This window comes from Lepus europaeus, chromosome 6 (genome assembly GCF_033115175.1).
Source record: "Lepus europaeus isolate LE1 chromosome 6, mLepTim1.pri, whole genome shotgun sequence".
NCBI classification, from domain to species: Eukaryota; Metazoa; Chordata; class Mammalia; order Lagomorpha; family Leporidae; genus Lepus; species Lepus europaeus.
The window spans coordinates 65142019-65416275 of NC_084832.1; the positions used below are offsets into that span (position 1 = coordinate 65142019).

The following is a 274257-nucleotide window of genomic DNA, read 5'->3' on the forward strand; positions in this document are numbered from 1 at the left end:
GGAAAGAAGGACAACGTTAGTTGGATTTCCTGGAAGGTACAGCAAAAAGAGAAAGATGGGTAGCTCTGTCATTCCCATGATTAAAGAATCCATGGACAATGTCTCGTTTCATTGTAATTTAAGTGGCTTCAATGTAGTTCCTCGGAGAAAACCGAGTTTTTCTTAGTGCAGATTTCTAAAATCAGCTCACCAGGGGATGTTCCTTTGGGATGTTCTCCACAGAGTCACAGATTTGGTCCAAGGTTGTAGCTTTTTGGCTTGGAGGACGGAATTGACAACATGTGGAGGGAGCACCCATGAGCTTCCCGTGAGCCTCCCTTGAGGTCCTTCTCTGCAGGACTGTAGTAAGAGGCGGCAATGTTGACCCTGGCAGAATGCCTGGGAGCTGGCTTTCCCCAGCTCTTTTGCTCTTGAGATTTGCAGTTTGGAAAGCAGAGGGCAGCCAGGTGGTGAGCCTGTCACCCTACTGGGACCCTCGGAGCTTCTATCCACCATTCAAGCCTGCTGTGACAGAGAGTCCCCCATCTACTGGAGCCCACTCTGCCCTTCATCCACACCTCGCAGTTGCAAAGTCAATTCCAATGTTCTAATCTCCTCCAGTTCCAAGAGGCTTCAGGCATTTTGAAGCCTTTCCAGATGTCATAAATTCCCCTATTGTACCCCGCCCTCCACTGCAGGGCTGGGGAACGTTCAGCTTGTGAGCCATATGAAGCCTGCAAAATCATTTGGCCTGACCCTGCCAAGGCAACTGCAGGTGGGACTTGAAATGCAATAAATCTGTAGCAGTTTAATTTTTAAGTTGATCATTCTGTATGGCCTGTGGATAATGTTATCAATATCCAAAAGGTTCCCCAACCCTGCTCCACTGAGATGCCTGAAAATAGACAGGAATTCAGGTCCCTGCACCTGTTTCTCCATTGCTCTGGGTGCATTTGCTTATCCTCATTCAACATTCAACAAGTAGTCGCTGAATCCTGGCTGTGTGTCCGCAGCCAACTACGAGCTGGGGCACAGGACTGGCACAGCCTTGGCACTCAGGGCACGGACATGCTCCCACCACTATCATTACTATTTACCATTTACCCATAGATTTCAAATCCTCCTGATAGAGCTGATGGAACAAACCTCTGCTAGAGTCAAAAACACAGTCCCAGCTTTTGGGATCAAAGACTTGGTTTCCAATCCTGCCTCTATCATCCACGATGATGACACCAAGGTCAAGGTTCTCTCATTTCTCTCCACCTCTGCTTCAGCATCTGTCACATACGGACAGCCCTCCCTACAGGGAGGGTCACTTCCAGAATTCAAACAAAAGACCCTATCCTGCCTACTACATGCCGGATGATTCATGAATGTCCTTGCTTTTTCTCAAGCTACAGAAAGGCCACAGCTTCTGGACAGAAGCCCAGCGGCCTCCTTTCCCAGGTCCCTAGTGAGAGGTAGAGCAGAGCAGGTTTTGCCTGAGGTGCTCTTTGCACCAGCTGTTCTACACTCACTGCTCAGCCATCTCCAGACAGAATTCCACCACGCAGGAAACCAGGCACGTGGTGACCACCCGCACGCCATGCCATCCCCCCTCCCTGTGAGCTTCCCTTCCACCACTTCAAGCCACCACCCCAAACAGGACCTTGCTGCTTGCTACTGCTCAACTACACCCTTTCTCCCAGAGATCCAGTTCTGGGCTTCCCTTCCCCAGCGACTTCCCTCTTGCTCTCTCCCTACCAATCTCTAGAACCATGAAACCCGTTCTGCCTTCTTTGGGCCGTCTCCTGACCCTGGGGCCTGAAGTTGGCCATGGCACCGCTGCCCTCAGTGGTATCTTGGCACCTTGGCCCCCATGGACTTTGGTGTATCTCATCTGTCGACCCCGCGCTCTGATGTAAGTTGCTCTGATGCCATCCTATCATAAGCGCCAGACCATGCTGTGCCAAGTCACTCCCGTTCACTGGCACATGACCAACTTGCAGTTACCCAAACCTATCCCAACTTCCGAAGTGCTCCCTATGCCCTGGGTTGCTCCACTCCCAGAAGCTAGTCTTGTCCCTCAATCAACCAAGGCCAGAATTGTCCAATCCCTCCTCAGTGCTCCCCTTAGCAACCACGATGCTTAAGAAGCAAAAAGAGACTGATGAGCAGACCGCATCTACTGCCAGGGCCTTTGCCCTAGGCAGTGGTCTAAAGACTGGCAGAACCAAGGGAACTGGTTTGTGCAATGGGCCACTCCTCATCCTATTTCTACTCCAAGAATGATGTTCCACTTCCTGTAAGATGAGACTCTGGTGCCCAGTGCAATGAGATCATCTTCTACCATGCACTCTGGAGTGCTCAGGAACTGTCTGAGCCTGTGGTCCTCACTGGGACAGGACCTGCAGTGACCTCTTTAGCTTCTCTGGTTCCTTTCAGAGCTCGCAGCTCTGCCCCCCGCTCCCGCTCTCGCTCCCTAAGAGTGTCTCCTCTGACCAGCTTTGCCCTTGCTGGAAGCAGTGAACTGGCTGCACTCCCAGGCACCTGGCAGCAAGGTCAGCACTGTGACCCAACCGCACGTGACCATGCCTGGGCACTCTGCTTGTCACGTTCTGTTCTGGTCTAACCCGGATAAACACCAGAGCTTTCCACTCGGTGTGCCCAGCCCTCCTTTCCTGTCCTGCATGCCCACTCTGGTGGCTCCCACATGTTGGGCCACACTCTGTTCGGAGGGCTAGACCTGAATTTTCAGATAGACGCCATGATTCAGGGTTTGCCATGCCTCTGAATTAACCCACATCTGCATGGAAAGAACCAATCCTCCTCTTTTTCTGGAATTCCATGGTCCTGTTCATATTTTCTTTTCTCTGCTCATCAGTCACATTTTAAAAACGGAAGAAGTGGTGCACCCAGACAGCCTAGTAGAAAGGGACGGAGTTTTGGAGTACATGGCCCTGGGTTTGAATCCCACCACTGGAACCCTAATCAAGTGAATTTATTTCCCAATCATAGTAACCTCATTTGCAAAATTAGGACATGGGGTCAGGATGAGGGTGAGGTGCCTGAGGCACTAGCCTCAGCAAAATTTAAGAAAATACCAAAAACTCAGTCATTGAGAGTATCGTGTTTTAAGGAGTGAATCCTTTATAGGGTCGTTCTGAAGAATATCAGAGATGGCTGGCGCCGTGGCTTAACAGGCTAATCCTCCGCCTTGCGGCGCCGGCACACCAGGTTCTAGTCCCGGTTGGGGCGCCAGATTCTGTCCCAGTTGCCCCTCTTCCAGTCCAGCTCTCTGCTGTGGCCCGGGAGTGCAGTGGAGGATGGCCCAAGTGCTTGGGCCCTGCACCCACATGGGAGACCAGGAGAAGCACCTGGCTCCTGGCTTCGGATCAGTGAGATGCGCCGGCCGCAGCGGCCATTGGAGGGTGAACCAACGGCAAAAAGGAAGACCTTTTTCTCTGTCTCTCTCTCACTATCCACTCTGCCTGTCCAAAAAAAAAAAAAAAAGAATATCAGAGATTAAGAGGCAAACCCAGGCACAGTGAGACATCACTGCTACCTTTCAAATTAGCAAAGGTTTCACAAATATTATAGATTTCATGTTCATACCCAGATCTCAACAGCAATTGGTGCAGCCTTCTTGGAAAGAAGTAGAACAATCAGTAGCCTTAAAAATGCATGTGTCTCTTTATTCAATTTTCAGGACTCTATCCGAAGGAAATTATCCAAATCAGAGATATGGATGTATGCATTGGTTCCTCACAGCACAGTCTGTAATAGCAAACCACTGGAGAACAACCTGGATATGTAGATAATTAGCAAAGCAAGCAAGAAAAATAAATTGGGTGCCCATGCAATGGAATATTATGCAGCCATGCCAAATAATACTTGAAAGCATATTTAATGGTGAAGGGGAAATTTTGATAAAAATTTAAGCTAAAAAAATCAAGACTGTCAAATTAGAATAATTTTTGCTTCTGGGTGGTAGAATGATGGTGATATTTTTCTGTTTCATTTTCCCTTTTGAATTTGATGTATTTTCTTTGGCAAGTGTTATTAATTTTGTAATTAAAAAAATATTTTTAAAACAGGTTGGAAACCCCACCTTTTTTGAGTTTCTTAACCTTCACAGCGAATCTGTCCCCACTCCTGCTTATTCCTGCTCTACAGGTTTAGGGGCTTTTTCCTTCCTCCCCCTCCCGCTCTTAATACACAGGTGGTGTAGACTAGTGGTTACAGCAGGATCTCCTAATCCTTAATCCATGGCAAGTTCCTTAACCTTCTGTGATTTGGTTCCCTCACGTGTAAAGGACATTCAAATGCTCAGTTCTTCCAGGTGTAGAAATGGCCTTCACGGACCACCACCTGGAACAGCAAGGAAGTAGGCAGTAGAACCCCAAGACACCAGAGGCCCCATCCCTGTGCTCGCCTTCCACAGAACCCTCCTGGCTTTTGATGAGTCCCTCTTTGGGGTAAGGGGTTCCTAGTTATGACTGTGGTAGAATTTCCCAAGGACACACAGGATGATGACCTTGAGTCAGAATTAGTTTGATTTAAAGGACATGAAGAAATTCCTGGCACCCCTGACTTGGCAGCCCGAGAGCCAATGCCCCCTGACCAGTGTCATTATGAGCAGTTATCTTTCTCCTAGTCTATAGGCTCCCAACTGGTTTCCGTTGTCCCAGCATCAATCCACCCCATCCATACACACATTAAGTACCATGTATTTTGTTTTTTGAGAGGTAGAGAGAGAACAGGCACTGCTACATACCAGTTCACTCCCCAAATGCCAGCAACAACCCAAGGCTGGGCCAGGGACCAAGCCTGGGAACCAGGAACTCAATCCAGGTCTCAGAACAGGAAGCAGAAACCCAACTACCTGAGCCATCACCACGGCCTCCCTGGGTCAGCATTAGTAGGAAGCTGGAGCCAGGAGCCAGAGAAGGGTATCATATCCAAGTACCTTAATATGGGACATGGGCATCCCAGCTAACGCCTTAACCACTAGGCCAAGTACCTACCCTAATTATTATTATTATTATTATTTTTGCAAAAGTGTCTTGTACAGAGTCCTGCCCAAGATGCTCCCTCTTGCCAACACGCTGTCGAGGACCTCTCCCCAGATGTGCACTCCAGGCCTTCACCACCTGGCCCGATCACCTTTTCCATCTGTCCCTCATCGCTCTACGCCCCAGCCAAATGGGCTCTTAACTCTCCACCACATATACCTTGCGCCTTCTCACACGTGGGCCAAAGCTCAAGGTATTCCTCCAACTCACTCTGCCCACCAAACTGCTACTGTCAAAATCCAGTCCAAACACGGCCTCCCTCAGGAAGCCTGCTGGGTTATCCCTGCCAGAGCACCCTTCCTACTGCTGGAATGCACTAGAACTTGGTTGTCCCTGAGTGGGGACAAATCACAGACTACTTAGTCTTGCATTTGCTTAAGCATGAGCCTTATCTACCTGGGCAAATTACAAATGAGCCCTTCATCCAAAACAGCACTTGGTAAATAAGCCGCACACGAACGCATGCATGTGCAATCTGTTTGTGTGTGGTGCGGTGTCTTAGCTGCCTGGCACCCTGCTTTTCTTGGCAGCCCCCATCTTCACATTCCCAAGTCCAGGGCCCTGACCCTGATCAGGCCGCTCACTTAATGGCATTTGATCCAAATGTCCCAGGGGACTGTGAATGTGAAACTGCGTGCAGGGAAGAGTGGACTCTGTCTAGGCTCCTACCCTCGCTGACATCTTCCTTCCAGATTGGAGTCCTGACTTTCCTGGCCTGTCCGGGTGGTTTTCTCTCTCCCTGTTTTCCCCTCGCCACTTTTTAAATTTTTTTAAATAATTTCATTTTTAATTTGTTAAGTGGTATTTTCTGCATTTAATTTTTACTTATTTATTTGAGAGATAGAGAGAGACAGGCAGAGAAAGATCTCCCATCCACTGAATCACTCACTCCCTAAATGCCTGCAATGGCCAAGACTGGATCAAGCCAAAGCCAGGAGCCAGGAACTTGACCTAGGCCTCCCATGTGGATGGCAGCAACTCAATTCCTGGGCCATCACTGCTGCCTTCCAGGGCCCACAATAGCACGAAATTAGAGTTGGGTCCCAAACCCAGGCAATCCAATGTGGGATACAGGCATCTCGACCAGCATTGTAATTGCTAGGCCAAAGACCTGCCCCTCTTTTACAATTTTAATTATTTAACATATTTCTGAAACACTCTCTCTACTCCCACATATAGATCCAGACACCCTGGCTGGACTGAGAGTAATACACGGTTGTTAGTTTGCTCTCTTGTCTTTGCTAACATTTGGGGCCGACATTGAGGCACTTGCTTACAGAACCTCTTTCCAGCTTAGCATTTACCTCCATTCCCCTGCAGACTTCCTACGTGTACCCAGCTATTTTTAAACTTTTCACCCACGAAACTCTCGGCAAAAACACAAACTGAATGTTGTCCAAAGCCAACTGACATGGATCCATATGTTTGGGAAGGAAAATAAAAATTGCTTGAATGCACTATTTGCTCTCTTCAAGGTTTGTCAGGGTAGAATTATAACATTCCAAGGTAAGACAAGGAGTTCAGACATAGCACTTGATTCTTTGCCTGAGTCTGGAAAACATTTCATTGTCACTCTCCGAAATTTCCCTCGGTGTTGACTTTTTCTACCTCCAAACCTCACGTGTGACATAAACAGGGATCCCCTCGGATGGGTGTGGGGCCATGCACTGAGAGTGAGAGCAGCCACTGCCTGATAGTGCTGCAGCTCTCAACTCTGTCATTTGCTTCACATTTTTGCCATATCTGTGTATTGATTGCACAATTTGTTTTTTTAAAAAAATCTAATGGAAAATCAGAGCAGATTCTTCAAGACCAGGTTTCCTGGGAAGTGTGGAGCCAGACCCAGCCGTGGGAGCCCAAACGCGGATGGAGGAGGGTGGTAGCCGGCCTGGCTCCAGGTGTGCTGCCTCCTGCCTGTGGTCTGTGCTCTGGCGACTCCTCTCAGCACATCCACCTTGCTGAGACCTCAGGAGGGCTAACGTGCCCCAGTCTGTCCTGGGAGAAGAGGCACCTACAACGGTATGGAAGAGAACCTACCTATGAGAAACAGATACTGCAAGAGCTCCTGGAGCAGTCCCACTCACAGGGAAAAATAAAAGATGAAGGACTAAAAGAAGGTGACAGAATCTGTGAACTTGGCACTGTCCTGCTCAAAGTCTTTCAGCAGATTCCTCTTGACCTGGTATAAAGTGCAAATTGTCTGTCCTGAGATGCCAAAGTCTCGCCCCATTCAGCTCCCCAATCTCAACCCAACTTCATCGCTTACACCATCTGCTTCGCTCTCCCTGTCTTCCAACCCCATCGACTTTGTCCATCAAACACTCCACGAGGTCCTCGCACACGAGCCACCCTCTGCCACCAGTGCTCTCCTCCCTGCTTTTTTGCTCCAAAATCTCCTTAACCTTTGGTATCTGTTTATATGCTGTCTCTTCTAAGAAGCCTTCATTAGCCATCCATCTATCATCTATATAACTGTATTTATTTTCTATATAAATCTGTCCAGCTATCTGCTTACACACACACACAGATGCATCCTCTTCCGTCCATTCCTTTTATTCTTTGTGATACTGATCACAGTTGTATGTGGCTTCAGTCTGACAGCACAACTCTAACACCCTCCGTGACAGCAGAGGCTGCCTCGAACCCACTCTCCTTCAGGTCCTGGCATCTGGCAGGTGCTCAGCAGATACCTGTGGAAGAGATGAGCGAATGAATAAGTTCCTGCATGAATGACAAGTCTTTATCAGATTTTATGTGATTTTAGACCACAACTCAAGGGTCTATGATAAAACAGAATCCCTTGTCTCCATAAATCAACTGTGATTTCCCAAGGCTCCCATCTGCTACTCCCATAGGGAATTAAATCCCAGCTTTCACTGTGACTCCCATGCTGGGTCCAGGAGTCACCTCTAGTAATATGGGCTTCTGTGGTACTGGGGACTCAGGGAAGGGGCTGGCTGCTCCATGGTGACTGCTATCATGACCACAAGGGGAAAACTCTGGTCCTGTGGCAGACACTGTGCCGCAGGCAGGCTCAGAGAAACCCTCATCGCTGTCCATCCCATTGTCCCCAAACCCTAGTGTTATAACGTAGATTACTAAAAAATTACCAAAACCAGATGCACACATTATAGCAATTCATAAGTATTCCAGTGGAAACAAACCTTGAAATACTCCCTTGCCCTGAAATAAAGAAAGTGCAAAAATACAAATAAGTATAATTCTGCAATGACCCAAGGGGCACCGAACTCTTCACGGTGTGAAATTACGATACTTTTCTGTTTTCATCCATATTTCATAACTCCTCCCTCAGCACAGGCTTTAGGACCTCAAAGAGTAGGTCTAGGCCCCTCCTTGCTGCAGAGGGCTCCTGCCCCATCCTTAACAAGAAGGAATGCTGAAGAATCTGAACACACAGGCTTTGCTGGGCACCTCCGACCTCCCTGCCTGGCCTACCAGCAATGATGCCTATGCTATGAACAACTAGGCCTCCACAAAAAACCAAAAGGCAGAGTTGAACAGATCCCACAGAGCTGAACACCTGGAGGTTCCTGGAGGGTGGTGCACCCAGGGAGGACCTGGAAGTTCAGTGGCCCTTCCCCCGCACCCTCTGTATCTCTTCATCTGTATCCTTTGTACCTTTCTTTATAATAAACCAATAAACCCACATGTTTCTCTGAGTTCTGTGAGCAGCTCAAGCAAATTAATCCAATCTGAGAAGGAGTTATGGGAACCCTGAATTATAGCTGGCGAGTCAGGAGCACAGGTGAAGGAGGAGAACAGTTTTGGGAGCCGAATCCTTAACCTGAGATCTGACACTACCTCCAGGTAGACGGAGTGAGAGCCAAATTGGATTAGAGGACCCCAGCCAGTGTCTGCTGCGACAGAATTGGCTGCTTGTTTGGTGCATGGGACAAACCCCCACATGTCTGATATCAGAAGTGACCAGTGTTGTGATTATACAGAAAAGACGCTGCATCTGAGTTTGGTTTTTCCAACCCAGTGGGGAATGAGGGAAAGATTCCTAGAGAAGGTCAGTGTTTGGGCTTGGTCTGGGAAGATGAGAGAAAGCTCCTGATACCAGAAGAGAGAGACATGGGTTAGTTCTGATAAAACTGGAAGAGTTGGAGGACAAGAAGGGAAGAAATGCTGGATGTAGGTGTTACTTGGAGAAAAGAATCTCCAGGGGGACAAACTGTACCCACATCATCCTCAATAGACATTGCACGAATCTACGTGGGTTGTTCACTTGAAGCTCACAGAACGATTGCAAAGGTCTCCACTTACCATGAGAAAATGAATGCAGGGAGGAAAAGGCATTGATTTAACCTTCCTTGGGGAGTCCTTGTAAAGGAGCAGAGTGCCCAATCTGCCTCCAAAGGTGTGCTGTATCACAGAGAGAGCAGCACAATATGCATTCACTCAATAGTGGACAAGATTATTTTGGCTGTAGATCAAATTTATGATGAGATGGAGTCGTATTTTTATGTGCCAAATGTATGCTTGAGGCCCTTCTGGAAACTTCTCATTATTGCATATAGAACTTGAAGCATCACTTTACTGCTTGAAATTACTCTAGTTTTATTGCCATTACTTTGCTTTTATGGGATAGTGTTGATCAGATCTAACCTTCATTTACCACCACACTCTTGGTCAGCAAAGAAACCAACCAACCTTAATGTACCTGCTGAAAAATACATTCTATGTTAATAATAATAGCACAAAAAGCTGGCATTTATTGAGAAGTCAATAAGCCAGGCCTTGGGCTAAGTTCTTTATATATATAATCTCATTTACTCTTAAAGGTAGGAGGTTGTGGTTATCACTATTTTACACATGAGGAAACAGTATAAGAAATTGCCCAAGATCACACCAGTAGCCAACTGTAGACTGACACCATTCATTGTTCCTTTCTTTTAAATAAATATGCTGCGTATTATTGAGTTTCTGTGGAATGTGTGAACTTGTATGCAACATGAACCACCTCCAAAGGAGGTAAGGATGTGCCAGGTAAAGTAAAACAGCACAGAAATGTCTAGAAGGATGGGTGAGGCGTGCAATGAGTGACGTGAAATGGGGATTCATCCTGGCCAGGGGGAGCAACAACTGAGCTGGGCTTGGAAGGGAGGTAAAACCTATCAACAAGATGTGAGCAAGTTCTTCCAAATGGAAACATTTGTTAAGGCCAGCTCCCTGGCCTTCACCTGCTCTGTGCTGCTGTACCAGGACGCCACAGACTGGGTCGCTTACAATGACTAGACATTTAGGGGCTCATGGTCCCAGAGGCTGAAAACCCAAGATAAGGGGCTGGCATCTGGTGCTGGTCTTCTTGCTGCATCATCACATGGCAGAGAGAGAGAGAGAGAGAGACAGAGAGAGAGTCTAACTCATCCTTTTCTGAAGGGAGCCACTCCCCCGATAACTGCATTAGTCACTCAGGAAAGCAGAGCCCTCATGATCTAATCATCACTTAGAGCCCCTCTTATACTGTTACCATGGTGATTAAGTTGCCAGCACCAGCTTTTGTTGGGAGACACATTCAAACCACAGCATCCTTCAGAACAAGAACAACCAAAGCAGCACACCCAGTGTTATCATTTACCATTTCATTAAGGACATATTAATGTGTTTTAATTTCTCATTCCCATAGTTAATTGTAAGCACAATGCCGTTCTTCTCAGTGACAACATTTGCACCCAATGGTAAAAATCTGCTAGGAGTAGCATGCAGTTTGAGACAAGAATCTTGTTTGAGGCAATATTTGGGTCTCCCAAGTTCTAAGTAGATTCTACTAAAACTTGTGGCCTGGGGCCAGCACTGTGGCATGGAGGGTAAAGCTGCCGCCTGCAGTGTCGGCATCCCATATGGGAGCCGGTTCAAGTCCCTGCTGATCCATTTCCAATCCAGCTCTCTGCTATGGCCTGGGAAAGCAGTAGAAGATGGCTCAAGTCCCCTGCACCTGTGTGGGAGACCTAGAGGAGGCTCCTGGCTCCTGGCTTCAGATCGGCGCAGCTCTGGCTGTTGCAGCCATCTGGGGAGTGAACCAGCGGAAGGAAGACCTCTCTCTCTCTCTCTCTCTCTCTCTCTTTCTGCCTCTGCCTCTGCCTTTCTGTAACTCTGCCATTCAGATAAATAAATAAATCTTTAAAAAATAAAAACTCGAGGCTTGTGACTTGGTGACAGTCACCAGCAAGACTATATAAACTGTTCTCTCTTCCTTATAAATAGGAAAGCTCTGTTTGTAGCACATGGGAGCAGGAGTGTGTCTGGCGTAAGAGTCTGAACTGTGCCTTCTAAAGGAGCTCAGGAACATCCATGTATGATGGATGAAAGACCCGCTCTTACGAAAGCCAAATACAGAGGCAGACTCCAGGGACATGGTAGGTTTGGTTCCAGACCACTGCAGTAAAGCAAATATCACAGTGAAGTGAGTCACACATAGTTTTTGGTTTCTCAGTACATACAAAAGTTACATTAAAATGAATAGGAATCGCATACTAATATGCTTTTTTTTTTTTTTTTTGACAGGCAGAGTTAGATAGTGAGAGAGAGAGAGACAGAGAAAAAGGTCTTCCTTCTGTTGGTTCACCCACCAAATGGCCGCTATGGCCAGCGCGCTGCACCAATCCGAAGCCAGGAACCAGGTGCTTCCTCCTGGTCTCCCATGTGGGTGCAGGGGCCCAAGCACTTGGGCCAACCTCCACTGCACTCCCAGGCCACAGCAGAGAGCTGAACTGGAAGAGGAGCAACCGGGACAGAATCCAGTGCCCCGACCGGGACTAGAACCCAGGGTGCTGGCGCCGCAAGCGTCGGATTAGCCAAGTGAGCCGCGGCACCGGCCTACTAATATCTGTTTAATGATTTGTGAATATTTTAAAATTTATATGAGTAAAGCTGAACATCTTTTCCTTTGATTATTGTTTATAACCCATGCCTATTTTCTTGCTGGACAGTGGTGTTTGTACCTTTTATTTGTTGAACCCTTTGGTAGAGTTGTTAAGCATTTGACTGTAATGTAAATGAAAAACATCTTCTCTCAAAAGAGAAATTAAATAGTAGGTTGAAAAAAGTTATACTTAAACTCAGTAGCAGTCTATTAAATGTGTGGTGGCATTAAGTATAAAAAAAGTCCATGCCTTAATTTAAAAATAGTTGATTGTGGGCCAGAACTGTGTAGAGGGTAAAGCCACCACCTGTGACACGGCATCCCATATAGGTGCTGCTCCATTTCCCAGCTGCTCCATTCCTGATCCAGCTTCCTGCTAATGTGCCTGGGAAATCAGCAGAAGATGGCCAAAATGTTTGAGCCTTTGCCACCCATGTAGGAGACCCGGATGTTATCCCTGCTCCCAGCTTCAGCCCAGCCCAGTGCTGGCCATTCCAGCCATCTGGGGGAGTGAACCAATAATGGAATATACCTCTCTCTCTCTCTCTCTTTCTCTCTCTCTCTAACTCTGCCTTTCAAAATAAATAAGTAAATCTTTATACAAAATGGTTGATTGCTAGAAACTGCTCATAATTATCTACTGATAGACTTGCTCAAGGCAGGCTGACCACACACCTTCAATTTGGAGAATCCCACAGGGTCTACAAAGTACAATGGCATCCGATCTGCCTGGACAACATTTCAGCCTGGCGGCGGTCGGTCAGTGCCCTTTGGGTCACATGCTCTGATTGGAAGTGTCCTAACCACACTCAAGGTTTGACAAAGAGATGAGAGCCTCTTCCTTGTACAATCTTGTAGGAGGATGTTCCTCCCCTTCCTGGTTTGGGGTGACAGAAAGAAGAACTGGGAATGAGTCTACATACCTTTATGCTAATAAAGGAGTGAATTCTGGCACCACGTCCAAGTAGAGGGGAGGGGAGACAGTAAGAAGGATGGAAGAAATTTGGAGTTCCCCTGGAGAAATCAGGGGTGAGAGGTGAAGATCTGGCAGGGCACCCCAGTATTCCTGGGAATTCTTGAATCAATGCTGTGCCATCAACACCCTTAAAGCCCTCCACAAGCTCTCTATATTACACAAGTCAGGACATGAGGCATAGAAAGAAACAAGAATGTAGCCAAGGCCAGACAGTTTCTGAGAGTCAGATCTGTGACATTTCAACAAGGTCACAGGAGTCTTAAATTCCCAAAACAAAATTAATATGAATTTTGTTTACCAAATTTGCTTACCAAATGCTTATTTGGTGGTAAGTTAGGATGTTCATCTGGAACGAGGGAGGGCAAGAGCAGGACTGGGGCAGAGGCAGGGCAGGGTGAAGTGGGTCAGGCTTCATCAATGAAGCAATGGTAAGGAAGCAAGTGAATGGCCCTGGTCCTACATGTGGGTTTCACTCTTGAACAAAGGCCATTTGTGCAGCTCAAAGCTTGTCCCAGACTTCTCTGGAGCCTTCAGAGTTTGCCCAGCTTTGCCTCAGCTAAGAACCGCCACTTTGGGGGTGTATTTGATGTTATATGACCAACATGGGGTCTTCAAAGCAACTGCCCTGTCTGGATTTTTGTCTGCTCACTTAATTACACTGTCTGGGATCCCTTTCTGCACCATTTTACCCCTCCACAGGGTGAAGATGGTGCCACAGTCAAGACCACACTGCTGAATTGCAAATGTCTCCCATTGCATTTAGCAGCTCACTCCCTGACCATGTAATCTCCAGCAAGGCCCCATAAATCAGCATGTCGGAAACAGCTGAACCAGAAATAACTCAAGAGGATATTTGGACTAAATGGACAGGGAAGCCAGGATGAAAGCTTTAAATGTAGAGCTAAAGTGAATGTTGAAGGAACAACGGGATATGAATTAACGGAGGCTGTTTCCATGCTGTATGGAGTGACATGACATTGACCAAAGCCTTGCTGAAGTTGCACCTGATGCTAATGTTTGTATTCTTCCATACCCACCACCCACCACCCCCTCCCCATCCATCCAAATTCATATCTTCAAGTCCACTCTTGCATTTGCCTGATTAGAGCCAGTGGCAAGGCCAATTTCCAGCATAAAAAGACCATCATCCCACATTCTGAAGAGAGAGCACCTGAGGCCACTGCTGGATTCCAGAGGACTCCATGTGCCCCCTGGAACAGGAAGGCGGGAAAACCACCTCTGCAGCCGATGAAAGGAGCTTTTGCCTCTAGCTATTTCCAATCCTTCATTTTGCATCTTTATGGCAGAAAAATTCTAGAACAATCCAACAGGTAAAAGGAGGGAACACACCTATGCTTCCATTCACTGAGTGCCAGCTGTAAGCCAGGCAATGTGCTAAATGGTTTACAAGTATTCTCTTTTTAACCTCAGAACAACTCAATGTCATAGGCTTTATTATGATACATGATAAACAGGATAGACACGTGGGGGAACTAAGTCACTTATGGCAATGCCATAGAGCTAATTGCTAGCTGGGTCAAGTTTCAAACCCAGGTATATCTGATTGCACAGATCGTACTCCAAATCATTACCTGGTCCTGTGTGCCCACCACTTGGTTTGAAGTAGTTCTTAGCTGTGAACAACACAATTCAGCGTCCTAGTTGCCTATAGAAAGAAATTTGTGAGAGGATCCAGGGAGACCTCAGAGTTTCTGAAGGGCAGAGACCCAGGCTGCAACGCCACACAGCAGGGATAATGTAGCCAGGAATGATACCAACTGCTATTTGGGATATTTTTTTGGCAGAAATGCCACTGCTGCTCTGATCCAACCTTGGCCTTGTCTGGGTGTGAGCATCAGATTTTTAACTAAAAGTGCCCTAGAAAAGCCGGAGCCTCTGGACAGTGTTTAGTCTTAGTCTCCCATCATCGCCTGCCATCTCTCACTTCCTACTTCTGTCTTGAGTGCTTCTAATTAGCCGACTTTAAATTACATGGCTGGGGCCGGCATTGTGGTGTCAAAGCAGGTAAAGCCACTGCCTTCGACACCAGCAATCCATATGTGCGCCGGTTCAAGTCTCAGCTGCTCCGCTTCCAATCCAGCTCCCTGCTAATGTGCCTGGGAAAGCACCAGAAGGTGGCCCTAGTCCTTGGGACCCTGCACCCCCATGGGAGACCTGCAAGAAGTGCCTGGCTCCTGGCTTCAGGCTGCCCCAGCCCTGGCTGTTATGGCTATCTGGGGAGTGAACCAGCGGATGGACAATCTCCCTCTCTCTGCCTCTCGCCCTTTCTCTCTGTAACTCTGTCTTTCAAATAAAATTTTAAATCTCTAAAAAAAATTACATGGCTGTACCTGGTTGCAATATCCTCTGGGAGATGGATTTGGGGATATCTTTCTTGCAAAAATAAGACAATATGGAAACTGAGAGAGGATTTAGATAAAGATTTAGTATTTTCAATTATTTCCTGAGGGCCAACTATGTACAGAACACAGCACTAGTAGCTCCAAGATTTCAAGTGTGAGGAAATATCATTCAAGATCAGGCCATAGAGCTGGCAAAGCTGGTTAAGCCTCCGCCTGCAATGCTGGCATCCCTTATGGGCACCAGTTCCATACCCGGCTCACATAAGAGACCCGGATGAAGCTCCTGGCTCCTGGTTTCAGCCTGGCCCAGCCCCAGCCACTACAGCCATTTGGGGAGTGAACCAGTGGATAGAAGATTCTCTCTTTCTTTCTTTTTCTCTCTCTCTCTCTCTCTCCTCATCCTCCTACTTCTCCTCTCTCTGTAACTCTGCCTTTAAAAAAAAATAAAAAATAAATCTTTTCTTAAAAATTTAAAAATAAAAAGATCGGGTCCTGGAGGAACAGAATCTGACTGCATGAAACATGTGATCAACCACCCAAGGCAGCCCATGTAAGGGCCAAGATAAACAGTTCTGAGAGTAGATGGGACTGGAACTCACTGTGCAGTCTCTGTGAGCTGAGACACTAAGAGTGATAGATGGAAAGATATGATGTTGGACCCTGAGGGGCACAAATGCAATCCATGGAGCAGGAGATGTGAGTGGAGATGGCTCTCCCCAGCGCGGTCCAAGGAACACTGGACAGGGAACAATGATCACATACTGTGCATACAGGCAGGGTCTAGAATGCTGTTCCAGTCAGATGGCAGAGGTCCCAGGGATGCAGGAACTTCCCATGGAGTGGTGTTTCTTTACAATGCATGCGGACAGATTTCCAAAGAGGCCTTCATTTAGGACAGGGACCTAAGGAAGACATGTTGTCAGACTGAGCCAGGTCGAGTTACAAATGACAACTGACAGAACCCATTCCAGCATCCTGTATTTAAGCAGCAAGGATCTGTGAAGAAATGAGTTAGCCCATCAAGTCTCCGAGAAGTCTCAAAGGTCAGCATGGAGGTTTTGCAGCCAGGAGCCATGCCTACCAATGCCCACCACAGACGTGGTGTGAGCTGGCCTCCTGCGCCTGATTACAGGGACGCTGGACTCAGCATTGCATCTCCTAAACAAGACTCAGTGTCTCCTCCAGCCGCAGAGACAGACTCAAGGGTAGAGGAAGGGCTTTAGAGCTATTAGACCTGAAGGAACACGGACCTCTGAAAATACTGGCTAAATTTCTTTAACCAGGAGTGTAAATGACCAACAGTTATATGCAATCTTCCCAGGGGTTTTATTAGAAAACATAGCTTTAAGTCAAAGGGATACCTTACTAGTCAGCCCATTTAGGGTATTGGGCAGTCTGTGGAACAACTCTCCAGCAGGAAGGGAAGCTGTGCAAACACAGGTTGCCCACCTAGTACATAGTCTCCTTTACTTTCTTAAAACAGTACTTCGGTTCTGGTAGGGGGAAGGCAGTGGTGTAAAACAGAAATAGTATTTGTAAAATTATGCTGTAAAATTAAAAATAGTCACTCCGTTGTCACCTGGGGTGCTTGTGTCCCAGATTTGGCCTTTGAGGTATAAGCAAAATCTTCCTGGAAGGGATTTCTAGGGAAGCTTTTTTTTTTTTTTTAAATGAAAGGGGATGGATTCAACTGGCTCACCATTTCTTTTTTTCTTTTAAAGATTTATTTTATTTATTTGAAAGACAGAGTCACAGAGAGAGGCAGAGACAGAGACAGAGGTCTTCCATCCGCTGGTTCACTCCCCAGATGGCTGCAACGGCCTGAGCTGCGCCAATCTGAAGCCAGGAGCCAGGCGCTTCCTCCAAGTCTCCCACGGGAGTGCAGGGGCCCAAAGATTTGGGCCATCTTCTATTGCTATCCCAGGCTGTAGCAGAGAGCTAGATCTAAAGAAGAGCAGCTGGGACTAGAACCAAGGCCAATATGGGATGCCGGCCAGGGCTTTAACCCGCTGAGCCACAGTGCCAGCCCCTCACCATTTCTTAAACTGAATGTTATTAAAGCAGTTTAGGGCTGATGCTGTGGCTCAGTAGGCTAATCCTCCACCTGCGGCGCCGGCGCACCAGGTTCTAGTCCCGGTTGGGGCACCGGATTCTGTCCCAGTTGCCCTCTTCCAGGCCAGCTCTGCTGTGGCCCGGGAGTGCAGTGGAGGATGGCCCAAGTGCTTGGGCCCTGCACCCGCATGGGAGACCAGGAGAAGCACCTGGCTCCTGGCTTCGGATCAGCGTGGTGCGCCGGCCGCAGCTTGTCGGCCACAGCGGCCATTGGAGGGTGAACCAATGGAAAAGGAAGACCTTTCTCTCTGTCTCTCTCTCTCACTGTCCACTCTGCCTGTCAGAAAAAAAGCAGTTTTAGGTTCACAGCAAAATTGAGAAGATAAAGAGATTCCCCACATACCCTTGCCCCTACACAGGCACAACCTTGTTCAGTGTCAGCACCACCCATCAGAGTGGTGCATTTGTGACCATTGATGAGCCAATGATGACACATCGCTATCATTCAGAGACCCTGGTCCACTGGGTCCCTTCTTGGTGTTGTACATTCTGTAGGTTTGAACAAATGTAGAATAAAACAAGACTACTATCACAGTATCTATCACACAGGGTGATGTCACACTGCCATAAAAATCCTCCGTGTTGCACCTGCTCATCCTTCCCTCCCCCCTAGTAATCCCTGGCAGCCACCAATCCTTTCACTGTCTCTGTAGTTTTATCTTTCCAAAATGCCATAGAATTGGAATCATAGCATATATAGACTTTGCAAATTAGCTCCTTTTACATAGTAATATGCATTTAAGATTCTGCCATGTGTTTTCATGATTTGATAGTTCATTTCTTTTTAGCACTGAATAATATCCCATTGTCTGGATATGCCACAGTTTGTTTATCCACTCACCTACTCAAGAATAACTAGATTGCTTTCAGGTTTGGGGACTTGTGAAAGCTAATATAAGCATATGCGTGTAGGTTTTCGTATCTGGGTAAATACCAAGGAACGTGCCTCAGTCTGGTTTCTGTAGCTATAACAGAAGAACTGAGACTGGGTAATTTATAAAGGGAAGCATTCTCATGGTTCCGGAGGCTGGGAAGTCCAAGAGCCTGGTCCAGAGAGGGCCTTGTGCCACTTCAGCACATGGCAAGACGTGGAAGGGCTAGTGGATGCGCGAGAGAAGGAAGGGGGCCAAACTCCCACAATAGCTAAGGCATTAATCCAATCTTGAGGGTTCTGGCCTCCTGCCCCAACTCCTCCCACCGGGCCACACCCGGTGAACTGCTGAACTGGGAAATGAAACCTCAAGGCTTTGCAGGGGGCAGGCTATTCTCAAAGCACCACAGGGTGTGATTGCTGGGTCCTGGTCCCATTAGTTTGCTCTTTACCCATCACCCTCCTTCCTGCCTACAATCTGGGGCAATGCCTAGAGGGAGAAAAGCCCTCTTGCCACCTGAGGAGGGTCCTGGAAGCCAGAGGAGACCTGGGTCCTTGGTGGCCTCCTGGAGTAGCCTTGGGCAGCCTTGGACTGTCCATCCCAGGCTTGTGGTTCCGTGAAAAAAACAGCTTCCTCTTTGGTTCTGCGTTTGTGGTCTGGTTCCTGTTTCAGCCTACCTTGGTCCTGACTGGTATGGAAACCTCAGAACTGACAACCTGTGGGCCACTGGTCCTTAAAATGTGGGGACTTAGGAACAATTGTGGCTGTCTCCCTTTGTTTTGAAATTCTTGGTTTAAATTCCATCTGAATGTTGAATCTTTTACTTTTTGTTTAAAATAGATGCCCCCTCCAATCCTACTGAATCTCAAAGAAAAGAGGAAATGTGTAGCCAGTGTTGGAGGCAGGGAGAGAGAGGAGAGCTGGGCCCCTTCCTTGCTCATTAAATACCCAGTTGGGAATGGAAGGCACCATCTGCACCCTGGTACCTGCTGGGCAGAAGATGTGCATTCTCAGCAGAGAGAGAATCCATTTGCTTTTATGAGAGAGGCTTTTTTTTCCCCTTCCTGTGAAAGTCCTATTATAAAAACAATTAGTCTCATTGAAGGATTCTGTTCTGCAAAAGAACTAATTCTCTGCGCAGCTGCTCATCCTTCAGAATGGCCCATGGAGCAGAGGGAGGGCGATCCTGGTGCTGCCGCAGAATCTGCTTCTGGAGCCAGAACAGGCTCGGCCAAGACAGGAGCCGCCTCTCTGCCGCCCTCCCACCCGAGGAGTGGATCCTGCCCCTCAGTGGGCAGCGAGGGAGTTCCCTGCAGAAGCCAGGAGAAAAGATGAGGCTTCTAACTACCAGCACTGCTCTGTGGCTCATTTCCAAGGGGAGAGAAAAGGGCTCAAAGCCAAGTGGATCTCACTGGGAGCAATTTTTGGAAACTCCCAACACTCTGTGGTATGTTGTTGAGCTCTTGGTTGAAACAGGCCCTTTTCAGTACCTTTGGTTTTGCTGAGGTATGCAATTTGATGGAAGAGATCCCACTTATAAAATGCAGACATTGAAGGGCTGACGCTGTGTCCTATAAAGTAAAGCCGTAAAGCCACCACCTGCAGTGCCGGCATCCCATATGGGTACAGGTTTGAGTCCCAACTGCTCCACTTCCAATCCAGTGCTCTGCTATGGCCTGGGAAGGCAGTGGAAGATGGCCCAAGTCCTTGGGCCCTGCACCCACATGGGAGACCCAGAAGAAGCTCTTGACTCGTGGCTTTGGATTGCCTCAGCTCTGGCCATTGCGCTATTTGGGGAATGAACCAGCAGATGGAATCTCTCTCTCTGCATCTCAAGTAAAATAAGTGGATCTTTAAAAAAAAAAGAAAGAAAGAAAAGAAATGTAAACATTAAACAGGATTATTCTTCTAGCATACCATTGTGCTTTGCCAAATTCAACTTTTCTACTGGGTAGCAGGCTCCCTTAAGGCCATTTCAGTCCCATTTAATAGCTTTTCAATCATTTTCTATTATTAAAAAATCTCATTTTAGCTACTGAACTTTAGTCCTATCCATCTTGAAATCTCAAATTTGACTTATACCCCTCCTGTGCCTCCTGTCCCCCATGTGCTAGGTTGCTGGTCCTGAGCACTTACAATCAGTGGTGTCCTGGGAGATGCTGAACACTCTGACTTCTATCAGCTTGGGGGTGGCAGATGGGGGATGGACTGACTTGTAGCTTTCAATAATCCCAGTGGTTAAATATTCCTGCCCTGATGGACTTTAAACTAACACAGTAGACCTGGGAAGTGATGGGCACAATCAGCTCTTGCAAGCTAACAATACCAAGAGCACCACAGGGAGCAGATGGAGGGATATGGCCCTTTTTCCTGTCCCTGTCCCTGTCCCTGAGCCTGCTCCTTCGCTACTGGGGCAGGAGGAGATGGCCAAGAAGGCCAAGAAGGCCAAAGACATCGCCACACTGAGCAATTGCATGATGGTGGGACTGGGGTCAGTCCATCATTATCACCAGTCTAACTTCTGGTTCCCCATCCCTCCTGATGGGGACCCAGGCAGCTCCCCAAGCCCTGGCAGTGACCTTGTGGCCTGTCTGTCCCTTGTTGGTGACTTTGCACATTAAGGTGACCTGCTCTGCAGTAGGACAAGCTACAGACTCTAGTTCTCGGAGCACCTGGCCGGTTACAGTTTCTGGAACAGGGACCTCCACAGGACAGTGGTGGCTCCTCCAGGTTTCTTCCTTTTGTCCACAAAGACCAGAAGAGATCAGCAAATGCTGGGAAGTAGACACCCAGCCGGGGAACAGGAGGCCACTCTCTCTGAGAGCCTACCCCAACCTCCACGCCACCTTCCCCACCACACTCACCACTCCCCAGAGAGGAGCCTCACTCCCTTCTTCCAACCTTCTTTTATAGTAAGTGAGCCAGTGGGAAGCCAGCCTGCTGGAGAGTAGATAGTTTTCAGGACTTATAATGTGACGTACTGAGAGCCTTTTTTTTTTCTTTCACACTGTGAGTAGTAGTCAGGATTTTGGAATAACAGAAAATGTGCAATAAGTTACCACCAGTGACACTTGTGATATTCTTTATGGTGTGCAAAGGGCCAGATGCACGTTACCTGATTGGATCCTCACAGCCAGTGGTTTCTAAACTGAGGTCTGCATATCATTGAGGGTCCCCACAGACATTCTCAGGGGGAAACGCAGGGCACTGATGGTTTGGAGTCAGTGTTGAGCCCTCAACTTTCCCCCTGTAACTGACCTGCTGGGATGCCCTGCAGTGCAAGTGGCCTGAGGCTGCCCTTGTCCCCCATCTCCCCTTTTCCAGTTGCCTCCTCCCACATCACAGGAGGAAGGCATGCCTCTTATCCATCCCAAATTCAGGTTTGATTGTTAAAGATCATCACGGGCCGATTAGCATTTCCTCAGAAGGGGCCCAAAGAGCAGATGGTCCTTACTGTTATAAAATACCTGCCATTCCCATCCACCTAATTTTCTAAGTAAGGGTACTCAACACATAAAGATTAGAATGCAATGGCAGCTAACCGCACCCCATTCCAGCAGCAAATAATGTCCTTCCAACCGCAGATTTACTGTCAGTGCTGGGGGGAGCTGCCTGGAGTTGTTTTTGTGGTCTCTGCCAGGAAGGATCGGGGACTAGAAGTTAAAGAGATGACAATGATCAATAAAAGGGTAGCCCCACTTCAGTCCTGGCACCATGTGATTGCTCAGTGTGGAAATGTGCATGAAGAAAGATACTTCTAACAAAGTCAATTTTTTTCTTAAACTTCATGATTCATGATCTATCAAAATTGGTACTATATGTTGTTTAGATCAGTTGTCTAATGATCAATAAACAATAATAACAATTCAAAAGAAATATTTCAAGAGGTCTTATAGTCTTAGAAAATAATTTTTTTAAATTTTAACACACAGGGGAGGCAGAAGGCTCCTGAAGCATGTCTCTGGCTGCCAGCCCTGGGCCATGCCTGCTTCTCTGTGCACCACGGGCAGTTTCCTTCCACAAGGTAGCCTTCCTTTCCCAGCCAACTTGCAGCCAGGACAGAGACCCGTGATCCATGTCTGGCCAAAGGGACCTGAGGCAAGTCTGCCTGGGGCTTCTGGGAAAGATTCCCCTTCTCTCAGTCTGATAAAAACAAAAGGTAGAATCCATTTTCTCCTCATTTGGATAGGTGAGAGGACGTGAGGCCTGGAGCTCTTGCAGCCACCTCATAATCAAGAGGGAAAAGCCACAACACCAGTGAGTTGTGAGAGCAGCCTCAGACACACCTCCCCTCCAGATTTCTTGTGATGAGACAAGACCAAAGCCTTCATGTTTGTCTTATTTTTAGGACAAATTCTAAAACAGTCTCAGTCTCTTGCTATGAGTTTAGAATTAAGATTCCTGGGAGTCAAAAGAAGATAAAAAAAAAAAGATTTATTTATGTATTTGAAAGGCAGAAAGACAGAGGGAGTCACAGAGAGATCTCCCATCCACTGGTTCACTCCCCAGATGGCCACAACAGCCAGGGCTGGGTCAGGCTGAAGCCAGGAGCCTAGAATTCCATCCAGGTCTCCAAAGTAGATGGCAGGAGCCCAAACACTTGAACCATCATCCACTGTTTTTCCAGGTTAGCAGGGAGCTGGATCGAAAGTGGAGCAGCTGGGACATGAACCAGTACTCATAGCAGATGCCACTGTCACAGGTGGCTGCTTAACCAGCTGTGCCACTCCATCAGCCCCCAGTAGAAGATTTTAAGCAGCAGAATGATATCTTTTGATAGCCATTTGGAGACTGGGCTGGAAAACAGAGAATACAGGGGACCAGTTAGAATCACACTATCATTACATACACAGCTTTCCTGGAAATGTATTGCATTCTCTAATAATAAGGAATGTACATTTTAAGCATTCTAAGAATCTGTTACAATAGTCAGGGATAGACCAAGCTAAACACTACACTACACAGTCCACAGCCGAGTGGTCTGGAGCCAGTGGAGGAGGACAGGTAGTGCAGTTCTGCATCCCTTCAGCATGTGGCATGCAACACTGTTCAAGGCAAACTTGCAACATTGTTCCAGGGCAAACATTTTTAAGTAGAACCCCAGAAGTTGCACACATTACATCCACTCACGTCCCATTGGTCCAGACTCAGCATATGGCCAGACATAGCTGCAAAGGAGGCTGGGATTAGAGTTTGGAGCTGGAGTCCATGTGCTTAACTAAAACTCAAGTAGCTCTATTACTAATGGGAAGAAGATAAACATGGATTTTAAGGGACATTTTGTCTTGTGATTAACCATAAATATGGCTTAAGGAATTACTTGATATTGGGTATCAGATCTTCTTAAAATTGCTCAACTCTGTCAAGAGTAGAGCAGATGATGTAAGCTACGAGAAGTGTGTATCTGAAGTACTACTTGCTTTATTGCTTTATTACTATTATCATTGATTCAATGACATACAGATTAAATTGGCCTTGAAATATAGAACCAGCGTCAGGAAGAGAAGAGCGGAGCCCAGTGCAGGGTCAGACACCTTCAAGAAGCAGAAGGGCTGAGGAGTGTGAGTAGACTCATCATTGGAGGGTGCATATTAGTCCATTTTCTGTTGCTATAACAAAAATCTAAGGCTGAGTACTTTATAAAGAAAAGAGGCTGATTTAGTTCAAAGTTTAGGAGGTTCAAGGGCAGGGTGTTAGCATCTGCTAGCTCCAAGACCACACACTGGATGACACCCCAATGGCCAAGACTGCATGCAAGAGTGATGACATGGTGGGACAGGAAGCTAGAGACTCGGAAGAAGCCAGTCTTGCTCTTTATAACAATCTCCTTTGGGAATCACTCACTCACTCTGTGAGATCAGCACTCATCCCTTCCAAGGCTGCAGCCCTGATGGCCTACCCACCTCCCAGTAGACCTTAGTTCTTAGGTTTCACCATCTCATAATATCACTATGGGGGCCCAAGCCTTCAGGACCTGAAACCATGGGAACAAACACACCCAAACCATAACACACTGCTTTCAGTCTCTTTTGAACCATGATGCCATGAGATGAAAATGCTGAGAAAAGATGTAGCTTACCACTTGGGAAAAGTAAGTTCCAAAAATATAATTGAATTCAGCAATGGCGCCTGTGGGTGTAAGACAGCCTCCTGCAGGCAGATCCCCTCCAGCAGGCATTCTGACTTGCCAGCCACTCCCTGGCGTGTGAAGTGAAGGGCCATTTACCTGCGGCTTGAAAAATAGAAAAAGATGACTCAGAAATCTGGGCAGGAAATCCAGGTGGAGAAATGACAGCTTACTAAAGAGCGGTCGCTTTTAAGTTCTATCCTACCAGCTGCAAGACATCATGAAGACTTCAAAGGGAAGCTCTGAAAGAGCTGATAAGATGGCCGGTAGCAGCCAAACAATGCCATCCTTCTGGACACAGATCCTCAGTGAGGCTCCGCCTCTACTGGTGTCCAAGTTTTAAGTAAAGAATCTAATTTAACAGAGGAAGTGATTCCGGTGCTATTAAGCCCAATTTAATATTTATTTATACCCAAGGGAGCAGAGGCACTAAGTAGTTTCCTTTCCTTGAGTGTATATATTTGTGAGAGGGTTTTGTAAATTATAAATCAACATGCAAATTCTATAGCGATGCAGGCACATGTACCACATACATATTAATATGCATTAATACTCCCCAAGAGCACTGACTAGTTTCCTCCACTTGCAGGGTCTTTATGAGATATATTATAATGCTGCTTTGTAAATACTGAAGCCCAACACACATACAACAAGTTGATCATATTTTCTATGACATTTTTCAATTGAGAAAGGCAGCATAGCTTGCATCAAACCCAGAACCCAAACCTGCCAATCAGAGACAGTAATGGAAGTTGATACCCATAAAGCAAGGACCCTGAGATCTTCATGAAATTTGAGGTCTTTTATTATTTTTATTTTAAAAAAAGACTCTTCAGATTAGCCTAAGAAGCTAAAACTTGGTCCTTCTTGTGTTCTGACAACCCAAAAGAAAAAGTAATAACATTTCTCTTCTCTGTGCAGTTACTCCAAAATTTACATAAATGATTAGTAAACCATTTATCTTCTTGTAGGCTCCTAGAGATCAAGGCAAATGGAATAATCCAAAATAAGTTTGGTAACATACTGTCATCTTTTTTTCATGTATAACCCAGGCCCCCCCCACACACCAAAGCTGTGAAATAAAAGAAGGGGGGAAAGTCTAGAAAACAAGTGATGAAGCTCTTAAAGCACACCATCCTGACAGCACAGACTGTCTCAGAAGGGACAGCGATATGAGATGAAAAAAAAAAGTACAGGTTCAAAGCATCTGTGTAAACATCTTTTCCAATTACAATAAAAATCCCCAAGTAGGAAAAAAAGGCCCAAACTCAACCAGCACACCCTTCATGTCAAGCAGTTTTAAATGAAGCCAAGCTTGGGTGCATTCAAGACCATGAACCACCCCGTGGTGTTTGCTATGACAACACTTGACCCTGAACTTCAGGGCATATCACTGTTATACGCTCTGTTTGCAAGGTCTCCGTGAAGGCAACTGCCTGGGGAGGCTAACTGAAGCCATGTGAACCCTTCCCCTTACCACACTACATGGCTTAATGTCCAGTGGAGGATCTGGTCTTACCTACAGATTGCTGGGATCCAGTGATGCCCCCAAGGTGTCTGGATCCAGACCCACAACTTCCATGTTTAGCTTTATTTTTAAAAAATAAATGTATTTATATATTTGAGAGACAGAGCAACTGAGAGAGGGTCTCTCTCTCTCTCTCTCTCTCTCACACACACACACAGAGAGAGAGACAGAGAGAGAGATCCTCTATGCACTAGTTCACTCTCCAAATGGCTGCAATAGCCAGGAAACTCTCTCCCATTACATCAAGATTCCTAAATCTCCTTCTGAAGCCTGATTTTGTCTTTGAGTCATACCAGCAGTTCCAAGCCACCACAATTCAACTCAGCCAGAATGTCATCTAGACTCACTGGTGACTATGCAATTATTTGACACGTTGTTGCATTCTGCCCTTACCGTAGGTGTATGTGCTAGAAAGTAAGAATTGACATTTTGCTATTAGAGCCATGGGAGTGATCTTCACCAGTACTAATGTCAGGAGTTTTTTCTTTAGATTCCACCCACCCTCATCATTAAGGGTCCTGCTATCTGTTGAGAGGCTCTGACAAGTCTTCTGAGCCATTGGAACAGGGGTGTCCATAAACATTACGTCCAATAGGACCTGAGTCTCAGGACCAAAACAGGTGTCCACCCCTCCCTGAATATTGGCAGGAAGAACGGTTATTTACACTCCCTCATCACAGGGACACGCAGAGTCCCTCATAGAATAGCGTGTGTTGTGGAGGGGGGGCTCCCCAGGCATCAGCTGGGCTCCCCTGAAGCTGGGCCATCCCAGACATTGACACCTCCTTTCTTCTTCACGCAGCTTCCCAGGTTTGGTCTCCTTTCTAAATGGAAAAATGCCCCCCAAAGATGTTTTCTTCCTAACTCAGCATTTCTGAATATGTTAGGTCACATGCAGAGGGCAATGAAGGTGGCTGATCAGATGACCTTGGCAGTGGGTGAGCCTTTGTCATCACCAAAGTCCTTCACAGCGGATGAGAGAGGCAGAAGAGAGTCCAGGAGACAGAAGCAGGGTCAGAGACATGCTGTGCTGCTGGCTTTGAGGATGCAGGAAGGGGCCCTGAGCCCCTGCCCCCCAGAAAGGAACAGCATCTAGAAGTTGAGAAGTCTCCCCTACATGCTCCAGAGAGGAGCAGAACCCTGCCAACACCTGGAGTTTAGCCCAGTGAAATCCGTTTCAGACTTCTGAATTATAGACCTGTAAGATAATAAATTTACGTGTTTTAAATTACTAAGTTTGTGGTAGTTTGTTATAGCAGAAACAGGAGGCTAATAGACCGCACAGAGCCATTCCTTTCTCCCCTGTGACTATGTCCTTCTCTCCCAGCAATGCAAGTGCTCTGATGAGCTGTGGGGGGGAGCAGCAGGGCCCGGCGAGCAGGAAGCACTCAGAGAGCCTCTTGGTTCCGAGAGATACAAGTACAGGCACCAGGAGTTTTATACCCTCAGAAGATTCAAAATGCCAAAACTGGGGGAGGAAGCCTCACTTCATGGCAGACATCTTAATCCACACTTAATCAAATACACAGCCAGCTGTGTATCTCATAAGTGTTTATTTTTGGCATAAACTCTTAAAGAAATATATGTCTTTAAGATAGTAAAATCTCTCCCCCCACAGCCTCAGCCCCAGCCTAAAGGCCAGCTTAAGGATGAAATATATTATTTTTATAATATTTTTATTATTTATTTTTATTTTAAATAAAATGTTTAAATAATTGTATTATTTATTATTACTGGCATAAACTCTTAAAGAAATAGACATATATGTCTTTAAGATAGTGAAATCTCTCCCCTCAGCCTCAGCCCCAGCCTAAAGGCCAGCTTAAGGATGAAATACCAGGAGCATCCCCATGTAGGCTGGAAACGAGACGTCAAGACGTCCTTCAGCCTTCAATTATTTAACACTGTTCTCAGGCACTGGTCTATGAGGTCAGCCAGTAGAAAGAAGCTAAGGATATAACGGAGAGAATAAAAGTACAATTACTTGTGAGTTACAAGAGGGTTCACATGAGAGAACTAAGAAAGCCAAATGAAAAGAAAAAAACAAGAATTCAGTACAGTGGCTGGTTAAAATGTTAGTACATAGAGATCAACAAACCAACAATTGGAAGAAAAACAGTAAGAAAGGATCTTATGTATAATGACTACAATTTTAAAAAATTCCTAGGGATAAGCTTTAAAAAACAAATTACATTACAGATAAACAAAAATTTGTGGGCCAGTGCTGTGGCGTAGCAGCTAAAGACACCGCCTGCAGTGCCGGCATCCCATATGAGCGCCAGTTCGAATCCTGTCTGCTCCATTTCCGATCCAGCTCTCTGCTATGGCCTGAGAAAGCAGTAGAAGATGGCTCAATTCCTGGGGCCCCTGCACCCACGTGGGAGACCTGGAAGAAGCTCCTGGCTCCTCGCTTCAGATCGGCACAGCACTGGCCATTGTGGCCAATTAGGGAGTGAACTAGAGGATGGAAGACCTCTCTCTCTCTCTCTCTCTCTCTCTCTCTCTCTCTGCCTCTCCTTCTCTCTCTGTAAATCTTTCAAATAAAATATAAATCTTAAAAAAAATTTAAGTCACTAGCCATTCCAATTCAAAGAATTATCCGTTAGACATACTTGCACATATGATAATAATTCATGCAAGGCTTTAGCCCTACTTATGATGGAAAACTCCAGAGAGAAAAAGAGGACTTGGAGAAAATAAAAAGCTCTACTATGTTCTCAGATAGGAAGACTCTATTGCACAAAGACAGCATGAGTTCTCCTTCAGTCTATAAATTTAGCATGATTCAAGAAAATATCAGTACCAAAAATATCAGACTTTTGTTTTGTTTTTAGTAGGACTGTTTTTAATGGACAAGATTTTTTCTAAAGCTCACATAGAAAAATGAACAAGAATAGCTAGAAAAATAATTAGGAACTGTCTTGACCAGACATGTAAACATATAGAAACTAACCAGCATGGTGCTAGTACATAACTAAATGGACAGGTCCAAAACAGACTTGTGAGGAGAGCATTGTGGTACAGTAGCCAGCTTCCTACTAGTGCCCTGAGAAGGCAGCAGAGGATGACCCAAGTACTTGGGTCCCTGCCACTCATGTGGGAGACCCAGAGGAGTTCTGCCTCCGGGCTTCTGCCCAGCCTAGACTGGATGTTGTAGGTGTTTGGAAAGTGGGCCAGCAGACAGAAGCTCATTCTCTCTCTCTCTCTCTCTCTCTCTCTCTCTCTCGTTGGGGTTGTGGTGTAGCTGGTAAAGCCGCCATCCTGTATGGTCATTGGTTCAAACCCTGGCTGCTTCACTTTCCATCCAGCTCCCTGCTATTGGCCAGGGAAAGCAGCAAAAGAAGGTACAAGTGCTTGGGCACCTGTACCAACATGGGAGATCCAGAAGAAGCTCCTGACTCTTGAATTCAGCCTAGCCCAGCCCTGGCTGTTGTGGCCATTTGAATATTGAAACAGAGGATGGAAAATCTCTCTGTCTCTCTTTTTCTCTCCTTCCCTATCTGTCCTTGGCCTTTCAAATAAATAAATAAATAAATATTTTTAAAAAGAGTATTGGAGCCACATATCATATCTTATACCAAAATAGATTCTGTGTGCTTAAAATATTTAAACATAAAAAGCAAAATGAAACTCTAAAAGCAGAAGAAATCAAAGGAGAATTCTTGTATAATACCAGAGCAAAGAAGGCCCAATAATTGCACAAAAACCTCAAATCACAAAGATAAAGCAGATAAACTCTATTACATAAAATGTAAGATTTTTAAGATTGTCCAAGAATCATCACAAGAAAAATGAAATTCAAACCAAACTGGGGAAGGGGCTGAGGGAGACCACACGTAATTCATATCTCAACTCAGAGTTACTTTCCTAATATACAAAGAACTCATATAAAACAATAGGAAAATTCAACCGAAGCAGCAGTGGGGGTGGGGAAGGAATGTAGAAAGAAAGACAATGAGGCCTAATCCTCCGCCTGCAGCGCCGGCACCCCGGGTTCTAGTCCCAGCTGGGGCGCCGGTTCTGTCCCGGTTGCTCCTCTTCCAGTCCAGCTCGCTGCTGCGGCCCAGGAGTGCAGTGGAGGATGGCCCAAGTGTTTGGGCCATGTACCCCATGGGAGACGAGGAGGAAACACCTGGCTCCTGGCTTCGGATCGGCACAGCGGGCCGGCCGCAGCAGCCATTAGGGGGGTGAACCAACGGAAGGAAGACCTCTCTCTCTCTGTCTCTCTCTCTCATTGTCTAACTCTGCCTGTTAAAGAAAGAAAGAAAGAAAGAAAGAAAGAAAGAAAGAAAGAAAGAAAGAAAGAAAGAAAGAAAGAAAGAAAGAAAGAAAGAAAGAAAGAAGAGAGAGGAGGGAGGGAGGGAGGGAGGGAGGGAGGGAGGGAGGGAGGGAGGAAGGAAGGAAGGAAGGAAGGAAGGAAGAAAGACAATGAGAAGCTGATGTTGTTGTGGGGTAGTGGGTTAAGTCTGCATCTGCAATACCAGTATCCCATAAAGGCACCGATTCGAGTCCCAGCTGCTCCACTTCCGATCCAGCTCCCTGTTAATGGCCTGGGAAAAGCAGCGGAAGATGGCCCAAGTATTTGGGCTCCTGTACCCACGTGGGAGACCTGGAAGAATCTCCTGGCTTTGGCCTGACCCAGGTCCAGCCATTGCAGCCATTTGGGGAGTGAACCAGCAGATGGAAGATCTCTCTCTCTTGCTCTATCTCTCCCTCTAACTCTTTCAAAATAAATAAATCAATCTTTCAAAAAGAAAAGACTAACAATGAAACATGGAAAGACAGCCATTGCAGATGAAATCCATGATACTAATCAGCTAGCTCTAAAGTTGGAATAGGCTCATCATAATCTGAAGGGCCCTCAAAAGTGAACCAGGAGGCAGAAGCAGAGAGACAGGGAGAGAGACTTGACAACAGACCAGGGTCAGAAAGATGTTTTCAGAGTGAAAGAAATGCTCAATGAAACTGCACCTAGGGGCCGGTGCTGTGGTACAGCAAGTTAAAGCCCTGGCCTGCAGTGCTGGCATCCCACATGGGCGCTGGTTCAAGTCCTGGCTATTCTACTTCCCATCCAGCTCTCTGCTGTGGCCTGGGAAAGCAGTAGAGGATGGCCCAAGTCCGTGGGCCCCTGCACCCACGTGGGAGACCCGAAGAAGCTCCTGGCTCCTGGCTTTGTTCTGCTCAGTTCTCCAGCTCAGTTCTGGCCATAGCAGCCATTTGGGGAGTGAACCAGCAGATGGAAGACCTCTCTCTCTGTAACTCTGTCTTTCAAATAAATAAAATAACTTTTAAAAAAAACAACACACCTATATATCATCTTTTAATCTATCAAAATGGAAAAGGTCAAAAGTTTTAACAGACTTTGTTGGCAAGGATGGAGGGAAAGAAGTACTGGTAGAGCTTCTATGGATGCCAACTAAATCCTACACACCATTTACATATCAATTCCAAATCAACAATGTGTATTACAGACACAGCTGCCCATATGAGGAATAATGTGTGGATTGGAAGCATTCTTTTTTTTTTTTTTGACAGACAGAGTGGATAGTGAGAGAGAGAGACAGAGAGAAAGGTCTTCCTTTTTGCTGTTGGTTCACCCTCCAATGGCCGCTGCGGCCGGCCCATTGTGCTGATCCGAAGCCAGGAGCCAGGTGCTTCTCCTGGTCTCCCATGCGGGTACAGGGCCCAAGCACTTGGGCCATCCTCCACTGCCTTCCCGGGCCATAGCAGAGAGCTGGCCTGGAAGAGGGGCAACCGGGATAGAATCCAGCGCCCCAACTGGGACTAGAACCCGGTGTGCCAGCGCTGCAAGGCAGAGGATTAGCCTGTTAAGCCACAGCGCCGGCCATGGAAGCATTCTTGATACTAGGACAAATCACAAACGAACAAATGTCCATTAATGGGATATGAACTAAATGAATTCTAACAATAAATTATTATGCAACCATAAGAGCTGTTTTTTTTTTTTTTTGATGAGGAGCAATTTCTGAGATATATGATGGTATTATAAAAAGTGGAGTTTAAAAGTGAGGCTACTTGGGTGCAAAATATTTTAAAATTGATGCATAAAAGGGGTATTCAAATGGTTCATGGAAGTCAGGCATTATGAAAAAGCTATGCATGGACTTTAAATGTTTTGCACCAAAATAAACTTATCTTTCAATTTCATTTTCCACAAATTTTTTTAAGTACCTTCATTGTAATGAATGAGAAGAGCAAGAATTAGAATAATACCTGCAATATGTTTGCATTTAGCTCTCCAAAAAGAGAAAAGTGGCTACAAACACCCATATATCGTACAAAATTTAATGTGTGAATACCACCATGTGGTCATATAATTGCTTGCATGAACGGAACTGAAACACGAGAAATCAGGGTCACTGGGTGTCAGATACCCAGAGGTGACATGGGGTCTTTTTAATGTGTGCTTTTTTGTGCCTTTTCAATTTTGCAATTGTATAATATTTTTAAAATAAAATCTAAATTAAGTATCACACCTAGAAAGAGAATATATCATTTGTGATTTTGCTGTTTTTGAGTCCTCTAAAATAAGATCACCTTCTCTACCCTTAGATTTTCTAAGTCAACTCTGATATTTTTTCATAATCTTTTAGTAAATTTTCAGGAACATTTTGTATGAACAGAAAACAGACTGAACATCAGTGTCTCAGTTTTTAGTCTCATTTCAAAATCAAGGCTTCTCCCTTTACCCAAAGCAGTTTCCCTTGGGCCCTGCCCTGAAGTGGATTTGAAGAGCCCCTCATTTGCATGGGCTCTTTCCTGGCAACATGTTCACGTGGGCAGATACTTTGGCAAATTTGCAAAAGTAAGATATTTTAACCATGAGCTGTTAACACTTACGTCTCTTAGTGCAATCTCTCCTAGAATCTATAAGCATTTTGGGCATCCCACGAAGGGGGAGTTAAGCTGAGATACATTTCATTAGAGTCTAAGGGACATATTTTTGTGTTCTTTTGCAGTCTCTCTCTTGTAAAGTCAAGAGACAGATGATGTCACAGCGCTAAGAATGATTTCCAGGAAGATCAAAGAGAGGCCTACAGCTTGAGGTGGAGGGGCAGGGGAAGGCTGGCATTTAGACCGTGTCCTCTGACACCTGGCATTGCACATCCTTGCATGGCAGAGGAGAAGTGAGGCTTGAAATGTCTCAAGCCAGAAGCTTATCTGGGGAGAATTCTTCCAATCTCCACATGTGTAAAAAATGTGAGCAAAGAATTCAGTTCTGTTACAGAAAAAGAAAAATAGAGGCCACAGCTGAGATATATCCCAAGGCCAATGGCCCAAAACCACGTAACCAAAACTTAAGTCATCTTGATTTCCTTGAAACACTATCTCTAATCATAAACACAAAACATGAACTTTATTATGCCCTTGTCAGCAGGAGTCAGTGAAATTAAACCTGTCAGCTGTACACAAATGAGTTTAAACAGCTCTGTTTGCCCTTAAAATAAGCAATGCCTTTGTGATTACTTTAAAAAGTTCATAGAAAACATGCATAATGAAAAAAGTATGCATAGACTTCAATTTTTTGCACAAAATAAACTTATATTTTAATTCCACTTTTCCAAAAGCTTTCTGAAGTCCCCTCAGCACAATCACAAAAAAGGTCAAAATGGAAGCTGAGCTGTAGCTGCTGGAAGGTAGCTTCTTTCCACTTGGTGTGAAGTCTCCCAAATTGAGATCTATATGTTTTATAAGATAATAAACATTTTTGTTTCAAACTTGATCTGGCTTTATTTTTGGCCATTTTTATAGGTGCAAAATAGAAGCTCTCTTATCAGAAATATACTCAACAATAAAATATATACAATTATAAACATACTATGCACTGTTCTTTTCCAAAGTAAGTATATAAAGTAGGATTTATTAGAATTTCTGTGTCTGTAACATACAAACCTATAGTTAATACCAATAGCTTGTACTTCAGTATGGAAAGTCACATATTACATGCATATTGAATAACAGCCAAAACATTTTTTGATCAGCCATACTAGAGGAAAGTCTCAATTACCTGTCTAGTCTCTCTACAAGAAAAATACTACAAAATCATTGCTATAAGAGGAAGAGAACAAAGACTATGCAGCCCAAAATTGCAAAGAAAAAGTATGATAGAGGTGTATAAGGTGCTTAGTGCATTAAAATATTGGGTTATTTTCTGGGGTAAGTCATTTTTGTGCCATTTATCAGATATTCCTGATCTATAATTTGTTATGAATTCTTTTTTTCTTCTAAATATTCCTTTTCCTACCTCATTTAATATTTTCTATCCTTTTTCTAAAAGAGGCCTCCCAAGTTATGTAAACTACAGCTCCCACAAAATTTAGACCTACACCAAGTAGTATCAATTTTTTTTGACAGGTAGAGTTATAAACAGAGAGAGAGACAGAGAGAAAGGTCTTCCTTCCATTGGTTCACCCCCCAAATGGCCGCAACAGCCGGCGCTGTGCTGATCCGAAGCCAGGAGCCAGGTGCTTCCTCCTGGTCTCCGACACGGATGCAGGCGCCCAAGCACTTGGGCCATCCTCCACTGCCTTCCCGGGCCACAGCAGAGAGCTGAACTGGAAGAGAAGCAACCAGGACTAGAACCCGGCACCCATATGGGATGCCGGCACTTCAGGCAGAGGATTAACCAAGTGAGCTGCAGGGCCGGTGAGCAGTATCAAGTTAACACTGGAATCTGCCAGTCTAGGACATGAAGATTGGAACTAGCAGCACAGGGTAATTCTGTTACTTATGCTAAAGACTGACAGCCCCATGAGCCCAGGAACTTGAGTCAGGGAAAACACTGGAATCAAAGTGTAACTCTCCTTTAAACCTTTGTCTCTTTGGGGCATAGAAAACAAAAATAGGTTTCCCCTTAAACCTTCGTAAGCCTAGCCTGCTCAGCCCTGGGAGCTGTCATTCTCCCAACATGCTCAAGGCCCCAGTGAACTTCTCATTTCACATTTAAAAGTGGAGAATTAATTATGAGACTTCATTCACTCAGTGGCATGCCTTGCATCTCCCCCAGAGGACTTGAAATTAACCCAGCGAGTGCCAAGCAGCCTCTGGATTCTCCGGTTTGAATCTTCTTACCTGGGAGGCTTTTCTGCAGCCTGGCTCTACGGTGAACTCCCACCTGTCCCAGCGGGACTCTGCACCGGATTGTTCTATTCAGCTCCTGGAGGTTGGACTTTTAGCTACAACCTGACACAGAGTCACGGCCGCTGTGCATTTGTGGGGAAAGCTTCCTCCTTTATCCCCGGCAACTACGGGAATGCATGGTTCAGTTCTCCTTCCAGAGAGAACCTGCTGCAGGCAGTGCAGGGAGCTGTCAGCTTCTGCGCCTCTTGGATGAAGGGTGGCCACAGTGAGATTTAAGTCAGCCATTCCTAACCATTGCAGGGCCCTCTAAAGAGCAGTGGTTGCTCAGGGGCTCCCTATTGCCTGGACAAGAGCTTCTCCTTGTCGTACCGACCTCTCAAGCTCTTCCTACCCACTCTCCCCTCTTCCCCCCTCCCTTCTCCCCAGTGTCAGGCCAGCACCACGGTCTGACGGCTCTCCGTGTCTCTGCCTGCTCCGTCTCCCCTTCATTTTCCACAGATTCCCTCCCGCAGTGAGTCCCCTACACATCTAACTCCATCTCAGCATCTCCCTCTCAGTGGATTCAGAACATCTGAATCATGTGAGTAAAAGGGGAGAAAGGAATGCCACTGTTTTTGCAGGAAAAAGAAAGACATCCAGACCATCTAAGTGTCAGGTGTATTGCTAGGCATGTCTAAATGCATTGCTCCATTGAATCCGTGATGGTGAGCTGTTATCTCCAGTGTGTGAAATTCTGGTTGGGGAGGTGATTGTGGACGTCCTTGGTATTTGCAGACCTGCCAGCCAGCTCTGCTTAGCTTTCTGGAGAAATTCTAAATTTGGAGTCAAGAACTGTAATGTGAACTCACATACAGTTTTCATGAGCTTGAGGGAAAGGGATAATAAATGCATTAGGCTGTAGGTTGAATGGCAGGAAAACTATTATCTTCCATGGCTTCATGTCTTTCCTTCCCCTCAGCCCCTCTCCAATAGGAAATCTGCCCGGGGACCCTTTCTTCATTGCTATGTCTGTTACTCTTGTTCTGAGAAATTTCCACCAAAGAGGGTGGGGAGGTGGAGGAGGGTGTCTCAGGCCTTTCAGTGTGGCTTCAATCTGACTACAAGAGTTGTATCCAGGGGTCAGCACTGTGGCAGAGTGGGCTAAGCCTCTGCCTGTGGCACCAGCAATCCATATGAACACTGGTTCAAGACCCGGCTGCTTTACTTCCAATCCAGCTCTCTGCTATGGCCTGGGAAAGCCCTGGAAGATGGCCCAAGTGCTTGGGCCCCTGCACCTGCTGGGGAGACCTGGAAGAAGCTCCTGGCTCCTGGCTTGGATCAGCTCAGCTCTGGCTGTTGCGGCCTTTGGGGAGTGAACCAGTGGATGAAAAATCTTTTTCTCTGTCTCTCCCTCTCTATATAACTCTACCTCTTAAATAAATAACATTTTAAAAAAAGATTGGTATCAAATCATGGTTATAGGCTATGGTGGAATGGTCAAAACAAGCTTTACGGGAGAACTCCCTAATCATTTGATTAAAGCATATGCAATCAGGGGAGGGAGGTGAAGTATTGTGAGGTAGAAGATCTTCCATCCATTGGTTCACTCCCCAAATGGTTGTAACCACCAGGCCTGGACCAGGAGTCAGGAGCTTCCTCCAGGTCTCCTAGACAGGTGCAGGGAACCAAGGATTTGGGCCATCTTCCACTGCTTTCCCAGGCACATTAGCAGGGAGCTGGATTGGAAGTGGAGCAGCTGGGACTCGAACTAGCACCCATATGTTTTGCTGGCACTACAGGTGGAGGCTTAAGCTTCTACACCACAGTGCCGCATCCAACAACATCCATTTTTAACCAATGTTTTTCCGGACTAAGAATTCACTAACAGCTAAATGCAGAAAATTTTAAGAATTCATGAAGGCTGGCACTGCAGCTCACTGGGCTAATCCTCCGCCTGTGGCGCCGGCACCCCAGGTTCTAGTCCTGGTTGGGGCGCCAGATTCTGTCCCGGTTGCTCCTATTCCAGTTCAGCTCTCTGCTGTGGCCCAGGAGTGCAGTGGAGGATGGCTCAAGTGCTTGGGCCCTGCACCCACATGGGAGACCAGGAGGAAGCACCTGGCTCCTGGCTTCAGATCGGCGCAGCGCACCGGCCGCAGCGCACCAGCCATAGCGGCCACTTGGGAGGTGAGCCAATGGAAAAAGGAAGACCTTTCTCTCTGTCTCTCTCTCTGTCTAACTCTGCCTGTTTTTTTTTTTTTAAAAAAGAATTCATGAAAATATTCACCAGGAGGTAAAAGTGTTACAATTGTGTAAAAGTATATTATAAATAAATATTATAAAACATAAAACTATTAAAGTCTCCAATATTCTAGAAAATGGGTAAAGATGTTTAACAATACAAAAAGAAAAAAAGAAAAAAAATTGCTGACCTGCCCATTAAAAAAATAGTATTCATTATCACGAATTCACCACTTGGCCAATGTGTTATGAGGCAACATGTTTTAGCTAGAGTGTCCACTCATTGTTTTATATCACTTTCCTGGCCCCTGCTAATTGGAGGAGGGGTCCTGATTCTCTGAGGAGAAGCCCTCACAAATCTACCATCCCATAGTTTTCCTGCCTTAGCTTTCTTTTAACATCTTTTTTAAAATATTGTATACAAGAGCAGGCATTTATCAAGGAGGGTGAGATACTGTTTGGGACACCAGCACCCCATATTTGAATTCCTGGCTCCACTTCTGATCCAGTTTCTTCCTAATGTGCACCATAGAAGATAGCAGATGATGGTTCAAGTGCTTGGGTCCCTGCCACCTCCATGAGAGACTTAGTGGGCATTCCAGGTTCCCGAGTGGGCCTGGCTCAGCTCAGGCTATTGCTGGCCATACCGAGCCAGCAGATAGAGGATCTCTCTGTGTCTGCCTTTCAAATAAAATGAAAAGACATTTTTTTAAAATGTATGGGGTACAGTGTAATTCAATAATTACAATACATTCAATACATGGATAAAATGCGAAAAGATCAAATGAAGATAGTTAACATTTCCATTTTCTTTTAATATTTTAAAACTTTTTTGATTGACACATAATAAGTATGCATACCTATGGAGTACAGTGTGCTTTCCCTCTCGAGATATGATTCTCTTTGCCTGCATTATCATTTCAAGCACAAAAGCAAAGTGTTTTCTTTGGGGTACTCCCCCTCCCAATCTCCATAATCTCCCATTCTGAAGGGCAACCCAAAGCGAAGAAAGAAACAAAGTCTGAAAGCTCCAGCTCCTATACCCCTTCCAGAAGGAAATGACGCTGCATTGATTCCTCTCCCTAACACAGACCAGGATCCACCTCTCCCTCCCATGAGCTGCCATCCCACTTCCTTCCAGCTTCTGTGAGCTCCTGTCATGAGCTGCTGGGAACACGTGACTGCCCTTCTGCTACTCTGGAAATTCTTTTTTTTTTTTTTTTTTTTTTTTACAGATTTATTTATTTGAAAGGCAGAGTTACAGAGAGGCAGAGGCAGAGAGAAAGAAGTCTTCCATCTGCCGGTTCACTCCCCAAATGGCTGCAGTGACCAGAGCTGGGCTGATGCAAAGCCAGGAACCTCTTCCCAGTTTCCCACGTGGGTGCAGGGGCCCAAGGCCCTGGGCCATCCTCTACTGCTTTCCCAGGCCATAGCAGAGAGCTGGATCGAAAGTGGGGCAGCCAGGTCTCAAACCCGTGCCCATATGGGATGCCAGCACTGCAGGCGGCAGCTTTACCCACTATGCCACAGTGCCGGCTCCCTACTCTGGGAATTCTTTAGGAATTCCACATGAAACCTTACTGTGTTTAGGAGATTTAAAAAATGCATCATATTGGGTTGAAGTTTGACTTGAAAATGCCAGATGAGGAATGGACCAACCAAACTCTAGTCCCATGATAAAGCAGAGCTCTCTAGGGAGCCTGGAATAGATACAGCATTTGCATTTAAACAATTTGACAATTTCTGTGAGAAATTTGAGCTCTAAGGGCTACACAGACAAATCAATGAATTCTGGCTTTCAGCTTCAGCTGTTGGGAACCATAAAATTTTCATTCTCATCCGAGCCTTTCAGTTTTTGGAGCACTGACTCCAGCTAAATTTCCTGGGCATTTTGGGTTCATTTGTTTAGGTCACTCATGATTTAAAGAAAGTGAGTGGGGCTGAACCAGTTTTTCATAGCTGTGAACCACAGCTGGGGCTCCCCAGGGTGCTGAAATAACAGGACCTTGCGCTAATCCAATCTGTGCTTTTCCTGGGGACTCTCACAACTGCAAAATGAGGTGAACATGGTAGGTGAAAAGCTCTAGGGTGGCTTGCATTTAGAAGTGATGCAAAATCATGTCTGGATCATAATGAATAGGTGTGAAAAGAGACTCAGGAGCTACCCTACTACTATATCTACCATGTATACCACACACACATATATATTACATATGTGTGCATATGTAAAATATATAATCATCACTATATTTCTTACTACATATATACCATACCCAAGTAAAATATATGTACTATATTCACTATCCATACTACATATGTACCATAAACATAAATATATATATATTAACTATACACAGACACAAACATAAAGTACATATAGTGGGGCAGGCATTTGCTATAGCAGTTTAGACTCCAGTTAAGATACCCACATCTATGTCAGAGTGTCTGGGCTCAACTTCCAGCTCCTCTCCCAATTCCTACTAATGCCTACCCTGGGAGGCAGCAGGTGGTTGAGGTCTTGCTATTCATGGGGGAGGTCTGGGCTGAGTTCTCAGCTCCAGCCCTAGCCCGGCCCAGTCCCAGCCGTTGTGGGCAGTTGGGGAGTGAACTAATGGATAGGAGCTCTCTATCTTTATCTCTGTCTCTTTGCCTTTCAAAGAAACCAATAAATAATTTAAAGTAGGCATATATATACTATAGCCACTATAAATACTACTACATATATACCATATACATATAAAAATATGTTGTAGCTACTATATACTATATACTACACCCACATATATACTGTATATATACATAGGAAAAATATATACTGTAGTCACTATTTACACCACTACATATACACTATACACACATATATTTATAATATTACTATTATATATAGTGAATACACATATACTATATATATATACATGTATATAGAATATATACACTAAGTATACTACAATCCCTATATATATGGTACTTCAAAAATTCATGGAAAGTGGAATTATAAGATACATTTTGACATAAAAATTTTGAAATTCCTGCATATTTTTTTCATAATATGCATTTCTACAAACTTTCTGAAGGGCTTTTATATACCATATATATATTCATACACATATATATATATATACATATTTCCTACAGCCTCTACTCACAAATACACTGTGTGTCCATGTGGAATATATACTATATATGAGTCCATATACTATATACACAGGTATAGAAATAATTCTTACAGCCATTAAGATGGTGACTCCTTGCTATACCGTGTCTGCCCAGGGTTTAGCTCCCTTGCTTCCACCACACTGGCCTCTTCCAGAACCTTGCTTATGACATGCTGGCCCCCAAGTCAGGCCCTGGTAACCCATGCAGCCATGATGGGAGACAACCTACTCGCACCATACCAGGTGCCACAGCAGTCACTGGGGCAGTAGATCTCTAATAAGCACTTTGTGGTATATATCACTGGTTAATCTCACTGGTATGGGCCAGATTGTGTCCCTCCCAAATCCCATATGCTGGAGTGCTAACCCCCACCATCCCAGCATGTGACTGCATTAGGAAATAGAGACTTTGAAAAGTGAATGCAGTGGAAAAGAGGTCATTGGAATGAACCAAATCCAATGACAAATGGTGTTCTTGTAACAAGAGGAGTTGAGGACAGAGGGACAACCATGCGAGGACACAAAGCCTCAGAAGAAGTCAAACCTGCCCACCCACTGAGCTCAAACTTGCAGCCTCCAGAAGTGTGGGATAATCAGTTCCTCTTATTTAAACCACCCAGCCTGTGATCCCTGGTTAGGGCAGCCTGGGCAAGCTGGCACGCTCATGAAAGGCAACAGAGAGCAGAATTCTCTCAAGATCTCCACCTGGCATGGAACTCCCCACTGCCCTGGCCTACACCAAGCACCACTCAGCCGAGGGACACTCAGCTGCTCCACCTTGGGCCAGCTAATCTGCCCAGGCAGATAATCCAGACCAGCTAATCTTCCGTACCTGGCAGCCCACTCCTGCGCGGTGACCAACTATTAAGAGGTAGGGGTTAATTGGGGCTCCCTTAATCCATGCTGACTGCCTGTCTCTGTGTATAGGGAACAGAAGGTTAAAAAGTATTAAGAACCTTAACCATGAACTTGACTCGGGCTCACTGCTACTGGCAAAGCAGGTTCCCAGAGTTACAAACTTGATGCCCAATCCTATCCTCAAACATAATACTTGCTTTCAGCCCCATGTCCTGGAGCCAACTCATGGATCTGAAGCTTCTCAAAGAGAAAAGCTCGTCACAAGACTGGTCAGCTGTCTGATACCACGGCCTTTTATGGGGATCAATCAACAATTATGTATAAGTTACTCCTGGCCCTGTGAGAATTTCAAAGAAGTATTATACTTGGTTCCTACCCCCAAAACAATGGCTATATAATCAGGAATGATGTGGCTTATGGTCTTCAAAAGTTAAACAGAATAAAAGAGCTGAGTAACTGAGCAAAGATCGAATTCAATTCCTTGTTCTGGATAGCTATGTATTCTAAGCCAATTCTATCACTTCTGAGCGTCAGGGGCCTCCTTTGCCAAATGAGGGTTAGAGTTCCTTCCTCGCAGGGTTGCTGTGAGAAGGAAACTAAATAACGTATGGAAGCACCTGGCACCGGGCATTTGGTTAAGATGCCACTTGGAACATCTGCATCCTGTATGGGAGGGCCTGGCTGGAGTCCTGGCTTCACTCCTGATTCCCACCACCCCATGGGAGTTGTGGATTGAGTTCCAGGCTCCTAGCTTCACCCTGGTTCAGCCCCAATTGTCGCAGGCATTTGGGGAGTGAAGCAGCAGATGGTAGACTGACTCTCTCTCTCTCCCTCTCTCCCTCTCTCTCTCCCTCTCTAATAAACAAACACAGAAAGAAAAGCCAACAAGTGCAGGTACAACATACCATAGCAGTTGGTGGGGGGAGGGTAGTTATAGGAACTGATGTGATGGAACCCTGTTCCTACAGTTGTCCAGTATTTGCTGAGCACCTACTATGTGCCACAAACCTAGCTCTGTTGGAGAACAAAGAAAGACTAAGTCCCAAAGTGCTCCCAGGCAGGTGGAAGCAAACAGGTGGCCAAGCCACAAAGAGACAAGTGCTGAGGTGAGGGAGAGTGCTCTCACCTGAGGAAGCCACGGGGGCTCTATGACCCTGACTCATCAGGCCGTTCACTGGAACATGGATCAGGCCAGGGATCTTGTTGATGTACACCTTTAAGAGGGTTTAATGAAGTCCCTACTTCACTTTGCAATTGTGTGGGTTGTTTTTTTGTTTGTTTGTTTGTTTTGTTTTTTGCCTATAGTGGTGTCAAGAGACTCATCTCATTGTAGACTTATATCCACTTTCAGGCGACCACAATGTGGTGGGGCTTTTTATTTTCTGTAGAGGAGATGGATATGTCTGACAATTCAAAACAGAAACATGTAGCTACAGATCTGTGGTGTTTTTCCCTGAAGTCCTGATGTCTGTCATGTGCTCGTGTCCTCACACCAACAGGTTAGGAGGCACAGGCTGTTGGAGTCACCGCAGCTGACCTGGGGAGGGAGGTGGGGGTGGGTGTCCAAGCAGACACCTGTCTCACTAAGCGCAGTGAAGGGAGAATTGGGCTCCACCTGCTTCTGTCACTCAGGGTGGTGTAATCCAGGCAGGGGGGAGTCCTAAAGTCAGGTGACGATAACATGGCAGTGCTCTACGGTCTGACTCAATTCAGGCGGGGCCCCGAGCAGATACAAGGGATCTCTGGTGTCATCATCTAGCTCTTTGACAACAGCGAGGCCATTAGTCGGGATTCTCCAGAAAGAGCCAATTGGAAGGGAGAGGAGGGGAGAAAGAGATTTATTGCAAGACGCTGACTCATGTAAATACAGCAGCTGAGAAGTTCCAGGACCTGTGTCTACAAGCTGGAGATGCAGAAGAGTCGGTGGTATGGTTCAAGGGTCTGAGATCCTGGGAGGTGGTACAGGATCCTGAACAAGTCCGAGGGTCTAGGAGCCAAGAAAATGGAGGCTCCCACTCCAGCATTCATGTCAAGGGCAAACTCAACCCTCCGCCACCTATTTTTTCTATTCAGGTCCTCAATGCATTGGAAGATGCCCATCCACACTGGGGACAGCCATCTGCCTTACTCAGTTCACCAGCTGGAATGCTGCTCTCATCAGGGGGCACCCTCATAGACATACTTAGAAATAATACTGGACCTGGGTGCCAGCGCCGTGGCTCACTTGGTTAATCCTCCACCTGCGGCGCTGGCATCCCATATGGGCGCCAAGTTCTAGTCCTGGTTGCTCCTCTTCCAGGCCAGCTCTCTGCTGTGGCCCGGGAGGGCAGTGGAGGATGGCCCAAGTGCTTGGGCCCCTGAAGAAGCACCTGGCTCCTGGCTTCGGATCGGTGCAGCGACGGCTGTAGCCAGCTGTAGCGGCCATTTGGGGAGTGAACCAATGGAAGGAAGACCTTTCTCTCTGTCTCCCTCTCTCACTGTTTATAACTCTACCTGTCAAATAAAAAAAAAAAAGAAATAATAATGGACCTGATACCTGGGCATCCCACGGCCCAGTCAAGTTGACAAAGGAAATTCACTGTCACAGCTAGGGAAATGCTCATCATGGAGACTGGGCAAGGCCAGAAGCCAGGGAGGGTCCCCGGTCCCTGATGGGGGCTTACACCTAACACAGAAGCACCTGGAATCCTAGGAACAGGAGGCACGACAAGAGAGGAGGAGAGACATGAAAGACAGCAGGAGCCGCTGTTAGTGGAGGGCTTATTCTACAAATTAGATCTCATTTTATATGAGGAATCAGAGCCTTTGGGACGTTGAGAAAAGACCCAAGATCTCACAGCCAAGAAGAGAGACAAGCAACCCAGCCCAGGCGTGTCCCCAAAGTCCGTGTCTTTAAACTCTGCACATAACCCACTGCCTACAGCTGGAGCCCCTAGGGATTCAGCCAACAAGGGCTCAGGCCAATAACACTCAGAAGTGGGAGCACCGTGCCCACCATGGTCATGCTTGGGAGAGGCTGAGCAGCCAGATCTCATCCAAGGCAAGAGAAGAGCAGTGGAAACCTAGACTTCTGCAGCAAACTCCTTCAGCATTCACAGACCTGATTGTATGCTAGTCAAAACACTTCTGCTCTATTTTTAAACACTATTGAAATGAAAACTAAATTAATATGGACTCAGATCTGAAGGGAAAAAAAGGCCCCCAAAATCTGTAATAAACTGACAGGCTAATTAATGTATCTGAACAGAGGAAGGAAACCATAGAAACAGATAGGAAATTGTGTGGATTTCATTCATTTGAGAGAGAAAGCAATTGAAATAGTCTTGCACAAATTAATTAAATTTATAATGCGCCCAGAATGCATGTTGTTCTAGCTTCCTGCCTCGTCTCCTGGGAGAGGATAACATTGCCTCCTGACCAATAAGAATTTCTAAAATGCTTTCTGTGCCTTAGAAATAAGAAATGAAAGATGAGTGTATCATTGGATCATTGTCATTAGGTCTCCTTGGGCCTGGTCCCACAGGACACTCAAACCCAAGTCCTTGCAGAACCTCATCGCACTCACTGAGTGGTGGGCACTATAGAGCAGAGCAGGCCCACCTGCTGCTGCTTCCTCCCTATGCCCCCATCCTCCACGCCAGCCTGAGCAGGCTCGTAGTATGCCCTGGGAATAGTCAAACTCCGTAAGATGCCCAGCCCCACTCAGAGCAGAAGGGTGGCAGAGCCTTCTAGCTCCTCTCCCGTCACACCCAGCAACAGCTGCCAGGCTGACCCATGCTGAAAGCTAGTCCCACGCCCAAGATGGGCGTGCAGATGATCATAAAAAAAAAAACCTGTGAGTTAAAAAAAAAATTATTTATTTTATTTGAAAAGCAGAGAGAGATCTATTATCTACTGGTCTACTCCCTCAATGCCTGTAATAGCTGGGGCTGGGCCAGGCCAATGCAAGGAGCCTGGACCTCCATCTGGGTGTCCCGTGTGGGTGGGAGGAATCCAAGTACTTGAGCCATTATCCATTGCCTCCCAGGGTGTGCATTAGCAGGAAGCTAGTTCAGAAGCGGAGGAGCCAAGACTCAAACCAGACACTGCAACATAGGGTGTGCGGGTCCCAAGCAGAGACTTAGCTGCTATGCCAAACACCCACTCCCGAGTTGTGAATTTTAAAAGATCAGGAATTCAGACATAATATAGCTAAATTAACACTTTGGAAAAGATCCCCTCCCAGAGAGATCAGAAATTGGCTTTGAGAAGTATATTATTTTTGCTTTGAAAATTCATTGTGGCCACTGAATATTAGTTAATATTATTTTTGCTACAAATAAGAAAAATTTGCTTACCAGCAATAAAAAAAGGAATTTTTTGGAAAGATTATCTCAAAGTATTCTAAAGAGAGTTGACCAATGGGTTCCGGACAGAGAAGCAAGCCACTTTGAGCCCACGGTGTGAGATTCAGAAGCTCAGCTCTGGGCTCTTCCTTCAGTGGGGCTCAGCACCTACACCCAGGCTTTAGGTTTCTCAGTTCAGATTTCGAGAAACAGGAGCCAAGGGGGAGGGGGGGAGCGGGAGGGAAAAAAATGGAATTAGAAGCCAATCGGCCTGCGTGGGCCAGGGGCCTTCCTTTGGCTACTTAGTTAGGCCAGGGTCCCTGTGAAACATGGTGCAGACCTGGCTACCAGGGCCCACCCCTGTGGACCTGACCAGGCAGTGGAGGGTTGCAGGCACCTGCGCAGTTGTCTCCTGGCCAGCAAGGGTTGGCAGTCAAGGCCAAGCATGCCATAGGCACGTGCAAAGACGCTTCAAAAAGTTTGTGGGAAATGGAATGAAAAGATAAGTTTATTTGTGTGCAAAACATTTTGGAAAAACATGCATATGAGAGGTCTTCAAAAAGTTCCTGGAAAAGGTGTATTGCAAAAAACTTTGCATGGATTTAGAATTTTTTTGCATCGAAATAAACTCAATTTCTCAATCCATTTTCTAAGAAAATTTCTGAAGTACCCTTGTGTGGCCACAGTCACACAGGAGGGCCACTCACTTCTGAGATTCTGTGATTGCTGCAGATGTGGCTCCGGTCCTTGAGGTCTTGACCAATGCCACTTGGAAGCAGCCTACACTCCAGTGTTAAAACTCTCCCGCTTGGGGCTATCGTTGTAGTGCAGTGGGTGGGCACCCGTTCAAGTCCTGGCTGCTCCACTTCCAATCCAGCTCCCTGCTCATGTGCCTGGAAAATCATAGGGAGATAGCCCAAGTGCCGGAACTCATGGGGGAGACCTGGATGGAGTTCCTGCCTCCTGGCCCAGCCCTGATCATTGCAGCCATTTTAAGAAATGAACCAGCAGATGAAAGATCTCTCTCTCTCTCTCTCTCTCTCTCTCTCTCTGTCTTTCAAATAAATACATATTTAAAAAAACAAAACAAAACAAAACAAAACCTCCACCGTTGTTCAGCTAAGGATTTTTGTTAAAGTCATAGTCATAGGTCCAGGAAATTATTCAAGTGTCTGGTCACCTCATACCTGGGGAAATGTTCAAATACAATCATCACCGCATAACAACATTTCAGTCAATGACAACCCCTATAATGAGCTTATGACCATGGTCCCATAAAATTACATAGCTTTAGGGTGGGTGTTGTGGTGCAGCAGGTTAAGCCATGGCTCGCAACGCTAGCATCCCATATCAGAGTGCTGGCTCCAGTCCTGACTGCTCTGCCTCCACTCCAGCTCCCTGAGAAAGCACCTAGGAAGGCAGCAGAGGACGACCAAGTACTTGAACCCCCACATGGAGTTCCTGGCTCTTAACTCTGGCCTGGCCCAAGACCCAGGCTCCTGACTATTGCGACCATTTGGGCAGTGATCCAGCAAATGGCAGATCTCTCTCCATCACTCTGCCTTTCAAATAAATGTGGCACATGCTAACTCTTGCCTACATTCTTCCTGGGGCCTGTCACACACTTACCCCAGGACACCCCGGCAGAGGCAGCCAGTGCGGGCGTCACCCCAACACCTCCTGGTTCTGCCTCCCTCATTGAGACTGAAGGGGCGTGCTGCCCAGGCCTACAGAGGAGCACACACTGGGAGGAAAGCTGTAAGAGACCAGAGGGGAATCAGGCCAGTGTTGCTGTGATGGGAAGAAAAAGCCGCCGGGACCATGGCTCCACCTGCTATTTTGCATGTGTTTGCCTCACAGACTCAGGCAGTCCTCCTCAAGGACATCCTGTGGTCAAAGCTCCCGGTTAGTGTAGCATGAAGCCACCTGTTAGGCCACCTGTGTCCCACGCTGGAGTCCCTGGATTCCACACCTGACTCCATTCCTGACTTCTGCTTCCTTCAGTGCCCACCCTGGGAGACAGCAGCGGGACCTGGATTGAGGTCCTGGCTCCCAGTTCTTCAGCCTTTGCCGAGTCCTGGCCACCACGGGCATTTGAGAAGTGAACCAGCGAATGGGAAGGCACTCTTCCTCTCACGCAATGCCTCTGTCACAGCTCCCCTGTTTGGTGAGCTTGGTTGGCATCACTCCCTCCCAGGCATTCAGACACAAAAGTTCCTGCCACTCCGCAGAGTCCAGCTTGCTCAGCACAGACTCCCAGGCTTCCTCACAGGTGGAGGATTTCCTACAAACCGTGTTGGGTTGTGTTCCTCCAGCAGACTTACCTGGTGGCAAGTTTTTCTCCTGTGTAAGAGTTTGAATGCCCAGCTTTTACAATAACTAACCACTGGGCCAACTGACCTCCCACGTCCCACAGGCATGGAGAAGGATCCTCAGAAACGGAAACTCACCACCCGCACCGTGCTGCGTGCTGCTTCAGTGTTAGGTGTCACCTTGGCTGGGCCACGGGGGTCCCACACTTTTGGTCCAACAAGATGTGGGAGTGCCTGTGAAGGTGTGACTGGGTGGGCTAAGTAAAGCCCACTGCCCTCCCTGATGTGACTGGGCTTCAGCCCATAAAAATCCTGGATAGAGGGGCCGGCGCTGTGGCTCAGTAGGTTAATCCTCTGCCTGCAACGCCTGCATCCCATATGGGCACCAGTTCTAGTCCCAGCTGCTCCTCTTCCAATCCAGCTCTTGCCATGGCCTGGGAAAGCAGTAGATGGCCCAAGTCCTTGGGTCCCTGCACCCATGTGGGAGACCAGAAGAAGCTCCTGGCTCCTGGCTTCGGATGGGCGCAGCTCTGGCCATTGCAGCCATTTGGGGAGTGAACCAGTGGACGGAAGACCTTTCTCTCTGTCTCTCCCTCTCACTGTCTATAACTCTACCCCTCAAATAAATAAATAAAATCTTGAAAAAAAAAAAAAAAAGCCTGGATAGAACAAAAGGCTGAATGAGAGGAAAGTTCTGCCCCACTGCCTTGTGCTGGGGTCTCAGACTTCTGCCTTTGGACTCCAATGGGAACCTGGGTTCTTCTTGGGTCTCAATGTTGCCAGCCTGCAGAATTACACCATGGGCTCTCTTGGGTCTCCAGTTCAGGTCTCCAGAATCAGGAGAGCCAGGGCCCTCCCCATGAAGAACACCCTTGTCAAGGAGAACCTAGATTAACAAGACAGGCCCTCTCACCCAGTGAGTAGCAACATGGCGGTGTGGACTGGGAACAACAGTCTCAGGTCCTCTTGCCCTCCTTCCTCCCTGCACCTCCCTGAGGGTGCCGCCTCACCCCTGCGGGGAGCCGAGCACACCCTCAGATACACACACCTGTCTCCAGCCCTTCCCCCTCAGCTCACCTGGCCCCAGCATCTTCCAGAGGAAGAAAGAAAATGACAATTACCCACAAATAACAGTGGGTGAGGGGAATCTTGGCTATTTTTTGTTTGTTTGTTTTCTCCTTGATAATTTTTTTTTGTTAAAAATTCTGCAGTGACCATGAGGAACATTAAATGAGATAATGCTTGTAAAAGACCTCTCACTGTGTCTCTCAATGAGTTGGCTCTCATTGAAAAAAAAAAAATCTGCCAGCGCCGCGGCTCAATAGGCTAATCCTCCGCCTTGCGGCGCCAGCACACCGGGTTCTAGTCCCGGTCGGGGCACCGGATTCTGTCCCGGCTGCCCCTCTTCCAGGCCAGCTCTCTGCTGTGGCCAGGGAGTGCAGTGGAGGATGGCCCAAGTGCTTGGGTCCTGCACCCCATGGGAGACCAGGATAGGCACCTGGCTCCTGCCATCGGGTCAGCGCAGTGCGCTGGCGGCGGCCATTGGAGGGTGAACCAACGGCAAAAAGGAAGACCTTTCTCTCTGTCTCTCTCTCTCACTGTCCACTCTGCCTGTCAAAAAAAAAAAAAAAAAGAAAATCAAAGGAACAGTGGAACTTCATGGTTCACAAAGTCCTTGCATGTTCTTTGCCTCACTTAGATATAGTTTGTGGTAGATTCCTTATTCCCATTCTACAGATTAGGAAACTGAAGCTCAAAGATGTGAAAAAGACAGGGCGCCTGCACCCGAGGAAGAGCAACATGGCAGAGCCCAGATGAAGCCAAGGGGCTGTGATATGACCTTGCCCGCGGACTGGCCTTGCGGGGCCACGTGGTCCATGTCTGGTGCAGAGGGCCTCACTCCTGCCCCTTTTTGGCACCTCAGCATGCACCAGGGGCTCTCCTGGCACATGTACCTGCCCGGGGCTCCCTGCGAACTCCTGAGTTTAGAAGCCAGGCAGGGCCCCTAAGCCCTGCAAGCACGTCCCACTCTGTGGAATCTGGACAAACCCCAGGCCTGAGAGACACAGGAGGGAGGCCAGTTTTCCAAAGGAAGTGGCAGGACAAAGAGCCCTAGGGCTGGCACGGGCCAAGAGGCTGTCTCTGCCCAGGAAGTTCCTCACGGCTGCGGGAGCCAGGAGACAGCCCTTCACCTTGACCCCGCCAGGATACCCAAGGGCACAGCTTCCAAAGCACTGATTTTATTCATTCGATGGTTCAAGTATCTGTTCTCATCTCATAGAGGATGAGCTGACAAAGTATGGGTTCATTCTCCCATTCAGACTCTCAGTAATTATGTACTAAGCCATCCTATGCCACATTCTGCTCTCAACATCAGACATACAGCTATGAACAAGAAAAACTACCCCCTCTTCACGAAAAATAGCATCCATGAAATCCAAACCTGAAAACTGGCAGCCAGTACTGTCAGTTCTCCATTATTCTGCCTAGCACTTTTTTCTTTTCCCAGTGAAAAGCTCCCTAATAAAAGCAGCACGATCTTGCTTCTAGGATGTCAAACTCATTGTATCAGAAAATGCAAACTTAGGGGCTGGCATTGTGCTGTAGCAGATAAACACCACCTGCAGCGCTGGCTTCCCATATGGGCTGTTCCACTTATGATCCACTCCCTGCTAACGTCCTGAGAAAGCAGTAGAGGATGGGCCAAGTGCTTGGGCCCCTGCTACCCACATGGGAGACCTGGAAGAAGCTCCTGGCTTCGGCATAGCCTAGTCCTGGCTGTTGTGGCCATCTGGGACGTGAACCAGCAAATGCAAGATTCTCTCTCTCTGTCTCTCTGTGTCTCTCTGTCTCTCTCTCTCTTTCCCTAACTGACTTTCGAATAAATAAATAAAATCTTTAAAAAAAAGAAAATGCAAATTTAGAATCTAAACACACATTGAAGCAAACAAGAGATATAAATAGTAATTCACTGTAAAATCTGCAACCGCAAAATAAATTTTTGGAAAGGATGCCTTATCCTATATTTTAATAGGCAGGAATAAAAACTTGTTTACCAGGTAGGAACCCGGTAAACAAGCTTTTTCACTGAAAATGGTCCTTTGCTTGTAAACATGCTTTTCTCCAAAGCAGTTAAAGTTGTAAATGTTTACCCCATCAAGTACCACCAAGGAACCTGTGCCCACTTCCTTCAGAGGAGATAAATATCTGTTGTATCCCAAAGTTACAAACTGTACTGTGCAGAAAAAGGATGGAATATATTGGTAAGTCATGGTCCAAAGGTACTTCAAAGACTTCATGGAAAATGGAATGAAAAGATAAATTTATTTTTGTGCAAAAAAAAAATTGAAACCTATACACATGAGGGGTCTTTCAAAGTTCACAGAAATGTGTATTATGAAAAAAACAATAAATTTCAAAAAAATTGATGTGCCCAAATAATCTTTTAATTCCATTTTCCACAAACTCTTTGAAATACCCTCATATAACTTGGAAACAACTTATATAGCCAATGATGTAATGACTGAATTACTTTTCAATGCAACCAACATGTTGCATGCAACTACAGGCCCTTAGATGGGAACCAGAGTACCAAGCCCCTCAGCGTAGAGTCCCTGAGGCAGGCCACCCGAGCCTGGACTCCTACACCTTCCCCAAGAGAGATGATGGATGCCCCAGCGGAGAGCAGTGGCAGCCAAAGCCCTGAGAAACTGGCCAGGCCCCAGCAGGTGTTCGTGCCTTCGCAGGTGCGCCTTAGCTTGTTGAAGAAAACAAATGCACAAGCCCTTTTTAAATTAGGTGATGTTTGTGTGCAGTGATTCTCCTCTTTGACATCCTGAACCTTGCCTTGTTTTTTGGTTTTTTTTTCATGCTTTTATGTAACTTATTTATTTTTTCTTTTTCTTTTTATTAATATAAAGAAAACAGATTTTATAAGTACAATCCTAAGATAACCATAAAGTCCTATGTTCCACTTACCCTGCCCCAATCCCCCTTCTTCCTTCCTTTTTTTAAAATTTTTGTGAAAACATAATTTCAGTCCACTCTAAAATCACAGATGTAATGGACCACTAACCATAATATTCAACAAATAAAAAGTATAAAGACCACATTTCCACAGGAGTATGAACAAGAGCTAAAAACAACAATCAAATCACAAGATGTCCATTTCAGCCCTGCATGTTTACATTTAATATTTTTTAAACTTTTATTTAATATAAATTTTGAAAGTACAACTTTTGGATTATACCAGTTTTTCCCCCACAACCACCCTCCTACCTGCAAACCATCCCATCTCCTACTCCCTCTCCCATCCCATTCTTCATTAAGATTCATTTTTAATTATCTTTATATACAGATGATCAACTTAATATATACTAAGTAAAGATTTCAACAGTTTGCACCCACACAGACACACAAAGTATAAAGTACTGTTTGAAGACTAGTTTTACCATTAATTTGCATAGTACAACACATTAAGGACAGAGGTCCTACATGGGGAGCAAGTGTACAGTGACTCCCGCTGTTGATTTAACAATTGACACTCTTGGAAATCCAAGATGGCGGAATAGGAAGGGAGCACATTGATATTCTTCGGCAAGACACAGGTTAATAAAAGTGGAGATACTGCAGGGTCAAGGAAGAGTAGGGGAAGAAACAGCAGAGGAAACTCTTCCAGAACTAGTGATTCACAGTGGACCTGCGTGGAGAGCGTGGGAGCCCAAGTTCGGGAAACCAGCAGCAGACTCAATGCACCAGCGCTGGAACGCGAGGTGAGCCGAACCTCCATAGCCCGAGACACCAGCGGGCAAGCGGAAAGAGGAGGCTAGAGGGAACGAGGCTTGAAACTCCGTGGGGAAAAGTTCACCAGGCTAACTAGAAGAGACAGAGGGAAAAAAAAAAGTGACCGAAACGGACACGAGTTTCTCTCTCTCCGCTCACCCCTCAAGGGCGAGCAAGACAAAGAGCAGGCGCCATTTTGGACATACATCATAAGCAGGGCGACCTCAGGTCTGCACCAGCCCTGAGCCTAGCAGAAAAACCTGACTCTGGGGGGAGGGGTGAAATAACTGGAGATTAGCATCTAACTTGGCAACCCAGTGGGAGACTGCAGGAGAATTGGAGCCCACACCGAGGGCAGCAGAGATTCCCTGTGTGGTCCTTGGGAAAGAGCTTCCAATCTCTGGCTCCTGTGGTTATATCATTTGCCTGCTAACTACCTCCAATTACATTCAGCTGTGCGGAATTACTTCCCTTTTGAATCAACAAAAGAAAGAGACATTTACCACAACTAACCTGGGAGTGTCATCTTGACACACCCTCAACCCTGAGGAACCAAACACAGCTCTCAGTCCACACCCATCTCAAGCCTCTAAGGCTCTACTAAAAGCAGACAGTCCACTTAATCTAGAGTCATAGTATAACAAGAAAAAAAAACACCACAGTGAAGAAACCAAATATCTCCAACATGCCATACAACAAACGCAAAAACCGAGGTAACAAGAACAAGGAAGACACTATGACGCCCCCAAATGAAAAAGACACCCCAATTCAAGATTATGAAGATGATGAGATAGAAGAAATGCAAGAAGCGGATCTCAAAAAATTGATGAGAACATTAAGAAGTTCTCAAAAACAAATTCTTGAACTACAGAAATCCTTAAAGGACAAGATAGAAAATCTCTCTCGTGAAAGTGAAATATTAAGGAGGAATCAAAATGAAATGAAACAACTAGTGGAACAAGAAATGGTGATTGTGACGAGAAATCATAATGAAATGAAGAATTCAATAGATCAAATGACAAACACATTAGAGAGCCTTAAAAACAGAATGGGCGAAGCAGAAGAGAGAATATCAGACTTAGAAGACAGAGAACAGGAAAGGAAACAGGCAAACCAAAGAAAAGAAGAAGAAATTAGAAATCTAAAAAATATTGTTGGGAATCTACAGGATACTATTAAAAAACCCAACATTCGGGTTCTAGGAGTTCCTGAAGGCATGGAGAGGGAGAAAGGATTAGAAGGCATTTTCAGTGAGATACTAGCAGAAAATTTCCCAGGTTTGGAGAAGGACAGAGGCATCTTAGTACAGGAAGCTTATAGAACCCCTAATAAACATGACCAAAAGAGATCCTCACCACGACACGTCATAATCAAACTCACCACAGTGAAACATAAAGAAAAGATTCTAAAAGGTGCAAGAGAGAATCGTCAGATTACTCTCAGAGGATCTCCAATTAGACTCACAGCAGACTTCTCATCAGAAACCCTACAAGCTAGAAGGGAATGGCGAGACATAGCCCAGGTACTAAGAGAGAAAAACTGCCAGCCCAGAATATTATATCCTGCAAAGCTCTCATTTGTGAATGAAGGTGAAATTAAGACTTTTCATAGCAAACAGAAACTGAAAGAATTTGTTCCCACTCATCCTGCCCTGCAAAAGATGCTTAAAGATGTGTTACACACAGAAACACAGAAACATGGTCACCAATATGAAAGAAGGTAAAGGAAGGAAACCTCACAGCAAAAGACCACAGGAAGCTCAATTTCTCTTTGACATAGAATTAAACTCTGATGCACTGTTAGAGCAGTGTGTTAAAGTAATCTATTATGTTCTCTTGATGTCTGTTAAATTCTAATTGTTCAAAAACAGCTGAATTTTTATTAAGAGCTATGGGTTATTTAACTATGTGCTTATTTTCAAAGACTTGAATAATCACCTTGTAACAATGATCAAATTTGGTCTATGTTATGTCATGATTTTAAGGAATCTTAGTTCAACCAGATATTTTGGATTTTGATATTGGTCTATTATGCTATGTTACATGTGTGTACATATTGTATGTCCACATGGGGAAATTTTATTAAGAGTTTTATTTTAAATGGCTTTTAGATAAGATTGTCCATAAATTTAAGCTGCTAAAATCAATCAAAGATACATTTTAATTTGTGTGACCTGAATCTGTGTATCATATGTTTTAAACTTGTTGGTAGAAAGAAACTAAAAACATTTTATATGGTTGTGCTTAAGTTTACTGGTTAAAAAAACTACATCATCTTAGATATTTAAGAGGTGTTTTCAAATACATGATTCTTAAAATTTATAGAAGGCATTGGACCTTCTGGTAAATGTTTTATTAAGTTCTTATCTAAGGGTTGAAACGGTTTGCTAAGTATTCATGTAATATTGGTATTGTCAGCAAGTGATCTAGGACTTGCTCCCTCATTTCTCTATTCTAAGCCCAACTTGTTCTTTCATTTCTCTATTCTCTTCTAGGTAGGGAACTAATTCTATTATGAAGGAATCTGTAGGACGCACAATTTCATCTTTAGACCTTATAAGAGATGGCTAACATTTTTCTGTAATAGCATAGCCAAAATAAGAGCTTAAATAATAATCTCATAGCTAGATTCACATCGCCATCAGCGAAGTATACAGTAAGTAGAAAAAAAAAAAAAAACCTCCCTTTCAGACCAAAGGGAAAGAAAGTTTTAAAGTGAGAATATAATTTTCCTCATGGGCATTGTCTACCTTAGAAAAACTACTACAGAACATGCCTGTGACTATAGACTTGTAGTTCAGGCCACCGAAGATTAGAGATGGGACATGGGCACTCCCTTGACTTGCATCCTCTGGTCTGCTTTAACACAAACCAGGAGGAAAAGAAAGCTAGGCATCAGAAGCAATGGGTGGCAGGCCTATTAATGGCTGATCTGTACGGTGATCTGCCCTCAAGGAGACCCAACAGGCCAGTCTACTGCAGTGGCTTTCAAAGTGGTAAGCCTGGGCTTCAGCAGAAGTCAGCTTGTGAAGAGCCCTGGCAGCTCTGCCAAGAGTTGGGTCACTGGAAATGGACCTGCCCTGGAGTCGAAGGATGCCCAGGTCAGAGCCACAGATCTTATTGGCTCCAAGCTGAAAAGCCCTTCACTCAGCCCAACTTCCAAAGTGACCACTGCAGCTGAGGGGACAGCCAAGTAGGGTCAGCACCATTGCAGGCAGAACTGTAAATTTCTTGTTAGAGATGCCCCCTGCCTTTACCTGGCCAGCTCTCCTCCCAGGCCAGCCAAGTAATGAAAGTCAACAGAGTGCCTTCCCCTAGGAGGTTCACACCTCCCTTAGGATATACCCCATGTGAAGAGATAGATAGGTCTGGGCCTCTTAACTTACAAGGCCTAAAGCCCACCAGATTATTATCAAGCCCCTTCTATCAGGTTCTATTTGCCTCTCAATCAGAAAACTTACTTGTAGCTTAGACAGCACCTTTCTTAGCTCCTCTAATAATGACTCTGTCCTTTGTTCTAGACCCTGTCTAGTGCACTTAGGCCTCATTCCTTTGTAATCATAACCTCTACTCTACCACCAATGGCTCTACTCCCAACCTGTGTGTACTGATGATCCTCTTCCCCACTTAATGCTGTATACTTGTTCAGACCTGGTAAATGCCACTCTTAGGATCATTGGTTACTATCCTCACCCTGTCTTTTATGACCTTGTCTAAATATGATCAGAGTCGGGGAACTTGGAAGGCTTCCATAGCCTTGGCAACTCATGACGACAGCCTAGGGTGGTTACTGGTGCCATAAACTAGAGTGTCAATTTGTTGGGTCAACAACAGGAGCCACTGTGCGCTTGCTCCTGATGTGGGATCTCTGTCCTTAATGTACTGTACATTTTGATTTAATGCTATAACTAGTACTCAAACAGTATGTTTCACTTTGTGTTTCTATGTGGGTGCAAACTGTTGAAATCTTTACTTAATGTATACTAAATTGATCTTCTGTATATAAAGAGAATTGAAAATGAATCTTAATGTGAATAGAAGGGGAGAGGGAGCGGGAGAGGGGAGGGTTGCGGGTGGGAGGGAAATTATGGGAAGGGGAAGCCATTGAAATCCATAAGCTGTACACTGGAAATTTATATTCATTAAATAAAAGTTAAAAAAAAAATTGACACTCTTATTTATAACGCCGAGGCTCTTGTCATGAGCTGCCAAGGCTATGGAAGCCTCTTGAGTTCACAAACTCCGACCTTATTTAGACAAGGCCATAACCAAAGTGGAAGTTTTCTCCTCCCTTCAGAGAAAGGTACCTCCTTCTTTGGTGGCCCTTTCTTTCTGCTGGGATCTCACTCACAGAGATATTTCATTTAGGTCATTTTTTGCCACAGTGTCTTGGCCTGGCCTTGTTTTGATGTGAGCTGTAATTGCTCAGAATACAAAAGCTAGTTACATCAAATGTGCATGGCTAAACCCCACGAAGACATTCTAGGGATCCCACTGTGCTTGAACATTCCCATCTTTTTTTCTTGAATAATCAGGTTTGGGCTCTGCTGGAGTTGCTCCAAGGAATAATGAAATGAGCCTTTTCCCAAAGTGATAACCTCATGATGTCCCCCAAATTCTCCACCAAGACCTCCATCCCTCACAACCTCCATCAAGAAGCCCACAGGGCCCACAGATCTTCATCTTCCAAAACACCAACCCCAACAGGGTCTGCCTTATGTCGGAGGCCCAGCACTGATGCTGTCTCCTTACAGTGGGCTTGCTGGGGAGGGGTCGCCATCTGGTTTTGTCACTGCTGTTCACACGGACGTGGTCCCTGGCTTGTGCATTCACAAGCATTCCAGCCAGCGCCAGCCCTTGTGGTGCCTTTGCCCTGCCCCTACCCCAGACTCACAACCCCCCACAACACTGTTGTGTTGAAAATAGAAAGAAGACAGTTCTAAAACCTCAGTCCCACCCCTCCTCACTTCTCACCTCCTAGTCTCCAGTCTCCTGCAGGGCTGCAGCCACGGAAGTGTGTTCTGGAATATTCTGCCACCTTGTCACACAGGGCTCTGTAGCACAGTCCCAGCCCCAGCTGAAAAGTGGAGGTGCAGCCTCCTGGTACCCAGGACATCCACCCGCACATCACAGTGCCAAGGGCCCACGTGCAAGGAGAGGGCTTTCATGAAACACCTTAAGCTCATTTGAATGCGCACTCTGTCTCCCTTATTTTCCTCTTCTTCCTGTGGGGAAATATACGTGGTCATTTTGCCTAATGCGCAACTTAGAATCAAGCAGAACTGGTCACGCTGGTACATCCACACGGCAGCTGCTCAGTGCTCTGTCTGCCCAGGGACCAGGCGCTTCTCTCTCAAGCCCAGGCCCACCCTGGGGCAGAACCAGTGTGAAGCCATCACTTTAAAGACTTACCTCACTCTCCCCACCTGGAGGCCCTCACACCCACTCCCAGGGCCCCCCACAGCGTACTTTTTTTTTTTTTTTTTTTGACAGGCCGAGTGGACAATGAGAGAGAGAGAAAGGTCTTCCTTTTCCGTTGGTTCACCCCCTAATGGCCGCTGCAGCCGGCACACCCGGCCAGGAGCCAGGTGCTTCTCCTGGACTCCCATGCAGGTGCAAGACCCAAGGACTTGGGCCATCCTCCATTGCACTCCCGGGCCACAGCAGAGAGCTGGACAGGAAGAGGAGTGACCGGGACAGAATCCGGCGTACTTAATATCTGTGGATTTTTCTCATATCCCAGCCATTGTGTCACCAGCAGCAGATGTTTCTGGCGCCCTTGGCTCAGGCCTGCAGGACGGCACCCACAGGAATCCCCGTCGCGGCAGCAGTCGGCCACATCCTGGTGGCCACCTGGGAGCTTCCTCTCCAGGTCTCGGGGTTTCAGGGCCCCCTGGGCCTGTGTGCGCCCTGCCACTCTCTTCCCGGTGAATTCATTCCTTCAGGCACCTGCGCATGCTTGAGTCAGCCAGTAGCGCACTGAACATCGTGGGGTCACAGGAGGTCGGAGGCTCCACAGCTGAGCCGAGGTCCTTCCGAGAGACTTCAGGTGTTATGGGCTGGGCTGGGCTGGGCCTAAATTAATCTTCCAGACTCTCGTTTCTTACTTAGAGAATTCTAAGTACAAACCCAAACACGGCAGGCAGTGTGATAAACTTTATTTACAAAGTGAGAAAAATACACGGGCTCATTAGGGCTTTCTTTAGGGAGAGTGGGCCAAAGAAAGGGAATGATCATATCCTCCTCTGCTCGCCCTGAGTCCACGGGGAGAAAGAGCTTCCGTCCTTCCTAGCTTTTTTCATGAGGTTAGGAAAACGAAAGTGCTTACGTGGGACCACCCCCACGTCCAGGGGAAAAGGGGGGAGGGCCTGATTGAGAGGTCGGTGGACAGGGTGAAGGAGGTGTGGCTTCCAGCTCCTGCGCTTGCAGTTCTCTATCTAAGCTTTCCCGCATCACAGGGACGACAAAGGTGTTTTTCCCCAGACGATTTTGGTACACTAAAGCAGCACGCCCAGGTCCTCCTCTGTGAAGATGGTCCCGGCCCAGCTCACTGGGATGGGAAAAACAGTTGTATTAAGTCAGTGACACCTTCAGCTCCGGGGCAGGAAGGAGAGCGGCTTTTGTTCAACCAACAACACCTGCAGGTTCCAGAGGAGCGAGGCTGGCTTAACGAGGAGCAGCCTCACCTGTCCAGTTCGCCATTCTGAGGGCAGAGAAGAAAACAGGCAATAAACTCATGTAAGTGGCCAAATACTGAGGATAAAGAACTACATGAGGGGGCCGGTGCTGTGGTGCAGCGGGTTAACGCCCCGGCCGGCAGTGCCAGCATCCCATATGCGCGCCGGTTCGAGACCAGCTGCTCCTCTTGCGATCCAGCTCTCTGCTATGGCCTGGGAAAGCAGTAGAAGATGGCCCAAGTCCTCGGGCCCCTGCACCCATGTGGGAGACCCAGAAGAAGCTCCTGGCTCCTGACTACGGATCGGCGCAGCTCTGGCCATTGCGGCCAATTAGGGACTGAACCAGCGGATGGAAGACCTCTCTCTCTAACTCTTTCAAATAAATAAATAAAGCCTTTAAAAAAGAGAAATACATGAGAAAGTAGCACTGAAGCAAGATTTAAAGAAGCAGAGCCTCCAAATGCAAATAAGGGCCTTTCCTTCCATTTTCTTTTTTTTTTAAATCTAATTAAGACAACCTTTATTTCCAGGATGAACACCTAGTATATTTTATATATGAGAGTATTTAAAAAAAAATTAGAAAAATGGAATTAAACGATAGATTTCTTTGGTGCAAAATTTTTTGGAATTCTTTATATAAACGTATATAATGTTTATATATGCATTAATCTCTATTTTCTTCCTAACATTTTCAATTAAATATTAGTAGAGGATAGAAATTCATACTCAAGGCCAGCGCCGCAGCTCACTAGGCTAATCCTCCACCTGTGGCGCCGGCACCCGGGTCGGGGTGCCGGATTCTGTCCTGGTTGCTCCTCTTCCAGTCCAGCTCTCTGCTATGGCCCGGGAGTGCAGTGGAGGATGGCCCAGGTCTTTGGGCCCTGCACCCGCATGGGAGACCAGGAGAAGCACCTGGCTCCTGGCTTCAGATCGGCTGGCCACCTGTGGGGTGAACCAACGGAAAGGAAGACCTTTCTCTCTGTCTCTCTCACTATCTAACTCTGCCTGTCAAAAAAAAAAGAAAAGAAAGAAAGAAAGAAAGAAAGAAAGTAAGTTCATACACAAGTTCCTAAATCCATTTATTAAAAAAATGCTGATAAGTTATGCAGACTAGGTTGACAACATTAAATCGAAATTAGGATTTTTAATAGTTTATGATAAAATACTTCTGCATACCTTATTTTTAAGATTCATTTATGTACTTATTTGAAAGGCGGAACACCAGAGAGGCAGAGGGAAAGACAGCAGTGCATGGAACTTTCCTTCTGTTTTCAACGTGCGTTACTTTCTCCTTAATTCGATCTGGTTTTAGGATTATCTCCCAGGTTAAGTAATGAAGGCTTTAAGTTTATCCTGCAGCCTTTTCTGGAGCCCCAGGCTTTTGAGGCAGAGGCACTATTCATACTGGGTCTGAGAGCTACAGAGCAGCTGGGCTGGGGATTCAAATTCATTAGTGTAAATGAACCCATGGTGCCCTCAACACAGGCCTGGCATTTGCAATGTCCACCTGTTTGCCTAATCCCTAAGTCGCTTACATCTAGTGCACAGCACCAGATTCTTGTACCATATTTACACTTTCCACTTCTTGTAAATACAAAGTTTGATCTTCCCAATCAGAACCAAAATAGGAAAATTTAAAAAACATCAGACATCCCTCTGACAGCTGCCCAACACCACCTCACATTCAGTAACATTCTCCATCAGTCAGTTCCTACAAGGCCATGTCAGTCATGTGTCAATTGCATCATCTACTTTTCTTTGTAATCTTCTTATTTACCATCTTATATTCTATAAATGTGTTGTGGTACAGCAGGTTAAGCCACTACCCGCGGTGCTGAAATCCATATGAGCACTAGGTCGAGTTCTGGCTGCTCCACTTCCAATCCTGCTCCCTGTTAATGTGCCTGGAAAAGCAACAGAATACGGGTCCCTGCACCCACATGGGAGGCCCTGATGGAGTTCCAGGCTCCTGGCTTCAGCCTGGCCCAGCCCCAGCTGTTGCAGCCATTTGAGGAGCAAACCAGTCAATGGAAGTTCAACTAAATAAATATTTATTTATTTGAAAGGTAGAATTAGAGAGAGAGGTATCTTCCATCTGCTGGTTCACTCCTTAGATCTTCAACAGCCAGGACTGGGCCAGACCGAAGCCAGGAACCAGGAGCTTCTTCTGGGTCTCCCACGTGAGCACAGGGACCCTACCACTTGAACCATCTTTCACTGCCTTCCCAGGCTGTTGGCAGGAGCTAGATTGGAAGTGGAGCTGCTGGAACATGAACCAGCACCCATATAGAGTGACAGTGTGGCACGTGTTAGCTTAACCTGCTACACCACAGCACCAGCCTCTGAAGAGATATCTTATGAAAGAAGATATAGACAGAAAACATGCATTTGAAAAAATGCTCAATATCATATGTCATTGTAGCACTACAAATTAAAACAATAAGGAGATGCTACTACATACCTAGTAGAATGGCTAAAATATAAAATTGTGCTAACACCAAATGCTGGCAAAAATGAGGAGCACCAGGGACTCCCATTCTTGCTGTTGGGAATGCAAAATGGCAGGGCCACTTTAGCAAATAATTTGGCAGTTTATTAGAAAGCTAAATGCAGTTTTACCATACAGTTCATTGTGTCTCCTAAGTATTGACCCAACTGAGTTGAAAATTTATACCAAGGCAAAAATCTGTATACAGACTTGTATAGCAGTTTTGTTCATAGTTGCTAAAACTAGGAAGCAACCAAGATGTCCTTCCATAGGTGAATGGATAAATAAAATGTGATATATGCAGACAATAGAATATTACTTAGTGTTTAAAAAGAAATGAGCTTTTGGCCGGCACCGTGGCTCACTAAGCTAATCTTCCGCCTGCAGCGCCGGCACCCCGAGTTCTAGTCCCAGCTGGGGTGCCGGTTCTGTCCCGGTTGCTCCTCTTCCAGTCCAGCTCTCTGCTATGGCCCGGGAAGGCAGTGGAGGATGGCCCAAGTGCTTGGGCCCTGCACCTGCATGGGAGACCAGGAGAAGCACCTGGCTCCTGGCTTCGGATTGGCGCAGCGCGCTGGCCGTAACGGCCACTTGTAGGGTGAACCAATGGAAAAAGGAAGACCTTTCTCTCTGTCTCTCTCTCTCTCTCTCTCTCACTGTCTAACTCTGCAAGGAAGGAAGGAAGGAAGAAAGGAAGGAAGGAAGGAAGGAGCTTTCAAGCCAAAAAAGGAAAGACATGGAAGAATCTCAAGCATATTTTGTTAAGTGAAAGACACCAATCCAAAAAGGCCATGCTGTGTGAGCCCAGCTCTTTGACATTCTTTGACCAGGAGCTAAGAGGGCAGAGGAGGAGGGAGGGCTGACCAGGTGGAGCCCAAATGATCTTGAGTGCAGTGAGACTATTCCGTGTGTTACTGTGGTGGTCACACGTCGTGACACGTCGGAGATAGCCACAGAACTAGCCCACAGAAAGAGGAGCCATAATGCGAACTACCAGCTTTGGTTCACAGTGATGTGTCAGTGCACAGCAAGGCAGGATGTCAGTAACTGAGCGACGGCAACTCTGTTACACCTGCCCCCCGCCCCAATCTGCAGTCTAACTTTGTGCTGCCATTACCTGGGGCCACTGTGGTCCACAAATAGTAAGTGGAAAATCTCAGAGATAAACAATTCATAAAATTATTTAAAATTGTGGTATATTATAAATAATAGTGTATTATATGATATACGATTATTCTGTTTTATTATTAATTATAGTTCTTAAGTTCATACTGTGCTTTCATCGGTATGAACATATAAAGAAAAACACAGTATATCCATGTATAAGGTTCTATAGTATCCCTGATTTCAGGCATGCATGGAACATCTCAGAACATATGCCCTGTGGGGGCTGGTGTTGTGGTGTAGCTGGTTAAGCCACTACTAGTGACCCTGCTATCCCATAACAGGGTGGCAGTCCAAGTCCTGACCATTCTGCTTCTAATCCAACTCCCTGCCAATGCGCCTGGGAAGTAGCAGATGCTGGGTCAAGTAACTGAGTGCCTGACACCCACATAGAAGACCCAGATGGAGTTCCTGGCTCCTGGCTTCATCCTGGCCCAGCTCTAGCTCTTGGCCCATTTGGGAAGTGAACCAGCAGATAGAAGATTCTCTCTCTCTCTCTCTTTTTCTCCCTCTCCCCCCCGCTTTAAAATAAACAGTAATAAATAAATCATTTAAAAGATATGTCCCCTATGAATAAGGGAGGCACTGTACCTTCTGCTTAATTTTTCTGGAAACCTAAAACAGCTCTAAAAAAAATAGACTATTTAGGCTGGCGCTGTGGCTCAACAGGCTAATCCTCAGCCTAGCGGCGCTGGCACACCAGGTTCTAGTCCCGGTCGGGGCACCGGATTCTGTCCCGGTTGCCCCTCTACCAGGCCAGCTCTCTGCTAAGGCCCGGGAAGGCAGTGGAGGATGGCCCAAGTGCTTGGGCCCTGCACCCGCATGGGAGACCAGGAGAAGCACCTGGCTCCTGGCTTCGATCAGCGAGATGTGCCGGCCACAGCGGCCATTGGAGGGTGAACCAAAGGCAAAGGGAGGACCTTTCTCTCTGTCTCTCTCTCTCTCACTGTCCACTCTGCCTGTCAAAAAAAAAAATAGACTATTAACCAAAATGCGGTAATAAGTATAAAATCTGGAAATTTAATCAAGTATACAAAAAGTTCTATTAAAACTATCTATATAGAAGATGATATAATAAGTAGAAAAATACTTAATAGTCTTGAATAAGATAATAATATTATTAATATATTAATTCTTTCTAGATTAGCCTGTAGATTCAGTGACATAATTATCAAACTTTAATTGGAATTTTTGAGGTGCTTAATAAGGTTGCTTTAAAATTGATTTAAAGGAATAATAAAAGTTTATGGAAAGCTGAATAAATATTTTTTAAGATAACCTTATTTATTTAAAAGGCAGAGAGGGAGAGAGAGAGAAAGAGAAAGTCTTCCATCCAATGGTTCATTCCCCAAATGGCTGAAGCGGCCAGACTGAGCCAATCTGAAGCCAGGAACCAGGAGCTTCCTCTGGGTCTCCCATGTGGGTGCAGGGGCCCAAGTACCTGGGCCATCCTCCACTGCCTTCCCGGGTGCATTAGCAGGGAGCTGGATAGGAAGTGGAGCAGCTGGGGCTCAAATCGGCATCCATATGGGACTTTTCTTGGTGTTTGTGTCTCCATCAGGTGGTGTGTCCTCTGTCTTTGGTGAACTCTCCAAGGGCAGAGCTACGAATGAAGATTTTATCCGTACAATCCAAGACAACAAAGAGGAGATGCTCATGTACTAATTATGTTCTAGCTGAATTAAATGCAATGTTCCTATCCATCATTTGGTTTGGAAGACCACTGAGCTTGAAGGAAATTGGTTTATGCTTATAAGAAATCAGCCAGTGAAAAGAAAAAAAAAAAGTAATTAAAAAGACGCTAGGTCTCAAAGCAATCCATCTGCAGGTGATTCACCACTGCATACCGCTAGGTGCAGGCGGAGTGGACACATGTCATGGACCAGAACGCTCTGCGTTGGCACCAACCACAGGATTTTTGAGACCTTACACTTCGGCCTCTGACAGACACCACCAAGACTGATGAAAAGCATGAGTCCTGGAGTCGGGTGGCCCCAGGTTCAAACCCCAGGTTGGCCTGGCAGGGCCTTGGGCAAGGCCTTCTGTTCTTCAGCCTTGGTTTCTTCCTCTGCAAAATGGGAATCATAAGACAGCCCTCATACGTTATGGTGAAGACTCATTGCTATAGTGAATGGAAGCAGCTAACAGTGTACCTAGAGCACAGTAATGAACAAATATCCCCAAGAATACAGCCTCCTTCAGCAGTGTCACCAGTATGATACAGTGTCACCAGTATGATACAGTGTCCACTCTTACCTAGGATTCCTCTTTCCACAGTTGTGGTAACTGGTGATTAATTATGGTCCACAAATATTAAATGGAAAATTCCAGAAATAAACAACTCATAAGTTTTAAGTTGCACACTGTTCTGAGTCACATGGTGAAACCTCTTATTGTCCTGCTCCATGGTGCCCCGGACTTGACTCATCTCCCTGTCCAGGATATCCACGCTGTATACACCGCACACCCATTAGTCACTTAGTAGCTGTCTCGGTTCTCGGATCAACTGCGGTGATATTTCAGTGTTTGTATTCAAGTAATCCTTATTTTACTTAATTACCACCTCAAAGTGCAAGACTAGTGATACAAATGAGGTACCAGGACATAAGAAATGAAGGACACATGCCCTGTGGCACTAAGTGACAATACTGCTGGACACAGAGGGAAAAATCAGTCTGTGTATTTCCATAGGGTTCAGTATTACCCAAGGATTCAGGCATCCACTGGTGGTCTTGGAACATATGTCCCTTGGATAAAGGGTAGTATTCTACAGGAAATGTTGGTTGTATGTTAAATTTCCCTAGCGTTTTCCCTTGAGAATGTTTTTTAAAAGCAATTTAGCACAGTGCATTCTTAGAGTTAGGAAGGATATTTGCAGAAGTCACACAGCCCAACCTTTTCCCAATTTGAGAAATTGCTTTACAAGCATCTCTCCATCCCTATCACTGGCAAGTAGTGAATCAGCTTCTGCCTCAGTAATTCCAGCCGTCGTGAACCTGCAGCGATGCCAGGCAGCTCTTGGGAGTTACTGCACCTCCTTCTTAACACTCTCAGCGCTGACACCTGAAATACCTACTCTGTGGACAAGACTCTAAGTCTTGTTGAGCCTACACAGTTGGTTCTCTGCTGTATCCAGCTCAGTGCCTTTGAACCCAGCAAGCGATCAGATCCTCATTGGTGGATGGATGGATGATACGCCCTCTCTGGGTGCCATAGAATAAGCTAATAAGGGAAGGCATTGTGGAGCAATGGGCTAAGCCACCACGTGGGACATGTGCATCCCATATTGGAATGCCAGTTCAGGTCCTGGCTACTCTTTTTCCCATCCAACTCCCTGCTGATGAGCCTGGGAAGCAGCAGATGGTGGCCCAAGGGCTTGAGTTCCTGCCACCCATGTGGGAAACTCAAATGGAGTTCCTGGCTCCTGGTTTCAACCTGGCCTAGCCCCAGCTGTTTGTGGCCAATGTGGGGAGTGAACCAATGAATGGAAGAACTCTCTCTCTCTTCCTCTTTCTCTGTGTGTCTCCCCCTTTGTCACTCTGCCTTTTTAAATAAATAGATAAACTTTTAAAAAAATAATAAGTTAGGGGCCGGCGTCATGGCTCACTTGGTTAATCCTCCGCCTGCAGCGCCGGCATCCCGTATGGGAGCCAGCTTCTAGTCCTGGTTGCTCCTCTTTCAGGCCAGCTCTCTGCTGTGGCCCAGGAGGGCAGTGGAGGATGGCCCAAGTGCTTGTGCCCTGTACCCGCATGGAAGACCAGGAGGACGCGCCTGGCTCCTGGCTTTGGATTGGTGCAGCACTGGCCATGACAGCCGTTTGGGGAGTGAACCAACAGAAGGAAGACCTTTCTCTCTGTCTCTCTCTCTCACTGTCTATAACTCTACCTGTCAAATAAAAAAATAAATAAATAAAAAATAATAAGTTAAATGTATGTATTTATCCTACTTAGAGTCTGACTTATGCAATAATGAATTTAAATCTAAATTAACCGTTTTGGATAAACAATTATAGATCTGTAACTATTCTATGAGCTATAATCTACCTCAGACTTGAGCATCAGCTGTAAAATTCTGCTTTAAAGTAAATAACCTCCTGATTATAGGGATATGGATAACTTTCAGGTAAAAATAAGTCCTAAACATATTAACACTATCAGGTGCCTGAGAGATAATTACTAAGAACTGCCTTCATTTCCAAATGGCTGCTCCTTTTCCTTCACCTAATTTGAGCTTAATACAACCGAGATCTTCATAGGAGTGTGTATAATTCTGAACTGGTCACAAGGAGAGACTGTCGACAGCACCTGCTGATACGGAGTTTATTCACTGAGAGCCTGGTCTCTTTCTCAAGTTCAGCCGTTGAACTTCTTTAGTGTTGTAGCTGAGAAGAACAGGATTGTTAGTAGTGCTTGCATTTCTGATAAATAAATGAGTCCATTCACGTGTATTAATAATAACTGAGGCAAGTCACCCTGCCCCAAACTGACTGAGCCATGGCCCACATTCTTTCTCCTCCGCAGCATTCCCTTCACTATGAGTTGCCAGTGCTGCCCAATGACTGATTTATTGTTTTCTCCCCAGGAGGAGGGGAAAGCCTTAGGTACCTGGTACCCAGCAAAAGCCCAGACTCAAGAGTTATCAGTGGAATTCCTCAAAGTGACAAAGGGCTAGGCGAGGGGTTCCTTGCTGGTACAACCAGGTCACAAGCCTAAGAAGGCTTGCCGGGTGTGGCTGGCTCCGTCCCCAGGGCTCTGCGCTGCTCCCGATCTGGGCTGTGCTGCCCCGGGGCTGGGCTGCTCCTCCTGGCCTCTGCGGGACCTCCAGGCTCCAGGAATTTGGACCGAGTGGTAGAGACATCGCCGGCAGAGACGGCGGTCGCCAGCTTCCTCCCTGCGTTGTCTTGTGATTCAGAGCACATTCTGCTCCGCTTTTTAAGAAAGGGAGCACGTTAATGTTGGAGGCTCACTGGGACAGAACAGAGCAAGCAGACGCAACAGTGGGATCCAAGAGTTGGTGAGTGGACAGCTCATCCGAGGGGCATGGACGGGTCATGGGGAGCCTGCAGGGTCAAGTTCTGATTGCTAAGAACTCTCTCGTGGAGAGCTACAGCAGCCGCAGAAGCCTTGGGACTTGAAGCTTTCACAAATAATCCTGGGCTGGGGCTTGCTACCTCCTTACACTCACACACACACATACACACACACACAGCTGGTGTGCCAGGGTCGTCATGTACTGTGTCGTGTTTGGTTGTGGGGAAGAAGAGTTGGAAAACAAGAAAATGTCATTCTATCTTGGACTTTGATCTAAAGCCAACACCATGGAACCAAGGGCCTTGCATGCATACTCCTCTAGGAAGTGACTTTGAACTTGGCCTCTCTCACATCAATTCCATTTGATCCCAGAGTCAGACAGCTTAGCAAAACGTGCTGCTCACTGTCTGTGTGTCCCTTTGGGCTATGCCGTTCTCTGCATTAATTTCTGCCTGATGGATGCTTTCTCCTTCTTGGAAGGGTACATTTCTGTGGCAGGAGCAATCTTGGCATTATTCCACACTCTGTGAAGGTACTTTCTTATGAGAATAATTTACATCCCCAGGATCCTGGTTTCCTAGGTACAATGAGCTTATACATCAATATTTTTAGGGAGCATACACTCTCAATATTTTATAGCTGTAGAAGACCAGGGATTGAGTCTCAGCCCTGTTGCTTTCCCCATGTGTTTCTGTGAGTCCCTGAGCTCTGTAAACCTCAGATAGCATCTCTAGAACATACCAGCTACCTTAGCTCTGACCAGAGCCTTGCCAAAGCCACACAACCAGCGACAGAAGCAGGATTTCCCATCCATGGTTTGGTCCTAGGGAGTATTTCTAGACTGACACAATAGGAAGCAATGAAGCAGCCTGGCTGATGGCCCTGGGGGTGGGTGGCCCCCACAGCCTGCACTCATGCCAGCCCCCATGAACGCAGCCAGGGGTCCTGCTACTCTGTGGGGTGGGACCCCGCCTCCTCACTGTATCTTTTCCCTCGGAATTGCAGGAGTCCCTCCAGTCTCCATGCCGCCTCTCCTGGTCACCCTCTTCCTCCTCTGCTCCTGTTTCCCCAAAGCAAATGGCCACCTCCGTGAAGCCCTCACGGTGCTCAAGGTTGAGTTTGCACTTCACCTCTACAGGAACGTGGCAGCAGGTAGAAATGGGACGAACTTCGTCATCTCGCCCGCGGGCGTGGCCTTGCCCCTGGAGGTCCTGCAGTTTGGAGCCCAAGGGAACACGGCCCAGCAGCTGGCAGAGGCACTGGGGTACACCATCCACGGTAAGACACCTGCTCTCCCTCATTCCAGCTCACTCTCTGGCTCAGGCCACCTCGGGGGCTGTGGAGCTCAGCAGCCAGTGGGTCACACAACTGGGCAGGAGATGGAACAGCACATTTCAAACTCTCGAAATGCAATTACCCTTGATAATAATAATTTTTTAAAAAAACTGATGTACTTATTTTGGCAGAGTTACAGAGCCAGAGAGACAGAGAGAGAGAGAGACAAGGAGACAGGTATCTTCCATTGTTGGTTCACTCCCCAAATGACAAGAGCATGGAACTCCATCCAGGTCTCCCTCATGGGTGGCAGGGCCCCAAGCACTTGGGTCTTCTGCTGCTGCCTCCCCAAGTGCATTAGCTGGATCAGAAGTGGAGCAGCCAGGACTCAAACTTGCACTCCCATATGGGATCACAGGGAGTAGTTATAGCTACTGCATAACAACGCCAACACAATTACTCTTGATTTTTAATACCCCTTCTAACCCCAGGCTTCATGGCAATATGTCCATTCCCTTCCACATCACTTTATGGTGCTCACTAGGTGCAGGACAGCATTTAAGGCCCCTGGCAAGCGTTAATTAACTGTCACAACAACCCCCCTTTTGAGGTTGGTGATTTTTTATTATCATCTGTATTGTGGAAAGGCACAAATAGGCACAGAGAGTGGAAGCAACTTGCTCTAAGTCACACAGCCAATAAGTGGCAGAGTTGGGCTTAAACCCAAGCTGTCTGGCTCAGAGCCCATGCTTTGGACCAACCCGCTTTCATAAATCTGTGATGTCTAGGCAGTGCCAGATCTGCCAGCTTAATCCTATAGATTCTGGATCTCAGAGCAGCTCTGCCTGTAGCAGCAAAGAGTCTCCCAAATGCAGGCCAGGTTCTCCTAGGCTACGTGCAGGCCCTCAGCTCAATGCTGGGCCCCCGCACCACCTACCAACTCCAGGCTAAGACAAACACAGGAGTTTTTTCTTCTCTCTCTCAAAAAAGGCATCCATAAAAAAAAAAAGATGCAGTGACCTTTGCATAAATTAGCATTTGTCAGAAAGCACAAGAACTAATGCCAATATATCCGGTGAGAGTGTGCTGTAGGATGGGACCTTGAACTGGCAAATAGAGGTCAACACTCAACATGTCAGGTCTCAAGGCCCCAGCAGAGCGTCCTGTCCCTCCCCCTCCACCCTCCTCCCCCTGCCAAAATGATTCTCATGAGCCTGCTGGTCGACAAACAGATGATTTTTTCTCTTCAGGGACAACTGAAGTCAAAGGTAGTTTGTTGAGCTTTGTTTTTCCCCACAGTGATAGCACAGCTGTGCACATAGGCAGGGAGCTATTCCTCAATCGTGTTAGATTCCGAGCCATGCCATTCCCGGAGTACTACTGTGCACCTGCTCCATGGGCCAGTGCTGTGCCAGGAACTCAGCATCGAGATCCGTAAGGAAAAGCCTGAATGCAGGCAGCTCAGTCTCATAGGAGCCGTGCACATGGAAATGCGCTCCAGCACACTGCTGTAGGTACATGTTTTAGAAATAAGTTTGTACAAGGGAGTGAATGATTTATTCCAGCAGCAGCTTAAAGGGCTCCCCAGGAGATGTGATGCTGGAGCTGGGTGATGAAGAATAAATAAAAAGATCCAAGAAGGGCAGGCTTGTCGGCCTTAAGATGGAGTCTCATAGAAGCCAGGACTGGGGGGATAGTGAGAAGTGGAAGTGTCGCCACACTGCAGGGAAAGCACACTAAGCGCCATCAATTCTCCTTTGTTGGGACGGTCGCGGAGTCTGGCTAACCAAATGGGGACTCTCAGAGTTTCCATAGAGCCTGTGAGATGTTCTCCAAATGTCAAGGATGCTGAAAGCCTAACTCTTAGAACAATAATCTCCTTCTTTCCTCTTAATCAGAAACTGCATTTTTAAAATTCAGTCTTTTTATTTACTTATGTGAGAGGCAGAGCAATTGTGAACTCTTATCCATTGGTTCAGTCCTCCAAATGCCTGTGATGGCTAGAGCTGGGCTCGACCACAGCTGAGAGCTGGGAACTCAATTCAGATCTCCACCTGGGCAGCAGGGGCTCAAGTGCCTGAGCCATCACTACTTCCTCCTGAATTCTGCATCAGTTGGAGCCCAGAGTCAGCAGCCAGAGCCAGAAACTGGACCCAGATACTCAATGTAGGAAGTGGGCATGGGAACAAGCACTTTAACTATAAGGCCAAGCGCCCACCACCAAAAACTGCATTTTTTATCTTATGCAGTCATGGTTAATTATTATGAACCAGAATGGGCAACTTACATGTCAGTGTGCTGGTTAACAGAATACCCCTATACTTTGGTGTGCCCCAGGGTAGCTCAGAGAGTCACATGTGTGCAGCTTAAGACAGCCCACCAGAGCCAGCTCCCTATCTGGCCAGTCCTTTTAAAAGTCAGTACAGACCAATGACACAGGTATAACGGCAGCAGCAAAGTCCATCCCAGGGTCTGGGGCCATCATGCCTGTTTAATCGATGGAAAGACCCATACAAGTTGCAATGGGATACATCAGTATTGTCTCCTTCTCGCTGTGCCTCCAGGCAATAGGTGACAACAAGGAGCTTTGTGAGGGCACCAACCCGCTCGCCATACAAATATGAGGCAAGATGTTCCCAAAGAGAGACCATGTTTTCATTATGTGAAATGCGAAAATCTCCCAGCATTCCAGCTTCTAGGGATTGTTATTGTTCTTCAGTTCAAATTAATAAGGAACACTTTAACAAGAACTGTTTCAAGAACCGAGACCTCGCAGATGAAAGTGACATGGCCCTGGTGAAGAGTTCTGCTGAGTGACATCGCTGGGTTCTACTGTGGCGTTCGTTATGCATTTGGTCCTCATAGAAATCAGATAGAGTCACTAGATCTCTATTGATTTTCCAATTTTATAAATAAGGTAAGAGGCTAATGATTTGGGGAAACTTTAGGTCACCTAATGAACAAGTGGCAGAACCAGAATTCAAGTTCCAGATTTCCTGATTCGAAATCCCATATTCTTTCCATAATTCCTTAGCACCATTCTAAACTATGGAGCAGGTGCCTTCTCTATTTCTACGTCTCACCAAAGGCATCTCTATTGGCCTCTAAGCCCAACTAAACCCTTTGGAGAGCATCCTAAACTTAACCTTTGTTCAATTTTCTGATAACAAAAACATCAGCCTCAGAAAGATGGTTCTTATAGTTCATGAATTTTACATACATTAACTTTGAAGTCAAGACTCACCAGATTTGGTGCCGTATTCAAGAGGTGGGTTTTGCAGATTATGGCATTCTTCATGCTGGCAGAGTTAAAAGGCTGGTTTGCAGCAAGATTCTAAACTTTCTTCCAACTCTGCACACAGCCTGGGACCCTATCCTCACATCTTCCCTCACTACATCCTTGGTCTGCCCAGGTGGTTTTCTTGCCTTCTTCTTCTTCCTTCTCTTGCTCAACATCTTATTAGAACTACCAAGTTATTAACCCACCTCCCAGCAAGGAAGATGACTTTCTATTTCAGATGCTAAAGACAGAGAGAAGTGAAGTCAGCAGACGTGGTTCTCATTCAGGAGCTGTGACGGGAGAATCCTGCCCGCACACTCCCATCATTCACCTCTGCCCCATTACAGAGAAGGAGCCGGAACATCGTATGTACAGCAAGTAGGAGGTTAGGAGCTGCATCGCCTCACGTTCACCCCAGGGAGACTGAGGTGCTCGTGTGCAGAGTCTTCTCAGTCCATCCATTCTTACCCTGTGAGGTCACTGTGTGACACTGCACATCTATGCCACCCTGGCGGCGGATGGGGCAACCGAATGCCACCACCTCCAGCTGGGTGACCCTGAGCAAGTTTATGAAGTTGTCTGACCTCAGCTCCCTCATCTATAAAACAGGGACAATAGTCTTCGTTCATAGGGTTATTGAAAGGATCCGGTGCAATCAGGAACATAAGTGTTTAGCACAATTCTGTGGATGTAGTCTACCTTCAGTATTCTTTATTCTGGCAATGCAAATTCTGGAAGGTCCAGAAAAGCCCTTTCTGTGTTCAAATGGGCACAAACACAGAGACTTGGTGGAGGCAAGATTTCGCACCAAACTAAACTTCAAGCAATTTTCATGCTACGCTAATGCTTCTGTCTAAAAGAATACTAGTTCCTGGATCCAGAGAGGGGAGAAGGACTGGGAAGAAGTTCACAATATGCACTGTGGACCCGTGGAATGTCTCAATTCTCCTCCTCCCACAGTCAACATGCTACAGGGATATGAGCCTGGAAATATATATGATCTCCCTCAATAGGGCAAAATCTGATTATAAAGTATGTGTTCTTTTTCACTGCAATAAAATGTAAGCACTCAAGCTGGGTGATAACTCATGAGACCTGTATCAGTTTTGTGTAGTCGTAGATTCTAACAAGCAGCTTTGGTAGCGTGTGGTATCTGCCCACTACTATGAGGTCTGTGGCCTGGTGGCTGGGCACTTTGGCTGAGGTATCTTCTGGGTGCCTATATCCCCCTCAGCAGATGCTACCCAGGCAACTTAGGGTTCTCCTGCTGCCTCCTAAGTTGAACTCTGTGACACAAAGTGCATTGGAGTGGAGACAGCCCATGCTGAGACGGTGGGATTCACCTACTGGGTGCTCGGGGAGAGCCAGAAGGGGCTGGTGGCTCAGAAAGAGATCTCCAGCATTATCGATTTTACAAAGATTTGTGGATAGCCTTGGGCAGTGCCTAAGAGGGAGGAGAAGTGGGGAGAAGCAGTGGAAGGCCACACTGTAGAGTCAGCCTGCGCACGATGGTGCTTCACTCTAGAACTATCCAGCTTGCATGTGTCAGGAGTGGGAAGCTTGGGGAACTCAACTACATGTAGACTCAATGGTGGGCACGAGGCCTCATTCCAGATACAAGATGCCTAGGGAGCTGCGGCCTGCAACTAATAGCATGCACATCAAATCCACCATCGGAGATAAATGGAGATGAGGAAGCAATCTCCTGTGTAAATGGTAATTAAATAGAAGTCCGACTATCGTCCAAGAAGGTGGAAGCTATTGACTCTTGGCAACGGGCTTCTTACTTGTACATCCTCAACAACATTCATGCAGTCAACGCCAACATTAATAACAGGAGCTCTCTGCTGGGTCTTAGGGAGATGGCAGAGGGGAGGAATTATTGTCCTTTGCATGTTTCACATTGAAAACATAGTGCTAAAAGAGATTGCTTGTCATTGTCACTCAGGCTTCTGACAGGCAGTCATTGGGATGGATTTAAGGCCCCAGACAAGATGTATGGACAATGCAACATTCTGGCCACCATCCATCACTGATCTTTGTGACATTGCACATAAATCTCTTGACTTTGTAAATGAAACTGGGCCCTGGAACTGCCATTTTTCCAGCCCAAGATCTTGTGAGTGGCACTTGTGAGTAGTCCTGAATCAGGAAGTTAGGGAAGAAGAGCTTCTTTCCAGCTACAAGGTGTTAGCAACAGTTTTTGTTTGATTCCATCACAGCCTGACTTCTTGCAAATCTTGCATGGTTTCTTCCCAACTTTTAATCTTTGAGTCCAGGCTGGTTCCTGAGTGGTTAGCTCTGAGTTTTCCAAACTGACTGTGTGTGTTTAGACTTGGGAGACAAGAGTGGCATTGCTGCGGCTCCATTCAATACATTGTGCAGGTGGGGGCTGTGCTGGCTCCTTCCTCACACCCACTTTTGTCAATGGATCCCAACTTGTTTTTCACAGACCCAAGGGTGAGAGATTTACTGCACGCCATTTATGCCACGCTGTCCAACTCCGGCCAAGGCACCGAGATGGAACTGGCCTGCACCCTTTTTGTGCAAGCAGGAACGCCATTGTCCCCCTGCTTTGTGGAGCAGGTTTCCTGGTGGGCCAACAGCAGCCTGGAGCCAGGTGATCTCAGAGAGCCCAATGGCGCCACCATTCAAGTCGACGACGCAGCCTCCAAGCAGACCTCAGGTAAAAGAACACCAAGCACCTCATGGGTAAGGTCAAGAGCTGCACACAAAGAGTATTTCCCATCACTGTCGAAGACATGGTGACAATGTCCATGCCACCCCCTCTGCAGCAGAGCTCGTCCTCTTGGGACACTGATCCTTGAGTGGCTTCCTCCTTGAAGCTGCCAGAGTTGACCTTTGCCCCGCCGCCAGCCCATACTCTCACACACAAATCTACATGCACATGAGCACACCGAGACACACAAGCACACACACACAGAGAAGTGTGCTCCTCATGGCTTCCTACCTCTGGGCACATCCGGCAGTCTTTGTCCCCTGCACCTGTCTCCCCCACTGAGTTCCACTGAGCTCTGCTCCTGTCTATGGGTAAAAACCTGTGATAGAGGCCGGTGCCACGGCTCACTTGGCTAGTCCTCCGCCTGCGGCGCCGGCACCCTGGGTTCTAGTCCTGGTCGGGGCGCCGGATTCTGTCCCAGTTGCTCCTCTTCCAGGCCAGCTCTCTGCTGTGGCCCGGGAAGGCAGTGGAGGATGGCCCAAGTCCTTGGGCCCTGCACCCCCCCCCAAAAAAAAAAACAAACCTGTGATAGAAAAATGAAGCAGGAACCCAAACAGTAGTTTCTTGGGGATTTAGCCTAAGGAAGTAAATCCAGAGAAGTGAAGTTACATTCAGTAAGATGCTTAGCTCAATTTAATTGATGAAACAGGCTGATGAACAACCTGTCCTGCAGTCGGGGAGGGTTCAGGGAGGCACAGCACAGGCCTATTGTACAGTACAGTACAGTACAGGCATATTGTACAGTTGTAATTACGACTATGATGGTGAAAATCAGTAACCGTCACTGTTTAATTTATGTCTTATTGTTCTAAGTTTAAGGGATCAGTTTGCCCTCCCTCACGATAATCCTAGGAGGTCGGCATGAGTCCTGGCCACATTTTACAGATGAGGCACAGAAGGTTGAGCCTCCTGCCCAGGATCCACAAAGCCAGGAGGTCTTCTCCACATCCCGAATAAACACAAAGATTACACAGCAATAAATGACGTTCGAGGATGTTTTAGCTCTGCCCTCCTCGACCCGGTACCTGTGGTGTTCATTTCAATCACAGGGCACTTGTCCCTCCCCTCCCCCGTTGCTGTCCCACCCGCAGGTGAGGGCCCAGGCGGCTCTCCATGGGGGCCCGTTGGCGCCACGTCTGCTCAGCTTGCCATTGTGAGCATCATGTCGTTCCAAAGCACCTGGCGGAAGGCATTCTCCTCCAGGGACTCGCAGCTCCTGCCTTTCACCTGCGCCCCCGGCCTCGTCCTCCAGGTCCCCATGATGCACCAAATGGCTGAAGTCAACTACGGTGAGCGTTTTCCCGCTGGGCCGCCCAAAGCGCAGGGCAGGGGAGTGGGAGCCAGGAGCCAGCTCTCTCCTCCCACAGGCGCTGGGCTGTGCGTGTGCTGAAGAAAAGCCCAGTGTGGCAGGGGACTCTTACCTAGGGGTCTTGGGACGGCAGGAGGCTGGACAGTGAGGCTGTGGATGTGGGAGAAAAGCCGACATTTCCCTCTGCACTTAGGAAAGGAGGAAGTTCATGTGAAGCCAAAAACATCCTGACCCAATCACTTCCCTTGGACAGGCACCCCCACAAACTGAAAGCCACTTAGCAAGGAAGAAGATTGAGTCTAAAAGGCTCTCCAAGAGCACCCCAAAAAGTCCCCCCATCCTGAAATGCCGTGGTTCTCTGTGCCCACCCTACCTGATGGCTCCGTCATCTTGGTCAGGGTGAGGATGTGGAGGGGGGCAGGTGGCCAGTGCCGGCGAGGGTCTGGTAGCCCTCAATCCAGCAGGCTCCAGCAGGGCCGGCACAGCAAGGGAAGAAGGGCCCCCAACTCCTGCCTTCATACCCAATCTGCCCCACTTCCGTCAGCCCTCCTTGTGGGCTGGGCCTGTGGCTTGTGGGGCTCCTGTAGGACGTACTCAGGGAAAAGCCAGTGAGATGTCAGAGTTTTGGGGTCTCTGTCATCCAGAGGGCTTACTAGTAGTTCCACCCTGATTCCATGTGAGGCACATAGTGCATGCTCAGTAAATGTAGCCATTGGCTTATTCAACCACTAATTACTTGTTGAGGCCGAGTAAGATGAGAACCTGCCTGTGTGACCCCAAGAACACCTATGGGGTAAGTGAGGACACTCTTGTCCCTGATGTTTTCTCAGTGTGGCTGTGACCGGGCTGGCTGACTTGGCTGTGCAATGGTGAGCAGCCTCCATGTGGCTCTGGTTCTTCCAGGACACAGTGTGCTGCCTGTGCACGGCCTCATAATGGATGCCAAATTAGCATCGATCCAATAGGGAAAGTAAGTTGAAGCTTACTTTCTGCCTTATCGGCCAGCCAAACTCTGCTGTGGCTCCACACCAGGGCCTGGGTCTCCCTCCTGCTCCCAGAAGGATTGGGGCTGGAGTCCATCCCGTAGTTCTTCTATCCCCACCCCACCCGGATCACCCCACATTACGCACAGTCCCCTCCCTGTCCCCAGGCCTGGCCGCAGTCTGCATTCACCAGCAACTGTCACTGGGTCTCCCTGTTCCCAGCCGTCTGTGTCCGCTGCCACCTGCCACCTGTCCCATCACGCTGCTCTGCCTGACAGGCTGTGGTTGTCCTCAGCCAGCCACTGCCCTTGCCTTTAAGCTCCACTGCCCATCCTGAGGCCTGTGCGTTTAGATCACAGCCCCCAGGTCATGTGCAGTTGGACTCGTGTTCTGTCACGCCTGCGTGGTGGTTTACAAGTTGGGAAATCTATGAATTCTAGATTTACAACTTTTATTGGAAGATGAGAAGATCTGGCACAAAGAGCCTGGGTCCCCCATGGCTGTGGTTGGCCAGGATTGGACTGGCAGTTCCTTTAGGACAGGGCAGATTGCTCCCCCTTCTGCCATTGTTCCCACCGTGCCCCACCACCACTGGCCTCTGTCCTGGCCCTGAGAGAATCTTGGAGATCCTAGGTGTTAGGATCAGAAAAGGTGACCGTGTCACCCAGAAGGCTTTGCCTCAAACTGCTCCCTGCGGGTGAGTGGGTGCCCAGTGAACTGATCCCAGTCAGGTAAGGTGGCCCCTGTGAGGGGTCTGGCACTGTTTGGATTCCCTGGCTCCGGGGACAGGGCCAATCCCTGACAACGGAACCCCCAGGCCAGTTCCAGGACGCAGCCGGCCATCAGGTGGGAGTGCTGGAGCTGCCTTACCTGGGAAGTGCGGCCAGCCTGTTCCTCGTGCTGCCCCGTAACAAGGACACCCCCCTGCGTCACATTGAACCTCAGCTCACAGCCAGCGTCATCCACCTCTGGACCAGCAGGCTGAGGAGAGCCAGAATGGACGTGTTCCTCCCCAGGTGAGCAGCGGCCTCCCCCTTCCAGAGTGCTCTGTGGCCAGTGGTCTGCACAGCATGGGTTTCAAACCAGGTGGTCTGGCTCTGGGTCTGTTGCTAACCGTGGGCTGGCTTGTCTAGTGTATCCCTAGAGGTAGAGCAAGGGGAAGTTACCCTAGAGTCCATGTGGGTCCATTTCAGAGCCACTGCTAATTGGCTCATGGCTCAGGCTGAAATGAACTAACTCCCTATGGTCTTCCAAGGCAAGACCCTCTGTTGTCTCTGGGCCAGAAGGATTCCCTCAGGCCCCTGCGACAGCCTCATGCCTCAGCCAGTTTGAGAACAAGGGGAGGAAGTGCAGTGGATTCCCTTGTAGGAATGTACCCAAAATCTTCATCAAATATGACTGTCACTTTTCCTAAACCAAAGACATGAGATGTCTTATTTGATTGAACAGTCATACAAATATACCTGTGAACAGAAACCCAATTAAGGCATAAAAGTGTGAAACTTTAAGTCTCTGTGCTGAAGTCCTCATTTGTTCTGAAAAGTGGCAAACCCTCCCTTCAGGAAACCCAGTAGGTACAAATACAGATTTCCAGAAAGTTAAATGACAGGGCTCTATTTATGGCCTCCCAAAGCAAAAATCTATTAGGAAAACCCAATCCCTAACAAAAGAATCCCTCTTAGCACTTCTTTAAGTGATGCACTTCTCTGAAATCAGAAATTTATCAGCAATTTGTGGACCAGCACTAGGCGAGGAACACTGTCCAGGGCCTCCTTGAGCATGTGAATTCAAGCGCCCGCTCACATGGGGCCTGGGCCTCCTGCCCTGCCTGGGCTCTCAGCAGGCCAAGGCAAAGGCCTTGGCCGTGCTCCCTCAAGGAGTTAAAAATAAGTCCATGCACCAGAACAAGTGTGTACCAAGAGAGACCAAGCAAATAAAGGGCAAGGTCTAACGTAGCAGGTGGCCCAGCCCAGGGCCAAAGGTAAACTTAACTCGAAGATAAAGTCTATCTTTCAAAACAGAATAGTTGAAGTCCAAACCAAAGCACAAAGTCTGGGTAGGTATTTTAGCGGCTCTCTGTGGCCTAGAGAAGCAGCTACTGTAATCTTCTGGGCATATTTTAGAGCAGCTCAGAGAAGGAAGGAAGAGGAGCCTTCAATGTCAAAAGAGGAGTGAAAGCAGAGCCCCGTGCAGGAGCTTGCCACAGTCATTCTGGGTTTGGGCAACAGATGGCTTGTCCCATCTTGGAGCACTTGATGGGAAACCCCTGGCTCCCCTAAGCCCTCTCCTTCCCTGTGATCCTGCCTCCAGAAGACTCAAACCCTTAAGCCATGATCCTGGAAAGCACTGGAGGATGGGGGAGGAATGAGAAGGCAGGGATCTTAGCATCAAGGCCATCAGTTAACACTTGACCTCATTGTGGTCGTTTTTGTTTTTTAATCTCCCTAAGAGGGTCAAGCCTCCTGTCCAAGAAGAAGAGAAATTTTGAGGGAAGTGAGGCTATTTCACAGGCCCAACTAACCTGGTTCTTGTTTTGCTTTGTTTTTTAAAGCTAGCTTCAAGTACTTCAGAGAGTAAACAGAATAAGAAGTAAAAAGTGTCTTAGGTCTAGATGTACATACAAGCTCTGGGCCGAGGTAGACACAAAGTCATCCTTTGGGCAAAGATTTCCTGCTGGTTGCCTCAAACTCTCCATTCCTCATATAGCATTTGTCACTTCACAAGGGCAAAAAAATGTGCATACTGTGAGAAGCCATGCAAGAACGGGGTGACAGCTAGGTGCTGTATGCCACCAGACAGTGGATTAGTAGCTTTAGTAGCTTCTGGATAATTTATATTTAGCTTCCAAAGCAACCCTTTGTTTATAAAGAAGTAAGGTCAAATGCATTGGGACTATTCATCTTCATTAGGGACACTCAGCGTATTTAAGGAGTAATCAGGAAAACCAAGACTGAGTGTTAAGAGTCATTTCTATTTATAATCATGTAAAGCCCCAAGAAAGACTAATAATGTCAAATGCGTAATTAATGAATAAAGCCCTTAGTGATCAGGTCAACCTCGTAGGAAGCTGAGCATGAGTTTTCTCTGATATTAAATATGATCTACGTCTTTTACAAACCCAGCACACTGCAGGTTTCCACAGGGAGTTTTGCTCTTCCTCCCAGGAGGTGCTGATCATCATTGTGTGTGCTTTATGTTTTTCCAAGAGGGTTTTCTTTCCTTTTGAAAAAATTAAGATACAATTCACATACAGTAAAATTCACTCTTTTAAAGTACACAGTTCAGAGATTTTTGTTAAATTCACAAAGCGATGCAGCTATCATTACTATCTAATAATTCCAGAGTATTTTCATCACTTCCAAAAGAAACCCCAAACCTATTAGCAATCACCTCCCATTCTCCCCTAACCCCTGCCTCCAGCCACTGGTGACTGCTAATCTATTTTCTTTCTCTGTGGATTTGTCTATTCTGGACATAGCAAAGAAATGAAATTGCACAGTATGTGGGCTTTCGTGCCTGGCTTCTCTTACTCAGCATAAAGTTTCCAGTGTCCATCCTTGCCAGTGCTTCATTCCCTAAGGCTTCTCAGCCTTTTGGCTTAGATCGCATGTAGGGTTTCATTCCCTTTTAATGGCTGAATAATATTCCATTATATAAATTACTACCTCTTGTTTATCCATTCATTAATCTGTAGATATTTGAATGCCAAAACACTTTTTGTCTTGTTTCCACTCTTTGGCTACTCCAAACATTTATTTTTATGTGGATATATACCTTTGATTATTTTGCGTATATATGTACCTAGGAATAGAATGGGTTACGTGGTAACTCTACATTTTGAGAAACTTCCAGACTGTTTTTCAAGTAGGTGCAGCATTTTACGTTCTCATCATCAATATAGGTGTGTTTTAATTTCTCCTCATCCTTGTAAAGATATTATTTTTCATCCTTTTTATTATAGGCTTCCTAGTCAAGGATCTCATTGTGATATTTCGTGGGCTGTCATTTGCATTTTCCTAATGACGAATTATGTAGAGCATCTTTTCATGTACTTGTTGGTCATTTATATTTTTTGAGAGGTATCTATTCAGATTCTTTGCCAATTTTTAAATTAGTGGTGGTTTCATTGTTGAATTGTTTCAGTCCTTTCTTTTTTCTGGATACTAGTCCCTTATCAGATATGTGGTTAGTAAATATTTTCTCCAACTCTGTGAGTTTCTTTTAACTTTCTTGATGCTGTCCTGTGAAACACAAACATTGTTAACTTTGATGAAGTTCAATTAATCTATTTTTCCTCTGTTCCTTGTGCTTTTGATGTCATATCTCAGAAACCATTGCCTAACCAAGATCACAAAGATTTATGTCTATTTTTTTCCTAAGAATGTCATAGGTTCAGCTCTTGTATTTAGATTTTTTTTTTTTTTTGACAGGCAGAGTGGATAGTGAGAGAGAGAGACAGAGAGAAAGGTCTTCCTTTTTGCCATTGGTTCACCCTCCAATGGCCGGTGCGGCCGGTGCATTGTGCTGATCTGAAGCCAGGAGCCAGGTGCTTCTCCTGGTCTCCCATGCGGGTACAGGGCCCAAGCACTTGGGCCATCCTCCACTGCATTCCTGGGCCATAGTAGAGAGCTGGCCTGGAAGAGGGGCAACCGGGACTAGAACCCAGGGTGCCGGCGCCGCAAGGCTGAGGATTAGCCTGTTAAGCCACGGCACCGGCAGTATTTAGATCTTTAATCCACTTTTAATTAATTATGTATGTGGTATGAGGACTGCATCGATATCGACTGCATATGATATGCATCGACTGTCCATTTTTTCCAACATCATTTGTTTAAAAGATTATTATTATTATTGAAATTTCTTGGTTTTCTCATCAAAATCAGTTATCCATAAATACATGATTTTATTTCTGGACTCTCAATTCTACTCTATAGGCATAAATTTATAAACTTTTGCCAGTACCATATACAGTTTTGATTACTGTGACTTTCCAGCAGGTTAGAAATCAGGAAGTAAGAGTCCCACAACTCTTCTACCCTTCCAAGATTTTTTTTTTTTTTAAGATTTTTCTTTATTTATTTGACAGGTAGAGTTACAGACAGTGAAAGAGAGACAGAGAGAAAGGTCTTCCTTCCCTTGGTTCACTCCCCAAATGGCCTCTACTGCCGGATCTACGCCGATCCAAAGCCAGGAGCCAGGTGCTTCCTCCTGGTCTCCCTTGTGGGTGCAGGGGCCCAAGCACTTGGTCCATCCTTCACTGCCTTCCCAGGCCACAGCAGAGAGCTGGACTGGAAGAGGAGCAACCGGGACTAGAACCCGGTGCCCATATGGGATGCTGGTGCCACAGGCGGAGGATTAACCAAGTGAGCCACGACACCAGCCCCAGCCCTTCCAAGATTGTTTTAGTTTTTCTGGGTCCCTTACATGTCCATATTAGTTTTAGGATTCGTCTATCAATTTCTGCCAGAAAGTAAATGGGATTTAGATGGGGATCTACATCAATGTGGGAAGTGTTGCCTTCTAAAAATATTAAGTGTTCCAAGTCGTGAACTCAACATGTCTTTTCATTTAGACCTTTGTTTCTTTCAACTTCAGTGTGTAGCTTTTAGTGTACAAGTCTTACATTTCTTTTGAGAAATCATTTGTAAACATTTGATTCCTTTTGATGCTATTGTAGATGGAATTGTTTTCTCAATTACATTTTCAAATTGTCCATTGCTAGTGCGTAAAGACACAACTAATTTTTTTACCTTGATCTTATTCCCCACCACCTTGAAAAACTTAGCTCCAAAAAGATTTCTTGTATATTCTTAGGATTTTTTTTAGTTATAAGACCAAATCATCTGAATGGAGAAGGGTTTTCTTCTTTCTAATATTCACAGCTTCTATTTCTTTTTCTCATGTAATGTCCCTTCTCAGCCCCCGTACAACATGAAATATAAGTCATCAGAATATGCACCCTGGGGGCCAGCGCCATGGCTCACTCGGTTAATCCTTTGCCTGTGGCAACAGCATCCCATATGGGCTGTGGTTTCTAGTCCTGGTTGCTCCTCTTCCAGTTCAGCTCTCTGCTGTGGCCTGGGAAGGCAGTGCAGGATGGCCCAAGTGCTTGGGCCCTGCACCCGCATGGGAGACCAGGAGAAGCACCTGGCTCCTGGCTTTGGATCGGCATAGTTCTGGCTGTAGCAGCCATTTGGGGAGTGAACCAAGGGAAGGAAGATCTTTCTCTCTGTCTCTCTCTCTCACTGTCTGTAACTCTTCCTGTCAAAAAAAAAAAAAAAAAAGAATACACGTCCTTGTCTTGCTCCTGATCTAAGAGGAACACTTTCAATCTCTTGCCATAGAATTATGATGTCTTTTTTACAACGCCTTTTATCAAATTGAGGAGGTTACTTCTTTTTTTTTTTTTTTTTTTTTTTTTTGACAGGCAGAGTGGACAGTGAGAAAGAGACAGAGAGACAGAGAGAAAGGTCTTCCTTTGCCATTGGTTCACCCTCCAATGGCCACCGCGGCCTGCACGCTGCGGCCGGTGCACCGCGCTGATCCGATGGCAGGAGCCAGGTGCTTCTCCTGGTCTCCCATGCGGGTGCAGGGCCCAAGCATTTGGGCCATCCTCCACTGCACTCCCTGGCCACAGCAGAGAGCTGGCCTGGAAGAGGGGCAACCGGGACAGAATCCGGCACCCCAACCGGGACTAGAACCCGGTGTGCCGGCGCTGCAAGGCGGAGGATTAGCCTGTTGAGCCGCGGCGCCAGCTGAGGAGGTTACTTCTACCTCACGTTTGTTAAATGATTTTTATCTGAAAATGCTATTATATTTTGTCAAATGCTTTTCCTGCATCTATTGAGATGATCATGAGAACTTTGTCTTTTACTCTATTAGTATTGTATATTATAGCAATTAATTTTCCTATGTTGGACCCACCTTGTATTCCTGGGATAAATCCCACTTGGTCATGATGGGATTTATATGGAGCTGGGTTTAATTTGGAAGTACGTCATTGAGGATTGAATGTCTATCTTCGTAAGAGAAGCTGATGTGCAGTTTTCTTTTCTCATGATAGCCTTGTCCAGTGTTGGTAAAAGGTATTTTGTTTTGCTTTTGTGTTAAGTTGAACTATTTTTGTACCATTTCTCCTGGATCCTCCTTCATGGACATGCAAGAAATCACTCTAATCTTTTATAGTCATACCTCACCTTCATTGCTGATTTTGGTTTACGAAAGTGGTACCATAGTTTATCACCCACCCTAATCGTGATGCTTGGTTTCAAGCAGCCCTTAACTCTTTCTCAGTGTTGTTGAGAAGCAGTAATAAACCACAATGGTGACAGTATGTGCACAGGCTGAACTGGGCACTGTTCTGTGCATTTTCTAAGGATTATTTCATTTAGTCTCCACAACCCACAGGCAACCACTACTAATATGTTCATTTCACAAATGAGGACAGCAAGGCAAAAAGAAGCCAATTAATTTGCCTCAGGAGTAAACTAACCCGTTCTTCGACTAGCCAGAGGCTGGGCCAGGATTCAAACCCTGACCCTGGGCTCCCAAGTTCATGTTCTTAATCACTATGTTTCAGCACCCAGAGTTTTCAGAAAGAATGTGTTTTCAGTATTTCAAACTTTAGGAGGGTCATACATTTTTTTGAAACATGTCAGTGTACCTGGAGAGAGCAGACACTGTTTTTGGAAACCATTCTGAAGAAACACACTTTTATGAGAAAGTTTGGTACTTTTATTTAAAATATTGGTCTCATTGTCTTGTAGAACAATGAAGATCTTTGCTATTCAATAGTCTTAAGAGGCAAGTTCTGCATGGTTTATAGAGAAAGATCATCTAAATTCCATTTCCAATGCTTTTATTTCCAAAGAAAAACAATAGCAGCAGCCCCTTGAAAGGATCCTTCTACAGAACGGAGGCGTTAGATGCCTCGCCCTGGGGGAACCCGTGAGAAGCTGATGTGCTGGTACTTTCCACTCTCGAGGGCTTACCAGCAAGGCCTTCCATTGCGCTCCTTCCCTGCCGTGCATCAAAGGCACACACTGCTCACAGCACCATGAAAACATGTCTTATCTGATAGAAGCATACGAAATGAGACGCTCTATTAATTGTCCATTAGTCAACCGCTTCTCTTCTGCACCTCCCATGTGTGAGATGACACAAGATAGGAGGTGGCAACGCACAGATGCTCAGAGCATGGACTCTGCACCCACACAGCCTTGCTTTGAATTGAGATCCACCACGTATGCATTAGGTCATCTTGGGCAAGTTTCTTAAGCTCCTTAAGCCTCAATGTTCCCATCTGCAAGAGGAGGATAATAATAATAGTTATATGGAGATGAAATGAGATAATCCACTTAAAGTTCTCAAGATAGTACTTATTGTAATACAAGCACTCAATATTAATTAGGACTAAGAAATAAAAATGAACTGGGATAGCCTCTCAAGTAGTTTACAATATCATAAAGAATGGTAGTGGGAAGCAGAATGTTTCATACATCATAAGAGTAGAACAAACTGCTAATGGAGCTTTAAGAACCAAAGGTAGTGTGGGAGTATTCCACTCAGTGGTAATACACTGCTTGGGACTTTGCATCCCATATCCTGAATCCCGTGAGTGCCTGGTTCATGTCCTGGCTCCTCCTCTTCCAATCCAGCTTCCTGCTAACGCACAACCTGGGAGGCAGCAGGTGATGGCTCAGTACTTGGGTCCCTGCCACTCACATGGGAGACCCAGATTGGATTCTGAACTCCTGGCTTCAGTCTGGCCTAGCTCCAGCTGTTGCACACATATGGGGAGTGAACCAGCAAATAGAAGATCTCTTTCACTTTCTCTCTCTCTCTCTCTCTCTCTCTCTCTCTCTCTCTTTCTCCACCTTTCAAGTAAAGTGAAAATAAATAAAAATTGCAAAGAAAAGAGAACTAAAGATCAAAAAACAGCTGGAGAGAGGAGGAGAGGGTAACGAGTGAAGAATGGTTAGGAAAAGGCAGCCAACGGGAGTGGGAGAGACATGGGATAGTCAGTGTGAGCCAAGGTGCAGAGATGGGAAAGACCCGAGTGCGGCCAAGGTTACCCAGTGCGAAGTGTTGATGGAAAGGAACAACAAAAGGTAAATCGAGAAACAAATGTGGTGGCTCCTGACTTCCAAGTTAAGGAACTTTGGACTTCATTCCTGTGTATGAAAGCTCGAGTGTACTTTTAAATGAAAGCTAATGGTTTGTTTTTGTTTCTTAGATTTAGGATTCAAAATCAATTCGACTTGAAAGGCATTTTAAATTCTTGGGGAGTCACTGATGTTTTTGATCCACTCAAAGCTAACTTGAAAGGAATTTCAGGTAACAATAGTTTTTCCAAGTCTTTGTTGTTGTTGTTTAGTATTGTTTGGGGACAGTTTTATCATACTGGGTTAATGGGTTCTCATTGTCTCTACAGTCTTCAGTGGTCAACTGTCAGAATCAACATCATGTAATGAATGACTAAAGAAAGTGCTTTGCTTTGGCTGAGAATATGTTGCTTGTGAAACCAGTCATGCTTGGGTTAGATTTCATGGTGGAAGAGATGTTTTTGAGAATTTCAAGCATGGTTTTTGGAGACTACCTTCACAGAGATGTCTATGGTCATGGACCAGGGAGCCCACATCTGTCCCAACAGAGGGTACCAGAGATGCTGGTGCAATAGTAGAACTCTTCCTCCTGACGGCCTGCTGTCATGCTAGCTCTACCTCCTCTCCCTCCCTGTACTTCCTCTGTCCTCTTTTAATAAGCTAAACTTGAAACTTGCCCTCATCTATCCAATTTCCTTTCATCAAATTACTCATACTCGTATAACCTTGCCCTAAAGTGTTCTACCAGCATCCATATTAAATTTCTTTGCCCATAGTTGACCTGCTACTACCAGTCAATAGCACTATTTGCCTGAGACCTGCACTTCTATCAAATACAAGGGAACTTGAAAGGGTTCATGGGAAAATGGATTAAAAAATAAGTTTATTTCGGTGCAAAAAAAATGTTGAAATCCATGCATGAGGCTGGCACCGCAGCTCAATAGGCTAATCCTCCGCCTTGCGGCGCTGGCACCCCGGGTTCTAGTCCCGGTCGGGGTGCCAGATTCTGTCCCAGTTGCTCCTCTTCCAGTCTAGCTCTCTGCTGTGGCCAGGGAATGCATTGGAGGATGGCCCAAGTGCTTAGGCCCTGTACCTGCATGAGAGACCAGGAGAAGCACCTGGCTCCTGGCTTCAGATCAGCGTGGTGCACCAGCCACAGAGGCCATTTGGGGAGTGAACCAACAGAAAAGGAAGATCTTTCTCTCTCTCTCTCTCTCACTGTCCACTCTACCTGTCAAAAAATAAATAAATAAAATAATAATAATAATAATAAAAAGAAATCCATGCATGAAAGGTCTTCAAAAAGTTACTGGAAAATGTTTGATGAAATAATTATGCATGGATTTTCATTTTTTTTGCACCAAAATTAATTTATCTTCTGATTTAATTTCCACAAACTTTTTAGCACCCTTATCTTTGAAGGGAATAGACTGCCAGAACCTGTGTTCCAGAATCCTCTCAAGAGACCGTTGGCTAAATTACTGCCAATTCAAAGGCTCAGTTTTGTTTCTACTCTAGATAGAAAATTAACTGTGTGAAGACACTGTAGCAGGCATATTCCTTGGCCTTGATGTTCTCCTCACCTGATGAGCTAAAAAATCACTATCTTGAATGTTAGGTTGTCTTAACACAGAAAAGTTCAGAATCTTCCTTTTTAACCCATCACAGAAAAAAAAAAACAAGAGTTTGATCTACAAAAGAAGTCGTGGCTTGTGCTTTATATGTGACCAGACTATCAGTTATTTAGCATAAAATGCAGAAGGAAAGATCTGTTCTAGCATGTAAAAATTCTACCATCTTGGGGCAGGCATTTGACCACAGCTAAGATATCAGATCCACATGGAATACCTGGGTTTCATACCCAGAAATTACTAATACTGACCCTGGGAGACAGTAGTAATGGCTCAAATAATTGGGTTCCTGCCACATACATGGGAAACCTTTATTGAGTTCCTGGCTCCTAACTTTGGCTCAGCCTGGCATTTGAGCAGTGAACCAATGGATGGATCTCTCTGTGTCATCTTCTAAATATATTTTAAAAATTTGTATAATTTTCATTTGACAGGAAGAGAGACAGAGACAGTCTGAAATCCTCTTCTACTGGGTCACTTGTGAAATGCTTACAACATCTGGGGCTGGGCCAGGCCAAGGCCAGAAGCCAGGAATTCGATCCTGGTCTCCCACATGAGTGGCAGGGACACGAGCTTCTGAGGTATCACTTGCTTACTCCTAGGGTGTGCATTAGCAGGAATCTAGGATTTGAACCCAGGCATTCCAAAGCGGGATGTGGGCATCCCAAGCTGTGCCTGCCCCTCAAATAGATCTTTAAAAATAATTTTCTAAATCAACCATCTCTTTATTCATTGCCTGGCCATGCCAAGGGATAAGCAAAGCAATAGTCACGCAGTGCCCAAGATGATGCCTGACATGTAGATGGAATAAATACTGATGATTTGGTTGAATGACTCCAAGTTTGCCTGGGTGGTACAGGAATAATCTGACACTGCAGAGAAAGGAAGAATATTGGAATAAAAAAGATCAGAGGGAAGAGCGAGCAAAGGATATAGAACGTAGGTGTGTTCTGTCCTTAATGTGCAAAATCAAGCACAGCTTCTTCTGACTCCAGAGCTCAGCTATGGCATCCCTGTAGTTGTTGGCAGTTCTATTCTCTTTTTTTAAATCATTCTAGTTCAAAACTGTGGGACCTTTTCCTCCACACCACTATATTCAGTGAGTCACTGTGGCTTAGGATTCTTCCTTCAGAACTCTTAAAACTCTTTCATGTCCTAGGAGTACACATCGTAAAATGCCATCAATGCTGTTCTCAAATAGGACTGTCTCAAATAGGAAACTCCCCTATTGGTAATGATGCCTAAGGTCCATGTATGCCCCCCGACGAGATCTAAGAAACAATCTGGTTTTAAAAGTACCTTTTTAACACCTAATCTCTTTTTTCCTAATGCAATTCAAGTCTACTTGTATTTGTTCAAACCAGGAGAGAGACAAACTCATGGAACTGGCTGCTGTAATAATTATTGAGCAGTTACCATGTGCCAAATGTGAAGCTTGCAATTCATGTTTCTTCTGGACAAAACATGCCAACTTCTAGCCTTCTCCCATAAAGTTTTGTTCCTCTAAAACAGAGGTCAGCAAATGACAGCCCACTACTTGTGTTTATAGACCAACTTTTACTGAAATAGCCACTCCCACTTATTTACATATCATCTATGACGGCTTTCCTACTACAATGTCAGAATTGAGTTGTTGGGGGCAGATACTATATGGCATGCAATGGCTGAAGTACTCAATATCTGGACTTTTATAGGAAATTTGCCAACTAAAGTATTGCTTACAATGCCCAAATGAGCTTTGGACTCTATTCTGATAGAGACAGGGCTGCTGAATATTGATAAGAAATAATTTCCTCATTGCTAAAATGGGAGATCGCCTACCTTACATCTTAATTGTAAAAATATAAATATAGTGCAGCGTCAACAGCGTTGACCAGAAAATAAGTCATCAGGAAACACTGGCCTCCCTTTCTTTAATAAGAGGCTCCTAAGCAGTTTGTGCTAATGTTGGGAGCCTATAACCACAGGGGACATTTCTCCTTTTCTCTCCATTTGGTTCCAGAATCACTTTACTTAAGTTCTCCTTCCCCATTCAAAGCTCTCTCATCTGTTTCTTCTTAGCATCACAGCCTTTTTTGCTGTCTGAAGATAAGACCTTGCTCAACATCATTTCAAGGCCCAATTGGCTCAGGGTTTAATTTTCCCCCCAGCCATCCTTGCCACTGTTATTAAGGTTTTTAAAGAGTAAATTGAGTCTCCCTTCACACTAAAGATACTAGCTGGAGACATTCTTTGCAGAGTGGGCCCGCCTCCTCCAGCATCAGTAGGTTTTGATACAGATCTGTGCCACCTAGTGCAAGGCACACTTCTTGTGTCTAAACTTGAAACCCTAAAGGAACTATCTTGTTCTTCGCTTTAGAAGTGAACCATTAGTTTCCAATCTCAGCTCAGCAAGAAGTACAAGCTCTCTCTCTTACCATGACTTAAATGAGCAAACCACTGAGTTGTCCCTTTGAGTTCCTAAGTTAACTTATGCCACACTGGATGGCTGTCTAGTCAGAGCTGCTACAGAAAGGAGGAAGGAGTAGGTTCAGGGAGAAGCAGGAAGAAAGCAGCTAATCACAGCTCATTGTCAAAGGTCATCTCAGATCCTTTTCAGCACTTTCTACATCCTGCGCTGGGTGCTATGTGACACTCACAAACATACCCTCCAACTCTTAGCAACCAAGTGACAAGACGATGAGAAAGATAAACTAGAAGCCATGCTCTGGCAAAAACTTGTTTAAAGCCAGTAACCCTGCCAGTAGTAAATAGTTGGAGAGACAAAAGAACCAGCAAATGATATATTTACCCTGCTTTATGAGAAGCTGAGGATGAAATGTAGGGACACTGATTTACATTTTGAAAATCCTGTTTACACAATGTCATGTTTTGAAGACGCTTGATCCTCTGGAGAGTATGACCAACTGTATACAAAGACTAATGGTCTCCACTAACAAAAGGGGAAAGGCGGCACTGAAATACTCATTTGGTTGAGTCTTGCCAAACACCCGTTTGCTATACCCTTATAGTTGCACAGACACCAACCAACGTTTCCTTACAAGGATAACCAGGTTAAGGAGCACCAGGGAAGTTTCCCTTATGGGGAAAAGAAACAAGCAGACAGGGTGCGGGATGTCTTGTGAATTCATCCAACATTTACTGAGCACATATCCATACCAAGTTTTCTAGTGCCAGCTGGCTGAAGAAGTATTTAGAGTAAGACAGTGTTTCTGCCTTCCAGGAGCTAAGAGTAAAAAAAAGGAAGGTTAACACCTGTAGGAGGTGCTATGAAAAATGCAGACTCTGCCAGGAGGGAGGTAGGAAAAAGGGCACCTCCGGCTGGAGACACTGAAATGTAACGTAGGAGCAAGTGAGTTCATGGGGGGCTACGTTCCAGAAGTATGTTCCTCAGAATGCTAACCCAGGAAATTTAGCCATGGAAGATGGCCAGGCTGGCTCCATGTTTAAATGCTATACATTGTGATCCTCCTTGTGGAGGTATACACTAGAATGTCAGCAAATTAGCAGCTCTGAGAAGTTCCCTGCTAAAAACACAAGCATGAACTTGTTTAACTCTTTTCTCCCACATTTAACTAATCTTGCAACCCTTCTTCCAGAATAGCACCTCGCAATGATTTTGAGAACAAATTCTAGGAAAATAGGTGGTTTGACTTTCAATGGCACTAGGCAGCTGCCACTTCAGGTGAGGAGAAAAAAGCCAGGAGAATCCCTTTTTGCCTAAATTTTAGGTGGATTTCATTAGCTGCCTCACATTTCAAGAGCTAACAGGGATCTGTAATAGATCAAAGGAAAAGCAAATTCACAGCTATCTCCCCCAAACTTCTATCATACATGTTGGTTTTCTGAAATGTCAGTCTTACCAGAAATATAATTGAAGAGATGCTGATGCTGGGGCCATGTCAGGCTATGGGTCTGGCTGATGGCTGTGCAAACATGGATGCCAATCACTAGACTATTGCCACAGCCTACCTAACAGAAGACTCAGCCACACCAATTGGTCCCATTTCTCACACTGTACCAAAGTACCTAGAGTAATACACACACTGCTCTGACAATGGGTTTCATAGTGAAGAGCCTCTGTTCATTTCATCAACACTTGTTTAAAATGTTCAGACACCAACTAGATGGTAACCAAGTCCCCTAGAATTGTAAAACCTATGACTGTCAAAGAGCCAGTTTCAACTATAAAGTTTTACATTTTGGTACTGCATTGCAGTTTGCTCAGTGACCTAGTCAGAGAAACTAATTATTGAGAGAGAAATTTGGTTTTTTTCTTAAAGATCCTGCCTCCCCCCCTCCCCCCCCAAAAAAATCAACTGTTAAAATAACCAATCTTCCACTGACTTTTAGGACAAGTGATGCTAACTGAATATTTCCATTGATTCCCCTCCCCCCACTTCCTCTGGCCCTTGCTTGTTCCCTTTGCTGATGCTGGAAAATAATTGCTCGTTTACAGGAGAGAGGCAGTGCACAACATCCTGTGTGTATCTTACTGACAAGATAGAATGCTGCACATCCTCTACTCTGAGTTAGCTTTATTCTCTGACATTCATGGGCCATCTCATTGTAAGTGCATTGACAAATGCAAATCCATTTAAATATTAATCTAACATGAAATAAAGTTCCTTCAAAACACAAGTACGTGGTTACTTTAATCCTCATGTCATAGATCTCTTTCTGGAGGCATGATGAGTGACTAGAACATACTTTCTGAAAGGTGGTGCATTGAGGGTGGAAATGGGCTCTGAGATTGAGAAGTTGTATATTTCCTACTCTGCTTCGTACCAGGTGTGTGGCCTCAGATGATTCACTGGCTCATTATAAAATGAAAGCACTGAACTGGACAATTGCTGAAGGTTTTTTAGTTCCAGATTCTTACTTTCATTCTTTATTGTGTCAAGTACCATTTCATCTTTGGAGATTCTTTAAAATGGTTACTGGCTAAATTACAAAATCTGTCAGTACGTCTAAGTTAGCACTTACAGTGATCAGCTTTTAATACCTTTGAAACTGTTAGCACAGAACAATTACAGTTCTAACCTCTCTACTTCTTTGCAGGTTCTAGCTCATGAGGCAAGTTCATTGCATAACTGATAGACCTGAGTGCAGAATGCCATCATGCAACATCGGGCATTTTTAATACACTGAATGCCTCTTAAAACTTGTGTCTTAAAGATGTTTAAGATGCAATCTACTGGGGTCGGTGTTGTGACACAAAGGATTATGCCACTGCTTGCAACACCAGCACCCCTTATCCAAGTGCTGGTTCAAGACCCAACTACTCCGCTTCTGATCCAGCTTCTAGCTAATGTGCCCAGGGGAACACAGAAGATGACACAAGTGTTTGAGTTCCTGACACCCATCTGGGAAACCAGCATGGAGTTCCTGACTCCTGACTTTTATCTGGCCCAGATTTGACTGTTGCAGCCATTTAGGGAGTAAACCAGGGAATGGAAGATCTCTCTCTCTCCCTTACAAATAAATAAATCTTTTAAATGGGTTACAAATCTGCCTTTTACCACATATTGGGTGATTCTAACAACCACTGAAGTTTTAGAAATATTAGCTTAAGGCAAGACTTTAAAATTAATTAGCAATCATTCTTGAAATTAACTATTGAAAAAATGAGGCAGTGCTCAGAGTATTAATTTTGGGGGATTATATGGTAAATTTAACAAATTGCAGTTCTGGGAGTTACATAAAATATTGCAACTTAAAGAGTTTTCCAAGCAGATCATCTCCTTAGCTACACAATCAGCAGCATCAGATGCTGTTTTAGAAATACATGATTTTGGGCCTGGCACTGTGGTGCAGTGAGTTAAAGCCTTGGCCTGCAGAACCGTCATCCCATATAGGAACGGGTTCAGGCCTGGCTGCTCCACTTCCAATCCAGCACCCTGCTAATGCGCTTGAGAAAGCAGAGGGATGGCCCATGTCCTTGGGCCCCTGCAACCATGTGGGAGAAGCTCCTGGCTCCTGGCTTCAGATCAGCTCAGCACTATTGGCTCGAACCAGCCTTTGTGGCCATTTAGGGAGTGAACTAGCAGATGGAAGGTCTCTGTCTCTACTTCTCTCTGTAACTCTTTCAAATAAATCTTTTAAAAAATAAATAAATATATGACTTTACAGTGTACTTAAATTCTTACAGTAAGTGCATCAAAAAAATGTAAATGACAATTCACATTTTTATCATTTCCTGGAGTTAGGCCAAGATGGCTTTTATGTTTCTGAAGTGATCCACAAGGCCAAGATTGAGGTTTTAGAGGAAGGTACCAAGGCATCTGCAGCCACAGGTATGTTTCCCTTGGAAGTAAGCAATTCCCAATACACAGCTTACTTATATTTGCCTTTGTTTAATTCGTCCAGTTGATTCTATACTTCTAAACCTTTCCCTTCAAAACCCCAAGTCCACATGTAGTTAAAAAAAAATCCCAAAAAGCAAAAATATTTTTGGAAAGTGATAGATTTCCATTTTGATCATCCCATAAACAAGGAATAGTAATTCTGTAAATTACTTGAGTAAGGAATTTATCCATTGGAATATTTTGAAAACAGCAGACAGGCTTGGCTCAGTGTTATTTTTCTCTTTAATTACCCCTGCCCTGCCCCGCATAGTAACACTAAACAATGAAGTATCAATAGGATGCTTGGATTTCTTCGAAAACTAAGGGATATAACTAACTTCATATGCAACTTAAATAGTGATTTCTGCAAACGAATAGAAAATGCAATGAGACTCTTCTCTTTCCTACAGCTCTGCTGTTACTGAAAAGGTCTCGGATTCCTATTTTTAAAGCAGATCGGCCATTCATCTTTTTCCTGAGAGAACCCAAAACAGGTATCATAGTATTTTTTTTGATAGGATTCAGATAAATATTGATTAGCATCCCTCTAGCAACAAGAGCTCATTTGTCCACTGCAGCCTACAACAAGCATTTCTTCTAGCTATTTCTATAGTGTTTCCCAGTTGCTATGTCTTGTGTCCGAATAAAGCAAAATATTTTATAAGCACAAACTATTATATATTATTTTCTGTCTCATTCTCTGGGCTCATTAGTGGTTAATCTAGATTTAAAAAAAAAAAACTTCAGTAAGCTTTTATTTCTGAGAAGACTTTGAAAAGTCATGTAAGTAAAATAAATCATAAATCTTGCCTTCTTTTCTCTGCTGTCCCCTATCTTGTCATTTTAGGTAAGCTGGTTTTTTCAGGCCACTAGGGTGTATCACAGCAGTCGCCCAGTGACTCAGCGACTCTAGCGTTCTAGTCAATGTACAAGGTTTCTATACTATTGTTCTGTTGATCTCTCTCAAAAATCAAATATTCTCCCTAGTACTCTTAAGTCCCATATACAATGATATTCTAATCCCAAGATGGCATGGCACAAAGCCTTAGCACATCAGGACAGACAGATGCCGTTTACGTTTCAACTGTAACATCTTTACATGAGTTCCTTTAGTGCTCCTCTTCCCACTCTGATAATTACTTATTAGCCTAGGAAGGCAAAGAGATTCTCAGTAAAGAGTGTTGGCAAGTCTAAACAACGTACTTAAAAGAAATAGGATGGAACAAGACTAATGAAATCAAGCAAAGGTGGATCTACTTTAACTAAACATCAGGCTTTACTTTTATTTATGGAGAAAAAAATGTCAGAAGTTAGAATAATGAAAAGTATGCATAGTTTTACACAAATTATTAAGGAAATACTGTCAACATCATTTTATCTGAGAATCATTTGTATACTGCTGTAACGTGTGCTAGAAATCAAAGGAACATTTTTTTGTGACAAAAAGGATGAATATAATCATTCACTAGAAAATAATCTATTTGGGGATTATTTGGAGAGAAAAAGTCCATCGACAGAATATATCTTCTCAGTATTTCACCATGATCACCCCAAACCCATAGTGATTAGATGAAAATGTCATTCATCACTCAGAATAGGCAGCAGAGCCTTCTCTTAGAAAGGATACATGTCAAGAAACTGAAAGATGAAAATAATGACAGGTTCTGCCCCTTCAAGGAATAATGGAAACAGGACTAAACTTGAACATAAAAGCCATTACTAAAAGTTGACAGCCAATAAAGGTTGATGATGGTTAAAAGAGAAAGACTGTTTTTGGAATTTAACTACATAAAAATGATGTAAAATCCTCAAAGTAGGAAAGGACACACCACTAAATTCAATATGACTTTCAGAACTGCCTTAGTTATTAGAATGAAAATATAAGGTTAATCTAAAACCAGTTCCATAATCGGTAGCAAATCTAAGTATAATCATTGTGAATTTATTTCCCTCTCCTTCTGGGAGGCATCTGCCCACATCAGACAAAGCAAAGTGGTTTCTCCTCTGGCGATGGTTATTGAAGAGATTAAAAATGAATCTCAGCCCTTCACCACTCCAAACAAATCTGATTAAAAAAAAAAAACAACTAATAAACCAATCAATTGACAGATGGGACAAATACAGAAACATGAAAAATAATAAATAATCTACAAACCTCAAGATTAAACTTTTGGAGGATATCACTTATCAAGCCGAAGGTCATCCAGTGATATAAAGAGATTAAAAGGCATGCTGTTCTCCCCAGATAAAATCCCCTGCCCCTCTGCTGACAAGATGAATTCCACAGTTAAGTATTTCACAAATTAACTAACGTACTCTTAGTTTTTTGAGAGAAATGGGATGTTAAGCTGTAGTTATGATGAACTTAAAACTGTAGAACTAGGTTTTGGGATGAAGATGCAAAGAGCATAGTGGCAGAGAGATAAAGGACAAAAGAAGACAGAATAGACTGCTATTCCCAACTCCCTTAAGAGTTCAATCTGAAAAATGCATACAATGCTGGGGTCTAAAGGATAATTACCCCTTGTGCAACTTGTGAGATGGAAATAAAAACTTTTAAATAAGGAGAACTGCTAACTATTGGAATAGACTGATTCTGTCCTAGAGGTTCTTGTCAAACATGGACTTTTATCTGAATGACTTCTAATCCCGTCTGTTACTCTCAGGAACTAACTCTATCTAATTTAAGACCAGACAATATATTCTGGAATTTTGTGTAGCTCGTGTTGAATTTAGCAATGCTGACTGCAGGCAGTTTCCTTAACAATTCCTAATCTACTGAGTGATATCTTGCTTTACTTAAAGGTGTTTTGTAGAGGTAAAAAAGCTTTAGAGAACTGCATATGAGAATATTACACAATGCTAACATTAAAAGCTTCTTTTCCTTGGCAGGGTTTATCTTCAGTATTGGGAGAGTCTCAAGTCCCCTTGACTGAATTAGAAGATCTCAAGCACATTCTCCACTTTCATCTCTGCTTTACTTCATAACAAGTTACAATTTCATTTAGCTATACTCTCAAAGCTTAAAAAAATGTTTTGATAAAATGTAAAAGTTAAGGATATGTGGTTTTCCAATATTATGGACTTAAAATAGTTCAATTGTATATGTTTATTTTGCTCTGTTAATTCAAATCTTTAACTATCTTTTCTACGGGGCACTCCCAAACCGCTGAAAGGCACAGCAGTGATCTACGAAATATGAATGAGTCAGGCCACAGGACTGCTTCCCCAGTCATGACACACAAGGCCACACTGGATTGAGAGTAGAAAATGAAGTGTTGGTTTTCCTTATCCTGTATAACTCGGGGAGAATGCAAAATGGGCAAAGTCTTCTGAAATGTTTCCTTTTCATTTAATTTCTAAATAAAATGGAGAATTTCAGTGTGAGAACAGCAGAGCAGAACATGAGAGCCCCCTTGGAACCTCTAAATTGTGGGCTTTTTTAATAAGCATGGTATCAAATTGCTAAAATTTCAGAGTATACAGTGTATCCCAAACTTAACCACTCCCTAACAGCCTCCACTTAGTGCCGTTACAATCCTAGTAAGAAAGAAAACACAGTTGAAGGGAAATAAGGAAACCAATAATGTCCAAAGTTGTCTGCTTTTTAAATAGCTTTGAAAGTGTCTGTCTATCTGCCACAGACAATTAGTCACTCCCATTAACCTAGACAGAAACGGGAGTATGTTGGCTTGGCCAACAAAAACCACAAACATAGTAAAAAGACAATGCAGACTATGTAACATGTAATTACAGTTAGGTTTAACAAATATGAACTTCAAGTGTGCATTTTTCCAATGCTATAAAGCAAGGCCTTTAAAATTCCATTGTCTTAAGATGTTTTTTTGAGTGATTACTTTAAATGTGATTATTTCCTAAACCACACAAGAGTAAAATAGAGCATTTATTGATGGAATAACAAAAGTGCTTTTCTTAAATATTCTTCAAAATACATTTGTACAACTTACAATAATATATCCAAAATAACTGTATATACAAAACATTACCTAGTTTTAATGTATGTGCTTTTTTTCCCCAAAAATTACAAAGTAACTTCTTTTTAATTTTTTTTTTTTTTGGCAAAGTTCAACCTTAACAGAGGTGACAATTTTAAAGGTTGGTTTAAGAAAATAGAACCTGAGGGAAATTGACACGCAAGAGTCAATGACAAGCAAGAGATTTGGAGGAATTATTTTTAGTTTGTTAAATAAAAATGTTTTTTAGAGTGATACTTTTCACATTACAAAAATAAACCAAAATGAAGAAAAGGTCACTGTAAAATGATGGAAAAAGGATCTGTAGACTTGCTCTTAGTATTTCAAGTAGCCAACAATGCATGTCAAAAAAATGAATGCAAGATCACAACAGTCTTGTATTTACTTTGTATTTGGAGAAGACAGTGAAATAAATGGCCACATTCTATTTTCTTTTAATTGCTATTAATGTGGTTGATCTGATTAGCTCTTCGATGAATTTCATCCAAGAAGTTCTCCAGTTGTTCTATTAGCATTCGTTTTTTAAACCTGTATAAAAATATAAATAATAACATTCTCAATTGCTTTTCTAATGAATGGCATGTTATGATGTTTAGAAAAGGGCAAAAAACTGTTTTTGGAAGATTTTTCAAAGTGAAATGAAAACCAAAAAAATCAACAATCCATGACATAAAAATCTGCTGGAAGATTAGCATGTTCTTTTATCAATACACTTTGATACATTATCCCTAAAACAAATAGTCTAAGCCCAGAAATAACAGGAATGAGTTTATCCCTTCTACAACTTTTGAAAAGGAACAAAAATCCTACCATCTGCAGATTGCATATATTCTAGGAAAATTGGAATTCCCAACGCAATTATTCCAAGAGCTTCTCAAACTCTTTGAAAGGCGTACAAAAAAAGTATAATTCTCCACAAAACGGAAGGAGAAATTAAAAAGGACAGTAATATTTAAAAACCATATTGTTCCACTATTATAATTTAAATAGTCAGCAAATCAATAATTAGACATCTGTTACAGAGGGTATAGCAAGCACTTAATGTTCACAAAGTAATTTTTAAAAAAATTTTCAGCAATAAATATAAGTGGACTAGGATTACAGTCCTCTACATAAATATTAATCAAAAATACTAAATTTTACTCTACTTCCTCTCTTCCTGTAACTAATATAAAGTCGCCATAATATTATACTGCTCCCTGAAAGTGGCAGAAGCATAGAAGAGGTACCAGGAATAGAACTGAATCTATGAGGCTTCATTCAACAGAACATCACCACGAAAAGCAGAGTAAGCTAATTTGCTAAAATTGTATAGAAAAGTTATGGTCTTATCTTGATCTCTCAAAGTAGCTTATGCTCTAGCCACTCCAGGAAAAAAAAATTGCTTTATCCAAATCCTTTACATGTAGCAATAAAGAGATGAAAGATTAATCAAAACATGAGTATGTTTATATTTGAAAGTCAGATGAGATAAACCATAAATCTTCCAATATTAAAATTCTCAAGGTCTAGAAGGAAACACTAAAAATGCTTGTAAACTCATACAAGTATGCTTTCCAATTAACTATACTTTGTAGTTACATTTATAATTTTGATCCACATTCCTTGTCCATAGTTCTGGGCTTCTGAAACAATCAGATTAAGGTCCACCTGTCCAACTCTGGTCCCCTTAATAACATGTCTTCCTAGGGCCAACACTGCGGCATAGCAGGTAAAGCCACTGTCTGCAGCACTGAAATCCCATACTGATATCGGTTTGAGTCCCAGCTGTTCTTCTTCCTATTCAGCTCCCCGCTGATGTGCCTGAGAGAGCAGTGGGACCCTGCACCCATTTGGGAGACCCGGAAGAAATTCCTGGCTCCTGGATTTGGATTGGTCCAGCTCTAGCCATTTCGGCCATTTGGGGAGTGAACCAGCGGATGGAAGATATCTCTCTCTCTAACTCTACTTTCAGATAAATAAATCCTTTTTTGTTTAAAAATAGTATGTCTTCCCATGCAAAAATGAACTGTAGTCAAATACTGTCTTCCTAAGTTACTTCTAATTACTGATTAACATATAAAAGAGAAAAATTAAGGCCTATAAAATATGAAGACACCAAAAAGCTAAAGAGGTTAAATAAGAATTATGAAAAAAACCTAATAATTTGCATGGAGAAAAAGTTCATAATCCTTGAAGAATTGGTGTATCTACTTTTTAAGTGAACTGATTTCAATAAACAGAAAAAAAAGTTCTCCTATGTATTTGTGTCATAAACATGCATAAACACAAATGCATGATGGGTACTAGTAAAATATTTTCTATAAGTAGAAACCGGGGACCCGTTTCATCACCAATTCATATTGTATAAAATAATCTGTTTACCTTGATGCTTCCTTAATGACATTTTGTAAAAATATTAGTCTTGTTTGTAAACTGCCTTGCACATGCTTCAGTAAAGTGAAGATTCTTTCATATTCTTAAAACAAGAGAAGCAAAAAGAAAAATTAAATGCCTTTCAGTATTAACATATACTGGAACAAACAAAAAGATACACTGAAACAAAACATTCTACATAAAAATTTCACTACTCAGTTTTACAATACATTTTAACATAGACTTGTGAGAAAAGTATGTGTATCAAGCAATGCTTTTTTGGGTAAAAGTTCCCATGAAGATATCAAACACAAAGCTTAGAAGAATGAGTTACACGGCTTTTTTGGTAGTACCACTGACAAGAAAAAGGCAAGTGGCCTTTTCAGAAACAAAAGCCCCAAACAGTATAAGAACGCTATTTCAGTTTCAAGTTTTCACACACAACTCTGCCAAGGACTTATACACTCCTAAATGCCAAGTTCTCTGAGTCTTACCCACTTCTGGACCACTACAGGTCATTTTTGCACCATCAGAGCAAGTGATCTATTAACATCTTCTGAATGAATGCAAATAATATTGAATTTGATTACCATGAAGTACTTCTGTACTAATATAATTTAGCTTTTTGGCTTAAGGATATTGTTGGTCACTATCATAGTTTAAATCTTAAACACAACGTACATTCTGTAAACAATATAGACATGAAGTCACTGGGGCTGACAGGTTAAAATACTCACAACTATGGGTTCCTGTCATGGTAGGAACCCCACACATAACCTATCTATAGTTTTCTTCAGCTCTCAGTTCTTACTAATCCTAACCCACTCAATTCCATAATCCTTTAGCTTCCATGACATTAACTTCTATCATATGTAGTACCCTGGACATTGCAGATATTAAGTGTTTGCCGACTGAACAAAGAATCAATCTTAAATGGTTTAAATACTGCTCAAGACCAATCTAGAATCTGATGTATGCTTTCAGTAATTCAATCTGTTTTCTGAGCACATATAGAAATCAAATCTGAGGTTTGGCCAGTTATACATACTTCTTCCTGGTTTTCGGATCTCTTTCATTATTTGTGCTTTTAGTTCAGTGTTGACCTCTTCATGGCTTCTGCAATGCATCAATTTCTTTCCTTTGTTGAGTGAAGATGCTGGTATGTTCTCCTCAGCACATTGTTCTTTATCTCTTGGTTCCTCATGATTTTCTAAAAATCCACCAACACTGAGGTCATTAGTTCCTAAATGATCATGACCAAGAGCCTCTGTATGATTGGTTGGTCGTTCCAGTAAATTGGCTGGAGAAGATGATGTTGAAAATTCAGTATCCATAGCATTTGGTGTAACATCTGATGAAAGTTGGTCTGCAACATGATTTTCAATCACATCATCTATTGTTGAATCATTAGTGGTTTCTGAAACTAAAGACAAAGGAGAAAAATGCTGAGAGCCAATTTGAAAGCACATGGTAAAGAAAGCCAATCACAACTTATATCTTCGACTAAGGTAAATTAACAAATGGTGAGATCTGGTTCTTAAGCTTTGTCAAAGATATGGTGGACTTCAATGTGCAACATTCATAATATTCACTAAATCTGTACACTTTTTGTCTTAGAAAAAAAAATCAAAAAGCCAATTCCAACTAGATTTTAGTCCTCTGTTTTATTCGACAATTTTTTTGAAGAAGATTTTTAACACTTCAGTAAATACATGTGATGTAAATTATCATGGTCATCTTTATCTTAGAGAGCTTCAGCTCATTCTGATGATCTATTACATCTATTACCAGTTAGAGGCAAAAGTAAAACATTGAATGGTTTTCGCTCTTCCCAACTCTGCAGAGAACATACTACCAAACAGGTCACGTTTCTCAGTTACCATTCCTTCTGACCAGCCAGCCAGTCCTCAAGAATTGAACAGTGCAGAGCCACTTGCTGTCTACTTCATTAGACCACTGCACCCAAACACTTGCAAGGTTGCCAAAAACACCAGGTTATTATACTTGGTCCCCACAGAAAAGCAGCTGAATTCCAAGTTCTTAATTGCTCATCAACCTCAAGGACCAAAGCTGAATTCATCTCTGCTGTCCTCCTTACACTAGCTCCAAATATCAATTCCTGGTTTACTCCTACTTCCCTGGACTCAGCCCCACAATCCCCTGAACACCTAAATCCAATTTTGTGCCTGACTAACTCCTCTTTACTGGATATTCTCTACAATATTTTACACTTTGAGACTCAGTGCTCCTGGAAAGAAACTGCACTCCTTTTCAGACCAGCAGTAAAAACTGCTCTCCCTCACACACTCTTCATGTGGTTAAAATCACCACATGGGGTCACAGATTCCTTTGCCTCCCCATGTCCTTTCAAGATTTCTTTGGGTACTCTTGTAAAAATTCTTGCTCCTTTGAGGCTCAATGATGCCACTCATCCTCTCTCTCCTCATTACTACCCTATAACTTCAGGGGCACATTCTTGGAGCCAGTGATGTCTTTGGCATCTGGCTCACAGCCTTCTTCCTATCCCCAAGTCCCTCCTGACAACAGATCCTTACTACTCAAAGTGTGGTCTACAGACAAGCAGCATTGGCATTGAGCGCCATCTCAGACTGAAGGAACAAGCACCTGCAATTTAACTAGGCCCCCAGATGGTTCACATGCACATTAAAGTGTGAGAAGTGCTGTGGTGACCAGTGTCTAAGCAGATCACATGTCAAGAATCTGGACTCCCATTCCCCGATTTCTTTTTTTTTTTTTTTTTTTTGACATGCAGAGTTAGACAATGAGAGAGAGAGACAGAGAGAAAGGTCTTCCTTTTTCCGTTGGTTCACCCCCCAAGTGGCCACTACGGCCGGCGCTGCAATGATCCGAAGCCAGGAGCCAGGTGCTTCCTCCTGGTCTCCCATGCCATCCTCCACTGCACTCCCGGGCCACAGCAGAGAGCTGGACTGGAAGAGGAGCAACCAGGAGAGAATCCAGCGCCCCAACCAGGACTAGAACCCGGGGTGCCAGCGCCGCAGGTGGAGGATTAGCCAAGTGAGCCGGCGCCAGCCCCCCAATTTCTTAACTCCAAAGAGCTGCCTCCCCATCCAACCAACTCACATTCAGGGATGCAGGAGCACAGCCCTCATCTTTGAAGGGCCCTGGCTGCGGTTCTCTAGATCAGCCACTCCTCTACTTCTTCTCTCCTTTTAATTAGAGCTGTTCTAGACAGTGGCTTACCAGCCAGGCCTATCTCTCACGATACATCACTATTATCAATATCTTTACTTCTCTTGTTCCATAGTCCTCCTAGGACACATGCTAGGCAAAACCTCAAGCTTCATGACTCACTATGTACCTTCTTCCAACCTGCATTCAGGAATGGTAAGCACTGATGGAGAAACAGGACCCTGCTCCAGAGTGGTCACAGTCACCATCAGTCTGCAAGTCCTCAGCACTGACCAGCAATCTGTTCTTCCCCTTCTGCAAAGATTATTCAAACTTCCACCATCCGCTTCAAATCTGACTTTCACTTTGACTCCCCTTCCCTCTCAACAGTTTATCTTCTATTTCAGAGAAGAAAAGCAAAGCAAAGTTGTAGTCCAGGAACTTCCTCTATTCCCCCTACTAAACTTGTACCCATACCCATGCCAGGCAATGGAAGCAGCAGTCTTTCAACTGTGGTCTGATTTATGGCTCTTTTGCCTACTCAATGCTTTGGTGCTCATCATGCCTTCTCTCATTTTATCTCCAACTTCTCCCTCTACTGGTACTATCACACCAGAATTTAAACACATCCAAGTTTCTTTGATGTTAAAAAACAAAGCAAAACCAGGGCCGGCGCCGTGGCGTAGCAAGTAAAGCCGCCACCTGCAGTGCTGGCATCCCATATTGGTGCCGGTTCAAGACCTGGCTGCTCCATTTCCGATCTAGCTCTCTGCTATGGCCTAGGAAAGCAGTAGAAGTCGGCCCAAGTCCTTGGGCCCCTGCTCCCATGTAGGAGACGCGGAAGAAGCTCCTGGCTCCTGGCTTCGGATTGGCGCAGCTCCGGCCATTGTGGCCAACTGGGGGGGAGTGAACCAACAGAGACCTCTCTCTCTCTCTCTCTCTCTCTCTGCCTCTCCTTCTCTCTGTGTAACTCTGACTTTCAAATAAATAAATAAATCTTAAAAAAAAAAAAAAAAAGCAAAACCATCATTTTCACCCCAACAAGACCTCCAACTATAATTCGTTTCACACCTACCTTTTACAGCTAACCTTCATAAACTGGCGGTTTACACTTATAATCCCCATTTTCTCAACTTCCTCCTCCTCTAATCCACATTTTTAGGGTTCTGCTCCCCTTACTACAAAGAAATCGCCCCAGCTAAGACAGCCAAAGAGCAACAGAGTCCTTCTACTCCTCTCAACTGATCTGTTTTTTAAGCAGTTGACTCTCAGCCACTCAAGTCTATATCCCTTTAGCTTCCATGACATTAAATTCTTCCCTATATTCTTATCTCATGGATTTTTCCTTCTCAATCTCCCTTTCTGTTTTCTAATCTCAATGTTTGCACTTTCAAGGTTCCGTTCTGGCCTTCTTTCCCTCTGTTTCTTGCCTGGTGAGACAATTCACCCCAGGGGTGGTTAACCTCCCATATCTACGCCTCTTGCCCAGCCTTCTCCTGAGTCCCAAATTCAAATATTCATCTTCTAACTTAGTGTCTCCACTTCGGCTACCCAATATGCATTTCTATACTAAACTCGATGATCATCATGTCTTCTTTCAGCTCCCCCAGTGTTTCAGAACATATGCCCGACTCCTCCCTTGTCACCAAGTCCTTTGCTGATACATCCAACTATTTCTCAAATACAAACTTTTTGCAACCTCACTGCCAGCCAGATCACAATCATCTCTTCCCTGGGTTTTCTAACTAGTTACTGTGCGTACACAGCAATTATTTAATAACATCACAAATATTCAGTCTACATTCTCCAATTGCCTTCTATATATATTTTTTTTGGTGGAAAAGCTTGATTTTTATTTGATTCTGGATCCAATCAAGCCTGTTACACTGCAACTGGCTTATATGCCTCTTACCAACCTCTCCATCTGTAAGATCCCTCTGTACTTCTCTTCTCTCTTTTTACTATGTGTGTTTCACACAGGGGAGGGGAGAACAACAGACACTTTATTCTGTAGCATTTCCTAGAGTCTACATTTTGCTAACTGTATCCCTGTTTTTTCATTTAACACGTTTCTCTGTCCTCTCTATTTTCTATGAGTTGCTAGTTAGGTCTAGAGCCTGATCACACCAACATTCCTTTTGTTCCCTTTTTATTTGGTCAAGACTCCTTTAGAGGCAGCATCATGTAAGTCCACCAGGAAGTTTACAATCTCCGGTTTCTCTTCTTTAAGATATTTTAAGTCAGGAATGATGACTACCTTCAATTAATAAATCTACTCATTCATTAAGGAATCTCTAAATTCACTTTTCCTCCATCCTAACAATCCACACATGACAGTCAGCTCAGTATTTATAAACATGGTAGTCAGGTCAAGTCACCATCTCTCAACATCTTCCACTGGATTCTAAGTGTCCTGGGAATAAAGAAGGGAATCTTCACGGCAGCTTCCAAGGTCCTATGTTATCTGGCTTTCTATCTGTCTTTCAGTATTCATGTACCTCATGGTCAACATCCTTGCTGTACTGGAATTCTTTTAGTTCCCTGAATGCCCCTCGTTTTATTAACTGTCTGAATTACTTGTCTTACATTACTGCTCTAGCATAGGCAAATGCACAGCTTTATTTAATTCCCATTCGTCCTTCAAGTGTCAGTTTAAATATGACTTCCTCAGGAAAAGTGCTGTGACCCCATTGACGAAGTTAAATCTTCCTGTCAAATGTTTCCACAATATACTTGGCTTCTCTTTCCTAACATTTATAACACTTCTAATTATCTAGTCAATGGCTTTCTCCCCTTGCTCACCATAAATGAGGGCAAAGATCACTACTGTCTTGTTCACTGCTGTACAGTGCCTAGCATTGTCCAAAATAGCCGAAATACTTATTTGTTTCTGAAATACATTGAAATTGAATTATCTGCCAGCATTGATAATCCTTTCAAAACTACTATTTTGAAATGCTCAAGAATCACAAATATTTTGGAGAATGATAGCTAATAAAGCATCACGAATTACTGAAATATTCAACAAATGGTCCCTAAAAACACATACAAGTTATTACAAGCTAATTTAGAGCAAACATCTTCTTTAGATATTCTATTAACTTTTTTCTATAATCTATAGCAAAAATCTCTTCCCTAAAGAGGAACCCAAACAGCAACAAATAATGTTAAAAAAGAAAATCGTACTTTTATGAAGAGGAAGGGGTTTAATAAGATCTGGCTGTGCTTGAGTCATAGGTACAGGTGGTCCTTTTCCTCCAATATGATTGTTCACTACAGGATTCTGTTGTCTGCCTCGCAGGAGGGGAGACATACACCGACGTCTTTTAGGGATCCCTTGCATATTTGGTTCTCCAGGTCGCTTATGTTTATTTTGAGGTCCAGCCACAAATTCATCTGCTTCATCTATCATCATACCCTAAAAAACATACATACATAATTTTGAGTTTACATACAACTGTTATTTTTAAATTTTGTCTCTTTTGTCTTTATAATTGGCAAATTGTGCATGCTTACTGGTTACAATGTAGTATTTTGATCTCTATCACACACACATATATATAGATCTCTCTCTCTCACACACACACACACACACATATATATAGTAGAAAGATTCAATCGAGCTAGAAATCTATCATCTCATCAATTGAGAATTTTTTTTTGGCCTGGTAACAATGTTAAGAATCTACTGTTTTAGCAATCTTAAGTATACAACAGATTATTATTAACTATGGTCATCATACAGTATAATACATACATTACACCAATCAAACAGAAACTGTACCCTTTGATTAACATGCTTTTCCCTATCCTTCCTCCTCCTCAACTCCTTAAGTAATCACCTTTCCGATCTATTTCTAACAAAAGAATACAATTTTCATGGATTTATATACAATTTTTAAATGGTATAACTAACCCCAACTCCAATTCTGGGGTGGGTATCTGGTGTAGTGATTAAAACACCACTTGAGAGTTTAGCATTGTAGTGCAACAGCTCGAGCTACTACTTGGTATGTTTGCATCCCATACTGGAGAGCCAGTTCAAGTCCTGAGTGTTCCACTTCCAATGCAGCTCCCTGCTACCCATGTGGGAGACCAGGATGGAGTTCCTGGCTCTTGGTTTTAACCTGGCCATACCTAGCTATTGTAGCCATTTGAGAAGTGAAACAGCAGATGGAAGATTTCTGTTTCTTTCAAATGAATAAAAAAAAATAAGTCTTTTTTTTTTTTTAAATGCCACTTGGAATGCCTGCCTTCCATAGTGGAGTCCTGGCCTGGAGACACAGCTCAGTCCCCAATTCCAGCTTCCTAATGCATACCCAGGGAGGCAGCAGCTGATGGTTCAAACAGGTGGGTCCTTGCTACCCACAAGGGAGACCTGGATTGAGTTCCCAGCTCCCAGCTTCAGAGTGAGCAGCGGATGGGAGATTACTCTGTCTAACTTTGTGTGTCTCTTTCTGCCTTTCAAATAAATAAGTTTAAAACAATTAACTATTCTAACTATACTGACTCAGTTTGTTAGACAACCTATCAGGAAAATAGACTTTAGTTAAATTAGGAACTGTTAAATCAACAATGCATACTCAAACAAATTATATAAGGGAACACTTTAAAATTACCTTTTTATCCAGCTTAAATGGGTTGCCAAATGTATGCAACCTTCGAGGTTGATCGGGATCAAGTTCTCGTAGTGGAGAAGGTACTTGCTTGAGGTATTCCTGGTAATTTCCCATTTGTGCTATAGGAACACTGTGTACTTGATCTTTTCAAACACAATACAATAGAAGTTAACCTCACTAAAACTATATTCCATCCAGTTATCATATACACAAATGCTACCTAATGTTATTCTAGAGTATTCACCCTTAACATTTATTTTAGTTTGGTGCAATTATAAATATTGTGACACAGTCCTTGAGATTTTTAAAATAAAATTTAAAATACTAATTTCATTTCCATCAAAGCAAAAACACTGTAACTAATCTCAGTGCACAGAATAAGAAACAAATATGAATTTACCACAAAAGGTATAGCTTTTCTACTCTACTCAGTTCCAAATAAATAAAACTTGATTATGGAATTTGCAAAAAAGTATGAAGTGTAGTACAGTAGAAAATGGAAGTCATATAAATAACCCATTTATATAAAGCTGTATTTAGATTACTTAAATCAGAGATGGCAAGGGGTAAATTCCCATCTGATTTGACTTTCAGTAGATGCCATTAACACAGTAGAAAGAATTAGCAAAACATGCCATGTATTGGTCATAAAGTTACACTATGCTGTGGTGTAGCAGGTAAAGCTGTTGTTGCCTGCAGTGTCAGTATCCCATATGGGAGCTGGTTCAAGTCCTGGCTGCTCCACTTCCAATCCAGCTCTCTGCTATGGCCTGGGAAAGCAGCAGAACATGGCCTAAGTCTCTGTGCCCCTGATCCTGCATGGGACACCCAGAAGAAGCTCCTGGCTCCTGGCTTCAGATTGGCTCAGTTCTGGCCATTGTGGCCATTTGGGGAGTGGATGGAAGACCTCTCTCTCTCTCTCTGCCTCTCTGTAATTCTGCCTTTCAGCTAAACGAATAAATCTTTAAAAAAAAAAAGAAGAGAAAATGATTGTATGGGCTTGCATGTAGATAACTGTGTGATGAAAGCTAAACTAAACTGTTAACAAAACTGTTATTTCTGGAAAGCAGTCTGGGGTAACAGTGACAATCGGAAGGAAAGGACAGTATCAGGGATCATTTACATTTGATTTCATTTGTTTAAATTTACAATGGGAATGTAACACTAGTGTAATAATCCTTTAAAATTTATGATACCATACTAAATTTTCATAAATTATAAAGAAAAGAACTATAAAAAATACTAATATTAAAACCATGATCTAACCTTCATCCTGTCCTTTAAGAAATTTACGGGTGCTCTTCAAAAGATTAGATCGCATTCTTGTCAAGTGATCCAAAAGATTACGTCTTGGTATGTCATAAGCATTTCTAAATGTCTGAGGCTTCAAATCCTATTGAAAAACATTCAAGGACAAAGTTTATTTTCAATTCAGAGTTAAAAGATACTAAAACCTCTAGACTGCAGTATGAATTTAGAAATAAGATAGGTAGATTAACAAATTAACTAAAAAAATAATAATAATGACACATGATATCATCTTAGTGTACTAATTTAGGGCCAAAGGATGGAAAATATGGTAATGAGCACAACTATACTCATATAATATCAAATGCACATCAAAAATCTATTAAATTTTTATTATACCAATCTCCAAATTTTGAAGATTGGTAGTTTTGTAAAATAGCTTTGATATATAATGTAAACATATAGCTACTTATTTGAAGTATACAGTTGGATGAGTATTGGCAAATTTAGTCATGAAACCATCACCACAATTCAGTATTAGAACACTTCCACCATTCCAGAAAGCCTCCTGTACCCAAGCCATTCTCTATTCTTATCCCCAGCCATCACTGATCTCTTTCTGCATTCCATTTTATAAATGGAGTCTTGCAATACCTAGCTTTCCATATCAGGCTTCTTCTACTAAGTATTATGTTTTAATCTGAGATTCAAGCATGCTGTTTATCTACCAGTAGTGTGCTCTTTTTATTATTCCAGAATAATTTATTGTAAGGATCCACAGCACCATTGTTGTCAAATCACCAGCTGACGGATACCAAATTGCTTCCAGTTGTTGGCTATTCTAAACAATGCTTCTATGAACACTGATATACAAAGCATTTATATAAATATATTTTCACCTTTCTTGAGTAGATATCTGTAAGTAGAATTATTACAGAATAATCTACAGTAGAATTTGCATAGTCAATATATGTTTAACTTCTTAAGAAACTGCAAACTATGTCCCATCAGGCAGTAGTGTTTTAGTTCTCCACATCCTCACCAACACCTGACACTCTTCACTCACACATTTTAGTCATCCTACAATGGATAAATTAGTATCTCACTGTGTTCTTAATCTGCATTTCCGTAATAGCTAATAAAGCTGAGCATCTCATGTGTGCCTATTTTTACTTGTATGTCTTTGGTGAACTGTCCAAATTCAAAATTTGGCCCATTTTTAGTAGGGAGTTTGTCTTTCTATATTATCTAGAGTTGCACAGATTTGTTATTTATACATGTTGATACAAGTCCTTTAGGGATATGTGCTTGTGTCCCAGCCTGAAGCTTGCTTGTTCATTTTTAAAGTTTCTTTTAGGGGCTGGCACTGTGGCATACTATGCTAAACCTCTGCCTGAGGCACCTGCTGACATCCCATACGGATGCCACAGATGCCAGTTTGTGTCCCAGCTGCTCCTCTTCAGAGCCAGCTCTTTGCTTATGGCCTGGGAAAGCAGTAGATAATGGCCCAAGTGCTCAGGCTCCTGCACTCAAGTGGGAAACCCAGAAGAAGCTCCTGGCTCCTGGCTTCAGATCAGCCTAGTTCCGGTGGTTGCAGTCATTTGGGGAGTGAACCGGTGGATGGAAGACCTTCTCTCTGTCTCTCCTTTTCTCTGTAACTCTACCTCTCAAATAAATAAATAAATAAAATCCTAAAAAAAAAAAAAAAAAGGCTTCTTTGAAGAGCACAATTATTTTTTATCTTAATGAAGCTCAATTTATCAACTTTTTTGTCTCATGCTTTTTGTGTTGTATTTTAGAACCTCTGTTAAAGCAACATCATAAAGATTTCCTCTTACAATGTACAGAAAATCTGATTTATTCAGCAATATAACACAACATAAAGCATTGCAAATTTTATTTGACTAGTACCTTATTTAGCAAAGCAACTTGGAACCCAGTGTATTCCTTCATGTTAAGATCTAGCAGTCTGTGAGGGACATCCTCTGAAATTCCCTGGAGCAGTTGTTGAAAATCTTTCCTATATGCCATTGATAAACCATGTGATCGACTTCTGACTTTAATACCAGTTTCCTGTACTACTTTTTTGCCTACAGATCCAATGACTCGATCAGATTCTATTTTGGCCTAAAGTAAAAAAATAAACAACTGTTATTTTGACATAATCTAACTTGATAAATCAGATACTAGTAGTTACAGTCTTCTATAAGTTTTTATTATATATTCAAAAGTACCTAATAAGAAATTTGAAACTCAACTAGTAGAGCTTATGTCAACTACTGAGTAAACTAAACAATGAGGTCTTATGGTTTCAAATAATTACAATTCTAAGTCAGAATAGGACAAACAAGTACAATTTCAATTAGTTATTTTATCTTTTAATCCCTACCACACTTAAACCATGAAATGTAAATGTGCCCTACATGAAAAATGGATATTCCCAATTGAGGGGTTATAGGAGATTACAACAACAATTTCATCAACATTTACCTAAAGACACTGTATTAGCACATAAACAATCAAAGATACAGCAAATGATGATGCAGTTTTTCAGTGGAAAATAAAGAGCAGTATTTTGACTCTTCCCAAACTGCATTCTTGATTAGCAATTAAGGTACAGATGTCAGAAATACTAGAAAAGTAATATATTTCACAGAACATTAATAAACTGGCAGTCAGTTAAACTATATACTGCTTGACTATCATAGGATCTGTTAATGTGATTTATAGCCAGAATAACAATTCAGTGTTTCTAGAAACATTTGAAAAGAGATTCTCATTTTCAAGAAAAATCTACATGTTGTAAAAGCAGCTTTCTACTATGAATTTCTCAAAAGAAAACAATGCTCACATACAGGAAGTCTAGGATCACATTAATGAATCCATTTGCATAAATTGGAATTATAAAACCTTAAAATCAACATTTGAAAGCACAGCACATCACAGACCTGAGACAGAATTATATTACTATATGACACATAGGGGCTTTAAAATGCAATGTTAAAAAAATGGAATTCCATTAGAATCATCAATAGTTTCTGCCTATTGACTATCTTAGCCAATATCTTGAAAAACTTAAAAGCTCATTATTTTTCTTGACAGTACCTGTTGACTCAACTTTTTGAGGTATGAAATGACACTGTAACTAAGTCCATATTCCATACTGTCTGCTATCAGATTAGGTGCTCCCATCATTCTAACTGCTTTCTTCAAAGGCTACAGGAAAAAAACGAAACATTATTCAATATTAAGCTTAAAAATATATGGTTCTACGTATAAAGTTCATTTTAAAAATTTCTCCAAAAAATTTCCCCTTTTTTCTCAATAGGTAAGTAATATAATCATATTTATATTTCAATAAAATGTCAGTGTTGTGAAAAGTTAAGAAGGATTAGAAGGCATAAGAATAAATAATTTGGGACCAGTGTTATGGTATAGCGGGTAAAGCTACCACCTGCAGTGCCGGCATCCCACATGGGCTCCGGCTTGAGTCTCAGCTGCTCCACTTCTGATCCAGCCCTCTTCTATGGCCTGGGAAAGCAGTGGAAGATGGCCCAAGTCATTGGGCCCCTACACCCATGTGGTAAGACCCAGGGGAAGCTCTTGGCTTCGGATTGGCGCAGGTCTAGCCATTGTGGCCAACTGGGGAGTAAGCCAGCAGATGGAAGACCTCTCTCTCTCTCTGTGTAACTCTTTCAAATAAAAAATAAATCTTAAAAATAAATAAATAAATAATTCCCCCAGCAAGAAGGATGAAGTGTTACATTTCTTAGTACTATTGGGAGATAGAATTCAGTTGAGATGAAATGGACAGGAGATGCATTATAAGGTAGATTTAATATAACTCAAGAGGCAAGTAAAAAGGACTCAGGAAAATATGATTTCTACTTGGGTAACTGGCTGGGTCTGACTCACTCACTCAGAAACCATATTATTTGGAACCAGCCTATAGAGCCTCTCTGTGACTGATTTCTCATTTGTATAGTGGAATTAACAATAGTACCTACCCTTGTAGGATTGTCATGATATTAAATAAGTAAATACATGAAAAGCACTTATAAAAGCACCTGACATACAATAAGCATTCAATATGTATTAATCATTACTGTTATTAGTTGAGCTGAAAAAACAAAGAAAATCTCGAGAAAAAATAAGTAGGAAGAAAACCTGGTCTAATTGTAATGAATGTGGTATAGTGAAAAAACTTACAACTATAAAGGCAGACTAACCAAGAACTACTTTGTGCAGTGAAAAATACAATCAGCAGGAGCACCTAACATAGATGAATGGGACAGAGTCAGAGAGAAATCACCACTGACATTCTAGAAAGTATATGAGCACTGCTGTCTAACTGGAATCAAAGCCCTGATCTGTTACTTAACACCTATGTAAGTATGTAGTCTTCAGGGTTTAATGAAACGGAAATGAGTCAACACATGTACCAGTCACATTCCAGATGTTTCTTCCTTTTCGCTCCTTTACATGCCCAAGTATTGTGGCCTAGACATTCAACATAACTTATCTCTTCGAACTATAACATTACTGTGATTTTCAAAGCTCAAGAAATTAATCTTCAAATTAAATTAGGAATCATTTAGAAAGATTAGTTATAGCCAAATGCTATAATAGTTCTGTGTCAAAAACAGAAGTAATGTGTTAAAGTAGTTTCAGCATAGACCTTTATAAGAAGTCACTTTTGGGGGCCATTGCTGCGGCGCAGCAGGTAAAGTTATCGCATCCCATACGGGTGCCGCTTCGAGTCCCAGCTGCTCTGCTCTGATGCAGCTCTCTGCTAATGTGCCTAGAAAAGCAGAAGATGGTCCAAGTGTATAGGTCCCTGCTACCCATGTGGGAGACTGGAAGAAGATCCTGGCCCAGCAGTGGCCATTGCAGTCATGTGGGGAGTGAACCAGAGAGGAAGCCCTCTCTCTCTCTATGCCTCTCTCTGTTAATCTTTCAAAAATAAATAAGTCTTCATAAAAAAATGGTTACTTTTTGCAAGCTAAATAAATCAGTGTATTTATTAAAATATGTTATTGGTCTTACCTACAGTGATACACTAGTTTTCAAGAATAAATACTTGTCCACTTAAAAAGGTGTTCCTGGAGATTTGGGAATTTATGCAACATAAACCATTTTGTACCCATAAGGAGAAATAATCATAAAACTGCAAGTGGGGGCCAGCGCTGTGGCGCAGTGGGTTAACACCCTGGCCTGAAGCGCCGCCATCCCATATGGGCGCCAGTTTGAGACCCAGCTGCTTCACTTCAGATTCAGCTCTCTGCTATGGCTTTGGAAAGCAGTAGAAGATGGCCCAAGTCCTTGGGCCCCTACACCCATGTGGGAGACCCGGAAGAAGCTCCTGGCTCCTGGCTTCGGATCGGTGCAGCTCTGGCCGTTGAAGCCAATTGGGGAGTGAACCATCAGATGGAAGACCTCTCTCTCTCTCTCTCTCTGTGTGTGTGTAATTCTGACTTTCAAATAAATAAATAAATCTTAAAAAAAATAAAAAATAAAAAATAAAAAAACCCCTGCAACTGGGGGTCAGTGTTGCGCAGTGAGCTAAGCTGCTACCTGCGACATGGGCATCCCACATTACAGAGCTCTCAGTCCTGGATACTCTACTTCTATAATTCAGCTTCTTGCTGATGTGCTAGGAGGGCAGCAGAAGATGGACCACGTATTAGAGACAGATAGAGCTCTGAGAACAGGCAGATGGGAGGCAACTGTCTCCCTTTCTCTCCAGCCCTCCCTCTCTCTCATTCTGCCTTTCAAATAAACAATAAATCTTAAAACAACACCAACAAAAACCTTGAAAAACAAAAACTGCAATTGAAAAAGGTACATAACAATCAAGGTTAAAAACCTAAATTCTAAAGTCAGACTGAATTCCAATTCCCCTTTATCCATCCATTTATTAGCCATGTAACCTTGGATAAATTGCTCAACACCTTAATGCCTTAGCTTCTTCATCTATAAAATAAGAATGACAAACATTTCCACCTCATAGGGAGATTGTATGAATTAGATATTAACACATGAACAGTACTCCAGAGTGCACCCAGCCTGGAGTTAGTAGTATATAAATATTCTCATGATCATGATCCTCAGCATTGTTCTATAAATCTCAGAAACCTTTAACATTACATCTATATTGGCCATTTGTACATAATTATCCTGCTGTTTAATCTACAACAATTTGCTATACCTAAGCTATGAATACAAAATTTAAAACAAGTTCTCCTTTTAACAATAATAACCTTACCCCAAGATAGTAGGGAGGCATTGTCTTCAAATAATTTTCAAATGACTGTCTCCATTTCAATGTTGGTTTTGCTTTATGCACTTTAAACAAGTCATCTATAAATACAAAACATAAACAAACTATCACCATTCATCATTTCTGCAAATAAAAATCAAGTCCAAGAAATTTTCTTTTCAAAGTCTGCTTTGTTATTTGTGACACAATAACATTAGATACACGTTTTTAACAAAATTAAAAGCAGGAAAATTTCTGGTTTTTGCATTTTCTATTTGTAACATCATTTTTAAAATGAAAATTATATGCAATTATAGAAGAATCAGGAAATAAGTAAGTAAAATTTACACCCTGTCGCAGCCCTGACAACAAAGTAGATTTGAGGCCCAATGTTCAAAAAAAAAAAAAAAAAAGATTTGAGGACAGAAACTACATACAATGTTGAAACACACCTACTAACATTCTGGCTATAACTTAAAAATCAGATGTGATTTCATGAAGGGAAAGAAGTTTTTTCGATAGTACTTCTCAAAAACTCATATCCAAAAGATACCTAGAAACCAACTTTAGATTTTTATCACAGTGTTTTATAACAAATTCCATTTTCAAAAAAATATTTGCCAATTAAAAATTAAAGTACAGATAAATTATAAGAAAATCCACTCATATCTTATAGTATGCTTCCACAAAATGTCTTATTTACCAAAAAGAAGGGTGTAAGAAGGTACTTCAAAAAGTTTATAGGAAATAGAATTAAAAGGTAAATTTATTTTGGTGCAAAAACCCTGAAGTTTAGATAGTTTTTTTCATAATATACATTTTTCACGAATTTCTTAAGACCACTTTTATGGATAGGTTTCAAAAATGTTTTGCATCAAAATAACTTACTTAAATTCCATTTTTTCAAAAACTTTTTTAAAAAAGATTTATGTATTTATTTGAAAGACAGATTTACAAAGGCAGAGGCAGAGAGAGGGACAGAGAAAGAGGTCTTACATCTGCTGGTTCTCTCCCCAAATGACCGCAAAAGCCGGAATTACGTCGATCCGAAGCCAGGAGCCTGGAGCTTCTTCTGGGTCTCCCACGTTGGTGCAGGGGCCCAAGGACTCAGGCCATCTTCTCCTGCTTTCCCAGCCATAACAGAGAGCTGGATCAGAAGTGGAGCAGCCAAGTGGCCGGCGCTGTGGTGCAACAGGTAAAGCCACCATCCGCAGTGCTGGCATCCCATGTGGGTACTGGTTCGAGTTCTGCTGCTCCACTTCCGATCTAGCTCTCTGCTATGGCCATGGAAATGGCCATATGGGATGCCAGCACTGCAGGTGGCAGCTTTACCTGCTATGCCACAGCGCTGGCCCCTTTTTATGAATTCTTTGAAGTTCCCTTATAATACCAAGTCTAACCATGTAAAATACCCAACTTGCAGAAAAATTAAAAATTTCAAGTATACTATCTTTATTAGTTTATAGACTCAAAGCCATTTCAACACTAAATTTTAATTTACTACAAACATGAACAACTTTTATAAAAATGTCCTTAAAGGGGTTGGCACTGTGGCGTAGTAGGTTGAACCTCTGCCTGCAGTGCAGGCATCCCATATGGGATTCCTCCAATTCTGATCTAGCTCCCAGATAATAACCGGGAAAAGCAGTGAAGATGGGCCAAGTGCTTGGGCCCCTGTACCCACATGGGAGACCCAGAAGCTTCGGATCACACAACTCCGGCAGCTGCGGTCATTTGGAGAGTGACCCAGTGGAAGGAAAACTTCTCTCTGTCTCTTCCTCCTCTGTCTGTGACTCTGCCTCTCAAATAAATGAATAAATCTTAAAAAAAATTTCCTTAAAGACATTTAATATTTTAAAATACTAAAAACATTTTCAGTAATTTTGAGAAGATAAGAATCACAAAGAGATGTTCCTAAAGTTCATGATTAGGAAAATTTTCATATGCTAAGCCACAGAGAACATGATAAAAATGACTTACCTAAGAGGGGAAGAAGGACTGGATAATTGTAAGGCATCACAAATAAATTGACACAATTCAGTGCTGTACTGGCTTTCAAGTAACCAAAAGGATGACCAAGTTCACTATATTTTGCACTATTGCTCACATATACCTGTTAAAAACAAATGGTTAAAACATCACATTTACTGACCTTTGAAGAAATGATTCTTTAAATTCAAAAAATTTCATAGTTTTTAAACTTTAATTTTCATTTTTTCTTCAACAGTTACATTAAGTCATTTAAATTTTAAAATCACTAAAGTTGTTCAGCTCACCTGCCAACATGTTTGAGGAGATTTCCTTTCCAGGATAAACTGAGTCAGTGGTGAAGGCTCCAACTCGTATTTGTCAAAAGGCAGTTTATCAATAACCATTGGTTCACAGTCGGTGCAAGAAAACTTCACTACAGGATGAGATGTACGAGGTGGCTAGAGAGAAAAGTCTTACTATTACTAGTTACTCAAAATACCAGAAGAAAATTCATTTTAAGTATACCTCACTATGAAAATTTACTTAGTTCCTCAGTTTTGCTAGTGAGTTTGATTTACAATTAAAAGCAATTATTATGCTAAAAGAAAATACTTGAAAATGAAATGTTTAAATTGAATATGTACCCAAAAAAGACGAAACACTTAAAAATCTATAAAAATGAAACTTTTAGGGATTAAAATCCAACTTATCAGAAGTTAAATGAAAACTTTTTAATTAAATGAGCATCCATTAATTTTTACACCCAAGAAATAGCATATAGAAAGCTCCAAATTCTCATTTGCAATAATTTAATTACATGTATATATAGAGTAGTGAGTTCCAAACTAATCATATACTGCAGGGAGTTTTTGAATACAAGACAGAACTTCATTTATTTTTAAATTACTTATAAATTACAAATATATGTATACAGGGGCCAGCACTGTGGCATAGTGGGCTGGGCCTCCGCTTGAAGTGCCAGCATCATGTGTGGGCGCTGGTTTGTGTCTCACCTGCTTCTCTCCTGATCCAGCTCACTGCTTGTGGCCTGGGAGGGTTGCAGAGGACAGCCCAGGAGCTTGGGCCCTGCACCCATGTGGGAGACCAAGAAGCTCCTGGATCCTGGCTTCAGATCGGCCCAGCTCCGGCCATTGTGGCCATCTGGGGAGTGAACCAGCGGATGAAGAATCTTTGTCTCTCCCTCTCTCTGTCATGGCTCTACCTCTCAAATTTAAATATATATAAATATATAACATATATGTATATAATAAAGGATATCAAAATAATATTACAAAAGAGGAAAATAGAAGTTCTAATGTTTTTCCCCCTTTTCCAATGAATCGCTTTGGTTATTTCTGTTGTACACATAACACCTTATTTTGACTCCTGTTCTAGAAGAATTAGAAACATAACTTGTTAATATTCTTTTTTACTTATCTGAGAAGCTGAGAGACAGAGAGACAGAGCTATCCACTGGTTCACTCCCCCAAATACCCACAGTGGCCCCCAGTTATGTAATTCAGTCCAGGTCTCCCATGTCAGTGGCAGCAACTCAGTCACTTGAGTCCTCATTGCTGCCTCACAGGGTCTAAATTAGCAGAAGTAGGAATCAGGAGCAGAACTGGGAATGAAAGCCAGGCATTCCAATATGTGGTGGGGGTGTCTTAACTAGCATCTTTTTTTTTTTTTTTTTTTTTTTTGACAGGCAGAGTTAGACAGTGAGAGACAGAGACAGAGAGAAAGGTCTTCCTTTTTCTTTTTTCTGTTGATTCACCCCCCAAGTGGCCGCTGCGGCCAGTGCATTGCGGCCGGCACACTGCACCGATCCAAAGCCAGGAGCCAGGTGCTTCCTCCTGGTCTCCCATGGGGGTGCAGGGCCCAAGCACCTGGGCCACCCTCCACTGCCTTCCCGGGCCACAGCAGAGAGCTGGGACAGAATCTGGCACTCCGACTGGGACTAGAACCCGGGGTGCCGGTGCCGCAGGCAGAGGATTAGCCTAGTGAGCCGCGGCACTGGCCCTTAACTAGCATCTTACCTGGTATCCTAACCACTAGGACAAACATTCCCTAAGAAGTACAATTTTTTAAACAGGTGTATTACTCTCTCATTTATCCCTTGTCTCTTTCCTAAAATTGTCAACAATTGTGATGAAAATGTGAGCTGTAGGGAAATAATCTGCAATTTCAAAGCAATTAAGGATTCCACTGGTCAACCTGGTAGCTCTCAAATCTGTTAGGACCAGATCTCTCTCATTCTCTTATGTATCCAACTGCCTAACCCAAATCTTCTACAGGTCCCTACATTATGTCCAACTAGTTATTTCTCCCCCAAACCACAAAACTTGTTCTATAAATCTAGATGTTATCCTTACTATTTCCTGTTTATCTAGTCATAAAGACCTAGCTAAAATGATATTGCAAATCCTAAGGCACTCACCAAAACACATAAACATGGCAGGTGTTCAATATGTTCAATACAATGGACCCCTGATCACATACGGGAGACCTGGAAAAAGCTCCTGGCTCCTGGCATTGGCCTGGCTCAGCCCCGACCATTGTGGCCATTTGGGGAGTAAACCAGCAGATGAAAGATCGATCTCTCTCTCTCTCTCTCAATTTCTCTTTTTCTCTTTCCATATTCTTGCCTTTCAAATAAAAATAAATCTTTTAAAAAAAAGTAGTAGCCAATCACCTAAAAATAAGCCCAGACTCTTGTAACATCCCTGTGAAATTGATACATATTTTTTTGGTTTTCATCCACTGCTCTTGGCTGTTAATTCTCTCCCCATAGTAGGATATAGAAACCCAGGAGAGAAACCTTAAGCCCCTCCTTGCTGCAGAAGGCTCCTGCGCCACCCTTAACAGAAAGGAATGTGGGAGGATCTGCACACACAGGCCTGGCTGGGCACCCACCACCTCCCTGCCTGGCATATCAGCAATGACACCTATGCCTCCACAAAAAACCAAAGGGCAGGGTTGATCAGCTTCCACAGAGCTGAACGTGTGGAGGTTCCTGGAAGGTGGTGCACCCAAAGAGGACCTGGATGTTCTGTGACCCCTACCCCAGATCTCACCCTGTGCACCTCTGCATCTGTACCATTCTTTATAACAAGCCAGTAAACCCACTTGTTTCCTGAGTTCTGTGAGCAGCTCAAGCAAATTACTCCAACCTGAGGAGCTGTGGAAACCCTGAATTACAGTTAGTTGGTCAGAGGCACAGGTGAAGGGGAAAGGCAGTCTTTGGATCTGAGTCCTTAACCTTTGGGATCTGACACTACCTCCAGGTAGACAGAACAAAATTCAGTTAGAGGAACCCCCCAGGTGGTATCTGCTGCTGCAGCACTGACCAGCTTGCCTGTTCGTAGGCAGCAAGCTCTATACCTTTTGATGTCAAAGAGTCTTCTGTGTTGATTGTTGTGCTGTGAGAGCAGGGGAAAGATGGTTGATTTTCCCATCACTTATAAAGATCTTTGATGATATTACTTTATAAAGAACTACATGGAGTTTGTAGGTTCCCAATATTAAAAAGAAATGATAAATGTTTAAGGGAACACAAACTTTAATTGTCCCGATTTAATCATTGCACATTGCATACATGTTGAAATATCACATTGTACCCTAAAAATATGCAGAACTGTTATATGTCAATAAAAAATAAACATTTTAAAAAGTATTTTAGGCACTGGTGTTGTGGCTTAGTGGGTATAGCTGCCAGCTGCAATAGGCACTGGTTTGTGTCCCAGCTTCTTCACTTCTAATCCAGCTCCCTGCTAATGTCCTGGGAAAAGCAGTGTAGGATGGCCCAAGTGCTTGGGTCCCTGCATCCACATGAGAGACCCAGATGAAGCTCCTGGTTCCTGGCTTCAGCCTGGCCCAGCCTTGACCTTTGCAGCCATTTGATGAGTGAACCAGCAGATGGAAGATCTCTCTCCCTGCCCCACCTCTGTAACTTTGACTTTCAAATAAATAAATAAATCTTAGAAAAAAAAAAGTATTTGATGATCTGGTCACTGTCTTTCTACTACCACATCATACAGATCCTGTGTTCCAGCCATGCCAATCACATGCCCATGTGCATGTCCCATATTTTTCATGTGTCAACCCTGTATTTTCTCCCTTGCATATTGCAAACAACCTTAGTTTTGAAGAATGAGTTGACAAGTACCAGGCTCTAGAGGCAGCCTTTCCTACCTTGTAGGACAAACACATCAGGTAGATAGGCCCTACCTCCTCTGCCTCAGCTCCATTCCACTAATACAGCTGGCACACTGTTCTCTGTGATGTGCATGTCTGACCTGCCCATGGAATGGTAAGGCTCAAGAGAATAAGCACTATGCTTTATTCATCTGGTGTCCCTGAACCTAGCTGCTATCTGACACATAGCTTTTTCTACCAGTCCACGAAGCACACTTTTAAAAAATCCCCCAAACAAGCCTGAGATAGGATCTATTATCTCCATTTAGCAAATGGAAAACTGAGGCTTAAATAACAGAATTAACCAAAAACATATTTAACATGTCACATGATTCAAAATCAAAGTTTCTAGGAAATCACATTTAATTTCAGTAGTCATACTTCTTGTTTAAAATATTATAAAAATTTCACCTCTTCTAATATCTACCAGTTACTAAATTCTGTCATCTTTCCAGTATTATCTCTTATGAGCCTCTCTCCTATCATCTTAACTCATCTCTTACATTATCCATAGCCCTCTAAATAAAACAACCTGCCTTCCAATTCCATTTAATCTTGCTGCATGTAACAATCACCAAATTAATTTTCTTAAAATGACAGTCTGTTAAAAACATCTTCAATTATTTTTGAAACCTCACTAGAAAAAAAAACTCATATTCTTTAACTTTGCATTTAAAGTCACAGGCAATCAGTTTACTTAATAGTATTCTCAATGTCCTACATGGATGTTACAAGCCTTCCATACTCAGATCCTTATCATTCCTCTAAATAAATCTTGTTCTTTCCTACTGCCATGTTTTTCTCAAACTATTCCTGCTCCAACTGAAATTTTACCCATCCTCTATCGCTTTTAACCATGTGCAAGACTACTAGAGCAATATTAATAGATATGGCTTTTAATTCTGATTTTGGATTTCTTTCCATTAAAGAAATAGAAATACAAATATGGATAGTATTTGTTTTATATGCGTTGAAAATGTTCCAAAAGAGAAAATAAAATAACCAAAGAACCGAAAGCTTCTTTATAAGGCTAGAGTAAGAAACTATAATGGTTCAATCAGAAAAAAACAGAATAAAGAAGGTAATGAAATCTGTAAAACCTTACACACAATGGACAACTTCATTAAATCCCTAATGAATAAAGGAAATATCACTTCATAGAATTTGTATAGATTCAAAGTAAAAATTACCTGGAAAAGATGACACAGTTTTAAAGCACAAAAGGTTTAAAAAAGGATTCAGCTAAATTCATAGTTGCAGGAAATATTATTAAAGACTGCTTAATGATCTTTGAAATATAATTCTTATCTTTTAAGACTATCAAAAAGAAACACTGTCATACTCTCTCACAAAATATCCCTTGAGGCCGGCGCCGTGGCTCAACAGGCTAATCCTCCGCCTTGCGGCGCCGGCACACCGGGTTCTAGTCCCGGTCGGGGCACCGATCCTGTCCCGGTTGCCCCTCTTCCAGGCCAGCTCTCTGCTGTGGCCAGGGAGTGCAGTGGAGGATGGCCCAAGTGTTTGGGCTCTGCACCCCATGGGAGACCAGGAGAAGCACCTGGCTCTTGCCATCGGATCAGCGCGGTGCGCCGGCCGCAGCGCGCTACCGCGGCGGCCATTGGAGGGTGAACCAACGGCAAAGGAAGACCTTTCTCTCTGTCTCTCTCTCTCTCTCACTGTCCACTCTGCCTGTCAAAAAAAAAAAAAAAAAAGAAAGAAAGAAAGAAAAAAAAAAATATCCCTTGAAGTCCTCAGATACTAGAGAAAAAAAAAAACTAATCTGAAAAAAACTACACTAACAAGACTGAATAGATATTTTTAAACACTGACCCTATTAAGAACCATATAATGAATACTAATAACAATGGTCAGTCAATAATCCTCACTGTTCCTAAAAACGACTCACATAAACAAGACCAGAAAATCTTTTTTCTGCTTAGACTTCCAGATTGCAACATTAAATGTAACCAAAATCATACAAGTCAACATGAATTTCTAAGACTAGATCACGTCCTGGGGCTAGCATCAAGGCACAGTGGGTTAAGCTGCTGCCTGTGATACCAACATCCCATGTGAGTACTGCTTTGACCCGGGCTGCTCCTTTTCCAATTCAGCTCCCTAGTAATGTGCCCAGGAAAGCAGGGGAAGAAGGCCCAAGTGCTTAGGCCCCTGCCACCCATGTGGGAGATCTGGATATATTATCTGGCTCCTGGCTTCAGCCTGGCCCAGCCCTGGCCTTTGCAGCCATTTGGGGAGTGAGCCAGTGTATAGGAGATCTCTCTATCTGCCTTTCAAATTAAATAAATAAATAAATCTTAAAGGAAAAAAATAAAAAAGACTAAGTCTTAAAAGATGGCAGGCAAGCTATCAAAATAATTTTTCTTAAAGGTGTATTTATTTATTTATTTGAAAAGCACAGCTATAAAGAGGGAGGGAGGAACAGAGAGAGATCTCCCATCCACTGGTTCACCCCCCAGATGGTCCCAATGACCAGGGCTGGACCAGGCAGAAGCCAGGAGCCTGGAACGCCATCCGGGTCTTCCATGTGGGTGGCAAGGTCCCAAGGACTTGCGCCATCTTCTCTTGCTTTCCCTAGTATATTAGCAGAGAGCTGGATCGGATGCAGCTGGGACTCAAACCGGCACCTACATGGAATGCCAGTGTCACGGGTGGCAGCTTAACTTGCTATGCCACAACACTGGCCCTCAGAATAATTTTCTAAGCTTTCATTTATATTTAAAATGGGTCATCACTTCTTGGCCTTTTGACTAAGATCAAGTGTAGTAAATTTTAAACTGTGTCCCAGAGACAAATCCTCATGCTACATATGTCTACAGTCCTAAGACAAAATCTTGCTACATATCCAGATGGCAAAAATAAAAACATAAGCATATACTAGATTCTAAAGCATTCTTTTGCTGTTCCATAATGAACAATATAGTATATTAAAGCACATAACAGTTTATCATAGCACTGTGAAATCTATCTAGTTCTAGTAAATGAACTACATTTTTGACAACAGTACTTAAAAAATTACGAAAAAAGCAGCTATATGGATGCTATTAAATAGTCATAAGTTTCTCTCATACTTACTAGTGTGGGAGAATTCTGGTCTGGCCAAAAAGATTCTGGAACAGGCCAATGACCTATAGGAACCCCTGTTTTAGGATTTGGTCTGACATATATGAGTTTGTGACAGCTATGCCAAGGTTGAGATCCAAAAGGTCTTGATATATCTGGCTGTCCATCTATAGCAAAGCAATTAAGACAAAGTATACATCATTTGGGGAAAAAAACTGTAAAGTTAAATAATATTTATTACTTAATAAAAATGTCCTGATACTTCTTCATTCCTATATTTTCCTTAAATTTTTTTCTTAAATGGCAAACTATTATTTCTGCTTAACATTTAGATTATAATTCATCAGACAGTAAATCCCAACTCTGAGTTTACCTCTTTAAAAGGAGGTCCCAGAGCATCTTTTTCTTGCCCAATCAAAACATATAAAATCTACTTGGTGGTGAATATTTGTGTAATGAATGCCACTCTTTTCCCCTACCCTGAAATAAGGGCAGGCATCCAATTTGCTTTCATCATCACACCCTCATTGTTAAAAACAGTGCTGGTACAGGGTAAATACTAGGTAAATATTGCTTAACTAAAGCCTCATAACTAAAAGAAAAAATATATTACACAAATCTAGATTCAAATCACCCATCTTTAATCTAAAATAATTCTAGCAAGAGAACAAGGCTCTTCAACAATTCAGTTATTATTTACTTAGTGCCTAACTCTAAACCAGGTGTTAAAATAATTTTAAAATAAGTACATTCTATTTCTAAACAATTTCTTAAAGAAGATTTTTTAAAGTTTGGTTTTTTTAAATCAGACACAGTGATACAACTTGTTCTCATCACCTGCTCCTTCCCTATATAGCTTTTGAATGCATCGATCCGTCTTCTTTTTCTTCTCTTAACTACTCACTCTAGTAGATCCTCTCTGCCAGGTGTCCTTAACAATCTTCTAATTCTTGAATTAAGTTATAGAAAATGCAGAGGATCTCAGTCGTAAACTGTCCACTGGTGCTATTCTAATTCCTTGTACCCATGGGTTATTATAAACAGTTCACTATCACATAAGCCAAAAATAAAGCTAGGTGAGGCTTGGCTGGATTAAAAGAATCAAGCTAACGGCAGAGGCTAGTTCCTTATTTCTCATCCACAAAACCCACTTGGTTCTGATCAGTTTGATTCCAGAAACAAAGGTAGCTAAGGAATTAAATAAATGGTCTTAATAATGAAGGCATATGGGAAAAACATGTATACTAGAGAGAAGTTATAATACTTAAAGGAAAATATGAGATTGCTTAACTATAAATGCTTACAAAGGTTTTTGGATCTTACTAAAATTTTAGATTGAACAATCGTTAATATAAAAAGGTGATGCTACTGAACCACCATCAGTTAACCTTGATTTTCCTATTTAATCAACCTTCTTACCAAAGCAGCTTTGTCATCTTGATGATTTGGCCTTGTCAATCTTAAAATCAAATTTTCAATTCTACTTGAGTAATTTTTAAATCAAGTTAGAATATCTAAAAGAAAAGTTCAGTAATACCTTCTACAGGGGAAGGATCTGGTCCTGCTTTTTCAAAGTTTATTACCACCCCACTTTGCACTTTCTGCACCAACGACTCCAGACACTGATTAAGCATTCTTGGAGAACACACAGAGTATGAACGGCCTGAGATAAAAATAACAATAACAACAAAAAACTAGTTAGTTATTAGAGTTCCTACCTTTAGCAAGAAAGAACCACGGTGGGGTTTCAGACAGTATATGACCAATTAACAAAAATTCAATGGTAAAGGGTATTGTCTTATGAATGAAGGAATAAAAATAGTTATTTTCAACCAATCAGTAATCCTATTTTTGTGAAATAATGTACTTTTTTTTTCTAATTATCACTAAATGGAACAGAGAAAATTTTGATTTAAACATACCAAAAGGAAAAAAAAAATCACATTTTTTACGTAACACTATATCCAGCTTCCTCCAATGTAATTTTTCTTTAAAACATACACACATGCATGGACAGACACATACAAACACATATGCACACAAAAATATCCAGTAATGATACTTGTAAAATCTTTATCCAGCATTGGAAAAGTATAATCACTAAGATTTATGCTAATCATATAGAAGATGCTTAAAGTTATTTATCTGGTCTGCTAGCAATTATTGCATATTTTTAAAATATTACATTTTGATATAAAGATAGTAGCATGTGCTTTTCTAAATTTTATTTGGCCTATATACTTGTGAACTACCTCTTAAATGAATTTCTCTTTAGTATATTTTAACCTATAACATCTTTATAAACAAAATGCTACTGATTTTTTTAAATGATATTAGTAAAAAGACCTTTGAAACAAAAATTTTCAACAAAAACATCAAGACTTTTTGCCATCTGATACCGCACACACTAGCCAGACTGGATAACGGAGAACTTGAAATATGACTAGTCTTAAAAGAGATATACAGTACGTACAAAATATACACCTTGATTTTGTAGGTCTCGTATGAAAAAATGTGAAATACCATTAATAATTTTTAAATAACTCCATGTTGAAATATATTTTGGATATACTGATTTAAATAAAACATATTACATTAACTTCACTTGTTTCTTTTTAATATGGCTACTATGAAACTTTTTATTACGGGACTTAAATCAGAGTTCTATTATACAGTACTGATACAGACCAACATTCAAAACCTTCTGAGCTAAAACTCAACGTTCAACCTAACATCTTACAATCTCATTTGTAATGAGGTCAGTATAACGTCCTACTCCTTTATAAATGCAGCCAATTATTTCAGAAAACAAGTCACACTATTATATTTAACATCAAATTACTGATATCAACTTGTACTTAACATGATTTGCTAGAGGCTACTCAGAAAGAAAACATTAAGCAATAGTGCTTCAAACCCTCGTAAGTAAGCATTACTTAAAAAAATAAGTATCACATTAACAACTTACCTGTAAATAAAATAATGACCATAATTGTAACAATATCTACCAACTACTGAATATATGCCTGGCAGTGTTCTAAGCTTTTTATCATATTAATATAGTAATAGTCATATAGCTTATTCCTCTCATTTTACAAACAAGAAAACTAAGGCATAAAGAGGTTAACTAACTTCCCTAATTTAGTACAGTGTACAGCCAAGATTCAAGTCCTTACAAGGTACAAGAAACTTTACTGTAGATACACTTTGTACACCACAAATTATGTACTAATTTGAAATAATAATTAAAATATGGAACCATGCTTACTTGAATAAAGTGATTTTAAATTTCTCCTAAATTAAGCATATACATAAAACAATACACAAAAAGGCTGACCATCTTTATACACAAACCACTTAGAAGATTATATATAAATGTTGATATGTAGTGTCATATAATTTAAGTATTTTTCCAAGATGTTAATAAACAAATATTTAAGCATATGACCAGCACTATTCCCCTAAGCTATATCATAAATAAGCTGGTTAGAAAAGTATACGCAAAACTAGTTATAATCTTAAAATGAAGTAAAATTACCAACAAAGATGTTTTATTAAAAATAGAGAAATCAGATGTCACCCTCTATAAAAACCCCTCCAACGGCTTCTCAACACATTTGGAAAATAAAACATATTATGGCCTAAAACTGTATTCAATATTTGGCCCCTGCCTGTCTCTCTCAACCCATATGCAACTCTGTTCCTCCCTACATAATCACCCCACAACAGCATTCCTATTGCTCCCAAGTGTACACAGCATGTTCCTTCCCTTTATTTCTTCTGCCTAGATCTTCCTGCAATTAACTCCATTATTCAGGTCTCTACTCAAATGTCATTTCCTCTAAAGAAAACATCCCTAGAATTCTGCCTCGAGTTACTCTCTAATCCCTAACCCTGTTTACTTCTTTATATAGCCGGAACCACTCAATAAAATTATGCTATTTATTAATTTTACATGGTTATTATCTAGCACCCAGTTCAAGGACATAACTTATATCTATTGTTTCTGATGTACTCTCAGCATCTAGAACAGTCATTTGGCAAACAGTGGGCACTCATTAATTACCTGATAACATAAGAAAAATGTTTACAATAACTGTAATTGTGGAATCTTTTAAAAGCACATATAAAAATACAACAAAATATTACTTTTATAATACAGGCAAGTTTCACTTTTTCCTTAATTAATAATTCTTTGACGGTTAAATAAGTGCGCGTGCACACATACACACACACATACACACACCATTCAGCACAGGAATTGTTAGTAAGTAACTATATTTGGACAGTACAATACCAGGAGACATTTGCTATTTTGTTCTTTCTACTTTTCTGGTGTTTTATCCTCAAACTTTCCTGAGTGAACATTCTTTCTTTTAAATTAAAAAAGAAAGAAAACAATTATTCAGATATATGAAAATGTGAGTGGCATTTGAGCAAGGTTCCCATTATTGCTAGCAAGAGCACGAAAAGGGGCAAATGGATGATTATATTAGGAGGGATTCAAACTAGATTTAGGGAAAGCTTCCTCATTTTTTGACTAAGATTTTTGGAGCATTGAAAAATATTACCAAGGATGACTTCAGAATCTTCTCCTTTGGAGATGTTCCTTTCAAAGAATAAACAAAATATCTTTAGTACACCACTGCCCAAAGGCAAAGATACCAACTACTACATGATGTCTCAAGGTTCTTTTCAGATCCTCTCTGATTATACCACTCACTTCATTTCACACTAAATATTCCTGATTCCACAAAACAAAAGTCATAGCACATATATATATATATATAGTCCCACATCTTCATCATAATCCTAAGTTGAGACTCAGTGATTCACAGTAAGAGATTTCCAATGTAAGAATGTTTAAATAACAGCCTCAAAGCCCTTCATGATCTGTTAAGTCAAAAAACACTTAGTTAAAAAACAAAAGCAAGATTTTAACAAGTAGATCAATTCAAAGCTGAAAATAAAAATTTCTTAATATATAAATGTACATCCTCCCACAGAAACAATTAAGACTACCAGTAAAAAATATGATTATCCATATACATAGGAAACTGTTAGCAAATGTTTCAACTTAGATAACAGGTTGTCCCTAAGAATATATGCCTACCTCTCTTGGGCGGGGAGGGTAAATCATATTGTGTGGAAATATTAAAACAATTCACAGAGTTATTTGGTGGGAGCATTTAATAATGTGAGTAATAATTTCCTAACTTTTCCCATTTCATATACCTCTCTAAAGCTAATCCCTTTCTGTCTGTGAACATTTGCAGATTTCTAAAACTCATGGAATTTTAGAAGCAATGTATCTAAAATATTAATCAGCATTTATAATTTCTCTTAACTTATGTAGCTTGGCTATGATGAAATCTCAATAGAGCATCAACTGTGGCTGGAGCCTCTGTCAGAGGCCCTATCACATATGAAACAGCAGTAATGGCAGATTTCAACATTTTAATATCAAACTACTTAGGTGAGAACTAAAATGTTCCATGAAAGCAAAAACACCATGCATGCTATATTCACTATTAAAGCCCTAAAGCACACACAGTACTCAGGACAGATTGAGTATTCCTTATCCAAACTGCCTGGGACCAGAAACGTTTCACATTTTAAAGTTTTGTGGATTTTGGAATATCTGCAGAGACTACCAGTTGAGCTTCTGTAGTCCAAAAACTTGAAACCCAATATGCTCCAAAATCTAAAACACTTTGAGCAAAACATTCAAAACATTCTATATTTTGAAGCATTTCAGATTTCAGCTTTCTGCATTAAGGATGCACAGTCTGCACGTAGTAGGCACTCAATATAAACTTAATGAAATTAATCTACTTGGTAGTTAATCTCACACTGTAGAAATTCTGTGTTCATTACAAGTTCTATGTCAAGATTTCCATTAGTGTTCACCAAGCACAGTGGCCAGCTGATTTCTCTAACCCATCTACCTCCTTGTCTCTGGGAAGAACTGCCCTTATCTAGGCATAAACATCAAATGAATGATGAAATGATGCTCAAAGCATTTTCCACAGAAAATGATGCTACAGCATTTATAAATCATTGGCAATCTTTGTAGACAGAAAAGTTAACAACTTCAAATACCAGCAATTTCACATCTATAAGGATATTTAAAAATTACCATTCACTATCAGATCCACTATTAAACATACCCTATTAAAACAAAACCATTAAGCCATCATTAATAAGTTTTGAAATCATATACTAATTCTAAATAATTTGTTAAGCAAAAACAAATATGAATTTTTTGAAGTGTAGATTTAAAACACTCAGGTAAACTCCGCTTTTTAAGTTGAATTACCGCCAGCATAAAACTTACCGCCTGTCACTTCACACATTGGTGTGATGGCAGAATCATCCAAAGGCACGCCTGTCAACTGTTCTGATTCTACTGACATGGTGCCAGGCAAGCGCAACACTAATGCAAAGAGTCTCTGATCCCAGCGGAAAGGTTCCTTGGTCAATTCACTTCCAGGCAAAGGAGAATTAAGAGGTAAATGGAGCTGAAAGTAGAGGGGAAAAATCTGTAAGATTTCCATACATCATGTTCTTCAGAAGGCCACTTACATTAAAACTGCACTGAGCTTCCTATTACTCCAAAAACAAGCTACAAATAAATCCTTATTCAAGTATAGTTAAAATAGCACATGATATCATTACCTTAATTTAAATTTTACTCTGAAGAATTGCATTGAAAATTAAATCTGTATTACTGTAATGCCTTTCAGATTTTGGCTCAACTAACTGCCAGGTGCTGGAATGATTCCAAATAAATCATTTTATTTAGTCATCAAAACAATTCTGTGACAGATACCTTATATTCCTCTCTGGGCCCAAGTCAATATTCTATTACACAAAACAGCCCCAAACATCTTTACAGTACCTTATCAATTTAAAATGTTTCATTTTATACAAGATATACATTCTCAAAGTATTTGCATAAGAGTAAATTCTGCCACTAATTACACATTGAGTGTAATAAAGTAGTGATTCTTATCGTACCTGAATAAATGTAGAAGAGATTGGAGTGTGTGTTTAATTAATGCTTTTCCCCACTGCCATCAGATTTGTTAAATAAGAATCTCTTTTCAGATTCTTAAGAATCTTTAATGAGCACCTCTGCATCAAGAAAATTCAGCATACCAATAGATTGCACACATCAATCTTAGTATCACCAAAAAAGGGACAACCAGACAGCAATTGTAAAGGTATTCTTACCAAAGAAGGAAAAGACTAGAAAGACAGAAACAGAGACTGGTCAGGAGGCAAGGGGAAGAGACAGGAAGGAGAAAAGGAAGAAAGGGGGAAGGAAAGGGAAGTGGAAGGGGAAAAAGAAAGGCTTAATCTGAATCAAAACAAACCTTTTGTTCTAACTACCAGTTTGCCAGGAATACAAGATCAAGTTAAACATCACTACATGGAAGCAAGCAGTCAAATCCAAAATGAGACATTCTATAGGATGAATGACCAACATCATGAAAAAATCCAAGGTGGAGAAGAGTTGGAAATGTCACAGAACAAGAGAAAAAATACAAACAAAAGAAAGCTTTTTGGAAACAATTAGGAAAGATTTAAATACCCTATTAGAATTATTAATAGTATTTGATAATGGTATTATGCTTAGGGACACAAAAGTTCTTATCACTTTGAGACTTAAAAATAATGTCCAGGGCCAGGCATTTGGCACAGAAGATGCCACTTGGGATGCCTGCATCCTTCAAGAGAACGCCTGGGTTCAAGTCCTGACTCAGCCTATAGCTAATGTACACTCTGGGAGGCAGCAGGAGAAATTGTTAGTGCTTGGCTTGACCACCCCTCATGGAGACCCAGACTGAGTTCCCAATTCTTGGCTTTGGCGTAGCCCAGGTCCTGGCTGTTGTGAGTTTTTGAGAAATGAAACAGCAGATGGAAGCACGCTCTTGCGCATTCTGTCTCTCTCTTTTTCTCTGTCTCCACCCCCAACTCCCTCCCTGCCAGCTTTTCAAATAAATTTAAAAAGTAAATAAACAAAGCCCAAGATCAGAACACTCACAGACTTATTTCCACAAATGTTAGAAGTTTGTTTTTTCTTAATAGAACACAGTTACAAATTATCAAAATTAACTGCCAAAGTTTACAGTAATTTCTTCATAAAGCAATACTTAATTACATTTCCTTACAGCCCTTCTAAATCTCAGAGACTTCTGAAATTGATAAATTGGAGACTGAAGTCATTCTACACTTGTTTAAGATTAGATTCTCTTCATTGACTTACATCAAACTCTTAAAAACAGCTCTGATTCTATTCTAGGAAGAGTTCCTAGTGAAGCTGTGCTATGCTTGCTGGCACCTCTCCCCAAAAGATTCATGCCAAGAGAATATGCTGCAAGACTTTACCACGATCAGCCAAGATTTTGTGACCATGGACAGGAGTCATGAGCTTTTCCTCTGGCACCGATCCTACTGCAGCAGAAGGCAGAGGCAAGAGGAAGGAATGCTGAAGAAACTGGAGCCAGGATGTTCTGAGGAAGGTTCCCAAACCTTCAAGGCTCTGTGACACTTGCAAACAACTCAAGGAACAGCTCAGGAACTCCAGACCCTCGCTATTACCACACCCTGCCAGAAGACAGGGGAGAAAGCACTGTTTATATATAATCTTCTTGTGCCACAGACCAATCAACCACCTTTGTATTTAGGAAATACAACTACCAAATGTTTAGCCATTTTTTCTCCAAAATAACAGAAACAGCAAAGCACCTGTGTCACTGGTTAGAGAAGGTTTTGTTAATGTAACTGCTTGGCATAGTAATGGGTACATGAAACTGCTTTGAGAATTCAGGGACAACAAACACTGCAAAGAGACTGTAACACACACACACACACAAAAACACAAACTAATCATGTGATGATGAGCATCTGCAGAGCAGAAAATAAACAACAAAACAATTTGCTTTTACAATCTAAATCTAGAATGCATTGAGAGTCAAAGTATTTTTACAAGCATTTTACAACACAGCTATTTCAATTTTATAAAACCTTGTGAATTCTTATTTTTCTATTCTTATTTTTCTCCCCCCATATAACCATCAACCTCTCATCACCAAAGGGTGGGGAGAATCCCATGTAGTGGAAACATATTATTAAAATAGGAAGAAGTAATGCCAGGCAAATAGGAATAAAAGAGAAAACATTTGTAGGAAGACTGAACTACCCAAACCTGAACTTTACAGCTGAGATTCTAGTAATATATAACATCACAAAGAGGAAGATTATTTGGTAGTACAAGGACTTTTCAACGCAAATTGCACATAAATCAAGAAGAGAAATATAAAATTAACCATTAGGAAAATGCAATTTAAATGAACAGAATTACGGTAAGCAAAAACTTAGCAAAAGAACACCCAAGAAGAAATCCACATGGCCTTTTAACAAGTGAAAGGATGCTGAAATATACTGGTTACTGCACAATACAAATCAAAGTATCAATGAGATATCATTTCATACCCATAAGGCTACCAAAAATTTTATAAGTTTGAGAATACCAATAACAAGAATATAAAAACAATGTGAACTATCAACTTGAAAGTCTAATAAGGCAATCAAAAAATAACTGTGGTAGGTTCTCATATTACCGCTGACAAATAAACTAGATCATAAAACAATCATGTTGGAGCAATACAATATATACACATAAAAAACCACAAATTATAAAGGTACAGCTTGATTAAATTTCAAAAACTGAATATATCTGGGCAGTTAGCATTTATATCAGGAAAGATTATTAATTTATGCCTCTTCCGGGAACTACCACTCCCCAATTGATTATTTTTGCCTGACTTTGAACTTTACATAAGTGGAATTATACAGTATGGCCTCTCTGGCTTATAGCCTCTTTCATCACTATTAAAGGGTGACATTTATCCACATTGCGCATGAAACATGTAGAGCATTCATTCATATTGTCATACTATGTATGGGTCTCTGAATATACCATAATTTATCATCCATTTTTCTGAAGGGTAAGCATTTGGGTTATTTGTACTATGAAGAGTGTAACTATAAAATAACAGTACACGTCTTTATGAAAAACACATGTACGGTTTTCTGTTCAGAATATACCTAGGAGGTGAACTCAGGGGTCATGGGGCATGAAAATATGTACTTTCATTTGACACTACCAATTTTCCAAAGTGGTTTCGCCAATTTATACTCCCACCAGCAGTATGTGGAAGAACAAGGTGCTCTAACACATAGTATCAACTATCTTTTTCATATTAGCCATACTGGTATGGGTAGAGTGGTATCTCAGTGAGGTTTTAATTTCCCTGATGTCTTTGGAAACTGAATACCTTTTCATACATTTACCACCATTTCAATGTGTTCTTTAATGTATTTCTTAAAGTCTTCTGCCTTCTTTTTTTAACTGGGTTGCCCATCGTTTTCTTATCGACTTGAAGGACTGTTAATATAATCCCAATATCAGTCCTCAGTTAGACATAGGTACTAACACTACCTTCTCCCAGTCTGTGTGTGACGTCTTTCATTATTTAAGAGCTATCTTTTGATAAAAAGAATTTACCTTAATTTTCTTGTTTTCACAGTTTGAGGACACAAAGATCTTGACAACTTTCTCCTATGTTTTCCTCTAAAAGCTTTATTATTTTATCACTTAAAATTAAAACTGAAATAAATTTCTTACATTAGGTGACTATGCATGTGTGAGTCTATTTTGGGGTCAATATTAGATAAAAATAAAGGGTAGCGTGTGACGTGATATGCACAGAATCTATGCACTGTTAATAATAAACATTACTGGAGTGGCTATTTGGCGCCGTGACTAGAACACTGCTCAGGATGCCCACATCCCGTGTTGGAGTGCCTGGGTTCAATTCCTGGCTCTACTTCCTATTTCAGCTTCCTGCTAATGTGCTCCCTGGGAAACAAAGAATGCTACACACTTCATCTGCAGTTTCTGTTTTGCTTACTCAATGTTTTAAAAAGCCAAAACAGGGACTGGCGCCTTGGCTCACTTGGTTAATCCTCCGCCTCCAGCACCAGCATCCTATATGGGCACCGGGTTCTAGTCCCGGCTGCTCCTCTTCCAGTCCAGCTCTCTGCTGTGGCCCGGGAGTGCAGTGGAGGATGGCCCAAGTGCTTGGGCCCTGCACCCCATGGGAGACCAGGAAGAAGCTCCTGGCTCCTGGCTTCAGATCAACACAGTGCTGGCCGTTGCAGCCATTTGGGAGTGAACCAATGGAAGGAAGACCTTTCTCTCTGTTTCTCTCTCTGTCTATAACTCTACCTATCAAAAAAAAAAAAAAAAAAAAAAAAGCCAAAACAAAAATGGAAAAAACTAGGCAAATATGGCAGAAATTCTTCTTGTCCAGAATACTAGAACACATTAATGTGGAGACAACTGTCCAAAGCCAGGAAATTACTCATTCAAGTAATTATCTATACCTCTTTTTTAACACACCACTATTCTTTGCAAAATCAGAACCAAGAAAGTATCACATGCCTCAACTCAATAAGAGGTAGATTAGACAAAATTACTAACCCAAAATTCAGACATCTATAAGGACCCTTTCAAAGAGTTCTACTTGACCAGCTATTAAAGTGCACTGCAGGAGGGTTGAATACTTCCTGGAAATTATGCATAATATTCATTCATCATTTTTTATGTATCAACCAAACTTGAGGCATATTGAGATTCTGGGGATTTAAAGACGAATAATAAAATACTGTCCCTATGGTATTCAAAGAGTTGTGAGAAGAGGGATCATTTTCTGAAAGGAAAGATAAGATGCAGAGAGAAGCAAACTGAAAATCACAATACTTTTCTCTCTGTCTCTCTCTCTCAGTGTCCACTCTGCCTGTCCAAAAAAAAAAAAAAAAAAAAAAAAAATCACAATACTAGCTATCAAGATATTTAGTAGGACTTTTTTTTTCATTTATGAATACTCAATAGAAAAATAGCTCTTTAAGAGCTGTTTTCTAAGTCTAATCCCAGGAAACTTTAGTATGACAGTAATTAAATTTAAATGTCTAAAGTAGCGAAGCTAAAAAAAAAAAAGAGCTATAGTAACAGTAATATTGTTATAGTAGCTGCTACTAGATCCTGATATTATTCTAAACCATTCATATTTGAGTATAGTAATTCTACCATCCACAAAATAAACAAGTGAGATAGGCACTATTATATTTCCTATTTACAAATAATAAAAACTGAAGAACAGACAGCTTCTGCAATTTGCGAGAAAGTATACAAGTATTAAGTGGCAAGGAGAACTCAAACCTAGGTAGTTTGGCCCCTTCTTTGTTCTTAAATACTTCACTATACTGCCTAATTAACATTGAAGCTGTAACCTGCAGTTTTAAAATCAAATGCTGGGGCCAGCATTGTGGCAAAGCAGGTTAAGCCACTGCCTGGAATGCCAGCATCCACATATGCCCCAGTTTGAGTCCTGGCTGTCTCACTTCTGATCCAGCTCCCTGCTATGCAACTGGGAAAACAGCAGAAGATGGCCCAAGTCCCTGTGCCCCAGCAACCATGTGGAAGACCTGGATAAGTGCCTGGCTTCAGCCTGGCCCAGAGCTGACTGTTACGGCCATCTGGGGAGTGAACCAGCAGATGGAGGACCTCTCTCCCCCCCCTCCCCTTCCTCCTTTCTCTTTAACTCTAATATTAATAAATAAATCTTTAAAAAATAAAAATAAAATGCTGAGATATCTGTATTAAAAAGAAACTGATTTTGAGGCCAGCGTTCTGGTGCAAATTAGGCTGCCGCCACCCCCAATATTAGCATCTCATATTGGTGCTGATTCAAGTCCCAGTTGCTCCACATCCCTGCAAATGGCCTGGGAAAGCAGAAGATGACCCAGATCCTTGGGCCCCTGCACCCACATGGGAGATCCAGACGGAATTCCAGGCTCCTGATTTAGGCCAGCCACAATCCTGGCTGTTAAGGCCGTTTGGGGAAGGAACCAGCAAACTGAAAATCTCTGTCTCTCCTTCTGTCTGTAATTCTGCATTTCAAATACATACATACATACATACATATATACATACATACTTAAATAAATAAAGAATGATCACCCTTGGGAGAGAGAGTAGGAGGTGGGATGGATGTGGGGGGTGAGAGGGTAGATATGGGTGGGAGGGGAAGAACTGCTATATTCCAAAAGCTGTACCTATGAAATTTATATTTATTAAATAGAAGACTTCTTAAAAAAAAGATCACCTTTAGAAAAAAATGTTAATCAAATTTCTCCATCAGTGATTTTAAGCCATTAATTAATACATCGTATAAATATCTTTTTTTATACTGTACACTTATATGCTTTTCCCATAAACTTTTATCCAGTGGAAAGGAGTAGCAATATAATTTTCTCACTCTTGCTTTTCTGTTTCAATTCTCAATAAATGGGTAATAACAATTAAAAACAAACAATAATAATAATAGCAAGCATATGTTGAATATTTACAATGTTCCAAGCATTATCTACTAGCTTTAGATATAATATTTATAACAAGCAAGTGGGGTATATACTATTACTTCTATATCTTAGAGATGAGTTGTAATATAAAATTGTATAGTAAGACACATCTGCTTGGAGAATATACTCAAGTTAGCCCTGCCATACTATCAAATTTAGAACACTTAAAAAGGACTGTAAATTTTAAGAATCAGATAAATAATGCATGATTCAATAATATAATTTTTCCGTAACCATGGTATTTCTGGCCTTTATAAGGGTCTTTAAAGATTATACTTACCACAGCTTCAGTATAATGGTCTAACAAGCCAAGAAAATTATTGTTTATTCTTACCAAGTTTTTTTTTTAACTTGGACACAATATTTTCTATATTTTTTAAATGACTAGTGTTATCACCAATCTAAACATCTTAATTATCTAGAAAAGGAAATGTAATTTAAATTTAGAAACACTCCTAATTTTCCTCCTTTCCTTCAGAGACTTTTCTACCTTTTCACTTGAGTCATTTCTGAACTTACCAAAAAAAAAAAAAAAAAAAAGAATAAAACTTAATGCTAGCAATACTATAAAAAACGAATGGTAAATTAGGCAGGTATTGATCTATATCAGGCATGGCCATTCTTTGTACATTTAAAAAATGAAGCTTCACCTTTATTTGATTGTTTACATTTAATTACGGTTCTGATCCTCTGATTATTTGTGATTTGGCGAAAATTGGACTAACACTCAACTGAATTCTAATTACTTATCCAGAATGCACATGCCATAAACATGGCACTATTTCAGGATTTAATAAGGATAACGGAAGCCAGATAAACAGCATTCAAATAAATTTTTTTTAAAAAGTTATTAGTTATTATAAAACTTCAGATAATCTTTGCTTTTATTAATAATATTATTTATTTAGTATTAATATTCTTTTTTTTTTTTTTGACAGGCAGAGTTAGACAGTGAGAGAGAGAAGAGAGAGACAGAGAGAAAGGTCTTCCTTTCTGTTGGTTCACCCCCCAAATGGCCGCTTCGGCCAGCCTGCTGCGCTGATCCGAAGCCAGGAGCCAGATGCTTCCTCCTGGTCTCCCATGGGGGTGCAGGGCCCAAGCACTTGGGCCATCCTCCACTGCCTTCCTGGGCCACAGCTGAGAGCTGGACTGGAAGAGGAACAACTGGGACTAGAACCCAGCGCCCCAACCAGGACTAGAACCCGGGGTACCAGCGCCACAGGCGGAGGATTAACCAAGTGAGCCGTGGCACAGGCCTTAGTATTGCTATTCTTAATACTCACTATTATTTATTTAGTATATTATTCTATATATAGTTATTATTAGTAGTATTATTTAGTGTTATAAATTAGTTTTTAAACTGCAGAATATAAAAAAAAAGAAGCAAGTAGTTAAAAAAGGTAGAATTCATTTTTAAGACATCTTTAACTCAGGAATATAAACAGATGTTTCCTAGAATACAACCTAACTGACTCCTGGAACAGATCACGCCAGAGCCCACCATGAGTCAAGGTTGATCTGTACCAACAAATAAAGAGGTTTCTCTTTGAATCTGGATGTTCCCCCAACTGGTTCTATTACTGAAGTAATTAAAATTTTAAGTTCTTTCTTAAAGTACTTTCCACTTCAGTTTTAATGGGCCATTTCCTGAGCTGCCTAATCCTACCAGTTTAGAAGGGAACAAGAAAAATATGTTTCTTTTCTCTGCCTCTCCATACTGTCAAATGTGTGACTGAGGTCCCACTCCCACAGTCTAGGGAAAGTACAAGAGAAGTACAGCGAGAGCTGTAATCACTGCACAAGCACCTCTCAGTGTCCTACAAACAAAAATTGTGCTACTTAGGTTCAGCACTGTGGCACAGCAGATAAAACCGCCACCTACAGTGCCAGCATCCCATACTGGCACCGGTTCAAGTCCTGGCCACTCCACTTCCAACCCAGCTCTCTGCTGTGGCCTGGGAAAGCAGTAGAAGACGGCCCAAGTCCTTGGGCCCCTGCATCTGCGTGGGAGACCCAAAGGAAGCTCCTGGCTTCAGATGGGCACAAGTGGACGTGGATGCAAAGCTTCTCTCTCTCCCTTTCTCTGCTTCTGCCTCTCTGTAACTACGCCTTCCAAATAAAAATAAAGAAATCTTAAAAAAAAAAATTGTGCTCCCTCCAACCTAACATACACACACATACATGTTTACTAACAGTTTCCATGGAAATGTGTGTGATGGATCACAGAACTAGATAGTTTTAATTCTAAGAGCTGCAAGTGTGTTCCCTGTGTGTGTAACTAGCTCATTATCGTGACCCTTATATGTATATATACACCCTTGTATGTAAATATACTCCTATATATATATATATATACACTCATATATATAAATATTTATGAGTAAATATATAATATAAATATATTCATAAATATATATATACACACACCTAGAGGACACAAAGATATGAGCTGCAAAATCTGCCTCATACCTGAAGGACAGGGTGGAGAAACAAAGATTTCATGTCCTGGTATGATAGCAACTACTCCATCCAACTCAGGATATAATAGTCATAATGAAAATTTACAGACATACTTCTACTGAGGTTCACATGGAACATAATAAGCTCATAAATGCTTGCTTTATTTATTCATAGTAAGAGATATAAAAGGATTTGACTACACACTATTTCCTATAATTTTTCATCTCAAACACTTAACTGTAACTTTTCTTCATAGATTATCACACTGGTTAGTACCAGTAAACTTGGAACAGTATCAAAGAGGGTCATTATAAATACCCATATTTTAACTATTACCAAATGAGACCCATTTTTTAAAAATAATGGGATTGCCAATCAAGTTATGTCTCAGAAGTTATTAAATGAAAGACAACACATTAAACATGACATTTACTACCTTCAAGACATGTAAGTAAATAACTATAACATGTACAACAGCAAAACTACACATAGGTACATGAAAAGGAAAAAATTATCTGGGGGATAAACCAGGAAAGGCTTCCCAAAGAAGTAGATCTGAACAAGTTTGAAGAATTAATATTTACTGAGAATCCAGAACTATCTGCAGAGGGAACAATGCAGAGTGAACAACGTGATAAAAAACACAGGAGGCAAGAAATAATGAAGGGGCAGGTGTTCAACATAGGACCTGCTTGGGACACCCTCTTTCTGTATCATAGTAACTGATTTCAAGTCCCAGCTCCACTCTCAATATCAACTTCCTACTAATGTGCACCCTGAGAGGCAGCAGGCAACAATTCTCTTATGTGGGTCCTTGTCAACCATGTAGATGACCAAGAAGGAGTTCTGGGCTCCTGCTTTGGCCTGGTCTGGCCATGACTATTGTATGCATTTTGGAATGCACCAGTGGATGGAAGATCTCTGTTTCTGCTTCTCAGTGTCTCACTGCCTTTCAAATAATTAATAAATATTTTTAAAGGAAAACAAATACTGAGGTTAAACACAACTTCAAGGGGCCAGCACTGTGGCGCAGTGGGTTAAAGCCTCAGCCTGCAGTGCTGGCATCCCATAGGGGTGCCGGTTCAAGTCCTGGCTGCTCCACTTTCGATCCAGCTCTCTGCTGTGGCCTGGGAAAACAGTAGAAGACAGCCTAAGCCCTTGGGCCCCTGCACCCATGTGGAAGACCTGGAAGAAGCTCCTGGCTCCTGGCTTCAGATCAGCTCAGCTCTGGCCATTGCAGTCATCTGGGGAGTTAACCAGTGGATGGAAGACATCTCTGTCTCCCTCTCTAATTCCATCTTTCAAACAAATAAATCTATTTTTTTTTTGACAGGCAGAGTTAGACAGTGAGAGAGAGAGTTATAGACAGTGAGAGAGAGAGAGAGAGCAAAAAGTCTTCCTTCCTTTAGTTCACTCCCCTAATGGCCGCCACAGCCGGCACTGCGCCGATCCGAAGCTAGGAGCCAGGTGGTTCCTCTTGGTCTCCCATGCAGGTGCAGGGCCCAAGCACTTGGGCCATCCTCCACTGCCCTCCCAAGCCACAGCAGAGAGCTGGACTGGAAGAAGAGCAACCGGAACTAGAACCTGGGGTGCCAGTGCTGCAGGCGGAGGATTAGCCAAGTGAGCCACGGCACCGGCCTCAAATAAATAAATCTTTAAAATAAAAAAAAAAAAAACAACTTCAGGAACTGTTGGACAGTAAACAACTTTAAAGGAAGAGAGAAATTAAAGATTTTCTTTTAAGAAAGTTTTTGAGATTTTAAAATGGGTAGAATTTTAATATCAGGAGACAGAAATAGTAGTTAGGGGAAGGAAGAATGTGAGGAAAGAAACAGTAAACATTCAGGAAATTAATCATCTAGGTCAAATCTAGGGACCATAAGAGGAATGGCTAGGAATTTTTCTTCATCTCCTAGTCATTTCCCAGTCCTCTCACCTCACTAAAAGATCTCTGAGAGTAAATCATTAGTGGCCTCTTTTGGGTGTCAGTGGTAGGTGACACGCTGTGGTCAAAATACTCTAGGCCTAAATCTCCCAAGGCCTTGCAGCTTCATTTTCACCTACGTGAAAGCTGGCCACCACATAAATAAGTTTAAACCAGACTACTGAGTGATGGACAAACAGAAGCCACAGGGAGGAAAAGTAAGGTGCCCAGCCAACAGTCAGCACCAAAGGCACCAAACATATTTAAGAATATGTTGCATGTTCCACCCCACTAAACCCCCTACTGAATGCAACCATACCACAGAATTTTAATAACAAATTATTGTTGTTTTAAATCACTCAGTTTCAGTATGACTTGTTACACAGCGATGGGAATCATTAAACCTAGTGGAGACTTTCCGATTTGGCTTCCACACAGCGTTCCAAATGCTTCCCTACTCTTTTCAAAGCCATCTTCCTTTCATTTCACAGATGTTTTCACGGCTTTCCTCCTTTTCTCTGGCCGGTGGCGCGTCTTCCACCCTCATCTCCAACCCACGCCCAGTCTCCAAAAGCCAGCAATCACATGCCACAGATCCTTAAGGCTCACTCTTATGCTTTGGTCGATTTATACTCTCAATCCTCAACCTCTCTACCCACAGCTTCAATTACTCATTTTTACATAGATAATATTCAAAAATTATCTGTTCAGCTTATTATTTCACTTCTGAGCACCAAGTATTCTTCTGTCTGCTTGACATTCCCTTTTGAATGGCTCATAGGTACCTAAAACTAAACATGTTCAAAATCAAACTGACAATTTTCCCCCACCAAAAATGGTCCTCTTCCAACAACATTTAGTTAGTTCAGTAAATGGCATCATAATCTATATAGTTTTGTAAGAAGCTATTTCCCTGCTCCTTATACCCTCAAATGTAGGACATATCAGTGAATTTTATTGTTTTTACTTCCTAAATACATGGGGCCAGTGCTGTGGTATAGTGGGTAAAGCCACAGCCTGCAGCGCCAGCATCCCACATGGGCACCAATTCAAATCCTGGCTGCCCCACTTCCGATCCAGCTCTCTGCTAATGCACTTGGGAAGGCAGTGGAAGACGGCCCAAGTACTTGGGCCACTGCACCCATATGGGAGACTGGAAGCAGCTCCCAGCTCCTGGCTTTGGATCAGCCCAGCTCCAGCCGTTGTGGCCATTTTGGAAGTAAACCAGCACATAAAAGATCTCTCTCTCTCTGCCTGCCTCTCCTTCCTTCCTTCCTTCCCTCCTTCCCTCCCTCCCTAACTCTGCCTTTCAAATAAACAATTTTTAAAAATTTCCTAAATATCTCTTGAGACTGTTGCTTTTTTCTATCTCTTCTACTGTCAACCAACTTCTTTGTCAAAGTTATTGTCAAGTTTAGCCCAAAGGTGCAACTGGTCTCTTGACATCTACTTTTGGCTCTCTTTCCTCCACCTCCTACCTCTAAATGAAACCCTCTATGGTTTCCTATTACTTTTATATTAACAACAGTAATACTTAGCATGGCCTCAAAGCCAAGTTCAACCTCAATTTCCATCTTGTACTACAATCCTTCTTCTTTTACACTTTAAGCCACATTAGCTTTCTTTCAGTTCCTCATTCTCAAAACACATTTCCTTCAAAGGAAAAAAAAAAAAAAAAAAAAGCCTGTGTATATGCTAGTCCCTCTACCTGGTATGATCTTCCTTCCCACTTTTTGTGTAGTTAAGTCCTACTGTCTCTCTAGATCTTAGCCTTCCATGACCTCCCTGACTAGATGTAGTATGTTTAGTGTAAGCTCTCATATCATAATCCCACCCTTTTGTAGAACATATGATTGCAAATTTACTTTCATCTAGGTGGTTTTTTATTAATAAAATTTGCCTTTCCCAGACCCATGGAGAAAGGGGTGCTGTTTCATCTGGCTCACCATTTTATCCTCAAAACAGGGCACAGTATCTGGTTCATAAAAGAAGTTCACTGAATATAGCTGAATGAATACATGGATGAGTAAATAACATGACTGGCTATACTGTCAAAGGCACTGAGGAATCTAGTGGATAGTGGAAAGCAATAAACATTTTTGAGTAGAATAATACACTAAGGGGGTATGCTTTATAGGAATTCTAATATGTAGGAAGATTGAGGGCAGTCAGGATGAGTTAGAGAGATAATACAATGGTTTAAGAAAAGCACCAGGGTGACTCATAGCAAAAGGTATAGGAATGAAAGGGAGAAACTAAGAAGAGCAAAAGGCAAAGAACTAATAACAAAGACAAATATGGTATAAAAGATATAGAACATGGTATGTCCTAAGGCCCTAACACTTTCTGTACCTCTACTATTATAGAAATGAGTTAACATGCTCAAAGGATAACAAGCACACATAAAGTATGATGTAAGAAACAACAAAACTAAGTTTCAAACACACATACATCCTTCCCAAAAGAAATATTACCAATGCTAAAAACTGTACGTAATTATAAATACCCACAAATTTTTCAGAATTTAGCATAAAACATTTAGACTAGAGTAAGTCATAAAATATTAAGTCAGAACTATATAGGTAAAAAGATTTAAAAATAAAGGAAAAATCTTGTGAAACATTTTGAAGAGCTATTATTTTCTAGGTAATTGAAAGCAAATAACACCTCACACACACAAAAACTTATCAACAGAAACTTACGGCAATGCATTATGTATGTCCTGACTTGTGGAAATAATTTTTTTTAATAACAATCTTTTCTCAAAAGTTCAAAAAATCAAGTCCTTATAGGACTCGTGTCCAGTCCCAGTATTACCCAAAATCATACAGCAAGTTAACAGATGAACAATTCATCATTTATTAAACTCTTATAATATGTCACAGTTTCAATTAGATACTCCGTTATATCACCTTATTTAATCCTCTAATAAACCTATTATCTATAACTTAGATTCTAAGGTATACTGTCAATGTATTTGATCCCCCAAAATTTAACTTTAAGTGTATATTAAAAATATGATATGCCATGTTCACAGATCACAATCATCAATAATGTAAATAATACTCATTTCCCCAAAATAACTTATATTCAATGTAATTTCAGTCAAAACTACATTATAGTGACCTTCCTTATAAACATTTAGAAACCTAATTTATATGTAAACTCAAAGAACCTAGAATAGACACAGCAATTTTGAAAAAGTTAGAGACTTAACACGGAGTTCAAGACTTATACTATAAAACAATAGTAGTTCAGAGTGCATATTGCCAAAAGACACAGATACTAACAAAACAGAACAGAAAGTCCAAAAATAGACATACAAATCTGTGACCAACTGACTTTCAACAAAGATGTCTCAGCAATAAAACAGAGAAAGGATAATCTCTTCAACAACCAGTGCTAATACAATTAGTAAATCATATGTCAAAAAATGATCTCCAACACTTTTCTCCCATCTCACATATAAATTCTAAGTAAGTCATGACCCTAAAAGTAAGTGCTGATACTATAAACTTACTTGGAGAAAATACAAGAGAAAAATCTTAATCCTGGGCTGATAAAGATTTCTTAAACAAGACACAGAAAGCATAAAATATCAAAGAAAAAAATAGAGACCAGCATTGTGGCACAATGAGCTAAATCACTGCTGGCAACATGGCATCTGATATTCCATATAGAAGAGCACCAGTTCCAGTTCCAGTTGCTCTGCTTCTAATCCAGCTTCCTGCTAAAGCTCTTGGGTAGGCAGCAGATGATGGCCCAAGTAGTTGGGCCCCTATCACTTATGTAGGAGACTTGGAGAGGGTTCCAGGTTCCTTGCTTCAGAATGGCCCAGACTTAGCTGTTGCAATCATTTGGGGAGTGCCGTTCAAATAAATAAATACTTAAAAGTTTGTTTTTAATTCACTCTTCAGTAACACTGTAAAAAATGAAAAAGGAAGCCACAGACAGGGAGAAAAATTTTTTAAATATTTATTTATAAGTCAGAATTACAGAGAGAAAGGGAAGGAGAGAGAGACAGAGAGAGGAAGAGAAAGAAAGAAGGATCTTCCACAAATGGTTCACTCTACAGATGGTTCATTCCACAAATGGCTACAATGGCTGGGACTGGGCCAGACTGAAGCCAAAAGCTAAGAGCTTCTTCCAGGTCTCTTATGTGGGTGCAGAGGCCCAAGCACTTGCGCCTTCCTCTGCTGCTTTCCCAGGCACATTAGCAGGGAGCTGGGTTGGAAGTAGAGGAGTGAGAACTTAAACTTGCATTCACATGGAATGCCAGCACAACAGATGACAGCTTAACCCCCCACACCACAGCGCCAGCTCCAGGAGAAAATATTTGAAAAAACATATATTCATAAAGAACTTACATCCAGAATATGTAAAAAAAATTCTTGTAACTCATTAACAAGAAGATAACTCAGTACAAAAACAGTCAAAGAATACTCACTTCACCCAAAGAAGATATACAGGTAGCAAATAAGCACATAAAAAGATGTTCAACATCTTTAGTCACTAGAGAAATGTGAACCGAAATTAAAATAAATCAAAGTAAGATACAATACACCCACTATATTGTCTTAAAATCTGGAAAACAGTAAAATTCAAGCATTGAAAGGATGTGGAATAACTGGAACTCTTATATTTCTGGTGGGAATACAAAATAGCACAGCCAGTTTAGTAAACACTTTTGTATTTTTAAATACAGTTAGATACCACTATACAACCCATCAATTGTGTGCCTATGTTTATAACCAAGAGAAATGAAAGTACGTCTATTTGAAGACTTGAACATTAATGCTCACAGTGGCTTTATTCCTAATGATTAAAAAATCTAAATAATCGATTTAGTGAATGGAATATTAGCAATAATAATCAAATTACTGATATATGCAACAAAGATGAATCTCAAAAACACTACGCTAAGTGAAAGAAGCTGGCCAGTACAACATTACAAACTATATGAATCAACTTTACATGAAATTTTAGAAAATATTAAACTGGCTGGCACCGTGGCTCACTTGGCTAATCCTCTGCCTGTGGCACCGGAACCCTGGGTTCTAGTCCCGGTTGGGGTGCTGGGTACTAGTCCTGGTTGCTCCTCTTCTAGTCCAGCTCTCTGCTGTGGCTCAGGAGGGCAGTGGAGGATGGCCCAAGTGCTTGGGCCCTGCACCCGCATGTGAAATCAAGAGGAAGCACCTGGCTCCTGGCTTCGGACTGGCGCATTGCGCCGGCCATAGCAGCCATTTGCGGGGTGAACCAACGGAAGGAAGACCTTTCTCTCTGACTCTCTCTCTCACTGTCTAACTCTGCCTGTCAAAAAAAAATTAAAAAAAAAAAAAAAAAGAAAATATAGAGCTATAAATGACAAAAAGCAGATCAGTAAGTGTCAAGGGAGAGTGGTAGAGATGGCCCAAGATGGCCCCTGTGCCCCTGCACCTGCATGGGAGACCTGGAAGAAGCTCCTGGCTCCTGGCTTGGATGGGCTCAGCTCCGGCCGTTGGGGCCAATGGAGGAGTGAATCATCAGATGGAAGACCTCTATCTCTCTCCCTCTTCTTCTCTCTCTGTGTAACTCTGACTTTCAAATAAATAAATAAATCTTTAAAAAAAAAATTAACTGTAAATGACATGAAGGAAATTTTTGGCTAAAATAGATATTTTATATTTATAATACTATAGTATTAATTATATGACTACTTACATTTGTCAAAACTCATAAAGTTTTATACCTGAAATTGCTTTATTATATATAAACTATACCACAACAAAGGGGACATAACTTCAACAAAAAGAAATATAAACAAACATAAAATTTGAGTATCATATATTTAATGGCCCAAAAAGAGAGGAGTCATTTGATTTAGGATCTGCTGCCTTAGAGTGTATCATGCTGACTTCTTTCTGAGAATATCTCCTTATAGATTCAATGGCAGGGGAAAATTGAGTGGGGAGCCACTGTGGCACAGTAGGGCTAAGCTGACGCTAGCATCTCATATGGGCCCAGGTTCCAGTCCTGGCTGCTCCACTTCCCACCCAGTTCTCTGCTAATGTGCCTGAGAAAGCAAAAGATGGCCCAAGTCCTTGGGCCCCTGCACCCATGTGGGAGACAAGAAGATGCTCCTGGCTCCTGGCTTTGGCCTAGCCAGCCCTGGACATTGCAGCCATCTGGAGAGTAAACCAGCGGATGGAAGATCTCTCTCTTTCTCTTTCTCTCTCTCTGTAAAATTCAGCCTTTCAAATAAATAAATCTTTGAAAAAAATTCCACAGGGACACATGCACAGAGGCACATGCACACACACAAATACAAACACCCCCAAGGAATGAGAGTTCACTTCTTAGGAGGATAACCCATGCATCTATTTTCTACCACTTAAGGCAACATAACAAAAAGGAAGCATCAGAGTTGCTTCATTAAAGTGTGAAGTACTTTAAATTTTAATTAACAATCATTACTAAGCACACATTTCATGATATACCAGTATATCCACACTACGGTTGAAAATCTGACCCAAACAGATGGAGCAAAAACCAATTCATTCATTGACCAAAAATCTAAGAGCTAATGCTGCTAGTGAATGGATAAATGAGCCAAGATCTCTAGAGTATTGGAAGTTACTGATTTTTAAAGAACTTAGCTTAATTAGTAGTCCCTGAGCTACACACAGCAGAGTTAGCAAATAAGGTATCAATTGCAGACTAATAATATATGTATATAATCAAATACTAAATTTTATATTTATAAATGCTGAAAAACTTCACCCAGGCTATGAATATCAACTGAGTGACTAGTATGTACCACACACTGGGGTTACAATGGTAAGCAAAAGGAAAACAGGATACAGTTTGCCTTGATGGGGCAAGAATAAAGGCTGAGAGTAAGAAATTAGTGTACAGACTACAAAATCATTACACACTATCACACCATGATAAATGCTATGAGGAGAAAATATTTTTTTCTTTTTGGAGGGCAAATGAGGACCTGCGCTCTAGTCTTGATCATAGCCCCTGGCAAGTACTTTGTCTGTATATTTCTTTTTTTTTTTTCTTCAAGATTTTTATTTATTTATTTGAGAGGTAGAGTTACAGACAGTGAGAGGGAGAGACAGAAAGGTCTTCCTTCTGCTGGTTCACTCCCCAACTGGCCTCAACAGCCAGAGCTGCGCCGATTCGAAGCCAGGAGCCAGGTGATTCTTCTTGGTCTCCCATGCGGGTGCAGGGTCCCAAGCATGTGGGTCACCTTCTACAGCTTTCCTGGGCACAGCAGAGAGCTGGATTGGAAGAGAAGCAGCCGGGACTAGAACCGGCGCCCATATGGGATGCCAGCACTGCAGGTGGAGGATTAACCTACTGTGCCATGGCATTGGCCCCTGGATATTTCCTTTAAATAAACATCTACATCCCACTTAAAACCCAACCCTCTGGTATGGCACAGGTGTTACCGAGTCTTCTGTAATTCTTCTTTTTTATTTTTTTTAAAGATTTATTTATGTATTTGAAAGAGTTACACAGAGAGAAGGAGAGGCAGAGAGAGAGAGAGGTTTTCCATCTGTTGGTTCACTCCCCAACTGGCCGCAACAACCGGAGCTGTGCTTATCCGAAGCCAAGTGCTTCTTCAGGGTCTTCCATGTTGGTACAGGGGTCCAAGACTTGGGCCATCTTCCACTGCTTTCCCAGGCTATAGCAGAGAGCTGGATCGAAGTGGAGCAGCTTGGACTTGAACTGGTGACCATACGGTATGTCGGCACTGCAGGCGGTGGTTTTACCCACTAGGCAACAGTGCCGGCCCCCTGTAATCTTTCTAAGAATCACAGAGCCAGCACTGTGGCACAGTGGGTAAAACTGCCGCCTGCAGTGCAGGTGTACCTTATGGACGCCAGTTCATGGTCCCAGCTGCTCCTCCTCCAATTCAGCTCCTTGCTATGGCCTGGGAAAGCAGTAGAAGATGGCCCAAGTGCTTGGATCCCTGCAACCGTGTGGGAGACCCGGAAGAAGCTCCTGGCTTGGGATCAGCACAGCTCTAGCTGTTGTGGCCATCTGGGGAGTGAATAGGCAGATGAAAGACTTCTCTCTCTCACCTCTCCCCTCTCTCTCTGCCTCTGCCCCTGCCCCTCTGTAACTCTGCCTTCCAAATAAAATAAGCAAATCTAAAAGAAAAAAAAAGAATAAGGAATCTCTACTTGTTGTACTGTGATAGAAAATAAAGTCAGCAGAATTTCTTAAACAGTTATTATCTCATTTAATCATTACAACTGCCATGAGATGTAGTTATTATCCTCATTCTAAAGTTAAGGAAACTAAAACTTGGAACAAAAGAGAATATGGTTATATTTATTTTACTTTCAATTACTGCAGAACCAAGAACCAAAACTTGGTATTTATGAGGTAAACACATTCTTTAACCAATATGTTTTAAATACCTGGATTCAATTTTAATTGGAAATGCTAGTATGAATTAATGAAATATTTTCTTTTTAGGAAAAAAGTTTTTGTGTAGCTCTGTCTACTGAAAAGGACTGAAAACAATGACTAGCTCAACAGCAGTGATCACCCCTTAAAATCCATATACCATTTCCTAATACATGGAACTTGAGCTGATTCCAAACTGAAGGCAAAAATATCCAAGCTTAGAACAAGCCGTGACACTAGAAAACAAAGAGCTTTCAAGCTTTTAAAGTATAACTAGTTTATTAATCACCCCTTTTATTTCAAAAACTATTAACTGTACCCCTTTCAAATCTAATCTCTCCTTCTTCCTCTACTAATCAAAACCCCCAAATTTTAGGGGGAACATAGCCACCAAGCTGAGATTTTAGTTTTCACTCTGCCTTGTAGCCGAGTTCTCGCTGATGGACTCTGATCAGAAGTGTCATGTGTGTTATGTCATGCTCACACTAGGAAGTTGCCTGCCCTCTACACTCTTGACTCCTTCCTACAGGCTAGAATTCAGTTGTTAAGATACGTTGCAAAACCAACATCAACAATTAAGATGAAGGCAAAGACAGAGCAATAAAGTAGTAGGAATCTAGGACAATCACTTGGTAGAGAACCATCCCACCTTTGACTACTAAACTATTCTGTGGTGTGAAAGAAAAAGCTTTTTATCTTTTTAAAATAGTATTATGGGACCGGTGCTATGGGGTAGCAGGTTAAGCCACTGCCTGCAGTGTTGGCATCCCATATGGGTACCGATTCGTGTCCCAGCTGCTCTACTTCTGATTCAGCTCTCTGCTATGGCCTGGGAAAGCAGTAGAAGATGGCTCAAGTTAGGAACTTCTGGCTCCTTGCTTCAGATTGGCACAGATCCGGCCATTGCAACCAATAGGAGAGTGAACCAGAGGATGGAAGACCTCTCTCTCTGCCTCTCTTTCTCTCTCTGTGTAACTCTTTCAAATAAATAAATAAATCTAAAAACAAAACAAAACACTATTATGGTTTTCTCAACTAATATCCTAAAAAATACACCTTGCCCCAAGTTTTTCAGAATCCTTGAAGGTTCAATTAGATGCCTGTCAATTTGTTATACTTTATTGCACAAAACGTGCAAAGAGGCACTGTATGTGTGTTATGGGCAGGAAAGCACACATTCTAATCAAACTAATGCTAAATGCCTTCATGATTCACTTAGAAGGCTGGCACCTCCAGCTCAAGTCCCAGTTACTCAAATTTGCTTGGATAATGTGAATGGGAAAAAAAACTTCAAATAAAATTTTAACATTGTTAGTATAACTATTTCTTAAATCCCATTCCTCAAATATAACACAATTTTAGATCTTAAAACAATAACAATAAACCATGTTCAGTAGTGACAGACCTTTACAGATGCATTTCAGTTTCCTCCTTCCCAACAGATACAGCAATAGTTCTAAGACTGAAGACTTGATCCTTCAAATGCCTTTCTCTCCCTATGGTTTTACCCTCTAACAATCCCAACTCCTTGGTTTTTGTTTTTTGTTTTTTTAAAAAATTATTTCCAAGAAGAACAATTCAGATTTCAAGAATTTCCAAACTGAAATCATCTGGTTGAAGATAAGTTGACTATAGAGACTTGTCCATCCTAGAATTGGTTGCTTGGGAAACTCACAACTAAAGAACTAAAGAACTACTACACTATTATTGTGCCTTCACTTCTGCCAAGTGTGAATAGTGTTATGAAAAAGAAAAGAACGAATGTACTAAATACAGAATTGATCTCTTTTAAATGACTTTGTTTTGTTAATTTCATCTCAATTAAGCGTGTGTGTGCATGTGTGTGTGTATATATATATATACGTCTATAAATATATATACACACATACATATAAATCATTAGCAAAAGCAAAGCCAGTTAAGGAAAAGTCTCAGACAGTACAACAAAGATAGAAGTAGGAGAGAAATGATTTAAAAAAAAAGAAATCAATTCAGAAGTTTGATATTTACAAAGAAAAAAAGAGACACAGGAGGGGGAAAACTGTCCAAGAAATAATACAACATTTCTGAAAGTTAAACTCAAACTGAAAGGCCCTTCAGGGTCTGGCGCCGTGGCACAGTGCGTTAACACTCTGGCCTGGAGCACCGGCATCCCACATGGGCGCCAGTTCTAGTCCTGGCTGTTCCTCTTCCAATCCAGCTCTCTTGCTATGGCCTGGGATAGCAGTGGAGGATAGCCCAAGTGCTTGGGCCCCTGCACCTGTGTGGGAGACCTGGAAGAAGCTCCTGGCTCCGGATTGGCGCAGCTCCGGCCGTTGCGGCCAGTTGGGGAGTGAAGGCGCAGCTTCGGCCGTTGCGGCCAGTTGGGGAGTGAACCATCAGATGGAAGACCTCTCTCTCTCTCTCTGCCTCTCCTCTCTATGTGTAACTCTGACTTTCAAATAAATAAAATAAACCTTAAAAAAAAAAAAAAAAAGAAAGGGCCTTCCAGGAACCTAGCACAATAAATGAGGAAATATCTATACTACAGATCATCATCTCTTTAAGTCTAAAAACTTCAAGAGAGAAAAAAACTAATAAAAACTCTACAGGTCACAAACAGAACTAAGAATCGAATTTCATATATAGCAACACTTGAAGCTGTAAGCGAACAGAACATTGTCTTAAAGAGAAACCATTTCCAAACTAGAAATCAGAAACCACAATGATAATCAATAAAATAAAAGGCTATAACAGACATTAGCAATTCAACAATGCTTTAATTTACCTCCCATATGAACCCCTTCTCCTGAAGCTACTAGAGAAGAATGTGCATCATCAAAAGGAGGGCATTTTAAAAAAAAATCAAGAAATATGGCAATACAGGATCTAGGAAATAGGAGAAGTGGATTTGGGTGTTTGAACTATCTGTTACACGTTCCCATCCTAAACAGAAGTGCCTGGCTCCCAGGCCCAGCTCTGCTCCAACTCCAGGTTCCTGCTAATGCGCGTCCTGAGAGGCAGCAAGTAATGGCTTTAGTAGCTGGGTCCTCGTCTCCCACATGGGAGACTCAGACTGTGTCCCAGACACCTAGCTTCAGCCTGGCCCAGCTCTGGCTGTTGCAGGCATCTGAAGAGATGCAGCAGGTGAAGATCTCTTTCTTTCTCTTTTTTTCTCTTTGCCTCCCAAATAAACATAAAATAAAACTTTTCAATAAAAAACAAATTCTCACACTAAAGTATAAAGAACAATGCACTTGAAATAAAATGAGAAAAATCAACGGTAAAGTCCCAGCTCTTACTTGGGAATCAGTTTTACTAAAAGTCATTTCCTCCATTCCTACAGAACTGAAAATTAAGATATAAAATTATTATGTGTACAATAAAAAGTGCCTATACTTGTTTTCTTATACAATTAAGTTTATACTTGTTTTCTTATTTATTAAGCTCAATTTCATACATTATTTTCACAACCAGGAATAAAACAAAGTAGCACAGGGGCCAGTGCCATGGTACAGTGGGTTAAGATGCCACTTGAGATACCAGCCTCCCCCATGAGCACCAGTTCAAGTCCCAGTTGCTCTACTTCTGATCCAGCTCCTTGCTAATGTAAATGGGAAAGCAGTGAAAGATGGCCCAAGTGCTTGTAAGCCTGCCCCAACATGGGAGACACACATGGAGCTCCAGTCTCCTGGCTTTGGCCTGGCCACTGAATCAACAGATGGAAAATCTGTCTTTCTCTCTCTCTCTCTCTCTCTCTCTCTCTCTAATTCTGCCTTTCAAATAAATAAATATTATTTTAAAAGAAAGTAAAATAGTAAAGAAAAAAACTTCATAATTATTTCTAAAAACAGTACCACAGTACCTAGTCATAGCAAGCCCTAAATATTTATTTTTAACAACTTTACTAAGGTGAAATTATCTGTCATAGAGTCCAATTCAATAATTTTTTTTTTTTTTTTTTTGACAGGCAGAGTGGATAGTGAGAGAGAGAGAGACAGAGAGAAAGGTCTTCCTTTTTGCCGCTGGTTCACCTTCCAATGGCGGCTGCGGCCGGCACATCACGCTGATCCAAAGCCAGGAGCCAGGTGCTTCTCCTGGTCTCCCATGCGGGTGCAGGGCCCAAGCACTTGGGCCATCCTCCACTGCCTTCCCGGGCCATAGCAGAGAGCTGGCCTGGAAGAGGGGCAACCGGGATAGAATCTGGCGCCCCAACCGGGACTAGAACCCGGTGTGCCGGCGCCGCAAGGCGGAGGATTAGCCTGTTGAGCCATGGCGCAGGCCCAATTCAATAATTTTTAATAAATTTACAGACTTGTACAACTGTCACCACCCTGCAGTTTCAAGACATTGCCAAAACCCTAAGATCCCTTTTGCCCATTTGTAATCAGTCCCCACTCTATCCTCAGGAAATCACTAATCTACTTTATGGACATGCCATATAAATACAATCACAAAATATGTGGAATTTTGCATCTAGTATTTATTTATCAAAAAGATAAAATGACAGAGAAAGAAAGACAGAGAGAGATCCTCATCCTTCATCCTTCATCTCAAATGCTTGCATCATCTGGAGCTGGGCCATGCTGAAGCCAAGAGCCAAGAACTCCACCCCAGTCTACCATGTGGATTACAGGACCCCAATCATTTAGCAGAGAGCTAGACTGGAAGCAGAGCAGCCAGGACTTGTACAAGCACTCCAATATGAGATGAAGGCATCACAAGCAGCAGCTTAACCTACTGCACCACAACACTTAGCATGTTTTTTAGCTTCAAACAAGTTGTAGCATTTCAACAGTTTATTCTTCATTGCTAAATAGTATTCCAAGTTACTCCATATATCTGATATAAATTAACCCATAATTATATCATCTTTATCAAAATGTAAAAACAGATAAACTGACAAAACTGTTCCTCATATGTACAGTAATGTACATATATCTACTATTTCTCTAAAATGCAAATCCGATCATTTTTATCTAAAATCTTTTCAATGGTTCCCACTAGCCTATAAGGCAAAGCCCAAGCTTCTTGGCCAACCATACGCACGTGGGCCATGCTAACATGTTCAGTCTGATTTGCTGCTATTCTTAAACATTTTACAAACTAATAATACCGAGGTACAGGAGCCCCCCAAATTCTCTTCTGCTATTTTTTGCACCCATCAACTCAATCATATCTTGAATTAATCTTTTAAATCTCAACTCAATGCATTTCCCAGAGGCAGTTTCTTATTTTTCTCAACTATACCATCTTATTAGCTTATATTTCAATCATGTTACATTTTACTCCATGCCATAACTTTCACCAATCTCTCTAAACACGCTCATGACCTAATGTCTAACCTTGCATCTCAACTTCATTGCTGCTCAATAATTATTTGTTCAATTAAATTGAATAACATTCCATTAGTGTTCATAGTCTGCTTTATTAAGGAAGATCAATTGCATGGATAAAGTCTACTAGAAAATGAATGTGAAAAGGACCTAACAGAAGCAGTTACCTCCAAGATCTAAGGCAGTAGTATACAAAATAGAGTGTACTCCAGGGGCGGGTACTGTAGCCTAGTAGGCTGAGTCACTGCTTGGGACACTAGTATCCCCTAGGTGCCTGGGATTTATACCAACTGTGCTTCCCAGCTTCCTGCTAATGTGTACTCCAGGAGGCAGCAAATTATGGCTCAACTGTTTGGGTCCCTGACACTAGGTGGGAAAACTGAATGGAGTGCCTGGCTCCAGGCTTCAGCCTAGTCCACCCGAGATGATGCAGGCATTTGAGGAGTGAATCCAGGGATGGAAGATACTTTCTTTTTATCCCTCTCTCCCTCCATCCTTTCTACGTTTCAAACAAATTAATGACTTAAGAAAATAGAGTATACTCCAGAGGTCAGCAAACTATGGCCCATCAGCCAAATCCAGCCTATTTTTGTAAACAGAACTTCATTACACACAGCCACATTGACTCATTTAACATACTGGTTATGGCTGTTTTTGCCCTGAGGCAGCAGACTTGGTTAACTCCAACAGAGATCATATGGGCTGAACACTTCACTCTCAGACTCCTGGTATGAATCAGGATTCATACTGTGCAGAAACAAAGTATCAGAACTTCCTTCACAAGTTTTTTTCACCTCATCTTTTCAAACTTCTATTTTCAGTGCAAATGTTTCATAAATGTTAACATGGAAGTCATATATTGTTTAAAAATGTATACACGTTGGGATGGTATTGGTGTTCAATCTAAAAAAAAAAACCACTCATCCTTCCTAAGTCTAAGGACAAGTTTGTTTTTTTTTTTAAAGATTTTATTTATTTGAGAGGTAGTGTTACAGACAGTGAGATGAAGAAAGAAAGGTCTTCTTTCCATTGGTTCACTCCCCAAATGGCCGCAACGGCCAGAGCTGTGCTGATCCGAAGCCAGGAAGCCAGGAGTCTCTTCCCAGGGGCCCAAGCATGTGAGCCACCTTCTACTGCTTTCCCAGGCCATAGCAGAAAGCTGGATTGGAAGAGGAGCAGCTGGGACAATAACCGGCACCCATATGGGATGCTGGTGCCATAGGCGGAGGATTAACCTTCTGTGCTACGGTGCCGGACCCAGGACAAGTTTTAATAGTTTACTTATATTTACCCATAAAGGTTATTACATGGGGCTGGCATTGTGGTGTAGCAGGTTAAGCTGCTGCCTGTAGCACCGGCATCCCATATGGGTATCAATTCGTGTCCCGGCTGCTCCACACCTAATCCAGATCCATGCTAATGGCCAGGAAAAGCAGTGGAGGACGGCCCAGGTGCCTGGGCCCCTGCACCCAAATGGGATATCCGGATGAAGCTCCTGGCTTCTGGCTTCAGCTTGGGTAAGTCTTGGCCATTGCCATCTGGGGAGTGAACCAGTGGATGGAAGACCTCTCTTTTTCTCTGTAACTCTTTCAAATAAATAAAATAAATATTTTTAAAAAGGTTATTACATAAACAACTGGGTTCTGTAAGTGCTTCAAATCATAGACAAAGGACCTAGAATTAAATGTTTTAAAAACTGAAATGCTCAAAACATCTCTAAAAAATCTGTTCATGATACTGAGATTATTACTTAAATGATACAGGTAGAACTAATATTTTTCAAGTCAAATACAATAAAATATGAACTATGTAAATCCAAACTGCTTCAAAGGATGTTTTTTAAGTTTATTACGACAGATCAAATGCAAACTTGTGCTAGGAACCCCTGAATTTCAAATGCCTGATACATCATCGGTATTTGATAGGTACACAAACTAAGAGAACAATTTGCTAGCTAATTTTTAAAATCTATCTGGTCTTAGCGACTTAATGCAATTTTGTAACCTAATGGTTACAAAACCTAATGGTTAGCTATAGCTAGCTGCAAGGCTATTTGTTCAAGACAACAGACCCTAATCTAAGGCTCTGAAGATGAACAGCCCAGTAAATAACAGATTCCTCTCTTTCTAGATCTTAAGCTTAGTAAGGTGATTTCTAACAACTCAAAAGTTGGAGTCTGATCATCATCATCAACCCACTTTATAAACTCAAAGTTAATTTACCAATTGAATCTGGATTTCTCAGGTTACGATTGTCATTCTACGTTGAATTGGATTCTCCAACAAATAGTCACAGCCCCCAGAGAGAACTACACTCTACTCTGCTCACCTTTAAGGCTTTTTCTGAGGCCTTCTGAGATGACTAGCATCAGACTTTTGAGGAAGGCTAGCCATTAGACAAGGTTTTCCCCACGATCTGACTGCTTGAAGTGACATCCAGGATCAGGTCGATCCTGTATCCAGGAATCATGACCCTCCCTGAGGCACCAGTCATCATGAGACAGTCAGTGCACTTTGGCACTTCTTGAAAATCACTGGGCTGCGCCTTTAGCTGAAAGGAAAAAAAACATCAAAACCACAACAAACAAAACAAAGGGGGGAAAATCAGTAATTCAATCTGAAAAGACAGAACGTGGGGAAAAATACACAAAAACAGCCTTGTCTAGATCAAAATGTAGTCTTGCCTTGATATAAAGAGCATAGTTTGAGTATCATTCCAGTCACTGCACAAGATTTCTTCCTAATATGCAAATCTAAAAAATTTTAAATCTACTGTATTGTATCTAAAAAGAACTGAAAGTTGAAGTAAAATAACTATAAAAAATCCATACAGCTAAATAAGTATAACTTAGGTATTTATAACCTACTAGCAGTAAGGCTTATATGACTGTGATGCCTAACATTTTTATTCTCAAATTGAAATCTCACTTACAGGGGCATTAAATACCCAAAAAGGTCGAGTTTAACAGCAAAGTACCAATGCAGTTAAAATCAATCTACTAAGTATTCTTAAATAAAAAATTAGACTTGTATGCTCTTCAACTGACTGGACACTAATACAAGGTATACCCCCATTCACACCCTCCATCCCCACACGATGCTCTAGTCCTAGCATTCTGTTAATTTTCAATGTTGATGCTTGCTTGAAACAAGCAATTTTAAATGTTCACATCATAATATCCTTAAATTTTTTAAAAAAATTGAAAAAGCTGATGAATAAATAGGATGACTTAATGTTTATTTAACCTACTTAAAAATTCCATCTATCAGAATCGAGAGATAAAATTATTCATTTCTATTTTCAAACAAGAAGTTATTTTCCTAAGAAACAATACCAAAGGGCAAGAAAGGGGCCAGCACCATGGTATAACAGGTAAAGCTGCCACCTGCAGTGCCAGCATTCCATATGGGTACCAGTTCAAGTCCCAGCTGCTCCACTTCCAATCCAGCTCTCTGTTAGAGCCTGGGAAAACAATAGAAGATAGCCCAAGTGTTTGGGCCGCTGCACCTGCACCTGGGCTGTTACAGGCTTGTTCTTCCCATCTTACCACCTTCAATCAATCTTCTTTCACCTTGCTAGCAGAATAACCTTACTAAATACAAAATTGACCATGTGACTCACCTACCTAAAATCTTCCACACTTCCCCTGCACATTAACAGAATGAAGTCCTATCTCATTATGGTGGTATTATATGTCTTCTACTGTATTTCAATCATCCATTCCTCCCACCTATACTTCCCATACTCCTGACATACAATTTAGAATCTCCTAATACATTGTGTTCATGTCTTAATACTATCACATACTGGTCCCTCTTCATGAAATGGCTCTACTCCTTCCCATCCCCTCAAATCTTAGCTTCTTTCTTCATGCTCTTCCAGAACTTCCTGTTCATTTCTTCCACAAGATTTACCCCAATGTGTTACAAGTGTTTATTACTTCCTTGTCTTCAAGGATGTCATGTTTAGAGGCAAAGGCCTTGCCTGATTCCTTCTTTGTGCCCCCAGTATTTAGAACATAAAGAACCTAAATATAAGTGCATGGGGCAGTTACTATTCTCATACATAGACAATATCACTATGCATCACAGGGAAAATTGTTGCAGAATTAATCTATTTTTAATGTTCATTTCCTCATCTTTATTTGTTTGTAGGCAAGAGCAACAGGGCAAAAGAGCAAGATCTTCCATCCACTGGTTCACTGACCAAATGCCTGCAACAGCCAGGACTGGGCCAAGCTGAAGCTAGGGGCTGAGAATGCCATCCAAGTCTCCCACATAGGTGGCAGAGACTCAAGCACTTGGACCATTACCCACTGCCTTCCAAGGCACATTGCCAGAAAGCTGTATAGAAAGCAGAGCAGTCAGGACTTGAACCAGAACTTGAATATGGGAGGCCAGAGTTAAAAACAGCAGATTCACCTGCTATGCCACAATGCAGTACCCAGATTTAAAAATAGTTTGTCAAGATATCCATCAACAGATAAATGAATAAAATGTGATATATGTACACAAACAATTAGTCAGTCATTTTGTAAAAAGAATGACTTTGCCGCAAGATGGATGGAACTAGAGGACACTATGTTAAGCGAAATAGCCAGACACAGAAAGACAAAATACTGTGTGTTCTCACTCACATGTGGAAGCAAAAGACTAGAATAGAGGATACCAGAGGCTAGGAAAGGGAGAGGCTGGTTATCAGGTACGACTAGTTAGGTAAGAGGAATAAGCTTTAATATTCTATAGCACAGTAGAGTGACTACAGTTAGCAGTAATTTCTTATATATCCCAAAATAAAGGGAAGAAAAGACTTTGAATGTCCCCAACACAAAGAAATGATAAATGTCTGAGGTGATGGAATCTAACCATCATGATCTGATGATCATTACACATTCATTGTATACAAGTATCAAAATATCATCTGTGGGGCTATGGCATAGTGGGTAGGGCCATAGCCTGCAGTGCTGGCATCGCATATAGGTGCTGCTTCAAGTCCCAGCTGTTCCACTTCTGATCCAGCTCATTACTAAGGTCTGGGAGAGCAGCAGAGGGTTGCCCAGGCCTTGGGCCCTTGCACCCACATGGGAGACCCAGAGGAAGCTTCTGGCTCTTGACTTTGGATCGGCTCAGCTCCAGCCATTGCAGCCCTTTGGGGAGTGAGCCAGCGGATGGAGGACCTCTCTCTTTCTCTTGCTGCACCTCTGCCTCTCTGTAACTTTAGCTTTCAAATAAATAAATAAATAAATAAATCTTTAAAAACAAAATCACCTGTGCTCCATGAATGTGTATACTTATGTATCAATTTTTTAAAGAGGAAAAAATTCCATTTGTCTTTTAATCATTAATCGATGATACAAGGCATAACTATAGATCCTTGCCACTTACATTGCCTAAAATGATCCATAAAAAAATCACCGATACCAATCTACAACTCAGAGATTAAACTTTTGTCTCAACTTCTGAGGACCTACAAATTGAAATATAAATCCCAATGTACAACCTTTTCAACATCTACCTGGTTTCTATAAAGAAACACATTCCTTACTGAATATCTGACCCCCCAGAAGTTATAAAACTAGTTGTCCTAGTTGGCCTTAAAAAGCTGGGAAAGCTACTAAGAAAGCAAAACTGTTATCACCACAACTCAATGGTTTAGTTTGTCTGCAAATATCTTCTCTAAAACATTAGCCTCCAGGGCAATCATAATGTCGATAAAGAGGTACAGAAGGCCTCTTCAGCATTTGGAAATCTCAATATTTGAAAGATAATACTACTCTTAGCACTTTCAAGGAAGAGAAAAATAGCTGCTACACTATCCTGGGAATGTCATTCAACACTAAGAAGGTACTGGCAGGATTTCTTCTGAGCCACTTTATTGAGCAATATAGTTAGCCACCTGTTTTGGAATCATAGTACTGAATAGTTTTCCATTGCAAAGTAGTACTAGAGATGATCTCTGCAGGAAATAAAAACCATAATGTTTTCAGTAAGTAATATAATTTGGGTGACTCTACCAAAACATTTGAGCTATCAGTAATATAACATAATGAATAGTACCTATGAGCATTTGGCCACATGTATGTTTAACAACATCAAAGATAACTACTTAGAAAGGTAAGCAGTATAGTTTTTTTATGTTTTAGAATTCAAAGTCATATCTAATTCACTCCCTGTAAGTAAAAATATTACAATCAGTTTTATAAAATAGCTACACTTTTTAAAAAATGAAAAAAAATAATTTCCAACCCAAAAGATCATCAAAAGTCCTAAACAGTTATTCAAAAATGCTACACTAGAAACATCAGAAAATAACCCAGACTTTTATTAAAGGAAGCCCAAGAAGATAATTAAAGTCATGAATTTAAGTAAAATTATACACAGCTCAGGATTTTCACCCATTATACAACTTCTATTACTCTTTTCTCCTAATTCCTAACACATTTCTAAGAGATAAGCTGTCACAGGATTTTCCTAGATTCCTTTGACAAAAAAGTTATACAAAATTAGGTCATTTTGGCCTGTATGTAATTAGCCAACTGAAGGACAACAGGACATCAAATTTTTCCATTACCTATTTTCTAGGCTCAAAACAACTTTAAACAAGGCTTCTTTATCATTTTCAGAGACATAAGCTATCAATCACATCCTATATCAAATCACCCATATGGTCCTTGGATTTGGTTAATTAAATTAAAATATACTGTAAAAGTTCACATGACATAGGATTTGACACATACATAAGATGGATAATAGGGGCCAGCACTATGGCGAGGTGAGTAAAACTGCCGCCTGCAGTGCCAGCATCCCATATGGGCACTGGTTCAAGTCCTAGCTGCTCTACTTCTGACCCAGCTCTCCGATATAGCCTGGGAAATCAGCAGAAGATGGCCCAAGTCCTTGGGTCCCTGCACCTAGATGGGAGACCTGGAAGAAGCTCCTGGCTTCAGATCAGCACAGCTCTGGCTACTGAGGACATCTGGGTAGTAAACCAGGGGATGGAAGACCTCTCTCTCTGCCTCTCTTTAACTCTGCCTTTTCAAATAAATAAATAAATCTTTTTTAAAAAGATAGATAATGTAAATCCTTCCCTACCACGTAAGAACTAACTACCAATGCTTAGTAAATATCTACTTTATTATTCATAAAACTGCTTAACATGCTATTCCCTATAAGACTGAACTTTTGAGAACCAGAAATCCATCTTGTTCATCTTTGTTATTCTAAAAACGCTCTGGTCAGAAGTCATGCATGGAACACCGAATGAGTAAAAAACAGAATACCTGTATTACACTTGTACACAAAGCTTAAGTTGGCAAGCAAGAATTCAGGTAAATAGAAAGTAAGTTTTAAGAACACACAAAGATGAAATGAAATGAAGAGGCAGTGTGCATATCAGGAAAAAGGCACTAGTCTTGAGGGGGCTGGGATGTCTTGAAATTTAAATTCTAATCTGAATATTGGCAATAACAAACACTATCCCTAAGCAAATCCCTTTTTCTCTCTGGATCTCAATTTCCTCATTTGTAAAATAAAAGGTAAGACTAAATTAGCAGGCGCTATGGTATAGCGGGTAAAGCCGCCTGTTGTAGTGCTGGCATCCCATATAGTGCCAGTTCGAGTCCAGGCTGCTTCACTTCCAATCCAGCTCTCTGCTATGGCCGGAGAAAACAGTAGGAGATGGTCCAAGTGTTCAGGCCCCTGTACTCGCATGGGAGACCCGGAAGAAGCTCCTGGCTCCTAGCTTTGGATCAGCGCAGCTCCGGCCGTTGTGGCCATCTGGGGAGTGAACCAGCAGATGGAAGACCTCTCTCTCTCTCTCTTTGCCTCTCCTTCTCTCTCTCTCTGTAACTCTGACTTTTGAATAATAAATAAATAAATCTTAAAAAAAAAAAAAGACTAGATTAGCTTTATATTTTCTCATATGATCAAAGAATGATTTTAAAGCAGCAGGAATACTTATTCCTGAAAAAACAGCACTAACAGAACAGTTAATATATCACGTCAGATGACATGACTGTTGAGCAAAGTGTCATACGGATAGAACATACCACTCCATAAATAGTAATAGGTCACACCAACAGCCGCCACACAGTCACCCATGAATTATATATACACATCCCTAATGTTCTGGCAAAGGCAAAGGTTAGGAGATTGGAAGAGAAGATATAAAAACAAAATTCTGCTTATTATTCCTTAGTAGAAATTACAACAATATTGATCATATATAGCACTCATAAACATGCATATGTATACATACAAAAGAAAATCTTTGTTTTTCTATGAACTGAAAGGGGTTTTAAAAAATGAATCACATAATTTAGGCCGGCACCGCGGCTCAATAGGCTAATCGTCCACCTGTGGCACCAGCACACCAGGTTCTAGTCCCGGTTGGGGCGCCGGATTCTGTCCCGGTTGCCCCTCTTCCAGGCCAGCTCTCTGCTGTGGCCTGGGAGTGCAGTGGAGGATGGCCCAAGTGCTTGGGCCCTGCACCCCATGGGAGACCAGGAGAAGCACCTGGCTCCTGCCTTCGGATCAGCGCGGTGTGCTAGCCGCAGCGCACCAGCGCGGCGGCCATTGGAGGGTGAACAAACGGTAAAAAAAGACCTTTCTCTCTGTCTCTCTCTCTTTCTGTCCACTCTGTCTGTCAAAAAAAAATTTAAAAATAAATAAATAAATAAAAAGAAAAAAAATGAATCACATAATTTAACTACTTGGGTGAGTACTTTGCAACATTTCTCCACATTTTAGCAAAAATCAAACTTCATCAACATACACATCTGGGGTACATTTGCAAACTGCCACCCAAAAAATGAATCTAAAGATACTCCCACACCAAAACAACTCAGAGGAGTACATTCCATTCATAATGAAAATAAACCTCTCCTTAAAACAAATGATCCTTCTACTTCATAAAAAAGTAACAATAATCAATTTTGAACTTGATGACTATGACTATCACATTCAACTCAACCACATCTATACTTAATATTTTTTAAAAATATAAAGTATGTTCTCTGGACTGAGCTAAATATTGTAGAAGATAAAAGTAAAAGATCCTTGCCCACAGGAAAATCTTCCCAATCTTGCTAGCAAACACATAGGTACATTTCTCCAATATCCTTTCCAAGGAAGGACCTAGAAGAGGAGTAAGCAATTCTAATATGCATATATATTTCAAGAGATTTTTAAGATAAAAGAGATCCTACAAAACAAATTTTACAATCCAGATCCAGATATATGGGAACAAAATATACTGTAGCCTAAACAACATTTCAAAGGCAGTAGACTAAGCACCTTGAATGGATAACCTCACATGTGAAGAATATTTCACAACAGAAAACAGAAGTAACTTTTCAACTGAAACCCTTCAGGATAAAGACAAAATAATCAAAAGACTTCTAATGTATACAAAGCAAAACTGAATGAAGATGTTAATTACCATGAGTTCTATTTAGAGGGAAACATCAACATGGAAATTTCAAATTTAAAGTGATATTTCTATTGCTTATTTACATATATAATTCAATGTCTATCTATTCCTGATAGTGCCAGAATCATAACTGGCTCTACATGTCAGGTAAGACTAAGAAAGTCCAAAACCCATTAAGTTCAGCTATGGAGTGTTCCAAGGCTACGAAGTACACAGTATATAATCCACCTAAACTTTTCAGCTTATATCCTGAATTCCCTTTAATAACAATGGCTCACACAAAACAACTCTAGCTCCCTTCCCCAAATCAAGATAAGGAAATCATAGTTCTTTACTGGTTCTAATACCTCATGACAGAGCAAAATACTACGCATTTTTCTTTACAGTCTACCACATACTTGCATATACATTATTTCACTTCAGACATCCAAGAACCTTAAAAGTAAGCCAATTACCTTTATTTCATAGATAAGAACAGAAACTTGGGGAATTTAGGTGAATGGTACAAAAATCTATTGCCAGAAAAGTAACTGAACCATGTGTCCTGATTTCGAGTCCAATTTACATTACACAATGTCACACAAATGACATTAAAATCTATACTTTTCCCATTCAATCAAACCCTTATGAAAGTCACAGGAATTAAAAAGTAAGATTCTAAAGCAAATGCAAACAGTAAAAAGAATAGTCTAAGCAATCATCTTTCTACATCAGTAATATTAAAAATTAAACACAATGTCCAAAATCAGTTTGAATACTACAATAAAAACACCTTAAAGTTAAAATTAAAAATAAAAAACTTGCATTCACCCTCCTACTACACCACACACAACATCTCTATAAAATGTATGCTGGGAGAAAACACGTAGGGGGAGCTATAAATTATTTAGACTGTATTTTACTTAGATAAATAAAAATGCTCAAAAGTCATGACTTTTCCTGTCTTAACCCACTCTTGGGTTTGCTGCATGGCTGTCTTGGGGGCCCACAGTAGAATGCACATGATAATCTACTGAAATATGGAAAGAAATTATTAGAATGCTGTTTCCATTTTTTAAAACCTAAAATAAAAATTCATTTTACTAAAATATACAATAATGCACTAACACTGTCCCCCTCATATAAACTCCATAAGCAAGCATGTAATAGAGGACATACAAAAAATTTCACAGAAGGAACTCCTATATAAGAACATATGGAGGCTACCCCTTTAAACAAAAAAAGTAAATGGATCCCAAGAGACAGATTCTGGACTACATCAAATAATCAAAGAGAGAACCTATTCAGGGTGTTCAATATCCTACTTTGCTTACACAAATAAAGATTTTTTTCATCTGCATCTGCATATTCCGTGAGATACAAGCATAACTTACCTCTTCCTGTACCCCACTGGTAGTAGTCAACTTGCTCCCATCAGTAATTGTGATAATTATTGCTGGCTCCAAGAAAAAAGGGTTTCTTCCCTAAAGTAAAAAAAAAAACACATTGATACTATTAAGATTCAGACACTGGCTTAATTTCTTTTTAGTAGAAGGAGTCAATTCTCAGAACACAGCATATACTTCCTTCCTGTTAAAAAATTTTACACACAATATATACCTGCTTATTTAAAAACTGGTTCAGAAAAACTAAAATGGTTAACTCTGAAGAAGCAGGATTGAGTGGATTTTTGATTTCTTTATATATTTTTATATTATTTTAATTTCACATTTATTTAATTTTTACAATAAACATTTATATTAATATACCTAAAAGCACTTTTTAATTTATTAAGAGACTCTAATAGTTCAATCCTAATACTAGACTTTTTTAGATACTACAAATTACATTAAATAAAAGACTATTTTCTGAGAAACTTTCTTAAAGAGGAAGGCAATATTACCATGATCTTCACCTATAAACAAAATGTCTAAATAAGTAATTATGTATATGGGTGGAAAAACTACAAAAGTTAACTTCATGGCAATACTAGGGCTACAATGAACCTTGCAAAATTTAATAATTATCCAAGATAAAAAGTTAAAATTAAGAATAGTAACCAAAAGAAAATGACTGGGAAAAACACTAAACAACAAAGAACACAATGGCACAGGGCTCTCAAGGATTCTACACATAAGCTTTGTAAAACTTCAGTTCATTGAGCTCTCTGACCCACCCAAACTAAGTACTACGATCAGTTCCAAGTGACATCCTATGTAACAATAAGATAAAACTAAGACCAAAGGGCAGAAATTTCAAGAGCATAAACTTTATGCTTGAAATCAAAGGTATCAAACTCTCTGCTGCTATTGGCAGCAAATAGTAAATGAAGTTTTTATGGACATGATACAGAACAATATATAACTTTAATGTAAATATGAATCTCCTGGAGATCTTGATAACATACAGTTTCTGACTCAGAAGTCTGGGATGGAGACTTAGATTCTGCATTTCTAACATGTCCACAAGCTATGCTTAGAATAACAACAACGTAGAAGAGTTACATGTATATAATATTCTATGATTCTATAGCCTTTGTCATACATTTATAAAATTCCCAATTGCTAGTGCATTATAGTATATATTTATTGAATTCATACTAAGTACATAAATACAACTTAATCATCATGTAGAGTAAATGTTTTGGGTTTTTTGTTTTGTTTTGCTTTTCTGTTTACTTATTTGAAAGAGAGAGATTTTCCTCAAATGCTTGCAATAAATGAGGCTGGGGTTATGCTGGTCAGGAGCTGGGACATCAATCCTGGGCCTCCCACATGGGCTGCAGGAAGCCAAGGACTGGCTCTATCATCTGCTGCCTCTCAAGGTGTGCTTTAGTGGGAAGCTGAATCAGAAGTAGAGCCAGGACTCAAAGCTAGACACTACAATAAGGGATGCAGACACCCCAAGCTGTGACTTATAACTGCTCCACTAACCACCCACACCCACATTAAATGTTTTGATCTAGCCATACAACTTAAAAGTATATTTACTTTAGTCAAATGAACTTAAAATATGTTGGATATAATCTAGAAGATTTTGAGCACATTGCAGCATTAAAAGGTCACAAGAGTATCACAGGAAGAAAACATGACTTTTTATCCTATCTTCCTCTTCTGTAACATGTTAAATGGAATGCATTTTAGGAAACATTACATTATACTATTCTGCCTTATGCCATTACCCCCAAAATGAATAGCCTCTAATAATTTAGGTCTTTCCATGAAACTAGAAACATGCTAAAATGCTTTTCCTTTTCCATGATCACAACCTATCCAATTCTTACTAATTCTTTAAGGATTAGTTTAAGTCTTTCTCTTCTTGTATGAAGACTTCACTGGGTTACCTGGGCCCTCTGCAACAGCTCCTTTCTTCTCTAAATTCTAACAGTGGTAGCTTTCAAATTTTAAATTAAATAAATATGGGCCGGCGCTGTGGCGCAGTGGATTAAAGCCCCAGCCTGCAGCACCAGCATCCAATATGGGCGTTGTGGTCATTTGGGGAGTGAACCAGAGGAATGGAAGACTTCGCTCTCTTCCTCTGGCTCTACCTCTCTCTGTAACTCTTTCAAATAAATAAAAATAAATTATATAAAAAATTAAATAATATACATGCATATAAACTTTATCACAGTGTAAATGAGCATTCACCAAAATCGACACGAAGCAATTCACAAATCTGTTGGGCTACAATGGTATTTAAAGGAGCACTGCCTCCTTCTGATGTCTACCCACTATCTAACTGACCACACATTCATATCAGCTATTCAATTATTTATTGAGTGGCTATTTTAAATCAGGCATTGTGTTAGGTACATGACAGATCATCTCTACTCTTACGCATAATAAACATATGTACTTATAGTAATTATCTTCTTCCTCGGTCTCTACACTAACATTTTAGCCCAAAAACTGAGAAGATAGAGAAACCAAAATGTCAGATATCTTCTAAATAATTTTATCTTGCTCCTAATCTTAAAATAAAACTACTTTTGTTGACTCGTTGCCTTTCAAAAACAAATCAACAAAGCTCTTTAAAGTTCCCCAAGGAAGGATGAAATATTTATAGTAGGGTCTTCTGTATAACTTCTTTTTACCCTAAATCAAAGTCAGATTTTCTGACCAAAAGCCTTGACATTCATCCAACTCTTATTCCTGTATAAGCACATTTGAGAATTATTTTTCAGAATAATTCATAATTATAATTAAAAAAAGCAACTTATCATATTAGACCTTTATGGATGATAACTATAAACTAATGCAGTTGGCTGTCCCCATCCACGGATACTGAATCCACAAACTAAAGCAATCACAGATTGGAAAGATTTGGAAAAAAAAATTGAGTCTGTACTAAACAAGTACAGAGCTTTTTTCCTATAACTATGCCCTAAACAATACAACAACTTATTTATATAGCATTTTAACATGAGGTATTATAAATAATCTAGAGATGATTTAAAGTATATGGGAGTGTATGTGTAGGTTTACATAAACACAACATTTTATTTAAGGGACTTGAACATCCACAGGTCTGGTAACTGCAGGGGTCCTGGAACCAATTCCCCATGAGTAGTGAGGGACAGCTGTACACACATTTTAAAAAATCATAATGCAGGGGCTGGTGCTGTGGTATAGCAGGTAAAGCTGCCTCCTACAGTGTCAGCATCCCATATGGACACCAGTTTGAATTCCAGCTGCTCCACTCCCTGCTAACACGCCTGAGAAGGTAATGGAAGATGGTCCAAGTGCTTGGGCCCCTACACCCACGTAGGAGACTCAGAAGCTCCTGGCTCTTGGCTTCAGATTAGCTCAGCTCCAGCCATTGTGGCCATTTGGGGAGTGGACAGAAGATCGATCTCTCTCTCCCTCTCTCTGACTCTGCCTGCCTTTCAAATAAATAAATCTAAAAAAATAAAATAAAATGCATACAGATCAAGTTAAGATGTATTAAAACATAGCAGAGTCTGAATTATTCAGTTTATTTAATCTAAATTTGAACACTAGAATCAAAGTTACCTTTTCTTAAGACAATAAAACAAAACTTTTAAGTTGAAACTTTACTAGAGCTTTACACATAACACCATCTGCAGAGGCCGTGTTTGAAATTACTATAATGATCAGAGCACTTAACATGATTTCATTTGACCCTAAAAAGCTTGGTGAGGTAACACATTCAGGGAGATTAAATGCTGTAACTATATACACCAGAACCTAAATAAAATTGTCGACTCAAAATCACACAGCCTTTCACCATCATCTAAACGGCTGTCTCAGTAGCCCCGGAATTCTCTTGGACACAATTCTACAGCAACCTGACTGTGCAATATTCACCAAATAACGCATGGCATTAACAACCAATTAGTTTTCTTAATATAGTCTATCTGCAGTAAAAGTACCTATAATAGGACTGACAGTCCCTCTAATAGGTGGTTTTCTGTTCCATGATTTTCTACCCACCATTTTTTAAATATATTAATCAATATATACACTGAAACAAAGCATAACATATAACAATAACTTTACAAAGATAACTTTAAAAACTATGCAACTTAACCAACTTTCAGAGAGTACATTTACAAACACAATACAAAATAAGTTCTTCAGTGGCTTTAAATTATGAAAACTTCAGGTGAAGATAAATGAAAAATTTTTTGTAAAGAAATGGTAATTCTCGGGGCCGGAACTGTGGCATATCAGGTAAAACCACCGCCTGCAGTGCCCACAACCCATATGGGCAATGTACAAGACCTGGCTGCTCCAATTCGGATCCAACTCTCTGCTATGGCCTGGGAAAGCAGTAGAAGATGGCCCCTGCACCCACGTGGGAGATCTGGAAGAAGCTCCTGGTTCCTAGCTTCGGATCAGCGCAGTTCCAGCCATTGTGGTCAATTGGGGAGTGAACCAGCAGATGGAAGACCTCTCTCTCTGCCTCTCCTTCTCTGTGTAACTCTTTGAAATGAATAAATAAATCTTTAAAAAAACTATAATTCTCATTGCAAAAATTTAAATACTCTCTACCATGTCTAAGAGCCATTCCTAAGTGAAGACTTCAGCCAAAAAAAATCACACTAAGCAAGTTAACTATAAAAATCAGAATGATTTGTATAATTTACATATTAAAATTTTAATTTTTTCAGCAGAAAAGGCCCCTAACCATTATATAGATGTTTGAAATTAACAAACTTACTTAAGCATGAGTAACTTAAGGAAGGCCGAATGTGAGCAAAACATACTGCTCCAAGAAAATTTTCTTATTTATGTTTTTGCATTATTTCTCCCCTGGCTTTTACCATATACTTATTCTGGTGGTTGCCCAATATAACAACTTTCATCTTTCTCTTCCTGAATTATTTATCCACAAAACAAAGACAGTTCTAAGTTGCATGCTAGTATAAGTTTTTTTTCCTGTTTTACAAAAAATTTAACATTTCAAAGCCTAAATTAGAGTCATGCAGTCACTGGTATATAATGTTATTACCAAGACTACACGATTTACTAATTCGCAAATCTTTGTAGGTGAGAGCAATTATTGGAGGGAAGCAGCAGAGCCAAGGGCAGTGTTGTGCCTCAGCCCAGGAGCCACCCTGGCGGCCAGCTTTCCCTCCTTGCACTGCCCTGACCTGCACGGTCCCCTACCCTGGGAGCCAGGAGGGAACGCAAACAAGAATCATCACCCATGAACATTAAAAAAAAAAAGATTGTAGGGCCCATCCCCACCTCCACTCCCTCCACCAAGCCCCTTTTCCCAAGAGACCAGCCGCCTCCACACCCACCCAACCCCCTCTTAGCCCCCTCCCCCAGGCCTGTGAGATTGCAAACTGCCAGTTCAGTTCACAGTGAAATACTAACTGCCAGTGTTCATGAGAATAAACTAAACAGCTTTGTTAAAAAAAAAAAAAAAAAGAAAGAAAAAAAGTGTAATTACTTTATAAATTTTTACTCTGAGTATGTGTTTAAAGTCACTTGATGTAGGGCCAATGCACTAGAAGTTTCCTCGATATTCACCTTGTCATAAAGTTACAAAGTCTTTATCATAATTATAGTAAGCCATATACTTTCTAATTAAATTTTTTAATTAAAAAAAAATAAGTGCTGCTACATCAAAGGCAGCCAGTAGAGGGACTAGAAGTTTACTTTTGCCATTGGCAGAATAAACTCACAAGCTTCACTGTCAGACCAGTGATTCTTAGCATAAAGAAATCCAAACATATCCCTAAAAAATATAATGCAAAATAGTTGTAAAACATGTTCTGCATCTAGAGCTATTTCCTAATGGGAAATTTTTTCCATTTAGAAAAATCTGATTTCAGTGTTGGCCAAAAACCTCAAGTACAGGAATATTGCCACACAGTATTACAAAGTAAAAACTCACTTCACTTAAGATTTCCTATTATCATTCTCTCATCAATTGATTACCATGATGCTAATTCAATTAAGGCAAAAAAATCTCAGTGAGAAAATTTAAAGAATTAAGGTAAGCAGATATTGTCCACCTCAATCTTATTTACAAAAAAAAAGTTTCTCAATATTAAAACAAGTTACTTTGAAAATGTAAACAGAAGGTAATTTTCCCCAAATATAAACTAATCTACATTCCAGATTCAAGATTGTTTCTACTCAAGAAAATGTAAATGGGGAGGGGGAGCCTGGGACTCTTATTGCACCTTTAAGAGGCCATAACTAATCTGAAACAAAGAGAAAGCAGCCCTGAGCATTCAGCAAAACTTGTTTTTCTTCCAGTGCCAAGGCATTCCACCACGTATGCTAGTTCTTTGAATAATCTGTAAAGCACAGTTAAGCACCTATGGGCACTACAATTTTCCCATGACTTAAGACTTCTACTAAAGAGAAAATGTGCACCAAGAGTTAGCTCTCTGGCTCTCCTATCACAAAACTTTCAGTTATCCATACGTTTTATACTGGTCAGGTGTTTAACTATATTCTAGAAAAGTGATGGTCAACAGAATTTAACAAATTAGACATTAAAATATATATCCCTAGACCACAGATTAGCACCAAGCCAAAAAAAAAAAAAAAAATTAGATAATACTTTGTGCTTTCTTCAATACAAAACTTCAGATTCAAATAAAAACCAGCAACAAGCCAAAAGATGAAAAAGGTCACCTTAAGAGATAAGTACAACACTTATACATATACTGGACAAGCATGTCAGAGGACTGTTGTTTAAAACCTCCTAATGGTTACACTACTAAACTAGATCATCTCTAGGTTCCCTTCATTATTATCTTTGTAGGATCTACACAGACAGTAAAAATCTTAAAGAAATGAAATGTGTATTATCTACCCACTTTCCTCTACCAATATATGTTGCTATAAGATAGAAGAAACTCTCATATTCATTTAGAAACATTTCCTGATATTTGGTGATATAATTTGTCAAAATTCAGATTCCATAAAGCTAGTATTAAACTACAAAATATAAAAATGTTCTCCTACTTTAAGCTTAGTTCTAAAATTGCACAAATAAGATCCAATTCATATCCAAATTCTTATTAGTGATAAAATTACCAATAATAAGTTACTACTATATAAATTGAAGAAGCTTCTTTTAATTCATACTTTTCAAAGCAAGACAACCAGATGATTTTTTAGATCATATCTTTTCCTCTAATCAGTTCCATTTCCATTAATCCTCAACAAGATCTAAGAAATTATAGTTTTGATGTGCTAGTTATATTTGTCTATTCACATTATTAATACTGTTAATTTTTTAAAGTATTTAAGGCAGTTCATTAAATTAGGGGGTAAACACACTATTAGTTAGACATTCCAAACAAAATATAATTATTGAAGTCATTAAAGGCCTGACAAGTCTATATTAAATACAATATTCCAAAATGAGAACTGGAAATGTTGTTTGTTTTAGAATTCAGCAATACTACTTTTACTGTTAAAATTTCAAATGGTGTGGTTCATCTTTTGATGTCAAACTTTAAAATATTCATCTTAAGAAATTAATGCTTTGGGGGGTCTGGCTCTGTGGCACAGTGGGTTAACACCCTGGCCTGAAGCAAGAGCCTGCTGCTCCACTTCTGATCCAGCTCTCTGCTATGGCCTGGGAAAGCAGTAGAGGAAGGCCCAAGTCCTTGGGCCCCTGCACCCACATGGGAGACCAGGAAGAAGCTCCTGGATCCTGGCTTCAGATTGGCACAGCTCCAGCCATTGCGGCCAACTGGGGAGTGAACCATCGGATGGAAGACCTCTTTCTCTCTCTGCCTCTCCTCTCTCTGTGTAACTCTGACTTTCAAATAAATAAATAAATAAATCTTAAAAAGAAATTAATGCTTTCAAAATAATACCTTTGACATACACATAAAACATCTCTGAAGGATATATTAGAAACTGGTGAACCACGCATGCATTGCCTCTGAAGAATGCAAGTGAGCAACTGGATAACTTTTTATAAAGCTTCAACTCTTTTTAACCAAAGACTTTTATTATACATTCAAAACAACTATTCTCTAAAATGAAAATGTGTTTGATATGCCAAAATAAAACTTTAAAAAATCTGCTAGTGAATAAAAAGCCAGTATTTTAAGATACATTAAATCTGTAACCACAGAAAACGTTTAAGATCCACCCTAAAGGGGCCAGAGCTGTGGTGTAGTGGGTAAAGCTGCCCATATGGGCGCCAGTTTGTCTCGGCTGCTCCACTTCCGATCCAGCTCTCTGCTGTGGCCTGGGAAAGCAGTGAAGGTGGCCCAATCCTTGGGCCCCTGCATCCTCGTGGGAGACCCGGAAGAAGCTCCTGGCTCCTGGCTTCGAAGGCGCAGTTCCAGCCGTTGCGGCCAATTGGGGAGTGAACAAGCGATGGAAGACCTCACGACCTTTCGACCTCTCTCTGCCTCTCCTTCTCTGTGTTACTCTTTCAAATAAAAAATAAATCTTAAAAAAAAAAAAAGATCCACCCTAAAATACGAGAATTTCTATTACTTTCATTATACAATTGTATATCAATTCTTTTATTTAAACATGTAATAATTCCTTATATTAAAAATATAACAGCATTAAAATCACATGGAATAAGGCTTGAGCAAAAGTACAGGGAGGCAATCTTATATATTCTAATAAAATGACTAAGGAATACTATCCTAGAATTCGAATTAAATAATAAACCAAATAGTAATAATTCATAAAAAGAACTTGGGAAAACTGACAGTGTATTATTACCCACTTGTGTTGGTTGAAGGCCTACCTTAATTTAATTTGGTAAGACAAATACAAGATTAATTTCAGGGATTTCGCTTCATATAAATAAAAGTAAATGTGGATTTTTAGTTTTCTAACAAAGAATTGATAGTAACTCAATTCAGTAAGATTTTTAAGGAATACCTTAAGTTCCTCTAAGTCCACTAAGTTTACAGACTCGTGTAAAAGTTCCAGGAATCAATTCTTGTTAGATTCCGATTCAAACATTAAGTGATATTTGTGCTAAATACCTTCCCAAATGTTTACAGATTTTAAATTTTCAAAACAGATGACATTTTGGGAAACAAAAATCTAAGCATATAATATTGGGCTTCATCCTTTAAAGAATTTTAAGACTTCCTAACTATATATACAAATTCAGCAATGATTTTACCTTAGAAATATGCTCCAAGAAGCAAATATGGATGACTGTACAGAATCACTACATGTTTCAGAATATTACTTTACCTCATTAGGACATGACAAATTACCATTTTACATTAGGATTTGCACTCAATATAATCCAGTTTGGGATAAGACATTACTCAATCTGGATTCCTGTAAGATTTAGAATAAAGACCTCTTATTCTTTTTATTACCTCACTTAGGCCCAATCATCTGGATGCAATCTCAGGTTTTCTAGCTTAACTGGTTTGAGAAAACCGTACAAGTAATATCAAATTTTTTTATTCATTATTACCCACCAAAGTACATAAATGACCAAGGACTATCACAACTCAGGCAGTGTCAGAGGCCACCTAGATATCATTTTACTAAGGACTGATGAAGGACTGTACCTTGTGTCTTGGAGACTGAACCTTCTTCACATCACCCAGCCTCATGCAGCCAAACCTTTCACTGCACACTGCATGCCTAATCATCTTCAACTCCTTATGTAAAACAATCCATTGTTTTGAACCTTTCAAAATTCCATTTGGAAGTTTCCACTGTTGAAACCCCAGAATAACCACAAAACTTTGTTGATGTTTTCTAATGACTAACCAGGGGCACTAGTTTTGAGACAGAGAAGTTTTCCTTTAATATGCCAGAATCGATCTTGTCATGTACTAGTTATAAAATGTATCACCAAGTAATTAATATTACAACTTCTTTTTATCACATACTCAGAACTGTTTTCATAAACAATAAAGTTTTGTAGATGATATTCTCCTTCCAAGGACCTTCATCACGAGTCCTACACTTTAACTGGGCAAAACTAATGGATAGAAAAATGTTAAAATGGCATACTGTTTTAAGGCATAGTTTAAAAAAAAAAAATCTCATCAGTTACCCTGCCTTTCAAATAAATAAAGTTAGAAAGAGGGAGGGACTTTATGGCACAGCTGGTTAAGCCACTGCTTGGAACACCTGCATGCATTACATTATGGGAGTGCCAGTTCAAGTCCTGGCTATTCTGCTTCTGATCAGATTCCTGCTAATGTGCCTGGAAAAGGGAGCATGGGCCCGTCACCTATGTGGGAGGCCAGGATGGAGTTCCTGGCTCCTGGCTTTTGGCCTGGTGCAGCCCAGAGTGTTGTGGCCATTTGAGGAGTCAAACAGCAGATAAAGATCTGTCTCTCCCTCTCTCTCTCTCTCTAACTCCACCCTCCAAACAAATGCTTTTTATTTTTTTAAATAGTATATAGATAGGACTAGAATACATTTGTTAACACTAATCTCAAGATTAACATAAATTTGTCCTTTTGTTACAAGGAATCTTACAAGATTTTTAGGTTAACGTGTTTCACATACAATTCTCTCTCAATATACTAATAATCAAATTTCAAAGCACAGATGACCTAAAAAAAAGAAATATCTTCATATAAAACAGCTTTCTCAGGCTATTCCTCTTATATTTTTCCCCACATATATCTACAAGACAAATTATAAGAAAGATCATACCTTTTACATTTGACCTTTCTTCTGTACAGGAACATCTTCCCCTATATCCACCCCATTACAGCCATCACCAACTTGAATTCTAAAACATGTAAAGTCCTAGAAATGGGCTCTTCTCTATATATAAAGTTAAAACATTTCTTTCTTTGAAAATCAAAAACATTTTTAAAAAAAAGAATTTTCAGAGCCATCTTCAGAGCTTCAATTCAAAGCCAAAAAACACCACGTGCGCCATGACAAGAAATTTTACTTCAGCTAAACCACTGCACAGCTATGCTAGCTGCTTCTCAAAGATACACATCAGGTTACGGGACAAGTTGACTGTTTTTGTATAAAGTTTCAGATCAGAAAGCTTTTAGCCTGTAAGTGTTTACCACAATATTGGGATGGCAACCATCTACACCTGAATCTTACCAGATGCCAGGCACTTGGCTGGGTGATTAACAATTAGTATTTCAAAATCCTTCGAAAATTAAGGATGAGAAATTTGAACCTCAGAGAGGTTAAAGGACTTATCAAAACAACATAGGTTGGTGAGTGGCAGGACCAAGCATAGCCAGTTCTGTAAGAAAGCAGTTCTTTCAATATCACCACTGCTTGTTCAAAAACAAAAAAAAAAAAAAAAAAAAAGCAGGATACAAAAAAACTCTGTACCTATAATTTCAATACTTAAAATTCAAACAGAAATTCACCAAAAGGATAACAGGTTGTGTTCAACAATAAACTGTTATGTATCACTAAATCTTCACCACCATCCTGCAAGATACATCCTAGCATTCTATTTTCCTAATGGGGAAACTGAAGCTGAGAGCTTATATGTCTTGGCAGAACTCACAGGTAGATTAAGAATTCATAGATAGAGCCAGTCAGTTTTCTGAATCGTTAGCTATAATGCTCAAAAATTTTCAAAAACTTCTTTAAGTCAAAGAAAAACATGGTAGTTAAGTAAGTGTAAAACTGTCCAGGTGAAAAGTTAAGATCTATAGTCCTAATATTAGTTGGCATACTACATTGGAAAAGTAAACTATTATCAGAAATTTTAATTATGAAATACACAATCAAAAAGTACACTAAATATCTACATATAATGGAATCTAGGCCTTTAAATAACAATGTATGAAAATCCTATCCACTATGCTCTCATTCTTACTCTTTTTTCTAAACAAGGGGGAGGAAGGAATCCAACTGAGGCTAATAATGTAACTAACAGCATTTAGATAGAATGTTACAAAAAGGCTAACTGTAACATAATGTCAAAATGAAATGACTGATTTTTCAAACAGGAATTGAAAGAATTTATATTGTACAACTTACAGACACAACTCAAGAAAGTAACTCAGATCTACTGGTCTATCTCTATATAAAATTTGTTCCTAAACAATATAAAAATTACTAACAAAATCTGTAACTAATGTTCCACAAATAAATCATTTAAAATATGTTATAAATATGAAGTAAGCATGTTAGCCTTCCTGGGCCTTACTTTCTCAACCTATAAAATGATGAAAAATGAAGTTAATTTCTAGCATCACATTATTCTAAAGCTCTATAAAATATGTGAAACAGAAAATCTAATGAAAAGTTCTGTCAATGGATACAAATTACAACGCTTTCAAGAATATATATAAAAATTCATTGAGGCTGACGTTGTGGAGCAGTGGGTTAAGCTACCGTCTGCGATGCTGACATCCCACATGAGCACCAGTTCAAACACAGGCTGCTCCACTTCCACAGCAATTCCCTGCTAATGATTCTGGCAAAGCAGTAGAAGATGGCCCAAGTGCTTGGGCCCCTGCCACTCCTGTGGGAAACCCAGATGGAGTTCCAGACTCCTGGCTTTTGCCTGGCCTAGCTCTGGTTATTGCAGACATTTGGAGAGAGAATCCTTATATGGAAGACCTCTCTTCTAGGGCTCTCCCTCTCTCTGTAATTCTGACTTTCAAATAAATTAAGCAAATAAATCTTTTTTAAAAATCACAAAGCTTCGCACTTACAATTTGTGATTTTAAACTAAATCTAAATCAAAAAGTTGGGGGACTTAAATCAGGGAAAAAACAAATCAAGACAAATTCATTTTAAAACTCAGTATTCATTTATAGTCTAGCAACCATGTCTAAATTATATATATTAAAAAGAGCAAGCAAAAATAAAATAAGTTACTTTTTTTTTAAAGAAAGGAACACAGGGCTAGTATATAAAACCATACAAAGACATTTTACTTAGAATACAGATTTGAGTGATGGGTATAATGGCTGAAAACAACTTTTAAGTATTTAGAAAGCATTTCAAATTATAAAATAGTATATAATCTCTTTGGAGAACTCCAAGACATGAACACAGCTCAACAATTCTTTTAGTCTATTCTAATCACAAATAGCCTTAGGTCTATTCAAAATTCTTGAATAAGTGAAATTCTTTCATTCAAATATTAGATTTGTTCCTGGTCTTTTAATTTACTCCATATAATTTAGTACATAATTATTCACTTCTCTTATATGAAAAGAAAATAAAACTTTTATTTTTGCCTTTTGTACTTAGGACTTGTTTCAGATAGCTTTTAATTAAGAATGCAAAGTCTTTAGAATATTATTTTTCATTTTCTTTTGAAAGATCACAACCCAGAAATATTGATTCTTTAGAAACCAGTATTTAATGAATAAAATTATTTAGAAATGTTATGGCAAGTATTCTGAAGGAAAATTTCAAGCCATGAAATATTTTTCACTTAAACTGCCACTATTAATGTTCAAGAGGAAATCAAATATCCATTTGATGCTACTCTGAGCTTACTCAAATCTTATATAAATATCCCTTGATTCACCCAACAGAAGGGCTCCTAAAAGGTTCCCTGAAAACCAAACTCATCTTGAACGCACTAGGGGGAGCTCCCTATTTGAAAGAACCCTAAAACACATGCTTTTGTCACAGCAGTGTTACCAGCAAAAGAATGACTTTTTGATTTGTCAAACTATTCAGATCCAGTTTTCATTTAATCGGTCTTTTTAAAAACATCATCCCTGTTCTTTAAAGTTTGCTATCATTTAACATATTTCTTCTAAAACCCCACACCATGCTTATCAACTATTGCTGGTGTAACTTTGATCAAGTTATATTACTTATTTTTCTTTCATATCTACTTTCCTTAGGATGAAATAAAAAGCCCAAGGAAAAATATACACATAAAATGCTAATAAAATTAGCTTTAAATACCATTAGATTTTTATACTGGAATTTCAAATATAAAACTGAAAATACACAAAAGTAGAAGAAAAATAATCTTTTGGGAAAAAATTATGCTTTGTATCTACTGAGCACTTTGTAAAGTATATCTTAAATATGCCAACCTACTTAAATCTCTCATCGACTCTAATAAAGGGTACAATGACTTCATGACTACCCATTTGGAATAGGAAGAAGCAGAGGTACAGAGTGGTAATGTAATTCCCAATGATATATGGTAATTCAATGGCAAGGTCAAGACTGGGATTCCAATTCTCACATTTCTTCAGACTGCTCTTCTCTTAACAAAGATGGAAGGAAAACATTAAGTTTGTCTACAGAGTCCTCTATTCATCAATTGTCAAAAATACTTTTTAGGTAGCTTAAAAGTTCAGGGACTTGCCAAGACTGTTCAACGGAGAAGGGGCAGGCTCTTCAACAAACGGTGATGAAGAAGCTATATATCAACTCATATTTTGATTAGATTTATATCAGGTTAAATGCCTAAGCATAAGGTAAAAAAACGACAAAACGTTTTAAAAATATGAAAAAAAACTTCAGACACTGAAATTAATAATAACTTTGTGATTGACACCAAAAGTACAGGTAACAAAAGTAAATTGGACTATATCAAAATTAAAAAATTATGTATATCAAAAGACAGAACAAAATAGGCAAAGTATAGAATGGGAGATAATTTGTGCAAATAATATATCTGATAAAGAGTTAACATTCAGATATAAAAGAATTTTTAGAACAACATCAACAAAACATTTTAAAACTGACTAAAGGACTTGAATAGACATTTCTCCCAAGGCAGTATATATATGGCCAAAAAATATGAAAAGATGTTCAAAATAAAAAATAATTCAGAGAAAATAAAAACACAATTAACTATCACCTCACATCCATTAGGATGGCTTATTTAAAAAAAAAAAAAACATTAGGGGCAGGCACTGTGGCATAGCAGGTAAAGCCACCTGCAGTGCTGGCATCCCATGTGGGCGCCGGTTCGAGTCCCGGTTGTTCCACTTCTGATCCAGCTTTCTGCTATGGCTTGGGAAAGCAGTGGAGGATGGCCCTAGTCTTTGGGTATCTGCACCCACATGGGAGATCCAAAAGAAGCTCCTGGCTTCAGATCTGGCCAGCTCCACTCGTTGTGGCCATTTGGGAAGTGAACCAGGGGATGAAAGGCCTTTCTCTGCCTCTGCTGCTCTGCAATTCTGCCTTTCAAATTAAAAAACAAAAAAAAGTGTTGGCAAGGATGTAAAGTGACCCTTATGTATTGTTGGTCAGAATGTAAAATGCAGCTGTTAGGGAAAACAGTATGGTACATCATCAAATAATAAAAATCAGTGTATCATCCAGGAACTCCACTTCGGGGTATATATTCAAAAGTACTGAAAGCAGGATCTCAATGAGATTTGTGCACCCCTGGGGCCGGCGCTGTGGTGCAGCAGGTTAAAGCCCTGGCCTGAAGCTCCAGCATCCCATATGGGATGGGTTCTAGTCCCGGCTGCTCCTCTTCCGATCCAGCTCTCTGCTGTGGCCTGGGAAAGCAGTGGAAGATGGCCCAAGTCCTTGGTGCCCTGCACCCACGTGGGAGACCTGGAAGCAGCGCCTGGCTCCTGGCTTCAGATCGGTGCAGCTCTGGCCATTGCGGCCATCTGGGGAGTGAACCAGTGGATGGAAGACCTCTCTCTCTGTCTCTACCTCTCTCTGTAACTCTTTCAAATAAATAAAATAAATCTTAAAAAAAAAAAAAAAATTTGTGCACCCATGTTCACTGCAGCATTATTCACAAAGGCCAAGGGGCGGAAGCAACCAAAGAGACCATCAACAGATGAGTGGATAAGCAAAATGTAGTATATACATACAATAAAACATAATTTATTTAGCCTCAAACACGAAGAAAATCTGACACAAGCTACTACATGGGCCTTGATGGTACTAAACTAAATGAAATAAGCCAAGTCACAAAATGACACACACAGTCATCAGTGTCTGTGAGAATGGGTTCCAGGTTCCACCATGGATACCAAAATCCAAGGATGCCCGTATACAACCTATGCACATCCTTCCATGTAAGTTAATAATCTTTAAGTTACTTTCATACCTAATACCACCTAACTGTTCCATAAATAATCATCGTGGGAAAAATAAGGGAAAACCTGCATAAAATCAGTACAGACTCAACTTTTTATCAAATATTTTCTATCTGCAGTTGCTTGAATCCATTGATGTGGAACCTGCAAATATGAAAGGACAACTGGATGGCATGATTCCACTTTTGTTGGGGATCTAGAGTGGTCAAAAAGTCACTGCCATGGGCTAGGTGGGTGGAGAGGGAAGGAATAGCTATACCTAATGTGCAGAGTTGCAATTTTGCAAGACAAAAATATTCTGGATACTGGTTGTACAACAATGTGAAAATACAAAGGTACTTCAAAAAATCTCTGGGAAAATGGAATTAAAAGATGCCTATTTTTTTGTACAAAAAAAAATTTGAAATCTATGTATAGTTTTTTCATTACAGACATTTTCCATAAACTTTCTGAAGAGCCCCTCATCTTAACACTACTGACCCACACACATAAAACTGGTTAATACAATTTTTTTGTCACATGTTTTTCCAACTTTTTTTTTTTAATTAAGGAACTTAAATTTACAAAATGTTATTCACCAGTGTTTCCAGTTCATAGTCAAGCCAGTATGACCAGGTTTAGTAATCTACTTTCTTTTGAAAAGATGTCTATAGCTTAATAAATACCAAATTCTTAGTTGATAGCTTTAGGGAACCCAAATGGGAATCATGTTTTCACTACTTCACCTGCCAACATTAAAAGAGAAGCCTGTATTTTCAACCATCTTAGTTCTGAAGGAGAATTACTTGGGTTAAGGGGAAAAAAAGTAGTCATATTAGAACTCTACCTGGACTATCTGCTAAATTTATAAACACATCTTTATGCTGAAAAATAAAGTTTGTTAAAGTTATTCTCCCCAAGATTTTATCTAAAAGTCACCATTTCCAATGAAAATCCTCAAGAAATTAAGCACATTTCATCTCCATTTAGGATACTGGTCATGGATTATCTTAACAGAGGGCACATAATAAATCAGGTACCATTCTAAGTCCTGGAACAATCTATTCCTTACTAGTATCCTGACAAGTAAGGGTGTGGAGTCAGACCAGTGACAAAATAAAATTACAGGCAAGAACAAGATTTAGCAGCTAATTCAAAATGGAAATTAACTTTCCAAAGAAAGAAATGACGATGTTAAAAACATCGAGGGAAAAACAGAACAGTCTGGAACAACATGAAACTAAAATATACTTAACAAAGTTTTAATGAAAGCCCTAAAACTTTATACATTTACTAATTTTGTAAACTAATACTGGTTCAGATTTTCAGTGACTCTCAAATGATCAGCATTATTTGAAACTGTTGAACATGTGAAAAAATGTCAAATTTATCTGCAGTGATAAGCAATTTAATAAGATAGTGCTAGAAAGGAAAAGATTACAGGCTATACATTACTCCCTGACTGTAGAAATGTCAGCAAATGGTATTGATTATTAAAATTAAATATTTATAGGGACTTCTATCAGTAAAAAAAAAATTTTTAGTGGGCTATCCAAAATGCTTGAGGAAAACTTTGAATAAGAATTGTTCTTGTTTCTCAGCTACTTTTCTTTACAGATGCCCTATAAATTCTGTAGTACTCTAGTTAATCTCAAAAACGTATTTGTGTGTATGCTACTAAATTAACAGATGGAATAGACACTAATACTCTTGTAATTCTGTAATTGATTATGGAAAATCATATATGTGCATGTGTGTGGGGCTGGAAGATTATCTAGGTAAATATACAAGTAGATACACATTAACCTATATTTAGACTTTTAAAAAAATAATTGTATAAACTTTTCTAAATGCTCTATAAAACAGACAGGCTGTCTTCCATCTAACTTACCTTTTCTTATTCCTTCACTACCTGAGATTACATACATGTAGTTGGTACTGTGGGTTCCAAAGTTCTTAGTATACAGGGGAAGTATTTATGTAAAACACTGAGGTTATAGAACAAAGGTATTCCATAGAAAACAAGTAGATACAAAGTGCTTTTACAAAGAACACACGAATGGTGTATAGTATTAAATATTTGAAGCATCCAAAATTCCTGACCATTTATCCCTGCTTTGTGAATAAAAAATGTGAAATATTTAAATTAATGTGATAAAATTTTATGAGAAAAAAATCTTCTAGAAAAATATTTTCTTCTAATCAAAAACTTTACTCAATTATTTTGTTCAGAGATTCAGGCTTCTTCAATTACTTTAATGTTTGTGTCATTTTTATGTACCAATCAGGATATAAGCATTAGTATTACTTCTTGCATCTTTGTTCATTCATCAAAATAACTGAGCATTATCCCTCCCTGTTGATGACTTAATAAACCCTAAAATGCAAAAACATCCCAATCTCCAGGCTCTTCTCTTGGTCAAAGAAGTAGCAACAGTATAGAAGGACCACCTTCAGCCTCAAAGTTTTTATAAGCTTTACAGACAAAAATTAAAGTGTTCTCTGTGGAAGATGGCAACTGGAAAAGGAAAATACAGGTTTAAGTTACAAACATCCTCAGGCTTTCCATTAGGAGCAGTTTTCTACGGAAGTATCCCAAGAAATAATTTTAATACTGAGGCGAATGTGTCCAAATACTTTTCCCACTAGAAATGTGATGCAGAACAAGAAGAAATGAATAGTTCTGCTATATACTGACAATCAAGTCAGCTAACCAAATAATGGCTACTTTTCAATGTGTCTTTGAACTCAAGGCAGTTTAAAGTTTTAGCAGTGAAAGACTGTATAGCTTCTATCCGACAAAGGAATATGAGAAGGAAAAAATCCATTGTAATTTTTACATAAACCCAAAAGTTCATGGCAAGCTTAGTTCAAGGCTAAGTTATTAAGAGTTCAAAACAGTTTTTGTCAACACAGACAAAAACTAAAGTGATAAGAAAATACGTATTTACCTAATTAAATGAAGGAAGTGCAACCTGGCAAATGGTTCTAAATAGCAATGTATACTGTAATTGCTTTGGGACTAAATTCAACCATTTCTAAAGTTGCTTAGGGGCTCAACAGTTATCCCCGGGAAGAAAAGTCATAAAATTTTCTAAAACAGAAACAATTCTGCTTCCAGAAATGTGCAAAACTCACGCAAAGGGTGTACAATGGAACTTGAGAAAGAAAAACAACCCCTAAATGCACAATTTTAATAGTGCTTTGTACTACAATGAAAGACTTTAACTCTTGTGTACAATATTCTGTGCTTATGAATAACACTACACATTCTTCAGTGTCTTTTTAATTCTAAGATAACAATATCCTAAAAAGTCATATGGATCACCTTGCGTTATTCCTTAGTGAACCATCATTGTGATTCAAAGCTTCTCTCACACTCAGATACAAGTGCTATACAGAGACGGTGGGGGGGGGGGGGGGTGTCAAGGAAGCTCTGTCCTCTTTTCCAGACAGCCTTGTTTTCCTCGATGGTCTGCAGATTTAGACTTTGTTTTTCTAATTAAAAAAAGTAAAAACTCTGGATTCTGGACCTGTAATTTAATTCAGACTTCCTCTTGCAATTATTGCTAATTAGAAGAAATCGTTTTCGGTGCTGTGGCTCAATAGGCTAATCCTCTGCCTTGCGGCGCCGGCACACCGGGTTCTAGTCCCAGTCGGGGCGCCGGATTCTATCCCGGTTACCCCTCTTCCAGGCCAGCTTTCTGCTATGGTCCGGGAAGGCAGTGGAGGATGGCCCAAGTGCTTGGGCCCTGCACCCCATGGGAGACCAGGAGAAGCACCTGGCTCCTGCCTTTGGCTCAGCGTGGTGCGCCGGCCACGGCAAAAGGAAGACCTTTCTGTTCTCTCACTGTCCACTCTGCCTGTCAAAAAAAAAAAAGAAGAAGAAGAAGAAGAAACCGTAATTTACTCAGCCAGTTATTGTGTTTCCATAAAAATCTTACCTTTCAGAGAACTCACACAATACTAGAACACAGGGTTAAGTTAAACCCTGATGCAACCAACAGGATAATTCCCTCTACCATGTTTACTCATATGGAAATGAAGACCACTGACAACTAAGTCCAACTTAGCCACTGCTAAAGTTGCACACCTGCCTGAGGATGGAGGATCAGAGCAACTGAGGATGCTGAGGTGCGAGGTCTTCCCTGGCCTGTCTCCCCTGAACTTTCAAGGAATGAAAACCACATTCACATTAAACTCTACAGCAAAGACTTCAGATTCTACTTCTGAATACAAATGCCTTTTAAGGGAAAAGAAACTAAGGGATATAAAACCATGCACAGTAAGTCAGAGCTTCACCTTTGTACTATGTGCATACTACTGTATTTTACTCTGAAATGTTCCACACTTGCACTTCACCTTAGGTAGTTTGGGACTGGGCTGTTTTCTTTTTCCCCACAAGAAAAATCAACTATTTTTCCACTTTTAATATTCAACCTACCTGCCCATAGTTGTCTATGCCAGTTACTAATCTATTTAAATTTAATAAATCAAAAGCTGTCCTTAGGGATTGGCCAAGAGTCGTAAGTCCTTCAGCCTGAAGGTTTTTCAGTTCATTCATAAACGTTGCATGGTTTTCTTTCCATCCGGCCTGAAAAGAAAAACGTGAGAATTTTTTTTTTTCTTCCTGTAACGCTAAATGCACACGGCCAGCCGTTACAATCTGACGTGCACCATGTAGCTGCTTCACTTTGGGTTGACATGGTTGGGTTAACGTGTTAATACTGTTATCGCCGCTGAGGAAACTCTCTGCCAAAGGTGGCCGGCAAGCAACCTGCCTGCTCTACAGCCTTTGGTAGCCAGCAGCCTGCACACTTTCTAACTTCACACTGGGAAATCGACTACCTCATCTAACACTCAAAACGTGGGGATGCAAACGTCCTAGGGGCAGGCGGCCTGGAGCGGCACTGGGGAAGTTAACCTCCAGCGGCCCTCCCCGGGCGAATCCCAGCAGCCCCAGCCTCGCAGCCCCCATCGGCGCGCCCGATTCCCCTTTAATGCAAACCGGGGCTCGGCGCGGCCGGGCCCGGCTGTCACTCGGGCTAACTTGAATAAATATCCCCCACAGTTCATTGCTGCCGCTCACGCCGCGGAGGGGAAATGTCGGCCATGTTGATCGCAGCGCCGCCGCCGCCGCCGCCGCGGGGCCGGGCCGGGCCGGGGAGGGGACGGCGGTGGCCCGGCGAGTCCGCGCCGCGCCGGGACGCTCCCGAGCGGGGGAGGGGGTGGGAGCCCGCAGGGGAAGGGCCCTCCGCCCCGGGAGCGCGGCGGGTGGGGGAGGGGAGCATAATGAAGGGTGAATGGGGGGGCGGGGAGGGCGAGCGAGGAAGGAACAGGGAAGGGAAGGAAGGGAAGGGGGAGGGCGAGGGCTGTTACCTTGATAGCATAGGGCGGCTCTTCGAAAGTGACCAGCATATACCTGTCTCCTCTGCTGGCAGGGTCCCGGGCACGGAGCTGCGGGCCGGGCGAGAGGGAAGCACAGAGGCGAGGTTACGAGGCGAGGAAGGGGCGCCCAGCGTCCCCCGCCGCCCCCCCACAGTAACCGCACACGCAGCGGCCGCCCCTCCACGCCGCCCCACACACACCGATCGCTCCCCACACAGCAGCCCCGGGGCCGGAGCCCGGGCCCGGGCCGAGCCCGGCTCGCAGCGCCCGCCCGCCCGCCCGCGCGGTGGGGGAGGGGGTCCCGGAGCCCGGCAGCTCCCGCAGTCAGGTCCCCGACACCCCCGCCCCGCCGCCCCCGGCCGCCCTCCCCCACCCTGCCGCCCGCGGGCCGCCGGGCCGGGGTCTCCGCCCCGGGCTCGGTCAGTCGGTACCTTCATGAAGGTCTCTACCGCGCCTTTGGCCGTGTCCAGGTAGGTGGTGCCCAGATGGCTGCGCTGGTTCATAGAGGCAGACGTGTCTATCAGGAACAGTAAGATGGGCATAGTGCTGGCCGGGGACACCGGGGCCCGAGGTGGTGGAGAAAGAGGAGATGGTAGAGGTGGAGGCGCCGGCGGCGGCGGCAGTGGCCGCCGCTACGCGGGGCGGGGGAGCGCGGCCCCCGGGAGGAAAACACCGTCTGGGTCTTTCCTCCGGCTGCGGGGAGTTTCTCCCCCGATAGTTGAGAGGAAACTCCCCAGACCCAGTCCTCCCCGTCGTACCCCCGCCTCCGCCTCCTCCTGCCTGCCTGCCCGCTGGGGCGGGCGCCCGGCCGTCTGTCTGTCGGTCCGTCCCCCCCGCCTCGGGGGTCCCGTCCCCGCTCCCGGCCCCTGTGTGTGTCCCAGCGGGAGACGGGCCTGGCTCCCCCACCCCACCCCCGGTGCAGGGAGTGGGGACCTGGGAGCTGGCGAAGAGGGGAGTGGGCTGAGGGGAGATTGGCCCTGGGGCTGTTGGGAGAAGTTTCAGGGACTCCCTCCGCACCCCGGCGGTGTCACCACTTTCTCAGCCCCTCTCGCTACTGAAGCGCTTTTCTCTCTCACACTCCGGTTTTAACTCGGGTAGGGGCTGCGGGGGCTCCGCCCCCTGACACGTCCCCGGGCCACGTGACGCACCGCCCCGCAGTTCCATTGGCTGATCCCGAGGCTCTCATTAGCATATTCAAACAGGTCAGGGGCGGGGGCTGCTTGTAGGCCGGCTCTGAGGGTTGTTATCGAGCATGCGCGGAGGCGGGGCGTCGGGTGCGCGCGAGAGCGAGCGCGAGGGACGAGCAGGCGGGCCGGCCGTCGCGGAGGCGGGCTCTGGGAAGGGGCGGGGACTGGCCGCGGAAGGACCGCGAGGTGGGGGGCGGGGGCTGCGTCGGCGCGCGCAGGGCGGCCGCCACTGTGAGCCTGCGCGTCAGGGCCGCTGGCCTCTCCTTGGCTGTTGGAGGTGACAGGGGTCGGAGGAAGGCGAATGGAGAGTGTCCTCAGCTCGCCCTCCGAGGTCGCTGGTAACGTGGACGACCGAGGAGGGCTGAGTAAAGTGAACACACCCTCGGTGAAGGGCAGCGGGCAGGCCCGCGGCCGCCCTCGCGAGGAAGGCTCGGGACCCGCGGTGGCGGGAGGAGGTCCCCGGGCCTGGGAGGGCCGGCCCCGCGCGGGCGGGCCCGGGGCGGGGGAGGGGAAGTGAGAGGTTGTTTATGACCGGGGACTAATCGCGGCGAGTCACTCCGCTGCCGCTGGGGAGTGGGCCCGAGGGCCTCGCCTCGCTCGCAGCCTCGGGCGCTGCGGGGGCGACGGCCGACAGGCTGAGGGCGGCGCTCGACAGACCCGGAGCCTTGCCGTCGGAAGGGGCGCCCAGAAAGCCGCCGAACCCCGGAACGGCCTAGGGAAAGACTGGAGCTTATGGATAAGTGCTTTGCTACCCTTTTTATCCTGAGCACACCTAACTGCTCCTCCCCAGAGAAAAAGACTTTTTCCAAGCTGTTTACTCAGGGTCATAGGATATCAGTTGCAGAGTTGAAAGGGACTTTAGCAAATCATCCATTGCCCTCACTTTAAAGTGAAAAACCTGACATGAACTTGCCCAGATAACACAGTGACGGGGGTTCCCAGCACCCTCCCTTACAAGCAGCCCCTCCAACTCCAAAACCCGTGTGTGTGAGAAGCAGTCTCGGTCAAGCCCCTACCTTACCTGAAGTCATGAATCTGCTCCGAGAAAAACAGCTTCCTCGAACTCGCTGACAAAATGAAGACTGCCTTAGATACAGTTAAGAGACTTAATTAAGGGGCCTTTGTAGGAATAGCTAATTTGTGGGACGCCTCCCGTTAGCCTGTCCTTTCCAGATTTTGTTCTTTAATCTTGAAATTTTATGTGCCTACTGATCATTTAAAGAAATTGTTCCTAATAATACAGAAAACGTTGTGGCATTCTTTTTTTTTTAAACTTGAGTTTCAAAACTTCCCGATATTTACGACAACCTTGGAGATTTTTTGTTAATTTATAGTCAGGCTATTTCAGTGAAAAGTGTTTTGTAAGTGTGGACCACAGAAGAGGTATGGATACTTGTAAGAGTATTTGGACTAAAAATTATGACGGAGTACAGGTCTTGCAGCCAGTATTTGCTAAGGACCTACTGTGAAATAGGCCTTCTGGAAATAAATGAGTAAAATGTGGCCACTGCCTTCAGTGAGCTTACGGTTTTCTAGGTGAATATTTTTCATATGTATTATTAGCTACTCCAACGTAGAAAGTGATTAGATACTAAATAATTCAGGAAAGAGAGAAATTTATCACTTGGAGTGATGAAGAACATTGTCCAAGCTTCATATATTTAAGCTGTGCCATTTTGTTCCTCAAACTGAAATCATAGATGGAAGATAAGAATCCATTCTATTGCAATAGGCAAATTACTTTAAGCAGCTATAAAGATTGAATTTTTCAGAGTGATCATTTGCACAGTTCCATAGACTTGCTCTATAGTTTTCTATATCTGTGCTTTTCAAACTGGTCTGTGGACCCCTGCCTGTCTGAAAACATATTCTCTAGGATCATAAGCATTTCTTTTGTGAGTTACTCAAGTTTGAGAGACACTGCTTCAAAAATTGGCAGAATTTGGATATGGATGGGGAAGCCCCTGGTAAAAAGCCCTTCCAGAAATTCCAAATGTAAAGAAAGGAAGTTAGGACATCTTTGCTGATTGCTTCCTGGGGGACAGTGATTTTCAACTAGGCTGCAGCACCAGGTGGGCAAAGACAAGTGTAAGATCCAGAGAGGCATGTCAGGTCTAACTGGTAGAGGGCCTTTATTCCAAGCTAAGGATTTTTTTTTTTTTTTGTCCCTATAAATTGGAGAATTTTTTGTTTGAATGCTAAATACAAAGCAATGTTTTAAGGGAATTAGACTAGCCTAGTGGAGATTAGTACACAGTAATAAAAACCTTCCTGATTACAGCTAATCTGAAATCATTTTCAACTAGAGTCATCATGGCTCCCTCGTCAATGATGTTGGCAGGTTGTCATACTACAGTCATACATGGAGGTGTCAGGTAGAGACAGAGTTAGATGCAAAGATCAAGTACAGTGAGCTGACCAGGAACATATAACCAGAACTCAGGCTTATGATGGTGCCAGAGATCAAAGATCAGGTTTCCAGTTCAGAAGTCCAGAAGCACTGGAAGGCAAGGCCCTGGGGCAGAACAGAAAGAAATGAGGACATACATAGGCAGCAAATCAAGAGGCAGGCAGAAACCAGGAGACACTGACAAGCAGTCCTTAGACAAAATTGTGAAATAGGCCAAGTTTATTCTTAGTTTCTCTGGTTGACAATTCAGCTGTTGGTTGGTAGTGGCTTAAAACAGTGAATCTGGGGCCAGCGTTGTGGTTTAGCAGGTTGGGCCGCTGCCTGCCATGCCAACATGCTATTGAAGTGCTTATTTATGTCCAGACTGCTCCACTTCCGGTCCTGTTGTCTGCTAAGGTACCTGGGAAGGCAGCAGAAAATGACCCAAGTGCTTGGGCCCCTATAACTGGTGTGGGAGACCCAGATGAAGCTCCTAGATCCTAGATCCTGGCTGCTTCCTGAGCCAGCTCCAGTTATTGTGGCCATTTGAGGAGTGAACAAGCAGATGGAAAATCCCTCTTTCTTTCTCTCCCTCTCTTTCCCTAACTCTGCCTATCAAATAAATCTTTAAAAAAAAAAAAAAGTGATTCTTAGCTGGGAGATGTACATCAGACATGGCCTACAGAGCTTTAAAAATAGCATACCAGGGCCAGCGCTGTAAGTTGGCAAGTAAAGCCAATGCCTGCAACACTGACATCTCATATGGGCACCGGTAGGAGTCCTGGCTGTTCCACTTCAGATCCAGCTCCCTCCTAATGTGCCTAGGAAAGCAGCTAAAGATGGCCCAAGTCCCTAGGCCTCTGAACTCACGCAGGAGAACTGGAGGAATCCCTGGCTCCTGGCTTTGGCCTGGCCCAAGCCCTGGCCATTGCAGCTATTTGGAGATTAAACCGGAGAATGGAAGATTCTCTCTCTCTCTCACTGTTCTATCCTTTCCTCTCCCTCCTTCTCTCTCTAACTGTGCCTTTCAAATAAATAAATCTTAAAAATAATATACCAAGTGTGCATCACCAGCAGAAAGTGATTCAGTAGATTAGGCTAGGCCCTACTTGCCAATTTTTAAAGCTCAACAGATGAGTTTTACAAATAATACTGGTGAAGGACTGGAGGCCTAATATATTAGAATAAGGTATCTGGTATCAGTACTCTTCACATAATCTCAGAGTTAGTGTATTGTTAAAAAGAACTAAAATAGGGGTGTTCATTTGGCTCGGCAGTTAAAGAGGGTTTGAGACTCCCACATCCCATACAGGGTACCTGGATTAGAGTCCCAACTCTGCTTCTGATGCCAGTTTCTTGCTATTGCACACCTTGGGATGCAGAAAGTGATAGCTCAAGTAATTATGTCCGTGGATTGAGTTCCTGGCTCCTGGCGTTGACCTAACCCAACCCCAGCCACTGTGGGCATTTGGGAAGTGCTCACTTGCTCTCTTGCCTGCTCTCCCTCTTTCCCTGTCTTTTTGCATCTCATATAAATGAACTAAAATCTGTATGCTAAAAACTGTAAATGTGACTAAAGCTCATTTATGGTGGATTTGTATCATATGTTTATTTAAATTGCTTGAATTCTGCCACGTTTGGGAAAAAACGAAAATACTGCTGGAGATTCCCAGTGTTTTCTCAGTGAACTTCAGAACCTCCAGTAAGCAGGAGTTGGAAAACATAAATTTTTCTTTACTCAATTTCTGTCTTTGACTCTAGAAAGAATCTGGTCATATTCAGGCTTATTTTTCTAAAACATGGCCCCAGATGCAAGCCAACAATTTCATCAGACTTGACGGAAGAAACAGTGAGTTCTTGCAATGCTAGAGGGAAAACTAGTTGGATGTGTGCTAAACCCTGTGCTGTTGCACAGTCTAGGAGATGAGAGAAGATTTTTCTGGGAGCGCATTGATCATAAGAGATGTGGAAGAAAACTTGCTGTTTGCTTCGGTTTTTAAAGGGAGGAGTACTAGCCAAATGCTCTTGCTTCAATTCAAAAGGGAAGAAATAAATTGCATGGAAACCTGAAAGAATGGTGACTCTGGCTTAAATAATAGCCTAAATTGTTGAAATGGTACTCTTCTAAGTGAATTAAAAACTGATGAATTAGATTCATTTGTAGGAACCAACCAGAGCCTTTTTAAATTACTTTAAAGCAATTAATCAGGGTAACACAGTTTAAAAATAATTATGTGCCAGTGACTTGGCCTATGGTATCGGATCTGATGTGCCATCTGAACTGAATAATCAGATGAACCCAGTGTTTCTCACATGTAACCTACACAAGTTTCTTTAGGCTGTCCTGCCATTTGCTCAGCTCTCTGCTATACTATCCTCTTTGACATCATAATAATCATTGTCAAGAACATCAAAAACCATGTCAAAATAACAAGTATAAAAAATAAGGTGGGGCCGGAGCCGTGGCATAGCAGGTAAAGCTGCCGCATGCAATGCCGGCATCCCATATGGGTGCTGGCTCCAGACGGCTGCTCCATTTCCGATCCAGCTCTCTGACTGTGGTCTGGGAAAGCAGTAGGAGATGGCCCAAGTGCTTAGGCCTCTACACCGTGTGGGGGACCCGGAGGAGGCTCCTGGCTCCTGGCTTTGGATCAGCCCAGCTCTAGCTATTGTGGCCTTTTGGGGGGAGTGGGCCAGCAAATGGAAGATTTCTCTCTCTCTCTGTCTCTGCCTCTGCCTCTCTGTAACTCTGCCTTTCAAATAAATAAATAAATATTAAGAAAAGTGACACTAGCCACCCACTGTAATCAAATGACACGTATATAAGAAAATTTAATTTTGATCATATCAGTATTATATCAGTCTGCAGAAAAATGGTGAAGGCCTACTATTCAGAAGAAATTAAATCTTTCCAATAAGTACTATTTCACAGAAATAGTTGAAATCTCAGACAGTTTGAAATCCACCCTGAAAATGGACATATCCAGATTGAGAATTAGAATCAAAGTAGAGGGACCAGCCCTATGGCATAAGGGTTAAGCCACCGCCAGCAATGCCAGCATCCCATATGGGCACCAATTGCTCCACTTCCCATCCAGCTTCCTGCTAATGAGCCTAGGAAAATAGTGGAAGATGGTCCAACTACTTGGGCTCCTGCATCCACGTGGGAGATGTGGATGATGCGCCTGGCTCCTGACTTCAGCTTCGTCATTGTGGCTATTTGGGGAGTAAACCAGGGGATGGACGACTTTTCTTTATGTCTCTAACTATGCCATTCACATAAAATAAATCTAAAAAAAAAAAATCAGAGTAGAAAATTTATTGTAAAAAACCGCATGAACATTGCAGTCATCCTTTCAACTAATATGAAGTACAAACTCAAAATGCGATAGGCATTAAGGCATCAGAGGGTTCATAATGTAATGGAAAGATAGATTAAACAGATATGTGAATGCAATATCATGATACCAGCAGACCCTAGGTGTGATAAGACGCATTATAGGAGTGCTTTGAAAATCTGAAGTAACATGTCATCAATTTGGAACATAATGAATTGTAAGAGACACCATTATTGTTGGATCACTGGGGAGGGGAAGTGTTGTTAATTAAACTATGACACAATGCTATTGCATCAAATAGAACTTTTAAACACTGTACTGAATACTACCAGCAGGAACATCAGTGATGCAACATTTTTATAAAGAATATTCCACTGTTGGTTTTGGTAATGTTTTCCAAACAGTTGGTGTCTGTTCTGTGAGTTTTGATGCTGGTACTTTCTTGATCCAAACACAAGGTGTCAACGAAAGGTTTTCAGACCACAATCAAGACTTCAGATGGTTGACTGAAAACTCAGGAGTTTGCAGTTGTCCAGTCATACCACCAAGAATAACCACCTCACAACTGCCTTCTGGTGACAGTATTGTAAGATGCCATTGATTTTAAGTCACATTCCTATTTTAGAAATGTTAAAATGGAAATAAAATACATCTTAATATCAATAAAATACCACTTAGTGCTGGTGCTATTAGAATAAGTGCTATTAGGAGAACATACAAAGAGCTCTATGAGCATTGAGGGTAGAACACCTAACTCTCACAAAGTGTTACCTGAGCAGACAGAATGCACATGAGGATGCATGAGTGTGTATAAGGGGCAGAAAAGCTGGAACATGTGTGTGGAGGAGGGAAAGCAGGACCACAATCATGAAGCTTTCATGTTCCCAACCAAGAAATTTTGGATTTAATTTTTTCAGTGATAGGGAGACAAAGATTTGGAGCCAAGAAACAACCTACTAATCAGATTCTCTTTTTCGAAAGAATTTCAGGGGCAAGCATTGTGACACAGTAGTTAAGATACCACTGGGAATGCCAGCTTCCCATATCAGAGTGCCTAGGTTCCGGTGCCTTCTCCACTTCTGATCTAACATTCTTGCTAATCCACACCCTGGAAGGCAGCAGCAGACAATGGCTCAAGTAGCTGGGTCCCTGCCATCCAGGTGGTAGACTGGATTGGATTTCAGGCTCCAGCCTTCATTCTGGCCCACCTCTGGCTTTGGGGGAGTGAACAAGCAAATGGAAGATCTTTCTCACGTGCGCTCTCTCTTGCTCGCTCGCTCGCTCTCTTCTCTCTTGCTCTGCCTTTCAAATTAAACTTTATAAAAGAAAAAAATTTCAGTAAGAATTTTAAGGATGGTTTAGAATGAGAAGGCAGTGAACAAGGAGACCAATTAGATGGTTTCTGCATTAATCCACAAAAAATATAAGAAACTGGCAACTAGGAAAGTGAGAAAGTAATCAAAGCCACTGAGATGAAAGAATTGACAAGACTTTGTGAACTGAGTTGATGGAGGCAGAATCCTGATGTTGTGTGGTTAAAACCATCTTGTGTCATGTAAAGTATCATCAAGCTCCTGGTAACTATAAATTCTAATGAGATGTGTAACTCTTCCCTAAAGGACCTATGCTGTTTATTCAGTCATTTGTTCGACAAATATTTGTTGAATGCCCAATATGTGCATGCAGCTGGGAATTAAGCTGTGAGTAAAGCCGGGGAAATGCCTATCCTTACAACATTTAATGTTCTGGCAGGAGAGGTGGACAAACAGGATCAATAAGTAAAACACATGATACATTTGCTGTTAGTGCTTGGAGGAAAAATAAAGCAGGGAAAGGAAAGAAAGTAAAATACATGGTACCTTTGCAAAAGGAGGGGTGTTGGCATTCTGGACATGGAGAACAGGGAAGGTAGTAATTGAGAAAATGACATTGGAGTAGAAACCAGAGAGCAGTCAAAGTGAAGTTCAACAGATATCTAGGGAAAAACACAGTCTTCCCATTTATTTTACGGAAATACCATGCTCTCAATGTTTGTGATTCCTCAAAATTCTTATTGGGAAATACATTTTTCCTGACTGTCAAGACATTTCAAACATTTTCTCTTTTGTATAGTTATTGAATGTAGAGATAGGCAATATGGGCTTTAAAAATTATAAATAAGACCTGCTGGGCTTTACCTTCTGAAAGTATACAGTCTACGTATTATTTCTGAAAAGTTGAGGAATTACCATATACCTTTACAACTTAATGACTTTTCTATTTTATTTTTCAAAAGCTTTAAATGTGGGAAAAAAAGTATACAGTCTAGTAGAGAAAGACATGCAATACTAGCATCATATAATCAATACCAAAAGATATATACCAATCATTGCTCTAACTGAAGTGAGAAATTCATTCAGACCAGAGGGGGATAGAAGCAAGCAACTAAATGAAGAAGCTTTTTTTTTTTTCCAAAACTTTACAGTTTTCTAGCTCTAATTTTTTTAAAGATTTATTTATTTGAAAGGCAGAGTGACAGAGAGAGAGAGGAGAGAGAGAGAGAGATACCGATCTTCCATGCACTGGTTCACTCCCCAAATGGCTGCAACAGACAGGAGTCAGGAACTCTTCTGGGCCTCCCACGTGGGTGCAGGTTCCAAAGCACTTGGACCTCTTCCACTGCTTTCACAGGCACAATAATAGGGAGCTGGATTGCAAGTGGAGCAGCCAGGACTCAAACCAGCACCCATATCAGATGGTAGCTTAACCTTCTACACCACAGTGCCAGCATCAGCTCTCAATTTTTTATTTGAAAGTAGAGCTTATTCTCAAAAATTTACAAACTACAAAACCAGTAATAGAAAAACACAAAAGTCACTTTTAATCTCACTTCCTAGTGATAGCCACTAATGACATTTAGTGTGTATGCCCTCCTTTATATTTTAAATAAATTGAGATCTTATTAAATATTTTAAATCTTGCTTTTTCCCCACTTCATATAATGTGATAATTTCTCATAGCAAATAATTTTTTAAAATATGACTTTAAAAAATATTTATTTGAGAGGCAGAGTTACAGACATCTTCTATCACTGGTTCACTCCCCAAATGGCCACAACGGCTGGAAGCCAGGAGCCAGGAGCTTCTTCCAGATCTGCCACGCAGGTGAAAGGGCCCAAGCACTTAGGCCATTTTCTATTGCTTTCTCAGGCCATAAGCCAAGAGCTGGATCGGAAGAGGAGCAGCCTGGACACCAATCAGTGCCCATATGGGATGCCAGCGCCTCAGGTGGAAGCTTAACCTGCTACACCACAGCACCAGCCCCTAAATGTGACTTTAATAAGTACATAATATTCCACCCCATGGATATATTAATGATTTATTTTTCTCTTATTACTGGATATTTTATTTCCAGATGTTTCACTTTTGTAAGTAATGATATATTGAACAACACTATACAACAAACTTTATAATAATTCAACAACTAGTTGCTGCTCTGGATATTGGAGATACATTAGTGAACAAACCATCCAGAGTCCCTGCCCTAATGAGGAGGAGAGACCATGTAAACTGAATGTTATGTTAGATGATGGTAAGAACTCTGGAGAAAAATAAAGCAGGAAAGGGAATAAGAAGTGCAGTGGTGGGAGCCTGAGGAGTGTATTTTTAAGGACAGTCAGGAAGGAACTTGAAAATGACATTTGAGAGACGACCTGAAGGCAGTGGAGCAGTAGGCCAATGAAAACATTCGGGGCAGAGAAAAGCTTGTAAAAACCCCAAGTTTGGTAGTGGATTGGGCTTGTGTAAGCAACAGCCAGGAAGCTAGAGCAGGCAAGGGAAGCTGAATGAAGTGGAGTCCAAGAGCTGGGTGAAGCCAGCTCATGTTGGACACTGCTGATCACGGCCCCTAACTGTAGAACAGCGGCAGCTGTGGTGGCTCTGGCAGTTCCATACCAAGTCCAAGCAACATAAAATCACCATGACTGTGCACAGGCTCCTCAGGTTCTCCTCGGTTGTCCAGTCAGCAGTCCCAGTCCATCTGCAGAGGAACATTGGCAATACAGCAGTGGGTTTTATTTTTTAAAGATTTATTTATTTGAGAGGCAGAGTTACACAGAGGCAGAGTTAAAGGCAGAAAAAGAGATCTTCCATGTGCTAGGACACTCCCCAAATGACTGCAACAGCTGGAGCTTGGCTGAACCGAAGCCAGGAGCCAGGAGCCAGGAGCCAGGAACCAGAAGCTTCCTCTGGGTCTCCCAGGAGACCCAGGGGGCCCAAGCACTTGGGCCATCTTCTACTGCTTTCCCAGGCCACAGCAGGGAGCTGGGTTGGAAGTGGAGCAGCTGGGTCTCCAGCCAGCACCCATTTTGGGTGTCAGCACTGCAGATGGCAGTTTTACCCACTACACCACAGTGCCGGCCCCAGCAGTGGAATTTAATAAGGAACTTCATCTTGTACAGAAACTCTGCATGAACAAGACTAGAGAATACAAATCTAAGCGACAGGCATCTGGAGGACCTGTTGGTGTGCACCCAGAGTGCCAGCAGGATCTGAAGAGGGAGCTTTTTAAGTTGAAGCAAATATTTGGTAAAGCAGACCTGAACACGTTCCCTCAAATTTGAAGAGCCAAAAATTGAAACCATCAAAAGACCCTGGTCCTGAAGAAGTAATGTAAAATTAATCTGTTGTAGATTAGTTGTAAAATTAATCAGAAGCAGTAGAGTAAACATACCTTTCACAATTATCAAATGTTATTTTAATTTTGATTCCAAATAAATTACCTGGTGATGTTAGGAGAAAAAATAACCAAGAATTTGGCCTCTAGACTGACTAAAATAGAAGGGTTTTGAGCCGAGGGATATCTAATCATTTTGACTTTTCTGTAAAGGGTAGAAACACATCAAAAGATTATTGCTATAATCCGGGTGAGCAGTGATGGTGATGGTGGTTTTTGGACAAATAGGATGACAGTAATTGGGGTGGGACGTGGGTTTTTTTTTTTTAAGGGGGGGGTGAGACTTAGAAATATGATATGAGAGAAAAGAGGCAAAGATGACTTCAAAAATCTCCAATTAGCTTCTTGGGTTGAATTTCTAGAGGGGAAAAATCATTATATCCATTTTTCAGGTCCTTTTTACCTAGGGCCAAATTGTTCACCTGAAGAATCAATTTATACTTGCAGAATTCTATAAAGAATATGGTTTATAAAAGTTTTTGAGGGGCCGGTGCCGTGGCTCACTTGGCTAATCCTCTGCCTTCGGCGCTGGAATCTCATATGGGCGCCGGGTTCTAGTCCCGGTTGATTCTCTTCTAGTCCAGCTCTCTGTGGTGGCCCAGGAAGGCAGTGGAGGATGGCCCAAGTGCCTGCACCTCCATGGGAGACCAGGAAGAAGCACCTGGCTCCTGGCTTCAGATCGGCATAGCTCCGGCAGTAGTGGCCGTTTGGGGGGTGAACCAACAGAAGGAAGACCTTTCTGTCTGTCTCTCCCTCTCATTGTCTGTAACTCTACCTGTCAAATAAATAAATAAAAAATCTTTTAAAAAAAGTTTTTGAGAAAAAGTGTCCCAACCAGAATTTTGAAAATAGCTTTACAAATTACTTTAGCCTTCATAGCATTATCAGAGAGCTGAATTGTTCACTGACATTTTCATGTTTATGTTACCATGTTTTAAACAGGAAAATCTTTCTGGTAGAGATTATCAAGGGCTAAGTGTTTCTCTTTTGAACTTATAGAAATAACTAAAACATGGAGTAAAATACTATGAGGAACATTTACCCAAAAGGAAAGGACAAGGAAAAGGAACTTTAAAAATTAGAGAAAAAGGTGGAATCAGGAGCCAGACTTGTCAAAGTAAAGAGAAAGCAAAGAGAATTTCAGAAAAACCAGTATGTTTCTTTCTTTCAAAAAATTACTGAAACATCAAAGAAAGTAAAGACTGAAGAAAAGCCATTAGATTGAAAAAGTCAGTGTTGGCTTTTGTAAGTGTCTTTTTAGTGCAATTATGAATACAGAAGAAGGGATGGGCGGTTAGCCTAGCATCTAAAGACACAGTTAGGACACCTGTGTCTCATATCCTGACACTCGGGTTTCATCCCTGGCCCTGACTCCTGATTCCAGCTTCCTGCTACTGTGGACCCTGAGAGGCAACAGTTATGGCTCAAGAACTTGGATCCCTGCCACCCATGTAGCAGACATGGATTAAGTTCCTGCTTTGGCTGGCCTAGCTCTAGGCACTGTGGACATTTGGTGTACTCTCTCAATATATATTTCTCCCCCTCCCCCGCAAATAAGTACATAAATAAATAAATGAACAATTTAAAAAGAGAGGGAAATGGGGTAAATTAGGTCACTAGCAATTTTAGTGAATGATTGAAGGCAGAGAATATAACTTCTCTTTTTGCACTATAAAAGGAAATAAGAGTGGTAGCTCAAAAGACTAAAGAAAGGAGTCTTTTTTTTTTTTTTAAGGTAAAAGGAAAACCTAAACATGTTTTGAGGTAGAGAAAAAGCAGAAGAAAATTGAAGCTGTGAGAAAGATGCCATTGGTATGGCAATGGGAACAGGAGAAGACAAGTCCTCAACGACTTAGTGAGGACATTAGGATATCAATGCAGGGGCATTAACTTCTCTGAGACCAGAAATAATAACAAGAATATAAGCAAAGCAACTAGCACAATTGCCAGTGTGATGGTTAGCTGTGTATGTCCATCTGACTGGGCCACAGTGCCGCAAGTCATTTGGTCCAACAATTGTTCTGAGTGTGTCTGTGAAGGTGTTTCTGGATGAGATTCACATTCACCTGTGCACACTGAGTAAAGCAGATGTGGACGGGCCTCATCCACTAAGTTGAAAACACGAATAGAACAAAAAGACTGAGAAAAGGAGAATTTCTTCTGCCTTCCTGCCCTTGAGCTGGGACACTGGTCTTTTCTTGGCTTCAGACTCAAACTGAAATATCACTCTATTGAACCTACTAGCCTTTGGATTGGAACTGTACCATCAAGTCCTCCCATTCTCAGGCCTTCATGATCCAGGCCAGACCAAACCATCTGCTCTCCCCATCTCCAGCTTGCTCACTACAGGTCTTGGCGCTGCTTAGTCTCCATAATTGCAAGAATTGTGTGTGTGTGTGTGTGTGTGTCTTCCATCAGTTCTTTTCCTCTGGAGAACCCTGATTAATACAGCCCATATATAGTCAATGTTTAGTGTATGTTGAATGACAAAACCAATTGTAGTCAGATGTGGAGGAGACGGATGCACAGGGATCTCTGGGAGGTAGACAACTGTCCAAGCTGACCAGTGAGACTAAGGACCAAGCTAAATGCTCTTGAAAAATGCCTTTGGTAGTATGGACTAGCAAGCAGATATCTGGACTCTAGATGGGCAGAGATGCAGACAGGCAGGTGTTCCTGTGAGTGTTCAGAGATCTGTGTCAGGAGAGTAATGGTAAGTAACCTGCAAAGACCAAATGTTGAAAGCCTCAAGAAAGCGAGGGAAAACAAACATTTCTCTGTCAGTTTGTGGTGTGGCTTTCCCCGGTCACTTAATCCAACAAATCTGGAAGTCCAGTGTTCTTGCTTTATCAGAAAAGGAAATGGAGAATAAATAATATTAATCAAAAGATCCCAGGTCACAAAGTAGAATGGAGCTCAAGTTCAGATCTGAATCCAGAGGAAAATGCTGGGTAAGTGTGATGGTGGTTATCATTGGCCCATCCACGAGAACTGAAGCTTAGGAAGAAGGTTCCTATCCTTGTGGTAACTATATGAACTGTGATCCAGGGTAGAGACTCAAGGCACAGAGGAAAATGATAGGGAGACAGTCCTCAAAATACCTTGCATGGCAGGAATTTGCTCGTAAGAACAAGGATGGGAAGGATAAAAGTGGATGTTAGAATGGCATTATAATATTCAGTTCACCAATCTGCAAAGACCCATGTGCTAAAAGAGTGAATGAAATAGCTTAACATCTTATTATGCAATTTCTATAATTGATGATGGGCATGAAAGGAGCACTCCTGACATCCACTTCATTTGCCAGATTAACTGATGATCCTCATTTCCTCTTTAACACATATCCTCTGCATGGTATATGCTGAAAATGAGTATAATTCCCTCTAACATATTTGGGAACCTCTGTTCCCACTACAGCTTTCTTGCTTGTGGAGCCACTTGCATTTTCCCCATACCTGTTTATACTAGTTAAACTTATTATTGTAATTATGTTAATTAATTATTATGTGAACCAATGAAATGTGAAAAAAAAATACCACTAAAGAAGTTGCTGTCAAACGAAGTGTAAGCAAGACAATTGCAAAAGCCTAGCAAAAATTAGTAAATATCCGTACTTATTTTGCAGGCGAATGACAAACATTTGTAGTATACATTAAAATGGAAAGTTTAAGATACATATGCATCATGTTTTAATCATGCTATTTTAATTGACTTTTCTGTCCACCAATCACCTACCAGGGTTGGAGAAGAGAGCTTTTACTATGTGCTATATTTGTGTAGCACTTTGGATCCTTCCTTCTATAAAAACATAAGCTGCCTAGAAAAACAAAAATAAAAGATGGAGCCTACATGCTTTCGTGGCTGTGTTCAGTACTTTTGTGTGAAACTTTAGTACAGAGTATAATACCACATGTCTGCTTTGCCTGTTCCTGTTAGTCTTAGGCTAATGTTCCTCTTATGCATGAAATTTTGCAGCAGGAATATATGGGGCTCACTAGGAATTATGCATTTAGATGCCAGGTTGCTGTCGTCATTGTTTCTTCATGGGCCAATGTGTATGGTGTTTTGATAGTTATCTCTGAAAGGAGCCTTAGAAAGAATCTAGCGCAGTGTTCTTGTGTTAAACACGAGTAGCGGCAGGTGTTTGGCCTAGCGATTAAAACATCTGCAACCCAGATCCGATTTGCTTGGGTTTGAGTCCTGCCTCCAGCTCTTGACTCCAGCTTCCTGCTAATTTAGACTTTAGGAGGGAGCAGTGATGGTTCACATAATTTGATTCCTGCCACCTAAATGGGCTCCCAGCTTCAGGCTCAGTCCAGACCTGGCTATTGTGGGCATTTGGGAGTGAACCAGCAGATGGGAGTGCTCTCAATTCTCTCTCTGTCTCTCTCTCTCCCTCCCTCCCTCCCTCCCCTTCTCAAATAAATAAAATATATTTTCATCAAAAAAAGTTTTAAATAGAGTAAACCAAGCACAAGGAATGAAGAAACTTTCTCAGTGTAAAAAAAAAATTTTTTTTTAGATTTTTTTTTTAAATTTATTTGACAGGTAGAGTTACGGACAGTGAGAGAGAGAGAGACAGAGAGAAAGGTCTTCCTTCTGTTGGTTCACTCTCCAAATGGCTGCCATGGCCAGAGCTATGCCAAATGGCCATGCGGGTGCAGGGTCCCAAACACTTGGGCCATCCTCCACTGCCCTCCTGGGCCACAGCAGAGAGCTGGACTGGAAGAGGAGCAACCAAGACTAGAACCCAGCACGCATATGGGATGCTTGCGCCGCAGGCGGAGGATTAACCTAGTGCACCACCACACTGGCCCTAGTGTAAACATTTATTAAATTAAGGGAAATGTTTATACATCCCTTAACATTGTATCTTCTCTATGATATGTAACACTTGTAATCCAAGGATCTCAAAGGATTTTTAAATTAGATAATTAACTATTCTTATACCTATATATCAAATTATCTCGTAATTTTTTTTTGAGATTTATTTATTTTATTTGAAAGGCAGGGCTACAGAAAGGTAATGACAGAGAGAGAGAGAGAGAGAGAGAGAGAGAGAGAGAGAGAGAGAGGTCGTGCATCTGCTGGTTCACTCCCCAGATGGCCACAATGGCCAGAGCTGTGTCAATCTGAAGCTAGGAGCCAAGAACATCCCCTGGGCCTCCCACACGGATGCAGGGGCTCAAGGACTTGGACCATCTTCTACTGCTTTTTCAGGCCATAACAGAGAGCTGGATTGGAAGTGGAGCATCCGGGGCTTGAACCGGTGTCCATTTGGGATGCCAGCACTGCAAGCGTGGCTTCACCTGCCATGCCACAGCACTGACCCTATTCTCCTAATTTCTAGCAGCTGGGTTACCTCCTGTCAGACACTGAATTAAAGTTCAACATTCTCTTTGCTGGTGAATCAGTTAAGAGTTACATTAATCTGAGAATAAGACTCCTGAAAAACAAGGGTTATTTTTATCACTTAAGTCACAAGTAGGCAATCCAGGCCTCATCTGTCTCCTCTGGGTTCTCATACTGTCATCAGAAACATTTATGCTTTCTCTGGTTTTTTTTGTTCAGCCATTTTCAGAGTGTGCTTATCATCTCATACTTAGATAATCCACCTCAAGTATTGTGGGCTTGCTTTGGCAGAAGTAATAGGAAGGAGGGGAAAAAAGCATGAAGCTGATCTGGCTTGCCTTCAAAAACAGATTTTCTGAAACTGCTCCTAGTCATTTTATCTTCCACCTGACTGGCCAACCATGTCACATGACCACTTGTATCTGCAAGAGAGGCTGGGAAATGTGGTTTTTGGCTGAACATTTTGCCACCTCTAAACAACTGAGGCAGTTAGTAAGGAAGAAGGAGAGAATAAGTGTTGGGTAATTAGCCATCTCTGTCACTGCAGTACTGGTGCCAAAATGAGAAAGACTGTATGAGACCTCCCATGTACCTGGCACTTAATAGATGCGGAAAAGCTGGTAGCTCTTATTTTCTTAAAAAAAAAAAAAAAAAAAAATGAAACCAGTGGTGATGTCCCAGATTTCTTCCATAGAAATTGTGAAGAAATATTTTCATACAGGTAGTGAATCAAATATAACAATAAAATAATCTTTAATAAAAAACAAACTTTTACTAAACTGCCATGTAGCGTTAAAATATTTGGAGACATGTGTTTGGCAGTGGTAATGATGCAATTGGGTCCCCTTCATCCCATATCAGACGGCCTGGCTCAAGTTTTGACTCTGCCCCTGACTCCAACTTCCTGCTAATGTGCACCCTGGGTGGCAGCAGGTAAATATTCAAGTAGTTGGGTCCCTGCCACCCAAGACCTGTTGAGTTCCAGGCTCCTTGCTTTGTCCTAGCACAGTCCTGGGTGTGGGCATTTGAGAGGGTCAACCAGCAGAGGGAAGATCTGTCTCTGTGTCTCTCTCTTTCAAATAAAGTCAAAATAAACAAATAATTTTTTTACAAAATCAGCACTAAAATATTAGTACAACAATTTTTTAAAACTCATTTGATTAACCAGATTATCATTTGAACATTGGTCAGTGAATGTGTACTATAGTCTGAAAATTTTTAAATACATCACTTTTTTCTCTCCTTATGTTTTCATCAGTTGGAAAATATTCATTATATTTGTAAAATAAAATATTGTGTATTTTATCTAAGTAAATTGGTGACATGTTGAGTAAACAACATCCGTTGAGTCATTAAAATTGCATTACGAATTTTTTTTGTACTGTTCGTACATTGTTAAGTGAAAATCTTGACCTTTGAAAGATGTTCCTGTGGAGATCATTGGGTTTCCGATTTTAGTGGCAAGAATTTTTAGTTTCTGTAGACATTAATACTAGAATGGCAATTCCAGAAGTTTTATGTATGATGTTTGTTTTGTGAAGCAACAATAAGAAAAAGGCAAATATTTTTAGAAAAGTAACTCTTTTTCACATACAGAAATAAAAACATCTTAGCATTTCATAGATATAAAAGTATCTAGAACTAACATCTGCCTCACACACGTGATATATTGTGCAGTTAATCCCATGATAAAATAGAAAGCTAACCAGCTGTTGCAGCCAAACGGGGAGTGAAGACCCCCTCCCCACCCACCTCTGCCTCTGTGTAACTCTGCCTTTCAAATAAATAAATAAATATTAAAAATAGAAAGCTGGGAGCTAGCGCTGTGGCACAGCAGGTTGAGGCCCTGGCCTGGGGCACCTGCATCCCTCATATGGCCGCCAGTTCTAGTCCTGGCTGCTCCTTTTCCGATCTAGCTCTCTGCTGTGGCCTGGGATGGTAGTGAAGGATGACCCAAGTTCTTGGGCCCCTGCACCCATGTGGGAGACCAGGGGGAGGCTCCTGGCTCCTGGCTTCGGATCGGCATAGCTGCAGCCATTGCGACCATCTGGGGAGTGAACCAGAGTATGGAGGGCTTCGCTCTCTGTCTCTACCTCTCTCTGTAACTCTGTCTTTCAAATAAAATAAATAAATAAATAATAGAAAGCTAAAGCACAATCCAATATTATTATACTGAACCTTTAACATATATATTGTTTATAAATGCATAAGCATAATAATAGTTCATATAAACTTTTCTCTAAGTATTTGCTTTAAAATGAACTAAATATGAAAAGGGTATGTGTGTGTGAGAGAGAGAGAGAGAAAAGGAAGGGAGGGAGGGAGGGAGGGAGGGAGAAAGAAAGAAAGAAAGAAAGAAAGAAAGAAAGAAAGAAAGAAAGAGGAAGAAAGAAGTCTAGCCATTTAAAAAGGTTTTCCAGGGACCAGTGCTGTGATGTAGTAAGCTAAGCCTCCACCTGCAGCACCGGCATCCCATGTGGGTGTGGGTTCAAGTCCCAGGTGCTCCTCTTATCCAGATCACTGCTTAGGACGTGGGAAAGCAGTGGAAGATGGCCCAAGTGCTTGGGCCCCTGCACCTGTGTGGGAGACCTAGAAGAAGCTCCTGGCTTTGGATCAGCCCAGCTCCAGCCATTGCAGCCATTTGGGGTGTGAACCAGTGGATGGAAGATCTCTCTCTCTCTCTCTCTCTCTCTCTCTCAAATAAAAAAATAAATAAATCTTTTAAAAAAAATAGTTTTTCTAAAGGTGGATGTTGATGCCTGGGTTTGAGTCCTGGCTGTACTTCTGATTGCAGCTCCCTACTAATGCACACTCTGGAAACTAGAAGGTTCCAAGTACTTGGGACTTTTCAACCATATGAGAGACTCAGATTGAGTTCTGCCTCCTGGCTTCAGCTTGGCCCAGCTCTTGCTCTCTCTCCTTCTCTCCCTCCATCTCTCCTCTTTCAAATAAAATGCTTTAAAAATTTTATTTATTTGAAAGGCAGAGTAGCAAAGGGAGAGGGAGAGACAGAGAGATATATCTTTCATTTGCTGGTTCACTCCCCAAGTGGCCACAGCAGCCAGGGCTGGATCAGGCTGAATCTATGAGTCAGGAGCTTCTTCCAGGAATCTCACATGGCTGGCAGAATCCCAAGTACTTGGACCATCTTCTGCTGCTTTCCTAGGCACATCAGTAGGGAGCTGGGTTGGAAGTGGAACAGCCAGGACTTGAACCAGTACCCCAATAAGGGATGCCAGAGTCATAGGCAGCAGCTTAACCCACTATGCCACAACACCAGCCACCTCAATTTTTTTTATAAAAATTTTAATTCTACCACAGATGATCTTTAAATTATAAGTCTTTCTATGTAGGAGTCATTATGCTTAATGCTCTATAAATACGTATGTCTCTCAATCTTTACAGTAATTCTGGGTAGTTATTACTCCAATGAAAGGAATCACAGGGAAAGGAGACAGAGAAATTATGTGTCTCATACAGAGACCACAGAGCTGTGATTCGAACTCAGAACTGACTGTGAATCTTATGTAGGTTCCTCTTTTCCATAACAAAAAATGTCATTGCTCTCGAATTGGACACAGCCTCTTAGTTTTTAAAGTGATAGTTTGGTGACCTCTGATATGTTTTTTTTTTCAAAGATTTATTTATTTTACTTTATTTATTTAACTTGAGTTACACAGAGAGAAGAGAGGCAGAGAGAGAGAGAGAGAGAGAGAGAGAGAGAGAGAGAGAGGTCTTCCATCCGATGATTCACTCCCCAATTGGCCGCAACGGTTGGAACAGCGCCGATCCAAAGTCAGGAGCCAGGAGCCTCCTCAGGGTCTCCCACGCAGGTGTAGGGGCCCAAGGACTCGGGTCATCTTCCATTGCTTTCCCAGGTCACAGCAGAGAGCTGGACAGGAAGTGGAGCAGCCGGGTCTCGAACCGGTGCCCATATGGGATGCTGGCACTTCAGGCCAGTGCGTTAACCCGCTGTGCCACAGCGCCGGCCCTGACCTCTGATATTGTTAATAGATGTAGTTTTCAGATCTGTGAAATTTAATTTTGATTCAGATTTACTTTCCAAATACAGCCAAATACAAGCAGAGTAATATGAAAAAATGAATAATTAATGAATTCAATTTATAAAGTTTAAACTCAAATTTCTCCCCTTGATTGTAGGACTTAGCTTTTTTTCACTGTCATTACCAAAAATACTTGAACTCCCTTATCCACTTAATTTTACATATGTGTACATCTAGTATGCTTTATCTGTGTATGTGTGTATGTCTTGAAATTGCAGCTTTTAACACCATCGTTCCACCAGGAAATTGTTTCTGCTTTTTCCTTTTTTTTTTAAGATTTATTTATTTTTTTGAAAAGTAGAGTTACAGAAAGGTCTTCCATTCATTGGCTCATTCCCCAGATGGTTGCAACGGCTGGAGCTGGGCTGATCTGAAGCCAGGAGCCTGGAGTTTCCTCCAGGTCTCCCATGTGGGTGCAGGGGCCCAAACACTTGAGCCATCCTCTGATGCTTTCCCAGGTGCATTAGCAGGGAGCTGGATCAGAAGTGGAGCAGGGCCGGCGCCATGGCTCACTTGGCTAATCCCATATGGGCGCCAGGTTTTAGTCCCGGTTGTTCTCTTCCAGTCCAGCTCTCTGCTGTGGCCCGGGAAGGCAGTGGAGGATGGCCCAAATGCTTGGGCCCCTGCACCTGCATGGGAGACCAGGAGGAAGCACCTGGCTCCTGACTTTGGATCGGCATAGCTCCAGCTGAAGCAGCCACTTGGGGAGTGAATCAATGGAAAAAGGAAGACCTTTCTCTCTCTCTCTCTCTCTCTCTCTCTCTCTCTCTCTCTCTCTCTCACTGTCTAACTCTATCAAATAAATTAAAAAAAAAAAAAGTGGAGCAGCTGGGACTCTAACTGGCACCCATATGGGATACCTGTGCAATAGGCAGAGACCTGACGAACTATTCCACAGAGCTGCCGTGTGTTTTTCTCTATTGCGGTTTTTCTTGCTTGTCTCTCCTTGAGTTAGGTTAATCCCATCACCTACAGTTAAGCTTGTTTTTGATGACTTTCTTTAACTCCATTAAACTTAACCCCACCTCCTCTATTCCCATGACACACCTCTTTCCCACCCTCATTTAGTGTACTCCCTGTTCTTACCCATAGTGCCTATGTCAGTATTATCATTTCTTTGGCAACATCCTCATGAGTGGAAGTTAGGCTTCATCACAAGAATTTGTTTGAGTATAAATATCCTTTTAAATAACTGAAATAAGAAATACACAGAATACAAAACATGTAATGTATATGAGCAAAATTGACATTTTGAGACTTGATTTTTGTTTTCAGCCCTTGTCTATACTCTTGAGTAAGTGGTTTTTCTACTTACTACTTGTTGAATTCTTTATTTGGTGGAGGGTTAAGTTTGTGATTACGAAATAAATGGAAAGTATGTAATTGTGAAAATTAAAAGAAAAAATAAGGAAGTGTTGGACCTCTCAGTTGTAGAGATGCCCACTTGCTCGAGAGGACGCCCAAAAATCCAGACTCCAGACCAGTTGATGCAAAAAGCATGAGGTATTTATTGTACGTTTGCGCAAACGGGCCCCCACCTAAGGCGGTGAGGAGCCCTGAGCGGCAGTTTCACACAGGTTATATAGTCAACAAATTAGCATATGGGATTGGCCGGTTCGGAGGGACAATTAGCATACCGGAGAGTGCTGAGGAGAGTGCTGAGGGAACCAGCTGAGGAGAATGCTGAGGAGAGTGCTGAGGGAACCAGCTGAAGAGAATGCTGAGGAGAGTGCTGAGGGAACCAGCTGAGGAGAATGCTGAGGAGAGTACTGAGACTCTCCGAAGGGGAGTGGCAGCTCTGCTCTGGGCATGCCTAGAGGTTCTCTAAAGGGGATAGACTTTTCCTTCCCAGAGAACGTGCCCTGCTGGACCCTGGGGAACATCTAACCTCTTAAGAAGCCCCTGATATCTGCCCAGGCCTAGTTTCTTGTCCCTCTCCCCCATAAGGGTCCTTCAGAAGGAAGGAGGAGGGAGGGTGGGAACATGGTAGGAAAGATGATAGGGTGGGAAGTATCATTATACCCTTAAATCTATATATATGAAATACATCAAATTTGTACACCTTATATAAATAAAAAATTTTTTGAAGGGACTGAAATAAAATGCACATTTTTAATTCTTTCTGTCTTTCCCAAACTTCTTAGTGAGCCGGGTGGTACCTTTCTAAATTCTTTGCATTATTCCTTCCATATTTATATTTTATCTCTTTCAGTTTTTCCTGATTTCCATTCCAGAATCCTTATAGTACCCAACTTGTTTTATGCTTTTTCCATTCCCACGTTAGTAGAATGTGCACTCCTCTCACTGAACTTAATTAAAGCATAGTTCCTCGAGACAACTCTATAGCTTTAAGGACTTCGCTTAAAGCAGTTTCCTCCCTGTTTCTCTTAGCACCCTCATCCCCAGTACTCCAGTTGCCGTCCTCAGAACCCTCCTTATCACTGTTCCAGACCCAATTCAGAAGACCACTTCTTCCGCTTGAGTGCTTTGCTCATTCCCCAGTCCTAGTAAACTGTAGGGCTCGGGACCATGTCATACTCATCTTAATCAGTGCTCAAATATTGAATTGGTGAATAGTTAGGCCAAATGCCTTATCCAATTCATCTATACTTTACAAGTAGAATTCTCTTTTACAGTAAGACAATTTTTTTTTCATTTTGACCTTTTCCTGAACATTTCACTTCTTGTTGCCACTGGATGTCTCCTTCTAATCCAGTTGATCTTTTGCAGATGAAAGATTTTTTTTTTTTATTTGTTGAAGTGTACTCTATTTTTCTTTCTAGGGCATCCAACAGGATCCTTTTGTACTTTAAAGAGTACTATTTTCACTTTCATAAAACATCCCAAGCCTATTACCTCCTCGGATCCAGAAAGTCTGCTCCTGCCCACAGGTCAGCTAAGCAACGCCCCTGGCAGAGCAGCAGCAGAGACCCCAGCTGCAGGCTGCTGTTGGATCCCTCCATAAAAAGAAAGGGCATTGAATGTGCTTGCAAGGCCCGGCTCTTCCCAACCATCTCTAACCCGTAGCCAATGAAGTGGTAAGCAAAAATGCATGGCACGATAGATCTTAAAAATGAAATAAAAAATGCATATATGCATTATGGATAGACTACTTTGTAAAGTATCTTCTTGCCTTATTTTCTTAGGGATAAAGATATTTCAAGGCAATTACGAGAAAACAAATGTTAAGAAACTACTAAAATGTTTTTTCAGCTGTTTTCTTTGTGTCTGACTTAAAACGTGTATTTCAGCACTGTGTTATACTACAGAGTATGTAGGTTTGTCCTGTCATCGCTTTCAAAGGGAAGTTCTTATTTTTAAATCTCTACATCATGGTTAAATAGTTCTAATAATAAGAGGCCTAAATTTTAAGTCTTCAGGGACATCAAGGTGTCTCATTTACTATTTTATTCAAGCTTTAGCAGAATATCGCAAAACAAGGATGTGATAGGCAATAGAGGGCAAGAACAAAACCTGAAGTTACTTTGCTGTTGACAACGCCTAAGACACAGCATTGAGTTATAACATTTTTTGTTTTAAAACTGGATGGCTACTAAGTAAACAAAAAGAGGTAGAAAGCTTCTAGGCGTATCTGTCTCAGGACACATTTTGTAATTGACTATTTTTCCTCCTTAAGTAATTATATTCTTCCTAGTACCTAGCTCAGAGCACTGTTAAAACATTTTTGGGAAAGTAGTCATTTATTTTTTTAAGATTTATTTTATTTATTTGAAAGACAGAGTTACAGAGAGAGAGAGAGAGGTCTTCCATCTGCTGGTTCACCTACCAAATGGCCCCAATGGCAGGAACTGAGCTGATCCGAAGCCAGGAGCCAGAGGCTTCATCCAGATCTCCCATGCAGGTGCAGGGGCCCAAGCACTTGGGCCATGCTTTGCTGGGGAAAGCAGTCATTTAAAAACAGAGTTAAGAAGCTCACATTTCAGCCTTGCAACATGGTTTCCTTGTTTGATGATTAGGGATTTACTCCAATTGGGCAGTCTAATGAAGTAGACCAAGCATAGCCTACAAAACCTAAGTCCTAGGATCAGGTGTTTAGCCCAAGTGTTAAGCTGTCCCAAATCCATATCATATGCCTGGGTTCAATTCCTGGCCCAAGCTCTGACGTCAGCTTTCCAGTAAAGCAGACCCTAGGGAGCAGCAATGATGTTTCAAGTGATTGTGTTCCTGCCACCCACATGTGAGACCTGGATAAGTTCTCAGCTCTTGGCTCTGTCCCTAGCCCAGCCCTGGCCAAAGTGGGCATTTGGGAAGTAAACCAACAGATGGAAATATTCTCTCTCTCCCTCTCCTCCCTCTGCTCCCTCTCTGTGTCTCTGTCTCTGTCTCTCTCTCCCTGTGTGTGTGTGTGTGTGTGTGTGAGTGGCTTGCTAGCTGATTGGCTGGCTATCTCTGCCTCTCAAATTAAAAAACAAAATTAAGACTCAAAAATTCATTTCAACTCTACCAGATATTTTTAGTTACTACAGTTTCCTTGCGGGAGGGGTGGAGCTAATAAAAGGGCAACAGGCATTTGGTAATGATCTGAATTTTGGCAGCCAAAAACAACCATAGGGGAAAAAAATACCATGACTAACAGTTGTGTAACTTTGAGATTGGGCACAGACAATTCAAGTTTACCTTTGCATTATAAAAATGATCTTGTTAGGCACATGGGTAAACGTTAGGGTTTATCTTACTTTATAATGAATATTAACTTATGCAAGATCTTTTATCCTCCAAATAGTTTATTCAGAAGTAATAAAGAACATTGCAGACATACTTTCTTGTTTCCCCCAGAGGCTACCCTCTGGTGTTTTAGTTAAAGTAACAAAAATCTGACGAATACTCAGCCTCCAGTTTAGAGGCTCACAGTCCAAGGTCAAGCAGCCCTATTGGTGTAGCATCTGGGGACCTCAGAGGATGGCAGAGGGATGACCATATGGAGAGCCAGGAGGCAGAAAGGGAAGCTAGATTGAATGTGGCTTAAATAGGCAACTCACGTGTGGGAATTACCTTCCAAGGGCAAGTCCCATGTCCTAAAGGCCGCCTACCAGTGCCATAATTGGATCAAGCCTGCACCCTTAATCCATTAACCACGAACATAAGACTTTGGGGTGTGGGGCTGACATTGAGGTGTAGTGCGTTAAATCACCTCCTATGATGCCAACATCCCATATGGCCGCCAGAGGCTGCTCCACTTCCAATCCAGCTCCCTGCTAAAGGGCCTGGCAAATTAAGTACTTTAATCACAAATAGGGCCAGATAATATCACCACTCATAGGAAACTTCCAAAAATAGCAGGAATAGTATCATGTTGATTCATTCTCTTCCCAAGATTGTCACAAAGTCCAAAATCCACTAAACTGGAATTGATGACCATTCCCCTGTCACTCTTGGTTTCTTTTGCTACCTTCTAGACCTTCACGTCGTTAAAGGTTTGATATTTTCCACGTATTTTTAGCCACACATTTTCGTTATACATATGCACCTACTTTTCTTGGGAGACTCTAAAGTGGCCGTATCAGGTTAGCACCACTGTGGATGTTTCTCAAACCTCTGTCTCAGCCATCGTCCCCTCCCTTGTCTTCAGTGTTCTTGTTCCTGAGAGCTATTAGATGTCACTACTAAAATACAAACATTAAATCTTAAAATCCACACATTTTCCCCCTTAAAGTTCACATCCAAACCATCAATGTGTTTGGTCTGCTATTTTAAAAATACATCCAGAATCTGATCACTTCTCGCTGCCTCCATCCCAATCTGAGGGTGGCCATCAACCCTTCCCGGATTGTTCCAGTAGCCCTGGTCTCTGTGTTTCAGCCCTCACTGCGCTCGCTTTCTTCTGAACAAGGCAGCATCACAGGGTGAAACAGAACAGCTCTGCACGCACCCCTGCACTGGCATTCCATCTCATTCCAAAGATAAACTAAATTTCTCATGACTTGTTAGGTCTCAGACAATAAGCCTTGGTCCCCGTCTCTCACTCCTCTTCCCTCAATCACTATTTCCCGTGCTCCCTCTGACTAAAATGTGCTAAATCTTAATGACTCCTGAATGATTTGCTTCCTCACACTGTTGCCATTAAATTAATACTTTTTAAAAAATGTTTATTTATTTATTTATTTGAAAGGCAAAGGCAGAGTTACAGAGAGACAGAAGCAGAGAGAGCTAGGAGATTCTTCCAGGTCTTCCATGCAGGTGCAAAGGCTCAAGGACTTGGGCCATCCTCCACTGCTTTCCCAGGCCATAGCAGAGAGCTGGATTGGAAGTGGAGCAGCCTTGGAGACTGCTGTGGCATAGTAGATAAAGCTGCCACCTGCAGTGCTGGCATCCTGTACGGGCGCTGTTTCAAGTCCCGGCTACCCCATTTCCGATCCAGCTCTCTGCTATGGCCTGAGAAAGCAGTAGAAGATGGCCCAAGTGCTTGGGCCCCTGCACCTGCATGGGAGACCTGGAAGAAGCTCCTGGCTCCTGGCTTCGGATCAGCGCAGCTCTGGCCATTGCGGCCAATTGGGGACTGAACCAGCAAATGGAAGACCTCTCTCTCTCTCTCTCTCTCTGTAACTCTGAACTTCAAATAAATAAATAAATCTTTAAAAAAAAAAAAAAAAAAAAGGAAGTGGAGCAGCCTGGAGCAGCCAGGACTAGAACTGGTGCCCGGCACTGCAAGAGGCAGCTTTACCTGCTGTGCCACAGCGCCGGCCTCTAAATGAATATTTCTTGAATAAATCAAAAAGACTGGCTCATCTAAAATAAGATTCTCATGTGATTTTCCTGTTTATCTTGAAGGGCCACAGTTTTCTTCTACTAAAAATCTACCCAGCTTCAAAATTGTGCTGTTACCTTTGTCTCTGTCACTAGGCCTTCTGATTAGTTACCAAATACTTTCAATTTCACAATGTTATTCAAACCCTTTCCCTTCTTTCTATGGCTACCATTGTTAATATGAGCAAGGCTGGAATCAGACAGACTTGGATTTGAGTCCTATCTTGTAACTGATCTTAGGCAAGTTCATACGGGGTTGGAAGAGAAGGTTTCATTGATCAAGTATTACCTGCTGTACGGGCTGGTTGGAATAGGAAATGAGATAATGTATCTGAAACATCTATTCACACCTGACAAAGGGAAGTGACCAGTCTACTCCCTCATGGCTAATCCATAACAATTGGGTGTTGTCCCTTCTCCTTGTCTTACTCCTTTTTAATACTGTACAGCAGCATATCACTACTACCAAAAAATCTTCCAAGGATTATATACACATTATATAATTTAATACTACCAAACCATTCACCTAGCATTCATAGCCCACCCAAGTCGACCTCTCCTCTTCCTAGCTGTGATGGTTAACTTTGTGTGTCAAACTAGGTAGGCTATCGTGCATAGTATATTGGGTAAAACACCTGTGAATGTAGTGTTTAAGATGAGATTCACATTTAATTTTGAGTAATTTAATTTTGAGGCATGGCCTTGACCAGTCAGTTAGTTGAAGGCCTTAAAGGTGGAGGTCCCGTGAGAAAGAAGGAGTCCCTGAGAAAGAAGACTCCAGCTGCAACATCCCCTCCTTCCACCCGCCTGCCCCACTCTCATGCGAGCCAATTTTTAAAAATCTCAAGACCTGTCAGAATCCTCCCTGTTCCCCGTGTCTGCACTCCTCCCTCATCTGTGTGCATTCTACCCAGGAGTGGCTCACTGGTGACTCTGGATTCCTCGAACTCCTCAGACACATTTCTTTGCATTGCTGTAATCTGTATTCATGATAGTTTCCTGACAAGGATGTAAGCTGTTCCAGCTCTGCCGCTGAGTTATCTGGGGGAAGCTATGGAACATCCAGGAGCTTCTGTTTCTTCACTCAAAATCAAAGATAATCAGTTTCTAACTGAAATGATGTATAGGGAATATACATGCTCAGAGTATTCTGAAACACACAACTTGGTATGCAAAATGTACTTAATACCATTAATCTCCTGGGAAGCCAGTGTGGCAATGAAATGAGCCATATTATGTCCTGTCAGGCTGAGGAATGAAGACAGATTTACAAGGTTAGGTTGTAACTGAGAATCTCAGAGCACAGACGACGTGTGATTCTAAGAATGAGCACACAAGGATGTAAGTGCGGAGGCAGACCCATAACCACAAAATCACTCCAAGACAAAGAGAGCTAAATAGACTCAAGAGCCAGGGTACTCACCCACTCTGGAAGAGTGCAAGTAATCACCACTACTTTAAGTAGATGGGATGCTGGGGTCAGCGGGTTCCCGACAGTAAGAGTCCAGATCTGGACATGAAAGTATAAGGCCAGGGGTTGGGTGAGCTTTCTCACATTAGTGCGGATTCAGTGGTAACAGGGATTCAGTACAAAAAATCAATGACTGATATTGTGACCACCTAACTATACACACAAATGGTTCTAGAAATAAGGTTAAGGTTAATTACAGGTGATAGCTAAATTGCTTCAGGTGATTGGAATAAAGCATCCAGGAACAGAGAGCTGAAATGTTTATATAGTAGCATTTTGAGAGAAACAAGACTTAGGGGTGGGGACAGAGGTTTGGTTAAGTAGCCACTTGGGATACCTGCATCTCATGTTAGAGTGTCTGGGTTCGAGTCCAATCTCTGCTTTTGATTAGAACTTGGGTGGAAGCAGATGGTGAACCAAGTGCTTGGTCCCTGTTACCCCCATAGGAGACCCAGATTGAATTCCTGGCTCTTGACTTGCATCTGCCCCAACCCCAGCTATCATGGGGAATAAGCCAGTGGATGGCAGCTCTCTGTCTTCCTCTGTCTCTCTGCCTTTTAAATAAATAAAATAAAATCTTTAAAAAGAATTAAGGATTCCTTCCTCTTATCTGTGTATATGCCAACTTGCTTCACTCATAAAATTAGCATCTTTATCAAAAATTGTTGGATTAGTTTTAGGAAGCCTTATTTTATTAACCAAAAGTCCTGCTTGCTCAGTTGCATGGCAGAGTCTAGGTAGGAGCCCAGGCTCTAGGCAGAATTATGGCTGGAATTAAATTTTGCTATTGACTCCAATAAATAAAAGGAGCTATTGATTTGAGATAGAACAGCCTCAGTGTTCCCATTTGTTCACCTGATCAACACTTATGTTCCTGTTAGAGTTTACTAGGCATAATAGGTGTTTCAATCAGCGTCCCAACATGAAAAACAAAGGAAAAAATCACTCTAGGATAATTTAGTAAGGTTTATAAAGTACGCAGTTAAGGAAACAATAGGGATGAGAAGAATTTGAATAGCAGTTGAGCACTTACCCTCTTGGGAACAAAGAGGGAGAGAGAACTTTACAGAGCCTGAAAGCAGAATTGTGCATAGCAGGTGCCTTGAGGAGTACAGTGAGTGACCCTAGCATAGCGGTCATAGCCAGCTCAAGGCAACATCTCACTCTTGGCCCTTCTTTGGATCCCCTTTAACTAAACCCTTCCTGACCTGAAGTCAAAGGGTAAGGAGTCACATAGGGCAGCCCCTGAGCTGAAAGTAGGACAGAGAAGGCTGGAGGGTGAGTCTGGACGTCAAAATACATGTTATCTGGCACCCCTGGGTTTCCAAAGCACAACAGAATCCTTTTTTCTTTATCCGTCTAATGAATCAATCCTTGTCTCTTCTTTCCCAGGTTATTCTTTTTTTTTTTTTTTTTTTTAAACTTATTTGACAGGGAGAGTTAGACAGTGAGAGAGAGAGAGAGACAGAGAGAAAGGTCTTCCTTCCGTTGGTTCACCCCCCAAATGGCCGCTACAGCCAGTGCTACACCAATCCAAAGCCAGGAGCCAGGTGCTTCCTCTTGGTCTCCCATGCGGGTGCAGGCACCCAATCACCTGGGCCATCCTCCACTGCCCTCTCAGGCCACAGCAGAGAGCGGAACTGGAAGAGGAGCAGCCAGGACTAGAACCCGGCGCCCATATGGGATGCCGGCGCCGCAGGCAGAGGATTAGCCAAGTGAGCTACGGCGCTGGCCCCCCAGGTTATTCTTAAGCAAGACCACCTCCCAAGGGTTCACCCTCAAAGAACTTCTTCAAAATCACTGTTCTCTCTCGCTCTTTCTCATGGGTTTAATTCTCATCACTATGCATAATTCCTGAAAATGCAGTCCTACCTCTAACCTACTCCTTCTACGTGTTGAATAATGACTTATATGTCTATTGGTACCTTAAAATCAATGGAGCTGGGGCTGGCGCTGTGGCATAGTGGGTAGAGCCACCAGTTGCAGTGCTGGCCCCTATGTGCTGGCCCGCCAAGTGCAGTGTGCCCATATGGGCGCAGGTTTGAGTCTCAGCTGCTCTACTTCCTATCCAGCTCTCTGCTATGGCCTGGGAAAGCAGTAGAAGATGGCCCATGTGCTTGACCCCCTGCACCCATGTGGAAGACCCGGAAGAAGCTCCTTGTTCCTGGCTTCGGGTTGGCGCAGTTTCAGCCATTTCGGCCATTTGGGAAATGAACCAGCAGACGGAAGACCTCTCTCTCTCTCTGTCTCTGCCTCTCTGTAACTCTGCCTTTCAAATAAATAAATAAATCTTTTAAAAAAAATCAGTGGTGCCCGAAACAAACCCATAATCTCCCATTCTATCAGAAACAAACTAGCTCCTCCCTCTAAACTACCCTGCTTCTGTGAGTCGCACCGTCATTCCTCCAATTCCTCACGATTGCAGGTTCAGTCATGCTTATCTGCGCCTTCCTTTTCTCGTTCTCCACTGCTTGCAAACCCAAATCCTACACATTTTCTCCTCTGGTATGCCTTTCTAGTGCATGTGTAATCTCATGACTGTCCATGGTCTCCACTTTTTACCTGGACTATTGTAATAGATTCCTAAATGTGTCGCTAGCTCCAACCCATGCCAATGCACAATCATCTGAGTTTACCAAATCGCCTCCTTGACACCACCATGGTTTCTGTCTCTGTGCTTGAGATGGGACATTTGAAGGGAAGGGACAATCTAGGGCTTGAGTCTTCCTGAAGCAGTACTTCACTCCTTTCAACACGGAACATTTACAGTATATGTATGCATAGAGGGTGTGTAGCACATCACCCTCATTTTGCGTGTAACAACCTGAGGCCCAGGGGGGCTACTTGTCCACATAACCTGCCTCCAAAACCCAGTGCTCTAAGGCTCCTTTGACAGCTCTCTCTTCCCTGTCTGGCTGATGGATCAGAAGTTCTGCAGCTTGCATTTACAGGCTGCTTCTGCAACCTGTTCCCAGCTCATCTTTTTAATCCTTTATTCTGCAACCACCCTATATATAGCCTACCCTCTATGTAAAGTCAGCATTCTGGAATACAACTTGTGACCATCATCACCATTAATGTTCTTGCTCATGCCTTCTCTGTTTTAATTGGCCTTCTCACCTCGATTCTCCAAATTCTACTTGTTGAAAAATCTATGTATATGCCATAAGAACTAAGCATATGCCATAAGAACTCTTCCTTTAAAATATCCATTGCAGAGCACTTTACAAAGCCCTTCTAGATTTTTCACAATCAAATATGACCTTTCAGGCCGGCGCCGTGGCTCAATAGGCTAATCCTCCGCCTTGCGGCGCCGGCACACCAGGTTCTAGTCCCAGTCGGTTGGGGCACCGATCCTGTCCCGGTTGCCCCTCTTCCAGGCCAGCTCTCTGCTGTGGCCAGGGAGTGCAGTGGAGGATGGCCCAAGTCCTTGGGCCCTGCACCCCATGGGAGACCAGGAGAAGCACCTGGCTCCTGCCATCGGATCAGTGTGGTGCACCGGCCGCAGCGCGCTACCACGGCGGCCATTGGAGGGTGAACCAACGGCGAAAAGGAAGACCTTTCTCTCTGTCTCTCTCTCTCTCACTGTCCACTCTGCCTGTCAAAAAAAAAAAAATATGACCTTTCACTCCTTTGAATTCCCAAACAACTTTCAGTACTGTTATTTTGCCCTGAGCTATAGAATATTTGTATCGCTTGTCTCAACCCCATATTATAGTATCAATGCGGTGTATTTCATAGACATATCTTTGAAGCTTCAAACATTTTTAAATTTTGACTTATACTACTTTTTTTCATTGGAAAGAAGCAACTGTATCTTCCCATTATGCTTTTTTTTTAAGATTTTATAAATTTATTTGAGAGGTAGAGTTACAGACAGTGAGAGGGAGAGAGAGAAAGGTCTTTCTTCAGTTGGTTCACCTCCCAGATAGCCACAATGGCTGGATCTGTGCCAATCCAAAGCCAGGAGCCAGGAGCTTCTTTCTGATATCCCATGTGGGTGCAGGGGCCCAAGGACTTGGGCCATCTTCTACTGCTTTTCCAGGCATAGCAGAGAGTTGGATTAGAAGAGGGGCAGCCAGGACTAGAACCAGCACTCATATGGGATGCCAGTGTTGCAGGCGGAGGATTACCTACTGCACCACGGCGCCAGCCCCTGTCCACTATTTGAATATCACATATCTCATACATTCCTCCCTTTAGCAGGAGGGGATAAAGTTTTGTTGTTAGTGTTAGCTTCTTATTTACTAAGATGATGATATCTACCAGAGCATGTGTCATTTTCCTCTGCTTCCTTACCATCCTCCTTATCATATTGGCAGGGGACAAAGACCAAGCAGTTGTCTTTTTTCTAAGTCTCTTTGTGGTTAAATGTTGCATGGAAGATATGTTGAAGAAATCAGTAATTGAAAGATTTCACGCATATTGTTTTAGTCCATTTGTGCTTTTTATAACAAAATATCTGAGACCAGATAATTTATAAATAGATAGTTATTTATTTCTCACAATTCTAGAGGCTTGGGATATAAGATGTAGGTAGGTTTAGTAGGATGGCACCTTGTGCTATGTCCTCATGGTGAATGGGACAGAAAGTAAGAGAGAGAGAACAAACTTCCTCCACCAAGCCCCATTAAGTTCATCCATTCATGAGAGCAGAGCTGCCACAAGCAAGCCACTTTCCCAAAGCCCTTGCGTGCCAACACTAGTGCACTGGGGATTAAGTTTCTAACATGTGAATTTGGGGGACACATTCAGACCATAGCATATATCAGAACTGGTACTAGATACACTTTCTTTCTCTTTGGACACATTTCTATTCTAATCTTACCTCTACTACTATCTAACCAAAATACCTTGGGAAAGTAACTTAATCTTTCTGAACCTTAGACAGTCTGGACTAGGTCCAAGTTTTCAACATTGCTTTTAAGCCGAGAAACTTAAACATGTAGTATGTAAAACTGTTGAAATCAGAGTCAGAAGTAGTTTGGCTGAAAATTTGGGAAGGCAATTTGAGAAATGATGTGTGAAATCCAGCAGACAAGGTGACCTCAGATCCAAACTAGCCCTGATTAGCAGGGGTTCTAAAGGCAATTGAAATGCAACTTAAATGGGCCAGTATTGTGGCACAGTGGTAAAGCCTCTGCATGGACACAGGTACCACATATGGGTGCCAATTCATATCCCAACTGCTCCACTTCTGATCCAGCTCCCTACTAATGCACCTAGGAAAAAGCCATGGAAAATGACAGAAGTACCTGGGCCCCTGCCACCCACATGGGAGACTTAGATGGAGTTCCAGGCTCCTGGCTTTGGCCTGGCATGACTATGGATGTTGTGGCCATTTGGGGAGTGAACCAGCAGATGGAAGATCACTCTCTTGCTCTGTCCCTCCCTCTCTTTGTAACTCTGCCTTTCAAATAAATAAAATAAATCTTAGAAAAAAAAAAGACAGAAATGCAACTAAAAAGGTTGTACTCACTAGAGAAAGACCTGAACAGCACTGAATCAGTGGGTCATCCCAGTGGCTCTCAAGACAAGTTAGACTGTTCTTTGTTCACTACAGTGGTCTGAAGCCTATGTCTTATTTCCAGCAGAAGTAAGAAGGAATGAGGCTACAGCCAGTGACCAAATATCATCACATTGTCGTACTTGCCTATGAAAGGCTCGGGGAATCCAGAATTGGCTTGATGGCCCTGTGTCAAACCACTGAGAGAACTCAATCATAGGAGCTCTGACTGAGGCAGTGCTCAGCAATTGTGGCCAAGGGAAAAGGAGAAATTTTGAGGACACAGCTTGGAGCCAAGACTGGCAGTTCTCAGGCAAAGCATAGGTCGGGGCCATAGTTTTAGCCTAGCTTTCCAACTGAAGCTATTTCTGAACAAGCTTGCTATCCAACAATTACCAGACCTTCCTATCATCTGCTCTGTTAGTATGGCTGTCGTAACACAGAACACTGTTAAAGCAGAACTTTAAGCAGTTCGTTGTCAATGTTGTAGCTTTATAATGCCTGGGACCCAGGTTTTTGCTTTTATTGTTTTGTCATCCTAGGGTGTGGTCCTTTTCATCACGGTCCAAGATGTCTAATTATATTCAGCAGCAAGATGGAGAAAAGGGAATACTCTTAGCCTTGAAAGTCACAACCGTAAGCTTGCACATATCCCTCAGAGGACCCCAGACACACTCAGACACAAGGGAGGCCGGGTGATGGAATCTGTCCCTGGTATCCATCTAAATCCAAGGTTCTTTACTAAGGAAGGGTAGAACGGGTATTAGGGCAACAGTGCCTTCCAGGAGGTCTGGTGCCACCCATCGTTGGCAGCCAGCTTCTCCAGGCCAGCTTCTTGGCTCCCAGAGCTGTGTCTTAAGCTGCTTTCTCCAGCTTATACAAGGCTTTTAGGGAAAGAATCTCTGACTCCATATATCTACTTGAATCAATTCTGGAGTCCACAAAGACAGACTAACTGGGTATTTAGTGGTATTTTTAAGTGAAAATATTTTACTAATTGTAGAGAGAAACTCCTGTAATTCTGGGCTAAGGAGGAGTCAAAGAGGCTGGTTAGGTCTCTGGAACTTGATCTGTTGCTGTAAAGTTGAAGAATTTTTAAGGATGGAATTTTGTGATCTTGGTAGTGAGAAGTTTTGGGTTTCAGGGAGAAAGAGAGAGTCTTTGATAGATATGGAAACATATTCGAGTAAATAAGCACAGGCATGGAAATTTCAATAGCAGCTGGTGTCAGGAGTACGGGGCTGTTCCTCAGGTTATCACACAGAGGCAGGCTTCTGAGGCCTCCGAATATTCGTTTGGTCACTGGTCAGCCCCGTCTCATAGCTTCCCTGATCCAGAGGAAACACCAAGAACGAGCTGTCCTAGGGAAGCTTCCAAGCCCTTCAGCATTGCAGAGCCAAGGGTGGCAGAGTCCTGATGAGTGACAGGTCCTGCTGTCAGGATTCTGCTACGAGATCAGGAAGCTGGCAGTGCCACCGAAAGAGCAAGCACCTTTCACCCCAGGCAGCACTTCTACCATATCACAGCTGAAGCAGACATCAGCTCTGGGGGAGCTTCAAGGTGTAGTTTGGGCAATGAGGGCAATTTGGACCCTTGAACTGTGAAGTAGGCTGCTGGGATTGCTTCTGCTATCCCCAGCCTCATGGCTCCCATAATTATTGGTATTCTCAGTCTCACTCGAAGACTATAGAAGCAAACATGTTGTCCTAACTAGGGTTTATTTGTGAGACAGACTGGGTGGAATGGTCCTAACTGGGAAGGTTAGGCTCAAGGTTTCAAACAAATCCACAAGTTTAAGCAACGACATACAATTAAATATGGGGACATTGCCAAAACATTTTTGTTGCAGGGTTAGCTTGAAGGCATGTGAATTCAGACAGTAGATATGCAACCATGATGCAAAGCCTGGATGGAAAAGTCCATTTGGAATGTGAGTTCCTTCATCCAAAATAAGCAGAAAGAGATTATGGATTCAGCAACAAGCATTGCAACCACAGGAAGAATTCATTTCTATCTAGAATTCATTCTTTTTTAATTTTAAAAAATCTATTTATTTGAGAGGAAAAGAGGGAGAGACATAGAGGTCCCATCCACTGATTCACTCTCCTAATACCTGCAGCAGCTGGGGCTGGGCTGGGGCTGGAGTCAGGAGTCAGGAAGGCAATCCATGTCTCCCGTGTCGGGGGCGGGAACTCAGTTACTCAAGCCACCACTGCTGCCTCTAAGCGTCTGCATTCACAGGAAGCTGGATTCAGACCAGAGTCGGGACTCAAACCCAGCTACTCTGATACGGGGCGCACAGATGCCTTAACTACTAGGCCACATACTTATTCTGACTATTTACAGTTAGAAATCTGTGACACAAACTAATGACGATTGGGCAATCTCCCCAAACCTACTGCTTGAATGAGAATTAGCAGTTAAAAGTTCCACAGCTGGGGCTGATGCTGTGGCGTAGCTGGTAAAGCTGCTGCCTACAATGCCATCATCCCATATGAGTGCTGGTTCGAGTCTCGGCCACTCCTCTTTTGATCCAGATCTCTGCTACGGCCTGGGAAAGTAGTGGAAGATGGCCCAGTCCTTGGGCCCCTGCACCCATGTGGGAGACCTGGAAGAAGCTCCTGGCTCCTGGCTTCAGATCTGCTCAGCTCTGGCCACTGTGGCCATTTAAGGAGTGAACCAGCGATGGAAGGCATCTCCCTCTCTCTCTCTCTCTGCCTCTCCTTCTCTCTCAAATAAATAAAGCTTATTTATTTATTTGAAAGAGTTACACAGAGAGAGAAGGAGAGGCAGAGGTGGAGAGAGGTCTTCCATCTGCTGGTTCACTCCCCAGATGCCGCAACAGCTGGAGCTGCACAGATCTGAAGCCAGGAGCTAAGAACCAGGAGCTTCTTCAGGGCCTCCCACATGGGTGCAGGGGCCCAAGCATTTGGGCCATCTTCCATTGCTTTCCCAGACCATAGCAGAGAGCTGGATTGGAAATGGAGCAGCCGGGACTTGAACAGGTGCCCATATGGGATGCCGGCACTGCAGGCGGTGGCTTTATCTGCTATGCCACAGCGCCGACCGCAATAAATAAATCTTTTAAAAATGTAAAAAGAAAGTTGCACAGTGAAGCTTGAGACTTCTGTATCCACAGGTGATGAGCCTACATTAAATTAGACACCAAGTAATGATGGCCAGTTTTATGTGCCAACGTGTCTCCAGTTATTCAATCAAATACCAATCTAGCTGCTGCTCATTTTATAGATGTGATGAACATCTACAGCAAGTTGACTTTAGGCAAAGAAGAGTATCCATGACAATTTGCTTGATAATCAGTTGGAAAGCCTTCCTGGAAGAACTGAGGTTTCCCTGAAGAAGAAATTCTACCTGTGGACTGCCTATGCCTTCCTGACAGCTTGCCCCGGAGATTTCAGATTTGCCAAGGCAGTCCTTGCAATCACATATGCCAGTTTGTTAGTTTACACACACACACACACACACACAATATGTATGTTCCAGATTGTATCTATTCTTTTAGAATTTTGTTTAATTTATTTGTTTGAGGGGAAAAGAGGTTGGGGGGGAGGTCTTCCATCCACTGGTTCACTTCCCAAATGGCTCTAACAGCCAGTGCTGGGCCAGGCCAAAGCTAGGAGCCCAGAGTTTCTTCCAGGTCTCCCATTTGGGTGCAGGGCCCAAGGACTTGGGTTGGCTTCTACTGCTTTCCCAGGCCATAGCAGAGAGTTGGTTCAGAAGTGGAGCAGCTGGGACTCAAACCAGCATCCATGTGGGATGCCAGCTTCATGAGGCTGGGCTTAAACTGATATGCCACAACACTGGTCCCATGGTTATATTAGAATTGTACCTATGGGGGCTGGCACTGTGGTATAGCATGTAAAGCTGCCACCTGCAGTACCGGCATCCCATATGGCCACTCGTTCAAGTCCCAGCTGCTCCACTTCTGATCCAGCTCTCTGCTATGGCCTGGGAAAGCAATAGAAGCCAGCCCAAGTTCTTGGGTCCCTGCACCCATGTGGGACACCTGGAAGAAGCTCCTGGCTCCTGGCTTTGGATCGGCTCAGCTCTGGCGGTTGTAGCCATTTGGGGAGTGAACCAGTGGATAGAAGACCTCTCTCTGTTTCTCTCTCTGCCTCTGCCTCTCTGTAACTCTGTCTTTCAGATAAATAAATAAATATATTTTTAAAGATTTTATTTATTTATTTTAGAGATAGAGTTGCAGACAGTGAGAGGGAGAGACAGAGAGAAAGGTCTTCCTTCCGTTGGTTCACTCCCCAAATGGCCGCCAAGGCTGGAGCTGCACTGATTCGAAGCCAGGAGCCAGGTGCTTCTTCCTGGTCTGCCATGCGGGTGCAGGAGTCCAAGCACCTGGGCCATCTTGTACTGCTTTCCCAGGCCACAGCAGAGAGCTGGAATGTAAGAGGAGCAGCCGGGACTAGAATCGGCGCCCATGTGGGATGCCGGCTCCGCAGGTGGAGGATTAACCTACTGTGCCACGGTGCCAGCCCCAATAAATAAATCTTTTAAAAAAATGAATTGCACCTATGAAATACATGAAATTGGTTCTCTTTCTATTAATAAAAATTTGAAAAATATATTGGTAACCTGGATGTATATCTATTTATTACATTGTGAATGAATGGCTTCTTTACAGTCATATTATTTCTGGTGCCCTTCACTCTTCTGGACCAGGAGTAATGCAATCTTTGCAATTCTCAGTTACCCATAGAGGAAAAGTAGTGGCATGAAAAATCCCAAATGGCAGATCTTCCCAAAATCATTACATTTGACCTCATATTTAATCATAGGATATTAAACCAGACAGTCGTTATAAAGGGCCTGGAAGAACACATCCCATTTTCACATATCCATGGTTCTCAATCCTGGCTCTTCAGCAAGATCTGCCATGCCAAAGCCTTGTCCCCAGAAGTACTGTATTCAGTAGAGCTGGAGGGAGCCTTGCCTTGAAAACTCGCTTGCCTTCCTTTCTCACTTGGTGAACCAGTTCACTGGTGCTCTTGATGTTCCTCTGGAATCACAACACAGAAGGGTGAAGGGGTAGAAGCTCAATCTGTGCAATCAGTCAATGATAAATCACTTGAGCAACAGCCCCAGGTGAGCAACCAGCCCGGTTTTTAAGGACCTGCAGTGACAAGCACCTAAGGCACCTGCTCTATTTCTGGAGAAGGTTGCTAGAGAGCTTAGCTATTTTTTTTTTTTTTTACATTGAACAGAATCTCTCTGAACTTTACATTCATACCTCCTTGTCCAGTCCTCAACTTAGGACTCATTCCTATCATTCTGTCATTTTTACTCCAAGTCTATCAAATATGTTAGAAGTCTCAAAAAGGTATTGATGGCCGGCGCCGTGGCTCACTTGGCTGATCCCGGCGCCAGCACCCCGGGGTTCTAGTCCCGGTCGGGGTGCCAGGTACTAGTCCCGGTTGCTCCTCTTCCAGTCCAGCTCTCTGCTGTGGCCCCGGGAGGGCAGTGGAGGATAGCCCAAGTGTTTGAGTCTCTGCGCCCGCATGGGAGACCAGGAGGAAGCACCCGGCTCCTGGCTTCGAATCAGCGCAGTGCCCGCTGTGGCAGCCATTAGGGGAGTGAACCAATGGAATGAAGACCTTTCTCTCTGTCTCTCTCTCACTGTCTATAACTAGCTGTCAAAAAGTAAAATAAAATAAAAAAGGTATTGATTGGGTCTGCTACAAATCTGAGTGATTCACTATTGCTTGCCATCTCTTGTATTCATGTTTTTGACTGATTCTCAAATTCCTCACAGCTGATAAACCTAAATTTTATTTTTGCCCAAGTCCTATTCTTACTCCTGCACTTTCCCAAAAGATAATCTCAGCTCCCTCTTTGATTGTGTAGCAAATTAAAGCCAGCTCTGGGTATCTATCTTTTCCATCTCTAAAGGGCTCTATTTTCACTATGAAGATGCTACTTTCATTGAGTATCTATTTCTAAAAAAAAAAAAAAAACAAAACAAAAAACCAAACCTGTATTTTTTCCACATCTTGATAGATTTACTTACATTCATCTAAGCCTCTCAAGCTTCATTGGACATTTCCCTGTTATTTCTTGCATCTTTACCCTTTCTCATTACCTGAAGTTACAGCACCTAATCCATTCTGATTCATATTACAGAGCCTGCAGCCTGTCTGCTAGGTCCTACTGGACGCAAAGCCACTGGAAGGCTCATTTGCCTCATAGTACTCAACACAGTGGCCCACACAAAGAAGGCAATCAGTAAATATTTGATGAAGAATGTGCAACACCTTAGAAATTTACAGTGCAGCCATGTATCACTTCACAAGTATGATATGTTCTGAGAAATGCATCATTGGACAACCTCATTGTGCAACCAGTATGGAGTGTAAGATGTGGGCACTGTTATCTTCCAGGACCACTGGCGTATGTGCAGTCCACTGTTGGCTGGAATGTTGTTATGTGGCACCTGGCTTTATTTTAAGTCACAATGAAGCCTCATAGTAAAAATATGTCTTAGGAGGCAGCCTCCCTCTCTCCCCGGCTCCTTCTTGTCCCTCTTCACTTCCCTCTTCTTGCTGAAGATGGCTTTCATAGCTGATGAAATTTGTGTAAGAAACCAAACTGAAGCCCAAATGAACCTGCTTCAGCTTTGTCTCCCTCTTTCTGATTTAATTATTCATTAAGTCACATCTGTGTGCACACATGTGTGTGCACACGAGAATACATAATCCACACCTTATTCTTGTTGTATAGAATTCTTATCAAGCAAACTAAAACATAAAGCCCCCTCCTTCTCCCAGAGGTAACTGCCAGTGGCACTTACATGCATATGTTTAAGTTATTTCTTCTAGGCATTTAGTACCTTCAACGGAAATGCAGAGCAAGATCTGCTATAAATATCCCTGATGAAGATAATCAAACACTGTAGCCACGTGACTTCCTATTTTTCCTTCACTGTGATTTACATCTATGCCACGTTCTTGGAGATCCACCTACTCCTGTTTATCGCTGCAAATTCCCGGACACCACGTCCTCCTGAATGGTATGCGTTTCATTCCTTTTTTTTCCCCAAATACACAAGGCTTTTAACAATCTTTCCTCTACAAGGAAAATTTATAGCAAACACAAAATACCACATCAATTCAGGTTTTCAGAGAAACCCTGAAAGAATCAAAGCAAGTACATTTAGCTAAGCTGAGTAACAAAATGATTGTTTCTAGGGAAGTTATGACTCAGGAAAATGTAAAGTGCAATAAATAGACCAAAGTTCTCAACTGAAAATTCTGTGATATGAATATAATACAAAACTTGTTTCTGTTTTTTTGTTTGTTTGTTTGTTTTGAAATGGAGAGCGAGAGAGACTGATGGAGAGAGATTCCCCTACCTGTTGGTTTACTCCCCAAATGCTGCAATGGCCAACTGCTAGACCAGGTCTAAGCCAATAAAATTTATTTTCAATAATAAAATGGCTGATTTGTATGAATGCTTATTAACTATCAGGCACCGTTCTAAGATCATTGCATGCATTATATGATCTAATCCTGAGGGAGGTACTTTTGTTATTTATTCACATTCTATAGATGGTGGAACTGTGCCCACGTCACATGGTTTGTAAGCAGTAAATCAATGTTTCAAATTCAGGTCTGTCTGACTTCAAAGCTCACTGATTTCCCTTAACAAATAATTGAGTCCCTACCCTGGTGAACACAGCAGCCAATGGCCTCTGTCTGCACAATTTACAAGGCAGCAATGGAGACAGACATGAATTAGTAAGATGAGAGTAATTATTTGAACTAAAATTGTGATCCTCACCATGAGCAAAGGGTGGAATGTATCTTCTGATGTATTCCAAACTCATAGACAGTGCTTGTGTTAGATGCCCCAATAAGTATTTTCTGAAAGTTGAGTAAGGTTGCTAGGAGGTAAACAAGAGTGGGCTTAGCCAAGTGTTGGTGGAGGCTGGGAAAGGCCTTCTCTGAGAAGGTGGCTCTCAAATGGAGCCCTGCAGGCTGACGTGAGCCGACTGCAGCTAGGAGAAGCTTGCGGGGACGGGTGTTTGAGGCTGCATGCCTGCAGTGCTTGGCTCAGGAGAGACGCTCTGGAGACAGAGAGGTGGGACAAAGACCCCTGAGGTGAAGCACAGAGGGTTAGGAGAGCACAGGGAAGCAAGGGCAGCCTAAGACAGACTCTGCAGGCAAGAGGGGCTATGATCAAGCCCTAGGAAGATGTTATTCCTTGGTCCCAAGAGCAATGGTTGCTAGGGAAGTATTCCAATCAGAAGAATGCCAGCCACAGACTTCCACTGCTGATTTGAGCTGGAGTGTAGTCAGCTAGGGATTCAGTTAGTTGTCAAGTACAGTGGGCCAGACTTGGAGAAGAATGATTTCAGTGGAGAAACAGAGAGGTGAAGAGATGAATGATGCTCATGTGACTGCCTGGGTATGAAGGTAAGAGAGGGAATGCATCTGTCAGGAGGCCTGCTTTGGTTGCTATTGCTATGTAACAAATTACTCCAAAATGGAGTGACTTAAATGATAATTATTTATGATCTCACACAGTGTCTTCAAATATCAAGAATCTCGGAGCAGCTTACCTAATTCTAGTCACCTTGTGTTGACCCACCCTGACCACTCTTGGTTTCCCAAATGCAGGTAACTTTGACTAGCAACTGAAAGCAATCAGTTTTCTAGCTGGGTCAGTCAATGAACTCTTTCTTAAAAAACAAAAGACTCTGATTAAAAGAGAATGTATTAGAAAGATATGAGACAGCTCACAGAATCCCAAGGCTTGGGAAGGACAGCCCTGGATTATCCCAGTGGTAGAACATGACCAGTGGACTCCTCAAAACATCATTGGTGAAATACATCGTATCCCATTTATTTTAAAGATTATTTGAAAGGCAGAGTTGCAGAGAGAGAAGAAAAGATAGAGAAAAAGAGAAAGATCTTCCATCCATTGTTTCATTCACTAAATGGCTATAATGGTTGGCGTTGGGCCAGTCTGAAACCAGGAGCCAGGAGCTTCTTCCAGGTCTCCCACATGGGTGCAGGAGCCCAAGCACTTGGGCCATCTTCCACTGCTTTCTCGGGCCATCAGCAGGGAGCTGGATCAGAAGTGGAGCAGCCAAGACACAAACTGGCAGCCATATGGAATGGTAATATCGCAGGCTAGCATCTCAGCTTTACCAGCTGTGCCACAGACACCCATATTTAAATATTTTTTTTAGTGGCCCTTGAGTTATGCTAACCAAGATGAACTGTCCTAGAATAAAATGTGATTGGCTAACCTCAGCCACTAACCACTCTTGGCAAAAAAGAAGGCAGGTTCCTTAACTAACAGTCCTATTGAAATTGCTATGATGAGGAGCCAATAATTCCCAACAAAGAATTCAGTGCTCTGTTAAGAACAGAAGGGGGAACATGTCCTGGGAAGGCTATGAACAGCAGATACCCCCTTCAATCTGGGACCGGACCTAGTTCCAGGGTCCCTCCTGGGTTGCATGGGGAAGGGGACCAACTTTCAAACCATTAATGTGAAAGGAATTAGGAATTAATTGTTCTTTAAACAATTTCTCGGTATCATGTCAATAATTCAGAATGCCATACTATTTGACATTGACTTAGCATTTAAAAACCAAAGGCATACAAATAAATGTTGGAACTAAAATAAATAGGAGGGGCCGGCGCTGTGGCGCAGTGAGTTAATCCTCTGTCTGCAGCACTGGCTTCCCATATGGTTGCCGGTTCTAGTCCCAGCTGCCCCTCTTCCAGTCCAGCTCTCTGCTATGGCCTGGGAAAGCAGTAGAAGATGGCCCAAGTCCTTGGGCCCCTGCACCCACATGGGAGATCGGAAAGAAGCTCCTGGCTCCTGGCTTCAGATTGGCGCAGCTCTGGCTGTTGCGGCCATTTGGGGAATGAACCAACGGAAGGAAAGACCTTTCTCTCTGTCTCTCCCTCTCACTGTCTGTAACTCTCTCAAATAAAATAAATAAAATCTTTAAAAAAAATAGGAAACCAAAAGAAAAGCTGAGATATGCTGATGTTTAAAGGAAAGTCAAATGCCACTGTTTTGCCAAATCTGGTGACCACATAAGTATGTTTTAGTAGCATTGGGAATAAGTAGAAATTTTTGAGATAAACTGGAGACAGGTGGAAATATTGTGAGTTTGTAGGAGATTTTCCGGTATGCTTCAGCTATAAAAATGAATTAAGAGAAAATGTTCTTTACAGCCATAGGTCCCCTGAGTTTTATTGTTCTCCTTCTCTCTCCACTCCTCTCAACTCTGCTGCCCATCAAGACCCAGCTCCACATGTCTTCCGCTTCTCTGAGCCTTCCTGGACCAAATCCAGACCAATCCATGACCAACTAGTGCTTCTTGTTTGTTCCATGTGCTTGGCACTTCCCATAGCTTCTCTCTCTCTCTCTCTCTCCTCTGTCCTCTCTCCTCTCTCCTCTCTCTTCTCTCTCTCCTATCTCCTATCTCTCTTTACTTTCTGTCCTTCTTTCCTTTCTTGCGCATCCTGAATTTTCATCTAGGGTCCAAGGATATTGGAGGCAGGATCTCTGATGCTAAGTTGGTTTTTGGAGGTTCCAAGTAATATTTTTTAAATTTTTGGCCTTTCTTCCCTTTTCTAGTTCTGCCTAACCTTGCAAATATGGATCTTAATAAGGGTTTGTCTCTCTTCCCCCCTTTTTTTCTACTTCAAATATTATGTGTTTAAGGTTAATTAATGAGAGAGTACATATAAAAGTTCAGGTAGCACTTACATTCAAGTGTTTTAATTTTATCTGATGCTTGTGCTACATGTTATTCCTCAATGATCTCATCCACTTGGGTAGTTTCAACTGTGATCTTTAAGGGGGTGACTGTCCATCTGCCTCTGGCTGACTCATCTCCCAAGCCCCAGGTCCACATTTCCAACTGCGTGTTCTGTAAATGCCTCAGACTCAAAACGTCCTAAATTGAACTCATCCTTCCATCCAAACGTAGTCTTTTCTCTTTGTAGAAGCTCTCAATCTCAATTCATAACTGCACTAGATGTTTATTATGCTTGAAGACTCAGAATTACTTCTGCTGCAGAATCACCCTCTCATTCTCTTCTTTCCACTCTTGGTTGCCAAATCCTGGCTTAGTCTCACACTGTGCTCCTAATAATCCCTTTTCTCAGCTGCTCTAAGTCTGACCTTTATTAACTCTCAACACAAACCATGCTAGAACATTCTGAATAGTTCCTTGATCTCTGTCTCCTACCTCAGGCTATCTGCTACACTGTCACTAGGGTTCTTTTCCTAAAACACTGATAAGACCTTGTCAAACCCCATCAGTGTGCCCCACCCCCCACCCCCAACACGTACACCTACACCACATACACCAAAGCTTTTGGGTCCCTTGCTGTTGCACGTAAACAATTCAAGCTGTCCACAGACAAACTCTCTGGCCTCATCTCTTTCTACAGTCTCCAAACCTGCCACCTCTTTGTTTCACATCCCAGAATATGTCCTTCATGGTCTCAAGTTTTGTTGAAGCTGTTTCCTTTGCCTTGAGTGATCCTGCCTACCAGGATTTTCTCAATCTTGCATCCTCTAAAGCAACTTATGGATTTTACCATTTTAAATTAATTGTAACTTTTCATTGTAATAACCACCTGATGTAGAGAACTAAGTGCGTGCCTCAGCCATTGCATACATTTCCACATTTAATCTTGACCACCATCTAGCAAGTAGGTATTACAGGCCCGCAATTGCCCTTCCGAAGTCGTGAGGCCAGCTGTGCCTCCAGTTGTGAATGTGTTGTTTTTCAGAAAGGCAATACGTAGGTATGCACCTCAGTTACCCCTCTGTGAAATGGAGGGGACGAGTGCAAATGCAGCACCTCCCGATGGACCTTGTGAAAGAGACGACGCTTTGTGCAATGTCTTTTTAATGTGCATTTGGGTCTCCTGTTTGTCTGTCAAATGATATGTGGGGTCTTGTGTTTTGTTTCACTATTATAAATACTACTGGTTTATGAAATATATGGATCTAACTTTCACAATTAGCTAATGCATACCAGGGACGTCATTTAGATGGTGAGAAGAGCCGTCATTTTGTTGGAAGTAGCATGTCATTTTCTTTCTTAGCTTTTACTCCCTTCTGCTGCTCACCCCACCCTTTACTCAGCATTTCCCACCATAAGCACAGGCCTCCTGCTGCTATCATAAGAGCTCTTCCTTCAGTTTGCTGGCCTACTTTACTATTAATTCATCTTTTTTTTTTTTCTGGCAAAAGAAAAAAATTATGCCAGACAATTATTCTCTTCCTCTCTGACAAAAATACCTCATGACCACTACTGCTAAATTTTGAGAATTGAAAGTAAACACAACGAGCAGGCTCTTTCCCGTTTCTGGATGAAGAAGAGACCAAGAATTTAGTGCTAGAAGGGACATTGAGATCAGCTAGTCCATGTGACCCTGGTTTACCTGATTACCTGCTACATTTCAGAGAAGCAAAGGAGCAGGCAGGCAGTGATCTGCTCAAGTTCACACTGCTAATTAGTGACATGACACTGGCTAGACCCTAGCCCTCCCATCCCACCCGCAGCCCCAGGCAACCACTGATCTTCCTGTTGCTCTGGGTTAGTTTGTTTTTTCCTAGCATTTCAGATAAATGGAATCCTATAGTATGTGCTTTTTGTGTCTGGCTTCTTTTATTCGCTATAATGTTTTTGAGATTCACACACATCATTGTACATTTTTTTTATTGTTGAGTAGCAGTTCATTATAAAGATAGGCCATGGTTTATTTAGCCATTCTGCTAGTGGACATTCAGGTTATTTCCAGGCTTTGACTATCATGAATAAAGATACCATGAACATTATTGTATATGGTTTTTCATGAACATGTTTTTATTTCCTTTGGGTAAATACTCATGAGTAGGTTTGATGGGTCATAGGGTAGGCATACATTCAGTTTTAGGAGAAACTTCCAATTGCTCTACATCCCCAGCCACAACTGGAATTGCCAGTCTTTTAAATTTTAGTCTTGCTAATGTGTGTAAAACTATCTTACTGTAATTTGAATTTGCATTTTCTGGATTATTAAGGTATATTTCCCTGATGAATATTCATGTACTTTTGGGCCATTATCTGCACCTTCTTTTGTGAGGTGTCTGCTCAGACGTTTTGCCTATTTGGTTGAATTGTGTTTCCCTCTCAATATTGAGTGGTTCGTTTTCATTACATAGTTTATTCTCAATACAAAGTCCTCTGTCAGATATATGTATTACAAATATATTCTTCTAGGGACCAGTGTTGTGGCACAACAGGTTAAGCTGCTGCCTGCAATACTGGCATCCAATATCAATGCTGGTTCAAGTACTGACTGCTCAACTTCTGATCAAGCTCCCTGTGCCTGGGAAAGCAGCAGAAGATGGCCCAAGTGCACCTGGCTCCTGGCTTCAGCCTGGCCTAGCCCCACCATTGTGGGCATCTGGGGAATAAACCAGTTATGTCTCAACATAACTCTTGGTAACTCTGCCTTTCAGATAAATAAATAAATCTTTAAAATATATATACATATATATATATTCTTCCAGTCTGTAGCCTATATTTTCATATTTTAAAAATGTCATTAGAAGAGGTAATTTTTAAAATTTAATGAATCTAATTTGTCATTATTTTCTTTTGTAGATTTTACTTTTTATATCTTATCAAAAACATTTGTATTGCTTGCATACTTCAGTCTCACACTTCCATATTTTCCAGAAGTCTTATAATTTTAGCTTTTTAAAAAGGATTTATTTTATTTATTTGATAGTCAAAATGACAGAGAGAGAGAGAGAGAGAGAGAGAGGTATAGTGGGTAAAGCTGCTGCCTGAAGTGCTGACATCCCATATGGGCACCAGTTCAAGTCCTGATTGCTCCATTTCTGGTCTGGCCTGGGAAGTAGAAGATGGACCAAGTCTTTGGGCCCCTGCACCAGCGTGGGAGATCTGGAAGAAGCTCCTGGCTCCGGATTGCCCCAACTCCGGCCATTGTGGCCATTTGGAGAATGAACCGGCAGATGGAAGATCTCTCTCTCTCTCTCTCTCTCTCTCTCTCTTTGCCTCAGCATCTCTATAATTCTGCCTTTCAAATAAAATAAATAAATCTTTTAAAAAAGAAAATAAACTTACCATACATATATATTATTCTGTTTAATTGTGCTGATCTGCATACCTACTGTTTTGGCACACTGCACTTTCTTGATTACTATAGCTGTATAGTAAGTCTTGAAGTCAGAGTAATTTATTTAACTTTTTATTTTTTAAATTATATTGATCATTCTTGATCCTTTTAAATTCCTTTTGTCAGTTTTTGCAATTTTTACATCATTTATTTAGACTTCCTTAAAAATTCTCTCAGTAGCATTTACATTTTTCACTCTAAATATCATGTATATATTTAATTTCCCACAAGTATTTCATTTTAAGTTATTATAAACAGAACTTTAATTTCATATCCAATTGTTTATTGCTCATTTTATTGTGTAGAAATACAATTAAGTTTCATATAATAACTTATATTTTAAGAATTTTTGAATTATGGTATTATTTTTCTTAGTTCTGGATGCTCTCTAAATATAATCATTTCATCTATGAATAAAGTCATTTTTGTTTCTTCATTCAAATTTGTATGCCTGGGGGCCGGCACTTCCGATCCAGCTTCTACTTCCTATCCAGCTCTCTGCTATGGCCTGGGAAAGCAGTAGAAGATGGCCAAAATCCTTGGGCCCCCGCACCTGCGTGTTAGACCCGGAAGAAGCTCCTGGCTTCGGATTGGCGCCACTCCGGCCGTTGCAGCCATCTGGAGAATGAAGCAGCAGATGGAAGACCTCTCTCTCTCTCTCTCTCACTTTCTCTCTCCCTCTCTCCCTCTTTCCCTCTCCCTCTCCCTCTGCTTCTCTGTAACTCTGACTTTCAAATAAATAAATAAATATTTTTTAAAAATTTGTATGTCTTCTATTTTTCTTTCCTTTTTGAGCCCCACCACTCCTCCCCAGCCATTGTCTTACAGGTTCTCTATTACAATGTTGAGTGAAAATAATGATATTGGACAGGCTTACTATAGTCCCAGTATTGGGAAACATTCATTCTTTCAGTACTAAGGGTGACTTTTATTTTTAAGATTTATTTTATTTATTTGAAATACAGAGTTACAGAGAGACATAGAGAGAGAGAGATCTTCCATCCACTGGTTCACTCCCCAGATGGCTGCAACGGCTGGAGCTGTGCCGATCCGAAGCCAGGAGCCAAGAGCTTCTTCCAAGTCTCTCATGTGGGTGCAGGGGCCCAAGGACTTGGGCCATCTTCCACTGCTTTCCCAGTCCATAGCAGAGAGCTGGATTGGAAGAGGAGCAGCTGGGACTAGAACCGGCACCCATATGGGATGCCTGCACTTCAGGCCAGGGCCTTAACCCACTGCACCACAGCAATGACCCTAGGATGACTTTAATATTGAATATTTGGTTTTAGTTTTTGTCTTTTAGATGTTCTCTATTAGACTGAGAAAGTTACGTTCTTTTCAAAATTTATTGAGAGTTTTCTTTTAAGATTTATTTATTTATTTGAAAGGAAGAGTCACAGAGACAGAGAAGGAAAGAGAAAGAGATCATCCATCCACTGGTTACTCCCCTAAATGACTGCAATGGCCAGGGCTGGGCCAGTCCAAAGCCAAAAGGAGCCTGGAACTCCCTCTTGGTCTCCCATGTGGATGGCAAGGGCCCAAGCACTTGGGCCATCTTCCACTACTCTCCCAGGGGCATTAGCAGGAAGCTGGCTTGGAAATGGAGCAGCCAGGAAGTGAATCAGTGCCCACAGGGGATGCTGGTGTCGCAGGCAGTGGCTTAACCTCCCTGCACCACAATGCTGGCCCTGAGAGATTATTATCATGGCAAATTCTTTCCCAGTGTGGTGAATACATTGATCAATATTCAAATGTTGACCACTCTTGCATTCTTAGAATATATTCTCACTTATTTATTATGTATTATATTATTTTTATATCTTACTGAATTTGGTTTTTAAAATTTATCTGAAAATTTCTTGGCTTGAGAATATTGAGAGCCAATGGTGTTAGTTCTAGTCCAGAAGTCAGCAGGCTACAGCCCCAAGGAGAGCTGACTTTTCCATTTGAGCGTGAAGGTAGAAGACTGATGTCCCAGCTCCACAGTCATGCAAGACCATCAGTATTATGAAGGCCAACTTGTTTTATTCAGTCTAGCAGATCAAATATTCTCATCCAAAAACACACTCAAAGACACACCCAGAATAATGTATGACCAAATGTTGGAGTACCCCATATCCTAGATATGTTGATTGTAAATTAACCATCATACCACTGAAACAAAAATTTGGAACCTATACATTTCAAAGCTGAAAAATAATTTTAAAATTTCTCTTCAGCACTCTTGTTGTGTAAGCAATGAAGGGATGTCCAGAGTTATAAAGAGCTGATGTAGGGGCCAGCGCTGTGGCATAGCAGGTAAAGCTGTTGCCTGCATGCCAGCATCCCATATAGATGCTGGTTTGAGTCCTGGCTGTTCCACTTCTGATCCTGCTCTCTGCTATGGAGAGCAGTGGAGGATGGTCCAAGTCCTTGGGCCCCTGCACCCATGTGGGAAACCCGGAGGAATCTCCTGGCTCCTGGCTTCGGACTGGTGCAGCTCCGGCCGTTGCGACTAGTTGGGGAGTGAACCAGCAGATGTAAGACCTCTCTCTCTCTCTCTCTCTCTCTCTCTCTCTGCCTCTCCTTCTCTCTTTCAAATAAATAAATAAATATTTTTTAAAAAATAAAGAGCTGATCTAAAATTATGTACAGGGGCCAGTGTTGACTCAAGTATTTGGGCCCCTGACACCCACATGGGAGACCCAGCTGAAACTCTAGGCTCCTGGCTCTGGCCTGGCCCAACCCTGACCATTGTGGCTATCTGGGGAGTGAACCAGTAGATGGAAGACCTCTCTCTCTCTCTCTCTCTCTCTCAGTTTGTCTATCTCTCTCTCTGTAACTGATTTTCAAATGAATAAATAAATCTTTTTAAATAAAATAAAATAAAAATTAAAGTCTTCATTTATTCATTCACTTAAAAGTTTAACATTCATTTTAAAAGCATTTATTTAGTGCTTACCATATACCTGCTATTGAAGATACAAAATGAGGAAAAACTGAAGACCACTGAATTGGATATTTAGGCTGGTCAGTGTTATAGTATATAAATTATACTTCCAATAAAACTGTTAAAAATAGGTAAGACCCAGTTCTTTCCATGAAGGAGATCACAGGTTAGTGGAAAGACAAACTTCAACAATCACAATGAGATGGGAATGCGCTGTGACAGGCCTGTGTGCTAAGCTGCTCCACTTTGGAGTACTATGGGACTCAGCCTTGGCACCTTGTTATTTTCCTCCTATCACTACTCCCGTCGTGATCTCAGTGTTATTGCTTTAAAAATCAATTGTATTTGATGACTCCAATTTTTTTATCTCTAGATCTCTCTCCCAAACTTCAAGCTCATACATCCAGTTGTCACACCTAAAAGCATTTCAAACTCAGTATGTCTAACACCATTCTAGTTTCCCCCCCCAAGTGTGCTCTCAGTGACTTTCATCATCTCAATTGCATCTTTCCAGTGGCTCAGACCAAAAGCCATGGTGCCATCTTTGGTTTCTTTCTCTTATACCATTCATTTAATCCTCCCAAGAACTCCTACTGAGTCCACCTTCAGCATGTATCCAGACTAGGACCACTTCTCACTACCCACCCTGCCGCTCTCCTGGCCCACACCACTGTCTTAGCTTGTTTGGATTATTGTCTTCTCCTCTAACAATGCATGTCCTGGAACAACCTGAGGGAACCTTTAAAAAGGTCAAACCTGCTGGCACCGTGGCTCAACAGGCTAATCCTCCGCCTTGCGGCGCCGGCACACCGGGTTCTAGTCCCGGTCAGGGCACCGGATTCTGTCCTGGTTGCCCCTCTTCCAGGCCAGCTCTCTGCTGTGGCCAGGGAGTGCAGTGGAGGATGGCCCAAGTGCTTGGGCCCTGCACCCCATGGGAGACCAGGATAAGCTCCTGGCTCCTGGCTTCAGATCAGCGCGGTGCGCCGGCCGCAGCGCACCAGCCACGGCGGCCATTGGAGGGTGAACCAACGGCAAAAGGAAGACCTTTCTCTCTGTCTCTCTCTCTCACTGTCCACTCTGCCAGTCAAAAAAAAAAAAAAAAAAAAAAAAAAAAAAAAAAAAAAAGGTCAAACCTGCTGAAAAAATCCTCCAGTGGCTTCCCATCTCACTGACAGAAAAAGTCACAGACCTTACAATGGTTCCTGAGACCCATGAGACCTGGGGCCCCATCATTGATTTTACCCTTCTGATCTAGCCTCAATTTCTCTTCTTCCAGTTCACTCTGTTGTACTCACATGGGACTTCCTGATGTTCTCCAGGTATCGTGGGCAAGCTCCCCGTGAAGGGCCTTGAGAATCTGTTTCCTCCACCTGGATGTCCCGAGTGTTCATTCCCTCACCCTCTTCAAGTCTTTGCTTAAATCTCACCATGTCTATGAGCTTCTTCCTGGCTCTCTGTTTCAATTCACCCTCCCTGGGCGCTTCCTTCTCCCTTGCCTGCTCTATTTTTGCCATTAGCACTTATCATCTTCTAACATACTACATAAATAATTTCTTTATTTAGCTCATTGTCTGTTTATCTCCATTAGGCCAAAGGCCCCATGCAGCCTTGTCAGTTTTGTTCACTAGTTTTCCCAGCCTCTAGAACAGTAGGCATTTAATAAAACATTTGAGGAGGCAAATACATGTATCTAGGACTCTTACAGAAGGAAATGAGTTGATTTCTTCTGGGACCAGGTCAGGTTTTTCTTGAAGGGAGGAGGACGGCAAAGATGAAGGGAAAGGTTGCTAGCCATCACCAGTCAAGAGTTCACTGTGGGAGTGACAGTTGCACTGGATTGTGAAGGACAATCAGAAATTTTCCAAACAGAGAAGGCAGTGAGGAGCATTACAGGTAGAAGGAACAGTGTATGCAAGGCCAGACTATTTTGTACAAGCCTGACATGGCCAGGAAAGCTGAAGAGGTGAGTGTTTCCCCGGGGGAAGTGTGGAACAGAACAAGAGAATTGGTGGAGCCAGAGAGGACTGGAGGGCCGGTCTATGGCAGCCATGGAAGACAGAGACAGATCCGATCCCTGTCTCCCAGAGCCCTGCCCATTGCTTCATTCAGACTCCTCTTTCTGCCTAAAACTTCTTTTTCTTTTAGGTATTACAGGTTGATAACTTCACCAGCTACATTTTCCTTTAGAAAAAGGAATACATTTATGATTCCCAGTGCAAAATTTAAGGCGGGTAATTATAAAAAATATGCACATTTTCAAAAATAAGAAGCTGAAAGGATTTATATTTTGAAATGGATTATAAATTTTTGATTACTGAAATCCAAAAGAGTGAAATAATTGAAACTTCAAAAGAAATGACAGCTGTTGCCTGGTGCCAGCCTATTTTCATCATCAATTTCACTCTGTAGGGAGAAAGAACACCACAGAGGACTGCAGAAACAGATGTAAACTCGAGAGGACTGGAAAATGTCCTTCATATTTATTGGCAATTGGCAACTGTTAAATTTACATTGCTTTTATATTAATTACTATATCATAATTTGAATTGTTAAGTAACCAGGGGTAGGAAATTGTCATAAACTGATCATGGACTATAATTGTTTTTTTTTTTTTTTTTTTTTTTTTTGACAGGCAGAGTGGACAGTAGAGAGAGACAGAGAGAAAGGCCTTCCTTTTTGCCGTTGGTTCACCCTCCAATGGCCGCCGCGGTAGCGCGCTGCGGCCGGCGCACCGCGCTGTTCCGATGGCAGGAGCCAGGTGCTTATCCTGGTCTCCCAAGGGGTGCAGGGCCCAAGGACTTGGGCCATCCTCCACTGCACTCCCTGGCCACAGCAGAGAGCTGGCCTGGAAGAGGGGCAACCGGGACAGGATCGGTGCCCCGACCGGGACTAGAACCCGGTGTGCCGGCGCCGCAAGGTGGAAGATTAGCCTATTGAGCCGCGGCGCCGGCGGACTATAATTGTTTTAACTTTTAGAAATACTTTAATTCTCCTTATTTTGATTAGAAAAGCTGAAAATGTCATAGTTTTTTTTATTTTAAACATAGACAATGAGAAAATAATTATACATCTGATCATTCAACAAATTTTTTATATTGTCCTATGAGCAAAGAATATAATTTAGGTTTGAATTCCAAAAGACCACAAAAGCAAGTGGCTATTTCTCTTTTCTGAAAATTCTCATGAGGAATACGCAGGTCTAGTGTGCAGAGAATAACCATTCAAGTGAATCTGTGAGGCTACAGTTTTATTTGATGAAGATGAAGTAGTCTTGAGAACCCCTCACAAGTCCTACGGGAATCATATCAGTTCCACAAAGTGTATGTGCAAAAGCTGGCTAAAACTCTGTCAGCTTCTGGTTCTCGTAAAAATATGTAACTGGGGCCAGCACTGTGACATAAGTAGCGGGTAAAGCTGCAGCTTGTGGGACCGGCATCCCATATGGACACCAGTTTGAGTCCAGCTGCTCCACTCCCCATCCAGCTCCCTGTTAATGCACCTGAGAAAATAACAGAGAGGATAGCCCAAGTCCTTGGGCCCCTGCAACCATGTGGGAGACCTGGAAGAAGCTCCTCGCTCCTGGCTTTGGATCGGCACAGCTCTGGCCGTTGCGGCCATTTGGGAAGTGAACCAGCGGCTGGAAGATCTCTCTCTCTCTCTCCTCTCTCTCTCCCTCTCTCTGTAACTCTACCTTTCAAATAAATAAATAAATAAATAAATCTTTTTTAAAAAGAAAATATGGGGGCCGGCGCCGTGGCTCACTTGGTTAATCCTCCACCTGCGGCACCGGCATCCCATATAGGTGCTTGTTCTAGTCTTGGTTGCTCCTCTTCCAGTCCAGCTCTCTGCTGTGGCCTGGGAAGGCAGTGGAGGATGACCCAAGTGCTTGGGCCCCTGCACCCGCATGGGAGACCAGGAAGAAGCACCTGGCTCCTGGCTTCGGATCGGCACAGCGCTGGTCGTAGCAGCCATTTGGGGAGTGAACCAACAGAAGAAAGACCTTTCTCTCTGTCTCTCTCTCTCGCACTCTCTATAACTCTACCTGTCAAATAAATATTAAAAAAATAGAAAAAAAGAAAATATGTATTTGTATTTGTCTCCAAACAGAGATGTCTTCAAGATGCTTTGCACTGGAGTGAACCCACCCCCATCAAGAACCTGGGGACCTGATACTCTATAACAAGGTACATGTGTATGTACTTACATATACACATATATATGTATATACATACATACAGACAGACATACACACATGTATATCCATAGCATTATATTATTTTTTAAAAATTTGAGAAGCATCAAGAGAGAAAGAAAGCACTCCCATCCACTGGTTTACTCCCCCAAATATTTGTGGTGATGAAGGGTACCAAGCTGGTAGCCAGGAACTCAACTTAGATCTGCTAGGTAGGTAGTAAGGTTCCAACTACTTGAGCTACCACCATTGGCTCCCAGGGGCTTCATTAAAAAGAAGTTGAAATCAGGATCTGGAGCCAGGACACAAACCCAGGCACTCTGATGGGGAATGCAGGCATTGTAACTGATGACTTAGCCAATAGCCAAATAACCCCACAGTATGGTCTTTGCAATAGGTAGCAAGAACCACACAGCTATCCTGTCTCTTTGACACAGCAATCCTGTTCCCAGAACTCACAAAGAAACTCATTCTACAGAGGTAGAACTCTAGATGTACAAAGACCTTTATTACAAGGCATAGATGGCCAAAAAAAAAAATCTGGAAGCAAAATGATTTTCCACATAAGACAATTATTTAGAAAAGTGTAGTGCATCTGCAAGGTGTTCTATTATGTGATCATTAAAATTCTAACTACATAGACTACAGAAATGTCAAAAGATGCTTGATAAACCTTAAATTTAAAAGCAGTGCTGGGGCAGGCATTTGGAGTATTGGTTAAGACATTGCTTGAGATGCCCAGAGTACCTGGGTTCAAGTACCTGCTCTGCTCTGATTCCAGCTTCCTGCTAATGCACACCCGGGGAGGCAGCACATGAGGGCTCAAATACTTGAGTCCCTGCCACCCATGGAAGAGTCTCACATTCAGTTCCTGGATTCTGGCTTCAGCCTGGCTTTTGTAAGCATTTGGGTAGTGAACCAATAAATGTAATCTCTGATTCTCTCTCTCCTTCTCTTTTGCTTTTTAACTAAATAAATATTTTTTTAAAAAGGAGTTTGAAGGATCTCAATACAAAGAAATGATAAATGTTTGATGAGCTGGAAATGTCAATTACCCTGACTTGACCGTTACATATTGTACACAAGTAGAAGATTACCACACAGTGCCTCATAAATATGTACAATTGCTATGTGTCAATTAAAACAATTAAAAAACTTTAAAAGCAATATTCTTCAAATGACATTTAGACTGTATTTACAAATATGCAAAAGCATATCTATAGAAGCGTGTGGAGGACTAGAAGATAACATGGAAAATGAAGTCAATTGCACTAGGATGAAGGAATTAGGAATTTATTTGACTTATAAAAATGACTCAAGTTTTGGGGCAGGCCTTGGCACTCCTCATTCCACGGATACAAGTCTCTTTACTTGTATCACTGTTTTTGCTTGAAGCATTGTAATCCATAAGCTGTACTTTGGAAATTTATATTCATTAAATAAAAGTTTAATAAAAAAAGAAATAAAATCAATTAATCTTCATTAAAAAAAGAAAGTACACATTCAATAATCTAACAAATATTTGCATTGAGCACCAACTATGTGCAGTGGTATAGGTGCTGGCTGTGTAGCAGTGACCAGAACAAATGGGAAAACAGACAATAACTGAAATAAATAAGTAAAATATGTGATCTACTAAATGGTGATAAGAGAAAAATAAGGCAGCTGGAGGCTAAAGGATACGATGGTGCTTTGAAATAGGAAGGCCAGGGAAAGCCTCACTAAGGTTCCTGTGGAGTAAAGACCTGAAGGCTGGAAGAGAGGGAGGAGTATGTCTGTCAGCCAAAGAACATTCCAGAACGACAGAGAAGCAAAGGGCCTGGGGTAGGTTGGAAGGAAGCCAAATAGAGCAGTATGGCAGAAAGGAGAGGAGATATCATAAGAGAGAGGGCATGACACCCATCCCACAGGGCTTGCAGACCTTTTAAAGGTTTTTATTTCTTTATTTGAAAGGCAGAGGTACAGAGAGGCAGAGGTGGAGAAGGGGGAGGGGTGGGCTTCCATCCTCTGGCTCACTCCCCAAAGGCTGTAATGGTTGGAGCTGAGCCGATCCAAAGCCAGGAGCCAGGAGCTTCTTCCGGGTCTCCCACGCAGGTGCAGGGGCCCAAGGTCTTAGGCCATCTTCTACTGCTTTCCAGGCTACAGCAGAGCTGGATTGGAAGAGGAGTAGCCGGGACTCGAATCGGCACCCATATGGGATGCCAACACTGCAGGTGGTGGCTTTCCCTGCTACACCGCAGCAAAGGCCCCAGAGCTTGTAGACCTTGTGCTTGGAGCCGGGAGCAGTGCAGAGTGTCCCATGTGTCAGCAATGTTACTTAGGCTGCTGCCGGCAGGCTTCGGAGCTAAAAGCAGCTGTGAAAAACATGCTGGATTGGTTTCCCAGGACTGTCAAAACAAATTGCCTCAAGTGGTGGCTTAGAGCAACAGAAAGTCATTGTTGCCATTTCTGGAGCCTGCAAGTCTGCAACCAAGGTGCCTGTCGGCTGGGCTAGTTTCTTCCAGAGCCTCGGAGGGAGCTCTGGGACTCCTCACTCTGGTGCTCGCTGCAGTCCTAGGCCTTGGCCACTTTGCTCCACGCTGCTTCTGTCTTCACACAACACGTTTCTCCATGTGCATTTCCATATCTTTGTGTTGGAATCGCCCTCTCCTTTCTCATAAGAAACCGGGAATTGGATTTCAGACCCACCATAATACAATATGGTCTCATCTTAACGACTTCCATCTGCAAAGACCCTATTTACAAGTAAGGTGATATTGACAAGTTCAAGATGGGCATGAATGAGTGGGGGAGAGGGATAATTTTCAACTCGCTATACTTATCTATTGTTAAAATACAGCAATGAAAAAAAACTAGCCTCTTTTAAAAAAAACTACATTAGTTCCATTTCTGCAGTTTCTAGGATGAGAATACCATGTGAAATGTCGGATGGCCCCTCAGCAAGGTGGAACTGGCTGAAAACAAAGTCTCATTCCAAAGGCCACAGCCTAAGACTCACCTATTTCTTTTTGTTCAGAGTAACAGTGACCATATATGAACACTTGAAAAGAAACCAACTCCCACCACAAAATTACCTTCAGTAACAATGGCTGCAGCCCTGGCCCTGGCAAATGGCCAGACTCTGGCCAGGTGGTCCAGCAGGTGTCTTCCCAGCTCTCCCTCTGATATAAAGTTGGGCTAAGTTGCTGCCAATATTTCACCAGCCACTTTTTTAAAAGGGAACCTGTTTGTACCCCATGAACCAAAACTGTGGAATAAATTCAACCTCTACAAATAATAATCTTCTCTCCTCAGTTCTTACCTGGCCTCATCTGTCCCCCAGACTCACCCTTTGCCACTTTGCTCCACTGTGCTTTCAAGGCCCAGTTCACCAAAGTCCAGGGAATCCCCAGAGAGAAGGTCGACATGGACCACATGGCTCCCTGCCCCCTCTATCTGCCTGGTGTGCTGTGGCTAGCCATGCTCTGCAGATACCATTGTCTTAACACATTCTTGCATGGCTATGTCTCCCTAAATAAAGTCACAGAACATTTCCAGGGCAGATATTACACAGGAGGTTGTTTGCAGCCATGAGCTAGGGGTGTCTGGTTATCACAGGGATGCTGCGTGCCTCTCTCCCTGGTGTGTCTCTCTGTTTCTAACACACACACACACACACACATACATACACACACATCCAGGCACACATCCAAATACTAAATTAGTTCAGTCCCTGCAGTTGACAAGAAGGAAATCACCATGTAAAATGAGGGTCAGTCCCTCAGCAAGTTGGCATTGGCTGAAAACAAAGTCTCGTTGACAAGGAGGAAGTCCCACCCCACATTCATGCCCGTGGAGAACTTGTCAGACACACGTACTGACAATGTGCTTTGGTTCATGGCCTCTTCAATACACCACCACACCCCACGCCCACCCATGCACGTTTTGCCCTCCCCCACTGGCACCAGTGCTGGATCTTACTGAGGGCCTGCGCCTCCAGCTCTCTGCCCCAGTACTGCCTACCTGCTCCCCATATTCCTGCTTCCTTCCCTTCTCCAGATGTGACACAGCTTTAGCTGGATCACACATGAAATCAAATTGCCTGCAAAAGGGCAACTCTGTCCACCATTCAAACTACATTGAGAGAGTCACCCCAGCATTCTGTGCAGGAGCAGCAACCATGGGGAACAGCAGTGTAGACAGCATGCATTGCCTCTTCTCACTATAGACCACCTGCCCCAGCCTCTAACCCATGTTTTTGATCTTTCAATATTAAGGCTAGACTGAAGCCCAGAATAAATATGAAAGCCCAAAGATACTGACAAACACCTTTTGCATAGCAGTTCATGAAGGTGCAGGCTCTTTAACCTTTCTTTTGGGTTTCTCACTTTTCCATCTAGATGTTTATTTGCTTACTTATTGAAAGGTAGAGCTGGTAGCCTACTTATTCGCTCCCCCACATGTCTGTAACAGCTGGAGCTGGGCCAGGCTGAAGCCAGGAGCTGGGAACTCAATCTAGGTCTTCCGCATGCATGGGAGAGACCCAAGGAATTGTACCTAGAAGGGCTGTTTCCTCATAGGATGTGCATTAGCAGGGAACTTAGGTACTCTGATATGGCATGCAGGCAGAGAGACAGAAAGAGAGGGGAAAACAGAGACAGAGATCTTCCATCCACTGGTTCACTCCCCAAATGACCCCAACAACCAGGTCTGCGCTAAGCCATAACCAAGAGGCAGGAACTCCACCCTGGACTCCCACATGGGTGGCAGGGGCCCAAGTACTTGGGTCATCATCTGCTGTTTCCTACCTGGATTAGCAGAGAACTGAATTGGAAGCAGAGCAGCGGGGACTCAAACCAACAATCTGATATGAGATGCCAATGTTGCAAGCGGCAGCCTAACCTGCTGTTCCACAATACTGGCCCCAATATATTTTTTTAACTTTGGATTATTATGACCTCAAAGGTTTTTCCAAACCAAAAAACACAAAATTGAGATAAAATAAGGCATCATCATGCTCAGGTACACAGGAAAATGTTTGTCACTGACCATGTGAAGTTCTGGGGTCTGTTTATTTAAAAGCTGGGGCTGGCATTTGCTGGTGGTTAAGATGTTGATTGAGATACCTGCATCTGATAGCAGAGCACCTGGAGTTGAGTCCGGGCTTTGACCTTGATTCCAGCTCATGTATACCCAGGGTCACAGCAGGTCGAGTTCCTGCCACTCACGTGGGAGATCCAAATTGACCTCCCAGTTCTGGGTTTTTAGCCTGGTCCAGCCCTGGTGGTTGAAGGCATTTGAGGAGTGAACAAGCAGATGGAAAGACTTCAATCTCTATCTCTCCACCTTTCAAACAAATAAAATAAATAATAAAAAATTTTAAACAAAAAATTTAAATAATCAAGAACCACAAAACTCAAATGAAGACTCCACGAGGCTTTTCTGAGGAGTAGGGGTCAATCACAGAAAGCTAAGAAAGGCAACCAAGTGACAACGCAGTGCGGTCCTACTCAACACACACACATACACACACACACAAAAGTGACAACACAGTGCAGTCCTACTCAACACACACACACATACACACACAAAAGTGACAACGCAGTGCAGTCCTACTCAACACACACATACATACACACACAAAAGTGACAACACAGTGCGGTCCTACTCAACACACACACACACACATACACAAAAGTGACAACGCAGTGCAGTCCTACTCAACACACACACACACACAAAAGTGACAACGCAGTGCAGTCCTACTCAACACACACACACATACACACACATACACAAAAGTGACAACGCAGTGCAGTCCTACTCAACACACACACACACACAAAAGTGACAACGCAGTGCGGTCCTACTCAACACATATACACACACACAAGTGACAATGCAGTGCAGTCCTACTCAACACACACACACACACAAAAGTGACAACGCAGTGCAGTCCTACTCAACATACACACACACACACAAAAGTGACAATGCAGTGCAGTCCTATTTAACACACACACAAACACATATAAAAGTGACAGTGCAGTGCAGTCCTACCTAACACACACACACACACAGAGTAACCATCTCTGCTTCTGCTTTCCTCCATTCTCCATGAGGGTGGGAGCATAGTCGGTCTTAAACTAATATTGACCTAAAGAAATCACATTGCAAAGGGAGTAAGTCACAGCTATCAAGGTGAGCTTCCTCCTGTAGCCATGGGGCACAGGGCAAAGGTGAATGAAATTCTGAGTGAGCACTGCAGTGGAAAGCAAGAAACAGTCTGAGTATTGACTAGTAAAGATTCTGCAGAGAAACACAGCCAATGCTTTTTTTTTTTACACACACTGTGAAAAAAACTATGCGTGGATTTCAGTATTTTCTTTCTTCCTTTTTTTTTTTGACAGACAGAGTGGACAGAGAGAGAGAGACAGAGAGAAAGGTCTTCCTTTGCTGTTAGTTCACCCTCCGATGGCCACTGTGGCCGGCGCTGCGCCAATCTGAAGCCAGGAGCCAGGTGCTTCCTCCTGGTCTCCCATGTGAGTGCAGGGCCCAAGCACTTGGGCCATCCTCCACTGCACTCCTGGGCCACAGCAGAGAGCTGGCCTGGAAGAGGAGCAACCGGGACAGAATCTGGTGCCCTGACCAGGACTAGAACCCCGTGTGCTGGCGCTGCAGGTGGAGGATTAGCCTATTGAGCCACGGCACCTGTCGATTTCAATATTTTCTTGCACCAGAACAAACACCTTTTGATTGCATTTTCCACAAATGTTTTGAAGTACCCTCCTGTGTGTGTGCGTGCATAGAGATAGAGAGAGGCTTGGAAAGCAAAAAGATCTTTCAAAGCCAACCTAAGACACCTCACCAGAGGGGCTGCGCTGTGGTGCATCGGCACATCGGGTTAACGCCCTGGCCTGAAGCCCTGGTATCCTATATGGGCGCCAGTTCTAGTCCCAGCTGCTCCTCTTCTGATCCAGCTCTCCTCTATGGCCTGGGAAAGCAGTACAAGATGGCCCAAGTGCTTGGGCCCCTGCACCCACGTGGGAGACCCGGAAGAAGCTCCTGGCTCCTGGCTTCAGATTGGCACAGCTCCGGCCATTGCGGCCAATTGGGGAGTGAACCAGTGGGTAGAAGACCTCTCTCTCTCTCTCTCTCTCTCTCTCTCTCTGCGTCTCCTCTCTCTGCGTAACTTTGACTTTCAAATAAATAAATGAATCTTTAAAAAAAGATACTTCACTAGAAATATCTGGAGAATGACATCAGAACCACGAGCTGAATAAACTTCTATTCTTTATAAATTATAGTTTGTAGGGGGCCGGCACTGTGGCATAGCAGGTAAAGCCCTAGCCTGTGGCGCCCACATCCCATATGGGTGCTGGTTCCAGTCTCAGCTCCTTCTCTTCTGATCCAGCTCTGCTGTGGCCTGGGAAAGCATTAGAAGATGGCCCAAGTGCTTGGGCTTCTGCACCCACATGGATGACCTGGAAGAAGCTCCTGGCTCCTGGCTTCGGATCAGCCCAGCTCCAGCTGTTGCAGCCATTTAGGGAGTGAACCAGTGGATGGAAGACCTCTCTCTCTCTCTCTCACTCTCTCTCTCTCTCTCTCTCTCTCTGCCTCTTTGTAATTCTGCCTCTCAAATAAATAAATAAATCTTCAAAAAAATTTTAAAAATTATAGTTTGTGATATTCAGTTCCAACAAAAGAAAATGGACTTAGAAAACTTTTAAGGGGGCAGAGAAGAGAGGACTATACAAAGTAAATTGCTTATTTCCATACAGTGCCTTTCTAATTCTAGAGAGAATTTTGCTGTCAACAAATCTTTTTGTTGGAACTTCATTAAGTTCCAAGTTGGGGGCAGACTTTTGGCGGAGTATTTAAGATTGCACTTGGCATGCCCACATCCGGTATTGGAGTGCCTGGTCTGAGACTTGGTTTCTCCACTTCTGATCCAGCTTCCTGCTGATGTGCGCCCTGGAAGGCAGCCAATGTTGGCGGAAGTACCTGAGTCCCTGCAACCCACATAACTGAGTTCTGGGCTCTGGGCTTTGGCCTCGCTCAGCACTGGCTGTTGTAGGCACTTGAGGAATGGTCTAATAATAGATGGAAGATCTAACTCTCTTTCAAGTAAAATCAAAATAAATTAAAAAATTTTTTTAAAAAAACCTCAAGTTAATAAACCCTTCTTGGATTAGTATTATCTCCATCCACCAAGATAGGCAATGTCTATGTGAATAAAATTCAACATTTCCAGAACAAAGTCACGTGAACAGTCCCCTTATAGAACTCTCTCCTAAGGAAAAAATGGTTCAAGGATCTTTTTAAAAATTTTGGTTTGGCTTATTGGTTGAGGAATGCACTTACCCATCCACATGATACCACAATAACTTGCAGACAAGCTCATCACTTGATGACTTTATGTGTTGGATAACAACTCATGGATAGTTCAGTTTTCATGTCTATCTATGCCTGATGAAGAAAAGATACTAGATCCTACCATTAAGGCAACTCAAGTTTTAAAAAAAAAAAGAGGAAATGAGAAGCAGGAGAATTCAGAATGTGACTTCATAACATGGATGAAGTGTGCTGGCTTGGGGATAGGGGTGCATGCTGGAGCACACACTGCATCTGCAATTGCAGCAACGGCCCCCACAGATACCCAGCCCCTCTCCAACACCACAGTGCTGCTTAAAAGGCACCACCTCTTCTTGGCATCATACATCATTCAGCAAGCTATTCATGAAAGCAAACACTGATGAAATTCTGTGAATATTATCATGCACTCTGAATTAATGTATCCTAATAAGCATCATTTTATTACATCTGATAATCTTAGAAAGCAAAACTTTGCTGAATCTTCAACTAGTTGGTTCTTTGGCATTTTGAGAAGGCATGGAATAGAAAGGACAGCCTCTGGCTTCACACTGCTGACCTTGGGACAGCCACTGCTGCTCTCTGGCTGAGGATTTCCGATGCGGCTTTTCTGGACCTGGGACTGAGACATGATGTTTTGCTCCCTGGAGAGGGGACATGGCCACACTTTGGCACATCTGCCCTTTTTGCATGCTCCCAAAAAGTTAACAGCTGCAACTAGGCCTGCCAAAGGGATAGTTTGGTGACAAAAAAGCCTTTCATTACAGTTCACAGTGCTATTTGTGATATTTGAATTCTGTTTTTACTGTTACTCTTGAAGGTTGCTTCTCATTTGAGGCACAAGTTAAAACTTGGGGATGTCCTTTCCTTAGACTTACACTATTGCGTGCACATGCACACAGTAGCACATAAGCACACTCAATATACCGTTTGGCACGGATCAGCTTTTCCAGATGCAGTGAGAACACCTGAACTACCCACTGCAAATCCTCCTTTTTAGTAGGCGATGCACAATGTCTCACATTTCAGTGTGGTAATCTTCTGGCCTCCAGTCTTCATCATACTTTAAACAGGAAGATTTCCTTTCATCGTATTTTTTAGTGAAAAAAGGAGATATTAGACAGATTTTCAAGTTTAGCAATACACTTCAGGGATATCGATTTATTCACTTTGTACCACTGGTGAAAAGGTTCCCAAGCTAACTTAGAAGGGAGCATGGTTTTTTGACATTTAAGATTCTGTGCAATTAATAAGGACAGTGGGGTGGGGTGGGGGTGGGGGGCTTTCATGAAAACTATCTTTGGGTTTACTCTCTTTTTTTTTTTTTGCCTTAAAATGGCATGTTGGTTTCTAATGCCCCGCCCCTCACCCCACAATGATTAGGTTAGTAGCCAATCAGAAAGCAAAGACATTTTTCTTTCTTTCTTTCTTTCTTAAAGATTTATTTGTTTATTTGAGAGACAGAGTTACAGACAGAGAGAGGGAGAGGGAGATGGAGAGAGACAAGAGGAGTGCGAGGGAGAGGGAGAGGGAGAGGGAGGGAGAGAGAGAGAGAGAGAGAGAGAGAGAGAGAGAGAGAGAGGGCTTCTATCCACTTGTTCACTCCCCAGATGGCCGTAACAGCCAGAGCTGCACCAATCCGAAGTCAGGAGCCAGGAGCTTCTTCCAGGTCTCCCACATGGGTGTAGGGGCCCAAGGACTTGGGCCATCTTCTACTGCTTTCCCAGGCCATAGCAGAGAGCTGGATCGGAAGTGGAGCAACCAGGACTGGAAACAGCACTCATATGGGATGCTGGCACTGCAGGCGGCGGCTTTACCCGCTATACCACAGTGCCGGCCCCTCAACGTGAGTTTTGAAGGAAACAAAACTATATTCAAACCACAGCACTTAATAGAAAAATGTTACTGTGGTGTGGTAGGTTAAGCCTCCATCTGCAGTGCCAGCATCCCATATAGGCGCAGGTTTGAGTCCTGGCTGCTCCAGTTCTGATTCATCTCTCTGCTAATGCACCTGGGAAAGCAGCAGAGTAAAGTCTAGGTACTTAGACCCTTACACCCTTGTGGGAGACCTGGAGGAAGCTGCTGCTTCCTGGCTTTGGTTTGGCCCAGCTCTGTCTGTTGTGGCCATTTGGGGAGTGAACCAGCGGATGGAAGACCCCCCTCCTCCACCTGTGAGAGGCCAGAGCCATGCCATGACAGGCTTCTCACAAGACAAAAAAACTGACTAGACCTAGGTATGAGAAGATGAAACCTGACACCGGGCAGTCCTTGGTTCAGTCCAGCATGACCATGTGGAGGCAACCAATAAGGTGGGCTGTCCTTGGTCCTGCAGGGCCAGGGGAAGGAAGGAATGCGGATGTAATACTTGTTTGCCTGGGGACTATAAAAACCCTGAGAACAAAGAGAAGGGGGTCTTGGTCTCCCAGCACTGCGTTGCACGGGAGGCTGGGGCCCCAGCATGCTGGACCTACAAATAAAGTCCCTTTGTTCTTTGCATTTCGGTGAGTCTCGCTGGTTCTTTCTATCTTTGCAATCCGGAACACAACACACCCACCTCTGCATCTCTGTAACTCTACCTTTCAAATAAATAAATCTTTAAAAAAAAAAAAAAGCTCACATTGAAATTTGATTGCCATTGTGGCGGTGTTGGGAGGCAGGACTCTTAAGAGGTGATGGGGTCCTTAGGAGAGGTTAATGCCGTGCTGCAGGACTGGATTCACCACTGTTAAGAGTGTGCTGTTGGGGCCAGTGCTGTGGCATAGCCGGTAAAGCCACAGCCTGCAGTGCCTGCATCCCATACGGGAGCCAGTTCAAGTCTCGACTGCTCCACTTCCTATCCAGCTCTCTGCTATGGCCTGGGAAAGCAGTAGAAGATGGTCCAAGCCCTTGGCCTCTGCAACCACGTGGGAGACCCGGAAGAAGCTCCTGGCTTCGGATTGGCCCAACTTTGGCCCTTGTAGCCATTTGGGGAGTGACCCAGCGGATGGAAGACCTCTTTCTGCCTCTGCCTCTCTGTAACTCTTTCAAGTAAAATAAATAAATCTTAAGAAAAAAAAAAAGATTGAGTTGATACAAAGTTGTTAGAGCATGAGGCTGCATTTTGTGTTTCATCTTTGCCATAAATGCCCACTTGCCCCAGCATTGTTGTGGGTCAGTGGGTTAAGCCACCATCTGCAGTGTCTGCATCCCATATGGGTACTGGTTTGAGTCCCTGCTGCTCCACTTCTGACCCAGTTCCCTGTTAATAATCCTGAGAAAGCAGCAGAAAATTGCCCAAGTCCTTGGGTCCCTGAACCCATGTGGGAAAACCTGGTAAAGCTCCTGGCTCCTGGCTTCGGCCTGGACAAGCCCTGGCTGTTGCAGCCATCTGAGCAGTAAGCTAGCAGGTAGAAGATATCTCTCTTTCTCTGTCTCTCCCTCGCTCTCTGTAACTCTGCCTTTCAAATAAACACATCTTTAAAAAAAAAAAAAGCCTCCAGAACTATGAGGTTAGGTAAATTTCTTTCTTTCATAAATGACCAAAGCTCAGACATTATGTTAAGCAAAGAAGAAGGATTAAGGCATTAATGTTAAGTATGTATTTAATATAATGAATCATTCCTAATTTTAAATTGTAATGCTAATGGGGGGTAACGTCATTAGATAAGTTATCCCATTCAAGACACAGTTAATGTTATAATTAATTTCTTTGATGTTTGTCTAGTATTACTGAGTTTCCAATAGGTTGGAGCCATATGCTACATGTATTTCACTTTTTTTTGAGCCCAATATAACTTGGGTATCTGTCATCGAGGGTCTTATTAAGTAGGAGAACTCAAGCACACAGATCTGCAAACATCGTTACCAAGCTGTTGTCAAGCATCGTGTTAGAGGCTGCAGTGGAACCACCTTCAGGACCACGCTCATCTCTCCAGCTGCTAGGAGTCCTGGGGACCCACAGCCTTCAGATACACCCTTTCCCCAGATTGCCCTCAGCTAAATATTGTGTCCTATTTAAGATCCAGTTATCGCCCGAAAGCAACCTACATCGAATGACTGCTTGTGTCAGGAGAGAGTAGAGACCCCAGGCCCTTGCCTCGCAGGGGCCGTCCCAGTGGCAGAGCACTCTGTCAGATCATTCGATCTTCCTTGCAGTTACGTCATAATTCCACTCCTGCTGTCTAACCCTGCTCTGCAGGAGCTCACCCCCCAGGCCCTTCCTAATGTTTCCCGGATGCAAATCTCCATCTCTGGGTCTGATTTCTGGGGAAACGCCAGCTCCAGCAGCACCAAATGGTTGTGTAATAAAACTGGGAGGCTCAGGTTTTGGTCTTGCTCCTGCCACTGTGGTGATTCACCCCTCTTTAACTTCCTTTCCAAGGAAGGGTTGGACTAGATCTCTGAGATAATTTATATCTCTAAGTCTATCATATGTTATACTAAGCGCTCAGTTTTGATCGCTCTTATAAAAATTATAACCACTAGCAACAGAAAAGAATGCAGAATAAAAATCCAATGAATTGGATTCGGTTTCCTAAATCAATTTCTAATTTGTTTGGCTACACAAAATAGAGATTCTTCCCAAATGTCTTGGACAAAAGAAGCTATAATGCCACAGTATTCTGATTTCAGACCCATAGCTTTCCGTTTCTTTCTTTTCGCTAGGAGCACAGGTGAACCTATTCAAGTATCTCCCTCCAGAAGTAGATCAGCCATCTCAGAGATGTTTGGTAGAATCCATCTGGCATCAGACATTCAGAATCAAACAACACTGCATTAGAATTCTTAAATGGTGATTTTAAAAGAAGAAAGGATTCCTTTAAAACAATTTGACAGAGAAAAAATTATAACCAATTTACTAAATGGAACATTTCCAACTAATTGCAATATATGACTCCATTACTTAAATCCTCAAGCCCTTGCTGTCTTGTTTTAGCCCCCAGATTACTTTTTCTGATGTAGGTGTTGTTAGAGGCAGGACTCTAACATTAACCCTCTCCTTCACAGCAGGTGCTTTGAACTCCCTCTGAAAGGGCTCCATTGTCATTGGCTGCCACCCGCACACTCATATAAGAGCATCCTTGCTAATGATAAAGTGGACCTTTTGGTTTTTGCTCTCTTTCCTTTTTTTTTTTTTTTACAGTAATGAGTAATAGTTGAATAGTTGTGCCCTATCCTACAGAAGTGCAGATGGACAAGAACACGTGTTCTCTCTCCACTATTTCGTTGTATATGCTGTTCCCCCTGCCTCGAACACTGTTGTCCCACTTCTTCATCTGGTTACTTCCTCCCATTATTCACATCCTAAAAACCCTCAGTTCAGTCAGATCCCTATAGAAAAGTGCTCCTGATGTCCCAGCATAGATGAAGAAGCTTCCACCATTTCCCACAAACTTCTGTCATGTTCTTACCAGAAGGAGATATATCTGTCTCTTCTAAGTGACTATACAGAACAGCTTAAGGACAGGAGAAGGGACTTCAGGTTTCAGCCTCAGTGTCCAGTACAGCATCTGCTACATAGTATGCGCATGTGATAAATGACTTAAGGATAATAAAAAAGAACACTGCCTGACAGTCTTCACAAGCTGTGCCACCGCAGTGTCCTGTACCACAAGTCACCATTTTACAATGGCATAAGAAGCCAAACCTTATTAAATTCCCCTTTTTCAACCCTCCTGGGAAGAATTAAATTGTTTTCAGAGTCACCTAAAAGAAAATAACTAAGTTAAGTGGTGAGAAATTAAAACAAAATGTCACCATTATCTCAGCAAGATAACCATGGAGCTAGTAACAGTAGGGCCGAAAACCTATGTGACAATAGCAAGACTGGAGTCATTTCCACAGAGCAGCCGCGTTTTGACTGATAAAACTACATGGAGCAGGACGTCAGAGGGCTTTCAGGAATGCCTTTCGAGATGATAAAGGCATTCAAATACCTCTGATTGTCAGGGAGGAACAAAAGACATGAACCCAACTGCAACGAGTGGTTTTGATTTATGCTAGAGGGTCATGGCTGTGACACCCCTCCCCACAGTGGTTTAGGGTGACCTGAAGATAAGCGTGAGGCATCCAGGGAAGGAAGACTTGGGCAACAGTGGGTGAACATGGCTCCCACCAGGGGAAAAGCTTTCAAATTCACGTCCCGACCATCCTTGATGTGCTCCTCCTAGGGTGCCTGCCACCACCGCCCCATGATACATATGAAAGGACTTCAGAAGTTCATTCAGGAACTAGTATTTGGCCTAGCACTTAAGATGCTACTTGAGGAGCTGGTGCTGTGGTGTAGTGGGCTAAGCTGCTGCCTGCGGTATCACCATCCTATATGGGCGTTGGTTCGAGTCCCGGGCTGCTCCACTTCCAATCTAGTTCTCTGCTATGTCCTGGGAAAGCAGTAGAAGGTGGCCAAATTACTTGAGCCCCGTGTGGGAGATCCAGAGGAAGTCCCTGGCTCCTGGCTTCGGATTGTCCCAACTCCAGCTTTTGCTGCCATTTGGGGAGTGAACCAGCAGATGAAAGACCTTTCTCTCTCTCTCTCTTTTTAAAATGTTATTTGAGATGCCTTTATCCTACATCAGTGTGCCTGGGTTCAAGGCCCAGCTTTATTCTAGAATTTAGCCTCCTGCTAATGCACACCCTAGGACATAGCTAGTGATGGCTCAGGTAGTTGGGCTCCTGCTAGCTACAAGAAAGACTTGGATTCAGTTCCTGCCTCCAGCCTGGCCCAGTCTCAGCTGTTGTTGGCTTTGAGTGAGTGAAGCAGCAAGTGGGAGATTTCTCTCTCACACACACCCTTTCTTTTCTCTCCTATATATATACGTATATGTGTCTCTTTCTTCCTGTCTTTGGGCCCTTCAAATAAATAAATTATTTTTTAAGGTTCACGCAAAATGTGTGTTATGAAAAAACTCTGCCTGAATTTCATAATGGTTTGGGCACCAAAACAGACTTATCTTTTGTTTTCATTTCTCCATGAACTTTTTGAAGCATCCGAAACAGCCTCATCTCCACACAGCCAAGATTGACTCTTCCCCTGTGCCGTTGTGAAATTCTGCTGACCTGGAGCCAGTGAGGCCAGCCATAGCCATTTGAGGGGACCAGAAGGTTCAGAGAGTGATCCTGGGCAGGGCTCTGAGTATTTTAAGAGCTGAAATCTTAATCCACAGAAATGAATTCCTGGTTTTCCGAGTTTCAGGCATGGTCCAGTAAAGCAGTGGGAGGGGCTTGGGGCCTTGTCCATGGCAGCCGTGGCTTCCACCTCCTCCAATGGCTGATGTGTCTTAGATCTTACTTTCTTATTTTTTTTCTCTTTTAAAAAAAAAAGAACTTCTCTTCCTTCTATGAAAGTGTGCCTAGGGTTATGGTCCCTAACAGAAATTACAATCGCGTGTACTATTTTGAGGAAAACCATGGTTATGAAAACCTCAGGGGTAATCTTTCATCCAAACACTTCATATCATCTGGAACTATCAAAAATGAATATAATTACAAACTTCCACTCCCCAGATCAGAGCAGGAAGAAAGGCATTTGGAAGTCTAACAGTCTTTCCTGAGCAAAAATTGTTCTGGAAAAAAGAAAAAAACAATCCGAATCTGCCAGGTCTCGGCCAGGCTCCTTCGGTTGCTGTGCAGACTGCTGCCCGGTTTCCCAGTGGCTCGCTCGCCCCTCTCCAAACTGTTTACAATCGCCCCTCCCTCCCCAGGGGTTTTGGAATGAATCATCAGCTTTTCTTTTTCAAGCGCACTATTAAATTAGGCTACAGCCTGGAAGCGGACGTTTGTTCTTACAAGCATTTCTCTCGTGTCATCAGCCGTAATGGAAACCAGAAATTCAGGAGGCAGAGGCCTTATCTCCAACGAGGCAGGAGCGGCTCCTCGGGCCCACACTTGGGCCCTCATGCACCATGTGGGCGAAATTTAAAAACATTTTTAAGGGTTGGGGAATTAGTGCCAAATTAGGAAAGGCCAGTTTAAGTTGATATAAAAATTCATAGTTCATTTTAATTCAGAAGCAATGTATGTCATTTCTATCGAGTGAAAAGTTGAAAAACAGCTTCCTCCTCTGCATTCCCATCCTGCCTCAGAAGCCTTGAAAGGACATCCACCTGCTAAAATAAACAGGGTTTTTCCAATTCCAGCTTCCAGAAATCAAGGGAGTTTTCAGGTCATTTTTTATTTCAGGGATGTGGTGATGGTTAAATATAAAACTACATCATTATAATGAGGGCTACCATTTAGTGACATAGTATGAGAATCAATCTCTGATCAACAGGGGCCAACGAGGCGGTGTAGGCAAACATGCCTAGCATCCTTCATGAATTCATCCACCTGTTCAATGGACAGGGTTAGCAATCTGCCACTATACAAGGAACTAGGAATGTAACAGGGGACAACACGTACCCAAACCCCTGCTGGGAGGAGCTTTGATACACGAAGGGTGGGGCAAGATTTTATAAACAAAACTTATCAATACATAAAAAGGAAGTCAGGTGGTGACAGGCTATAAGGAAAGAGGGTGAGGAAGGAGACTGCGGGGTGGTTGTGGGTTGTGGGTTGTGGGGAAGTTGCCATTTTAAGTAGGTCAGGAAAGGTGGTGCTTCAGGAAGGCCATGAAGGAAATGTGACTTTGAAGGAGTAGAAACCTCCAGGCAGAGGGAACCACAAGTGCAAAGGCCCTGAGGCAGGAGAACCTGGCATAGTTATGGGACAGCCAAGAGTACAAAATACAGAATGAGGAAGCTATGGAAGTAAAGTGGGCTGTGGCGAGCAGATTGCATAAGGGCTTCCAGAGCATTGCAAAGATTTTGCTTTTTACTTTGAATGAAGTGGGAAGATTCTAAACCGGGAAGTGACATGAGTTGGCTTAAGTCTTCAAAGCTGCTGTGTTGCAAAAAGATTTGAGAAATTTAAGGATGGAAACAGGGGGGCTGGCATTGGAGCACAGTGGGTTACACCACCGCTTATGCCAGCATCCTATATCAAAGTGCCAGTTCAAGTCCTGGCTGCTCTGCTTCTGATCCAGCTCCCTGCTAATGTGCCTGGGAAAGCAGCAGAGAGTGGCCCACATGCTTGTGCCCTGCCACCGTGTAGGAGACCAGGATGGAGTTCCTGGCGCCTGGCTTTGGCCTCGCCCTGCCTGGCCCATCCTGGCATTTGTGGCTATTTGGGGAGTGAACCAGTAGATGAAAGTTCTCTCTTTTTCTGATACTCCACCTTTCACATGACTAAATACATAATTTTTAAAAGATTTATTTATTATTTGAAGGGCAGAGTTACAGAAAGGCAGAAAGAGAGAGAGAGAGAGAGAGAGAGAGAAATCTTTCATCTGCTGGTTCACTCCCCAAATGGCCACAATGGCCAGAGTTGGACTGATCAGAAGCCAGGAGCCAGGAGCTTGTTCCAGGTCTCCCACGCAGGTGCAAGGGCCCAAGCACTTGGGCCATCTTTCACTGCTTTCCTAGACCATAGCAAAGAGCTGGATTGGAAGAGGAGCAGCGAAGTCTCGAACCAGCACCCATATGGGAAGCTGCAGGCAGCAGCTTTATCCACTATGCCACAGTGCCGACCCCATGATTTTTTTAAAAAAGGATGGAAGCAGGTAAATACCAGGCACTCCAGAATATTTTCTTTCTTTATTTTTCTTTTTCTTTCTTTTTTTTTTTTTTTTTTTTTTTTTTTTTGACAGGCAGAGTGGACAGTGAGAGAGAGAGAGACAGAGAGAAAGGTCTTCCTTTGCTGTTGGTTCACCCTCCAATGGCCGCCGTGGCCGGTGCACTGCAGCAGGTGCATCGCACTGATCCGAAGCCAGGAGCCAGGTGTTTCTCCTGGTTTCCCATGCGGGTGCAGGGCCCAAGCACTTGGGCCATCCTCCACTGCCTTCCCAGGCCATAGCAGAGAGCTGGCCTGGAAGAGGGGCAACCGGGACAGAATCCGGAGCCCCGACCGGGACTAGAACCCGGTGTGCCGGCACCGCAAGGCAGAGGATTAGCCTATTGAGCCACGGCGCCGGCCACTTCAGAATATTTTCTAATTATAACTTTATTTTTCCATTAAGTTCCCTATTTTCATCTATTCTACTTTTTTGAAAATGTGCTTTATATTCCTTACTTTTGGAGTTGTAATACATGAGTGGTCTTCAAAAAGGCATTCTAAAAAACCTATGCATGGATTTCAAAGTTTTTTGCACACAAACATTATTGGAGGTGGGCATTCAGTCTGTTCGTTATAATGCCACATTCCACATTGAGTCCAGTTCTAGTTCTGGTTCCAGCTCCTGACTCCAGCTTCCCACCAGTGCACTCTGGGAGGCCACAGACAATGTCTCAAGTACTTGGGTTCCTGCCACCCACATGGAAGACCCAGACTGAGTTCCTGGCTCCTGGTTTCAGCCTGGCCCAGCCCAGTCAGTTGCAAACATTTGGGGAGTGAAGCAACAAATAGGAGCACTCTCTCTATTTCTCCCTCTCTGTCTCACAAAAATTTTTTAAAAGTTATCTTTTAATTCCACATTTCTGAAAACTCTTTGAAGTCCCCTTCTAGTTACAATTTTTTTAAAAAAAGATTAATTTATTTATTTGAGAGGCAGAGTTACAGACAGAGAGAGGGACTGAAAGAGAGGTCTTTCATCCCTCTGGTTCATTCCCCAGATGGCCGCAACAGCCAGAGTTGGGTCGATCTAAAGCCAGGAGCCAGGAACTTCTTCCTGGTCTCCCATGTGGGTGCAGGGGCCCAAGGCCTTGGGCCATCCTCCACTGCCTTCCCAGGCCAGCAGGAAGCTGGACTGGAAGTGGAGCATCCAAGACCTAAACCAGCACTCATATGGGATGCCTGCACTGCAGGCAGAGGCTTAACATATTACACCACAGCGCTGGTCCCTTCTAGTTACATTTAAGAGCAATACAATTACATTTCTTTATAATATGGTATCCATTTCAGTCTTTTTAAAAGATTTATTTACTTATTTATTCATTTGAAAGACAGAGTTATATATAGAGAGGGAGAGACAAAGAGCTTTCATCCACTGGTTCATTCCCCAAGTGCCTGCAATGGCTAGGGCTAGGTCAGGCTGAAACCAGAAGCATGGAATTCCTGCACATTAGCAGGGAGCTGGATTGGAAGCGGAGCAGCCAGCATTCGAATCGGCACTCATATGGGATTCAGGTGCTGCAGGCAGCAGCTTAATGCAGTGTGCCACAATGCTGGCCCCCTGACTCAGATTTTTATCTCGTTTGATTTTTCTATTTCTTTTTCCTAATTTGGAGAAAAGATTTAAAATAGTGTCTTATCCCTGCACTGAGACAACCTGACAGCAGTAGACAGAGTAACCCTAACGCAAAATGGTGAAGAGTTTTTGCAGGTTCCACGTGTATCAGGCACACTGTGAAGGCAACCAGTGACAAATTCGCTCCATTCATCTCCACAGTGATTGGCTACTTCATTTCAGGGGAGAAAGAGGAAAGCTAAAGAACTACCTGAGGTGACATAGCTGATATGTGGCTCACAATCAAGGGGTTCAGCACCTGCACAGTTACCTGTCCCTTACCTATTATCTGCCAGCCATCTCCAGGAATGCCTTTCTGAGACAGAGAAAAGAAAAACACCCTCAGGGGACTGCCTGGAGAGCAGCTTTGCAAAGAAAATCTGATCCACTATGTTCTGAGGTTTGTTTGTTTGTTTTTTAATTTTAATTTTATTTGTGAGACAGAAAGAGAGAGGCCACCAGCCACTGTTTCATTTCCCAAATGCCCACAACAGCTGGAGCTGAGCCAGGGATGAAGCCAGGAGCCTGAAACACAATCACAGTGTCCCGCAAGGGTGGCAGAGACCCAGCTACCTGAGACATCACTCACTACCTCCCAGGATCCACACGAGCACAAAGCTGGAATCAAACCCAGAATAGTCTGATGCGGGACAAGGGAATCTCAGCTGGAGGCTTCTGCACCAGGCCGAGCACCCACCCCCATTCAGGGGTCTTGTGGTTTACATCTTGAAGCAATGAAGTGATAACGGAAGGGAGTGGAAGGAAAAGACTCACAAGTAGAGACGCAGCACAGTAACATACAGTAGAGTTTACCCACCAGCGCCCAGGAGGTAGAGGGCTTAAGTGTTGGTCAGGAGTCTCCTGCAGAGTGGGACAGCATGTTACTTTTTTTTTTCCACAGTGAATAAAACACTCCTCTAACCCCACCCTGTGCTGGCTAAGGAACAGATAGCACTTCTGTTTAGAAATCAGCCTTTTGTGAGTTTGGTTTGCTTGAGTTAGCACCTCCCTGCCTCCAGCTTGGATCATTTCCTCCTCCCTATCCCTCCCCCATCTGCCCTCACTGCCCAGAACCTTATCAACCCCGGGCTGGGCTATAGTGACTCCAGGAAAGCTGCTCCCCTGCACCCAGCAGCCAGCTCGCTTCTATACAGACTCCCAAGCGATTCCTCTGGGTTGTTCATAGCATGATCCCAATGTATTTGGGGACGGCTTATAAGCTACTTCGGTGCCATGATTTTGATTTATTTAGGCTTCTACCATCTAACTAAAGCTGCTTAGCACATTTGGTACAGACATCTGATCTGTCATTTTGTACTCTTGATCTATGGCATCTCAGGAACGTGTGGTCCCCATTGCATGTGCTGGTGGTGGGCATTCATATTTATGCACTTAATGTGGCATAGATTCTAGATTCATCTCTTGCTGCAATTTGGTGAGGAAGTGCATTTGGAGTTTAAATAAACTGGGAACTGACAGTACTGGAAACCCTTGGAGTTTTCTCAGCTGCTTCTCTTTCTCTCTTTAAATAAAAAAATTAACTTTAATTTGAAAGAGAAACAGATAGAGATCTTCCATTTGCTGGGTCACTCCTCCAAATGCCTGCAAGAGCTGGGGCTGGGCCAGGCCAAAGCCAGCAATCTGGAACTCAATCTAGGTCATGTCTCCTGCATGGGTGATAGGGACATCACCTGACTCCCAGGTGCATTAGCAGGAAGGTCAATCAGAAGCAGAGCAACTGGGAATCTAACCAGGCATTCCCATATGGAATGTAGGTGTCCCAGGCAGAGACTCAACCTCTCTGCCGCATGCCCTCCTCTTCTCTCTCTTTCTGTGAGCAGACTCGAGGCTCCTTCTCAGGTCTTGCCTTCCATGTGACTCCAAAGTGCATTGTTCTCCTGTATAACCACTGACATAATCTTGTATGTGTATTGCATGTATCTGATATACCTGTCTCTGTGTGTTTGTGTGTATTGTATAGGTATAGCTTTCTTTTACTTTCTTTTCTTCTTCTATTACTTCTTCTTTTTTTAAAAAAAAGCCTGCTCTGTAGTAAATATAGGAGGCACTTGTGTGGAGAACATGATGACCAGGAATGGGGTTCAAAAGAAGAATTCTACTGTATTTAGTATTTTCTTCCTTTTGAAATTTCTGCACTACTGTCATACAATGCTTAACAAGGGGGTGTGTTCTGAGACACGTGTTGTTAGGTGATTTTGCTATGATGTGAACATCCAGAGCATACTTACACATACTAAGAGGGCTATGACACCACTAGGCAATGTAGTCACACAGGACCACTGTTGTAAGGAGACTTCCAAGGACTTATAGTGCATGACTGTATTTGTGAACTAGCTATTCAAATCCATTAATTCATTTACTTTTTTTAAAAAAAGATTTATTTTATTTATTTGAAAGACAGAGTTACAGAGAGATGTAGAGCCAGAGAGAGAAAGAGAGAGAGAGGTCCTCCAAATGCTGGTTCACTCCCCAAATGGCTGCAACGGCCAAAACTAAGCTGATCTGAAGCCAGGAGCTTCTTCCAGGTCTCCCACATGGGGGTAGGGGCCCAAGGACTTGGGCCATCTTCTACTGCTTTTCCCAGGCCATAGCAGAGAGCTGGATCAGAAGTAGAGCAGTCGGGACTTGAACTGGTGCTCATATGGGATGCTGGTGCCGCAGGCCAGGGCTTTAACCCACTGTGCCACAGTGCCAGACCCTTCATTTACTTTTAAAATAGAAAAGTATTTCAGACTAGAAGAAAGTAATCCCCTCTTTTTGCAGGGTCAAAAGCACCATGATGTTTATAAAGAATAATCTGTTATTTTAAAAATAGTCAACTGCAAATACCATATGTTCGTCTTGATCTGTGGTAACTAATAGAGTACCTAAAAGGTAACCTATAGGAGTGAAATCGACACTTTGAGATGAGATGATCTTTAACAGTCCTTGTCTATACTGTTGAGGAGCAGTGTTTTGTTTTGTTTTCTTCATACTATTTGTTGAACTCTTTACTTAGTGAAGGGTTAATCTTAGGAGTGTAAATTAAGCTGAAAATAGATCTTTGTAAAAATCAAGAGTGGGATTAGGAGAAGGAGGAGGAAGAAGGGTGGGAGCATGGGTGGGAGGGAGGTAGAGTGGGAAGCATCACTATGTTCCTGAATCTGTTTATACGAAAAGCATGAAATTTGTATACCTTAAATAAAATTTTTTTAAAAAGAAAAAAAAGAGCCGGCGCCACGGCTCAATAGGCTAATCCTCCACCTTGCGGCGCCGGCACACCGGGTTCTAGTCCCGGTCAGGGCACCGATCCTGTCCTGGTTGCCCCTCTTCCAGGCCAGCTCTCTGCTGTGGCCAGGGAGTGCAGTGGAGGATGGCCCAAGTGCTTGGGCCCTGCACCCCATGGGAGACCAGGAGAAGCACCTGGCTCCTGCCATCGGATCAGCGCGGTGCGCCGGCAGCAGCGCGCCTGGCAGCAGCGCGCCTACCGCGGCAGCCATTGGAGGGTGAACCAACGGCAAAAAGGAAGACCTTTCTCTCTATCTCTCTCTCTCTCACTGTCCACTCTGCCTGTCAAAAAAATGGAAAAAAAAAAAAAAACAACAACAGTCAATTGCTTTGGGTAAATACTATTTTAGGAAAATGGTTTCTCAAACATACTTTGTAAAAGAGACTCCCTCCATAAATATTAAGCTGTTGTCTTAGTCCATGTTCTGTTGCTGTAACCAAGTGCCTGAAAGGAGTTGATTATGAAGAGCTGGGGTTTGTTTGCCTCCTTGTTCTGGATGTGGGGAAGATGGGGAGCATGGGGCAGGCACTGACTTGGCCTCTGGCTGAAGACCCACTTGTTACCTCATAGCTTGGCAGAGGGCATCACGTGGCAGGATAGAACAAACAACGTCAGCTCAGATCTCCTTTCCTCTTCTTGTGAAGACACTAATGTCATCATGAGGGCCCTACTCTCATGAGCTAATCACCTCCCAAAGGCCCTACTTCCAAATATCACTAACATGAATTTGAGAATTGAGTCCCCAACACTTGGGGAACATATTCAAACCACAGCAGCCATATTCAGGTAGAAATTATGATAATATATTCCTCAAATATAATTTTAGGGGCAGGTATTAAAGTCACCAACCAAGATGCATGCATTCCATATCAGAGTAACCAGGTAGAGTTCTGGTTCCTCTGCTTCCCATCCAGCTTCCTGCTAATGCATTTTGGGAGACAGCAGATGACAGCTCAAGTGCTTGGGTTCTTGCCACTCATATAGGAGACCCAAATGGAGTTCCCAGTGTCTGACTTTGTCCTGGTCCAGATGCAGGTGCTGTGGGCATTTGGGGAATTATTCAGCAGATTGAAGATCTTTGTCTGTCTGTCTCTCTCTCTAAGTCTGTCTCTCTGTCATATATACATATATACACACACAAAATTTTAAAGAGGTTTCACAGTACTACCATACATAAGTTTATATCAACAGTAGCAAAAAAGCAAATGGTAGAGATACAGAAATGCATTTGTTACTAAATAAGCACTGAGTGCTTTACTTAGTCCAGTCAAAACTCTAGCAATATGCCCATTGAAGTGGAGAAAAATACAAAGATATTGTGATCAATATTATTTCTAGTATCTGAGAAGACAAAATAAGTATAAATATTGTCATGATGACGGCAAAATGGTAATTTATTTTGTATGTGCTATTACCTACTTGAACAAATAGAAGAATCTATTAAAACTAAGAGAACTAATGTTAGATAGTAATTAGAAAGTGTTTAGAAGTCGACAGGTTAGGTGCTGGGACAACAGAATATCCCCATGCAAAAGAATGGAGTTGGGTCCACTTGCCCTTTAATATATACAAAAATTAACTGAAAATGAGTCACAAACCTAAAGATACAAGTGGAAACTACCAAATTCTGAGAAGCAAAGGCAGGATCAATCTCCATGACCTTGGATTAAGCATTTCTTAGCTATGACCCAACATTACAAATACCAAAATAAAAACTGGGTAAGTTAGACTTCATCAAAGTTTAAAAATGTGTGCTAAGTGAGGACAGAACTAGAAGGTCCATCCACAGAGCATGGGCCCTCACCGGGCTACAAGTCCCCAGCACCCGGCTCCTGGACTTCTCAATCTCCAGAACGAGAAGACATAAATGTCTGTTGTTTATGATCTACCCAGTCTCAAGTATTTAGTTTCAGTAGCTAGAATGGCTAAGACAGTGCTTGTTCAATCTCCACCCCAATGAGGGTTTCCGCAATTCAATGACATGAGGGTAGACCCCACAACTAAAAGGGCCCAGTCTCCACAAGGCTGTCCTTATTTCAGACACCAGCCATGCCCCAGTGTTTCCCCTAAACCACCGGCACCTCTCACCAGCCACTTACAAATTCAGGGGTTGGCATGACCCCTTTAGGTGAGGTAATTCATTAGAATGACTGGAGGACTTTTCCTGCCATTCCTTGGCTCTTGCCTCTGCTGCAGCTCTGCGCTCCCCAGGCATGCTCCTTGACAAGCTGACGGGAGTGCCATTGTCAGCCAGGACATCATCATGTGCAGGTGCAAGTCTCACAGAACAAACAATCAGAATAAAAAGTCCAGAGGTTGATTTAAAGTTATTTAAGGATTTAGTATAACTTAAAGATAGCATTTCATCTGAGGATAGAAGGAATGGATTATCTCATAAATGTTGGAATAATTGCCTAACAATAGGAAAAAATAAAGATAGAACCCTATCTTAGGGCAATAATCAAAAGTTTGGTAGGTTAAAGATTTAAAGAATCCATAAATTACTAAGACAAAATATTCTTTCTCTTAAGGTTATTTATGTAATCTTGAGTACAGAATGTTTCTTATTTAAAGCAATGCAACATAAGCAAAATTATAAAGAAAAAAATGTTTTTACACTTGTGTATATTAAATTTAAAATTAAGACATCAGGAGAAAAATCAGTGGGATTATATATAATTCTATACATATAATAACTATAATTCTCTATTTATGAATATATATATTTTTATGATAAATATGTAGATAAGACTCTTAAAACTCAATTAAAGAAGTAATAGAACTACAGACCACAGCAGGCAGGTTAAAAAGAAGCCATATACCTGGCTAGGAATACTTTAAAAAATTCTGGCTCACTAGAAACCAAAGATGTGCAACTGAAAACAGGATCTTGCTTGTTGTCTATTAGATTAGCAACGATGAAAAAAGAATGATGTCCTCAGGGTGACAAGGACATTCTCAACTACTAAGGACAGGAATATAAATTGCAACCATTTAGCAATAAGTGTTTTTAAAAATCTTAAATGTGTGCCTACTCTTTGATCTAGAGATCCCACTTCTAAGAATTTGTCCTAAGGAAACAGCCAGCTATTTTTACAGAGATGTATTTGTAGCATGTTCATTGATGCATTGTTTATAGAAGTTAAAAAAAAAAGAAAAGAATGTGAATGTTTAGTAGCAAGATATTGATTAAATAAATTATACACCCATGCTATAAATTATCATGCATGTATTAATTAATATTTTAATGGAGTGAATATTGATATGGACAATAGTTATTACATGTTGTTAAGTTAAATTATAAAATGAGCATGTTTTGCAAAAATTGTAAATCCTATATCCAAAATTTGACCAAAGTCTGGAAATGAGTGAACAACCATGGTTTCTGGATTACAGATTATGGGTGATTTTTCTTCTTCACTTATCCCATTTCCATTTTTCCATAATCATATAATAAAAATAATTTTTAGCAAAGAATGAAAAAGCTTAAAATTTGAAAAGGGAGGGGCCAGCATTGTGGCATAGCATGTTAAGTTGCTGCCTGCAATGCCAGCATCCCAAATGGCTGCTGGTTCAAGTCCCGGCTGCTCCACTTCTGATCCATCTCCCTGCAAATATGCCTGGGAAAGCAGTAGAAGATGGCTCAAGTGCTTGGACTCCTGCACCCACATGGGAAACCTGGAAGAAGCTCATTGCTCCTGGCTTTAGCCCTGCCCAGCCCTGGCTGTTGCAGCCATTTGGGGAATGAACCAACAGATGGAAGATCTCTCTCAGTCTCTCCCTCTCTCTCTCTGTAACTCTGCCTTTCAAATAAATAAAATAAATCTTTAAAAAAAGCTGAAAAGGGAATAAATAGAGAAATAGCAATTAAAAAGTGTGAGAATCCTGGGGTGGGTATTTGGTCTAGGGGGTAAGATACCCACATCCCTTATCAGAGTGTCTTGTTTCAACAATCGACTGACTCCTGACCCCAGTTCCTGATAATGCAGACCTGCGAAGCAGTAGTGAGGGCTTACGTCATTGAATTCCTGCCACCGACGTGGGAAACCAAGACTGAATTTTTGGTACTTGCCTTCAGCACCAGCCCCTCAGCCCCCAGTCCTGGCTGCTCTGGCACTTGGGGAGTGAATCAGCAGATGGGAGCTTTTTCTATCTGTCTGATTCCATCAGTCTGTCTGCCTATCAAATTTAAAAAAGAATCTGAAGACAGACCCTTTGTGACTTACCTTGTGCATGTTAGTTGGGCTACACTGGTGCTATGAAGAAAAGCCCTGCCCTAAGTGATGGGAGAGGACAGGAATGCTCGAACATTCTCTGGGAATGGCCTCCACAGTGCTATTTTAGAAATCTTACTAATGGTTGCAAAGGATCTTGAAAAGTGAAAGCTAAACAAATTACAATGACAGAAATGAATCTGCAGAAAAGATCTAGGATCTCAGAATTGTTATAGGTATGACAAACCAACGCAACATTAAAGGCCTAGTTTTTAGATGCAGTCACACAGCTCCTACTGGGAGATTCTTAAGGAGAATAGTTATTTCATGATTACTGTTCCTTTCTTCTAAGAATACTCGACCTGAAAGTGGACTCCCTGTTGTTACACATCCTTAAGAAACAAAAACAAATCCTAGCATGATGAGATCAAAACTTAGTTCTCTCTTCTTATAGTGCACTCACATATCAGTTATGGTGAGCAAAAGACAACTCCCTGCTACATCCAGAAATATGTCTAGCCAAAACAGGCATAAGGAAGCTTTTCTCTTCCAGAAATCTAAGTGTGATAAGCGCAAAGTGCATCCAGCAAGCTCTGGACACAACTGAGAGTATGTTCTAGACTTTGGGCATTATCCACCACTTTTGCCTTTTACACTGTGGCTTAGCTTACACAAAATATAATCTGCAGGATTTGCTTATTTATCATTTGAATATACTGGGTTTTTATAAAATTATTTATTTATTTGAGAGGCAGAGCTACAGACAGAGAGGGAGAGACAGAGAGAAAGGTCTTCTATCTGCTGGTTTACTCCCCAAATGGCCACAATGACCAGAGCTGGGGCAATCCAAAAACCAGAAGCTTCTCCTGGGTCTCCCATGCAGTTGCAGGGTCCAAGCACCTGGGCTGTCTTCTACTGCTTTCCTAGGCCATAAGCAGAGAGCTGGATTGGAAGTGGAGCAGCCAGGACTTGAACTGGCATCCAAATGGGACGCTAGCACCACAGGTGGAGGCTTAGCCAACTATGCCACAGCACTGGCCCCTGAATATATTATTAATGAGCTCTACTGTGTCTTAGCTTAGGTCCCCCCAGGAAATAAACTCTGAGAAAGAAATTTGCATGCAGAAATACTGTTAAGGAATGACGTCTGCGAGGGATAGAAGAGGACACAGGTATAGTTTGGCCTCAGCTGACCTGATGGGGAGCTCAGGGATGAGCAAGGCTCATCCACATCATCTCAGACTCAGGCAACTGGGCTGAGTGTTTGTAGTCCCTCCTCCCTGCCATTGCGTCTACTCCTTGTCCCCAGTGGCAGAGAGACCTATGGGAGCAGTTACATCACCAAGGATATGTCTTTGGGAGGACTCAGTTGTAACTGGTCAGCAGCCAATCTTTTAGGCTCCTGAGAGGTTGAGGGTCTCCCTGTGAGATGGGTGCTATGCTATAGAATAAAGGTGTTGGGGCCCTCATCCTCAATGTGATGGTATTTGGAGGTGGGGTCTTTGGAAGATAATTAGGTATAGAAGAGGGCATGAGCTACTATGGGGCTACTATGATGGGATAAATGCCCTTATAAAAGAAGGAGGAGGGGGCTGGCGCTGTGGCGCAGCGAGTTAACGCCCCTGCCTGAAGCGCTGGCATCCCATATGGACGCCGGTTTGAGACCCGGCTGCTCCACTTCCAATCCAGCTCTCTGCTGTGGCCTGGGAAAGCAGT

At 42.4% G+C, this 274257-nt stretch overlaps 3 protein-coding genes and 1 long non-coding RNA gene across 6 annotated transcripts; 3 read left to right on the top strand and 1 right to left on the bottom strand.

Moving 5' to 3' along the window:
- Positions 1 to 69025: 69025 nt before the first annotated feature.
- SERPINE3 (serpin family E member 3) lies at positions 69026 to 97608 on the top strand. The gene is made up of 8 exons (XM_062194249.1): positions 69026 to 69281; positions 75011 to 75259; positions 76390 to 76587; positions 78408 to 78606; positions 86826 to 86926; positions 94535 to 94621; positions 95083 to 95166; positions 97565 to 97608. The coding sequence occupies exons 1-8, from the start codon at positions 69026 to 69028 to the stop codon at positions 97606 to 97608; spliced, it is 1218 nt and encodes a 405-aa protein (XP_062050233.1).
- INTS6 (integrator complex subunit 6) lies at positions 85325 to 190391 on the bottom strand. Of its 3 annotated transcripts, XM_062194246.1 has the most exons (19): positions 189778 to 190391; positions 189338 to 189415; positions 188403 to 188552; positions 167946 to 168035; positions 131882 to 132065; positions 127082 to 127207; positions 125557 to 125711; positions 118575 to 118727; positions 118279 to 118411; positions 116305 to 116399; positions 113145 to 113255; positions 111951 to 112166; positions 110058 to 110184; positions 108792 to 108934; positions 107359 to 107590; positions 102071 to 102445; positions 101032 to 101125; positions 99053 to 99195; positions 85325 to 85892 (listed from the first exon to the last, which is right to left on the bottom strand). In XM_062194246.1, exons 1-18 carry the CDS (start codon positions 189886 to 189888, stop codon positions 99102 to 99104), a joined length of 2667 nt encoding a protein of 888 aa, XP_062050230.1. In that variant the 5' UTR covers positions 189889 to 190391; the 3' UTR covers positions 85325 to 85892; positions 99053 to 99101. The 3 variants fall into 3 exon arrangements, with proteins under 3 accessions (XP_062050230.1, XP_062050229.1, XP_062050232.1); XM_062194245.1 differs by lacking the exon at positions 85325 to 85892 and having other exon boundaries at positions 95930 to 99195; XM_062194248.1 differs by lacking the exons at positions 85325 to 85892; positions 189778 to 190391 and adding an exon at positions 189547 to 189613 and having other exon boundaries at positions 95930 to 99195.
- Positions 190392 to 200217: 9826 nt separating this feature from the next.
- Positions 200218 to 200860, top strand: LOC133762348 (ATP synthase-coupling factor 6, mitochondrial-like). The gene is made up of 2 exons (XM_062195346.1): positions 200218 to 200308; positions 200664 to 200860. The coding sequence occupies exons 1-2, from the start codon at positions 200218 to 200220 to the stop codon at positions 200858 to 200860; spliced, it is 288 nt and encodes a 95-aa protein (XP_062051330.1).
- Positions 200861 to 230986: 30126 nt separating this feature from the next.
- LOC133762349 (uncharacterized) lies at positions 230987 to 239055 on the top strand. The gene is made up of 4 exons (XR_009866269.1): positions 230987 to 231170; positions 232687 to 232779; positions 237408 to 237632; positions 238809 to 239055. It is a non-coding gene; the product is annotated as an uncharacterized LOC133762349 (long non-coding RNA).
- The last annotated feature ends 35202 nt before the right edge of the window (positions 239056 to 274257 follow it).

What these genes read in the sequence shown, in the direction of transcription:
- SERPINE3 (XM_062194249.1), top strand. Translation starts at nt 69,026, where the DNA reads ATGCCGCCTCTCCTGGTCACCCTCTTCCTCCTCTGCTCCTGTTTCCCC. An exon ending in CTCAGGTAAAAGAACACCAA is followed by an intron (nt 75,260 to 76,389) that starts GCACCTCATGGG and finishes TCCCACCCGCAG; the next exon opens with GTGAGGGCCCAGGCGGCTCT. An exon ending in CCTGAGAGAACCCAAAACAG is followed by an intron (nt 95,167 to 97,564) that starts GTATCATAGTAT and finishes TTTCCTTGGCAG; the next exon opens with GGTTTATCTTCAGTATTGGG.
- INTS6 (XM_062194246.1), bottom strand. Translation starts at nt 189,888, where the DNA reads ATGCCCATCTTACTGTTCCTGATAGACACGTCTGCCTCTATGAACCAG. An exon ending in GCATAGACAACTATGGGCAG is followed by an intron (nt 168,036 to 188,402) that starts GTAGGTTGAATA and finishes TTTTTACTTTAG; the next exon opens with GGAAGAAACCCTTTTTTCTT. An exon ending in GATCCGAAAACCAGGAAGAA is followed by an intron (nt 101,126 to 102,070) that starts GTATGTATAACT and finishes TCTTGTTTTAAG; the next exon opens with AATATGAAAGAATCTTCACT.
- LOC133762348 (XM_062195346.1), top strand. Translation starts at nt 200,218, where the DNA reads ATGACTGTGCACAGGCTCCTCAGGTTCTCCTCGGTTGTCCAGTCAGCA. An exon ending in CATTGGCAATACAGCAGTGG is followed by an intron (nt 200,309 to 200,663) that starts GTTTTATTTTTT and finishes TGCCGGCCCCAG; the next exon opens with CAGTGGAATTTAATAAGGAA.